This window comes from Somniosus microcephalus, chromosome 11 (genome assembly GCF_052327205.1).
Source record: "Somniosus microcephalus isolate GS21.2 chromosome 11, FLI_Smic_1.0, whole genome shotgun sequence".
In the NCBI taxonomy this organism is placed as follows: Eukaryota; Metazoa; Chordata; class Chondrichthyes; order Squaliformes; family Somniosidae; genus Somniosus; species Somniosus microcephalus.
In genome coordinates, this window is record NC_140997.1 from 192732143 (window position 1) to 192950341 (window position 218199).

General features: G+C 42.6%; 1 protein-coding gene across 5 annotated transcripts; it reads right to left on the minus strand.

Annotated features, from left to right (window-relative positions):
• Positions 1 to 24611: 24611 nt before the first annotated feature.
• Positions 24612 to 210232, minus strand: LOC147111074 (filamin-B-like). 5 transcript variants are annotated; one of them, XM_086001571.1, is made up of 48 exons: positions 210147 to 210232; positions 168597 to 169055; positions 115229 to 115477; positions 114598 to 114695; positions 110945 to 111092; positions 110628 to 110746; positions 109298 to 109375; positions 108554 to 108716; positions 107765 to 107962; positions 105494 to 105631; positions 104331 to 104463; positions 103284 to 103420; positions 101080 to 101273; positions 99700 to 99813; positions 98847 to 98990; positions 98108 to 98231; positions 96249 to 96409; positions 96076 to 96166; positions 94130 to 94299; positions 93882 to 93999; positions 92252 to 92514; positions 90199 to 90796; positions 88938 to 89111; positions 85443 to 85605; positions 84672 to 84832; positions 83583 to 83750; positions 83145 to 83237; positions 81617 to 81740; positions 80513 to 80669; positions 78434 to 78623; positions 77610 to 77857; positions 74083 to 74172; positions 71306 to 71408; positions 70182 to 70322; positions 69446 to 69574; positions 68409 to 68582; positions 67281 to 67442; positions 66531 to 66734; positions 65775 to 65927; positions 63799 to 63921; positions 59373 to 59639; positions 57947 to 58084; positions 55713 to 55828; positions 49485 to 49617; positions 48878 to 49054; positions 33539 to 33757; positions 31562 to 31765; positions 24612 to 26182 (listed from the first exon to the last, which is right to left on the minus strand). In XM_086001571.1, exons 2-48 carry the CDS (start codon positions 168967 to 168969, stop codon positions 25995 to 25997), a joined length of 8010 nt encoding a protein of 2669 aa, XP_085857697.1. In that variant the 5' UTR covers positions 168970 to 169055; positions 210147 to 210232; the 3' UTR covers positions 24612 to 25994. The 5 variants fall into 5 exon arrangements, with proteins under 5 accessions (XP_085857697.1, XP_085857695.1, XP_085857694.1 ...); XM_086001569.1 differs by lacking the exons at positions 83145 to 83237; positions 210147 to 210232 and having other exon boundaries at positions 168597 to 169030; XM_086001568.1 differs by lacking the exons at positions 74083 to 74172; positions 210147 to 210232 and having other exon boundaries at positions 168597 to 169030.
• Between the last annotated feature and the right edge of the window lie 7967 nt (positions 210233 to 218199).

The window sequence follows — 218199 nt, forward strand, 5'->3', positions numbered from 1 at the left end:
GCAGTCAATTTAGATTCCTTCTAGCATTAGTGGTAGAAATATACATAATGCCAATAGTGAAATAATATTCTATAGTACCTCAGTTTCACTAACAACTCCATAAAGTTAGATTTTAGTTGGCCAGCAGATGGAACTCTTACTACACTGCACACATCCACAAAAATGATAGCTGTTAGTGGCCAAAATATAAGTCGTTGCAATGCCTTTAATGCTACTCTAATAACCATGAACTCAGGTTTGTTCAACAACCCTACACTTTTCCTAGTTTTCTCTCCATCAAGCATAACCACCCGGCGCTCCTCTGTTCATCTGAGTTCTTCAGGACCCCTCATCCTGGCTGATGTTGGCTGTGCCACAGAACAAATACCGTGACAAATATAAGGAAAAGGTGCACTGTATGATATGCTTGTTTTAATTCAGGATGGAAAACTTCCCACCATATCTGGTGGCTGATGCATTACTCATCCCCATTACTCGTATGATTGATAGCTGTAATTTGATCACAATACTATAGCAAGGTAAAGTACCAATACAAATTATATGCAATACTAGGAAATGGAAGGTAATAATATTGGTTCTCAACATAGCAAATGTGATTACATTTGAGGTAAGAAAAAATGAGTCTGTTAATACAAACATTAAGTATCATTACATAACCTAATGTTTCACACTCTTACGAAATATTTTGAACAGCAGAGATTTGAGCTAATGACTCCAGTTAAAGATTTAATGTGTTTCATATAGTTGTTACTTGTGCTGTTTAATTTACTTTTATTATAAAAGGTTTTCTACAAAGGTCAAATAATTCAAAAATATGAAACAAGGTAGTTATGAACAAACTTATAGGAAGTGCATAATCCTTTGAGTTAGAGTTTTGGAAGGTAAATGTGTGACGTTGCAGTATGCTACCTCGTGACGAGCTATTTTTGAATATATAATTTATGCAGAGTGAAGTACCTGAAATATACAACTTTTACTCGTCTTCCTCAATCCAATTCGAAGTTGTAACTTTCAGCAACGTTCCATACCAATATCTGTCCACCCTTGAAAAGTCTGTCTCCCTCATGTGCTCCTTTCTCATAACAGTTAACAAAACATATCACAGATGTTTTGTTGTGATTTTTGATGGCTTTAAATGCTTTATTTTGTAGGGTTCTCAAAATTCCCACATTCCCCAAAAGTTATGGATAAAGGGACCCTGTATGGACAAGTTGTTAAAAGGGGTACCCAAAATGGCTTCTGCAACCTCATGACCAAAAGTACAGGATTTTAAAAGCAAGGCCCTGCAAAAGGGCAGGCACTTTTCAGAGCTTGAAACAAAACCTAAAATGCATGAATCTGTGAAGAGACTTTGTGGGGCCAGACAGCTAAGCAAACACAGAATATGCATTCATTCACCTTGGAACAGATCAGGTTAGAATGGGCCTAAATCAAGGCCATTAGGTTTTTGCATATTTAATCGGTAACAGCTCACAGTAGCCATCAAGCCAGGATGAGGACAATTAAAATTCATAAATGACAAACAGCCAGGACATCGGAGCCATTAAGCACGGCGACAACCACTCCAGAAGTCATTAAAGTAAATGGCTGTAATCATTTTAAACGAGCCCGCCAAAAGTTAGACAAAGGACTGACCTGATTTGGCGCACAGATAAGGAATGAAGAACCGGGTATAATTGTAGGCCCACCGGTAGTGATCGGTCTCTTGCTCTTGCCCCTGCCTCTCGTTCTCGTGCCCTGGCCTCGTGGTGGGCTCTCTTCTCGCTCCCCGCGCCACTCAACACCAAGGATGCCCATTACTACACTGAGGGCCGAACGCGAGAGGAGAACGAGACCCGATTTTGAAAACACACAGGACACACAGGCCACAAACGGGCAGACGAGACGAGACGAAGAAAACGGTAAACCGGTAAAGGCAGAGAAGGGCAGCGGAAAGACGCATGGGGGGGGGGACAAACGTCTAGTTTTAAGCTGACGTTTGACGAATAAACTGGCGTTCGAAGGATGGGTAGCAAAATCAAGAAAAACTGCCTAGTTATAAGCTGGCGTTTGATGCATGGACAGTAATAGCCCAGTTAAGAATAAAGCTGGTGTTTGAAGCTTGGGTAGGAAAATCATTAAGCGGTAAAGACCGCCAACCAACCCCCAACCGCAGCAATACAGTCGGCAACTGCCCAAAGGCGGCGGCCCATCGCGACGAAATACCCAACGAAGACATTGATGAGAGAAAAGGAGGGTGTTTCGCATAAACAACTTCAGCGCCGTGCCCTGTGACCATGTGATGACGACGAACCCCAAAGGACAGAAAGAGTGAACCTCAAAACCCAACCAGTTAAAGCAACAGGTTTCGAATTGGTGAGCATGAATTCCTAGCCCCTCATAGCTTAATCTAGTTAGGTATAGGGGGTGGGATAAAGATAAGGGGATTTTTAATGCATTTGTTTCCCTCGATGTGCCGTGTGTTCCCCATCCCAAAATAAGTGTATTAATTGTATATGCCTGTAATTATACCACTAATTCTCAGTAAGATTGTGTTTTATTCTGCCTTTAATAAAATTCTGGTTTTCTTGCACCAAACCACTTATCCACTCAATTTTCTGTATTGCCGCCTGTACCCAAGTCCGGTGTCTAGAACCCAGGGGCATGGGAGCGATTCGAACCACTCAGAGACAGGCAGAGGTGAAGCTGACTGACGCACACGCCACCCCCCTACAGTTTTCTCTCCTCTCCTGCAGATGGTGATTCATGGCATAGAGTTTTGTAGGAGGCAACAGCCCTCAGGTGTGTTGCCCAAGTGGTCATGGGGGCGGAGAGTATTAGTGTGTAGGAAGATTACAGTCTTTTGAAATAATGGAACTTAAGGAGAGATGACTGGCAGATTTGCATTACTGTACTAAGTGTGCTAGTTTCCTTTAATTTATTCTCCTTCTGTTATAACTACACATTATATATCCATCCGCCAATACCTCAGACTCTGGGTATTAGAGTGGACTCCACTTATTTCTCATGTCTGGCTACACTGAATTTAAATGTATGCCAAGTGCAGATGGTGTGAATATCTCTGTTCTGCCACTCACTACCTAGGTTCAAGCATGAAGGTATCAGGAGGCACCTCTTCAAACCAAAATTGATCAGCGCCTACAGTCACTGCGTAACAGTGGAAGCAACATTTTTTTTAAATTGGAGTTATCGGGGGACTGGGAGCTAATGTAGGTCAGTGAGGACTTGGTGATAGTTCATCTAAAACTCTGCATCCTGAGATTTACAAAGGGTCTCCCTTCTTAGGCAATCCCTCGGAACTGAGGATGACTTGCTTCCACACTAAAAATGAGTTCTCAGGTGACTGATGAGTCCAATGAGAGACCGACAGCCTGTCTCGCAGGTAGGGCAGACGGTGGTTGAAGGGGCGAGCGGGTGGGTGGGGTGCTTGGGTTGACGTTGGGTGACGACTGATGGGAGACTGCCAATAAGATCAGAATGGAGGTTATAAAGGCATGGATGAATGTTTCAGCAATCGATAGACTGAAGAAATGGCAGTGGCAACTGATGTTGCAGATGTGGAAGGCGGCAGTATTTGTGATGGAGAGGATATGCGATTTAAGGTCAAATAGGATACCACGGTTGTAAATTCTCTAGTTCAGCCTTAGACAGTGGGATGGAATTGGTGGTGAGGGTACGGAGCTTGTGGCAGGGGCCAAAGATAATGGCTTCGGTCTTCCCAATGTTTAGCTGGTGGATATTGTAGCTCATCCAAGACTGGATGTCCAACAAGCAGCCTGACACCACAGAAGCATTGGAGGGGACAAGAGGTGGTGGAGAAGTAGCGCCTTTTTTCCAACAGTGTTCATGTGGAAGTTGACCCCTTATTCCTGGATAATGTTGAAATGGGAGAGCATGTAATGATGAACTGCCAAGGATAGATCCCTGGGGAACTCGAGGCAATGGTGTAGGGTTGGGAAGAGAACAATTGTTAGAGGTGATTTGGCTACAATTGGAAGGCAAGAGTGTAACTAAGCAAGGGCAGTTCTATCAAGCTGGACAATGGAGGAGAAGCATTGAGGAGAATGATGTGATCGATCATAGAAAGTTACAGCACGGAAGGAGGCCATTTCGACCCATCATGTCTGCGCCGGCCAACAAAGCTATCCAGCCTAATCCCACTTCCCAGCTCTTGGTCCGTAGCCCTGCAGGTTAGAGCATCCCAAGTGCACATCCAAGTACTTTTTAAATGTGGTTAGGGTTCCTGCCTCTACCATCCTTTCAGGCAGTGAGTTCCAGACCCCCACAACCCTCTGGGTGAAGAAATTTCCCCTCAAATCCACTCTAAACCTTCTAATTACTTTAAATCTGTGCCCCTGGTTTTTGACCTTCTGCTAAGGGATATAGGTCCTTTCTATCCACTTTATCTATGGCACTCAATTTTATACAGCTCAATAAAGGTCTCTCCTCAGCCTCCTCTGTTCCAAGGAAAACAGACCCAGCCTATCCAGTCTTTCCTCATAGCTAAGATTCTCTACTCCCGGCAACATCCTTGTAAATCTCCTCTGCACCCTCTCTAGTGCAATCACATCTTTCCTGTAATGTGGTGACCAGAACTGCACGCAGTACTCCAGCTGAGGCCTAACTAGTGTTTTATACAGTTGAAGCATAACCCCCCTGCTCTTGTATTCTATGCCACAGCTAATAAAGGCAAGCATTCCGTAGGCCTTCTTAACCGCCTTACCTACTTGGCCTGCTACCTTCAGGGATCTGTGGACCTGCACTCCAAGGTCCCTTTGTTCCTCTACACTACTCAGTGTCCTACCATTTAATGTGCATTCCCTTTCCTTGTTAGCCCTCCCCAAATGCATTAACTCACTTCTCCAGATTGAATTTCATTTGCCACTGTTCTGCCCACCTGACCAATTTATTATCTTCCTGCAGTCTACAGCTTCCTTCTTCAGTATCAACACAGCCGATTTTAGTATTATCTACAAACTTCTTAATTATACCCCCTATATTCAAGTCAAGATCATTGATATATACCACAAAAAGCAAGGGACCTAGTACTGAGCCCTGCGGAACCCCACTGGAAACAGCCTTCCAGTCACAAAAACACCCAACAACCATTACCCTCTGCTTCCTGTCTCCGAGCCAGTTTTGAATCCAACTTGACATTTTGCCCTGGATTCCATGGGCTTTTAACTTCGTGACCAGTCTCCCATGTGGAACCTTATCAAAAGCCTTGCTAAAGTCCATATACACTACATCAAATGCACTATCCTCATCTACCCTCCTGGTTACCTCCTCAAAAAATTCAATCAGGTTTGTCAGACATGACCTTCCCTTAACAAATCCATGCTGACTATCCTTGATTAATCAATGTCTTTCTAAATGAAGATTTATCCTGTTCTTCAGAATTATTTCCAATAGTTTTCCCACCACTGAGGTTAGGCTGATAGACCGAGTAATTACAGGCCAATCATTTTCTCCCTTTTAAAACAAGGGTACCACATTAGCAGTCCTCCGGCACCACACCTGAAGCCAGAGAGGATTGAAAAATGGTCAGGGCCTCTGCTATTTCCTCTTTTGCTTCGCTTAACAGCCTGGGATACATTTCATCCGGGCCTGGGGGTTTATCCACTTTTAAAGCTGCTAAACCCTTTAGTACTACCCCTCTCACTGTTTATTTCATCTAATATTTCACACTCCTTCCCCTCCCCCCAGATAGCAATGTCTGCTTCGTCCCGCTCCTTTGTGAAAACAGACAACGTATTCATTAAGAACCCTACTGACGTCTCCCACCTCCACACACAGATTACCCTCATGATCTCGAATAGACCTTATTAAAGGCTGCAGAAATGTCGAGGAGGGATAATGTACCACTAACTGAGTTATAGAGGATGGTGTTTATCATTTGGGTTAGGGCCTGTTTTGATGCTACGGGAACATCAGAAACCTGATTGAAAGGATTCAAACACGGGTTGTGGGAGAGATGGCCACTGATCTGGCAGACGACAACACATTCAAAGGACTTTGGCAAGGAAAAGGAGATTGGGCAGTAGTTTGCAATGACAGAGCAGGAGGTTTGAGATGATGAGTGATAATGGCAGCTTTGAAAGAGGGAGATACACATTTTACACAACTAGTGAAAATGTATCTATTGGCATTCTTAAATTTGCATGTGCTTCCTACTTACAAAATCTCCATGTTTTTGTCACACTTCTCCATCAACTTTTTCCATTATAAATTCTTGTGTCCACATTTGTAATGGAAACTGCTTGTGTAAACAACTTATGTTGAAAATTACACCTTCCCACTAGTGGCGGTGCTGTAGCACCCCAGTTTTGCAGCTCCCAACTCCACAGCCAGGCCTGCAGAGAAACCAGTGTGGCCACCAACTCTGCTTCTCAAACTGCCCTAAGTTTTGCTGTTCAACTATAAGCGCTAAAATCAAAGTATATAAATATGACAATATATAACTTTAAAATGAGGACTGAATTACATCCGTGTGTCCTGCTCCAAGTTGGTATTAGTTCCAAAACGAAACAATCGCATAGACATTTATCATTCATCATTGACCATCTGTTATTTTGTATAGTACACAAAAGCTAGGTTTTCCTTTTGTTCCTATTTGTGAGGGATGGCCTGTCATCACATCATAGTAAATAGACTACACAAGTGAAGCAGCTGTCAGTGAGGAGCAACTGGTGTGTGATCTCCCAGGTGCTGCAACACGATGGATGGCTGACAGCAGAGGTGCAAAGTTACAGAAAATTCCCCATTTATCTTAAAGGAATACCTTAAATTATAGTACAATAAACTGCATCATTGTAGGTACAATGTATCCAAAATATTCTGAAATACAATAGTTGATTTGTATTTTTTTGGTTATCTAAATAACTTGAGGCAGGATACACAGACAAGCTGAAGCATATGGTGAATGGAATGAATGCCAAATGAAAGCTCCCGTCACTGACATTGAACCTGACTAAACATTGACCCATGTATTCCACACCAGTGCTGTAATTTGAGTAACCTTACCGTCATCATCCTCTGGGTTTGGGTGGAGATAAATTGCATCACTGTGGCTATGAGGGCATGGGAAGATGCAAGGATATTCAACCAGTTGGCGGTTTATGCAGAACAGCATATTGTCTCATTTTGTTTAATGACTGATGTCGAGAGACTGGAATGCTGCTGATGAAAGGTGGTTCACTCGGAGTGAAACTCTTTTTTTCCCCCCCTAGTGTGTGGTATGCTGCAGGTTACTATGCACTGATCCGTACCCAAGTAAACAATCCTGTTGCTAGAAAACTTGCCGTCAACAGTGCTGCTTCCAATAAAAAATTGGCATGGAGGAAGTTGCAATTGAATATTTCCTAGAGAAATTGGATTATGATGAGCATTAAGTCAACTTGCCTTGACAGTGCTGCATTAGCAAGCACTCCCACTCTGAAGTTGCCTTTTATGGTATGTGTCGTATTGCCTGCAATGCAAACATTAGCATTGCCACCAGTAGAGTGTAGCATCGTCACTCAGGTCAACTAAGTGTTTGAGTTATCTTGAGCAGCAAGAGTATTTATTGAGGCAATTTGGGGTCAGTGGAAATTCACACTTCGAGCTGGAGTGAAATTTTATGTACATTTGTATTTGAAACACAATGAAAGATTCCCCCCCTAATGACCTGCAGTAAGCAATGAGAATTTTCACCTAATATGGACTCTGCTTTTAATCATCATTCCTATAGATGAAGGCAGCAACTGTTTGTATCGGTTAACTAACGATAGGTAAATTGTAGAGAGCCGTGCACTGCTACAGATACTCAATGGTAGAGATTTGTCATCTTGCACTGTTGAATATTAATTGTTACGGAGCTGGAATTTCATTTAAATTATTCACAAATTGACTTAAGTATTTAATTATCTCCAAATTGACATTAATTGACGAGGCGTGAAATGCTCACCTTTGTTTTTTTTTAAAAATCACTGAATAATAGGTCTTGCGTCCTAAACTTGCACCAATTCATTCACTCCAATTAGCAGCCGGAAGAAAATATACCTATGAATTTTTTTTTAATTGGCAATTGGCATCATGGTGTTGAAATATCTCTAAACAAAATGATACTGGGTAATTAATATTGCACAGCTCTTTATTTTGGTTTGCAGCTCCAAAGTCTAGCACTTTCATTACATCTTGTGATTCAGATTCAAATTAAATACTTGGAATGGGCTATGCAATCTGGAAAGAAATTAGTTTTATTGAGGAAACTGTTGTGTATGTAATATGTGTGCTACTTTGAACCTATGGACAGGACTGCACTACTTGTAGGGCGTAGTGATACGCAGTACCACTCCTGGCCATAGGGGTATAAATAGTACTGTGGGTACTGATCTCCCCTCAGTTCCCGCCTGTGGGCATGAAGTAAAGACCGACATGCAGTCCCTACCTCCAACCAGTAAAGACCTGTTTGAGTTATACGTTTAAGTCTGTGTTAATTGTTCAATACAATACACATACTTAACACTGGCGACGAGTCGGGTCGAACCCTGCGGCAGTTATTCCACGGCGGCTTCGTCCAAAGACAGGACGTTGAAGAGAGGTTTCAATCCTCAACACCCCACTCAAAACTGAAGGGCAGCAGAAATCCTGACAGCTTCCAGCGACTGGAAGCGACAGGCATTAGGACCCTGAAGCCTCCATAACCTCGTGGGTAAGCCAGAGCCCGGGAGGGAGCGAGCAAGAGCCGCGCGAGCGGGTGAGCCAGAGGCCGGGAGCCGCTTCAAGTGCGAGGCGCAGCGCGGGCCAGCGATCGGGACCAAATATAAGGGCCGCACTCGGGCGATCGCGGCGAAGATAAGGGCCGCACTCGGGGGCTGAAGGGAGACGGCGTCGGGGACGGGTGAAGACCGCCAAGCGCGGGAAAACCGCCATTTTGTGGGCGGAGGACGACGGCAAGAGCGGGAAGCCGCCATCTTTGATAACAAGTAAAGAAAATAAAATCTGAGAAATTGCAAATCTACAATGCCTAAACACGGGAATATTAGCACCTTTGATAGTGACCTCGAAGATTGGGCCATATATGTTGAAAGAGTAAAAAATTATTGTAAGGCCAATAAAATTCGTGACCAAGATAAAGCTCTAACATTATTAAATTTAATGGGTGCTAAGACATACAGGCAATTGAAACACCTGTTATCACCAGATGAACCGGCGGATAAGACGTTTGATGAGATTGTTACTGTCCTGAAAGATCATCTAAACCCCACGCCGCTGATGCTAGCGGAACGATTTAAATTTTACGACAGAAGGCAGCTACAGCATGAAAGCAATGCTGAATATTTGCTGGAATTGCGTAAATTAGCGAAATATTGCCAGTTTGGAACGGGACTGACAGATGCACTACGAGACAAATTTGTGTGTGGTTTATTTAAACAGGATACACAAAAGCGACTGCTCGAGGAGAATGAGCTGACGCTTGAGAAGGCGGTCACTATGGCAGCAGCACACGAAGCCGCAGCGAGAGGCACGGCAGTAATGCAGCTACGGTCACCGGAGCTCAGTGCACACAAATTGGGTGAGAGTTCTGGCAAATGTTATCGTTGTGGAAAGACAACGCATGATCAGAACCAGTGTTGGTTTAAAAACCAAGAATGTAGAACTTGTGGTAGGCTTGGACATATAGCTAGAGTATGCAGGTCAGGGAAGAAGACCAGCAACAAGAAGTCACCGCAAGGAAAATACGCAAAGGTACACAAGGTGACCGAACAGGAGTCCGATTCAGACGCTAGCAGTAATGAACTGGCTAGCTTAAGCTGTAATGAACTGGCTAGCTTAAGAGTACTCAACGCTGGTAAGGGTGCAGACCTCCAGACAATTTGGGTCACTCTTCAGATAGAAGGAGTCCAAGTAAAACTGGAATTGGACACTGGATCGGCATTGACGGTCATAAATAAGAAAGATTACGGAAAGTTATTCCAACATATTCCCCTACAGGATACGGGGATTATATTGAAAACATACACGGGGCAAAGAGTGTACCCCATCGGGAAAATAGAGGTTGCAGTGGTCCACAAGGGCGAAGACAGTCAAATAATGGACTTATATGTGATATCTGAAGGAGGTTCTCCACTACTAGGACGGGAGTGGATTAGGAAAATGAATATGGACTGGCATTTCCTACAAACAATAACGAGTGAGAACTCGGTGAAGATAGTCGGCCCAGACTCTGGAACGGATGATGGTAAGCCCAACTCAGGTGCAAAAGACAAAGTTTCAGCACAGAATTCCACTGAGCAACAACAACATAGTTTAACTGTGGATTCTGAGTCTGGCAAGTCTACTGATGTGCCCACTTCTGAGGGACACCGGGCTCGAACTCAACTCCATTTCAAACTACAACAGCAATTAGAACAAATGCTTCGCCGTTGTGAGCAAGAGTTGAATGCAACGAAAGAGTTCTTTGATATAGAGTTGGAGAATCTGGAAAGGCAACAGAAGCAGCTGATGGAGAAAATGGAGCAGGAGCACACAAAACGTCTGATGTCAGAGGAGTTAACGGTCAGCCAACTCCTGCATATGCTGAAGGACAGGACTCTGAAATGGGAAAAACTTGAACACGAACTTCAATATTCAAACGAAAGGGGTTCGGAGCTCTCAAAGGTTATTGGAAGAGCTGAGGTGGCAACACAGACTGAGATGACTGCAACAGAGCAGCCCTTGGATGCCAAAAGTACGCTGACTCACGTCAACGTAGAACAACAGACCGCTGAAACAGCTGCTCCGGTAGAGGGATTGAATAGTCCGATCAATCAATCTCCAAAAGAAGTTGAAGTAGTAAAATCTCAAATGAGGTCATTAGTAAACGACTTGCTGAAAGCCCAGAAAAAGCTGGATGAAGAGGTACGCATGAAGAAGTCTCTTCAGGAAAGATGTCTGGACTTGGAACAAAAGCTGGCTAACGCCCAGCTGGGTATGGAGGAAATAGAAGACCCTCTCGCTGGCCTAGATCAGGACGACACCGAATATTACTATGTCCTGTCCTGCCCAACTTGTAACTTCGACTCCCACCATACAGAAATCATGGAGGAGCACCGAAAGTCTACGGAACATCGGGAGAAGGTGGCTCTACTATGGAAAAAGGAGGGAGAGAAGGAGGAACTGCGCATGCAGCTGGCAGCTGACAGTGGAGCCCAGAGAGTCTCCAAGAAGCAGAAAAGGAAAAGTCGAAACAGAAGATGACCCATCTGAACCATTATTACCTCTACCAGATCACACACGTGGTCCCTCCGAACGGAGCCAATTCAGTTCGGAAGTTCAAACTGTTAAATCCATGGAAGGACTATTGAATGAGTCACTCCAGCAACGTGAACCGACTACACCACAGAGATTGAATCTGTGAAGTGTTTTCCGCAGAGACTGAATCTGTGATCTGTTTTGACATGAAGTTATCTATGTATCTATGTTATTCTGTTATGTAAACCTGAAGTTATATATGTATATAGGTTATTACGTTATGTTAAATGGGGAGATGACTGTAAAGCTAAGAAGGGAGGAATGTTGTGTATGTAATGTGTGCTACTTTAAACCTATGGACAGGACTGCACTACTTGTAGGGCGTAGTGATACGCAGTACCACTCCTGGCCATAGGGGTATAAATAGTACTGTGGGTACTGATCTCCCCTCAGTTCCCGCCTGTGGGCATGAAGTAAAGACCTACGTGCAGTCCCTACCTCCAACCAGTAAAGACCTGTTTGAGTTATACGTTTAAGTCTTTGTGTTAATTGTTCAATACAATACACATACTTAACAGAAACATATATTGGTCCTTCAATTGCTAAAACTGCCTTGCTAAAAAAACTTGCCCTCAACAGCGTTTGACCCACTTTAAAGGCCAAGTCCCATCAAAACTTTCCATATCGGAGAACAGTCTCTAGTTTGGAAGCCAATTCATTAAAAAAAAAGGAACTCAAATGGGGAGCTTCTTACTGCTCTCTGACAATCTCCAGGTTTATAAAAAAACACAAGCCTGGTGTTACCCAATTAATACTCCCTAATTTACCTGGTGTTCTCTTTACTCTTCCACCTTGTTGGCATCTTCAACTATGAACCTTGGCACTTCACTTCCTCAAACATTTGTGTGTTAATTAGGTGTCTTTCCAATAGAAGTTTGACCACTTAAATGAAGACTGTTAACAATAGCTCTTGAAATAAAAATGCCCCATTTCTTTCTATGCATGCTTAAGGGTGCATTTTTGTGGGGAGTTAGCAGGCAACTTACATCAAATACTAAATAGTGATGTTCAGCATAACCCTCCACCCACCCCAATAGAGTAGAAGACAGTTGTAATAGGAATCACTAACACAAACAATCTCACACTGCAGGTTGCAGATTCATATTCTAAGTATTCTGGGTTTATCACACTGCAGACAGCCACTGTTGCCTCGAAGACAACAAAAGCTATGCTTCTGAAGAGTTTACCCAGGTCAGGTATATTGGAGTGCTTTTGGCAGCAGGAAAACAACACTCGTTAACAGAACTTAACAAAACATGCAAACTCCATGCCTCAACATGAGTGTTTTTTAAAATCAGAAGAAAAATTAGCAACTTTCTTTTGGCCCTCAAATGAGACTGGCATTAAAAAAGGGGCAGGGTGCTATGGGTCAGTGCTCGAGTACAGCTTTCCCAGATTCCCCAGGAGTACTGTAAAATTGTTCCACAACGATGCCAAGGTGTGTGGTGTTCCAGACCCTATGTTACGCCACACACTCCACAACATTAGCTGGTGTATACAACAGGGAATGAATCCATTTTTACACATTTTCTGGTCGACCATGTCGTGTATTGATTACGAGTTTGACACCAGTCAATATGGTAATGTAATGTGCGAGTTTAACACCAGTAAATACGGTAATGTAATGTGCATTGCATTATGAGAATTACCCGGGATAGCAGCAGTTGGCCATTTTACCAATAAAGATCAGTTATTAGCCTGTCTGCCTGACTGATTTAATTCGACGTATCTACATGCTTGATTGAACATATTAAAGCATAGATACAACATTGGCGACGAGGATAACGAATGGAATCATTTTTAAATTAGGTAGTTGCCCAAGTTTTAGTTAGCTAGGATGGAGAAGACCAGCATTCAAAATTTTGCATGTTTCGCCGAGCCAGCCACGTTGGGTCCAAGATGGACGAGGTGGTTAACGCCTTTTGAGCTTTAAGCCGACGGCAAAAGGACTCATTATCGACGATACCTCTACAGCTGCCACAAAGCAGAGGAGGAGAGCTCTACTTCTACACCTAGCAGGACCAGATGTCCAGGATATCTTTGACTCTGCCAGACACAGGAGAGCCAGCAGCCTACATGGCAGCGGTTAGTGCTTTGAATCACTACTTCGTGCCCCAGGTCAACGCAGCATTTGCTAGACAGACTCTTAAGTTGTCCCAGAAGGCAGGTGAGACTGTGCGACAATTTGCTACTCACTTGCGGCAGGCTGCTAAAGACTGTGCTTTTGGGGGGGGGGGGGGGGGATGTGGATAATCAAATAAGAGACGCTATCCTGAGTAGGTGCACGTCAGCCTATGTGCGGAGGAAATTGTTAGAGGAAGGGCATGATCTAACGCTCGCCCGCACGTTACAATTGGCCTCACTGTGAAAATGTCGAGGAGCAGATGTCAGCCATGTCATGTACAGAGAAGGCGGAGACAGATACTGTTCGTCATGTTACACAGAAAAGAGGGTATTATGCGAAAAGCTCGACAGAGAAACCAAAGGGAAATGGCGATAGGAACGAAAGGAAATGTTTTACAGATGTGGACACACAGACCACATGGGCAGAGATCCGAAATGCCCAGCACGCGGACAGACGTGTCATAAGTGCAAGGGAAAGGATCATTTCTCCAAAGTATGCTGCACAAAGGGTACAAAGAAACACAGTGAACAATGTAGAGGAACAAAATGACTTTGCATTTGCTGTTACTGGAAATAACGTGACAGAGACTTACCTTTTGTGTGGGGGGAGTAAACCCGAGAATGTTAATTGATTCGGGTGCAACTAGTAATGTGATAGATGAGAATACATGGGAAGGATTAAAGTCAGAACACATTAAGTGTCAGTCACATGTCCCTAAGGCAGAGAGAAAGTTATTTTCTTATGCTTTTAGCCGACCGTCAGTTAAAGGTGTATTCACATGTGGGATTACAATAGGTAAGAGAACGGAGCAGGCAGAGTTCATTGTGGTTAAAGGCCATGGAGAGCCGTTGCTAGGGAAGACAGCCATGAAACTGGGAGTTTTAAAAATAGGCGCAGATGTCTCAGCTGTGGTAGATGTAAGACAGCTACTAGAACAGCGGTATCCAAAAGGTGTTCCAGGGAGTAGGAAGGCTGAACACAAAACAGATCAGTTTGTATATCGACCCACAAGTGAAGCCTGTGGCCCAGCCACTCAAGCGTATACCATTCAACTTAAGGGGGTTGGGGCGCAAGTAGAGGCCAAAATAAAACAATTGAGGGACATGGACATTATTGAACCTGTAACTGGTCCCACCCCATGGGTAAATCCTGTGGTTATTGTACCAAAAGCGGATAAGGATGTAAGGTTATGCCTAGACAGGAGACGAGCAAACCAGGCAATAGTGAGGGAACGATATCCAATCCCCATCGTTGATGAGATACTCCAAGGTATGAACGGCTCGACGGTGTTTAGTAAGCTAGACCTGAAATGGGGTTATCACCAGCCAGAACTGACCCGAGTCACGAGAAATCACAACGTTTGCAGTACATAACGGAGTATACAGGTACAAGAGGCTGATATTCGGTGTATCGTCAGCTATTGAGCAATATCAGCACGAGATAGCTAATGCCTTAGCTGGAATAGAGGGTGTTGAAAACATCAGATGACATTATCGTGCATGCACACGACCAGGAAACGCACGACAGACACCTGCACGCTGTCATGACCAGACTAATGGAAAGTGGACTGACACTAAACTCAGGAGTGCCAATTCAACATGGACCAATTGATTTTCATGGAAATCCTGTTGTCTGAAAAAGGGCATCGGACCAACAGCAGAGTGCGAGCGGTGGCAGAAGCTCGGGAACCAGAGAATGCTAGAGGTGAGGAGTTTCTTGGGACGCGTTGGGTACAGTAGCAGATTCATCCCGCAGTTTGCAACGCTATCAGAGCCACTGCGATGCCCGACGAGAAAAGACACCATTTAAATTTGGATCACAATAGAGACAGTCAGTCATTCAGTGCACTCAAGGAAGAGTTGGCCAGAGCCAGCACTTTAGCATATTTTGATAAGGATGCACCAACCAAGGTGATAGCAGATGCCAGTCCTGTAGGTTTAGGTGCAGTACTAGTTCAGGACCAACAGGTCCAAGGAGGTGCCAATATGCTATGTAAGTTGTAGTTTAACAGACAGAGAGGAAATACTCAGAGGCCTTAGCTCTTGTATGGGCTTGTGAGAGGCTGCATCCATGTGTATGGCCGAAAATTTAACTTGGTAACTGACCATAAGCCATTACAGGCGATATACGGCCCACACTCTAAACCGTGCCCGTATAGAAAGATGGGTACTTGACACACACACACCCCCCCCCCCCCCCCCCCCACCCCTTACTGGGACCCTTGCCATCCAACTACTCCATTCTTATGGTAGTTGATTATTATAGTCGCTACTATGAATACGACATCATGACCTCCACAACAACAGAGGTGGTTATTGATCGTTTAGAGTCAATCTTCAGCCATCATGGTTTGCCAATCACCTGCAAATCTGATAATGGTCCCCAATTCAGATCTGAATTATTCAAAGAATACTGTGAAAACAACAGCAAAATGGGCTCAGGCTAACAGAGAAGTCGAGCACCAGAATGCATCGCTGATGGAGAATCAGAATTGCTCAGTGAGAAGGACTAGATTGGAAACGTGAACTTAGAAAATGTGTGACTGTACAGGAACATTGACCATGCCACAACAGGAAAGAGCCCAGCAGAGCTGCTCTTTAAATGGAAAATGAGGGGAAAGCTGCCAGACATCAGAGTTGCGCAGACATGGAAGTACGTGACCGAGACGCAGAACAAAAAAGTCCAAACTGTACGCAGATGAATAGCGGAGTACACAATACAGGAGGTGGAAGTTGGTGACATGGTGCTGGTACGGCAGGACAAAGTGGACAAGTTCACCACTCCTTTTAATGCCACACCACACAAAAAGTTGAGTAAAACAGGGAGTCAAGTAGTAGTGGAATCTCCAGAAGGAGCACGCTACTCAAGAAACACTACGTTTGTGAAGAAATACAGAACCAATGGAGCCACTCCATGAGCAGGAGGAAACACAAGGGACTGAGGATAGTACAGTAGACCCTGACACATACCACTGTGACACAGACAATACCCACTGACATCAACATGTCAGACATACCCAATACAGCCAGACCTCAAAAGGGTTAAAAAAAAAAAACCAAAGACTGTCTGATTATGTCACAACAAACTGTGCGAGAACTGCATGGGTGATGTTAAATGTTTAAACCTGGGAATTTAGTTGTGTGGTAAGACAAGTTTGTAAAAAGTTTATAAACCAACTAAGTTATGCAGTGTTACTGTAAGCAATTGTTTGTAAACTGCAAGTTTGTTTCCAAGGAAAAGGGGGACGTCGTGTATTGATTGCGAGTTTGACAGTCAATACGGCAATGTAATGTGCGAGTTTATCACCAGTAAATACGGTAATGTAATCTGCATTGCATTGTGGGAATTACCCAGGAAAGCAGCAGTCAGCCATTTTACTGAATAAAGAGAACATCGCAGTTAGAAGCCTATCTGCCCGATTCGATGCTTTAATACGTTCATACAACAGAGCACTACCCCATTACGAATGTGGAAACATTTGACTGACACAATGACAGTCCTATTAAAATAAAATTCTTGTCCTCGCTTCTAATGTCTCAAAGGCCTTACTCCAGCCTATCCCAGTGACCTCCTTCAACTCATGCCCTCACTTGTACCCTACAGGAGAATGGTAGCATAGTAGTAATGTCACTGGGCTAGTAATCCAGAGGCCTGGATTAATGATCCAGAGACGCCAAATCCCACCACGGGAATTTAAGTTGTTAAATAAATCTGGAATAAAATATTTCATATCAGTAATGGTAACCATGAAACTATCGGATTGTCTGGTTCACTAGTGTCCTTTAGGGAAGGAAATCTGCCATCCTTACTTGGTCAGGCCTGTGTGACTCCAGACCCACAGCAATGTGGTTAACTCTTAACTGCCCTCTGAAATGGCCTAGCAAGTCACTCAGTTGTAACTAACCGCTACAAAACATGAAACCAAACAGACCACCCGGCATCGACCTCAGCACTGGCTACGGACACGACACCCAGCCCAGTCGATCCTGTAAAGTCCTCCTCACCAACATCTGGGGACTTGTGCCAAAATTGGGAGACCTGTCCCACAGACTAGTCAAGCAACAGCCTGACAGTCATACTCACAGAATCATAACTTTCAGCCAATGTCCCAAATTCCTCCATCACCATCTCTTGGTATGCCCTGTCCCACCAGCAGGACAGACCCACCAGGGGTGGCGGCAGTGATATACAGTCGGGAAGGAGTGGCCGTGGGAATCCTCAGGTGACTCTGGACCCCATGAAGTCTCATGGCTTCAGGTCAAGCATAGGCAAGGAAACCACCTGCTGATTACCAACTACCGCCCTCCCTCAGCTGATGAATCAGTACTCCTCCATGTTGAACACCACTTGGAAGAAGCACCAAGAGGAGCAAGGGGACAGAATGTACTCTGGGTGGGGGAATTTCAATGTACATCACCAAGAGTGGCTCGGTAGCACCACTACTGACCAAGCCCTGAAGGACATAACTGCCAGTCTAGGCCTGTGACAGGTGGGAGAGAGAACCAACACGAGGGGAAAAACCTACTTGACCTCTTCCTCGCCAATCTACCTGTCGCAGATGCATCTGTCCATGACAGTATTGGTAGCAGTGACCACCGCACACAGTCATTGTGGAGATGAAGTCCCGTCTTCACACCGAGAACACCCTCCATCGTGTTGTGTGGCACTACCACCATGCTAAATGGGATAGATTCAGAACAGATCTAGCAGCTCAAAACTGGGCATCCATGAGGCACTGTGGACCATCAGCAGCATCAGAATTTTATTTCACCACAATGTGTAACCTCATGGCCTGGTATATCCCTCACACTACCATTACCACCAAGCCAGGGGACCAACCCTGGTTCAATAAAGGAGTGTAGAAGAGCATGCCAGGAACAGCACCAGGCATACCTAAAAACAGTGCCAACCTGGGGAAACTGCAACAGAGGACTACAAGCATGCTAAAAAGCAGAAGCAGCACGCTATACAGGGCTAAGCGATCCCACAATCAACAGATCAGATCAAAGCTCTGCAGTCTTGCCACATCCAGTTGTGAATGGTGGTGGACCATTAAACAACTAACGGGAGGAGGAGGCTCCATGAATATCCCCATCCTCAATGATGGTGGAGCCCAGCATGCGAGTGCAAAAGACAAGGCTGAAGCATTTTCAACCATCTTCAGCCAGAAGTGCAGAGTGGATGATCCATATCAGCCTACCCGAGGTCCCCATAACAGAAGCCAGTCTTTAGCCAATTCGATTCACTCCATGTAATATCATGAAACGGCTGAGCGCACTGGATACAGCAAAGGCTATGGGCCCCGACAACATCCCGGCTATCGTGCTGAAGACTTGTGCGCCAGAATTAGCCACGCCTCTAGCCAAGCTGTTCTAGCACAGCTACAACACTGGCATCTATCCGACAATGTGGAAAACTGCCCAGGTATGTCCTGTCCACAAAAAAGGACAAATCCAATGCGGCCAATTACCGTCCCATCAGTCTACTCTCAATCATGAACAAAGCAATGGAAGGAGTCATCTACAGTGCTATCAAGCGGCACTTACTCACCAAAAACCTGCTTACTGATGCCCAGTTTGGGTTCTGCCAAGACCACTCGGCTCCCAACCTCATTACAGCCTTGGTCCAAACAGTCTCCACTGGCTGGAGTCATACCTAGCACAAAGGAAGATGGTAGTGGTGGTTGAAGATCAATCATCACAGCCCCAGGACGTCGCTGCAGGAGTTCCTCAGGGCAGTGTCCGAGGCCCAATCATCTTCAGCTGCTTCACCAATGACCTTCCCTCCAACATAGGTCAGAAATGGGGATGTTCGCTGATGACTGCAGTGTTCAGTGCCATTCACAACTCCTCAGAATAATGAAGCAGTCCATGCCTGTATGCAACAAGACCTGGGCGATGTTTAGGCTTGGGCGGATGTGTGTCACGAATGTTACCTACCACTTAAGCGCCAGGCAAAGACCATCTCCAACAGGTGAGAGTCTAACCACCTGCCCTTGACATTCAAAGGCATGACCATCGCCAAATCCCCCACCATCAACGTCCAGGGGATCACCATTAACCAGAAACTTAACTAGACCAGCCACAAACACTGTGGCAACAAGAGAAAGTCAGAGGCTAGGTATTCTGTGGAGAGTGTCTCACCTCCCGACTCCCCAAAGCCTTTCCACCATCTACAAAGGTACAAAGTACAAGTAAGGAGTGCGATGGAATACTCTCCACTTGCCTGGATGAGTGCAGCTCCAACAACACTCAAGGAGCTCGACACCATCCAGGACAAAGCAGCCCGCTTGATTGGCACCCCATCCACCACCTTAAACATTCACTCCCTCCACCACTGGCGTACTGTGGCTGCAGTGTGTACCATCTACAAGATGCACGGCAGCACCTCCCAAACCCACGGCCTTTTCCACCTAGGACAAGGGCAGCAGGCACATAGAACATCACCTCCAAGCTCTCCAAGTCCCACACCATTGTGACTTAGAAGTATAGTGCCAATCCTTCATCGTCACCGAGTCAAAATCCTGGAACTCCCTACCTAACAGCACTGTGGGAGTACCTTCACCACATGGACTGTAGTGGTTCAAGGCAGCGGCTTACCACCACCTTCAAGGGCAACTAGGGATGGACAATCAATGCTGGCCTTGCCAGTGTTGCCCAGATCCCATAAGCAAATAAAGTGTGCAACTTCCTTTCCTAGCACCTGTATCAGTGGTCATCTGGTAACCAAGACAAATTCAGCATTAACATTGGACTTTCATTTCAGTTCAAAATGTTGGATATGCATTAAATGAGGTAAGTACCTGGCAAGAAATTGCAAGAGATAAGATCCTGGTAATCTATTGCTATCCAATCAGAATCCCCCGCAACACAAGTTGTAGTGTATGTACCTTTAAGAGCCCCTATGTACTGTAATACTGGTAGTGACCACTCAGGTATAGAAGCCTGTATAGCGTCTTGTATAGTTTAGTTCACCTCCAGACTTTGTTCAGTAAACACCTGTTAAACCAACTCCTGCATTCTGTGTCTCCATTAATACACGGATACAACACAAGTGAAATGAGTTCCCTTTACAAGTTGGAGCTCATGCAAGTCTCACTAGTTCTGCCAAGATGCAAAGAATCAAGAATGACATAAGAACATGGCTTGGGCAAGTAACAGCGCTTACAGAAGATCCAAGAAAGACAACCAATAGCTTGGACTCATTTCAAGCATGGAAACAGCTAGAATACCTTTCCTGGCCCTACATTGGCTGCCGCGTTTCCTACATTAGTGATTCCACTTCAAAAATACTTCATTGGCTGCAAAGCACTCGAGACGTCCGGTGGTTGTGAAAGGCGCTATATAAATGCAAGTCTTTCTTATTAGGAGGTACATGAACAAGAAGCGGAGGAAGACCAAGGAAGCGCTGGATAAACAAGGTCAAGTGACTTGTCACAGAAAGAGACAGATGACTGAAGCTGCCAGGCGTGCAGAACCAACAATCCGGCCCCATCACTGCTGCTGAGACAACAGATCAGAATTTATTGTAGTTCGATCAAGGCTGATTTAGAAACATTATTTCAACTTTAATTTCTCTCCAATAGCAATATATATTTGCAATGTTTCCAACCAAGTTTGGAGAGATGTGAAGAGGATAGTTTACTTTCTGCCACCACTGATTTATATTAGCAAATTTTAATACACATGTTGCAACATGAAGACATATTTCACCCATGTTAGCAGCTACATTGATTCTTTGAATACAATTAACCTCAAATCAATGAGAATTTAAACCAGTCTTCTAAAATAAGACCCAATGAAAGTTCCTTTCACTTCAAAACTGTTTTGCTTACATAACGAGCCCCTGCTCCGCCATTCAATAAGATCATGGCTGATCATCAACCTCAACTCCATTTTCCCACCTGATTGCCATATCCCTGGATTCCCCAGGAGTTCAAAAATCTCAGTCTTGAATATACACAAAAGACTCAGCATCCAGAGCCTTCTGGGTCAGAGAATTCCAAAGATTCACAAGCCTCTGAATGAAGAAATTCCTCATCTGTCTTAAATGGCCATCCCCTTATCCTGAGACTATGCCCCCCTAGTTCCAGACACTCCAGCCAGGGGAAACGACCTCAGCATCTACCCTGTCAATCCCCTTCAGAATCTTGTATCAATGAGATCCCCTCATTCTTCTAAACTCCAGAGTATAGGCCCACAATCTCTCATCATAGGACAGTCCTCATCCCAGGAACCTTTGTTGCACAGCCGCCAAGGCAAGTATATCCTTCCTTAGATAAGGAGGCCAAAACTGTGCACAGTACTCCAGTCTCACCAAGGCCCTGTACAATTGTAGCAAGACTTCCTTACTCTTATGCTCCAATCCCCTTGCAATAAAGGCCAAAGTTGCATTTGTCTTCCTTATTGCTTGCTGTACCTGCATGCTAGCAATAAGGAAGGCAAATGGCATCAGTTAACTCAGCACAGACCAGGAATGGACTTCATACCTTGCTGATCTGTACTCCTCAGTAATACTCTATGCAGCAAACTTACCCATTGATCCAATCAGGGAGGCCTAAAAAAAGGTCACCAGAATTCAACCACCAGGGCTTTTCTTTTGTATGGGGAAGATCATATACAGTACCTCAAACATTCTTTAAAAATCACAATGTTGAAATAAACAAAGTTTTGCTACAGAAATGCTGCTGTAGTACTCAATGTGCAGCCAGACCATTGTGGCAAGACCAGTTATTTATATTTGTCAAGCATTTGATGTAAAATTGCATGGACAATTTCCAACAGCTAACTTTCCATGCTGGTATTCACAGTCTGCCAAAAACAAAAACACCAAGAATATATTTATTGCTAGACTTATTTATATTACAACACTAATCTGGAATCTAGGGTGATTAAGAGTATTTGTTTTTGTGATTTGAAAAAGATAATGCTTCCATTTGTGTAATGTGGGATAGTGTGGTCTACTCATACTGCAGTTGATGCACATCATTATCCATACAAAACTGTTCTGCAGGGTTTTCAGTGATAGTATTACTGTGCAAATTAGTGTAACTTGGCTGCTATTATATTTGATAGCATTTTAATGCACAAGACAGCAGGGCAGCAACACCAAAAGTGCCAATGTGACAATGCAGTCTGCTTCTCAGTACTTTTATTTGTGCTTACTGCAAAAGTCAGCTGCCATGAGCAAGCACTTCCTATGAACCAAATCTTGACCTTGTGCATCATGGCATAGCACTGGCACAACACAAGCCTTCTGCTAGAGATATGCACTTCAAAATCACTCAGCATGTGCTCCAAGATTTTTCCAAAAGCAACAGTACACAATATGCTGAAAGATTACAGGCTTAGAAACGTGTTAAAAAGCAAAATTATACAGCAGAGAATAATCAGATTAGAGGACCAATTCTCACCATTTTAAAAAGTTTCTCAAACACTAACTAAATATCTTGTTGATTTTTATGCTAGTGCAGGCCATTGCACTCATCGAAGTACCTTCATATGATGGACTTGCATGAACAGAACTAAAGAACTACCAAAAACCATAAAAAATGGTCAGTCAAAAATCAGAATAAAAAAGGCACAATGGTAGCATACAGATGAGCAGGAACATCTGTGATGGGCAAATGCTACCACCAATAATACCCACCTGCTCCTGCCAACCAAACCATCCTCTACTTATTGGATGAATTCGATCAAACAATCTGGCCTGCTCTGACAACTTCCCTTCATTACTAGCTGGTGGTCTCAAGGGAAAACACATTGATAACAGTAACCAGCTCAGAAAAATCATTGCCTTTTATGCAGTTCAAAAAACAATCCTAGTTTGGCAATATGAACTAGGTCAAATCTCTTATTCACAAAAGGCAAATGGAGTTTTGTTTAATATATAAAATGAGATTGAGGTACAGTATTACTCTACTGAATTGATTCACATACCCTTTTGGTTGGCATTTGTGCCACATCTTGGGCACAGATGTCAACATGTTAATTAGCCAAAAATGGTTGATCTTGCACTGGTTTAACAAGGCGTGTTGGCACCCTGACATTTATAGCACAGCCAAGAGGGGTTTGGAACACAGAAAAACCTGACACTATCTACTTTCTAATAAAAATTAAAATCCAGTTAGTCATCATTGAAAAAAACTTGTGGCTGAAGTCAGTTCTGTACTCCTCATTGGCTCAGGGGACACAGCATTTCCCACATTCCAATGTGATTTGAACAGGAAGTGCAAACACTGCTCAAAAACTGAAGTCACTGCTTGGTGCAGTAGAAAAGGCTACATGTAATTCAAGACAAGCAGCCAAAGTATTGGCAAGAGTTTGGCAATATTGTACTGCAGATGTTGCTTGGAGGGAGACACCGTCAGCAAGCACTTGGTGTTGATAAAAGTGCAGTGGGCCCTACAGGGCTGACCGATAATGTAACAGTGTAACAGCAAGAGTTGCGTGGGGGGAAAAAAACCCAAAGAGTCTCGAAGATCATGCACATCTGGAGAGTGGAGGTCCAGATTGTGCATGCATGACGAACACTGAAAAGGCAAATAAAATTGGTAAAGCTCAGGTGAAGCAACAGAGGACAAAAAGCTCAGACATCAGTAGGCACTGGCAAAGAAAATGCAATTCTAGGAATATGGAATGGAGAACTGCATTAGCAAATACATTTTTTTTTTTTTTAAAACAGGGATTTGCACTATTATTTACACAGTTCTATATTCAGCTGGACAGAAAAAAAATTGGGTGCGATTGGTTGTTTGCAGTATCTCTGCTATCTATTTCAGCAAATCAGTTCAGTAAATTTCTTTTTAATAAGAAACTCTGATGTGCCAATGCTATATGAAAAATTGTATAAATAGAAACAAATATTTCATTCCAGTTGTCAAAGATGTATGGTATGAAGTGTATTCACACATTAATTAATATTTAGTGATTCTTTTGTTCATAATCATGCACTGAATGTGTAGCCTTCTGTACCAGATGGGTAAAAATGAAGTGGAGCCCTTAGCAAGTTTTTCCACTTAACCTGATCCTTGATTTTACAAGTGTTAAGCAGTTGCTATGCAACCCAGAACAACCACAAAAATTGTTGCCTCTGGGACAGACTGAAGGTTTGTTTGCACACTTGTTTTAAAGCATCAGAGGTTTCACAACACAGACTTACTGAATTTAATTTCCAACCCAGTGACTAATAAAGTACATCTCAAACAGCTGAAAATTGTGCATTTATTGAAGTTTATTGAGTCAGTTCCTAGTTACATTAAGCTTTTCACCATAAGGCACAAAGCACTGTAAAAATTACAAACCATTCCCCACCCCTACTTTTTAAACTCATCAACAGAGATACAATATCCAATTAGAAAATCAGCTCCAGGAGAAAAATATGTAGCAAGATTAAGGCCAGAGTATAAACAGATTTCAAAGTTCAGTTTTAAGAGACAATTGTGCAATTTAGTAGCTTGTAATTTCAGTTTAAAACACAAATATTCAGTTATACAACAAACTGACCTAATGTTTTACCCAAATAATATGCACTAGAATCAGGTGAGCAACCTTGAACTTTGTTTGCTGCATGAGGCCAGTTCATTTTGACTGAAGTACCAAGATCAAATATCCAAGTACATCTAAAATGGCAGCGCTTCTGATCAATGAAGTGGCCAAATATGTGCAGCAAGAGGGATGCTGGTCTGGTTTGCTGGTTATCCTGGGTTTACCCAACTTGAGAACACTGGCTTCATGGGAGGTAGGACGAAATGGTAGAGGTTACATTTTATAGGTGGGTACTCAAATTGCTACCTTGTCCGCCATCTTATTCCAATCAGTCCTCCACTCACATTACATTGACATTAGCGCATGCACCATACATGCAGTAGACAATGAAACATGGGGTAAAGAAGACCACAGCAGCAAGGTTTTCCCCAGCAGCAAATAATATCAGTGTTTATGCATGGACACTTTTGCAGAATTATTTTTTTTGGAGGCCAAAGTTCCCGAGTCTCCACAGATTAGGCAATTGCGTTGCAAAATCTTTTGAACAGTTTGCACATTCCTTGCGGAAGCTTCAAAGCTAGTGCCTCTTCCATGAGCAGAAAGTGTCTGCCCCCCCCCCCCAACCTACTAATCAATGGACGACTAACAAGGAGCATAGCTGGCTCCAGTTTCATTATTACACGGAGGCAATGTTCAGAAATCTTATTCTACCATGGTGTCCAAGAAATAAACCATTTCAGAATGGGGTTCCCTCATTCTACATTGTTGAGTTTAAGTCCATCTGAAGCCCAAGCAGCTATTGATGGCTTTGGCCAAACTAGAGCAGGCAAAAGATCCCATCACATTAATCCAGTTTTACAATTAACCCAGTTTAGTTCATATTTATATATAATCCATACAATCTTCAGTTTATACATACAACAACTATGACAATTCTAGCTACTATTACCCAATCCATTCTTTGAAGTTGCTGATTCAACAGCATTATTGAAAAGTGGAGTCCATTCTGCAGCTTTTAAGCAGTCATGCAATTGCAATGTTCTCTGAAAATTCAAGATACTGAATTGGAGCGTTACATTTGAAGTAGCCAGGTTGAAGAGATGGCCTGTTTAAGGAACTGTAATATGGAATGGACTTCCAGGAATATGCTCGTCACCCCATTTTACAACCAGCGTATAGTTTCCCTTCTCCTTCACTAGATAGGCCACGTTATATTGCTCATTTCCAATGTGTTTCACAGATACCTCTTCACATGGAATTGTGGGTCCATGAACACCAACCAGTAGTACATTTGATCCTAAGAGGGGAAAATACTGGATTTTAGTTATTTAATTATTTATTGTACAACTAAAATGGTTAGTTTCCATTACAAGAAATACTCAATGGCATTCGGTTTCATTAAACTGTAATTTTATGCCAAAAAGGATTTTTTTTTTAAAAAAAGCACACAATGTTTCATAAGATGATGTACAATGGATACAGTAAATAGCAGGTAGAAAGGGAAAGATATTCAGGGCATCAGCCTGAAAAACTGAATGCATTAATATTTTCCCCACAGACGTGTCATTTTAAAACAATTTTCAGCTTTGAAATTTGAGGTTTTACTTGGATTTTGACTCCATTCCCTGCCCTGCCTTTTCAAGGTGAAGCATTATACTCCAGACTAAACAAATCACTAAATTAGCAGATGACAAGGGAGGGAAGAGACCTGGGGAGGTGCAATTTTAAAACCTTATTTCAACAAATTAAAATGGCATCATAATTACATACTCCATTCAAAACAAAACATCAAGCATTTAATGTCCTCCAAATCAACTTGTGCATACAGTTCAAGCTCCTTTCATCCTGAAGGTCACAGGTGTGCTACACCACCTGTGTTTACTATTACGGAAACTCCCCATGTCTCTTTACCTTGGATGAGTCACTAAAGCGTGTGAAACCAGCCAGCCATTCTGAAAATAGCTTCCATTTCATTCATGCAAACCCACCTCTTCAGTAAAGTACATGTACAATCAGACTGCTTGAATGCCGATTATACAAGAGAACACCCATAGCAAACTGATATTACAGAAAGGATTGGGTGCTATGGAAATCAGGTGTTGCTAGGTAGATTGGACACAGATTTTAGACTAATTTGCAACTCCGTCTCCACCTCTGCCCATCCGTTGCTGAAACCCTCATCTATGCCTTGGTTACCTCTAGACTAGACTATTCCAATTCTTTCCTGGTCAGCCTCCCACCTTGCACTCTCTAAACCAGAGCTCATCTAAAACTGCTGTCTGTTGTGCCAAGTCCTGTTCACCCATCACCTGTTCACTGACCTACATTTGGCGCTCAATCTGCCAAGAGCAATAGTGGTAGGGGATTCGATAGGGGAGCAGACAGGCGTTTCTGCGGCCGTAGACGCAACTCCAGGATGGTATGTTGCCTCCCTGGTGCCAGAGTCAAGGATGTCACTGAGCGGCTGCAAGACTGAGGGGGGAGGGTGAACAGCCAGAGGTTGTTGTCCATATTGGTACCAACGTCATAGGCAGAAAGAGGGATGAGGTCCTGCAGGCAGAATTTAGGGAACTGAGAGGTTGAAAAGCAGGACCTCAAAATGGTCGTAATCTCCAGATTACTCCCAGTGCCATATGCAAGTGAGTACAGGAATAGGAGGGTAGAACAGATGAATGTGTAGCTGGAGAGATGGTACAGGAGGGAGTGTTTTAGATTCCTGAGGCACTGACATTTTCTGGGGAAGGTGGGACCTGTACAAGCTAGACGGGTTACACCTCGGAGCCGGGACCAATATTCTCGCAGGGAGGTTTGTTAGTGCTGTTGGGGAGGGTTTAAACTAGCTTGGCAGGGGGGTGGGCACCAGCATATACAAGTAGAAGAGTGTATTGCATAGTACTAGAGAAGATAATACTAGAGACGGTAGTAGTACCATATTAGATAGGAGCAGATGAAGAAAGACTATGAAAAAAATTCAAAAGTGGGTTAGAATGCACAAAGTGTGGTGAATAAGGTTGATGAACTACAAGCACAATTAGCATTGTGGCAATAATGGAAACATGGCTGAAAAACAGTGAGGACTGGGCACTTAATATTAAAGTGTACAAGGTGCTCAGAAAAGAGAGGGAAGGAAAAAAAGGGAGGTGGGGTGGCAGTGCTGATTAAGACAGTGTAGTGTTAGAAAGGGAGGATGTTCTTGAGGGGACAAGGACAGAATCCATTTGGTTAGAGTTGAGGAGCAGAAAAGGGAATAATCACAATAGGGGTAATCTATAGGCCTCCAAATAGTGAGACAGAGGTAGAGGAGCAAATCTGTAGGGAAATCGCAGAGATATGCAAGAGCTGTAGAGTGGTGATATTGGGGGACTTTAATTATCCCAAATCGATATTTGGGTAATGCGAGAGTAAAGGGAAAGGAGGGGGAGGAATTTCTGAAATGTGTTCAGGAGAATTTCCTTGACCAGTATGTTCTTGGCCCAACTAGGAAGGAGGCATTGCTGGATCTGGTGCTGGGGAATGAGGTGGGCCAGGTCGACCAAGTGCCTATGGGAGAACACTTGGGTACAACTGATCGTATCATAAGATTTAGATTAGCAATGGAGAGGAGCAAGGAACAATCTAGAGTGGAACTTCTAAACTGGAATAGGGCTAACTTCAATGGGATGCAAAAGGATCTAGCCAGGGTAAAAATGGAACCAAAGACTGACAGGAAAAACTAAACGGAACAATGGGTGATCTTTAGAGATGTTCCAAGTACAGGCTAGGTACATTCCAACAACAGGGAAGGGTAAGGGAACCTTGGATGACGAGGGAGCTAGAGAAGATGCTCAACACAAAAATGTGTATGATGCATGTCAGGTGAATTCTTCCAAGGGAGAACCAGACCAAATACAATAAGTTGAGGGGAAGTGAAGATGAAAATAAGATTGGCAAAGAATGAATGAGAGTAGAATGGCAGTTAACATAAAAGGGAACCCAAAAATCTACCAGCATGTAAACAGTAAGCAGGTAGAAGAGGCAGGGTGGGGCCTATTAGAGACAAAGAAGGTGATATATGCTTAGAGGCTCAGGGCAAGGCTTGAATACTCAATGAGTACTTTGTATTGGTGTTTACTAAGGAGGTGGATGCTGACAAAAGTTAGATGTGAAAAAGGTAAAAGCAATGGAAGGGGTGAAAATTGATACAGGATGTACTAGAGGGGTTGGGTATGCTTAGAGTGGATAAGTCGCCTGGTCCAGACAGCTTGCATCCCAGGTTGCAAAGGGAATTGGGGGAGGAGATAGCAGAAGGGCTTGCCATAATTTTCCAATTTTCTAGATGCGGGGGAGGTGTCTGAAGATTGGAAAGTGGCAAATATATGACACCATTGTTCAAGGGTGCAAGGACAATCCTAGTAGCGACAGGCCGTTCAGTTTAACATCAGTGGTGGGTAAAGTTTTAGAAACAATAATCAAGGAAAAAAATTAACAGGCACTTGGAGAGGTTTAAGCTAATTAAAGGAGAGCCAACACCGATTTGTAAAAGGCAGACTAAGGTTGGTGTTTGGCTAATCTAATTGAATTTTTTGATAAAGTAACAGAGGATTGACGAAGGGAATGCAATGGATGTTGTCTACACGGACTTTCAAAAGGCGTTTGACAAAGTACCACATAGAAGGCTGGTTAACAAAATTGAGGCTCATGGAAAAGGTGGGTCAGTGGTAGCTTGGATAAGGAATTGGCTTAAGGACAGAAAACAGCAAGTTGTGCTAAATGGCTGTTTTTCCAGACTGGATGATGGTAGACAGTGGTATTCCCCAAGGGTCAGTGCTGGGGAGGGATGGGGGATCTTAGCTACAAAGGACAGGCTGGAGAAGCTAGATTTGTTTTCATTAGAGTAAAGGAGGCTGAGGGGTGATTTGATAGAGGTGTACAAGATTATGACGGGTTTGGATAGGCTAGACAGGGAAAGGTGGTTTCCACTAGTTGATGGCATAAGGACATGGGGACACAGATTTAAGGTTTTGGGCAAGAGATACAGGGGGGGCGGGGGGATGTGAGGAAAAACTTTATGCAGCGAGTGGTGAGGACCTGGAACTCACTGCTGACGGAAGTGGTGGAAACGGAAACACATGTTTTCAAGGGGAGACGGGATAGGCACTTGAGGGAAATAAACTTGCAGGGCTACAGGGAGAGAGATGGGGAATGGGACTGACTGGATTGCTCTACAGAGTGCCGGCACGGACTCGACGGGCTGAACGGCCTCCTTCTGTGCCATTATGACTATGACCAAGTCCCATTCACCCATTTCGCTGACCTATATTTGGCTCTCTGTCCAGCAACACCTCGATTTTAAATCCTTGTGGTCTCGCCCCTCCCCATCTCCAACCTCCTCCAGCCCTACAACCCTCCGAGATCTCTGCACTCCTCCAACTTTGGTCTCTTACACATCCGACTTCAAATTACTCCATTGTGCCTTCAGCTGCCTAGGCTTCAAGCGCTGCAGTTCACTCCCTAAACCTCCCTCTCCTCCTTTAAGACACTCCTTAAAACCTACCTCTTTGACCAAGCTTTTGGTCACCTGTCCCACTATCTCATGTGGGTCGGTGTCATTTTGTTTGATAACGCTCTGGTGAAGCACCGTGGGACATTTTACAATGTTAAAGTTGTTATTTCTAATACTCACCATGACTCCCCACCCCAAAGGTTGGGACATGCATACAAACCCAAAAAATTATCAGCATGTACAGTTGCGTCTATTTGTAACATTTATAGTGCCATTGATATGCACAAAAGTCACCTGTTTAGGCAAGTCTTAGGTGACAATAAATGAGGCAATGCCTCTGTATAATGCTGGAATTACCTAAGTATTGCCAACAAAGTCTGTCCTGGAAATTTAGTCCCCATAAAAACAATTAAATTCTAGCCAGACAATAAACTGGGGTATAGATAGGTAAAGACTGGATAAGAAGCTATGGTGTAGAGCTTAAGGATTTGCAATATATCAGCTTTCTTCTACAACAGTGTCATGTGCACAAGGGGCCCCACTTTAAAACAATTTTGTAAGCATTCGTTGCATAAATTTTGAAAGGTGTTCTGCTGCGCACAAGTAAAATGCACAAAATGTGAATAAAGCAGGCAACACAATTGTGGGAGCCAAAGCTTTGTCCAAAGTTTTTATTGGGTTGATTAGCCAACGGCTTATTAATTGATTGAACCAAAACTAAATTATGCTATTCCAATTTTGCACTCTTCAAAAACTGAAAATTAAACTCATCGTAACGAACAGGTAAAGTTATATTTTAAATTTCTGACTTGGAATAGAATTTGAAACAGGCTGAATTTGTAATCCTCAACACAAGTAGTTTACAAATATAACCAGTCCCAACACCAATGCTCCATTACAAAGTGGCTTGTCAAAGAATGCAGCACATACACTGGACTGGTTATTTAATATCATTTGGCAGAAAACCAGGACAGAACAAGTATAAATGCTGCAAGAGTCCATTCAAATAACCTAGATCTGAAGCCAATCCAAACATGCTCTAAATGCACCCAGCAGATTTCTGGACTAATTACAAAAGACACACTAATATAGAACAGTCTTGGGCCTCAATACTCAGCTACTGTGGTTCCTTTGAGTAGGTGTGGGGGTCTCAACAAAATTACTGATGTAGTCAGGGCGTAGGGTTAGTTTTACCTGCTCTGCTACAATCCACCGAGAAGCTGCTCTTCTGTCCTATATTTGCAGTAGCGAGACCTGAACCACTGGACACCACCTTGCTGCTATCGGATGAAAATTTGTGAACAGCACTGTAGGAACTGACGGTTGTTGATTTGGTCACAGACTCTACCACAATAGAGGAACTTTCATGTGTACTGCCACCGCTAATCAGCCGAGGACCTAGAAAAAGAAAAATATGTTAACTTAATCATTTACCTCTTGATCTCAGCTAGTTAATAAAAAGCAAGAGTGTTGTGACCCAACAAAAGACATGTCACATCTTTAGTTTGGTCTTGCAACTCACTAACTACCCTGTTTATATACAGGCCCTCAACAAGGCAACTTAACTACTGGCTCACAGTGGATAAGTTAATTTACCTGCAGCATACTTGAACAGTACTACCTGCATCAGTGAAGTGCATAAAGGGAAAGGCTATTCATTTAAGTCAATTCTACAAGAAAATAAGTGCTTCATTGTGTTAGTCAATTTTGTAAGATGTAGAAAGTGACTTTAAAAAAAGTCAAAATCCCATCCTTCATTCTGGATACTACACGATGACCTTGAGAAAATAATTGAGGAAAAGTAATGAGTTTAAACAACTCTAAGTGAGCAATTATGTTTAAAAAAAAAAAAAAAATTAAGTCAGCACACTTGCCAACAGTTTTTGCTACAGTGTCTGAATAGATCCCAGGATACAACTACAATGGAGATGGATTTACTGTACAGCCTATCAGGTCGCTTCTTTCGGAGCACAAATGGAAGTTCAATTGGTTGACGTGAAGCCATACTGGAATTGTTCATCTAAAATTTAACAATATTACAGGTATTAATTTTTCCCTCAAGTCCTGGAGAAACCAATTCAAATCTTTCTAAATAAACATAAAATGTTGAATGCCCTTTGCAGTTTCCAACACGTGGTTTCCATGATATCTGCCAAGGGATCCCTGTAACTATTAGCAGCAGTCTCAAACTAATTTGAAATACATACAGACCACAAAAGCTCACTGAATATGCTCCAAAATGCACAGCTTGTAACTGACAAATGAGCTCTGCTCCCCCTGAAGTAACCTGATCTGCATCAGGCTATTCTGAATTAGTTTGCATCTGCCTACTTTCAATTTTGGATTGGTCTAGGTTTTTTAAAAAGGCAGTATATTTTCTACAATTATATTTGTCTCTTGAAATAACAAAATAAAGAAAAATGCCAAATTTACCATCTTGTTTCATCGGCACATTTCCGCAGCAATAGTCTATAATATTCAGGGCCATCATTTGGTTACTTAACCTGTCTGACCAAGACTACAATGGAAGCATCCAATTCGCTTCTGTTCTGGACGGAGGGAATTGTATTCAGGATATTTAAACAAAAGAAAAAATGCAGTTATCTAATGTTATGTGCAACACCACATTTTGGCATGGTGTTACGCAGATCAGTTCAGAGAAATGCTGTCTGCAGCACACTAGCTAGATATGGTCGCTAGGTCTGGTATGCTAAACGTTGTGCTCTAGTTGAGGGATACGAATAGAACACTTCTTCCAGCCATCACTCCTGCAACAAGCAGGTGTTAAATGCAGGGCAAAGCTCCCTCTAGGCCTTCACCCCAACTTCTAATTACATGAGTGACTACATTTCAAAAGTACTATATTGGCTGTAAAGCGTTGGGATGCCGGAGGTCATGAAAGGTGCTATATAAATGCAAGTCTTTCTTTAAATGACTTCATCAGGAAGATTATAACATCCACCCTAGATAAATGGATTCTAAAAATTAAAGTCCTTTCATAAAAAGTTAATATTTGGCTCCTATGCCAAACAATAATGTTTATAACAATACACACCATTTAGATTGAAATAAAACTGCATTTGTGTTTTATTGGTAGGCTGTCTAATATAGACTTCTTAGTGTCTAGCTGGTAATGCACTGCCCATTGCACAATAATCCTGGTCAGATTACCTGTTACTTTTGCCTTGAAAGGACTACCCAGAATGTGAAAGGGTCCACCATATTTAATTCCAATTTGGTAGTCTCCTGGTGCCATAGGTGTGTACAAGACCTTGTATCCTTCAGGGCAGTCTCGGCAGTCCATTTTCACCTTAGATGGCCCATCAATTGCAACAGTAAGGGAGCCTGAGCTGGCATTAGCAGTTTTAACAATAAATTCAGACTGGATACCTGTAATTAGAAAGGATCATTAAAAATGTATTTAGTTTTATACATGAAGTACATTATATACACGCACACTAACTTGCTCTCCACAGCATTGGTGGAAATACCATCGTCACCAGCTGTGAGATGTCCAAATGCAACACAGGTTAACAAGATGTCCCAATTACTGCACTAAAGTATCTAATGGATATCTTACGGTAGTACAGCTGCATTTAGGGAGTTGCTGTGGGAGAAATCACTGGCACGAATCAGTCGCTTACTATTGTAGGATATGGTGTTACAGCTTCAAAACATTGAGTCACCTTTAGGCTTCTAGTCCCCTCCAGACCTGAATCACATGCTGGCTTGATAATCTGTTCCAACCAATTATGAAGCACTATCAGGAGTCACTGATTGCAACAGGAAAAAAGCCATCTGGGTTTTCCCAAAGGAGGAATACTCTAGCATAAACTTCCAGTCTGAAATCCCAACCTAACCACTGCAGTCGATTCAAACTAGTCTCAACTTAGTTTAAAAGGCAAACAATCCACAAAGTTTATTTTTTAAAAGCACTTTTTTTTTATTTTTATAAACTACACAAAGGCCACTTAAAACAAAATGTTAAATCTACACTTATTCTGCCCAGGAAAGTTTGTTAAAAACCTCAAATCTTTCACCAGCCTCAAGTCATTTGTCTATTAAATTTTAAATTCACAAGCAGAAAGCAACTTCCAGTCCTTCTACAAACAACCATTTGTGAAGTGCAGATAACAGCAGCGTTGATGCATAGTTAAATGTTTGTTTTTCCAGGCTATTTTGTAGCACTAGATTGATTGTTAAATCACTTAAGATCAGTTTTTAATAAAAAAGCCATTCAAAAGTCATGGCTATATTTGTCAGTGCTGTCACAAATGTAGCCTTTAAAATTCAAAGTGGCATTGTGGTGCTGTGAAGCTCTATTGTTCACAGTCATCTCCACACTGCAACTTTTGTAAACAACCTCACAATGCCTGCCGATTGAGCCGAACCACAAGTCATTAGATAGGAAGCTTAACTGTCAGTTTAGCCATAGGAAAGGCAATCTGTTTATAAGAGATAAGTCACAGTGGGACAGAGGCAAAGATGGGTACAGTGCACAAAATGTATCAGTTTTCAAGCCAGCTGTGGTGTTTTGGACAATAAATCAAGTTAACCTTCTGTTCACACACGTAAAGGTCAAGGGTGGGACCAACAAGCCCAGGGAACCCTGGATGTCAAGGGATATACAAGAATGGAGGCTTTTGGCAGATACAAAGGACTAAAAACAGTGGAAGCCCTAGAGGAGTATAGAAAGTGCAGGGGGGGGGGGGGGGTACTTAAAGAAATTAGGAGAGCAAAGAGGGGGCAAAATAAAAAGGAAAATCCCATGGTGTTTTATAAGTATAAAAAGGGCAAGAGGATAACCAAGGAAAGAGTAGGGCCCATTAGGGACCAAAGTGGCAATCTGTGTGTAGAGCCGGAAGATGTAGGTGAGGTTTTAAATGAATATTTTGTATCTGTGTTCACTATGGAGAAATCAGGCAGGGGGATTGTGATATACTTGAACAAATTAGTATTGAGGGGGAGGAGGTACTAGCGGTTTTAGCAGGCTTAAAAGCGGATAAATCCCCAGGCCCTGACCGGATGTACCCCAAGCTGCTGTGTGAGGCAAGGGAGGAGATTGCAGGGGCTCTGACACAAATTTTCAGAACCTCTCTGGCCACAGGGGAGGTGCCAGAGGACTGGAGAACAGCTAATGTAGTACCATTATTCAAGAAGGGATAAACCAGGGAATTACAGGCCAGTGAGCCTAACATCAATGGTAGGGAAATTATTGGAAAAAATTCTGAGGGACAGAATTAGTCTCCACTTGGAGAGGCAGGGATTAATCAGATAGTCAGCATGGCTTTGTCGGGGGTGGGGGGGGGGGGGGGGCGATCATGTCTGACCAATTTGATTGAATTTTGAGGGGTTGACTAGGTGTGTGGATGAGGGTAGTGCATAAGAACATAAGAAATAGGAGCAGGAGTAGGCCAATTGGCCCCTCGAGCCTGCTCCGCCATTCAATAAGATCATGGCTGATCTGATCCTAACCGCCAATCCACTATGACAGGACTATCTCCTGAATCTAACAGCATTAGACACACGAAAACAGGAGCAGGATCAGGCTACACGGCCCCTGGGCCCGCTCCGCTACCCACAGGGCCATGACCTATCCGAACCTAGACTCATGTCCAAATTCCTGCCCGCTCCCCGTAACCCTTAATTCCCTTTTCTACTAGGAAACTGTCTATTTCTGTTTTAAATTTATGTAATGATGTAGCTTCGACAGCTTTTTGGGGCAGCATATTCCATGGACCTACCACCCTCTGAGTGAAGTAGTTCCTCCTCATCTCAGTTTTGAAAGAGCAGCCCCTTATTCTAAGACTATGCCCCCTAGTTCTAGTTTCACCCATCATCTGGAACATCCTCCCTGCATCCACCCCCTTCATAATCTTATATGTTTCAATAAGATCGCCTCTCATTCTTCTGAACTCCAATGAGTAGAGTCCCAATCTACTCAACCTCTCCTCATATGTCCATCCCCTCATCCCCGGGATTAATCGAGTGAACCTTCTTTGTACTGACTCGAGAGCAAGTATGTCCTTTCTTAAGTATGGACACCAAAACTGTATGCAGTATTCCAGGTGCGGTCTCACCAATACCTTGTACAACTGAAGCAATACCTCCCTATTTTTATATTCTATCCCCCTAGCAATGAAAGCCAACATTCCATTGGCCTTCTTAATCACTTGCTGCACCTGCATACTAACCTTTTGAGTTTCGTGCACCAGGACCCCCAGATCCCTTTGTACTTCAGTACTTTCCAGTTTCTTGCCATTAAGATAATAACTTGCTCTACGATTTTTCCTGCCAAAGTGCATAACCTCACACTTTCCAGTATTGTATTCCATCTGCCAAATCTCTGCCCACTTACTTAGCCTGTCTATGTCCCCTTGCAGGTTTTTTATGTCCTCCTCACTCACTACTTTCCCTCCCATCTTAGTATCATCTGCAAACTTTGATATGTTACACTCGGTCCCCTCCTCCAAATCGTTAATATAGATTGTAAAGAGTTGGGGACCCAGCACTGACCCCTGCGGAACACCACTAGTTACTGATTGCCAGTCTGAGAATGAACCATTTATCCCAACTCTCTGCCTTCTGTTAGATAGCCAATCCTCTATCCATGCCAGAATATTACCCCCAATCCCGTGATTTTTTATCTTAAGCAATAATCTTGTGTGGCACCTTGTCAAATGCCTTTTGGAAGTCTAAATACACTACGTCCACTGGTTCACCTTTATCCACCCTATATGTTACTTCCTCAAAGAACTCCAGCAAATTTGTCAAACATGACTTCCCCTTCATAAAACCATGCTGACTTTGTCTTATTAAATTATGATTATCCAAATGTCCTGTTACTGTCTCCTTAATAATGGACTCCAAAATTTTACCTACCACAGATGTTAGGCTAACCGGTCTATAGTTTCCAGCCTTCTGTCTACTGCCCTTTTTAAATAAGGGTGTTACATTAGCAGTTTTCCAGTCTGCCGGGACCTTTGCTGAGTCCAGGGAGTTTTGGAAGATTATTACCAATGCATCCACAATCCCTGCCGCCACTTCCCTCAAAACCCTGGGATGTAAGCCATCAGGTCCAGGTGATTTATCCGCCTTGAGTCCCATTATTTTACCAAGTACTACTTCCTTAGTGATTTTAATCGTATTTAGCTCCTCCCCCCCTATAGCCCCCTGCTTGTCAAGTGTTGGGATATTCTTGGTGTCCTCTACTGTAAAGACTGATGTAAAATATTCATTGTGTTTTTGCCATCTCCATATTTCCCACCATTAATTTCCCGGTCTCATCCTCTAAGGGACCAACATTTACTTTAGCCACCCTTTTTCTTTTTATATAACTATAAAAACTCTTACTATCTGTCTTTATATTTTTTGCTAATTTACCTTCATAATCTATCTTCCCTTTCTTAATCAATCTTTATGTTATTTTTTGCTGTCTTTTAAAGTTTTCCCAATCCTCTATCCTCCCACTAGATTTGGCTACCTTATATGCCCTTGTTTTTAGTCGAATACTATCCTTAATTTCTTTACTTAGCCACGGATGGCTGTCTTTTCTTTTACACCCTTTTTTTCCCTCAGTGGAATATACTTTTTTTGGAATTTGTAAAATAACTCCTTAAATGTACACCACTGATCATGTATCGTCTTATCCTTTAACCTATTTTCCCAATCCACTTTACTCAATTCCGCTCTCATACCTTCATAGTCTCCTTTATTCAAGCTTAGCACGCTTGTTTGAGATACAGCCTCCTCACCCTCTAACTGAATATGGAATTCAACCATGTTATGGTCACTCATTCCAAGGGGATCCTTTACTAGGACATTTTTAATTAATCCTGTCTCGTTACACAGGACCAGATCTAAGGTTGCTTGCCCCCTGGTTGGTTCAGTTACATACTGCTCAAGAAACCCATCCCTAATACACTCAATGAACTCATCCTCAAGGCAGCCCTGCCCAATTTGATTCGTCCAATTTATATGATAGTTAAAATCCCCCATAATTATAGATGTTCCCTTATTACAAGCCTCAACTATTTCCTGATTGATACTCCGTCCAACCGAGTTGCGACTGTTCGGAGGCCTATATACTACACCCACTAGTGTTTTTTTCCCCTTATTATTCCTTATCTCCACCCAAACTGTTTCATTATCCTGATCCTTTGACCCAATATCATTTCTCTGTATTACAGTGATTCCTTCCTTTATTAACATAGCCACCCCACCTCCTCTTCCTTCCTGCCTGTCCTTCCTGATTGTTAAATAACCTGGTATGTTTAATTCCCAGGCATCGTCACCCTGCAGCCATGTTTCTGTAATGGCCACAAGATCATACCCATATGTAGCTATTTGTGCCTTTAACTCGTCTATTTTGTTACGAATGCTACGCGCATTCAGATAGAGAACTTTCAAATATGTTTTGTGACACTTAGTTCCTGCTATTGCCCTTTTTATTACTTTACCTTTTACTCCACACCTTCTGCCCCTTCCTGACACGCTCTGGTTTTTAATTTCCCCACTGCTACCTAAGTCTATGACCTTCTCTGTTGTCGTTTGTATTATTTGCTCTCTGGGAACCTCCCCCCCCACTAGTTAGTTTAAAGCCCTCTCTACAGCCCTAGTTATATGATCCGCCAGGACTCTAGTCCCAGCACTGGCCAAGTGAAGCCCGTCCCAACGGTGCAGTTGATGTAATGTAATGTACATGGACTTCAGTAAGGCTTTTGACAAAGTCCCACATGGGAGACTGGTCAAGAAGGTAAGAGCCCATGGGATCCGGGGCAATTTGGCACATTGGATCCAAAATTGGCTTACTGGCAGGAGGCAGAGGGTGATGGTCAAAGGTTGCTTTTGTGACTGGAAGCCTGCGTCCAGTGGTGTACCGCAGGGATCAGTGCTGGGTCCTTTGCGGTTTGCAGTGTACATTAATGATTTAGATATGCATGTTGGGGGTATGATCAGTAAGTTTGCAGATGACACAAAACTTGGTCGAGTGGTAAATAGCGAGGAGGGAAGCCTCAGGCTACAGGACGATAGACAGGATGTTAGATGGGCAGAACAGTGGCAAATGGAATTTAACCCTGAAAAGTGTGAGGTGATGCATTTTGGGAGGACAAACAAGGCAAGGGAATACACAATGAATGGTAGGATCCTAGGAAGGACAGAGGATCAGAGGGACCTTGGTGTGCATGTACATAGATCCCTGAAGGCAGGAGGACAGGTAGATAAGGTGGTTAAAAAGGCATATGGGATACTTATATTCTATGCCTCAGCTAATGAAAGCAACAGCAGGGAGGTTATGATGGAGCTGTACAAAACGCTAGTTAGGCCACAGCTGGAATACTGTGCAATTCTGGTCGCCACACTATAGGAGGGATGCGATTGCTTTGGAGAGGGTGCAGAGGAGATTCACCAGGATGTTACCTGGGCTGGAGCGCTTCAGCTACGAAGAGAGACTGGACAGGGTTGTTTTCCTTGGAGCAGAGAAGGCTGAGGAGGGGACCCGATTGAGGTGTACAAAATTATGAGGGGCGTAGATAGGGTAGATAGAAAGGAACTTTTTCCCTTAGAAGAGGGGTCAATAACCAGGGGCATAGTTTCAAAGGTAAGGGGCAGGAGGTTTAGAGGGGATTTGAGGAAAAACTTCTTTACCCAGAGGGTGGTTGGAATCTGGAACTCACTGCCTGAAAGGATGGTAGAGGCAGGAACCCTCAACATTCAAGAAGCATTTAGATGAGCACTTTAAATGCCATAGCATACAAGGCTATGGACCAAGTGCTGGAAAATGGGATTAGAATAGACAGGGCTTGATGGCTGGCGCGGACATGATGGGCCGAAGGGCCTCTCTGTGCTGTATAACTGACACAAATAACCAGCATCCAGATTTGTACAATTAACATGCATTTGTGGGGGGGGGGGGGGGGGGGGGAGAAAAAAAAGAGGGCGGCAGGAAAGCATTCTAATTTGATGGTATGGTGTTAAAATTTGCAGATAATACCAAAATCGGGAGAGAAACATGCACTCCGGGTGGGCAGATAAATGGAGAAGGGGCAATAGAAAGGAGGAAGACTTTAGCAACAAAAGCTTCCATCAGCAACAGGCACTGACTACCCTTCTACCACGGTGCGGAGTGAGCCGATCAGCAGGAAACAAGGCGGCTGCGGAGACTGAGAGTGGGGAAAAGTGTAACGAAATCCGGAGGATAAGGGCTGTGCACTCGACCACGGTCGAGGGGGAGCAGAGCTGGTCAGGAAGGCGGGTCCAACGGCGTCGTGAGATAGCCGGACCGCGATCGGCGGGAAAAGCCGGGCAGCGACCGAAGCCACGAAGCGCTGAGACCGGGAGCAGGCGCGGGAAGAGAGAAACTCAGCCGCAGCCGGGGAGGGAAGCACCGGACTGCGTGAGGGCTGGGAGGCGAACGGGAGCCGGGCGTGTGGGAGAGGCAGAGCCGACCAAAGGAGGCTGCGCGAGAGCCAGTCCAGCGGCTGAACTGTTCACCAACGGGGTACCCGGCGCCGGTAGAGCCGAACGTGGGGGAGAGAGAGACAGAGCCGAGCAAGGGGAGAGAGGCTGCGCGAGAGCCAGTCCAGCGGCTGAACTGTTCAGTGAACGGGGTACCCAGCGCCGGTAGAGCCGTGCGAGAAAGACAGAGCCGAGTAAGGGGAGCTGTGCGGAAGCCAGCCCAGCGGCTGAACCTGTCCGCTGTGGGGAAAGCGTACCCCTCCCACCAGGGAAGAAACGCGGGAAGCCGCCATTAGGCGGAGAAGACGACAGACGCGGGAGACTGCCATTGAAGGGGCGGGGAGAGAAGGAAAGAGCGGGAAACCGCCATTTTCGCGGGAAAAACCGCCATCTTAGAAATAAATAAATAATAAATAAGAATTTAAAGAAATACTTGTGCTGCTCCCAAGGAAAGGAAGATGCCTAAGCGAGGGAATATTAACGATTTTAATTCTGAGATAGAAGACTGGGCCACGTACGTGGAACGCATCGAGATCTATTGTGAAGCCAACAAAATAGAGGAAGCCGACAAAGCGATAACATTGCTAAACTCGATGGGCGCAAAGACATACGGGCTCTTGAAGCACCTACTAGGACCAGCTAAACCGGCGGATCAGACTTTCGAAGGGATTGTGGCTGTTCTGAAGGACCACTTGAACCCCACACCGTTGATGTTGGCTGAACGATTCAAATTCTATGCAAGAACGCAACGGAAAGAAGAAAGCAACGCGGAATATTTGGTCGAACTGCGTAGGCTAGCGAAATGCTGCCAGTTCGGAGGGAATCTGACAGGAGGCACTGCGAGACAAGTTCGTATGCGGATTGTCCAAGGAAGGGACACAAAAGCGACTACTCGAAGAGAACGACCTTATACTTGACAGGGCTGTCCTTATAGCCGCATCGCACGAAGCCGCAGCGAAAGGAACGGCGGAAATGCAGCTAAAGGCGGCGGCACTCGGGGTGGACCAAATTACCTCAAGTACAACAAAATGCTATCGTTGTGGGAAGACAACACACGACCAGAATCAATGCTGGTTTAAGAACCAAGAATGTGGCAAACTGGGTCACATCGCTAAGGTATGCCGGTCAGGGAAGAAGACCAACAACCAAAGGAAGCCACCACAAGAAAAGTACAAGGTACACAAGGTGGCTGAGAAGAGTTCAGACGAACAGAATTCAGACTCAGACCCAAACAGCCAGGAGCTGGGTAGTCTGAGAATTCACAATGTGAGTAAGGAAGCTGACCTACAAACTATCTGGGTCATACTAAAAATAGCTGGAGTCCAAGTAAGAATGGAGTTGGACACTGGATCAGCTCTATCAGTCATAAATCGAAGGGACTACCACCAGCTATTCTCTCACATACCCTTAAGAAATACCAAGTTCGTATTGCAGACATACACGGGGCATAAGATCTTCCCCATGGGGAAGATAAGAGTCAAGGTGAGAGATAGGGGTAAAGAACACCCAAGAATGAACTTGTACGTATTATCTGAGGGAGGACCACCACTTCTAGGACGAGAGTGGATCAAGAAAATAGACATGGAATGGCACTATCTAAAAGCCAATGAGTGAGGACTCGGTGCAAGCTATCAGCTCAGATTCTGAAACGGATGACGATAAGACCAACTCAAATATGGAAGACAAGGCTAAAATGAACTTGCCGACTATGGTGGAGAAAACGAAGACATGCATAAAGGCTGATGCTACCGAGAAGAATAAAGCTTCAGAGCAGAACTCCAGTTTGACAGAGAATTCTGAGCCTGTTCAAGTTAAGGACTTATCCACGACGGAAGAACACCGAACTCGGACTCAAACTTATTTCAAAGTACGACAACAATTAGAACAGTTGAGTTACCGTCTCGTACAAGAGATGAAAACAATGGAAAAGTTCTGGGACACCGAATGGGAGAACCTGGAAAGACAGCAGAGGCAGCTAGCTCAAGCAAAGAGCGACCATAGAGCCATCGTGACCAATTACCGATCACATCTCCCTTATGATGTTCAGGAGTTAGAATATTTGCATGATCTAGAGATACAGCATAAAGGCAAACCACGCTACACTGAGGATTTTGTTCTGCAATTGGAGACGGAGCTAGTGCAAGCAAGGTTAAGAGAAGCTGAATCGCAGTGTGCACTTAAAGATATGCAGAAAAAAATCTTGGACATGGAAAAGAGAAACGCTTCTTTACCTGATGTGAATAATGTGGCCATGTTGCAAGAGGAGCTTATAGGGGCGAAACTGAAAGAAGCTAAGCAAAGGATGTTGGAACTTGAAACACAGAACCAAATCAGCAGTAACCAGCTATGTCGAGCAGAGAAGGAGTGCTATGGTCTACATGAGAAGGTGCAATATATCTCAGCCCAGAATAAAGGGACTACTCACTCAGTTAAATGAAAGTAATCGGAAAATGGCTGAGCTAGACTGCAAGAATAAAGAAGATTTGATGGCAGTGAGACTTCGAGAGGCAGATAGCATAGCAGCCTTGGCTGAACTCCAACAGGAAATTGCGAAAGAAGCAAATGAAGAGGAATCTTCAGGAAGCCAGGATGTTATTCCAGTTCTTCTCTGCTTGTAAGGAGTCGTAGAGTGTGAGAAGTTGAAAGAACAGTATGAACAGGCCCAGGCTACAATTCTGGAGGGGGTTAACTCGGCAACCTCCGAAAAGCTAGTTTCAGTAGAAGCATATGAACAACTAAAGGTTGAACATGAGCAAGAAGTCCAAAGGCTGCAGGAAATTCTTGATGAGCTCAAGGCCAAGACAGACTCATCGGTAGAAGTTCCATCCATAGATGAGAAATTAGAGGTGAAAGACATGGCAGAACATGAAAGACAAGATGTCCAAGAACTCAAAAATATTGAAGGAAACCCAAGACAAATATGAGGCGGCAATGTCCGAGGTTCAACAACTTGAAGAACAGATTCAACTGGGAATCCTCTCAGTGGAAGAAAAGGAAACTGTAAGAAACACAGAGACTGTAAGAATGGTCCCTGAACATGAGCTAGAGAGCATCAGGGCGCAACTTTTCCGAGCGCTGAAAGCCAAAGTACAAGAGGAACAGAAGGTGGAAGCATTGGAGGAAAAGGTGGATGAAATGGAGAAGACTCTGATCCACAGTGTTCCCGTGGAAGAGTTAACGGTCAGCCAACTCCTTCATATGCTGAGGGAAAAGACTCTGCAATGGGAACAATCTGAACACGAGCTTCAATCTTCAACGGGAAGGAGTTCGGAGCTCTCAAAAGTTTGGGAAATAGCTGAGGTTGCAAAACAGACTTTACTGGGATGCCAAAAGTACACTGAATCGCGTCTATGTGAACAACAGAATGTTGAAACAGCTGCTCCAGTAGAAGGATTGAATAGCCCGATCAATCAATCCCCGAGGGAAGGGGAAGTATTGAAATCACAAATGAGGTCATTAGTGAAGGATTTGCAGGAAACCCAGGAAGAGCGGGATGAAGATGAATGCATGAAGAAGTCTTTTCAAGAAAGATGTCTAGGGAAGGAACCACAGTCAGCTAACGTCCAGATGGGTAAGGAGGAAGTAGAAGGCCCTCTCGCTGGCCTAACTCAGGACGAACCCGAATATTACCATGACCTGTTGAGTGACACTGAATATTACGAGGATGTGGTCTGCCCAGTTTGTGATGAAAACTCCCAAAGTGCCGAAATCAGGATGAAGCACTTAAAGTTGAAGGAACATAGAGAGAGTTGGTGGCGCTACAGCTGGCAGCTGATACGGGAGCCCCGAGAGTCTCCAAAAAGCAGAAAAGAAAAAGCAGAAGATGATACTATCGCAAATATTATCACTTCTACCAGATCATGCGTGGATCCTACGAAAGGAGTTAAATCAGTTGGGAAGTAGGAAAATATCAAGGCAACGCAGTTGTTGTAAAAGTCAGCACTGCTGGTTCAGCAGGACGAAAGTTCAAGCTGTTACGTCAAGAAAAGGATATGGAGGAGTCACGCTAGCAATGTGAACCATCTACACCAAAGAGATGTTGTTCGGACCGAGTCAAGATCAGAGACTGAACCTGTGAACTGTTTCCCACCGAGACTATGTCTGTAAATTGTTTTATATGAAGTTGAAGATATGTTATGTTTAATGGGGACTCTATGTAATAAGCTAAAAAGGGAGGATTGTAGTGTATGTACCCGTCTACCTTTAAGAGAACTATTGTATGTAACCGTTCACCTTTAAGAGAACTACTTTAGGTGTGGCACTACTTGTTTGGCTTCTGTATACTGTAATACTGACGGTGACCACACCGGTATAGAAGTGTTGTGGCATGATTCCTTGTGCAGATTCGCCCTGACCTTCGAATAGTAAAGACCTGTTTGTTTGTTATTCCTGAAGTCTGTGTCGTTATTAACTGTACAACCCACAGACTTTACAATTGGGTCATCACATTGTGGAACCTTGTTGTGTGCAAATTAGCTGCCGTGTTTCCCTACATTACAAAATTGAAAGTACTTCCCCGGATGTAAAGCGATTTGCGATGTCCTGAAAGGCACTATACAAATGTATGTCAAATAAAATTCAACATAAAAAAAAGTGCGAGGTGGTTCATTTTGGTAGGAGGAATAAGGAAGTCACTTATTCCTTGGAAAGTAAGAAACCAAGTGGGCTAGAGGAGCAGAGAGATCTGGGAAGAGATGTGCATAAATCACTAAAAGTAGCAATGCAAGTTAAGTCCCTCAAAGTAATCCCATACACAAGGTCTTTCTGAATTTGCAGGAAACAAAAAATGGTAAACTTCATATACCCTAAACCAGTGAAACCAAGGGAGGGGGAAGGGAGCAGTGTGTGGGGAAGATAAACACTACGAAAAAGGCAAGTAATCAAATAAATTATACCAAAACAGATGGTAGCAGTCGACTTCGTGGAGCTCAACAGAGAATACTTCATGAATATGACAATTATTAGAAAAAGAATGACATTTACTGTTGCCAGCATATAAAGGGCTAGACCCAATTCATTTGTGAAGTGGCAACAGTGATCTAGCTGTTGATAGAACAATTCTGACAACTTTAAACTCAGCCACTGGAGAGGCTTTGGTTAGGCAAGGCACGGAATTTTTGTTACTGTTCTGATCAAAGAACTTAATGTGGAAAATATTCACTTCAAAAGCTGGAGCAGTCACCAAGACTACGAGAAAAAAGTGTGGAGTGCCATAAAAAAATTACACAAGCAATTTTTTTTTCCCTACAACAAAAAACAATAAATGGGCTCCCCGATATGATTAAGTACTGGGCAAGAACCAGAGTTGAGAAACTTTCCTGCTTTGGAAGACTGGTGCTACTTTTGTGAAACTAAAGTATGAATCAAGAATAAGGTTATAAGTGGTGGGGACTTCCCTGGCAGGGAGGCAATGCTACTCAATGTTTACACTGTTACTGGAAAGAAAAACCTTGAGTCAACATCTTGCAATTTCCCCAATGAGTCACAGCCTTCTTACTTGTAGGAGGAATTAATACTGAAAGCTGTACTTAATTTATAGGAAACTGGGTGGCAGCGGATTGGGTTAGTGTTCCCCTCGGTTTGAATTCACCTGGGTTCAAAGGAATGAATGGTCTTCACTCTTCCAGTTTTAAAAAAGGGTCCTAAATAAAATTAAGACAAAACCACAGAATGAAGCTCATACTAAATTTGCAATTTCTGAAGCTACATGGGTGGCTGGTGTGGGGAAAGAGATAATAAACATATCGATTCCATTGGAAATCAAGTTGGTGTTGCAGTCTTTACATTTGATCTTTTTTTTTTAACCAAGTATTTATATAGTGCCTTTAACGTAGTAAAATGTCCCAAGGCGCTTCACAGCAGTGTCAGAAAACAAAATTTGACACCGAGCCACATGAGGAATTTAGAGCAGATACATTGCTGGAACAAAGTGAAGGGAACTTGCACAACTGCTAAATGTTCTAATTCATTAACTTGTGCACTAACAGAAGTAGAAACACGAGGGTCATTGGGAAGAGAACATCTTGCACACTTATTTTCTTTACGTCAAAATTTTATCAGAGGGAATTGGCAAAATTGATTACAGCAAATTGCTCACTAAGCAGAGGGCAGAGTGAGTGAATATTTTAAGATGGTGGATGGGGTGCCAATCAAGTGGGCTGCTTTGTCCTGGATGGTGTCGAGCTTCTTGTGTTGTTGGAGCTGCACTCATCCAGGCAAGTGGAGAGTATTCCATCACACTCCTTACTTGTGCCTTGTAGATGGTGGAAAGGCTTTGGGGAGTCAGGGAGAGACACTTGCCACAGAATACCTAGCCTCTGACCTGCTCTTGTTGCCACAGTATTTATGTGGCTGGTCCAGTTAAGTTTCTGGTCAATAGTGACGCTCAGGATTTTGATGGGGGATTCAGTGATGGTAATGCCGTTGAATGACGAGGGGAGGTGGTTAGATTCTCGCTTGTTGGAGATATTTGTGCCAGACAATGACTGTTACCTGCCACTTATCAGCCCAAGCCTGAATGTCGTCCAGGTCTTGTTGCATGCAGGCATGGACTGCTTCATTATCTGGAGTTGTGAATGGTGCTGAACACTGTGCAATCAGCAAACATCCCCATTTCTGACCTTATGTTGGAGGGAAGGTCATTGATGAAACAGCTGAAGATAGTTGGACCTAGGACACTGCCCTGAGGAACTCCTGCAGCGATGCCCTGGGGCTGTGATGATTGACCGCCAACCCCCACAACCATCTGCCTCTCTGCTAGGTATAACTCCAGCCAGTAGAGTTTTCCCCCAGATACCCATTGACTGGTGTTTTACTAGGGCTCCTTGATGCCACACTTAGTCAAATGCTGCCTTGATGTCAAGGAGTCACTCTCACCTCACTTCTGGAATTCAGCTCCTTTGTCCATGTTTAGACCGAGGCTGTAATGAGGTCAGGAGCAGAGTGGTCTTGGCGGAACGCAAACTGGGCATCAGTGAGCAGGTTATTGGTGAGTAAGTGCTTCTTGATAGCACTGTCGATGACACCTTCCATCACTTTGCTCATGATTGAGAGTAGACCGACGGGGCAGTAATTGGCCAGGTTGGATTTCTACTGCTTTTTGTGGACAAGACATACCTGGCCAGTTTTCCACATTGTCGGATAGATGCCAGTGTTGTAGCTGTGCTGGAACAGCTTGGCTAGGAGGCACGGCTCGTTCTGGAGCACAAGTCTTCAGCATGATAGCCGGAATGTTGTTGGGGCCCTTAGCATTTGCTGTATCCAGTACACTCAGCCGTTTGATATCACATGGAGTGAATCGAATTGGTTGAAGACTGGCTTCTGTGATGGTGGGGACCTCAGGAGGAGGCCGATATGGATCATCCACTCGGCACTTCTGGCTGAAGATGGTTGTTAACACTTCAGCCTCTTCTATTGCACTCACGTGCTGGGCTCCGCCATCATTGAGGGTGGGGATATTCATGGAGTCTCCTCCTCCCATTAGTTGTTTAATTGCCCACCACCATTCATTCAGTGCAAACTGTCAAGAGCACGGAAAATCATTAGCTTAATTATCAGATGAATTTTTGGAGTGAAGGATTTGGGGAATATATATATATATATATATATATAGAAAGCAGATTAAAGGCTCACTTGGGCAGAATAGTGTTTTCCCACCACCCAAAAAAAGCACCAAATGTGTGCTATGAATTTCAACGTGATGGGGGCTGTCATTTTCCAGCTTTGCTAAAAGCAGAAGGCAAGTGTTCAGTATTGATTTGCGACTCACACTGAAGCACTGCAGTTCTGATGCAAGGAATTTGGGGCAAAAGGCAGTCAATTCTTTGGAAATATGGCCAGTAAATTCCCATAGCAATGTCTTAATATTTGCTATTTGTGCATTCTCCAGTGCATCTGACAAGAGAAATGATCAGCTGGACAATTCTGGCACTCCAATTAATGAAATACTGTGGACCACTTTTTTTTTTTTTAATGTAAAAAAAATACACAATAAAGTGGCAATGATATGGAGACACCATTTATGCACACATATACAGTGTACCCTATTCTTACCTGTAGTTCCTTTTTCGAGACCTAATCCATAAGCTGAAACCAGATATGGGTCTCCCGTCTGCCCAGGTTCCCCAACTCGAACCTTGAATGGACTGCCAGTGATGTGACTGCCATTGAATTTGACATCAATAGAGTGAACACCATTCTCATGAGGGATGAAACGTATGGCATACTTGTCTGTAACAAACACCATTAAAGAATTGAACTTTTAGACAGTGTATATTTAGCAATGTGTGATCAACATTCCTACTCCATAGGCTATTCCTATAAAAAGGAATACTTCACACTGGAGTATATGTCCATTAGACAGCATGAAACAAGCACAGGAGCTCTGCCATACTAAACCATCTAGCCAAAACACTACAAGTCAGAGGAAGTCATGCTCAAACTGTTTAACACTCTGGTTAGAGCACACAGTACACAAGGGAGCCATTCAAGCTTTGGCAGTAAATTAAAGAACTACAAGACTAATGTTGCATGTACTTCAGTCTTGGTTTTCCTTCTCTTTCTCCCCCCCCCCCCCCCCCCCCCCCCCAAAACAGAACAATTGCCATGGGGGCAAGAGAGGGGCTGTGTTTAAATATTTGCTCTGTTCCCAAATCCTTACCTGGCTCTATTTCTGATATGTGGGTATCCTCCACTGCCCCCGATGGGCTGTGAACTTTGGCATCAATCAAACCCTTCGCACCATTCAGTCTCACAGCAAAGGACACTGGCTGATTAACTTTTAATCCTGACTCCTGGAGATTGAATAGCAAACACTTTATTGCACACTTGGAACAGTCCATCTATTCTACTGAAGCACTAGAATAGAACAATGTACGTTAGTCCAGTAGATATTGTACCTGCTTCACTTTTAACCTACCTGGCTGTTTGCCAGCCACTTCATAGTGGATAACAAAGAACTAATTCAACTGTGCACTGAGGGTATAGATTTCTAATTCACTGAGTGCCACAAGTGAGTTACAGTCAGTGGTCCCCATAAGTCTTCCTAGAAGGAATTCACTTAAGATTTAAAAAGGGGGAAAAAAATCATATTGCAGTCTTAGTTTTTGAATAGATGAAATCCCCGCAGATAAAAATCATCAGGAATGAGTTATGAATTAAACTTCATGAATAAAAACATTACTATGGAGCTGTGCAATGACATTAATGGGTTAAATGCAGATGTTTCAGTGATGCTCAATATGTATTGAATGAGATGTTGTGATCTGCTAGTTCATATGGATTATGGAATTTATTAAAGTTAAGTTGCCAGATTTTAATATGGTGAGAATATTGAACAGTTCTCAAAGGCATTTTGATACCCAACTAATTTTTAACCATTTTGTAGCACAAAGGCTTCAGGGTCTCAAAAGCACTGGCAGAATTTAGGACTTCAGACACAAACCAGTATTTCAGTGATCTGTGCCAATTTGCCCCTGGCAACCAACAGGCACAAAATAATATATGACTGAATATTGCATGCCAAAAGCATTTTGACTGCTGAGCTACAGTTCCTAAAGCAAGAAGAAATAGCAGGAGTAGGCCATTCAGCCCTGAGCTTGCTGCACCATTCAAGACTATCAGGGCTGACCTAACAACTCCACTTTCCTGCACTATCCCCACATCCCTTAGTATCCAAAAGTCTATCAATCTTGGTCTTGAATATACTCAACGATTGAGCATCTACCCCTCTGGGGTAGAGAATTCTAAAGATTCACAACCTTCTGAGTGAAGACATTTCACAGTCCTAAATGGTCAACCCCTTATCTTGAGACTATAACCCCCTAGTACGAGACTCTCTAGCCAGGGGAAAGCCTCTTAGCATCTACCCAGCCATGGGTTACTGCACCTGGGTCCCCTTACTTGCCCGAGTCGCAGTCACACCCTCCTGTCCCTGACCACTAACCAGACCTGTACCCTAACCTAAGGGGTGTGACTGTCTCCTGGATCAAAATGTCCAGGTAACTCTTCCGCCTCCCTGATGCTCCACAATGTCTGCACCCCGGACTCCAGCTTAACGTTTGAGCTGAAGTTCCAAGATGCAGACACTTACTCCAGATGTGGCTGTCCAGGCTCTATGTTCTCCACAAACTCCCACGTGCTGCAGTTGCGGCACACCGCCTGCGCTCCCATCCCTATCTAATCTTGTTTTATTTATCTAATTAAAGTTTATGTATTTAACCAAATTAGCTTTGTTTATTTTAATCACCATCTAGTTTCAGTTATAGGTAGATTAAAATTAAATAAATATTTACATGCAACACAAACCACTACAAGTATTTGTAGTATGGAGGCACAAAGCAGCACCTCCTTCCTCTACACAGAATTCCCACTCACCAAATTCCCAACTTTTACACTCCATTTAATATGCACTCAGTTTCTGACCAACTTTGTGATTTCCACTCACTGGTATAAAAGCAATGGCCTGGATTTTGTGATAAGAACAATATAGTGAGGCTATCAGCACTCACTGTTATTATGCAGTAAAGTGGACAGCAACTTCCGGCGTCTGCACCTGTGCAGTTACACGCAGGAATCTAGAAGTAGTTGTCCAAATTGCCCTGCTCCACCACAAGCTCGCTACACCGGTACCTCGCCAATAGATTTGGCATTAGAGTACATGATGGGTGTGAAGTTGCAGTATTTCCCTACTAAACACCAGAAAAAGTTAGGGCTTGTCCATTCAGGTGCAAGTGAATTTAACAGAGTGATAGATCTTAATTACTACCAAACAGCCTCTCTAGCACTGAAAATTCAATTTTACAAGTTTGGAGTCTCATTCCTTCAGAATTTAATTGCTAGGAGATTTTTAAAAAACATCACTCTCTCCCTCAAACCCATCTTTTCTTTCCTTCACTTTATTTTGCTTCTGATTTTATATTGACTTAAATATTCTAATTTATACTTCCTGGTTTAGACTCTGCATGTCTCAATGAGGATTCTTTAATCTGATTGGTTGAAGAGAGACACTGCTGCTTGCCCTGTTCATATGCCACAGATCCCCTGTAGAGGGTGCCGTGCGGAAAAGGATCTGTTGCCAGTCAAAAGCCCACAAAACGTCTCTGCACAGCTGTAAGCAGACTGGTGTGCGCCATTCCTTCACCGTTGACTGCAAAATCCGGGCCAATCCACTTTCAACAATATTTCAATGCTAACTGTAAAAGTTCACTTTTTAATTCAAAAAGTGTGTTTGAGCAGAAATTACATCAAGCCTGGTTTGATGTTAAATCATAATTAATACAAAATAACAGATTGAAGCAATTTCACATTACCTGCTACATTAATTACTGCTAAAGACCTGAAGAGGGAGTGCCACCTTGTTTGGTACTTGTTAATGCAAATAACCACAAATCAAACTCAAGAGAAGGACAAGCAGTTTCAAAGCCACACAAACCAGAAAACAAAAGCAACAGCATGTTCAGTTTTAGCCACCAATATCAACTACAGAACATTAACACGAAGGTTGGACTCTTGAACCTCTTCAACCTTTAGCTTGTGATTAATATGCATCTTGAAGGTATGCTGTTAAAAACCTTTAAATGAGACACAAGAAAAACATCCTAAATTTGAAAGTGGCAGATGGTGAAGCCCTTCTTACACATGCATCAAAGGTCACATGTACATATGGTCCCCATTTTTCATTATTACTGTACAACATGCTACAGAGCTTCGCAACCAGAATTCTCAATAGCTTGATCCAAATCAGAGTTGGGACATGCCGCCCCATTGAGAGATAAAAGGCAAGAACACACACTATGGAGGAAGAATCAACTCAGGTCACCTGTTGGACAAGTTGAAGAAATGTAGGGTTGAGATGATTAGCTGCTTCTCAGCTAGCAAATGGTGTTCAAAAAGGGGGAAATACAGTAAAGTAAGCAATCTAGAGGCAGGGGCATTTTCTACAATTGCGATTTAAAATACAGCCCAAGTTACTGATCTAACAGATTAAGCTGATCAAATATGAAATTCCAAAATACCGAGGCAAGGTAAAGTTTAATCTTTCTACAAAATGCCTCATTTATGGAACTTTGTACTCCATGTTATTCAAATGTCATGACAGAGGAGAGATGTTGGTTTTTAAACCAAATTTGTTTACACTAATCTGGTCATAGAATGATTTCTCAAAGCATTGCTTCCTTTAAATCTGTCCTCATGGGACAATAATATTTACAATCTAACAATTCATGTCTTGCAAACTAATTCTCAATCTGGCATGTGAAATTTCTTCAAAATTGGTAAATTAAGCTCAAATTTTATCAGACCACAAGGACAGAGTCTCATTACCCTATTTGGTCATCTGACTTTGAAAAACACTCTGTCCAAATATGAAATCTTCATCCTTGCAATCTGTTGTAATGCAGTTTCAGAGCCATCTTCAATTTATTAGCTCATAGAAACAGAGAAGATAGGAGCAGGAGTAGGCCATTCGGCCCCTCGAGCCTGCTCCGCCATTCAATGCGATCATGGCTGATCATCCAAACTCAGTACCCTGTCCCTGCCTTCTCCCCATATCCCTTGAACCCTTTAGCCTTAAGAAATATATCTAACTCCTTCTTGAATATATTTAATGAACTGGCCTCCACCGCCCTCTGTGGCAGAGAATTCCACAGGTTCACCACTCTCTGGGTGAAGAAATTCCTCCTCATTTCAGTCGTAAATGGCTTACCCCTTATCCTTAGACTATGACCCCTGGTTCTGGACTCCCCAGCCATCATAAACATCCTTCCTGCATCTAGTCTGTCCAGGCCTGACAGAATTTTATAAGTTTCGATGAGATCCCCTCTCAATCTTCTAAACTCCAGTGAGTATAAGCCCAATCGACACAATCTCTCCTCGTACGTCATTCCTGCCATCCCAGGTATCAGCCTGGTGAATCTTCGCTGCACTCCTTCCATGGCAAGAACGTCCTTCCTCAGGTAAGGCGACCAAAACTGCACACAATACTCAAGGTGCAGTCTCACCAAGGCCCTGTACAACTGTAGCAAGACATCCTTGTTCTTGTACTCGAACCCTCTTGCTACAAAGGCCAACATACCATTTGCCTTCTTAACCACCTGCTGCACCTGCATGCTTACCTTCAGCAACTGGTGCACAGTAACACCCAGGTCTCTTTGCACTTCCCCTTCTCCCAATCTATTGCCATTCAAATAATAATCTGCCTTCCTGTTTTTGCCACCAAAGTGGATAACCTCACATTTATCCACATTATAGTGCATTCGCCATGTTTCTGCCCAATCTGTCCAAATCGTACTGGAGTTTCACGACATCCTCCTCACAGCTTACCCTCCCACCCAGCTTTGTGTCGTCTGCAAGTTTGGAGATATTACATCCAATTCCCTCGTCCAGATCATTAATATATATTGTGAACAGCTGGGGTCCTAGGACCGATCCTTGCGGTACCCCACTAGTCACTGCCTGCCACTCGGAAAAACGACCCGTTTATTCCAACTCTGCTTTCTGTCCGCCAACCAGTTCTCTATCCAAGTCAATACTTTGCCCCCAATCCCATGTGCCTTAATTTTGCATGCTAATCTCTTATGCGGGACCTTATCGAAAGCCTTCTGAAAGTCCAAATACACCACATCCACTGGTTCTCCCTTATCTATTTTACCAGTTACATCCTCAAAAAATTCCAGTAGATTAGTCAAGCATGATTTACCTTTTGTAAATCCATGTTGACTTTGTCCGGTCTTGTCACTGCTTACCAAGTGCTCTGCTATTACATCTTTTATAATAGATTCTAGCATTTTCCCCACTACCGATGTCAGGCTTACCGGTCTATAATTCCCCGCTTTTTCTCGACCACCTTTTTTGAATAGTGGGGTAACATTAGCTACCCTCCAATCCATGGGTACTGTTCCAGAGTCTATCGAGTTCTGGAAGATGACCAGCAATGCATCTACTATTTCCAGGGCCACTTCCTTAAGTACCCTGGGATGTAGATTATCAGGTCCTGGGATTTATCAGCCTTTAGTCCCATCAATTTCCCGAACACCATTTCCCTACAAATACTGATTTCTTTCAGTTCCACCCTTTCATCAGGCCCCATGTTCCCCAGCATCTCTGGGAGGTTATTTGTGTCCTCCTTTGTGAAGACAGAACCAAAGTATGAATTTAGTTGGTCTGCCATTTCTTTGTTTCCCATTATAAATTCCCCTGATTCTGACTGTAAGGGACCTATGCTTGACTTCACCAATCTTTTTCTCTTCACATATCTATAAAAGCTTTTATAGTCAGTTTTTATGTTCCCTGCTAGCTTACTCTCATTCTATTTTCCCTTAATTAATTAATCCCTTTGTCCTCCTTTGTTGAATCTTAAACTGCTCCCAATCCTCAGGATTATTGCTTTTTCTGGCCAATTTATTATTTTGCTCAGTGACCAAGAGAGGAGCTCAATTTCACAAAGAAAAAGCCTATAGTCACCATCACCACCATCTCTTTTGAAGGGCACCCGTTAGAGGGACTGCACTTGAACTAGAGGCCTTTGCAGGCTTTACATCATACTGACACTGCAGCGAGAGTGTAAATGCAACCTCGAGTCAGGGTTCAACCATGTCCTGAGGAGGTAGTTTTATCTTGGATGGACTTTAGTCAAAGGCACATAACACATACTTCGATGAAGGCAAGAAGCTGCTGCAACACATTCAAATATGAAAGTGAGTAATCAATTCCTTGCATTCACTCATTTCTGTATTCTCTTCTCTCCCCCGTTTCTACATTTAAGTGTCACATAAAACTGATAACTGCTTTCTGGGCAAGATACACAACCATTTTGATTGAGACCCTCTGTGACCTCTGAATGTGCAGTAGGGGGACCTAGCCAGCAAGTAGATATTTTCTCATGTCTCACCTGAAGACTAGTAACAGTAAGTCTGCTCGCATCCTCGGACGAAGCCACGATGGGAACAACAAAGGGACTGCCAGGGATGTACTCATCGTTGAACTTGATCGACACATCGTAATCACCTGCAACAACACATACATTTACATCATTTCACTGCTCATTTATAAAGAATTGTACCATCTACTAAAAAGCCCAAATGTGAGGTGTGCAACAAATCATACTTATTGCTTAAGAGCAATTAACATTGTTGGTGCTTGCTAGGATACATGTACAGAACACCAATTTGTATTTTATCAACATATAATGATTTTCACACTAAGTTACCAAAAGGTACTAGACTTTTTTTAAAATTAGGAATGGTACAATTCCTTTATTGGACAATTTAACTGAAGAAACATCAGTCCTGGTACAGGTAATCTAAACCATATAATACAATATAATCGCCACACAGGCATGTCAAATGTTACTCGAGAGTGACCATCACCATCATCTCTAAATGGAGCATACATGAAGCAGAGTCTTAAAAAGAGCTCCATATATTTAAAACCACTTGCAATCAGGCACATTGATCATGTAGTCATTCAACTTTTCTATTGCTAATGGCTCTCATTTTATTCCAACAAAATCTCAACAATTGCTACCAGTTCTCAGTTTATGGCATATTGTCACAAACAAAGGCAGAGATACTCAAATTCCCCCAATCATGCATTCATACAGCACCTATGTAGAGAGATCAGGAGCACAAGAAAACAAAATGGACACCAAGCCAAAGGAAGAGATATTAAGAGCGACCAAAGGTTTGGTCAAAAAAGTGGGTTTTAAGTAGGGTCATAAGGAAAATGGGGAAGAGAAGGAGATGCAGAGGGGATTAGGAAAGGGATTTAAAAGTATGGGGCAAAAAGAGAGGACACAACAAACCAGAATCAGAGCAAGAGGTGGGGGCAGAATAGATGCAAGTCAGCACGTGTGTGGGCTCCCTCTGTCTTGATATTGGAAGTGCTGTACCTACCACAAATAGCGCCATCAGATTCACTCCCCACAGTACCTACCACAAATAGCGTCATCAGATTCACTCCCCACACAGATCGACGTTTAAATACAGCACAATCAGCTGGAAGTTCTGAGATGTAAAGGAAACAACTGGAGATTGCCAGGTTGAGTGGAGAATTACGTACACAACCTTTACTGACGTGCCAAAACAGTAAAGCACCAGTGTTGCACTATTTACACCACACCTAAAAAGTGGTATAATCTTTAGTCAGTTGCAGAAAGTTGTGTTTTATGGTTATTGCTGTTAACGAGCAGTACTAAAAGGCTGGAAGTGTGGAAATATATCCAAGTCACACTACTTTATTGGCAGATGTGTTTTGATGTTAGACATCCCAAACTGGATGTTTTTCTCTCCATGTTTAAATAGGCGTTTTGTAAACCCAGTCAATACATAAATCACAACACTCTTGGCCAACTGAAGGTGGTACAGAAATCAATGTGAAGAGGGGCTCCACAGTTTTGATATCTTGGGAAAGGAGTTAGATTGGACACAGGAGTCTAGATTTCAACACAAGGATGCAAGGTGGAGGCAGTTTGCAGGAATGTATTTTCAGCTTTTAAGAAAGGGGGCAGGGGGAGAAAGTTGAGCACTGACTATAGGAGGATCAATAGGGAAAAAAGGTTGCGATGCAGTGAGACATGTCAGAGACTTCAGGCTGAAGAGGAAGATGCTAGAAGAGTCTCCCCATCCACCTGTGCCCCTAAAAAAACACATTTTTAAATCTTGGATAGACTTTAGCTTTTAAGAGTTGTTGAGAGAAGGGATTTAGCATGAAAATGGAATCTAGCTTTTTAAAAGCAGGTTAAGCAATGGGGTCCCAGCTGAGGCCAGATGAAGGAGGACAATAGCTGGAGTCAAAACTATGAAGTGCCAGGTCTTAGACTAGACTCAAACGAATGGTCTTTGAAAAACTAAGACAGATTTTCAATGCCCTATAGAGAGACATGGAGGAGACAGTGGTAGTGATTCAGCCACTGTACTAAAGAGGAATGGAGTTGGAGCACTGAGGGCCTCCAATCTGAAGTTAAATGTACTGGAGTCAAAGAGTGGATAAAGTTGGATGAGTAACAGTGACATGGGTATCTGTTCAGCATGCTCCTATTCAAATCATGCAAGATGGTTATGAAACTAGAGGAAAGTGTCTTTTGTATTACCAGCAGCATGTCTGCCAGGCTTGCTATGCACTCACCAGGCTCTTGTGCAATGTATGACACACCACATGATCCATCCTTCCGGTCTTCAAATGTAATCTCTGCCCTGCTGGGCCCTTCCACAGCAATGGAAAGGCCACCCGCACCAGCTTCCCGTGTCCAGATACTGAATTCAGCTAGGAGCAAAAATCTTAATTACGATGAATACTTAACTATCAGTAATGGCCGTCAATATCAATTTTATATTTAAACATTTACTTTCCATTTTTGACAACTTCAATCTCTTAGCTCTCATTGTAAACTTTCCAAAGTACAGAAGTTATGTCTTCATTTAAATCCTTGAGAAATACTTTGGATGCATTAGTATTTTCTAAACTTGATAGAGTTCTTAGTTCAAAGCAGCAAACAATTCACTCATTTATACTACCCCATGGAACCTTGTGCCTGGTGGACCCAAGACAACACAAAATAATTTAGCAGTGGAAGTTTTTAAATCTAAATAAAGAGACAGGCATTAAATTACAACTCCAGGCATGTAGCAAGGAAAGTTGCAAACTCTCCCATTATTCCAGAAATTAGCCCAGGGCTATTTTAGATCCCAGGCGTCATCTAAATACTACCACCAACTTCCCACCATGGCAGGGAAGGCCTAAACTCTCCTTGTGGAGGACACTTCCATTCCTCCTGGCCCCTCAGGGTGGTCCTGGACCCAGCTCCTCTTCTCACTGCCTTCACCTAGTAGGATAGCCACCGTCTTCCTGCTCAGGTAACCAGTTAAAATTGCAGTTGGGTCCCAATAATATCAGGAGCCAATGTGCACATATAAAGAAGGACCCCACAGACTTTGGGTAGGTGTCCTTGCTGCAGGCTTAGGAGAGCAAGTTAAAATTTGGAGTGGTAGGTACCTGGCAGCTTTGATGGGTAAGTAACCTGGGTGATTTTAACTGGTGACCCATCCTGTTTGTGACCAAGGTTTTTTTTTTGGGGGGGGGGGGGGGGGGGGGGGGGGGGTCAAAATCACCCCCAAAGGTTTTGATCTCCAGTAAACACAACTATAGTTGCTGTACCAATTCAACCAACCTTGTATGCTAGTTAATGCATGTGCACACTACTCCATATCCAAAGAGATGGTGGATCTGCAGATTTGTTGTTTAATTTAAACAAAGTTACTTAAGGGGTGGGGGGAAAATCAGGGCTGGAAAGATAATTTAGTGTTCTAATAAATCTAGACAAAAAACACTGTTGGACAAGGATCAAAATTCCCAACTAGTACAGCAGCAAGTCTGCTAGGAAGAGCGTAAATTTACTGTACCCCATATTCAAATACTGTTCCACATGGATGCCTATAGCACTGACACCATCCACATGTACACTGTAAAACTAATCAAGACAATAACCAGCCCCCCACCGCCCCAGAAAAGGTAAAACCCATAGCTTAAAAGAAATACAATATTGATAACTTACCTGGGACTCCTACTTCTGCTCGCTCAAGACCAGGGCCGCCAGCTCGCACTTTGAGAGCTCCTCCTTCGCCAAGTGGTCCCACGGTGAATTGGAATGGACTGCCTGGTACATGGCGGTTGCGATACTTTACACTAACTGTATGCACACCCATCTCATGTGGCACAAATCTGACACAGTAGGTGTGGTTGTCACTTTCAGTGATCTCAGCATCGTCAATCTTCCCAGAGGGACTGGTCACTTGAGCAGACATGTCATGTACATCAATTTCTATAGAGGAATAGCTCTCGTTAAGTTCAAAAGATATTCTGTACTCAGCCACCAAAGTAACTGAAGTCAGATAAATAAAAAGTGCAGCTAAGGAGCCAAATTTACTTTGAACCAAAAAAGTTGCCCAATATCAGTGTAGAATTTCAGATTTACCAGTATATAATTGTACATTAAGCAGCATAGGTCTGGCTTGGCATCGGACCACTATAGGTATCAGTTACGAGGGTGGGTGAATGCTTCTCAGCTATTCCTTGTGGCAGCTCAGGTTTCAAAGCACAAGTGCTTAACCGGAGTTTCAGATAACTGAAGAGACCGGCTACATTTGTAACTAAACCCTGAACCATTAGCCAAGGTGAAGCAAGCTTGGATCAAAGCTTTCATGTGGTTATTTGCTATAACACCATAATATTCAGGTTATAGAAAGAACAGATTAAATAAAATTGGCGGAAAATTTAAATACGGCACCAAAAAAGGAGACAACATCTTCAAATTAGAACTACACACTAAATGGATGGTAAATTAAAGTAACCTACAATAGAAGACCAGGTTGGTAGACTGAAATTCTACATTTGAACCATGTGTGCATTTATCTGAACTGATGTGTGGGATGTAGGACTAAACCCTACACATCCATACAAATCAAGAAGCCATAATAGTCAGATATTTTCTTTCCAATTCTACTACTTGACTCCATGCAGTCTAGGCTTGGCTGTTCCAGGTTTACCCATGAGTGGAGGGATTTTTCAAGCTGAGTGGACTGATCATCTTTCCGCCCTCTCCAAGATAAGATGCCAAGCTTCTGTAGAGCATTGTTGAATAGCCTTCAAGTACTGACCAAAGTGACCAGCCTTGGAGGCAAAAACCTCTTGCCCCCTCCAATATTCCATGATCCCACCCAAAATTGATTGGTATTTGTGGGGAAAATGGACAAGTGAGGCCCAACACCACCTCACTACCCTGACTGGGTTTTGCCTCCTTCTGCACCCACATGCAAATTGTGGCAAGTTTGGGGGAAGAAGTTGAGGAAAGAGGACCCAGTTCTGGGCAGATTTTCCACCTTTCAACCAGTTACCACAGCTTGCTGAGGAAGGAGGGTGAGCCTCAAGGCTATGCAGTAACAGCCTTTAGTGTTGCCTTGGAGGTAGGGGGCCTTTTGCATTCTTAACTTCCCCCATAATGTCCCCAATGTCTTAGCTGTTGATGGCCCATGTCTCCACCAAGCCATACAGCAGGTCTTCTAAAGGGGCACTGCTCGCCTTTGAAAGGTCTCTGAATCTTCTGCCCTTCCCACTGTAGCACAATTGGAGTTCCCTCCTTTGTGCTAGCAGGCTCCCTCTTGATGCTAGGAAAATGGGTTGGAGCTAAAGCCAAGATGGAAGGGTGAGCGAAAGTCCCACCCAGCTGGAATTCTGTCCCAAAGGAGAATTTAACCCTGCCAAATCCCATGAAGTCAATTTCTTGATTGAGGGGGTAATATGAATTCCTCCTACTTAAGGTAACAAAGTTGTTTTAAAAATAGAAGTTTAATGAGATGCAAATCTAGAGGAAATCATTTTTTCTGTCCTTCCATGCAGTGTCAGGATTAGGTAGAGCAAACCAAGGTTTATGTTGTATAAAGTAGGCAATCCAAGTTAAAAATAGTAAAAAGGAAAATTAGATTCAGGAATGGGGGGGGGGGGGGGGGGGGAGAAATGTACCTGACAAGAGTGCATGAATTCTAATTTACTTCAATATTTTCAGTTTAGAAGTTTCTTTAAAAAAGGTGAAATTTAATCTCATTAATTCTGACAGAAACTCTCGGCTGGATTTAGATGGGACAAGTAAACATTGCCAAAGCAAAATTTTAGATTTTTCTGATAGCATGCAAGTAGCTTTAAAATCAGTCCACTGAACAAAACCCAGACAGTTCAAAGCTAGCACAAATTCAGAATAACACCTCAGCACAATCAAAGCAGTAGATCATTTTAGTTTGACTCGAAGGTGACAAGTATTTTCTACAGCATTTAACTTGAAATTTTATATTACAAATAATTATTTGCTTATTTATCAGAGGGATTTTCTAATTATTTCGCCAAGTCTCATATGCCAAGTTCCCCCCCCCACCTTGGTATACTCCACTCCTACCAGTTATTGTAATATTACATGGTACAATCCAAAACCACTCAAAATATGAAAGAATACTTCTAGCATCTGACACCAGAGGAGGCAGAATGCAAATAGCAACTTTAGTGCAGGGCAAAGTTAGACACCCTGTTCCATTTCCAACTGGCACACCAAATTTCATGCTTAAACTACAATGAGCAAATGTGCAACACACTATGATCCAGTTGACTATTTTAGGTGCAAGTAGGAAGGTCCTAAACAATTTAGGAAACATGCTTAAAATTGCACAAGGGAAGTAAATTCTTACTCGTGCAACTACCATTGACAAAAGCATGCTGGGTAATTTAAAATGAGCACATTCTGCCGACCTCAGAATCCACATGCCCAGTGCTGAAACGCACCCTCCGGCCTTAATGGCCTTGCACTGAACAATTTGTACTCCTCCTGGCCGAAGAGGCCAAACAGGGATGGGAAAGGACGACTTGGAACACTAGCAGGGTCCGTGGATTTTTCAAACTGAATCTGGCGAATCTCCATAGGTTCAGCACGCAAGAAAGTGCAACTTGTCTGAAAATCTGAACGTGTGCAACAGAGGTGCTCCCGAGCCACCGTTAGTTGGAACCAAGTCACTGAGAGGAATAGGAAAGAAAAGGAAAAAGAGACAGGAAACAGTTGTATTCTAGAAGAAAAATTGGAGGTAGACATCTGCATTTCAGTTTTCTACATTTTCATGCATTTACTTTGAGTCATAGCGTTATACAGCACAGAAAGAGGCCCTTCGGCCCATCATGTCTGCGCCGGCCATCAAGCCGTGTCTATTCTAATCCCATTTTCCAGCACTTGGTCCGTAGCCTTGTATGCTATGCCGTTTAAGCAACTTCACTAGTCTACACCTTAGCGACAGACATTAAAATCAACATTACAGCCACTTTAACCAGTCAGGACTTCATCGGATTTTAATCTAGATAATTTGACTTCAGTCCAGAATAGGGTAAATGGCATGGCGCTGATAAAAGTTAATTTACACTGCCCACATGCAATACTATGAATGAGGGGGTGGTGAAGTTGTGCATCATTTTGCACACTAGTCCCACAAACATTTCAAGACAGTATCACATGAATGCAATAATGGTCAACATTACATTGTTCATTATGAATAACTACTTAGTGATTTAAATTATGGACACAAAAATGAAATTACCAAATAGTCTACAAAAGCAGTGGTGTCAGCAGCAACTTTGGAAGTTTCCATTACAGATCTATTTGTTCCTCCATTTCTCCTTCCCCCCCCCCCCCTTATAAATATATGGGATTTATCTAGAGCACACAGACAAGTTAGTGATAATACGAAGAGATCTTTACAGCTTACAAGTTATGCAGATTTGACAAGATTTGCAAATTTGACTAAATTAGTGATAATTGACAATGAATCCACCCCATCCATTTTCAAACAGCAATGCTACTGCTGAAATGGTTAATAAGTTACATAAACTTTTGTAATCACACTAAGTGTTTTTAAATAAAAAACTGAAATGACAAATTGTTTTCCAAGAAATCAGTGGAAAGGAAAAGCCTGGACAGTATTCAGAACCACAAAAAAAGCTACCACAGCACATTCCTCAAAACTGTAAACACGAGCTAATTCTTAACATCATTTGTGCCCTTTAGAGAGAAATCAATGAGCTGCATTCAGAAATAAATGCAACTTCTGATTAATTCATTTAACCCATTAACCACAAGCTGGATTGAGTTATTAGAATTAGCGTTGGAGGATTAGAATACCACTGCATTGCACTTTTAAAGTTTTTCTTTGTGCAATGATTCAACTGCACGGATTGGACAAGATGATTTTCCATCAGTCTCGCTGTATTCATAGTTCAGCCGGCATTTAAAATGATGAAAGCGATGAAAAACAGCCAACTCCTAGTTAAGATTTTCATTAGTTGTGACATTTTTAAATGCTTAGCTGACTCAATTACATAACTTCGCTGTAGTCCAAATACCTTCACTAATAGAACAAATTCCAATAAACCTTGAGTTCCTTTTCCAGTCTTACCAGGGATCTTCAAGTTCAGATCACAGATGCTTCCAACTGTTGCTTCAGATGCAGCCCGTCGTCTGCGAGTGATGCTCTCTCTTACTCGACCTTCACCAGTTACCTTCACTGTGAATGGACTCCCTGCAAATGAGTGTCAAGTTAGCAAGAGACACAAGACCCTCCTTTACATTTGGCTCTAATTTCACATTGCTCATATATGCACCTTTGTTTTGGTGAACTCTTGTAAATTGCAATGCAATTTTTTTTTAATCACTTGTTTCCACCAAAATGTGAAAAAAATACATTTGTACAATATGCATTCAAACTTCATACTGCCATTCAGAGTAATCTCCCAGGGGACAATCAAGCAGATACTAAATTGGTGCAGTCTCCAATTCAAATATAAGGTTACAAGAGAAAACTACAAAGTATTGAGACTTATGTATACTTTGCCTTAATCACTTGAAAGTTGAAATATTTCTTGAAAGTTTATATCTATATAGACAAGATTCCCCAGTTTTTAAAAAATTAATTCATGGGATGTGGGCGTCACTAGCATTTATTGCCCATCCCCAATTGCCTTCGAGGTGGTGGTGGTGGCGAGCTGCCTTCTTGAACCACTGCAGTCCTTCAGGTGAAGGTACTCCGTGTTGTTAGGGAGAGAGTTGCAGGATTTTTGACCCAGTGACATTGAAGGAATGGTGATATATTTCCAAGTTAGGATGGTGTGCGACTTGGAAGGGAACTTGCAGGTGGTGATGTTCCCACACACCAGCTGTCTTGCCCTTCTAGGTGGTAGAGGTCACTGGTTTGAGGTGCTGTTGAAGCCTTGGCGAGCTGCTGTAGTGCATCTTGTAGATGGTACACACTGCAGCCAGTGCACCAGTGATTGAGGGAGTGAATGTTTAAGGTGGTGGATGGGGTGACAATCAAGCAGGCTGCTTTGTCTTGGACGGTGGCGAGCTTCTTGAGTGCTGTTGGAGATACACTCATCCAGGCAAATGGAGAGTATTCCATCACACTCCTGACTTGTGCCTTGTAGATGGTGGAAAGGCTTTGGGGAGTCCAGAGGTGAGTCACTCACTGCAGAATACCCAGCCTCTGACCTGCTCTTGTAGCCAGTATTTATGTGGCTGGTCCAGTTAAGTTTCTGGTCAATGGTGACCCCCAGGATACTGATGTTGGGGGATTCAGGTGGGGAGAAATATTGCCTCAAAGATACCTAACCAATAGGAAGTCAAGTAGAAAATTTGAGAATGCATCACCTACTACTCAATTAGTGCACTGTGTAGACCTATTTAACACATCCAAGACTGTATCCACTGTTACGTCAAATGCCATATGGTTGAACCCAATACATCATGCCAAGAGTTTTACCAGATACTTAGGAACTTTGATACTCAGATCGCCTCATTTTACTACTTTTTTTTTTTTTTTTTTAATAAATAAAAACATACAATTCTTGTAACCAATTGACAGACTAATTTTCTTCATGCAAAAAAATGCACCACCTCTGAATTATTGCTACTACAGGAAACTCTGGTATCCGGCATGGACGGGACCGACGTGGTGCCGGTTCAGCAACAATTCCGGATAACCGAACGCTATAGTAAAAGATACGGACCTTAGAGCTCCATATAAAGCAACAAACCCTGTAGCAACAGCTTCAGAACAACGTCCACAAGTTGCAAGCATCTCTAGCTTAGCAACAGCTGCAGCCAAACCCTTGCCTTCCTCCATTTGTTGCTGTGCAAGTAATAAAAGTTATCTGAAACCAACTCCTGAATTTTGCCAGTTAACCGACATTTCCAGTTATTTAGGGGCCGGTTAATTGAAAGTTTCCTGTAAATGCATGCTTATAAACCCAAGTTACAGCATTACATTTTCAAAACAAAAAAAAAAGCTACACATCCCATTTTGCCTACAAGTGGCTGTCAATACCAGTGCTTTTCTAACAAATAAAAAACGTATTTTGTATCTCACACACGCCATACCTGGTACATGCTCCTCAGCAAACTTGATGTAAATAATGTAGGTGCCGGGTTCAGTTGGACAGTACAAAACTTTGCAGGTACCTTCCTCAGTCTCTTCTGTGTTAATGTCCACTTTACTTGGACCTTCAATAGACAGTGCAAGACCACCATAACCTGAAACAAAAATGCAGCCATTAATTACTTTTAAGGGCAATTATATGCAGATTTGGTTTTTGTTTTGAATATTCAAAATGCACATTTTACTAAATGTTGCAGTCAATGGAATCACTGCAACACAAAAATATTTTGGCATGAGACCACCCATGGTCCATCTAGCCTACCCTCCCATTAGTTTCTGCATAAAATCTTTTATATTATTGAACTTTAAAAAATGTGGAAACTTTGTGCTAAAAAAGTTTAAAGCGACATTTATTGCACCAGTCACTTATTACATGGTATGTACACCAGCTCTCAAGACAACTAATCTCTTCCATGCAACAAAAACCATTTTTAAAGGATCTGTCTGCACCATGTCAATAGAGACAAAAGGCCATTTGTAGGGTGACAAATGGAAGAGTGGGATTAGACAGGTTGGTGGCTCAAGTGGAAAAAAAACTCTGCCACAGCCTTGCAGATCTCAATGGCCTGTTTCTATATTGTATTATTCCATGTTTTTATGACTTGTATCACCAACATTGTTATATAGAGAATTATTAATGTAACAAAGCCATTTTTCTGTGTTCCAAAGAGGCAAGCCTTCCCAAATCATTATCTTACCTGCATCTCTTGTGTCCACAATGAAGTCAGACATTTCAAATGTATGACCTGCCTTCAAACCTTGCCCAGAGACCTTAACTCGGCTTGCATCTCCAATTTCAGACTGGCCAACCATAATGGCAATTGGACTATTTGCCACATGCCTACTGTTCTTCTTTATGCTGACAAGATGTTCACCAACTTCCCGTGGTATGAAGGAGATTCCTGGTCAAAGAATAGTCAACACTTAAAATGTAATAACCCAAAAAATCCCTCCCCATCTCTCCCACACTACAAGCCCCCACTCCCTTCCCCAAATGGTTCCTGACTCAGACATGGTGTCTCATTTCCCTTCCTCCACCACCACCCAATCCCACCGGCCCCACTATTAGCCATACCTTCACCCACCTATGCCCTACAGTCTGGAATTTGCTTTAATATACAGATTGCCATCTCCTCCTAGAAGGCCCTCCTTAAAATCTGCCTCTGTCACCTCTCCCAATAGCTCCTTCTTTGGCTCAGAGTAAAAAAGGTGCTATACATATGCAAGTAGTTGTTTTAAATATATGCAATATTTGATAGTTGTGCTCAATGGAGAATTGGGACTTCTATTATGGATGAAGCAAAAGCACTCAAGGTTTTATATTCAGAATTTACTGATCTAATTTAAAGCAAAACTGAAATGGTTAAGTTACGCATGTATTCTTAAATTTTTGATTGCTTCAACAGTGTCGAGGCACAGAATTTAACTTTAGAACTCTGGGCACCTACCAATGTGGTTGTTTGGCAGTCTCTTCAGCAAGCATGGCTCATCTTGGCCAGATGGCGATTTAATGCTGGCAGTTAGTAGGCTAAGGTCACTTTCATTGATGTCCAGGGAGATGTCAGCAGCTGAGCCAACCTTAACTTGCGACTTTCGTCTGCTGCCATCATCTGAAAAGTCAAGTGATTAGTTAAATTTCTTCAGTGGTGCTAAATAAGGTGGCACTGAAGCATTTGGTGCCTCTAGTTTACAAACATCTTGTGCTTCCTACATCCATCCCCCCCCCCTCCACACACACACGTTAGCCATCAACTCACATTATCCATCAACTCTTTCAAAATAATTAATCATAAAAGTTACTATTTTCTAATAGGTTCAGTAGTTCCCTCCTTTCCCACATTCCTTACATGAGAATTTGAAGCTCATTTTTGCTTTCCAAAATACTTAGATTTATAGCTTAACTTTCTTAGAAAGAATTGTTCTACAACCACTTCCCATTTCTGGAGTTTTCCACATAAGTTTATTGCAGACTTGGTTTATTTCTAGAACTAGTTCAACTTAGTTAGAACTTGCACTTGAGGTACTACAGTGAGAATGTAACAACTTCAGCTTTGCATTTCAACCTTTGATACGATTGTGCCAGGAGAAGGAGGAAGAGACTTGGAAACGGACGTCAATTCCTAGGAGTTGTAGGTAATGGAGCCCAAACCTCTACATTATCCCCATACAATAATTCCTGTTCATAGCCAATACCTTCAACAGGATTGTCTTCGATTTGCAAGTAGCTATGGTAGTCAAGTCAGAAATCATTATTCCAACTGCTTACTTGTGGTAAATTCCATGAGCTACAATCTTAGCGTTTTGAACAGTATCTCAAATTTCCCATACTCTAGAATAATCTTGTTGCAGCTGTACAGTCGAGTCAAGATCCATAGGTTTTCCCAACAAAGCCACATTTTACATTAAGTCAATCTAGTACACAATTTGAGTATGTTACAACTAGAAATGGTTGAGCACTTCAGCAAATTGTAGAATAATGCCATTTCATAAATGTTAATTAGAAACTGTATGTAGGTTTACCCCATTGAAATTCTCTCTCCTGCTCATAATTCTTTTGCACATAACATTTCTATTACCTGTAACTTTGGCAGTGAAAGGGCTTCCAGGGATATGTTTTTCATTGTATTTGACAAGGATACTGTAATCGCCTGGCAGGGTTGGCAGGTACGAGACTGTACAGGTACCATCCTTATTATCTATACAGCTGATTTCTGCCTTAGAAGGCCCCTCAATGGCCAAGTCCAGACCACCTACGTGGGAGGGAAAAAAGACCCAAATTTCTCAGTATTACAGAACCAGTAACATACCGCTTATTTAGAATACATAACAGGCTGTTTCTTGTACAAGAAACACCAGGATTAATGTACATTAATCCTGGTGAAGGATGTTAATCTACTTTAGCGCCTGCACTGCATGTTCTTCACAGAAATCACAGAAACCCCACAGTGCAGATAGAGGCCATTTCGGCCCATTGAGCCTGCACCGACACATATCCCACCCGATCCCCGTAACCCCTACACCAACACATGTCCCACCCTATCCCCATGTATTTAATCCCCCCAACACTAAGGGTCAATTTATCATAGCCAATCAACCTAACCGCACTTCTTCTGGGAACAAACATTACAGTTGAGTAACACTACTTAATCTCCCAATATGGATTTACTATACAGGACACAGAACAGTATAGATACAGATGCAAATCAAGTGGTAGTTTATCTCCAAATTGGTGCCAGCATGAAACTAGGAGCTGGGTTTACTTTAGAATACAGTTGATTTGAAGCACAACATTGGTGGCCTTACATTGTCAGTTGTATTTGGTCAGACGTGATTGCAAATGCAAACATTATAGAAAACTGTACAACATCTTATCTCAAGAAAGTTCTGTATTAGCAATCCAAGCACAAGCAAATGACAACTAGACAAAACACTCCACCACACTGCTCAAAATTACAATTACAAGGCAGTTGAACACAATTTGGCAAACATTTCGTCGACCATGCTAATGGTTCAGACCCATTAGTGGTTTCATAGCCAACTTTATCAGCATTCACATTTATTCTAGAACTTTCGGTAAAACTTAACTACAAAGAGCCAAGTGTTTGACGCTTACCTTCTCCAGCATCTTCAGTAACAATTGTGAAAGTAGCCAGTTTGTGGACGACACCATAGACAAGGCCTGGGCCGTATGCCGACACATGCCCACTGCCTCCATAGTTCACAAAGAACTGAAGTGGACTCTCTGAAAGCAATCAAATTCAATGACAAAAGTATCTGAATATTGGCAATGAGTAAAATTAAATCATTGGCCCTTTGTTCAGCATGCTCGGAAGGTGGCATCACTGGAAGACGTTGAAGGAGCAAACATTTACAGTTGAGCTATAGTACGGTTAAATGCTGTGTATTTGACAATTGTTTAACAGTATTAAACTGCTTAGAGATTCTGTCCACTGCTATGCCATTCCATTCAGTTTAAATGCATTTAGCTTAATCGTTAACTGGCCAGTTTTAAATGCAGTATTTTTGCTTACAGTAGTTATGGCACTGATGTCAAAAAGCCCATCACACCATTTATCACTTAGCTACAATATAAAACCCTCTACACAGCCTCTCCTTCCACAGCCTCCTTCCTTATTTAAGGATTGATTAGACAATTAAGATCAGAGGCCGCTACACCCAAAGTCACAACGGAGATTAGTTTTATTTTGAACTGTCATTTAAAAATTTAACTTTAATCCTGCACATATGTCCAACAGTAATAACCACAAGATTTCTTCTGTGGTTGAGATGTGAACTATTATATGCGTGGAAACAGATGTTCTACTAAGCAGGCTTAGAAACAATAATACCTGGAATATGACTGCCATTGTATTTGATGTGCATCTCATGCAGTCCAGCCTCGGTTGGAGCATATTTGACAGTTACTGTACCATCCTTATTATCGATGATTTCTGGCTTAGCAGTTTTGTTTGAAGGCATGAAAACTTCACCTGTAGTAATTATGTAAAACTAGTTAAATGCAAGGTTACTACCAATCACACACAGCAAAATTCAAGGTCAGAAGCTAGTGGACTTTGCCATGTTGCAGCCACATCTATAACAATGCAATCATAGGTCCCCTTTTCAGTACTACTAAAATGCTGAGTGTACAGTATCTATAGATATTTAAAGCTGTGGTGCTACACCTACAATCTTAACACTTGGCCAAAAATGCAGGACCAAGCATTGGGCAATAGCTATCAGTAAAAGAAGCTGCCAAAATAGATCACTTATTCCTTACTTCAGACTATTTTCAAAGTTCTCAATTTTATGGTAACTAAACTTCACCAAAACTTTCAAAAGGTTTGGTCATTTCAAATTTGCACTCATTACAGGAATAAGGCTGGCTGCAGGCATATGGTTTTCATATCAACTACAGTGGATAGGGCATTGCAGATCCAATAAAATGCAATTGGAAGATCAGTTACCTTGTTGTTGAAGCTAAATTACAGGAGCCAGTCCTGCACAACACAATTCTTCTGCAAATTGGATTTCTGCATTACTTAAGAGCTTAGCAGGCCTAGAAACCTATACCTAGCAGATCTAAAACAGGGACAAGTAGCAAACTGAAAGTCACTCAAGACAGTGCCTGAAGGAATAATATCAAGGAATGGATCTCAACTATCAACAGGTCTTAAAATGTAAAATCTAGTTTTATTTGAATTTATTGTAGAAATATTGCTGGCATCCTCAAAGAGAAATAATTTAGATTTGCTTCTTGTGCAACCATTGTTGTAGTTTAATTTATTGTAAAGGGGTGAGAAAATCAACACAGTTGATCCAGATCATCTCAGCCACAACAGTATCAATGTGCACTTACAACAGTCCAAGAAATAAAGCACTCTCACTTCAAAATAGAGTCTTGAACACATTTTTGCAATAAACATTTCAACCATGGTAGAGACCCTATTCAGCATTATATAGCAAATCTTACCTGTGATCTCTCCGGTCCGGAGTGCAAAAGGGATGACAATATCAAAAGGTCTCAAGCCTATGCCATCCATTCCATCAACTGGTGTGTATGCCCCATCATAAACCTTGGGGAACAGGATGAAAAAAAAATCATTTCAAAACCATGTTGCCAAATCATCAAAGTGGCTCACAAAAATTGTGACCAAGAAAAACTTGCTACGCAGTTTTATGTAATCTTGGAAAAAAAATTGCCTTTGTTTCAGTTTGCGGAAAAGAATGTGCATCTTACGTGGATGGTAATTGACGAGAAATTCAGCAAGCTGAAATACTCATGGGATACAGAATCAGGTTGCATTACTTTTGATTTTTCAAGTGCCAGGTAGCCACACTGAAAAGAACTGCACCTTTCATTAGCATTTTAAACAAGTGGTTATTTAATTCAAACTTATTATAAATAAAAGCAGCAGAACTATCAGGGGGGGGGGGATTACAAAAAAAATTGCCGGCAAGGAGCCAGACTTCAGTGACTGATCAAGCACTGCTGCGGACCGCTGGCACATCCAACCTGGTGGTAGTACAAATTGTGTATCACGGGTTAAGTGTGTAATTCTAAAGTTTAACCAAATTGATCAATTCCCAGGAATCAATGTCAGGCATTCATAGTGTCAGCTGAACTCTCAGCAGCCGTTTGAATTGCAGTCACCAAATCTGAAGCACCGAGAGCCAGCAAATGGCCTCCAAACATTCGTATGTATGAGCAGGGCTGCCTCCACTGCTCCACAGACTCTGCTCCAACAGGATTAAGTTAGCTGCAACAAGAGTATTTTTTTAAAAACATTAATTACCAGCTATTAACAGACAATATTGATCTCAACTATGGTGTGCAACACAAATACAAGGAGAAAAATTAACATGAGCTCAAGAGGCCAATCCAGTTAGAAAAAGGTTCCCGTTGACTTCTGCCTGGAAAGAACAGTAAAGCAGCAAAGAGAGATAGAAAGTAGAGGATCAAAGTGCAACCTCAATTAACATCATGATGCCTATTTATCCTGCTAAGTTGGGGCATGCAAGTTTGAGGGATTTTGTTAAACTGCATTGTAATAATTTGGCTTAACATATTAAAAGCAGTTCAGTTTTGCATTCTCAAGAATGGCAAGCTAAAAGCCAAATCAAATTACACTTAAATTTTTAAGATTCTAAATTTGATGCAATGTATGTAAGCTACACTTAAGGAAACAAATATGGATGGCTTCCACTTCAAATACCCCCGTTACAGGCACCAATTTCCAAATAAGTCTCTATAGGAAGGTATAAACCTTTTGAGATAAAAGTCAAGGTGGAATATTCAAAATATTGGAGTGGAGTGTAACAGTTGAAATAATACAAATAACATTTCAGATTTATATTTTATCCACGACAAGACTGAGCAGTTAGAGAGCTTCTGCAATAATTTCAAATCGGGTAGAGCAAATGTAGCTTGCAGGTTTAATTTTAGATAAACCTGAAAAAAGGTTTCTTTTACAGCCAATTAATATAGTTCAACTATTCTACTTGTTTACGGGCCCATTTCAGAAATAGTTAAGCAACTGTTTCACTGACAGATTTAAAGATATTTAATACTGTTTTTATTAATATCAATAGGGTTCTTTGTTTAAACCATCCAGGAGTGGAGTGGAGATTATGCAGAGGTCATGCTATTAAAAAAATAGAAAATTGTTCTTTGGTACATTTATACCAATTCAATAAATCAGTACCCATAATTACAACATATAATTTCCACAAGATACCCAAATCACAACACCGGATGGAATATTTCACATTGCACATTTAATTTAGTGCTCAGTTTAAAACATCTGATCACAATTATTAATTTTCCATTCTACAGTCCTAGGATTCCAGCATTAAAAATAACTAGCGTTGGGGAAAAGAAGGCTGGCAAACCACTCCCCCCACTTTCATTTACACACCCTTCAAGAAGCCCCGTCTCCCATCTATTTTAGCTGCTAATCGTGAGTGACCATGCTGACATGTTACCTCGTTCTTTGGGTATATTCATTTCCTAACATCGTCATCACAGTCAGTTAAATTTGCTGAATGTTATATTTTAGTTATACTTGACAAAAAATTGCTACCTATTGATTCAATTCACACAAGTATCAGGAATTCTCTGACCCACTTCATCCCACTCAATTCATACTTCAGGTGACAAATGTGCAAGAGCTGCAAAGAGGGAAAATTGCAATTTGAAACAGTCCCACTACTTAAACTGCCCATGTTTAAATTCGGCCAAAAGGCTCAAACTATTTTCCATTAATCAAGTTGCCGTCTACAGCGTGTTAGCGATCAGTGTATTCCGGCGAGTAACAAGCATTTAACTAATAGTTCGCACCTCATTAAAAGGTAATTTCTTTGTGTACGTAATGACCTCCAAGTGATGTGGGGTTACAGCTTTAATAACGCTACCCCCTTTAAACTGTCCAACACATAACGGGCAAATCATGTTAGCACCAACCCGCCTGTTAGCGGTAGGGACCTGTACTTGTAATGGGTAAATAAAGTCTCTCAGGCACCCTTAAAGTCCCCGTTAAATAGAATAGGCTGCAAACATGGCATTCACCTGTTTAAAATATAGAGAGATTGTTTTATCATCCATCAGCTAATAATTCACAGTAGCTAAAAATTGGATAGAAAAAGAGAAGAAATCAAGCAGTCCAGATGGCAGATCCCAGCAAGCTGTGAACACTAGATTTGGAAGAAAACAGGAGAGGAATAGAAAGTTCAATATATTAAAATCTGTACCCAGGTTTGGAAGCCAGGGGGACATGCATTTAGAGATTGCTGCTGCTGTTGTACCAGCTGCTGTGGCACTACTGGAACTTCATCTGTGGCCTGGTGAATGGTAAATAGCAAGTTAGTTTTTTCAAAGCAGTTCTGAACTATTTCAGGTAAACAATATTCAACCAGCGGTTTAGTCTGGAAGCTCAATCATCAAGTCACAAATTCTTCTCTTTTCTTCACTGGAGATAATAATGCATTTAATTTGTTTACCAAATAATTTCACCTGGTTTTTATCAAAAATGCCTCAGCACCTAAATCCAAAGGCCAACCATGATCTAGACTATTAAATTGATACAGCACACCCTTCCTACAAGCATCACATTTTCCAAACATTCCCCCCATGGTTATAAAACACCACATCCTCCAACTCATTGAATATGCCATGGGAGGTCTGTATATATAAAAAAACTGTACAAACTACTACATGCAGTCAGTTTTTGTGTCAGTATTTGCCACAATCAATCAACTAGCACTATGTCATTGTAAGCTCTGGTCATGGTAGAAGAAATTTCTGAAACCTTGCCCCCAACTTGCATATTTACAACACCTTGGGTTCAGCAACTGCTTGAGAAATTACAGCCAAATTACTAGACTTAAAACCAGATTAAGCCACCTATAGGATTTAGGTTTTAGATACAGAAGCACGCATTATTTGAAAATAAATTTAAGCTCCATGGAATGGAGTAGAAAAGCAATTTCCATTAAAGATGGAAGAACCCCAACTGTTCATAGTTTTAAGTGCCCATTGAGAGAATAAAATTAGGATCACTAAGTAGGGTAGGATGAAGTAAAAAAAAAAAAACACCCCTCCCCAGGTCATGGTGTGAAAACAGCCTGCAAGAGTGGTCAGAGACACTGAACTCAAAAAAAGCACAGATTAATTGGTAAAAATAATAGAATAGCAGACCAACAGCAGTAAAAATTTAAATACAAGCTAGATAAGGTACAGGGTAAATATATTCCAATCTGAAGTGTAAGAAGGCACAGCAAAGGCTGGGGTTCCATGGATACTTGGCGGTTAGAGCAAAAATGGGAGACTGTCCAAGATTGATCAGTGATAGTTAGACATGCCAAGGAATGTGAAAAAAGATTTATGACCAACAGAGAAATAGTAAAGGTTTTTATATTAGCCAAAAACTAGCTTAAGATGCTGAAACCACTTGGAAATAAGGGAGGCAATCTTGCAATTCAGAGTCAAAGAATGGCACGGAATATTTTGCTTCAGTTTTTAAAGAGGAATTTGAAATGGAGACTGTTGGAGAAACTATATTTAAGTTACTGGAATAAGGGGAGAAGTGTCAAAACCCAGGTCGTATTCATCCAAGAACACCGAAAGGTGGAACGTTGAAGGGTTGGAACAGAGATGTGGAGGTACTGACTAATTTTCCAAAAATCTTAACCCCTCTTATGAAACAAACAGGTGCCTTAACGGCAGGACACATGGGAGCAAGGTGGATGGGGGTGGGGCGTGGAGAAAGAATAGAACTCAACTTGAGTTTTTCCCCCAGTGGCCCCTGGATGTACACGTTGTGCAAAAACGGAGATTTCAAAAGATTAACAAACAGTGGGCCTGAATTGGTGATCAAATGCCTCTAATCATCAAAATTTTTTTTTTTTTTTTTTTTTTTTTTTAAAACCACATTTACCTGGCAGTCCAGGAGATACGGAGGCTTGCGCTCCTGAGCCTCTCCCGGTAGAAATGCATAAGAAGCCCATGTATCCCAGGCGTGCATGTGGCTCGTAAGCACCCCTGGGATCACGTGGGCCAGCCCAACCAATGTAAACGGAATTCCCATTCATACTTGACAGTTTTGTACATACGGAACTGTCAAAAGTATGACTGGAAGTGACTTAAACACATGAACATATGAAATAATTTTTTCTAAATTACATAAAAATTAAAATGGCATTTAAATATTTACAGAAAACTTAAAAATTAAATTTAACAGGGCTAAAAATAACTTACTTTATTGGACAGTGTTTTTAATGTACAGGAAACTTTCGTTTATCCGGAGGTTAAATGTCCGGAAAGCTCTATCTACTGGCAAAATTCAGGAGTCGGTTCAGATAATTTTTTTTCTTTTCGTTGCTTCTTTTCTCCAGTCCTGGCTCTGCAAGAATCTCTGTAGCTAAGCAACAGCTTCAGCTAGACGCTTGCAAGCTGCGCTGACTGTTGAAGCTAAGCAACAGGGTTTGTTGCTTCACACGGAGCTCTGAATGTTTTAAACATTAGCGCTGGTTTCTACAGCAGTTTTGATCTAACGGCACCAGCTCGGTGCCAGATAGCAGACAGTTTCCTGTACAAGTGAGGGATAAAATCTTATTTTTCTATTATTTAAAACTTATGCTGGTATAAAAGTAGGCCTTATGTCTGCTTTTACCAGGTGTAAGAATTCCACGGCCTGACAGATCGCAAGTGCCGGGTTTCAACGCATGTGCTTTGCATGTCTAAAACCGGCACTTGCACGACCCCTACAGGCACATGTGCACCTCATGCACCCGTTTGTGGGGGGGGGGGGGGGGGGTCGCAAAATATGGCCCAGTATTACAAAACATGTTGCGTTCAACAAAATAAAACTTATTGCTAAATTCAACACAGCAACACAAGAAAGTGTCCAGTAAACATGCATTATAAACTATCCTTCAGTTATGTAGTTTTCAATTTGGACTCAATTGACAAACAAGTTTGGGATGGAGCACTTCAAATCAATGCCGAAGTACAATTTTCAAATAAATTTGTTCTGTATATTCAAAAACTAGGAATTGGAGTGTACCTCTCATTAGGTCAAACACACAAAACTCCCATGTTCAGTATTCACAGTAAGCAAGAGGACACATCATTTTACAAGATCAGGTGAGGAATACACTTACAGGACAAGAGCATTATACAATCTTAAACATAAGTATTTTGTTTTAAGATTCTGCAATATTGAATTGAATATTTGAGTCAGTAACAGATCCAAACACTAGATTGTTGGGCAGGCTAGTTGTCAAGTTGGAAGACCATGAAACCGGTTTGTTTTGAGAAAGGGGGCTGAAATGTTAAGTAGGCTTCCATCAGTAAGTGTTGAGAGCAGGAGGTCAAAAAAAAGTGTACACTAATTATAAGAATCATTGCAGGAATGTTTTAAACTTCAAAACATTCCTGCATTTACATCTAGCTTGTAGCTGTGCAAGATTTAAGTTGATTTTAAATTACTTGGTCTGCTGCCGCTTGTGAAAGTTAGGAGTCAATGTGTTAAGATCAAAAAGGTAACAAAGAAACTTCTGTAGAGCAGAATAAATCTGCAGATAATAAATTAGACTACAAATAAATTGGGACAAAAGTGACAGAAGTGTGAAAAGGGCTCGATCTCTCTCAAATTGAGATTTGCCCCTCAAATTCAGTAATTATAATTTTGGACAAATGCTCCAAACAGTATAGATGTTTCATTACAATGATCCATCTCCCACAATAAAAGAGAACGAACAAATAGGATGAGGCTCACCACTACATGGAATGGACTGTTTGCAACATCTACTCCTCCAAAGCGAACATAAACAACATAGGTTCCTTTTTCAGGTGCTGTATAGAAGATGTTATATGTTCCATCAGCATTTTCAATAACATCTGCCTCCACTTCGGTCCCATCAGGGGTACAAATTGTGCAGGTGACTTTGCCCTTGCCTGCAGCTTTCGCATCTACCTTCATCCCCAGTTCTTCTCCCAGTTGAACAGTGGGTCCAAGACCAGAACCTTAAAAAATAAGTGGAAAGTTAAAGCATTTCTAGGCAAATAACAGTTCATACTTTAATTTACTGCTATTAAATAAAATCTAGTCAGAGGTCACAAGAGTTTTAAAAATGAAATTAAGCACTAAATTCCTTTATTTGCATCATTTGAATTTTTCAGCACAGTAAACTTGGGCAGCATCAGGAGTAGACTATTGACAATCCAGTATTTCTTCATTGCAGCAGGAGTGTCAGGGAATGCTGGAATCTCAATCCAGCAGTGCACTGATCAGAAAGAAACATGCTTTTTTTCCCTCCTAGTTCTACTCCAATGTTGCTAGCGTCTCACATTGAAGTGAATTGCCACTATTTAGTTAATTCATCATATGCAATGAAGGCTTAACCAAATCTCCAGTAACCAACATTTCTGCCACCATTAATTGGGCACCAGATCCAGCTAGTCACCCCTTACTGCAAGAATCAACATTTTCCTCCTAGAAATACAGATGGCATTCCCTCAAACCACAAGGCAATTGTTAGCCCATTTTAATTTTTATAAAATGCTTTTCATCGAGTGTCTGACCACAAGTCCATCAGTTACCTGACATTGTACACTTGCTGGCGTCACCAGTAGCTGCAGCACGGATTCTGTACGGAGATGCTGGGATCTCATCACCACCATATTTGATTACGATGGTGTAACGTCCAGTCTTATCCGGTATATAGGAAACTTTGTAGGTGCCATCGTTATTGTTGTGGATATTGGCTCTCTTTGGCTTCCCTTCTTGATCCTGCAGACAAATGTGTTTTTATTGAGAAAGTACTAAACCTCCATCAAGTTGAAGTAACATTAGAGGTGAAATGTTGAAATACTTCACACTTTAAAAGCAGCCACAGAAGTGATATCTTCTAAAGTGTGAAATGTTTCCACATCTGAGCTACCATGTTGAATTTTACCAGCTCAGTTATACATTTCATCCCAAAAAGGGACAAGTTAAATGTGCATCCTGTATACAATTATTTTTAACCAACAGCTTAATCCTAGGAGAAATGACTTCCAGTCTAGCTGAAGCATGAGATATCTACTCAAAACAGGTAGGACAATCCTGGGTGGGGCAGTGGCAGAGGGCACTGTCTTCACCTTCGAGGAGTTCAGTTAGCAGCAGTGAACAACTTATCATCTGAGATTACAGTGGGAACCCTTGCAACTAAAAAAAGGACTGATGGAAAGCAAGGAGCTGTGAAGGGAGAAATTGAAAAATATTAATGGTCACATTCAGCAAAAATCTAGAATGAGATTCTGCAAGACTACAAGTTTCCCCACAGGCAGTACAATGGTATCAAGTTTAAGCATGCACAGAAATAAGATTTGGGAATTTAGATCCAGTTTTATACAGCAAAACCTTTAATTCATCTCCAATGCAGAGGTGAGAAAGGCCACTATCAATAGCAGTCAAAGTGCAGCACCTACATTACTACACTGCAGAAAATGACAGTCACAGGTTTGTGCAACAAGCATTTAACTGAATAAAGGCTCTAAAAACTGAAAAGCAGCAATGTAGACAGTTTAAGTGCAATGCTCCATGAGCAGCTGCTGGTTTAATCAATCCAGTGCATAACAGTTTTCTCATGTAGATACAGGAAAATTGTGTTTTTGATCTTTGGAAACTATTAACTAGTTAGTCCAATATCTTGAAGCCAAGCCACTCATCTTTTGGACAATCCATTACACTTGCTCCTCCCTACATCACTCCAGCTAATTTAAAAACTAGCTTGAATTATGGCAGCATAAAATTAGGTTCATTTCATTCCTGTGTACAGGTCACATCCCCTCAGTATTAGCACTACCTTGTAGGCTGCTCTGCTAAGCCAATGAAAATTTTGAACTAACCTTGTAGCACTTGAACACCTGAATTATACATTAAGGCTGACCCAGCCAGTCACTGTAAATTAGCTTTGCAATTTCTTGTATTAAATGAAGTGGTTCAGAAACGATCACATTTAAAATGTACTTGGATATGCACTTGAAGTGCCGTAATGGTAGTGGAGTGGTAATACCATGGCTATTAATCCAGAGGCCTGGACTAATCGAGACGAGAGTTCAAATCCCACCACAGCAGCTGGGGAATTTAAATTCAATTAATTAAATAAATCTGGAATAATTACTAGTATCAGCAATGGTAACCATGAAACTATCAAATTGTCGTAAAAACCCATCTGGTTCACTAATGCCCCTTTAGGGAAGGAAATCTGCCGTCCTTACCTGGTCTGGCCTATGTGACTCCAGACCCACAGCAATGTGGTTGATTCTTAACGGCCCTCTGAAATGGCCTAGCAAATCACTCAGTTGTAACTAACCGCTACGAAACACTAGATTGTTTACAGCAACTTAAGTCAAATCATCAGCTTGAAGGAAGCAGGTAATCTTGTCCAGTGCTCTTGACCAAGAATTAGTTACATGGCAGATCAAGTCTGTTAGTTTTTAATTAAAGTAATTAATGGCCATCACCATCTAAGTGTTTAAGGTTCTGGTGCAGAGACAATGACCAGGACAGCATGCTTACTTCTTGCCTTCTTTCCAATTTGCTGAGGGGGGGGGCAGATTTTGAAGTGAATCAGCTTACTATAGATCACACACATTCACTCTGCTGTAAAAAGGAAATAAGTAACCAAAACCTACAGTTACATGCACTGAAAGGAGTCCTTCTCCAGCATCTTTGGCATCAATGGTAAATTCCACAGGTAGACTAGCTTGTACCCCAGAAGAATTGAGGCCTGGCCCACTGGCTTTCACTTTGCTGGCATCATGAGTTGGCAGAACCTTAACCCTAAAAGGACTAAAGAAATGCACATGATAAATGATATGGCATGCATTTGAAAAATTTGAATAAATTATGGGCATTACTGTCAGCTTGCATTATATTTACTACCAGTAAAAGATTATCGAGATCCTTGACTGCAGTAGGAACCATGTTTTTTTTTTTGGGGGGGGGGGGGGGGGTGGAGTGGAGAGAAGGGAGAAGAGCTGGAAAACACTCAAGTGCTTTCAATCCATTTTATACTGATGGATGTACATTTTTATTCCAAAAAATATGCACACTGATCCAATCACCACAGGGTTGCAAGTTTGGCTAATACTTAGCCAGATCACTAGCAGAGCCAAAATCACTGTTTGAGGAGGAGAGATTGCTACATAAATTCAGACATTTTACCTTGAATTCACTGCTGTTCTAGCAATTTAGTTTGGCACTCTGAATTCCACATTAATTATAAAATGAACCAATCCTTGAGTTGGATCAAGCACACGGACACAATTGAATTCACAACAGGAGAAGGGGGGGGGGGGTAGGGGAGAGAGTACAGATGAATAAGCTACTAAGGGAATAAAATGTAAATTAGGCTATTTAGCACTTCAAATTGAAAATCTTTACTAATGCCAATAGTAGGACTGTTAAAGGATCAAAAATAGATGGCAAATCAGCAAAATAAATTAGTTATTTGTAATTCAAAGTTGACTTGGATCATATATTAATTTCAAATAATGAGACCGATTCCAGTCAAATCATGCTAACCAGCTGAATATTGGCACAATATGAACTTGATGCAAGACAATTATTTAACTCTTTGGAACCATGTGTTATTTTCAACCCACTGCCGATTCAGGCATGGCCTTCCTTTTCTTGGTGTAGAGGTAGTGCAGTAGTTCTCTCTAGTTTCTAGAACTAAGATTGACAACAAGATATGCTGCACAGTTCAGCCTCGAGATTAAAGCTTCTGAAGTTACCTGCGAGAAATGTCTTCGTCTCCATACTTGACAGAAACCGAATATGGCCCTTCGACTGAAGGCATGTAGCTGACAGTGTGAGTGCCATCCCCATTGTCAATAACCTCAACAGGCTCAATTATGCCTGGGAGAGAAAAAAGAGACAAAAAAATACCAAAACTCCGTCAAAAAAAGCTATATAAAATAACCATGTGTTTTCATTAATCCAGGTAGTCAGCTGTGCACAAAAAGCTGGTTAGTCTTTTAACTCAATGCATTGCCTTATACCAGTTCCTAATGGCGCAAATAGAGCAAAACCCGTAAAGCATCAGAGTCACGTGAAGACTATTTTGCTAGCTTTAGTAGATTATTAAGCCATAGAAAATGGGTGCAGGAAAAATGTGAAATCCATTTGGAGTTTTTCATCGTATTCAGTACACTATCAATGCATTAGATTACAGAATTGCTCATTCAAAGTTTTATTCACATTTTAGGGTTTGCTTTAAACTATAGTACAGAAAGTAGCTTTAGATTGGCGATATTGCGCAGCCTGGCTGCGAATTATACTCTGCATATACACAGTTCCATTCCCACAAAGTAAAATTTCAAATGTTGAGTGATGGAAAACCCAACAAAAATATTTTTGTTAAATCTAGGCTTCCAACGGAACCAAACACTTCTGAAAGTCATTTTTACACTTTATGCATTTATTATCCTCCAACTAAACAACTAGAGTCCAGCTCCTAGCAAGTACCTGCAGTTAGATGTAAATACTAGCAAGCAGTCCGATTTGACCGACCCATTCTAATTACATGCTTTGGAGTATCAGAACACATCCATTAATGAACCATTATTCTTGTGGGATGAACAATCCTGAATTTAAAATCCCAAACATGGCAACTAAAAACTAAATCCACATGATTGATCCTGATTTAGAGCAGGTTCACTTAAAACCAGCCTGTGTTGACCAATCAGCATCTCTTCAACCAATAATTACAATACATTGAAGCAAACCCAAACAAAACTTTGAATGAGCAAAGGTTTGAAAATAATTTCCTACCAGGTCAGTCAGGAAGTGTCTAAAACATCATAGCAATGGAAGCTGTGAAGGAATCTTTTCAGCCACAGGATTCTTCAAATTTACAGCAAAAGCATGTCCAGAATTGATTAAAATTAATGTTCAACTGGGTCATGCAGACATTTGTCAAGAAATGCAATAGATACATGCAATTTTAAATAAATACTGATTGCATAATGGTTTTCAATTAAGTTCCAGGATAAATCAGATTAGAGATAAATCTGGAAGGGCTGCAAAATAAATGCAATTTTGATTTAAAAAACCCTTTTTTATACAAGATTATTAAAACAAGGCCAGGTTAGAGACAACATGGAAACTAAAACACTACGTGAAGCATTAGGCCTAGCAAGTTCAACTTTGGTACTTAGTAAAAATGTAAAAGCAGACAGGACCAGCGGAATGGTTCCCTGTGCGCAACATACACCCGCCACCTTTCTTGCCCTGCTGAGATGATCAAGCTCAATTCCAAACCTGTCTCACTGTCATCGTTCTTGGCCTCGCCTTTAAAGAAGTCTGTAATCGTTTTCAAAGGACTGCGCCATGGTTGGGGCTGTGCCTCACCAACTAGAACAGAAAACCTTTTACTTGCAACAAAAATCTGAATGTCGTCACTGAAAAAGGTGACAAGTGATTCCCTTATAACAGCACAGCCTTTCCTAGCTGTACAATGGCCCAAAATCATTAGGACAATATTAAATTTATAAACTCCACTCCCAGTGAAGTTAGAAGAGGCCAAGTACTTAGCACAGAACATTAGTACGACTGACTTGCCATTCAATCTTTAAATTTAGATCAGGACGCCACATCCTCCCACCCTCCAAAGTGTGCATTCATGTGTAGACCTGTATCTACAGTGACCTGGTATGTTGGTTAATAGTTATCTAAAACTGCCCAATGCTATGATCTTACCTTTTGGTCCCAACACAGTTACTTGGAGAGGAGCTTTTCCAGCCTTGCTACAGTCCACAGTGAATTGCTGTGGAACTTTGGCTCGTACTCCTGAACTCAGCCCGGGTCCACTACACTTGACTTTGCTTGGGTCCACAACATCTTTGACTGGTACCTTAAATGGACTGCCTACAAGAAAGAAAATTGGATACTTCAGCATTTTGAACTTTTGATCATTGTAAGTGGTTATCTTATTTGGTGTGGGGTGATGGTGGTGCAGAGATTTCAGTTATCAAGTAAGAGAGTTTAAATGGACAATGCAAAGATGAGCACATATTTGACCCAAGGTGATTCAGTATCCACAAATCTAAATATTGCTTTGTTAAATTACTGTATAGATGCATCCCAATCTACTGGTCACATATTGGAAGATAATGGTTCCTATAATCAGTACCATTTAAAAAGTTTCATAGAAAAAACGTTTTACAATAATAAAACAGTCGTAACAGTTTAAGATCGAATCCAATTGAAGCAAAAAGCATTAATTCAGTAGAAATCATGATGCAAGCAGAATTTCTTAAATGAATTACATTGATCAGGGTTGGTATAATCTATTTTACAGACAGCAGATACAAAATTTGTTTTAAATTATGTGCGCTGATATTAACGTGCCCCCATTTGAAAATCTTGAAATAATGATTTAGAAAGGGAGGTACTAACATGACAATTGAGCATAACTGCACCCCAGTTCAACAGTAGTTTTCTTCCATGATGGGAGTTTCGAAATCATCTAATTATTGAAAATGATCTAGCTATTGTCCCAGATTCAATACACATGTTGTGGTGTCTGTGTATAATAAGACACAGACTGCAGGAGAATGGTATAGCATGTGTTTACTCAACATGGCTCACACGGGAACTGGTCTGTACAGATTACTACTCAGTGCTATATACAGGTGTGGTCACTGCTGGTACTGCAGTATACATGAGCTGTAAAAAGTAGTTCCCCCCTTAAGGTATATACATTACACATGTAATCCTTAGCTCTGATTTACAATATATTTAAAAGCAGTAGTTTAACAGATTGAGCAATAGATTCAAAGATTTTACCAGATATGTGCTGTCCTCCATAGGTAATATTCAAATCATAATCTCCAGGAGTATATGGGATATATTCAACACTGCAGCTGCCATCTTTGTTATCCTTGCAAGACATCTTTGCTTCTGAAGGTCCTTCAACAGTAATCCCAAGACCACCAGTACCTGCCCCCCTGCATCACAAGGTTCTCCGTTACTAGTCTTCATTATCTCAAAGCTACAATAAACAATCTAATTTATTAAAAATAAATTGTGGTTTTACTGGTATGCAAAAGATATTACAACTCATGCATAGGCAAATGAGTTTTCAATGTTGTGCTATTATTCAATCATTTACAATAAACTGTTCTATGGCAGTGGTGCAGTCTTTAGACTCAGTTCTATAATTGTGTCAATTGGCAAATGAGAAATACAATGATCGGTAGTAGGGTTATGGTCTAAATCCAAAGAAATAAGCTATAAAATGTCCAAATGAATGTTTAAACAAATACCTTCAGTTGTGCCAGTGTGGGTCACAAACACTGACTTCTACCCTGGTAAATATTAGAAACTGTGAATAACTACTCTAGATTCACTATAACCTATGGATGCTGTTTGATCTCCTGTCAATCAAGAGGCACTGGTTATGGATCCAAACATTTAATTTAGCAGGAATGTGGGGAGCTAGGATAGATGTTACAATAAGGGAACATAGTGGCAGTGAAGAAATGTATCCAGTCTGAATCTAATCCCCAACCTGGCTTCTGAACCCAATCCAAGGCCAATTAAGAAATTTAAGATTACCTTGTTACTACAGAGAATTTATTAGCTTTATTGGTCAAGCCCTCCTGAAGTCCAGGTCCACTTGCAGAGACACGAGAAGGGTCACATCCTTCAGTGACTGCTACCTTGAATGGGCTGTTTAGAACTGGTGCATCATCATAGGTTACATCAACTGAGTGCACACCTGCACAAAACAAAAACATTTCCACCAACAATACCGGGACTAGGAAGTAGGAGGTTTCACATCTATTTTCTACATTTGTAGGATTCTTTGCAGTGATGTAAAATTGAAATGCTAAAGACAGATTATTCAAAATGGAACCCTTCTCTGCTGTGGCTACTGCCAAATTAGCTATTTTGACCTTACTGGTGTACTTATTCATGTGCTGGGCTAAAGATAAACTAGATTCAATGATTGCTATCAATGATGAATTTACAATCTGAAAATGGAACTCAGTGGGTCTCTGGTCAGAATTCTCAAAGCAGCAGCTTTTTCTACAATGGTGGCCTGGGATATAGGCTTTTGTCTAAACTAATTTAGTTTATCCAAGAATCAAAAAAGAGTTAAATACTTATAATCCACCAATTCTTTGTCAATGGTAATGCTGAACCTCCAAGTTCTTTAGCTGAAAAATTGTGAAAGACAACTACAGGTGCTTCAAAAGGAATGAGACTCAGATCATTTGTATAATTAATTGCACCTTTCTCAAACATAGAAGATAGGAGTAGGCCATTCGACCCCGCTCCGCCATTTAATGAGATCATGGCTGATCATCCAAATTCAGTACCCAGTCCCTGCTTTCTCCCCATATCCCTTTAGCCTCAAGAAATATATCTAACTCCTTTTTGAATATATTTAATGAATTGGCCTCAACTGCCCTGTGTGGCAGAGAATTCCACAGGTTCACCACTCGGTGAAGAAATTCCTCCTCATTTTAGTCCTAAATGGCTTACCCCTTATCCTTAGACTGTGACCTGTGGTTCTGCACTCCCCTGCCATCAGGAACATCATTCCTGCATCTAGTCTGTTTAGTCCCGTTATAAAATTCTAAGTTTCAATGAGATCCCCCCTCATTCTTCTAAACTCTAGTGAATATAAGCTAATTGACCCAATCTCTCCTCCCAAGTCATTCTTGCCATCCCAGGTATCAGCCTGGTGAATCTTCGCTGCACTCCTTCCATGGCAAGAACGTCCTTCCTCAGGTAAGGCGACCAAAACTGCACACAATACTCAAGGTGCGGTCTCACCAAGGCCCTGTACAACTGCAGCAAGACATCCTTGCTCCTGTACGCAAACCCTCTCGCTATGAAGGCCAACATACCATTTGCCTTCTTAACCACCTGCATGCTTACCTTCAGCGACTGGTGCACAAGGACACCCAGGACTTGTTGCACTTCCCCTTTTCCCAATCTATTGCCATTCAGTTAATAATGTCTTCCTGTTTTTGCCACCGAAACAGATAACCTCATTTATCCACATTATACTGCATTTGCCATGCATCTGCCCAAATCATACTGGAATTTCTCTGCATCCTCCTCACAGCACAGTCCCACCCAGCTTTGTGTTGTCTGCAAACTTGGATATTACATCTAGTTCCCTCGTCTAGATCATTTATACATAGTGAATAGCTGGGGTCTAGCACCGATCCCTGCGGTACCCAACTAGTCACTGCCTGCCACTCGGAAAAAGACCCGTTTATTCCAACCCTATGCTTCCGGTCTGCCAACCAGTTCTCTATCCAAGACAGTACCTTACCCCCAATCCCATGTGCTTTAACTTTACACGCTAATCTCTTATGCAGGACCTTATCAAAAACCTTCTGAAAGTCTAAATACACCAAATCCACTGGTTCTCCCTCATCTATTCTACCAGTTACATCCTCAAAAAATTACAGTAGATTAGTCAAGCATGATTTACCTTTTGTAAATCCATGTTGACTTTGTCCGATCCGGTCATTGTTTTCCAAGTGCTCTGCTATTACAACTTTTATAAATGGACTAGCATTTTCCCCACTACCGATGTCAGGCTTACCGGTCTATAATTCCCTGTTTTTTCTCTACCACCCTTTTTAAATATAGTGGGGTTACATTAGCTATCCTCCAATCCATGGGAACTGTGAGTCTATAGAATTTTGGAAGATGACCAGCAATGCATCTACTATTTCTAGGGTCACTTCCTTAAGTACCCTAGGATGTAGATCATCAGGCCCTGGGGATTTGTCGGCCTTCAATCCCATCAATTTCCCTAACACTATTTCCCTACAAATACTGATTTCATTCAATTCCGCCCCCTCATTAGACCCTATGTTCCCTGACATGAGGTTATTTGTGTCCTCCTTTGTGAAGGCAGAACCAAAGTAAGTATTTAATTGGTCCACCATTTCTTTGTTCCCCATTATAAATTCCCCTGATACTGACTGCAAGGGACCTACGCCCAATTTCAATCTTTTTCTCTTCACGTATCTATAAAAGCTTTTACAGTCAGTTTTTATGTTCCCTGCAAGCTTACTCTCATTCTAGTTTCCCCCTCTTAATTAATCCCTTTGTCCTCCTTTGCTGAATCCTAAACTGCTCCCAATCCTCAGTTTTGCTGCTTTTTCTGGCCAAATTATAGATTCTCTCCTTGGATCTTATGCTATCCCTAATTTCCCTTGTTAGCCAGTTGAGTCACCTTTTTTGTTTTATTTTTATGCCAAACTGGGATGAACAAATTCTGTAGTTCATCCATGCAATCTTTAAATGTTTGCCATTGCCTATCCACCATCAACCCTTTAAGTAACATTCCCCAATCCAACCTAGCCAACTCGTGCGTCATACCATTGTAGTTTCCTTCATTTAAATTCAGGACTCTAGTCCGAGTGAACTGCTTCATTCTCCATTTTAATGAAGAATTCTATCATATGATCACTCCTCCCCAAGGGGCCTCAACAAGACTGCTAATCAATCCTCTCTCATTACATAATACCCAGTCTAAGATGGCCTGATCTCTAGTTGGTTCCTCGACATATTGGTCCAGGAAACCATCCCGTATACACTCCAGGAATTCCTCCTCCACAGTATTGTTACTAATTTGGTTAGCCCAATCTATATGTAGATTAAAGTCACCCATGATAACTGCTGTGCCCTTATTGCACGTGTCTAATTTCCCATTTAATGCCATCCCCAAACCTCAGCATTACTGTTTGGGGGTCTGTATTCAGCTTCCACAAATGTTTTCTGCCCCTTGGTATTTTTCAGCTCTGCCCATACAGATGCCACATCAGAGCCAATATCCTTCCTTACTATTGTGTTAATCTCCTCTTTAACCAGCAATGCTATCCCACCTCCTTTTCCTGTCCTTCCTGAATATTGAATACCCCTGGATGTTGAATTCCCAGTCTTGGTCATCCTGGAGCAATGTCTCTGTAATCCCAATTATATCATATCCATTTACGTCTATTTGCACAGCTAATTCATCCACCTTATTACGAATGCTCCTCGCATTAAGACACAAAAACAAGTGACCTTGCATCATACCCTTTTCGAATGGGGTGTACTCCACTGCATAAGTCCCATTGCCATTATCTTTAATCAGACAATCTGTGCGAGCTCCTGAAGGATTTACAATGTCCGTTTTGATGTGGTTTCCTCCCACCTTGGTCAACAAGCCTGCATCCACTGTAAAGTCAGTTGTGGCATCACAGAAAACTCCTACACAAAAACCACAATGCAGTCAGAAGTAAGAATGTGACCAAACTAAATTTGAGCATTATGGTCCTGACTGCTCAGTCAAAGCTGCCCAACATGGATTTTTCTGGTCCATAACATCAGTTCTGGCTTGTGCCAAATTAACTGATCTCAAATGGGGCAATGTTGGAACATTAATACCACCTACAGTTTCCTTGGACTTGAGATGGATTGGGGTTCCCATCCTTGACCGTGCAGTAACTTCTACTAGAATGCATACAAGTACCCCAGAGTCCATGAGGGTCAGCTGTAATGGCTCTACATGGGCTGCCAATGCTTAATACCTGGACCAACTCATTAGGAATGGCTGCTTTGGCAAGGCACTGGAGGACTGCCAGCACCCATGGAGCCAGCATGTTTGCGCCTTCAGGAGAAAAAAAACCTCAAAAGAGGAAGTTTGTTCTCAAATAATCATGGAGTTCTAGACTTAAGTGCATCACCTAAATATTTTTCCATGATTGACAGTTCTAGCACAAGGCAAGTCGGAAAATGCCCCATTATACTCAAATTTCACTCATTGCCATTAGATGGATTCCTCATAACATGCTTACTAAATTGGAGTCCCATTAGCAGATCAACAGAAAATATTTAAAAAGGGAATTTTTACAAAGCTACAATAGAAAAATCACAAATCAGTTAGTGCTTATACAGGAGACTGGAAGGAAAAGTTAAAGGCAAAAAAAGTCAGGGTCCCACTCCCGATGTCTGAAACAGTCAAATGTTCACATGGGTGCATTTTCTAGCACAGTCCTTTTTCCAATGTCCCACCCATGGTCAAAGCCTACAAATGTTCATTATCTAGGTTCACATGAATAGCCACTTAGGCAAGGTTCCAGATGGAACTATATTTCAATACAAGGTGCCATTCGAGGGAGAGAAACAAATTGGGGACAGAAAGGAAATATAGTTTTAAAAACTTTTAGATCACAAACTAACTAAGAAGATTGTGTATACACACTGGGTGGGGGGAGGGGCGCAGTGGGAAACATCAAAGTAGAAAAACCATTTGCTACAAGACCACATAACAGCCAATGGCGGAAAAAGCACTCACCATGTCCTTCGATTCCAGGTCCGTATACTTTAACACCACTAGTATCAACTGCTGGGTCCACCTGCAACCGTGCTGGGAACTTGGGCACAGACTGCCCTCCATATTTCAGTGCAATTGTGTGTGGACCATGCTGAAGTGGAATGTAGCTAACTGTGTGAGTGCCATCACCATTATCCTGAATATGGGCTTCGGCCTGAACACCTGTATCAGATACCGGTTCTATGGTCAATTCACCAGGACCAGCTTTTGAACAGTCAACAGTAAATAGTCCAGCTTCTCCAACTTTGCCACGTTCCAAGCCAGGACCAGCGGCAATAACTTTGGAAGGATCAAAGGGCAATTTGATGTCTGCCTTGAATGGAGAACCTGGAATGTGAACTTCTTCAAACAAAATATTGACAAGATATTCACCAGGCTCATTTGGTAAGTAAGAGACTGAACAGGTGCCATCCCCATTATCTGAGCACTCAATCTTGGCTTCACATGGGCCTTCCACAGTGAGACCCAGCCCACCAGTGCCAGCTCCTTTGGTGTCGATGGTGAATTCAGCAGATTTGCCCACAAGACCACTTGAGAGGCCTGGCCCATATGCTTTCACCTGCAAATAAAAAAATTAATGGAATATAATTGTTCATGGCCAACAAGCTATAATACTCAACAATTTAAGACAAGTCACCCTGTTAACAAAGGGTATCTCGTGGTGTTAAACAAACCCAGAGAGTCTTAAACTGGCTGATTTAGCAGACTGAGGAAGAACTAAGCTGGGACAACATCAGACCAAGGGATTGATTTAAAAAATTTAAATCACTCTCCAGTGACCCTATACATGTGTGGTCAGGATCAGCCTTTGTTACAATACCTGCACTGTGAATAAACACTCAAGGTTCAGATGAAAACCTTCCACAGAAACAAGGTACTGGAAGAACACAGCTGCTGTTTAACTCTCCTGCAGAAGTCAGAAGAAATCTGGATGCAGACACTTCAAATAAGATTTCCTTTATCCCAATAGAAGGCTCAAATCTTGATAGAAACATAGAAGATAGGAGCAGGAGTAGGCCATTCGGCCCCTCAAGCCTGCTCCGCCATTCAATGAGATCATGGCTAATCATCCAAATTCAGTACCCTCTCCCTGCTTTCTCCCCATACCCCTTTAGCCTTAAGAAATATATCCAACTCCTTGAATATATTTAATGAATTGGCCTCTACTGCCTTCTTTGGTAGAGAATGCCACAGGTTCACCACTCGGTGAAGAAATTCCTCATCTGTCCTAAATGGCTTACCCCTTATCCTTAGACTGTGACCCCTGGTTCTGGTTAATAGTTTCTATTCTATTTACTTAGCAAAAGTAAACTTAACAAGTATTTATAGTGCCTTTAATGTAGTAAAACGTCCCAAGGTGCTTCACTGGAGCATTATCAAACAAAATTTGGCACCGAGCCACATGAGATTAGGGCAAAAGTGTCTTGGAAGAGAGGTAGAGGAGTTTAGGGAGGGAATTCTAGAGCCTAGGCAGCTGAAGGCACAGGCACCAATGGTGGGGATGCTCAAGAGGTCAGAATTGGCAAAGCACAGCAATCTCGGAAAGGGGGGGGGGGGGGGTGGTGGTTGTAGGGCTTGAGGAAATTAGAGATAGGGAGGGGAGAGGCTATGGAGAAATTTAAAAACAAGGATGAGAATTTTAAGAGATGTTGCTTAACCAGGAGTCAATGCAAGTCTGAGCACAGGGGTGTTTAGTAACTAAAATAACTAGTGTTCTTTTGTACCAGGCTAGCTCCATCACAAACTGACATTTATCTTCTATATTCCCCAAAAATGAGAGCATTTATTGGTTTCATGCAAGTTTTTATTGGAACTCAGTGAAGGCTAAAAATAAACTATTATTAATTGCATTGAATTACCATTTTCTATTTCCAGTGCTGTGCAAAAATGAGGAAGTTCTTGAGCCTTCCTCAGGTTTCTAAGCTTTGATTTCTATACCAAGGAAACTAGAAGTGTAACGGTACAAGGCACCAAGGCAAAAATAAATCTAGAAGTGTTTACAAAAAATGTTAACCTTGGAAGGATCTGGAGGCAGTGCAGCTTCCAGTGTGAATGGGCTGCCTACAACTGGATTTCCGTCATACATCACATCTACCATGTACAGTCCTTCTTCCTTTGGGATGTACTTGGCAACACAAGCATCCTTATTAGTAACTGGCTCCACTACACAGGGCACAGGTTTCCGTGAAGGGCTGGAGATCTTCACATCCACTTTACCTTGACCCCCAGCTCCCTTTGTGTTTACGGTGAACTGCTGATCTTTCCCAACTTCTACTCCTAATAATGGAAATAACATTTATTTTCATAGTAATGCAAACAGACAGGTAGGAACAAATGTCAGTCTTGGACATTTATCTTTTTATACATTAGATTTCTCACCACCATCTAACATAGCTCCTCAGTACGAGGAAAAAAAAATATTCATCTTCCCCCTCACAATTGATGTCATCTCTCTTCCGCCTCCTCTGCCCTATACAATTGATAAAATTAATATTGCATTTATCTCTAAATTGACATTATTGGCAATGTTAGTTTCTGTAGGGAAAACCAAGTGAACCAAATAAGGTAGGATTAAACTAGGTTAGCGAAAGAACTGTTGATCGATAAGCAAAATGCATTATTACAAAACAGCTGACCTTTGGTCAGCCTCATTAACATCCTGAAAATGTATCAGGTCAATGCACCTTCCATGCAGTGCACAATTATCCTTTAAACAGAATTCAGACAAGACAATTAAGAATTGTGCCCAAGAACTAGCAGAAATGCAAAATGTGGCCACCAAAACGTTCTCAAAGAGAAAGATGTACTGTCAATTTAAAAAATCTGATTTTATATACTGTCAATTTAAAAAAGTGATCTATAGGGAAGGGATTCTGATTTAACACTATGGTTCAAGTTTTAATCAGTGTCTTTTTCAGTGTGCTTTAATTTCAAACTAACAGAAGTAAGAGAATGAAAAGATTCTGGACCAGTAGATAAGTGTCAATATTACAGAACTAAAAAGGTAGGAAGAAAGCAATGCCAAGCAGTTCAAATAAGAAAAAAAAAGTTAAGGAAGCTGGTGATGAGAAAAAAAACTGAAGACTAGGGGGAAAAACAAACTAATTATACATAGTGGTACTTCAAATTATGAAATCAATTACAATGTTGAATTATGCTGTCACCTGTGTGTTGTAATAGTCTATTGTGCACTATAGTATCTTGCTTTAATTATATATCTGTGCGTCAGATTCCTAGCAAGTGTCAAGTGGTATCGCAAGCAATTTTAATAGGGGTCAAGTTTATGTTGGATAACTCAGGTTAGATATGTTAGCCCATCTTCTGCCAGCGAGGGAGAGTGCAAGAGAAATTGTAGGTAAATATGCAAGTCTTTAAATCAGCATTGACTTTTTAAAACCATGATTACATATACACAACTAGAGATTTACACACATCAAAAAATCTACTGGGGTCAGAATTTAATTCTGTAAGCACCTGGACTAGAAGTGCAATTTTATTCCACACATTATACATACGGAGCATTTAGCACTGAATGCTGAACCTGCAACTTACTGTTCCAGTCAAGTTTAAATCAACGCCAACTGGACTACAAATGCAAATACATTTCATTAGAAACATTTCAAACCAGTGAAAGGTGTACATACTGTTTTCAAGACCGTTCACCATGATCTTGTTCATGTCAAGTGGGTATGCTACTTCTATGTTGAAGGGGCTCTTAGGAATTGGATCCCCACCATAGGTCACAGCAATTCCCATGTGACCCTGCAAACAAACACACACACATTAATTAGAACACTTGGAACAGCAGGTCTCCCCAAATAGACAGCTCATTAATTCTTACATGGAAACAAGAAATGATGCTAAAGTACAATAGGTTATTGGCAGCACCCACCTGCTGTAGTGGTGTATACTTGACTGTCCGAGAGTAGTCATAATTGTCAATTATTTCAAAGTCACTGACGGCATCTCCTTTTGCAGGCCCACTAAAACGTGCATCAAGTGGGGCCTTCCCAGCACCCTTCGTAAACACCGTGAAATGGGTTGGCTTCCCAAGTTCTACGCCTGCCCATTGAAACAAGAACATGTTACTCATCAGATACTGAACTTAAATTGTGCAATGGTATGCACTTATGGCAGAGGACAACTGCTGGGTTGGGGGGGGGGGGGGGGGGGGGGGGGGCCCAAGCACTCTCGAGGTACAAGAGATGTGGTGTAAATACCCCATCCTCTAGCAAACTGCCTCCAATACAACTTCAAAATATTCCACTGAATGGGCACGTTACCATTCTTTGTACCACTGATCAATACTGCCTCTCACACAGATTGTTCACTTTAAAGGTTTGTGCTTCAATCTAGGACCTTGAACAGCCAGAGACTGCCAATGAATATGGACATGGAAATAAGTGAGCCTTGCCAGCAAGAGTTGGCAGCACTGCCCCCAGCCCAAAACCATCCAAGATAGCTTGCCATTTGAGCATGTTGCAAATAGATTTTTAACAATTACCTGTAAAAGAGAAAAAAGGAGGAACAAACATTTTATTGGATAACTGCTTCAACTAAAAAAAGGACAAGTTATTTGCCATTGGCTGTTACTTTGAGTTTGGGCATTGCATGTAGGTTCTCTCCATTTTCTTAGGATCAAGAACAGTATAAAATACAGCTTGGTAAAGTTAAAATATCAATTTAACAAACATCTGCTTAGATGCAAGTACATTGATTATTCACAGTTGCTTCCTGCAGAGATCTTGGAATGAATTTTGAGGCTTGTTCAAGTAGTAAGCATTACATAAAAGGATTATACTCTCCAAAAATGTACCAGGCAAACCAAAAACAGAGACAGTCTTTTGCCACAAAAACTATATAGTGGTAGAAAAAGGAAAATCACAATGGGGGGGGGGGGGGGGGGGGGGGGTGAAGGAGAAAGAGAAACAGCACTCAGACATAAGGAAATCACATGGGTTCAAGATTTTTCAGATTCATATTTACATTACTCAACAACACGAAGACATATGGAGCTACCCATTTTGCACAATCAAAATGCCTTACCATAATTATTTTATATATACTGAACCATATTTGTGGTAGTCACAATACTCAACTTTGCTTCACACCACAGAACCACCCTTAGTCCCAAGCACTTAAATCTGGTTGCCTAATTTTTAAAACTACACCTAGTAACTTTTGAATGTGTGTACAATATTCCTTAATGGTCATTGTTGAAGTTGAGAAAAGACTGTAGAACCAAGAATGGTTCTGTAGTGGTACCTGAATCTTTTGTTCTTAGTGGACCTGATTGTTTCCTCATGTGAACATGCATTAGATACTGTGGATGTCAATTCTTTTCTAGGACTACAAAGTGTAGGGAGATGTAATTGACAATAAATGAGGCAAGAAAAATACTTAAGCAAGCACAGGCCAGGCAACTGATTAAAGGTTTCTTGCATAAGCAAAGAATATTCACAGGTTAAGTCATTTCCCAGCTGATCTTAAACACATAACTGGATCCAAGCAATGATTCGCAAGAGTCCCGTGAATGAAAGCACAAAATACCCTCCTGTACCCAGTCTGAATCCAAAATATTGTACTGTACATTTACTTAGCTGTTTGAGAGCTTGATGCAACTCGACACCAACACTGCATACTGTTCAAGTTGCATGAACATTGCAGCACTTGTTAATACTGTACCAGGAAAAAGTGACCCAACTTACATTTTAGCATCATTTGGCCATCAGCAGTACAATGCAAGGTGCAAAACACAGATTAGATTGTAGGTGAATTTAATGAGAAACTGACCCATGAATCCCATCATGGGATTAGTGAACGGATGGCGACTCTTACCCGTTTTATGTAATCCCGGGCCATCAGCTTTAACTTTGCTGGCATCATGAGATGGATCCACTTTAACTCTGAAAGAGCCGATAGGAATTTCCTGTTGAAAAGGAGGGAAGCTTAGCTGGTTGCACAACAAGCTGGAAGAACCAAGCTGTAGAGTTGAGTCGCAGGATACAAACCTGACCAGCAAACAGCACTTTGATGGTATAACGTCCAGCTGCTGGTGGTGTATATTTCACCGTGAAGGTATCATTAGGATTAGTAATTATGTCAAAGTCAATGTCCTCCTCAGAGTCGCTGATTACGCGAGCATCACACTTTATGCCAACACTGACATCACCTGAAAACAGTAATAGGAAAAAGTCAGGATTGTTCCCAGTGATAAAAGCTAATCTCTAAACCTTTAGACCAACTGACTAGCAGAGAATTAAAGTGACAGGTTCCACTCCATTCCCACTCTGACCTCTGCCTCTTGCCTCTGCCTCTTGCACTGTTCCAATGAAGCTCAACCTAAGCTCAAGGACCAGCACCTCATCTTTCGATTAAGCACTTTACAGCCTTCCAGACTCAAGATGGAGTTCAACAATTTCAGATCATAACCTCCACCACCCCCCCCCCCCCAAAGATGGCAGCTATTTATGATACCGCTATTCCCATTTCCACCTCTTCTAGACACATCTTTTGTTTCTTTACTTGTCCCATTACTGTCTCCTATAGCCTTGCGTCATTATCCCTTTTGTCGCAATCTCGCCTGCCCTCCACCCAATCAGACCTTCCCTTTTGTTCTTTCCTCTCCTCCCCCATTTCCCTACATATGCTTAAAACTTGTTACATCTCAAACTTTTTCCAGTTCTGATGAACATCAACTGTTTCTCTCCACAGATGCTGTCTGACCTGTTGAGTATGACCAGCATTTTCCATTTTTAGTCAACAAGCTATTTGATCACCTTGGCAGCAAGCCGAACTCCAAACTTTAAACCGGACATCTACAGGAGATCCACGTAGACAGCCACGTAGGCATAGTGGTTAGCACTGTTGCCTCACAGCGCCAGGGACCCAGGTTCAAATCCGGCCGCGGGTGACTGTGTGGAGTTTGCACATTCTCCCCGCGTTTGCGTGGGTTTTCTCCGGGTGCTCCGGTTTCCTCCCACAGTCCAAAGATGTGCGGGTTAGATTGATTGGCCATGATAAAAAATTGGCCCTTAGTGTTAGGGGGGATTAAATACGTGGGGTTACTGGGATAGGGCTTGGGTGGGATGGCTGTCGGTGTAGGGACCGGGTGCTAGGGTTTGGATGATCAGCCATGATCTCGTTGAATGGCGGAGCAGGCTCGAAGGGCCAAATGGCCTGCTCCTGCTCCTATCTTCTATGTTTCTATGTTTCTAAACCACTGGATAACAATTAGGTGCAGGAAGCCGATCGGATTTCCCCCCTCAACATGGGGAAATTGAAACTAATTGTAATGCTTCCTACAGCCCTGGCTGAGAACAGCAGAGACTAGGGATGAAACCTGGGATCTTCCTAGTCTGTATAGCTCAGTTAAGATTGGGTAAAACTCTGAGCTTCAAGTGCTGGTGTACACAATGCTGAAAGTTGATTGGGTATTCTTGGCACTAGAGGGAATACCTTTAGATAAAGCAAGCTTCATTTTATAAAGCAATTCCTTTCCAAATCATTAATTCATCCCCCTGTCCAATAATTATTCTTAAGATCAGCTAAATTGCAATGATAATCCTGCTCAGCAAAATGATAAAATCTTAAAAAGCTAAAGGTTCATAGAAGTTTACAGCACAGGAGGCGGCCATTTGGCCCATCATGTCTGTACCAGCCAAAAAAAAACTATCCTGCATTATTTTTTTTCCCCCCCCAAAAGTCACCACTACTATCCTGGGCTGTTCCGAGGAGAGCAAGTGCAGGAGCAAGAAATACAGTTAGTCAGTCCTAGAGTATGACCATAACTAGAAAAGCAACACTCCAGAAATGGTCATGGACAAGAAGAAATTAAAAGCACATTTGATTTTCTGGACCTTTTCCTTACCTTCCCCAGCTTCTGTGCAATCCACAGTCAAGTGAGTGGGCTCATTAGCTTTCAAACCAGTTCTTTCAACACCAGGACCAAACACCTTCACTTTTTGTGGATGACTCCCCTGACCAATATTGATCTAAAACACAAGTCAGTTTAGAAAAAGAAACTAAGCAGTCAGTTTAAACATGCCTGTGCTTCATAGCTCAGTGGATAAATATGCTTGTGCATGATAGTGAACTATACAAAAGTCACAACTAATCTCAAAAGGGGCCATAATCCAGTTCCTAGAAATCTCTGGTAAAGAATGTGCTTCCAACCTCATTTCAAATTTAATTTGGAATTCCCCCACAAGTAGCAGAGTTCAGCTTGTGCAAAGAAATGATATGCACCACAACTTTCAGGTGCTCTATTAACAACACCCCCCCCCCCAGAATTTTACTTATGGAGTCATTCAATAAGATGACCAGGATATTAATGTCTTGAAGCCATATTTGACAGAAGTTAAAGAATGAGAGGCATGCAGTCTTGGCAAGTTTTAGCATCAACATCTGCATGAGGGAAAGATCTAGCCGGGAAAAAATAACTACTTATAAGTAGCTACTGAATGGGAAATGTTTAAGTTATAAACAGATTAGGTTTTGCAAAGCAACACAGTCAGACATTAGAAAACAAGCAGTGAACAAGATCAACACTACTACATGCAAGACTAATGGAATGAGACATGCACAGTGAAAGGTAATTCATCACTTACTCTAAATGGGCTGTTGGAGACATTGACTCCTCCCCAAGCAACTGCAACAGTGTGCTTGATTGGCTTGGTAGGAGTGTACGAACAGGCTGTTATTCCATCACCTTTATTCTTTACTTGAACATGGATAGGAATACCCTCTGAATCCTAGAGTGCAGATACAAAGTCACAAATGGAAAAGCTTCTCCATAATAAAGACCTGCTTGTTCAATGTCAAAAATCCAGTGGTGATAGCATCTTTGTCTGGCTTGCTTTTAATGCAGGATTGGTCATTTCCATTAATGAGAGTTCTCAACAATTTCACCTTCATGTGATGAAGTTTCCTCCTGCAACTTTCTTGACCACAGCTATATGAATTGCTGACAATATTGCAAATATAAATATAAAACTGTTGTCTAAACCAAAAATGGGACTCCTAGTTCTCAAAGAGGCAACATTCATGGAGATCAGGGGATCAAGATTTTTCTTCAACTTTACAAACAGAATTTCCAATTATAATCCATCTGAAAGGATTTTCCATAAATGAAATTCTGAAATCAAGTTACTGGAGTGTACAGATGAACACAGGTGTTATTAATTTACACTACTACTGCAGCCCCTAAACTACAGTCTGGGGCCCATTTCTATTCTGGTGCCAACACAGCGCCATAACCCAAGGGTTATTCACAACACTGATTATCGCAATAACTTCTCACTACTGCCCCCTGCCAATTCTCAATGGCCAGCATTTTTCCAACCTGCATTTGTATTATTGTGACGTTCATGCATTAGACTACTTCTAGAAGAATAGTTGAGTGGTGGAGCCAATTCCAACATCTTCAAAATAGTGAAAACTTGCAGAATTGGTTCCTCTTACTTGTGCATATATTTTCAATGGTGCCTTCCCAGCATCCTTAGTATCAACTGTGAATTCAGCTGGTTGATGAACAATGCAGCCAGTTTTCTCCAAGCCAGGACCATAGGCTTTAATCTGAGAGGAGAAAAAAAAACTTGTAATAAAAATGACTCATCGTTCACTAGACCACTCCAGTATTCCTACCATCGTTTCACAACTTTGTAGGCTCACAGCTGCTGTTCAAAATACCCACAATCTAATTAAATCTTTTTCAGGATTAATCATTAATTTATGCAAGAATGTCAACTTGGGTCTTATGGTTTCCTGTGATCTTTAAGCTTGTAAACACCCAACCACTTCAGTGACTTTGCTTTCTAACTTTTTGATCTTGGTGTATGGCAGTATGCACCTTAAACATTGTAAGATATAGCTTCGAAAACAGATACATGCTTCTTTAAATATTTTACGTATTGGATCTCCCACAAGAGCCAGACAAATGGGCTGCGAACAACAAGTTGAGGAAGTCCTTGATGAGATATAGCAAGTCATCAATCTCCCACAATAGCTAGACTAAAAATAGGATAAGACAAGATATAAAACAGTACAAGAAGTTCCACGTGGAAAGGTAGAGAAAACAGAGTCCTGAAGTCAACATTCCTCCCAGTGGAAGCAGGCAATATCGTGTCTGTTGTATTAACATCGCTGTAACTTGAAGTACTAGGCCATTCTTGAGCACAAGAATTGTGTTTTGCTAGTGAATCAGCTCGTTAACTCTGGACTGCTGTGTGTTCTTTTAAATCCATTAATAAAATATATCTGCTACATGTCACATTGGTTCAGTCTACTTTGGAATCTTACAAGCACCTTGGTTTATCTACTTAGAAAGAAAACATCCCATTTTTATAAAAAAGAATGGTACTTGGTTTTACCCATTATGGTATTTGTTTAACAATCTATTTATCTCCAGCATCTAAAATCTGGATCAACTACAAAAGAAGCTTTCAGTATCTCCTCCTCCTGGTAGAAGTGGATTCCAGAGGGTGCATCAGTGCGCGCGGTGGGGCACAACTTCCATGTCCTACCTTCCTGCAGCATCAACCCCCCACTCCAGTCACCAAAATTCTCCTTTCATCAGACAGTAGTCAGGCTGTGACCCAGACTAGCTACCCGAAACCATCGAAGAATGCTCACATTTTGACCAGTGGTCTGGACACAGGATAACTGTCCCTTCCTGCTTGGGCACATCATTCAAGAGATAGGCAAGGAGGTGTTTGGGGGGGGTGGGGGGGGGGGGTCAGGTCAGGAAACAAGGTGTCTCAAGAACCTCATTAATATTTGTGAACTAAAACAGATCAGCAATATTTTGAAATTCATGATGCATTTAGTATTCATTACTCTTGCCTTATCGGGATGAAAGGAACTTGATGCAGGCTGGATGGTGGCCATAAAAGGACTATCCACGATGTCCTCATCGTCACACAAAACATGTACGGCATATTCACCAGGTTCCGTAGGCCAGTAGCGTACATTACAGGAGCCATCACTCTGGTCATCACATTCAATCTTAGCTTGAGAGGGGCCCTCTACTGCAAAACCTAAGAAAGACATTTATGTTAATCTTCCAACCTTCGCAGATTGGAAATTCAATAAAACAAATAATCTTATGAACCAGTGTTACTTGTTGCATATTTTGGATTATCCAAGGAGAAAATGAGAGTTTAGAAGAGTTAGATGTGATCTCATTGAAACATAGGATTCTGAGGGGGGGGGGGGGGGGGGGGGTGGACAGGGTAGATGCCGAGAGGTTGTTTCCCCTGGCTGGAGAGTCTAGAACTAGGGAGCATAGTCTCAGGATAAAAGTGGTAGGCCATTTAAGACTGAGAGGAGGAGGAATTTCTTCACTCAGGGTTGTGAATCTTTGGAATTCTCTACCCCAAAGGGCTGTGGATGTTGAGTCATTGAGTATATTCAAGGTGGAGATAAAATTTTTGGACCCTGGGTGAAATCAAGGGATATGGGGATCGGGCTGTAAAGTGGAGTTGAGGTTGAAGATCAGCCATGATCTTACTGAATGGCGGAGCAGGCTCGAGGGGCTGAATGGTCTACTCCTGCTCCTAATGTTTTCTTGTATATTGCACAGATCATTAAAATTTGCAAAGAAAAACACATTTGGCCCACCTGCAATAGGATGAGCTTATCATTTTGGTAACTGGCTCACTGAAGCAAGGTTTTATTTTTCCATTTCATTCAACTTTGATATTCCAGTTTTAACAAGCCAAAGCCAAATAAATGTCACTTTCACTTTAATTGAAGTTGTATCATCACAGCACAATGTTGGGCTGCCTTGTAAAGCCAATTTGATGTGGCAAATCTATTTGCCAAAACAAAGTTTGTGGTAAAAGATGCAACATCTGGCACAAAGCAACATGATTATGTAGGGGAGTTTCTGGAGCAGGTTAATGCAAAACTCCTCCTGCCCATCAACTCCCCAGCACAGTGTAAGAGGGGGGGAAATCTTCTTTTGAGTCTCCCCACCAACTAACCGGAACTAAAACAATTGATTCTATTATTAATTGTACTTTAAAGATTTCATTACATTATTGCTGCACTTATAATCTACTTGTAAACCCTGTTGTAATGTGCCCTGGGTAGAAACGGTTAGATTTTGAATGTAGGCGTTGTGCCTCCCTTGACTAAAATTTTAAGTGAAAAACAGATGTTAGTTGTGTTCCACAGACAAACTAAGGTCATATGTGGCTGCCACTGTGTGGACTGTTACCTGCAGGGAATTAAAAACATAGGCAAATGGCAAGGCAAACAGCATATCTATACCCATGTTCCATTTGTGTTGCCATAACTACCTCATATGAGTCTTGGTCAAAAACAGATGATGTCAGGGTGTCTGGAGATGAGGACCAGACACACAGGCAGGTGGGATCATTAGGTTTGTGGCATCCCTGTAATTGGACAGGGGGAGTTTCAGGTGCAAGTCAATAATTGGTCCCCATAGGCTAGGCTTTGCTGGAAGTATAAGGGGGTCTCTCGAACACTTAGGTTGTAGGGGTATTCAGCAAGAAGCTTGGGAACATCCACCAGACGAGCGAGGGGGGTTTCTGGTTGGCTGAGGACCCACTGGACGAACGAGCAAGCCTAGAGGCCAGGTCTAACAGGAGGGGGGGGGGGGGGTGGCTGTTGTTCACACCAGGCGGATGAGCAAGCCTAGAGGCCAGGTCCGATAAGGGGGGGGGGGGGGGGGGGGGGTGGTGGTGTTCACACCAGGCGGACGAGTAAGCCAGGGCCGACAGGGGTTGGCCTGTGGAGATCCCGTCTTCTACCTAGGGCCAAACCGGTCATATAAACCTTGATTGTGCCTTGTTTAACTACTGCTCTGATGCTGTAATGTATCAAGTCTCATTTTCACCGAATAAAAAATAGAATTACTGTCACCAACACAGGTTAAGTCGAATCTTTCAGAACTTGAGTGAAAGGGTTAATTGGCACACCGACCCAGAAACTCAACAACAGGGACACCACTGCAGTGTCCAACATAATCAATGGTTGTTGCAATGTTTAATGTAGAACAATTTTGCAAAACAAAACCTTACCTAATACACCAACATCTGTTCCAATGGTTTCTACTACAAAGTCTGCAGACTTGCCAACAAGCCCTCCATCAAGGCCTGGTCCCCAGGCTCGGATTTTTTGAGGACCTGCTTCAGGTCCAATCTGAATTTCAAAAGGACTAATGGAAGAGAACAAGTTTCAGTCTGTTGAAGCTGAAGTAACCATTACAAAATTCTAGTCATTTGGACTAAGTCTGCAAGCCGAAGGGTCTAGATTTGCATTTTCTTGTGCGACATTTAACACTACACAAAGTTAAGAATTCTTGTAATGCCAAGGTTTAATATGTAGTTCCTGTGGACACATCATCCAACGCAGCAGGGAATTGAAAAACTACAAATGTTTCATAGAAATTGTTTTACATTTAACCAGCAACAGTGGCTGAAGTTTTAATATTTCTACAGCTGTTCACACTTTGCTTCTGTTACACTAACTGGAAAAAGTCAGTTCTTCAAAAAGTCAGATACAATCATTTAAGAATGAATCAGGAACAGTCAGCATTTTTTTGTTGCAAACAGTACATCTGTTACCCACCAAGGAGAAGTTATTTAAGAATATGCTGCAGCTTTCATTTAATTTAGGGCAGAGGGAAGGGAAAGATCCAGGTGAAATATGTTCAATAGAATACATAATTAGTTTAAGCTGTAAGGATATGTACAAAGTTACAAATGGCAGGTGGGTGAATGGGTGTGAAGAGGCAATTTGCTTTGTTTCAAGCCCTTGGAGCTTTTGGAAGTTTGCTCTTAAATGTTTTGTGCTAATCAAGAAATGGAGACTGTAAAATGGAGGGTGGAAAGAATGATCCAGTAGCAGACTGCACTCGCTAGACCCACTAGACACGAGAACAGTATTTCAAACTATAATGGCACAGCTCTGAATGTAATCCCAATTTGGTGGAGTTACTTCTGAAGAAACTCAATCCTTTTTGAACTAGAAATAAAACTAGCAGCTTAGTTATTCTCTTAACATATTGGTCTCAGTTTTAAAGTCTGTGGAAACCATCCATCAAAACATAGGCTTTCTGCACTCACCTCCTGGGAATGTTATGGCCACCCCATGTGATGGTAACAATGTGTTTCCCAGGTGTGACAGGATAGTACTCATAAGGAAAGGCATCCCCGCCATCCAGAAGGTCCCTTTGTTTCGCTGGCTGCTCCAAGCCTTCTGTCAAGGAGACAGATCAACAGAAGTTCAGACTATAAAAATACATTAGTTTGGCCTAACCAATATCATTTCTTGTTTCAAGGCCCTCTTACCAGATGGCCACAAAGAAAAACAACCTTGCCTGTATATTTTCCTTGGTTATTTCTCTTATTCTATGTCCACATGGGAATATTAAAAGATCACTTCATGAATTACATCATTCAACAATAAAGATTGGTAATGTTTTGTTTTCCAGCCCTACATTTAACTATATGGTTGCCTGGCAGCACAATTCACAATATTCAATAAAAAAACCAGCAACCTGCTATTTTATTGATAAAGAATAGCACATTTCACTTGATGCCCAAATGTTCTTTAAAAGGGCATGTACACTTAACCCACTTTCCAGAAAGCAAGACCACAAACATCATGAATGGATTTGGCAAATAAAACCAAATCAAAATGTTTGCTTATGAATAAACATCCTCTTTCAGTACATTTACAGAACATCTATGACGTTGCAATTTTTAGATTTAGCAAAGTATTTCATTAGGGTCCATTTGACAGCACATTCAAAAATGCTAAAAATGCAACAAAATCCAAATACAAGGAATTTCTTTAAAAAAGCTTAACTTTAGAATCTTGGCAATAGCCTTTGAATACCAGTCTTGACCACATGGAGCTTCTTTTTGCCTTTAACTGGCAGAATTTGGATACAGCACTTGATCAAATACTGTACAATACTGCAAAATCCCCCTTTAACAGTCTGGAGAATATGGCAGAATCATCATGTAGACTTGGTGTAGAACAGTGACCCTTAAACTCAAGTGCTATTCCAAATTTATATTAAAAAAAAGTGGCAAGTAGCAAGAAGCCTAGACTGAGATTAAACCTGAATCTTAAACTTAATTAATGGAATGCTAGTGAATTCTGCCAACAGGTAATGTTTGCCCAGTTTGCGTTTTGGAGAGGGATGAGGAAAATTAGTTAATTGAGTCACTTACCTATTCTAGTAAAGCCTGAATACAAAAACCCTTTAGTCAAAACTTACTTGGTCCCTTCACCAACACTTTCAGGTCACCACTTCCAGCCCCTTTAGTATCAACTTTGAAGCCAGCAACTTGACGAATTCTCAGTCCTTTAGGTTGTAGGCCTCGTCCAGTAGCACGACAAGCACTGGGGTTACAAGCTGGAACAGAAGTTGAAATTCATATGTAGTCTGGTGACCAAAGTTTTTTTTTCTGGGGGTAGGTGTGGAACAAGGAGGGAGGAGACTAGTGAACACTGTCAATGGAGATAAATGGCACCCGTGTCTTTGCTCAAGATTGGGCACAGCACGTTTAGTAAAGCTAATAAAGTCAACATGATGCTCGACAGTCAAGGGTTAAAAATAAAACCCAAAAAGCCTCATCTACATGTCACTACAAATACAAAGGTGTCTACCAACTCAAACAAATTTCCAATCAAGTTAGCATTATAGGGATGCCAAAACACCATTAACTGTCATTCTAGCCAAATGTTTTTTCCCCTAGGAAAAAGCTTGGATCCATTACAAACATGGAATTGGTCAATACCTTTGGTACGACAATGAATGAAACCTGGAAACCAAACCTTCAAATTTCAAACAATTTATATTGGAAATTTTACTGTGCATTACCAAATTAGCCGGTGAAATTTAACCATAACTGTTTTTCCTGATCATATGTTTAGTAATTGTTTGCATACATTCCAGATTAAAACAAATAAAAACTAGACTTTCCCTTCGTAGCAATAAAATGCACAAGTGAAAATGAAACCGCAAACAGTTTCTCACTAGCCACCCAGTCAATGTTACTACTTCAAAAGAATTCAAAAATAAACAGTGGTTCAGAAACAAAACTTAGCCTCAAATTTAAGATTTTTAGGCAAAAGGAACTGTGCATTAAAAACCATTTGAGTAGGTACAGAGGTGAATGAACTAAAAAAAAACTCAATTGTTTTGACTTGTGGACCTGGATAAACAGATCAAACTTCTGGAAATGGATATACATTGGATTGAATTCAAGATATTGTTTACCAACTATAAAAATTCTCTAAACTACAAGTCTGTTATTCTTCATACTTGTAAAGTCTGTAGGTATTATGGCGAATTAATACACAGACTACAAGAGTAACTTTAACAGGACTTTACTATTCGAAGGTCAGGGCGAATCTGCCCAATAAATCCTGACACAGCACTTATATACCGGTGTGGTCACTGTCGGTATTACAGTATACAGCAGCCAAGATAAAGTAGTGCCACACCTAAAATAGTTCTCTTAAAAGGTGGACGGTTACATACACTACAATACTCTACTAAATCTATGGGGTACAACACTTGTTGGCTGCAGTAGGACTTCAAGCTCATCATTGAAGGCAAGATAACTTCATTCTCTTTCTTCTAAAGGAAGCTTACAATCTTGAGCATACAGGTTTTAAAGCCATGAATTTAAAAATCAGGAAGGGCTGAATTTTAATAGGGGGAGGCAGGTTGGAGGGGCTCTGAAGCAGTCAGGAAACCCAGGAGAACAGGTTTCCCACAGACCCTGCCGAATTTAAACAGCAGGGCCCGATTTGCATGGGAAGCCAGTTTTCCACCCGCAGCCAGCCAGATTGAGGCGCAGGCTGGCTCCGGATGGGTAGGCCTACAGCACTAGGCTGCACCGAGGAGGGAGAGATAGTGTGGGGGCTGGGGAGCGGACAGAGGAGCACCGGGGGGGGGGGGGGGGGGGTTCAGCAAATCTATTGCAGGCCAGGGAGGGGTCAGAGGAGTGTGGGGGTGCAGTTGGCAAGTCCATCGCAGGCTGGGGATGGCCAGAGGAGCGTGGGGGAATCCCAAAGAGGACATGGGGCTGGGTGGAGGGAGATTGAAGGCCTAATGTGGGTTATTTTTTTTTTTTGGGGGGGGGGGGGGGTCTGATCACAGGGTGTGGGTTAGGCAGGAACCCTGGGTCCAGCAGTCCTCACCTTTCATTAGTGGCAGGCTTCACAGGGCCTGGGAAATCCAACCAGCTAAAAAGTTTAATACAAAATGGAGGTTAAAGCAGAAGCTTTCAGCCTCATTATATCTAAATAAACAACCTGCCTCCTGGCAGCAGATTGGCTGCCCCCCCCCCGTCCCACCTCTTAAAACCAGAAGGGAGCAGGTTCAGGTCGGGATTCAGATTTTTAACACTAACTACCCACATGCCCCCAACCAAAAAAAGGTTAAAACTCTCCGTCCCTCCCCAGAAGTGTGTCTCCAACTCAGTTTAGCTGGCCAAAAGACATTTATAGTAAAAACAATCAGACGTACGTTACCTACCTTCACCTACATTGACAGAATACAGGCTCTTGGGTATTGGCGAGTCAGCAAATGAAATTCGGATTGTGTGGTGTCCTGCTTGCACAGGTCTGTAGCTGCACCGATAGTTATTGTTCCCCTTATCTTCAATCATTAATTCAGTGTTGTTGTTACCCTGAGGATCCACGATCACCACTGCAACATTACCTACCCCAGCACCTTTTTAAAAAAAAGGCACAGGTCATGTTATTTATACTTTGTGAACTTTCAGTCTGTAGATCAGCACAACTTGACACTTTCAAAGTTCCACTAGCTGCTACTTTCAAAAACCTCACGCAGGCATTCAGATTAAACAGCTGAAGCTGTATTTTAGCATGTAGCTGCTGAAACCTTAGTTGCAGCAAGCAAAAATCCTTGCCAAAGACTGACTGCAACTCAAAATGTAATGCAGCCATTGCAAATACTGGTTTGCCCCAAAACTTGTAGTGCTAGCCAACCCTCTCTGAAGAGCAATGTTCCCATAGAAATTTTTTAAGGATGCTTCACATTAACATTCAGGTTATTTTTTTAAGCTATGATCTATATTCAATAGGCAGCTGGAATACATCTAAAATCTCCAGCATGGGCCATATTAATTCAAAGAATTTAGTCTTCCATATGCAGGTGATTACTCCACATTCTTCATTGTAAAATGGGATTTTGTGTAAAGTGGGATTTTTCAGACAACAAACAGCAGCAGCAGCTTGAAGAGCAATTTAAAAGAGGAGACTCTTACTTTTTCTTTCCTCCCCTCCCAGACCTCAAGTATACCTGCTGTATAAATGTCGAAGTAGGTTGGCTTATTGGCAATATTTCCTGTAGAATCCAAGCCGGGTCCTCGTGCAGTCACTTTACTGGCATCACCTTGAGCCTTGTCAATGTTGACTTCAAAAGGACTCTTGGATATGTGCTGTCCAGCAAATAAAACTGTAATCTGGAGAGAGACAATTTCAGCATATAGTTTGATTACATCTGCATTATCCAGGTACCATGCCAGACATTATAAAAACAAGTTTCCAGTGGGTCTAATACAAGGACTTGAACTAGCAAATTTAACATTTCAATTTTGTTTGTAACAAATAACTTCTTTAAAGCACCAGTTAGTTAGTGTACATTTATATAACCACCCCCTTAAAATTACAGACTACCACTATAAATTTGGACATGTCTGAAGATTATATGGTATAAAAGGTGTTGCTGTGCCAGACAGCACTGAGGTTTCAGCTTCCTGCACCATTAGTACATAATCACAACCATGTTTCTTTCAGGAGAACATCAAGGAAGTGCTCTAGCACTTCAGAAAAGGGGGGGGGGGGGGGGGGGGGGGGGGGAAGATAGAAGAATAGGTTATACAGGGCAACAGCAACCTGGTTATTGATTTCAGAATGGGATTCAGAGTGCAAACAGAATGGCCCAATACCACAGAACAAGGATGGTGCAGATAACATTCCAAACGAGACCAAGAACAAAGGCTTTTGGTGATGTGAAAGTAAAATCCATGCTTTGTGCACGCACCTTATGACACCCTGCAACCTTTGCCACATAAACCACAGAGTAAGTCTTGTTCTTGTCATTGTTGTTGGTCACCTTTGCCTGGCAGGAATTAAGAACATTAGAACCTCTGCAATGTCTTTATTAAAATATTACCACTGATCTTTTTCACAGGAATACATTTCAGACCCACAAGTGTGGGAGGGATAGGAAGGAACAAACCAACATATATGTGTATGTATATATCCATCCCCCACGCTTTGAATAGTGCAATGGCAGCTTTTACATCCACCTGAGGGGGAAGACAAGGCCTTGGTTTAAAATCTTATCTGAAAGAAGGCACCTCTTGATGGAGCACTTCCTCAGTACTGCACTGAAGTGTCAGCCCAGATTACATGCTCATGCCGAGAATAGGGCTTGAACCTATGAACTTGAGACACGGGGTGAAAGTGCTACTACTGAGTTATTATAATAGCCTTGCATTATGCTAGAATATGATGCAAATTGTTGCTACTACTCTGTACATGCATTCAATCTCAACTAAAATATTAGTACTTCTGAAGAGACTAGTCTCAAGGGATTGGTTTAATTTTGGAAGTGTAGGACTGTCCCTATTGACATTGATTTTTAAATAAATTACAAACAGTACCAATGAAAAAAATTTCAGCAACTGTTCATCAAATCTGTATTTCAGTGATAGACGTGCCAAATCTGGCAGTCTTGTTGCTACTTGCCTGCAGACACCATATTACATTAAATGAGAGTGAAGAGCAAATATGAGTTCACATTCAATTATAGGGGCTAAAATATATAACTAAGTATACACATTATTATCTGGGAATTTTATTTTTCAATTATCTTGCAGGGTTTGGAGGGTGGGGGGGGGGGGAAATCAAGGGCCCTCAAACAAAAATAGTTTCAGTTATGCAATTACCCCCTTTAACTTGGCTTTGACCACTACCTTCTCAACTTAGGTGGTTCAGACTGAGCTTGATGACAAGTTTAATTTATGGACCGTACAAATCTTTTCCTATATCTTTGGAAACAAACTATTATTTGTATTCATAATCCAGAAATGATACACTGGCTGATTAGCCCATTACTGTATTCAATTTTAAATCTAAGGGCCCAAAGATAACATGGGAATGTTGGACAGTTCAAGCTGTTGGGCTGAGATATGCCGAATATCAGAGCGTCATTTTTGGTTTACAAATAAAATTTCAGTTTTCAACAATTAACTCCCTAATAATTTTAAATAAATCTTTCACAATGCAATTTTACTTCTCCTCCCCCCTCCCCCCGATTTGATATTTAGAATGAAAATGTATTTATAAAAGTCAAATTAAAAAATTACCTCTTCTCGCTGACCTTCTGGATCATCTACAAAGACCATCACTTCACCTTGGCCAGCACTGATTGTTTCAACAGTGAACATAGCAGGACGCATCACAACATTACCCACAGGCTCAATTCCTACAAAATAGTTAAGAGTTTTGTTTAAAATAAAATATAAAAAAGGGTCAGCATTGTGAAATATTTTAGCAAGCAATTCAAGCCAGGGAACTGATCCAGGTAATTTCCAAGCATTACTGAAAAGGGGCTTTCACACTTCAAACTGGAGATACGCACACACTTCAGCTGGTCTATACTCCAAGATATACACACACATACCTGGACCATAAGCCCTCGCTTTCTTCGGGTTCAACTTGGGTTTTAAGGGAGCTCCAGGTTTAAGTTTGGCCTTGGGGAACTGTGACAAGTAAGTCATTACTGACTGTTCATCTACATTTTGGTGTATGATTTCCTCTGGAGCAATCACCTGGAACAGGGAATGCATTAAATTCAAAATAGGATTTTTAATTCATCAAATAACAATTCTATTGTAACCTTTGGACTAGGCTCCAAACCAAGGTGAACAATATTTACTTAAAAGGGAGTTTAAAGTACTCATTACATTTCCAATATGCATCAAAAAAAACATTCATAAAGGCAATTTGCCTGCTCTGAAGTTGCAGCCCCCATTTACAAACTAATTACACCACAAATCAAATGACCAAATTAACAACCATATTAGCAACTTTTACATAGGAAAAGTGTTTGCTGTGATCAAGTAAAGTGCTGGGAAGGAGTAGGAAAAAGCCCAATTTCTAATGCTTACAATTTAATAAAGCTGATGGCACACTTCACTCCCATATTACCCTTCAGCTGTATCACCAAATACCATAAAATGCCAATTAGTAAAGTTTATGATCCAATCATTTGAGATTGCATTTCCAAAAGCTGAATTATCTTGTAATTTTCTCTTTCCCAAAGTAAATTTAGCCACAAGACCACTTCAGTCAATACATTCCAGATAAGGAAAAGATGCACCAACTTGCCCTACACAATCCTCATTAGGCTAGAAGTGTTCACTCAGCTCAATTAGTCAGAGTTTGGTTGCACAATTTTTTTCTGGGAGGTAAGAAGCATGAGTGAGATTTGACAAAAGCAGCACACAAATATTCTTTAGATAAAAATGAGTACTGTTCATAGTAATTACAAAAGAAAAACCATTGTGGTAGATTAAAATATTACACCTGCACCACAGTATTTTGAGAATTGCAAAAGCTTTTAAAACTGGTTTCAGTAAACATTACTGGTTCATGGCTGAAAATTACAGGATTACAGAAACATGGCTCCAGGGTGGCGAAGGCTGGGAACTCAACATCCAGGGGTATTCAATATTCAGGAAAGATAGGCAAAAAGGGAGGTGGGGTAGCATTGCTGGTTAAAGAAAGGATTAACACAATTGTAAGGAAGGATATTAGCTCTGATGTGGAATCTGTATGGGTAGAACTGAGAAATACCAAGGGGCAGAAAACATTAGTGGGAGCGGTATATAGACCTCCAAACAGTAATGGAGGTTGGGGATGGCATTAAAAGGGAAATTAGAGAAATGTGCAATAAGGGTACAGCAGTCATCATGGGTGACTTTAAATCTGCATATAGATTGGGCTAACCAAATTAGTAACAATACTGTGGAGGAGAAATTCCTGCAGTGTTTACAGGATGGTTTCCTGGACTAATGTCAAGGAACCAACCAGAGATCAGGCCATCTTAGACTGGGTATTATGTAACGAGAAAGGATTAATTAGCAATCTTGTTGTACGGGGCCCCTTGGGTCAGAGCGATCATAATATGAATTCTTCATTAAGATGGAGAATGAAGTAGTTGACTCAGACTAGGGTCCTGAATTTAAATAAAAGGAAACTATGATGGTCTGAGGCACGAGTTGGGTAGGATTGATTGGGGAATGTCACTCAAAAGGGTTGACAGTGGATAGGCAATGACAAGCATTCAAAGACCGCATGGATGAACTACAGAATTTGTTCATCCCAGTTTGGCATAAAAATAAAGCAAAAAAAGGTGACTCAACTGTGGCTAACAAGGGAAATTAGGGATAGCATAAGATCCAAGGAGGGGACATATAAATTGGCCAGAAAAAGCAGTAAACTTGAGGATTCAGAGCAGTTTAGGATTCAAAGGAGGACAAAGGGATTAATTAAGAAGGGGAAACTAGAATATGGGAGTAAGCTTGCAGGGAACATAAAAACTGACTGTAAAAGCTTTTATAGATGTGAAGAGAAAAAGATTGGTGAAGTCAAGCGTAGGTCCCTTGCAGTCAGAATCAGGGGAATTTATAATGGGGAACAAAGAACTGGCAGACCAATTAAATACATATTTTGGTTCTGTCTTCACAAAGGAGGTCACAAATAACCTCCCAGAGATGCCAGGGAACATAGGGCCTGATGAAGGGGAGGAACTGAAAGAAATCAGTATTTGTAAGGAAATGGTGTTAAGGAAATTGACGGGATTGAAGGCCGATAAATTCCCAGGGCCTGATAATCTACAATCCTAGGGTACTTAAGGAAGTGGCCCTAGAAATAGTAGATGCATTGCTGATCATCTTCCAACATTTGATGGAATCTGGAACAGTACCCATGGATTGGAGGGTAGCTAATGTTACCCCACTATTCAAAAAAGGTGGTAGTGAGAAAACGGGGAATTACAGACCAGTAAGCCTAACATCAGTAGTGGGGAAAATGCTAGAGTCATTTCTAAAAGATGTAATATCAGAGCACTTGGAAAACAGTGACAGGATCGGACAAAGTCAATATGGATTTACAAAAGGTAAATCGTGCTCGACTAATCTACTGGAATTTTGAGGATGTAACTGGTAAAATAGAAAAAGGGAGAACCAGTGGATGCGGTATATTTGGACTTTCAGAAGGCTTTCAATAAGGTCCCACATAAGAGATTAGCGTGTAAAGTTAAGGCACATGGGATTTGGGGCAAGGTATGGACTTGGATAGAGAACTGGTTGGCAGACAGAAAGCAGAGTTGGAATAAACGGGTCTTTTTCCGAGTGGCAGGCAGTGACTAGTGAGGTACCGCAGGGATCGGTCCTTGGACCCCAGCTATTCACAATATATATTAATGATCTAGACAAGGGAACTAGATGTAATATCTCCAAATTTGCAGATGACACAAAGCTGGGTGGGCATGTGTGCTGTGAGGAGGATGCCGAGAAACTCCAGGGACAGGGTACTGAATTTGGATGATCAGCCATGATCACATTGAATGGCGGAGCAGGCTCGAGGGGCCGAATGGCCTGCTCCTATCTTCTATGTTTCTATGAAATACCAGCACTTGATCAATAGTTGAAGTAGATCAGGGCTGAATTATAATTTAGCCAATGAAAACTTGAAAAAGTTGTTAGGCCACATTCAGAATGCCTGTACAAATAGCTTTTTTCCAAGCAGCCCCTTTACAATGAAGCAACCAAAACTGCATACTATTTGAGCCAAGTTGCAACTTTGTCAAGGACCAAGAGCAGTAACAAACCTCGTTTTCACTATACTCAAGGTGATAAATAGTACTGAAACGAACCACCAGGATAATTCTGACAGTTAATTCCTCAATACTATTGCAACTTATTTCAGTAAATGTTGTGTAACCAGAGGAGAGAGTTAAATTTCTTGGCAACACTGGGTTAGCTCATTTAAACACAGGAACCAGTCACTACTTGAGTACCCCACCTTAGTTTTCCCACAATGCGGTTTAACATGAAAGTGATACAATGGCCCATGTCCAATTTTTAAAAAAGAAACCTTCTTCCACCCCCCATACCCACCCCCCCAAACTTGTCGTGAGATTTAACTATTGGGAAATTGCAGTTGCGTAATTAAAAATATAACCCTCAAATCACTGCACGGACTAGGGCCTTCAGGTTTATCTACAGTATACGCAGCAAGTTATTTATCAAGTTATAGTTTACTTTTTACCTGTGGTACTCCAAGCCAGTCATCCGCTTGCTGCATAGCTTCTCGTGCATTATCCACTGGTTTGGCCACATCCCAGATCTCCCAGTCAGGACACAAACCTGAAAAGAAAATACTTGTTAAATATTGACATAAGTAATGATATTCCCTGTCATGTAATCAGGTAGACAGCATATTACACTAGTGCACAACATGGCAATGCCACAATCTAGGAATTAGCACTAACCCTATGAGAGGGGCAGACAGTGCATTATTTGAAACCCTATAAATGAACTCTACAAGGTGGTTGGCGCCAAGCTAAATCTTGATAGCACATCCCTTTGGACTAGCCGAAGATTAGAAATCATCTTTCTCTATGGGTCCACACTTGCACTCAGTTTTTGATGTTACCACATTGGTGGACAGATAGGTTAACCAGAATCCAGGACCATCCCACAGGGGGAGGGGTGGCAGCAGGAAAGCCAGGTTATTTATGTGCATCTTAATGGTCAGCTGAAAAAGGTATTGTCTGATTCTCAGGTCATCAGTTCATTCTGTCCATAATTGGTGACAGACACGAAGAAAAAAGTGGGGCTTAAAAAAGTTACAATATTGAAGTCTGCACAGCATAGTTGGTGCTCAACATGGTTCCTACCAGGGGCACAGCTATCAACCAGAGCACCCAAGGCTTTGCCATCTTTCCAGTCATTGCTAAAGTTGGTGATTGGCAAATCAGGCAGTTTATTCTGAATCCATCCCAACAGTCTCTGTTTGGGTGTCTGGTTCTTTGTGTCATCAGCTCCTTCATCATCCCAAACTGGCATAGAAATCGAGTAGTGAAGAATCAAAGTCCATATCAGTCCGAGAATGAGTTTCAGATTCCCATCCACAATGGCTTTGCTGTCTGGAAAAACAAACACAAAGTACCATTTAATAAGCATGGGGGAGGGGGGGGGGGGGGGTGGAGAAATCAAATTTGTATATTTTCTGCACAATGACTTCATTCACATTAAGAGATCACTATTCCAGGAAGTATTTTGAACAAAGTGTTCCCCCCTCCCCCCCAACCACACAGACTGTAGGTTGTTTTTTTTTTTTGTTTTTTTATTTACATGGAAGTGTGGCAGTTGCTAGCAAGCCCAGCATTTATTGCCCATCCCTAGTTGCCCTGAGAAGGCGGAGGTTCAATACAAATATGAGTGGCTCATTAGGCACCAACTGTGCTTGGCATGGGACTCTCGTCATGTAGACCAGATCAGGTAAGCATGGCAGGTTTCCTCCTCAGTTCCATGGTGAAATTTAAACTCAATCTCTGGATGAGTCACCCAGGCCTCTGGATTACCAGTTCAGTAATTTAACCACTACACAACCACACCTAATATTGTTAGCAATATTAACAGTTGCTGGGACTAGGGACAGGGTCACTGGCAAGGCTTGGAAGCTAAGCAGAGCCAGGCCTGGTTAGTACCTGGAGGGGTGACCATCAGGGAAGACCAGGTGCAGAAGGTCACAGAAGGAGCCCCGAGGAGGGGCAGTTGGTGAGAAGGTCACAGAAGGAGGAGCGGCTGGTGAGCAGGCCCGGGCGTTGGGCTGAAGATTGTCAGACAGGAGGAATGGTGGAAATGGAATGGCGGCGCATACCGACGCAGCGGCTTTGCTTCTCCCAGTCATGGGAGCTTGCAAGATCACATTTCGTTGTTCATGTACTTGTGCAATGACAATAAAGTTGAATTATTATCATCAAAACCAATCAATCAATCAATCTCTTGCACTGAAGGAACACCAAAAAAGTTATTTCATCACTAGACCGTTTCCTCTTTGGCACATTCACCATAAAAAGTAAACACTTGCTACAAACACCACTTGAGTGCCTGAATTTCTGACAACCTAGCACTTTTTACATTAAGAATGTTCATTACAACACGTGTTGTAAAAACAATTCTATGCATTTAGAACAAAGATCCAGTTAACCTAATTGTCCACACAAGTTCCTTTCTCCCTAAAGTTGAACTTAAAGACTGCAATCATGGATAATTGGGGGAAAAACACAAACTATTCCAAACCCTTAGAAGCAAAAGCATGGATTTAGTCAGTCAGCACATGCACACCTCTCCCTTGCATTCTTGTTATAGAAAATTTCAAGCCAACAAATTCACAAGTTACAGAAAATGTACCACAAAAAAAAACTCAAGAGTACAAAAAAACACCATTTAACATTGTTAAAAAACTTCAATTTAAAAAAATCAGCCAGAGCTACCAACAGCCAAGACCAGAACATGAAGCCATTTGCTCAGAGCCTGCAAGCTTCTGTGCAAACTCCTACACATTTAAGTACATGTGGACAGCAAAGCTGGACTGTCAGAACATGCCAGTTTTAAGCTTTCTCCATCATTCATTCCCTCAGCTTGGCTTAGGGATGGCACTCTCAGTCAGAATGCTGTCTTTTCCAACCACACTCCAGGACTCTAGGCAGACACTTTTATTGCTGTTCTGATGTAGTGCTGCATTGTCAAGGTGCATTCTTTCAGATGAGCTATTAAAATCAGGGCCCCATCTGTCTGTTCAAGTGGCTACAAGAGCACTCGGACTTCTCAATCTCTGGTCCTCCAATTCTGGCCTCTTGCATATCTGATTTCCATCACTCCATTAGCAGCTGTGCCTTCAGCTGCCTAGGTCCCAAGCTCTGGAATTCACTCCCTAAACACCTGCACCGCCTAACTTTTTTCTCCAATTTTTGGTCACTTGTTCTAATGTGACTGTCAAAATTGGTTTGGTAACACTCCAGTGAAGCACCTTGGGACAGTTTACTATGTTAAAGGTGCTATATAAATGCAAGTTCTTGTTGCTCTTAATTTGTAATATCTTAAGAACCATACTTCCCTATTTAACAAAGGCTAAAAAAAAACTACAATAAAGACAAATCAATACTTGTATATTAGTATACTTCAAGTCGGTCATTAACTTTTTTTTTTTAAAAACAAAAATGAATTCTTGTTGCCTGTAACAAAATAAAGCATGCATGAAGTTACTTGGAGGTAGCCAAAATGCTGGTTGTTTTCCTGAAGAAAATAAATGGAATTTAATCACAAGATGCGACAGATTAAACTACACTTGAAATTAGGCATCGTTTAATCTTTATATTTTGTAATTATTCCAAAATGGTTACCAGCTGCATTTCTTATGTTTATAAATTGAGATAAACAACTAAATGATTAACTTGAAAAATTCTGAAAGGACTACCATTATTAAAGTTCGGAAAGAGAATTCAGAAAAAAGTCCTACAGTTAAATGTTTATTTAAGCATGTCCTTTTAGTAACACCAAGCAGTACTGTGAAACTGGCTTAGAAAACAGCATTTTTAGTCCAACATTTCTTAACTTGCATTATAGAACAAAAATCTCTGAAAATGAATGCACAGTAGAAAAGTTAGGCTCCTAGGTTACAGAGCTATGTAAAGGGTGAGGGGGAAGCACCCATCTGTAGCAGGCAAGACCATTTTTGGAACACAACTTACTGTACAGTCTCAAAAGGAGATAGTGACTTGGGATCAAAGTTCAATTTGAATTTGTGTACCCTTCTACTTCCACAACCCAGCACCAAACCTCCACCCACTTGAAATTTGTACAGTGATCCTGGTGAAGCTGTATTATTACCCTAGTTGCCAGGAGGTGGTTGCAGCAGGCCTTCTCCTGGAACCACTGCACTGCTTGACTAACAGTACTAGGTAGGGAATTGCAGGATTTTGACCTAATATGTCAACAAAGGAACAGCAATATGTCCTAGTCAGTATGGTGTGCAATTGAGGGAAATATACAGGTGATGGTGCTCGCACAATATTAATTCTCGTCCTTCTTTGTGGTAGAGGTCACAGGGTTGGGAGGTGCTTTTGAAACAAGTTTCTATTGCAGCCACGATGTTAATTTGCTGGTCCAGTTAAGCTGGTTCCCAGGATGCCAATACTGGGTGACTTTGTGATGGCAGTGACATCAAGAGGTCAAGGAAGGTTGCTGGGCCTTTGTTGGAGATGGCAATTACCAGCCAATTGTCAACTCAAGCCTGGATGTTAGCCAAATTCTGCTGTAGGCTAGCATGGACTGCTTCATGGCATTATGGAAGGAGCTGAACACCAATAGTTAGGAAATAATCTCACTCCTGACTTATAAAAAAAAACCATTGATTAAAGCAGCTGAAGACACTTCCATGAAGAAGTCTTGCAGCGATATCCTGCAACTATGAGGATTGGTAATCATGACCGTTCCTGCATCAGGTAGAACACCCACTGACCAGTTTTACTGGGGCTCCTTGGTGCCCTACTTGCCCAAATGCTGCCTTGATATCAAAAGGAGCTACCCTCATCTTTTACAATAGCAAAATATTGCAGATGCTGGAAATCTGAAACAAAGTGCTGGAAACACTCAGCAGGTCAGGCAGCATCAATGAGAGGAGAAACAGTCAACGTTTTGGGTTGAGCCCGGTGTCAGAACTGGAAAAGGTTAGGGAGGAGAGATTTTTTAAGCAGGAGGGGAGGAAATAACAAAGGGGAGGTCTGTGATGGATCTCTTTACCCTCATCTCTTCTTTGGCATTCAGCTCTAGCATTCATGTCTAGATCAAGGCTGATCAACAGCAAGCCTGACTCACCATGAACAACATCACAGATCAGCTAAATCACAAAATTTTAAAACTGTTACAAATTTAAAACTCCAGTACCACATCCCATTACTCTTGCAGCATGAACAGCATGCTGATGCAGTGCTAAAATTTAACTTCCATCATTTCAAAAGCAACAGTAATTGTGTTCAAGTCAAAGGAGCCAAGTATATAAAATAGCAGCGTTCTTAATTAGCCATGGCCAAAAGTGTAAATTCTGATCAAGATAAAGCAATATAGTAAAATCTCAACATACTGTACTAAAATGTACTCTAGTGCAAGAGCTCTCTAGCCTCATCCAGTCAAAGGGTTAGGGGCAAAAATCATTCAAGCCTTTCATGCAATCTGTAGCTTGTTTCAGAGCAGGACTGGCAGATGCTAGGCAAAGTGAATAGCAACTGCAGATTGTACCAGACCCCTGTAGGGCTCCAGCAGACACATTCCAGCCTTGCAACAATGAGGTATTACCTGAACAATGAGGTTCCCATTAAATCTTTTGGCTTTTACTCAATAAATTTGCACTAATCTGACCAAGTCCTTGAACTGCTGGGCATACAATTTGTTGCGCCAAATGTTCAAATCGACAAAGTATTGTAACGCCTGGATGAAAATGCTTATTTTGGACATAAACTAGCAAGGTCATTAGATGGTCTGGCATTCAGCCACTCAATTCAGGCAGGGACCAGTTAGTCAGACACAGTTGTTGCTACACTCACAATAGGAGTAGACAAAGTAAGTTAAAAATCAACACTCTAATTGAATCAGATTCCATATTAAACAGGATGGGTGGTTTTATTTGTAAATGCAAACAAACGGTAACTAGAGTTGGGTGTGCACCCAGCCCAGTAGTGCTGAAATATGAAAGTTGCCACCCCCTTCATTTGCCTACCTATTGTTCCACTTGAGGCTCAAGATGAATTGCATTAACTTACCAAAGGTAAGGAATCCAGTTAGTTCATGCACCAATTAATAGGATTTTAAATGTAGAATATTCAGGTTAAAAAATTTACTCCTGTCACTTCAGGAAAAAGCTTCATTGATGCATTCCAGGTATCAGACAAACTTAAAATCACCAGACATCACTAACAATTCAGAGGTTTGTCAAGAACAAATCCAGAATCACTTCTATTATAGACCATACAAGGCATTGAACAACCTTGCCAAACAATCCATAATTGGAAGAAGATAGTGATCGACTGCATTTGAAAAATAAACCCCAATCAACAGTTTAGTAAAAACTAAACACAGGATGCCATTTTACAGTAAATATAAACCAGTTAAATGAAGCATCAATTTTGAACAAGTAAAAGGCTATTTGTCCCTGGGCCTCAAATCTAACCCACCAACTCCACTCATTCCAAATTAGATATGGCACGAGAGAGGGAAAAGATTCAAAAGCACTGGACGGCCAATTAAGTACTTTTGAAGTTTAGTCATTGTAGTAATGTAGGAAATGCAGCAGCCAACTTACACAGCAAAATTCCAAAAAGATAAATCAGTTTTCTTCAGTGATGGCAGTGGAGGGATAAATATTGACCATGATAACCCAGGTAGAACATGCCTTCCTGTTCAAATTGGGCAATTGGATCTTACATCCACCTGAGAGCAGTTTAACATTTCTTCCTAAAGACAGCACATCCAACAGTGCAGTGCTCCCTCAGTACTGCACTGAAGCATCACCCTAGATTGCATGGTCAAATCTCTGGAGATAGATCCACCTCCATAATGAATCCCTGGTCAGTTACTACCTACTGTCCAATAATATTTCTCCTTTTCCTGCCTAAAACTAGGAGAAACTATTTTGCTCATTTGATTATTTTACATTGCCCTGCCCTACACTTCCATTCCTAGATAGTTATTACCATGTCTTTTAAAATAGAGTAAAATTAATTAAGCATAAACTACCCCAAAACTGCACACAATCTCAAATGTGGCTTCGTGTTTTTGCTATACAAAATAAGGTTAGATCTTTAAAAAGGTCGTGACAAACGTGGAGAGGAAGGCAATTCAATCAATCCTTCCAGAAAGACTCCAGTTTCTTAAAATGCTGAGTTTTCACCTCCACTACCCTACCCAGAAGTCCATTTCACATCTTTAACCAGTTACGCCCACTTAAATATTTTCTAATTTAAGCGCTACCTTTCAGAATTTCTTAACCATTCCCAAATTATACCATGAATCCCCGCTGCCTTTGGCTGTCAAATGCCTTTTTAGAAGTTTGGATACACCAAACCATCAGTCTTTCAACAAGAGGTAATTTCTTCAAAGTCAGTGGTTGGTTTAGACGTGGGCAAATTCTCCAGAGGCACATCTGGTATTTGCTTAGCTTTCCCAAAACCTGGTACATAAGCCTTGTGTTTGTTTTTTTTTTTGTTTTTTTATAAAAGACACAGCTGATGTTGGTTGACTGTTTCATCATCTGCTACTTACTGTGCATCCTGACAATGAAACAAAGGCGACACCTATTTCCAAAGTGGTTGGGTGAACATGGAACAGAACACACTGGAAAAACTCAGCAGGCCAGGCAGCATCCGTGGAGAGAGAAACAGTTAACGTTTCAGGTCGAAGACCTTTCGAAAGGTTCTGATGAAAGGTCTTCGACCTGAAACGTTAACTGTTTCTCTTCACGGATGCTGCCTGGCCTGATAAGTTTTTCCAGCGTTTTCTGTTATTTCAGATTTCCAGCATCCACAGTATTTTGCTATGGTCCCTTTAGAACTTGTTCCAACTCATTCGGTTTCCTCCTCAGGTCTTTTTAACTCTGAACATCCCACCCAAAAAAAAGTCTAGCCAGTATTATATAAAAATCTTGTGTCATGCATCCACAGAATCCAGTCTTTTTGGGTGACCAATTTTTATTTTTATTTTTTTTAATTTTTTTTTTATATATAAAAAAGGCAGTGTGTTTTGTTCACCCTCACACATTTATCTTTGTCAATCATCCTTTGTCAGCCCAAAAAGGTTAATTTTGCTTGATTAAAGCTGCATTAGGTTCTATAGTTTAAAAGGCACATTTTTAAAAACAAACCATATGAAGCACCATATCCAAGGAAAAAGTGTGAAATTAAAAAATGTAAAAGGAAATATATATTCTCTAGATATGGGCATCGCTGACAAAGCCAACAGTGCCCATCCCTAGCTGTCCGGAGGTGCTGGGCCTTCCCGAGCTGTAGTCCATGTACTGAAGGTGCTCCCACAATACTGTTTAGGTGGAGAGTTCCAGGATTTTGACTGAGCAACGAAGTCACGGTGGTGTGTCCAAGTTAGGATGGTGATCCTGTGCACCTGCTGCACTATTCTAGGTGGTTTGGGAGGTGTTGCAAAGAAGCCTTGGCACCTACACAATCTATTTTTTTTTTTTTTTTATAGATTGCAATACAGGTAGACTATCCTTTATCCGAAAACCTCAGGACCAGCCACGTTTCGGTTTTAGGAAAATTTCGGAAGGTGCACGAAAACACTTCGGTTTTCAGAGTAATTCGGTTTGCGGGAGTGCGGATAAAGGATGCACTATCCCTTATCCGAAAGGGTGGGGGTCGGGGTCGGCGGGGGGGTCGTCGTGCGCACGACTTACGCTGAGCGATTTCAGTTTTCAGAAGTCATGCTTTGCGCCACTTTCTGCTTTGAGGTTTTCTGGTTTCGGATGTGCGGATAAAGGCTGGTACACTTACGCTGAGCAATTTCGGTTTTCAGAAGTGCGGAAAAATGCTACACTATCCCTTATCCGGCTAGGCCTGTAAGTCGTGCGCCACTCTGGTCATGTCGTGCGCACGACTTACGCTGACCGAAAAAACCTTCGGTTTTTAGAGGGTTTCGGTTTTCGTAAGTCCGGATAAAAGGGTAGTCTACCTGTAGTATACTAAATAAACTACAGCCAGATGCAGAGTTGTGACTGTTAAATGCTAGCATTTGTACAATTTCACATCACCAGCTGCATACATAGGATTCAAAGTCAAATCTATGGAGTATTTTCTCTGTACAATAGTCTCAAGTAGTTTTTAAACTATGTACCAAGCATAAAACCTGTAAATGCAGACAGATTGCTGCAATTAGTTTTCTTCAGACCTGGTCTCCGGCACATCTCTACTCTCAGCAAATTAAGCCCCAACTCCTGGAACCTCTCCCTTGCAATTTCCCCAATGCAGCATTTTCTTCCAGACTGCTCAAGAGCAAAGGAGACATTTCATACTTTACTTGGGAGTAATTAAGCTAGATTAGTTTTGAAAAACATTTGACCATGAATTCTTAAAACTTGACATAATTGCATAGAGAAAAAAATGTCAAGCTTAATAGAATGTTGAGATTCATAACTGGAAGTTGTAGATCCGTGGTTCAGTGGATAAATAATTACACAGTTGCTGTACATAAACAAATAACAGGTCTTTACTGGAGGAGGGCAATCTCTAGACTGGAGTACAGAGGCATGCGCACAGCTTATATACCAGTGTGGTTACTGCCAGTACTACAGTATACAGGAGCTGTAAAAAGTAGTTCTGACTTAAAGCACATACACTACAGAAGTAGCATCACAGAATAATAGCTCATTCCATCCTGGGACAACATTGCCCAAAGAATAGCATTTTGTAGTTCAGGGAGAATTAAAAAGACAAAAGCAGACTGTGGGGGGGAAGACAGGAAGGGAAAACTGAGAAATTGACAGCAACCTTCAAGATAAACTACTGATGCCCAGTCCCTTTTGCTTTTATCTTGATCACGTTTTTTTAAAAAGTAGTATCAGTTAAGTCTGTAAATGGATTGAGGAAGCAACAAAAAAAGGTCGAGAAACCCCACAGCTTCAGAATATTCTGTGAAAGGATGAAATGCCAAGTCTTGAGAAACCCTTCACAGCCAAATAATAGGTGAAACTTACACCACAAGACACTTCACCCAACCATAAGTAACATAAGTAGAAGCAGGAGTAGGCCATACGGCCCCTCGGGCCTGCTCCGCCATTCAATAGGATCATGGCTGATCCGAATCTAGACTCACGTCCACTTCCCTGCCCTCTCCCTGTAACCCCCAATTCCCTTATCTGCTAGGAAACTGTCCATCTCCATTTTAAATTTATTTAAATGTTGCAGCTTCCACAGCTCTCTGGGGTAGCAAATTCCATAGATTTACTACCCTGAGTGAAGAAGTTTCTCCTCATCTCAGTTTTGAAAGGGCAGCCCCTTATTCTAAGATTATGCCCCCTAGTTCTAGTCTCACCCATCAGTGGAAACATCCTCCCCGCAGCCACCCGATCAAGCCCCCTCACAATCTTATGTTTCGATAAGATCGCCGCTCATTCTTCTGAACGCCAATGAGTAGAGTCCCAACCTACTCAACCTTTCCTCATACGTCAACCCCCTCATCTCTGGAATCAACCGAGTGAACCTTCTCTGAACCGCCTCAAGAGCAAGTATATATTTTCTTAAATATGGAAACCAAAACTGCATGCAGTATTCCAGGTGTGGCCTCACCAATACCCTGTATAACTGCAGCAAGACTTCCCTGTTTTTATACTCCAACACCCTTGCAATAAAAGCCAAGATTCCATTGGCCTTCCTGATCACCTGCATACTAACTGTGTTTCATGCACCAGGACCCCCAGATCCCTTTGTATTGTAGCACTTTGCAGTTTCTCTCTATTTAGATAATAACTCGCTCTGATTTTTTCTGCCAAAGTGCATAACCTCACACTTTCCAACATTGTATTGCATCTGCCAAATCTCTGCCCACTCACTTAGCCTGTATGTCCTTTTGCAGGTTTTTTATGTCCTCCTCACTCATTGCTTTCCCTCCCATCTTTGTATCGTCAGCAAACTTGGATATGTTGCACTCGGTCCCTTCCTCCAAATTATTAATATAGATTGTAAACAGTTGAGGTCCCAGCACTGACCCCTGCGGAACACCACTAGTTACTGATTGCCAGCCCGAGAGTGAACCATTTATCCCAACTCTTTGTTTTCTGTTAGATAGCCAATCTTCCACCCATGCCAGTATATTACCCCCAATCCCGTGATTTCTTATCTTGATCAGTAATCTTGTGGAACCTTGACAAATGCCTTTTGGAAGTCCAAATACACTACATCCACTGGTTCCCCTTTATCCACCCTGTATGTTACATCCTCAAAGAATTCGAGCAAATTTGTCAAACATGACTTCCCCTTCATAAAACCATGCTGACTCGGTCCTATTAAATTATGTTTATCCAAATGCTCTGTTACTGTTTCCTTAATAATGGACTCCAACATTTTGCCAACCACAGATGTTAGGCTAACTGGTCTATAGATTCCAGCTTTTTGTCTACTTCCCTTCTTAAATAAGGGTGTTACATTAGCAGTTTTCCAATCTGCCGGGACCTTTCCTGAGTCCAGGGAGTTCTGGAAAATAATCACCAATGCATCCACAATCCCTACCGCCACTTCTCTCAAGACCCCCATTGAAAATTGCTAAGATCATGGTCATAGCTCAGAATAGTTAAAAGACATCAAGTATTGATAGCAAGTGAGTCAGTGTGACAATAGGCAAGCACTATTATTGTGCTTTTAAAGAAACTTTAAATAAGAACTTCAGTCTTAGCATGGGGATCTCAGTACAAGTGAACTGCTCAGCCAGCCAGGAAATGGTTAATAACATTCCACAAATCTATTTGTTAAGTCCTATCTGACGCACCAAGCATTCTAGTATTTTGCTGTACATTTTTTTTGCCGAGTTTCTTTGCATACCAAAAAGTTTAGCAAATGCTACAATAAAAATAATGATAAACTTAGTTAAAACAATTAATGATCCTATTTAATACAACTCCACTTGCTAGGGAAATCTTATGCAACCTCCAAGCAGCAGTCTCTTACTCCATTCCCCAGACCCCAATTTTTTTTTTTTTTAAAACAGGTAAACACTGCTAAATTAGATGCTACATTCTAAACTTCACATCAAATGCCTTTATATAAGCCCAAAGTAAGCAAAGTTGCTGCACAATGTGTACCAATCGTTTGGATAATTGTATGGTATGTAGACTAAGGAAATATGCAATTTCTCTTTCACATGTGAAGTGCAAGAATTTCAGAAATGTGGAATTGGACCCTTTGAGTCAAATGATAAATTGTTGTTCATCTGCTAAGGGATGTCTTTGGGGACATGCCAGGGGAACCAACATTCCTTTCCAAACTATAATTGTCCCAACAGTTCAGAAGAGTCCTGGATTAAAAAGTACTTGGCTACAGTGGAATATGAAGTATACGCCACAAACAAATGTTAATTATGTTTACCCTCCAGATTTAACACGAGCACAATAATGGATCTACTTGCAGGCTCAACTGCATAAATCAGAGTGGTGGTTAATTGGACAGGATACATCACCACCAATTCCACTGGAATGAGCTCAGAGTCTGTTCCTTTGTCATTGTTTATGAAGGCTGTTTATAGTACCTTGAGTGCTTTGATCAATTTTAATTGCTGACCCAGCTGCAGACCATTCGATTTGAAGCTCAAACTGGTACAAGCATTCCACCATCAATTGGTTGTCACATCCTACAGATCTTTAGAATCTTAGCAATGGGGCCATGCAACATCTGCTTTAAAAAAGGCCTTAGAATGCTTAAGAGTCTGGTTACAGCTTTTACAAAGCTTATTAACCCATGCCAATTGAAAAAAGATAGAAGACTAATGGAATGGCATTTGACTAGTCTAAAAAGGTACATCTGCAAAAAAGGCTAAAAATTAAGTTAATGGGTACACAGTTCAAAATTAGTCATGTACAGTACATATGTTTGAGCCAACATCTATGTTTAATGCCAAAACTGAACTCTAAAATCAACATTAGTCCTTAAAAGGTTAATTGCCAACATACATTGAGGAATGGAATCCCAGTCAGAAGCATAGACTGGACTCATACCAGCTTAGCTACTGAAGTTGTACACAGTATGGTTTTAAATTGTAAAAAAGTGGCTTTTTAAAAAAATAATAGAGGCAGGTTGCAAGTCAACAGTTGTCAGTAAGACTCATTTGTAGTAGATGGGGAATCTGATTGCAAACACTAATCAGTGCTGTAACTAAATTAGAATATAGAGCTTTTTACTTGTACATTAGCCTGTGGTTAACAAGACAATATCCAGTCACTGCTTGTGCTGGATTCCATGTTCCAAAGTTCAAGTGTGAACTCACATGCTACAGTGCAGAAACAGTAACCACTTCTGAAACAAAAAAAATCAATCAGAAAATGCTGGCAACATGGTCAGGCAGCATCTGCAGATCTAGGAGTTTGATCTCGGGTGTGGACTCTTTTCCCCCCACACATGAAATCCTCAGTTCGCTCCATAGCTGCTGCCCAACCCACGGTTTCCAGCATTTTGTTTGTCTCAGATTTACAGCTGCAGCTTTTTCCCCCCCCCCCCGAGTACTGAACAAGTCTCAAACCGAGCCTCTATCACATCAAATTGTAACCAAACTTAAAAATCATGTCTCCATGAAAAAGTAACTAGTGTGGACAAGTAAAGTTAGATCCCCCCACCCCCTCAAAGGACACTGGCAGGGGAGGGGGTTCTCCATAAAACGCAACCATTGGATCAGTTTCATTTTAACAGTATATTGTAATATGATTTTCATTATTAATGCAGTGTAAACATTCTACTAGCCTAGTTATAAATACATTGTCAGTCTTGACAACACCCACACCAAGAATTTAAAAATTGCAAAAAATTGGTTCAGTTACTCAGTTTGAAAAAATGGAAGCAGGACAAAGCAGCAACAAAAAGGCCTCTAATGCATGCTAATACTTCAGATTCTTAGTCTATTAAATGCTCCAACAGGAATCATTTCTTTCGCTTCCTCTCATCCAACACGCCCCAGGTAGCATGTGATCCAGAAAGTACAACTGAGCGTCAAAGGAATATTGAAGGCTTCCACTACAATAGATACTTCAAATCAAGGCGTGAGCTTTAATTTTGAGTAATTAAATTCTCAACCATCCACATTGACCTAGCAAGATATACATGTATGCTGTGAGAAAGTCAAAAGCAGGACTGTATCTATCCAAAAAATAAGAAAATTGGAGACAAAAAACAAGCCACTTGAAGAAATCGGGCAAATATTTTAACTCTAGATATACACTATCTAGTTTCCTTTAGGCTGCGCATCTACTCCTTTAATCTGCTGATTTGATAATATACAAGGTCATGTAATGTCACCTTGTAGGTGTTCCACTGCATTCTTTGACATTTCCATCAGAAACTAGATTTTTCCAAATGCAGATGGCCACTGGATGTGCTGAATAGTTTTATTAGAGCTTTAAACTGAAGCCTTAAAGTTGTTCAGTGCACCGGATTAAATGCATTACTAGCCACGCTATTGATCATGTGACATCTGGAACAGCAAAGTTCTAGAGTCACTGCTTTCCATTTTAAATTCACTATCTTGAAAGCTGCAAGTTTAAAAAAACCGAGAAAGATTTTTTTAAACTCAATTGCTGAGCTCACAGGTCAGTGTACCTGCCTCAATTACACTCTGCTCCATTCACTGATGGAAATAAAAACCCTTCGAACAATCAGTGTAGGTGGTGTGTGAAGAAAACACTGATGAGGCTCAAGTTCACATGAATAGAATTCTCCTCCTTTGGTCATAGGTTTTCATGCCAAAACTAAAGTACAACTCTTTAAATACATTTAATGCTCATACCAAGTTGTTGTGCAATAACATGGACTTATAAATAAGATGCCTTATACCACTTAAAATTACTATGGAACCAGATCAGAGAACCCAATGTTATTTGGGGGTGGGGGGAAATGATGGCAAGATGGAAAAATCCTGTAGCATTTGAGCAAAGAAGGGTTTCCATTTTAGAAGAGAATACTGCAGTACAGGTATAATTCACACATTCCAGAAAACATCTTCAACCAATTATACCCCATACTATGAGCAAACACTTCTCAACCACAAGGGGCACAAAGGAATAGTAGCTCTTGACTTTGCACTTCAAATCCAGATGCTAGGCAAGGTTTGCACATTCAAGGCATGAAGAAAATTAGCTTCAATGGATGAACTAATGATTTGTGGTATAGCCCTAACAATTACAAAACAATTGTTTAAGTTTAGTAGCTGCATGTAGAAAGGTTAAGAGTTGCCAGAAGGTCTAGTCATAGACAAAATGTGCTTAGGTATACATACCTGCTTCAAAACAATACCAGCTGCTAACTTCTAGCTCACAGGCAGAAATGACAATATCAACTTCATTGCTCAATGAATGCTTTTCTATTCTTGTGGCACACATCTATACTTTCAAGACCCTTTAGAGTATTTGTACACTAGAGACAGGCCTGTTACCTTACATCAAGAATGACACTGAATGGAGTAAAGCATGCCTTGACTGCCAGGTCACTGCTTAGTACAGGTAGACTACCCTTTATCCGGACTTCCGAAAACCGAAACCCTCTAAAAACCGAAGGTTTTTTCGTTCAGCGTAAGTCGTGCGTACGAACGAAAAAACCTTCGGTTTTTAGAGGGTTCCAGTTTTGGAAGTTCGGATAAAGGGTAAGTCGTGCGCACGACCCCCCGCCGGCCCCGACAACCGCCGACCCCCCCGCGGACCCCGCCGGCCCCGACAACCGCCGACCCCCCCGCCGGCCCCGACAACCGCCGACCCCCCCGCGGACCCCGCCGGCCCCGACAACCGCCGACCCCCCCGCGGACCCCGCCGGCCCCGACCGACTTACGCTGAGCGTCAGCGTAAGTCGTGCGCACGACCCCCCGCGGACCCACCTTCCGAAATCCGAAATTCTCCTTTATCCGAAACTCGGCTGGTCCCGAGGTTTTCGGATAAAGGATAGTCTACCTGTAGTTGCAACCTAGCAGATGTCTTGATTGCAATAGTGATTCCTATATAATTTCTCCACTGATCTTACTAGGACAGAAGATCCTTCGAAAACACAAATCTCCAAACCACAAAAAAGGGAGTAAAGTGATCTGCAGCAAGAAGCCACCAATCTGCAATGATTAGAATTTTTTTTTTTTTTTTTTTTTTGCAAAGGTTAGTGATTTCAACTACCAAGCCATTCAAAATGACATTTTACAGTCTTTGATCAAAAGTACTGGAGTCTGTGCTGCATCCTTAGATAGCTGAAGCATGCACTGAATACACAGTAGAAATTATGCAACACGTGTAACCTCAAGAATAATTTTGTAACATTATCCTTGAAATCAGTTATCTAATCTTTAGTTACTTCCACCTCAAAGTCATGAGAAGGCAGTGTTCCCTGGTGAATATATTGCAAACATTTCTGGGTTCAAGGAGGCAGCAGCACCAATGTGTGGGTCCATATTTATTAAGATTCAGGCTCTCTTAATTGCACCTTCAAATAGGACTTCATGGACCATAATTTGCAACCCCCCGTGGCATGTACACACCCATAAGGACCACGCAAGTTTTGTGTTTAGGCACGCGAAGCGCATGTGCAAAAACCTGGAACTTTCAATCGGTCAAGAGAATGATCAGTCAAGAATTCTCTTGACAGATCATCTGCATCCTTGGGAAAAGGGCCTCTGGGTGGAGAGTTGCGCTATTTGCCCAACTTCCCCCTGCTGAATGTCTGAAATTCTTACACCTGGTAAAAACCATGTGTAAGGCCTGCTTTTACCAGCAGGAGAGTTTAAAAAATTTTTTTTATCAGTGATATACCTATCAATTCCTCCAATAAAAGGCGAAGAGTTACGAAGGTGACTAAAGGTTTTTATTGACTAAATAACAGAGCCCACTCTCGTGGGTGATCCGATCCAAGCAGGAGGAATACCAGCCAGTCGCTCACCTTTATACCTGGCCTGGTGGGTGGAGCCAAGGCGGAGTCGGCAGTGGTCATCCCAGGTATAGCAGTGTGGCAAGAGGCGACCTCGTACCGTGATACAATAGTGGTCAGTGATACAGTTATAACGAACAGTGGTGAACAGTGCTAACTACTAACAGTGATACGATAGTGAACGTGGTTTACCACAATCAGTCATTTAAAAACCCTGTCCAATAAGAAGTTGATTTTTAGAAAGAAAAGACTTGCATTTATATATAGTGTCTTTCATGACCACCAGACATCTCAAAGCACTTCAGCCAATGAAGTACTTTTGAATTGGAGTCACTGTTTTAATGTGGGAAATGCAGCAGCCAATTTGCACACAGCAAGCTCCCACAAACAGCAATGTGATAATGACCAGATAATCTGTTTGATGTTAATTGAGGGATAATATTGGCCAGGACACCAGGGATAACTCCCCTGCTCTTCTTTGAAATAGTGCCTGGGATCTTTTACATCCACCCGTGAGAGCAGATGGGGCCTCAGTTGAACGTCTCATCTGAAAGACGGCACCTCAGAGTGCAGCACTCCCTCAGTAATGCACTGGAGTTTCAGCCTAGCTTTTTGTGCTCAAGCCCCTGGAGTGGGACTTGAACCCACAACCTTCGGACTCAGGAGTGCACGCTACCAACTGAGCCACAGCTGACTCATTAATACAAAATTTCTCAATCAATTGTTTAAAATATTTAATTAAATGACATGAATTTTAATGTAATTTAAATATTTGTTTTAATGTATTTAAGTGATCCCAATCATACTTTTGGGGATTCTATTGTACGGAACGCCCATAAGTATGAATGGGGATTCCCTTCTTTTATTGGTTGGGCCGACCCATGTGATGACAGGGGCGCTTGCGAACCACCTGCGCCCCTGGGATACGTGGGCCTTTACCCGTGGGTATCCAGAGACGCCCAGGAGCACGAGTCTCTGTACCTCCTGGAGCACCAGGTAAATGCGTAGATTTCTCACCAGGTTGGAGGCACCACCTGCGGGAAGCTTGAGACCGCAAATTTTTGGGCCAATATTGGAAACATGGTCAGTATTTGTGTTCGAACTCTTGCCCAAGTCCTATTCCATGAACCCAGATACAAAAACACCTTTGCTCATCATTTACAGCCAAAAGTAAAATTAGTGAAAGAGAAAACTTACCAATTTTTCTTCAAGTGCATTTATAAGGAATACACCCAGGATTAAAGATTACAAACTGTGACATGCAGCTTCATAAAACATGTATGCAAGAATATTCAGGAGAGGTGAGGGAGGGAGAAGTGAAAGGGGTGTCAAAACAGCAGATCTAAACAATACATTTATTTCTTTTCAGGTATACTTTGAAACTCTAAGATTAATCACTTCACTAGCTTGGCAGGTGAAAGCATTCACACTGCACAATATTATAAACTAAGTATTTCAGTGCATTTATCCTACAGATACACATTCGACCCATTTAAAAATGACCAGAGGGCTGTAAAACAGGTGCACAAACTATACTGGTTGCAGAAGGCCTACATTATGGAGCTATAGATTTTTTTTTTCCCCCCCGTAGCACATGGAATAGCTGACACTATCAACCATTACTACATCGAAGTCTGGTATATAGCTACTTGATCCACAGTCCACATTTTAAAAAAATATTTAAAAAGTCACACTGCCACCAGGCACATGGGAACGATTACATGAAATACATCTATAAATGTGCACAGTTTGCAGTATGCGCAGTGGTCAGGACAATCTTCAAATCAAAACGTCATTGCTCTGCATTAAAGCTGTACTGCATTACTGAATATATTGAAACGGCATTGTGCAGAGCTCATTAAAAAAAAAACGTGCACACCACATTGAGAGTTATAGCAGACACGAACTTTAAAAATTATTTTCAATTGTGTGTAACACATCTGGTCTTTACTGGGGGTCAGGTGCATCTAGTCATAAGTTGTAAAAAAACACTGGGGGAAAAAAAGTCACAATAGCATGCAACACCGAAAAGCTAGTAGCAAGTCAGCACAGGACAAATCTCCACTCCATAATGAGCAAACCAACAACACTACCATTGAAGATTTGTATTGTAATTATCTTATGCAACAAACCATGAAAACAAATTAGCAACAGAAAATGCTGGAAAAACACTCAGCAGGCCTGGCAACATCCGAGGAGAGAGAAAGTCAACGTTTCAGATCGAAACCCTTAGTCAGGACTGAAAAAACACAGGAAATGAAAGATTAAAAGGCCAGGCTGGGAGAGAACGAGAAGTGAAGAGACATTAAGAGGTATTCAAAACAAGACGAGATGGTGCTAGGACTAGTGGAGGCAAAAGACGGCTCTAGATTAGGTGTGAAATGCACTGGCAGAATGGGAGACAGCTGCCATGTGGGAGAGAAAAAAGGGGCCAAAACAGAGGTGTGGATAAAAAAGTAAAAATATAAATGGGTGCTGAGGTTATGATCTGAAATTGTTGAACTCGATATCGAGTCCGGAAGGCTGTAAAGTGCCTAATCAGATGATGAGGTGCTGTTCCAAGCTTACGCTGAGCTTCTGTGAATGACGTAAACAAATTAGCACCTAATTAAAATGTTAATACATTTGGAAGAACCTGCAAGATCCACAGCTGAAAAGGGATTGATTTTTGCTTTTAATTGGCAAGTTAAAATCCTCAGGAAAATGCAAAAGAAACTCAGTAGGGTTTTTTTTTTTTTTTAAATTCTCACTGACCTGGATTAGAGAGGTTTAAAAAAAAATATATCCTTCCTCCTTCATACCTTAAGGCAGTCAAGATGCTAAATAATGGCAATTTTATATTGTTTTATTAAGTGATGCTGACTCCTGATATGCAACCAGCGACAGCAAAGTTTCTGGATTTGCTAGGGATGGCCATGGAAGAGGCTCATTTAAAGTCATTCTTTAACAGCACTTCCCAAACCCACAACCTCTCCACCTAGAAGGTAAAAGGCAGCATGGGAACACCATCACCTCCAAGTTCCCCTCCAAGTCACTCACCATCCTGACTTGGAAGTATATCGCCGTTCCTTCATCGTCACTGGGTCAAAATCCTGGAACTCCCTACCCGAGAGCACTGTGGGAGTACCTTCACCACACAGACTGCAGCAGTTCAAGGTGGCTCACCACCACCTTCTCAAAAGGCAATAAACGCTGGCCTTGCCAGTGACTCCCACATACCAGGAACAAAACACATACCAGGAACATTTAAAAAAAAATTTAAAAAAAAAAAAGTTACCAGCCCGAGTAAATCCAGGATGTTATTTTGGTATTGCCTCAAGCTGCAGAAGGCAAGCAGGTAAGCACTGTCCTAGGATGAAATACAGTTAAAATAGCCATTTGTTTTGGTATAAAATTAACACTTCATGTTGCAGAACACAGTAAGGGACAACAGCAAAGAGCAATTGATTTAGTTCTGAAAGCCAACAAGTCTGAAATATATCAATTAAAAATTTTTTGCTCAGATTGCATATATTCTCCTCTTTCCTCTCCCCCCCCCCCCCCCCCAAACCAGCAACTACAATAGTTCCTTTTGTACAACCTCCTCCAAGACTAGCAGACCATTTCCCCAAATAAACGTCTCCATTAATCATCCAATACAAAGCTTGGTTATATGTAGTAGGAAGCTTTCATCCACACTATTTTATTCAGCACAAACTAGAGAGAGTGAGAATGTTCTATTATTGCACCCATCCAGGTCATTGAGTCAATATAGATGGGTTAGTTTCACACATTTAAAAAAAATCAATTTCTGGTATAGATGGCTACTATTGGTTGGACAGAGAAACTGAACAGCAAGATCAACTAGTTTAACTCTTCCACTCCACCCATGCTTTATGTCCTGATGGTGTGGGAAGAGGAAGTTACTGTACTTCGTGAAACAGGAAAAGGCGTCAGTGATTTCCAGCATTGTATAAAACCAGATAGTGATCTGCCAGCTTCGAATTTTAACAGCAATTTGATTGAGAGTAATGATGAAACAAGGTCACTGCGCATGACCATCAGATCCTGTTTACACATCTAGTCGCTTGCATAACTGAACAGTGGTCTTTAAAAAAAGTCACCTACATCCTTGCTGGGGGAAAAACACCACATTTAACTAAAAAGTGTTTAAGAAAGCTTTTTAAAAAAAGTGGAACTGCAGCTCAAGCTAATTTCCAACAGAATGTTTGCACAATTCACTGAGGCAACACATCAGAATGTCGACAACAATACAACCCACATTTTGTCACCAAGGATTGAGCTCACTGAATGGGAAGAGTACATCCTGGACAAGTGCAGAAGCAATGTATAGTGGTTCACATTTTATTTTTGAACATGGTTAAAAGTGAGTGCAACACAAATGTCGGACCAATTCTCCATTGTTCTTCAACCCAGACTCATTTTAAGCAGGACAAACACAGATTCTCTATCCTGAAAAACTGTGAAAGTTACTACACAAGTTGCCAGGGCTTGATCTTGGCACATAACATTACTGCCAACCATCCGACAAAAGCAGCTGTGAGTGAAGCTCTTTGTACCTAGCTAAACGCATTCCATGCTAGTGAAGTCACTTTATCCTGCAAGTGAGAAATAAAAGCACTGGGCAGCGAGAGCAAACATGCAATCCAACTGTTTGCAATTCATTCTCCATCCATAGACTTCAGAAACATTGGCTGTGTGAGGGGCTAAACCCTCAAGATATACAGACAGCACACAAACAAGATACTGTAGATAGAATGTTTAGCAACTTTCATTTATAGAACTCCGAGCATTGAAAAACCATCCAAAAAAGGTGAGTCACAGTTAGAATCAGACAAAAAATGGGTACAGAGCCCTTGGTCAGTTTTAAGGACAGTCTTAAAAAGGGAGAGGAAAAAAGGAGCTTAGAGAGAATTAGCATGTGTGAAGACACGGTCACCAATGGTAAAGGTAGGGGGAAGGATGGGGGAAGAATGCACAAGAGGCCAGGGTTAGAGGGCTGGAGGAGAGAGGCCATGAAGGGATTTAATCATGAGGATGAGAATTTTAAATTGGAGGCATTGAGGAAACTGAAGTGAACGTAGGTCAGAAAGGACAGAAGAAGTAATGGAGTATATAGGATGAGATCAGCTGAAGTTTACAGAGTGCGCAGGATCAAAGGGCAGCCAAGAGAACATTGGAATAGTCAAGTCTGGACGTGGAAGGGTTACATAGAATATACAGTACATTTGGGCCAAAGTCTGTTGGTGGTTTATACTCCACAGGAGTCGCCTACCATTCTATCTACCTGATCTCAGCATATCTTTCTATTCAGTTTCTCTCCTGTACGCATCTAGGTTTCCTTTTGAAAGCATCCAAGCTACTTGCCTCAACCATTTCTTGTGGTAGCAAGTGCCACATTCTGGCAACTCTAGACCTCTTGCGTTAGTAATCCAATAAGGAAATAAAGAAAACAAAAAATCTTTCCAAAAGCTGTAATTTCTGGTACTATCCTTGTAAAAAAAAAAATTGAACTTTTCCCAGGCCTTCTACATTCTTTTTATAGTATGGAGACTAGAACTGTGCACAGTACTCAAAATGCAGCCTGAGCAGGGTCCTATACAAGTTTAGCATACTTTCACTACTTTTGAATTCTACACTGCTAGAAATTTAATTATTTTGCTATGCTGCTTTTAGTGATTTGCTCACTTGTATCCCTAGATCTCGGTTCTAAAAAGAAAATGCAAGTCTTTCTTTCTGCTCAAAGGTTTTTATTTTTCCTGCCAAAGTGCATCACCTCACATTTATCTATGTTGAAGTTAATTTGCAACTGAACTGCCCAGTCAGCAAGTTTTCTAATGTCTTGTGTTATGTTGTATTCAGTGTTAGCTATACCACCCAGATTGGTGAAAAATTTCAGCAGCAGATAGGCTGAGGCAGGGGCAGAGACAGGCAATGTTATGGGAGGTGGAAGTAAGCAGTCTGATGGAGTGAATGAGGTCAGAGGCTCAACTCAAGGTCCAATAAGGTGTCTATTATGTCCGTGTATAATTGAGACACGGACTGCAGGAGTTGATAACAAGTCTTTACTGAATGGAGACAACCTGGAAACTGAAACTACAGGAGCCGGCTAGGGCCTTTTATACAGGGGTGGTCACTGCCAGTACTGCAGTTTAAGACCAGTTATTCCCTTAAAGGGACATACACAACAATTCCTCCCCTTTTAGATAAACAGTACATAACATTCATTTAACAACTAACTAATTACAATTACGGTTGCTAGATACATTGGTTGAAGTTAAGCAATTCTAAGTTCAGTCTTTGAGGAGGCTTCCTGATTCTGTCTGGATAACGCCTCTTTGGGATATCAGGTTCTTCTGACAAGGTTGCGTCGGGATCAATGTCGTTGTTTGGTTCGTCTGCTTCCAATATCACCGATTCTGCGGTAGATGCAATTGGTACTTCGGTTTCATTGCCAGGTGTATCAGATCGTAGTGTGGAGTTGAGGTTTTCCAGTGACTCTAGAATCTGGTCAGCATGGCGTCTTACAATGCTCTCTCCAATGTCCACGGTATACATTAGAGGTCCTTGCCGTGTACAGATCGTTCCTGGCTGCCATTTCTCTGTGCGGTAGTCCTAGGCCAAAACTGGTTGACCCATCTTAAAACTCCTGGTCGGCCTTTCATATTGTGAAACTGCCTGTTCTCCACATCTCCTGAAGTTTGGCTTAACCAAATCCAAGCGGCATCGTAGTCTTCGATTGAAGAACATCATGGCTGGAGTTTGGTTGGTAACCGCATGTGTCGCATTCCGGTAGGCAAACAAGAAGTTGTCCACCTTGTGTTGTAGGGGTATGTCTTCATTACATGTTGCCTTGATAGCCTTCTTGAATGTTTGAACAAACCTCTCGACCAATCCATTAGTGGCTGGATGATATGGGGTGGATGTGTAATGCTTAACACCATTGTCCTTTAAGAACCTCCAGAACTCTTCAGACACAAACTGTGGTCCATTGTCAGAGCAAATCTGTTCAGGCAGCCCATTCCTGGTGAATACGGTTCGTAAAACTGAGAGTTTTTTCTGTGGTGGTTGAGGACATTTTTAACACCTCTGGCCACTTTGAATGTGCATCCACCGCAATTAAAAACAGAGTCCATGAAGGGACCAGCAAAAGCAATGTGCACCCTTTCCCATGGAGATGAGGGCCACTCCCATGGATGTGGTGGGGCGTTTGGGACCTTCTGGCATCCTGTACAGCTCTTGGTCATCTCTTCGATTTCTCTATCGATTCCCGGCCACCACACAAACGCTCTGGCTAAGTTCTTCATTTTTACCCCTCCCAGATGACCCTCATGAAGCTCATTGAGCACTCTATCCTTCAATTTGGGTGGAATTACTACTCTGGATCCACACATCAAGGTTCCTCTGCACACTGACTGCTGTTCTCTTCTCGGCGAGAATGCTGGCAGCAGTGGTTCGCCATGTGCTGGCCATCCCTTCACCGTTAAATCATAGACCCAGGAGTGTGTCGGGTCATTTTGTGTTTCCTTTTCTATGTTTGCATTCATCACGGAGACATTCGACTATAGTCGAGTGGAATAACTCCACTGGATCCACTGCCAGTTCTTCCACCGTCGGCAACGGTAGGCGCGACAATCCATCAGCATTCCCATGCTGTTTAGTTCCTTTGTACTCGATGTCATATTGGTGTGCCCCTAGGAAAAGGGACCACCTCTGTAGCCGTTGTGCCATCATTATCGGTACGCCCTGAGGGTTGAAAATGGAGACGAGAGGTTGATGATCAGTTAGTAGAGTAAATTTCTGACCATGCAGGTAGTGATTGAACTTCTTCACCCCCCACACCAGGCTGAGGGCCTGTGTCAATCTGGGCGTAGTTACACTCGGCTGAAGTTAACGAGCGTGACGCAAAAGCTATCGGCCTCTCTGAACCATCAAGGAATTTATGCGACAGTACCGCCCCAACACTGTAGGGAGACGCATCACACGCCAGTCTTATCGGTAGTGATGGGTTGTAGTGAGCCAATACTTCTCTTGAAGTGATTAGGTCCTTACTCTTCTGAAAGGCCCGCTTACATTCATCGCTCCATTTTCATGCTACTCCTGTTCGTAGTAGGGCGTTCAGTGGATGCAGAATTGGGAACAAATTCGGCAAAAACTTATGGTAGTAATTCACGAATCCGAGGAATGACCTCAGTTGAGACACATTCAGGCGCTGGAGCCTTAACTACCGCTTCAATTTTGTCAGGGGACTTATGCAACCCCTCTGCATCAATCACGTGGCCACAATACAATGTCTTTCTTAAAAAACCTTGCACTTAGGGCGATTGGCTCGTAGTCCATGTTCACGTAGTCTAGTGAGCACCTGCTCTAGGTTGGCAAGATGTTCACTGTCTTCAGCCGTCACTAGGATGTCATCCAAGTAACACTGAGTCCTCAGAATCCCTTGCAGGACTTGTTCCATTGCTCTTTGCCATATCGCCGGAGCTGATGCTACTCCGAATACCAGTCGATTATACTGGTAAAGACCTTTGTGAGTGTTTATCGTGAGATACTTCCACCTCCATCTGCAAATATGCTTGTGCTAGGTCAATTTTTGTAAAACGCTTCCCTACAGATAGTGAGGCGAAAATATCTTCGATCCTTGGAAGAGGATACTGTACTGTGTGAAGGACTGGGTTCACAGTCACCTTGAAGTCCCCACAGATGCGAACCTTCCTTGGCTCCTCAGACTTATTGTTTAACGTTTTCTTCATGACAGGAACGATGGGTGTCGCCCACTCGCTCCAGTCTACCTTAGATAACACGCCTGCCTTCTCCAGCTCTGCCTCGACGGCTGGGCGAATTGCATACGGTACCAGTCTTGCTTTGAAAAACTTGGGAATTGCATTCTCCTCTATTTTTAGCGAGGCGGTTACGCCTGTAAGAGTGCCCAGTTCTTGTTGAAATACCTCTTTGGCGTCAGCTACGATTGTTGCCAATCGCCCAGGAGTGACGTCGTCATCCTTTTTACCAGCCACCGTCAGTGCCAGTCTAAACTTATCTTTCTGATCCATTCACATCCCAATAACGGTGGTCCACCATCTTGCAGAATGTAGGATACAATTTCCGTAATTTCTTGCCGTTGTATTCGACAGGCACCCTTATTTTCCCTCTGGGGTATATTTTTTGCCCCGTATACGTCCTCAAGACAATGGATGTCTCTCTCAAGGGTATGTGTGAGAATAGCCGCTCGTAGTCTCGTCGATTCATGACGGTTAGAGCTGATCCTGTATCCAATTCCATTTTGACTTGGGACCCTGCTATCGTGAGGGTGACCCAAATGGTTCGGTGATCCTCTTTTGCGATTACGTTGTGAAGTTTGAGACAGCTTAGTCTCTTGTTCCCGGATTCACTATCGCTCATCTGGTCTTCGGAACTACTGTCAGTCATCTTTTGTACTTTTCTGTACGGTTCCTTAGTAGCGGTTGGTCTTCTTCCCAGACCTGCAAACTCGTGCAATGTGTCCCATCTTTCTGCATTGCCTGCATATTTTGTCCTTGGACCAGCAGTCCTTCTGGTCATGGTTTGTTCTGCCGCAGCGATAACATTTTGCAAATCCCCGTGTCATTTCATGGGTGCCGTATTCCTGTGGCTTTTGTTGTATTTCCGCAGCTCCCCTTGCTGCTGCTTCGTACGATACTGCCACGCTGAAAGCCTTATCTAGCGTCAGCTCTGAGTAACTTCTTCTGGGTTCCTTCACTCGAGTCCACAGACAAATTTGTCCCGTAAGGTATCTGCCAGTCCTGCTCCAAACTGGCAGTGCTTTGATAGCTTGCGTAGTTCCGTAAGGTAATCAGCATTGCTCTCATTTTTATGCTGATTTCTCTTGTGGAATTTAAATCTTTGCTACAGCAGCGGTGTAGGATTTAGGTGTTCCTGTAGAACAGTAACAATTTCGTTAAAACTCCTTCGCCTTTGGTTTGGCTGGAGTAATCAGGTCCCGCAATAGGCCGTACGTTCTTGCGCCCATTTAATTTAGCAATGCCGATGCCTTTCTCATTGGCTATTTCATTTGCCTCGCAATATACCTCGACTCTTTCCACATATGTGGTCCAGTCTTCTATTGCATTATCGAAGGCAGTGACAGCCAGTCTTTGGCATCTTGAAAATCTAAGATGGCGCCTCCCGCGCTTTGCCTTCGTCCCCGATGGATCAAAATGGCGCCTCCCGCACTTTTCCTTCTTCAGAGTTAAGATGGCGCCTCCCGTGCTTTCCCGCCGCTGCTGCCAACGCTGTTGCTGGCAATTATATTTATTTTACTATCCTGTAATGGCGACACCCTATGGTCTTCGTGCCTCCCCGATCGCTGCTGCCAATGCCGCTCTCCACGGTATTTTTATTTTTCTATCGTGCTTCAATATTTGCTCCGTTAATTGAAGAACCGTTCCAGTCATGGAGCGGACCCTCTGGGACAGTTCCCTCCCTCTTCCTAGGTCCAAACGCTGCCCGGCTGCGCCTTGTGCGCTCCACTCTCTCTGCTTCCTGACTCGCTGCCCGGCCCCGTTGCAGAGCCACCCGATCGAGCTCTAGCCCGCCGCAGCCCAGGAAGGATCAGTGCACTACCTGCCACCAGCCCGATTAGCTGGGAAACCACAGACTGGAGACCAAGCCTGGCTCTCGACAGTCTCTCCTGCACTTTTCAATTCGATGATTTGGAGGGCGGTTGCCCACGGTCGACGCCCGTTTCGAGTTTCTTTGGATTTTTTTTTCCCCCCCCCCCCCCCCCCTCCTCTCTTCTGGCTTCGACCTTCAATAATGTCATCTGAGGTGCTGCCGAGTTGCAGCTAAGTTAGTTTCTTACTCGTCGCCAGTATTATGTCCATGTATAATTGAGACACGGACTGCAGGAGTTGATTATAACAAGTCTTTACTGAATGGAGACAACCTGGAAACAAACTACAGAAGCCTGCTAGGGCCTTTTATACAGGGGTGGTCACTGCCGGTACTGCAGTCTGAGACCAGTTATTCCCTTAAAAAAAAAAGGTACATACACAGTGTCGAGGTTATGAATAGTCTGGATCAACCAGAGACAGTGGCTGGGGAGGGAGATGAAATTGATGGCGAGGGTATAATGTATGTGATGGGGCCAAAGACAATGACTCGAGTCTTCCCCAATATTTAATTGGAAGAAATGGTTGCTCAACCAAGACTGGATGTCAGACAAGCAGTGGAGGGGTCAAAAGAGTGTGTGGAGGGGGAGAGCTGAGAGTCATCAATGTACAAATAGAAGGTGACCCATGTCTGTGGATGATAGATGAGATGAGGAGGGGGCCAAGGAAAGATCCTTGGGAAGATAGTTGCACAGGGGCAGTAAACAAAGCCATTGCTACGATTGGATAGGCAAGAGTGGAACCAAGCAAGGGCAATCCCACCTCAGCTGGACAACAGAGGAGAGGTATTGGAGAAGGATGGCATGGTTAACCATGTCAATGGCTGCAGAGGTCAAGGAGGTTGGAAAGAGAGTGCATTAGTTACATTCACAGGATGTAACTTGTGACTGATTGGGGCCGTTGCAGTCAGTCAGTGGTAGGGACAGAAACCTGGAGATTCAAAAATGGGAGCTGCAGGAAAGATGGGTATGGATTGGGGAGGCAACATGTTCAATTTCCCCAATTTTCCACTGCTCCACTGGAAATAGCAGATCAAGTCTCACTTCAACTATAGTTGCCCCTCTCTGGCATCATCCTGTTGAATCTACAGTGTATGCTCTAAGCCTTAAGTACATTCTGCACCTAAAACTGTAGTGACCAAAATTAGTTAGTCCATTTATAAAACCCAAAACTCAACTGGCCTTTCTATAGCTTTTCTATCTGCACCCACTTTCAGGAAATTATTTATTTAAACCTCCAAGAGGTCTCCATATACAGCTTCAGATTCTTTGTTGAATAGTCAGTGACAAGACGATAGGCTCTTTACAACTTGATGCTTTTGGTGAAGTTATATAGAAATATACACAACTTAAACACTAACTGATGGAACTGGCTCTGTGGTTGGCTAATTAAAGTACAAGACTGATGTCAACAGCATATAATGTTCACCAGGTGCCTATCTGCTTGTAATTATATCAAAATAAATTACATATTGAATCACTCTTGCTTCTTTCATTGCATACTATTTGATAAAATCAGAGCACCAAACAATCTTAAGATCCTGCACTAGAGCTAGGGTGCTACCGAGGCAGATATAATCAATCATTCAGATTTCATAGATTCTATTTGGTGTTCAATAATTAAAAAAAAAAAAAAAAAAAGTTCAGGGACTGGTACAAGATTTGCTCAAATAAAAGGACAGAAGCTAGGATCACATGGCTGAGACCAAGTTTTCTAGGCAGTCATGTCAAGTGGGAATTCAAAATAAAATTACATTTGCCATTGGGTGGAGAGAACACAAGATACTAATCAAAGTAATTACTGATGCCACCTTGACTCACCTACATTTGTACTTTAGTAAATTCACCCAAAGCAACATGTAGTTACTTCAAAACCATTCAAAAGTCAAGGCAGGTGGGGTTTGTAGTAACATTCCAATGTGAAGAGTGAGGCAACCTCTGCAGACTGGTAGCCAATTCCCTGCACTACTCCTTGTATTTGCCCACCACCTGTCCAGCAGCAGTCAGATGTTGAAATGTTTTAAAATAAAGCAACTTGTGCAGATATATTCAATTTTAGTGTGAAACTGCCCAGAAAGGATGGCATGGTAGCAAAATACTGCAAATGCTGGAAATCCAAAACAGAAAATGCTGGGAGAGAGAGAGAGAGTTAACGTTTCAGGTCAATGATCTTTTGTCAGAACTGGAAAAAAAGCAGGAAACGGAAAACAGGTTGAGGGGCTGAGAAAAGGGGGTGGGGATGAAAGAACAGAAAGGGCAAACACGAGGCAGGAAACTGAAAGCAATGAAATGAAAATCCTGTCAAAGAGCAGAACTTCAAGGTGGGCATTCCTAGGAGAGGTGGCAGTAACTGGAAAGAGTATCACTTAGCCAACCAGGCAGGTTTGAATATTAAACCCAAACACAGGCCCAGCTCTCAACTAATGTGGAGCAAGGTGACAACACCAGGCTTGTTAGTATCCAATGGATTCATCTAAAATCAGGAGGAGCAAGCTAATAGGAGTGAAATTACAACTTGGGTGATGCAATTGGAAAATGTTAAGTCAAACTTAAATGGAAGCTAGTTAAAGATTTTAGCTCTGAAAATAAAAACATGTCATTCCCAACCCCCCCCCCCCCACAAAAAAAATTGCAAAATAGTTACCCCTTCCCTCTAGATTTCCTGTCGGAGCTGCATTTAAAATTATCCTCCAAGCAAGACAGTACAGCACTACCAGTTAGACAGAGAAAGGAGGTGGGGAGGGGAAAGAACGTCCTGCTGACTGCATATGGGACACTGGAGAGAAACAACCAATATCCAAATAACCGGTTGATATATTCACAGTTTAGGCTCAAGAAATATGTTCACATGGCTAATGTATATGCAAAACTGTTTACCAACAAGTTGTCACCTTGAGAGCAAAAAAAGGGCAAGGCTAGGGAAAGCAAACCTGTGCAGCCTAACTGCACGGGGAGTGGGAAGGAGAAGGAGACAACTTTTAGCATGCATTCTACATTGCAGATTAGGCACAAGTTAAATTTTTAAAAAGGTTAAACATAATTTCAGAATTTACAGCAACATTTAATTAGTACCCAAAATGTAAACCCAAATCCAATCCAGTATTCTTGAACTGTTAGTACAGGCTTCCTTTTAAAAAAGGAAGAGGTGGAATCTGGAGGAACCACTCTTGAAACAAGCATATTTAAATGAATGATTAGATTAGGGATAACATTGCTTTACTGATCATTAAACAAAGCTTCAATGCTGCTTTGATACCAAATATTGCAAGTCATTTATCCACACCTATAATTCAACCTCTTATCAGACTTCACTGCCCCACCCATTTTCCTGGTCTACCTACAAATGTTACAAAATATTTAAGCACCTAAGAGAGTCATTTTCTAAGTTTTAGCAAAGAAACAAAATATACCAGCAGGGGAAAAATATATTCCTGACTTTCTATTGGCATCTCAATGGAAGTGGCAGGTTATTGGATCGCGCTAGGCACTTCCCTACTGCAGCAAAGCAGGCACCAGGAGACACTTTCAAAAGAATAATTCCATCTTCAGTACTTGAATTTTAAAATCACATGCAATATGAATAATCAGATCAAGGTTTGAGGTGAGGTGTGTGGGGGGGGGGGGGGGGGGGGAAAGAGGGGGAAGGAAACAAGCCAAAATTATGTTGCACCTGCACTAATTTAGACACAAGTAAATTAACTCAAGATAGCTAGAAACAACCACTTCATGCTGCCCAGACACTGAAGTTAGTTATAACCCCCCACACCCCAAGTGTTTATGCTTCATATCTGGGCCAAGGTAATAAGCATGAGTAAGCTATTCAACCATAGAAGTGCCATCAGTCAAACCCCAATGTTGCCTTCAAACTTGCACCCTCCCTGCCCATCCAAACCCCAACCCCACTCGGTAGTTACTAGAAATGAGCATTACCTAAAATCTTTCCCTTCTATATCCCCATGATGATGATATCATGACAGAGAGTCAGTTAATTCAGCAGACTATCAATTGATCCTGGAAACTTGCTGGTCTGCATGGCTCAATGATTTGCTAACAGAGCGGTTAGGAAATAGTCAGTCAATCCGATGGTATGGCTATTGATTTCTCTATATTAACTGTCCAGGAACTTTCCAATTGTAGCTGATCTCAGTTTGATTATGCCTTCGATATACACAGGTCCTGTAACAAACATGTACTTGAGAGTTGAGGCCCAAGCGGGTGCGTAGACAACACAGCATCTTTGTAGGCCATTAGTGTTTGAACTTCACAGGGACGCACATTTTTTAAATGATTGTCAAAGTTGAAAGTGGCAGGAAAGGGATCAGAAACTGCTGCATCAGAAGGCAACCTTGGAAGGCTACCTCTGTCAAAGGGATAAGTCACGGTGCTGGAAAAGCAATACTCAGATGGTTAGAAGGCCTTTGATCGTTCATGAATTTCTTTAGCTCTTTCAGGATGTGTAAAGTTATTGATAAAGGGACAAAAGATTAGATAATGCTGAAACATAATAGGATTTTTATTTATTTATTTTTTTTTTTTTTTTTTAAAGTAAAAGTGTGGGTATTGGGAGAAAGATCTCAATTCAATGAAGCCTGATCAGCCTTGAAGACTCAATCGTTAACACGCATTAATTCTCTGGTGAACAAGGTTTTGCCACAAGTGCTGCTGTGTATGCTTAATGATGAATAAATCATATCCTTCATAAATCTGAAAATCTACCTGTAATGCTGTGCACCCTATTTTTATTTAATTTTTTTTTTTTTTTTTTTTTTTTTTTTTTTTTTTTTTGAGGAGTAACTTCTAAACGAGCACCCATCCTCAAACAGAACCATTGATGTTTCCAGAAAGCTCAAGTCTTCTAGAGGATCAGCTCAGACAATGTGTTTCAGACAGAAGCTGCAGTTGCTGATGCTTACAGTTCAACTATATGTAAAGTCTGTGCCTCAATAATACACGGACTTCGTGAGAACAGTTTAACAGGTACTTTACTGAAGAGGCAGCTTGAAACTGAAACTACAGAAGCCTGCTGGGGCCTTTTATACAGGGGTGGTCACTGCCGGTACTGCAGTCTAAGACCAGTTATTCCCTTAAAAAAAGGTACATACACAACAATTCCTCCTTTTAGATAAACAGTACATAATTCATTTAACAACTAAATAATAACTAATTACAATTTTCTCAGTAATATATACATCAACTGAAATAGTCATTTATAAGTTCAGTCTTTGAGGAGGCTTCCTGATCCGGACTGGATAGCGCCTTTCTCGAGTATCCTGTTCTGGCGGTGGAGTCAATTCTGGCTCATTGTCATTGGTTGGTTCGTCAGCTTCCAATACCCCTGCTTCTGAGGTAGACGCAATCTGTACTTCGGGCTCATTACCAGGTGCACATGCTTGTGGTACAGGTTTGGCTTGTTCCGGTGACTCTAGAATCTGGTCAGCATGGCATCTCACGATGCTCTCTCCAACGTCCACTGTGTACATTAGTGGTCCCTGCTGTGTGCATATCGCGCCTGGCTGCCATTTTTCTGTTCGGTAGTCGCGAGCCAAGACTGGTTGCCCTATCTTGAAGCTCCTGGTTGGCTTCTCATTTATGTGCTGGAGCTGCTTATCCTCAACATCCCAGAAACCCCACAGTGCAGATAGAGGCCATTTCGGCCCATCGAGCCTGCACCGACACATATCCCACCCAATCCCTGTAACCCCTACACCAACACATGTCCCGCCCTATCCCTGTAACCCCACGTATTTAATCCCCCTAACACTAAGGGTCAATTTTTTATCATAGCCAATAACATCTCGTCTTATGTTTGGTTTGAGCAAATCCAAGCGACATCTTAGTCTCCGGTTGAAAAACAGTACGGCTGGTTACTGCAGGCGTCGCATTCCGGTAAGCAAACAGGAAGTTGTCCACCTTGTGTTGCAGTGGTATGTCATTATACATTGCCTTGATGGCCTTTTTAAAGGTCTGAACAAACCGCTCAGCCAATCCATTTGTGGCTGGATGATATGGGGCAGATGTGTAATGTTTCACCCCATTATTCTTCAGGAACCTCCGGAAATCCTCAGACACAAACTGTGGGCCATTGTCGGAACAGATCTGTTCTGGCAACCCATTCCTGGCGAATGGTCCTTAGGACTGCAATAGTTTTCTCCGTGATGGTGGACATTTTAATGACCTCTGGCCATTTTGAATGGGCGTCCACAGCGATTAGAAACATTGAGTCCATAAATGGACCAGCGAAATCAATGTGTACCCGTTGCCATGGAGATGAGGGCCACTCCCATGGATGTAGCGGGGCCTGTGGTGGAGCGTTTTGGACCTCCTGTGCATCTCTTGGTCATATCCTCGATTTCTTTATCGATTCCCGGCCACCACACACACGCCCTGGCTAGGCTCTTCATTTTTACCCCTCCCAGATGACCCTCGAAGCTCATTGAGCACTCTCTCTCAACTTGGGTGGAATTACCACTCGGGATCCACACATCAAGGTTCCCCGGCACACTGACGGCTGTTCCCTCCTTGGCGAGAATGCTGGCAGTGAGTCGCCATATGCTGGCCATCCCTTCACCGTCAAATCATAGACCCGAGTGTCGGGTCATTTCGGGTTTCCTTCTCTATACTTGCGTTTGTAACAGGCAAACATTCAACTATGGTCGCATGGAATATCTCCACAGGGTCCACTGCAGATGCTTCTTCCGCCGTAGGCAACAGTAGGCGCGACAGCCCATCAGCATTTCCATGTTGTTTCGTACCTTTGTACTCCGTCATACTGATGTGCCCCTAGAAAAAAAGTGACCATCTCTGCAGCTGTTGTGCTGTCACCACCGGAACGCCCTTCATTGGGTTAAAAATTGAGACCAGGGGTTGATGATCAGTCAGTAGGGTGAATTTCTGCCCGTGCCGATAGTGATTGAACTTCACCCCCCACACCAGGCCGAGGGCTTCCCTGTCAATTTGGGCGTAGTTACGCTCGGCTGAGGTTAGCGAGCGCGATGCAAAGGCTATTGGCCTCTGAACAGTCACGGAATTTGTGACAGCACCGCTCCAATGCCGTAAGGTGACGCATCACATGCCAACCGAAATCGGTAGTATTGGGCCAATACTTCTTTTGAAGTGATTTGGCATTTACATTCCCGAAAGGCACGCTTACACTCATCACTCCCTTTCCATGTTACACCAGTTTGAAGGAGGGCGTTCAGTGGGTGTAGAATTGTAGATAAATTTGGCAAGAACTTATGGTAGTAGTTCACCAACCCGAGGAACGACCTCAGTTGCGACACATTTTCCGGTGCTGGAGCCTTGACTACAGCCTCAATCTTGTCCAGCGACTTATGCAACCCTTCCTCAATCATGTGGCCACAATACGAGATTTGTCTCCTGAAGAACTCTCATTTGGGACGGTTGGCTCGTAGCCCATATTCCTGCAATCTCGTGAACACCTGTTCCAGGTTGGCAAGGTGTTCATTGTCATTTTCGCCCGTAACCAGGATGTCGTCCAAATAACACTGGGTCCCCGGGACCCCTTGCAGGACTTGTTCCATTGCCCTCTGCCACATAGCCGGGGCCAATGCTACCCCAAATACCAGTCGATTGTTTATCGTGAGGTATTTCCTAGATGCTTCTTCCACCTCCATTTGTAGATACACTTGAGCCAGGTCAATCTTTGTAAAATGTTTCCCTCCAGATAGTGAGGCGAAAATATCTTCTATCCGCGGAAGCGGATACTGTACTGTGTGCAGGACTGGGTTCACAGGTCACCTTGAAGTCCCCAGAGATGCAAACCTTCCTTGGCTCCCCAGGCGTGCTGCTCAATGCTTTCTTCATTACAGGAATGATGGGTGTGGCCCACTCGCTCCAGTCCACCTTAGACGGCACCAGTTCAGCTTCCACAGCTGGGCGTATGGCACTGGTCTGGCCTTGAAAAATTTTGGGGTTGCGTTATCCTCAATTTTTATGGTTGCCTTTACTCCTTTTAGAGCCCCAAGTCCTTGTTGGAACACCTCTTCCGCGTCAGATAGAATTTGTGACAGACGTCCAGGTGCGACGTCATCATCTTTTTTGTCAGTTAGTGCCAGAATGGAATGCCAATCCAATTGTAGTCTTCGGATCCATTCACTTCCCAATAATGGTGGTCCTCCATCTCGTAGTATATACATGTATAGTTTGTGTTTCCTTTCCGTTATATTCAACTGGCACCCTTATTTTTCCTCTGGGGTAGACTTTTGCCCCGTGTATGTCTTCAATACAATGGCCGGGTCCTTTAAGGGTATGTGTGAGAATAGCCGCTCATTGTCTTGTCGATTCATGACAATTAGGGCTGATCTGTGTCCAATTCCATCTTCACTGGGGACCCTGCTATCATGAGGGTGACCCAAATGGTTCGGTGATCTTCTGCGATCACGTTGTGTAATTTTAAACAACTTAGTCGCCTGCTCCCGGAGTCCTTATCACTCTCCTGATCTTCTGAACTACTATCTGTCAGTTTCTTTACTTTCCTGTACTGTTCCTTAGTGGTTCTTGTCGTGTTGGTCTTCTTTCCCGACCTGCAGACTCTTGCTATACGACCCATTTTTCCACATTGCCTGCATATTTTGTCTTTAAACCAGCAGTCCTTCTGCTCATGGGTTGTTCTGCCGCAGCAATAGCACTTTTCGGCTCCATATGCCATTTCGTTAATGCTGTATTCTTGTGGTTTCTGTTGTATTTCCGCAGCTTCCCCGTGCTGCTGCTTCACTGATACTGCCACGCTGAAAGCCTGTTCTAGCGTCAGGTCCTTTTTTGAAAAGTAGTCGTTTCTGGGTTCCTTCACTCTGGAGCCCGCAGACAAACTTATCCGTAAGGTGTCTGCCAGTCCTGCTCCGAACTGGCAGTGCTTCGATAACTTGCATAGTTCCGTAAGATAATCAGCATTGCTCTCCTCTTTGTGCTGGTTTCTTTTATGGAACTTGAATCTTTCGGCTATCAGCAGTGGTGTAGGGCTTAGGTGTTCTGTAAGATATGAACAATCTCAAAACTTCTCCATTGGTTTAGCTGGGGTAATTAAATTCCGTAATAGGCCGTACATATTCGCACCCATCAGATTTAATAATACCGACACCCTCTCCATCGGCCACCTCATTTGCCTTGCAGTACACTTCGATTCTTTTCACATACGTGGTCCAGTCTTCTACCTCGTTGTCGAAAGCAGTGATACTGCCACTTTTCGGCATCTTGGGCGATTTAAAATGGCACCTCCTGCACTTTTGCTTCTTCCCTAACGGGATAAAATGGCACCTCCCGCACTTTTGCTTCTTCCCCTTACTGCCACGCTGCTCCTAGCATTCTACGGGGTAATGGCGGCGACCCGCAGCTTCGGCGCGTCTCGCTTTCTCTCTCTTTTTCCCCCCCCCCCCCGTTTGGTTTCTCTCCGCTGTCCTGTTAGAGCACCGACTGCGCCCTCCACCCTCTAGTTCTCTTTTCCCGGCGACGCTGCGCGGCCCGATTTGTAGAGCCGCTCGATCGAGCTCGAGCCCGCCGCAGTCCGGAAAGGTCAGCGCGCTACCTGCTACCAGCACGATTAGCTGGAACCAGTCTCTCCTGCAATTCTCCAAACACCGATGGATTCTTTGGGCGGTTGCCCTCGGTCAACGCCCGTTGCTCAGACTACGACCTTCCTTTTAGGCGAGATCCCTGCGAGATGATGCCACACTGCAGGCGAGTTCGAACTTACTCGTCGCCACTGTAAAGTCCGCGCCTCAATAATACACCGACTTCGGGAGAACAGTTTAACAGGTACTTTACTGAAGAGGCAGCTTGAAACAAACTACAGAAGTCTGCTAGGGCCCTTTTATACAGGGGCGGTCACTGCCAGTACTGCAGTCCAAGACCAGTTATTCCCTTAAAAAGGTACATACACAACACTATACAACTGTGCTATACAAGAGAAGCCTCAGAATTAAGTCATACAGCACAAGCCAACTAGGACCATGCTACATGCAGCAGAACTACCATGTTACTCAAACACGCAAAGCATACATTCAGGGTGTGGTGATGGACCTTGCCAGTCTACCCAAATGCAAATTAAGTATGGAGAAGCTGCAACAGTGCTCAGAAGTGCTACTCAGTATGATCGATGCGATTCAGCAATTAAATACCAAATTAAGTCAGAATACACTGGACGCCTACACATTACAGTTGGTTCGGGTGGAGATAGTTCGGTTGCCACACTTAAGATCCATTTGTTGCTATAGCAAGACATACATCTTCTATGCAAAGAGTAATCTCTGCTGCTAGACCTCAGCAACTAATTAAACAGTGAAGGGGTGGGAAAAAAACTTGCCTTTCTATAGTTCATCACATCCTCAGGACATGGAGATGCTGCACCAGTGAACCAATAAATGTAGTCATCATATTAGGCAAAGTCAATTGTATACAGCGAGATCCCACAGACAGCAATTAAGAATGAACAGTCAATATTTTTATTTTGGCGCTATTGGTTGAGGAATGAATCTCGTCCAGGATATTTGGTTAAATCCCTGCTCTTTTGAATACAGTCATGTGATCTTGGGTGGACAGATAGGGCCTCAGTTTAACATCTAACTTGAACAGCATCACCTCTGCTGCACTGAACATTTCTAGACCACTGTTTAAAGACTGGCACCTTTCAAGGTTTAAGCTACCAATCACAAAAAGTAGCTTTTTCCTACAAATTAATTTTGGATGTCCAAGTACTGTTCCTTCTACATTTTTATTTCAACATGAAGTGCAGACAAGTGAAACATTGCTTCTTCCATTATGAATCAGGAGCAAAATGACCTTCACTAAAAATAGGTGTTAGTTAACAGTAGGTCAACAAGAGTATTTTTCAGTGAGCATCAACTGGACCCATGAGCATTGCAGCAGATAAAATTCTACTGCAAGCATGTTTTGCAGATACTATACACCCAAGTTTACTGTTCAGCCCAACAAGGCTCCCAGACTGCAATTGCAAAGTTAATGGAAGAGAATCTATTCTATTTTCTTTATTTTTAAATTATGACATTTGTCTAACCATTTCTTTATTACAACAACTTGTATTTATATTGCATGTTTAACATAGTAAAGTGTCCCAAGATGAAAAAAATTGACACCGAGCCACATAAGGAGAGATTAGGGCAGGTGACCAAAAGCTTGGTCAAAGAGGTAGTTTTAAGGAGTGTCTTAAAGGAGGAAAGAGGTAGAGAGGGAAATTCCAGAGCTTAGGGCCTAGGCAACAGAAGGCACAGCCACCAATGGTTGAGCAATTATAATTAAGGATGCTCAATGAGGGCAGAATTAGAGCAGCGCAGATACCTCTGGGATTGTGGGGCTGGAGGAGATTACAGAGCTAGGGAGGGGCGAGGCCATGGAGGGATTTGAAAACAAGGATGAGAATTGAGGCACTGCTTAACCAGGGGCCAATGTAGGTTAGGTGAGCACAGGGGTGATGGATGAACAGGACTTGGTGTGGGTTTGGATACAGGCAGCCGAGTTTTGGGTCACCTCAAGTTTATGTAGGGTAGAATGTGGGAGCCCAGCCAGGAGTGTATTGGAATAGTCACGTCCTAGGAGGAAACAAAGGCATGAAGGTTTCAGCAGCAGATGAGCTGAGGCAAGAGCAGAGATGGGCAATGTTAATGAGGTGGAAATAGGCAGTCTTAAGCTCATTTCAGGGTCAAATATGACACCAAGGTTGTGAAGTGTGGTTCAGCCTCAGACATATGTTAGAGGGATGGAGTCAGTGGCTAGGGAACAGAGTTTGTGGCAGGGACCAAAACCACAGTAATAGTCTTGTGGCCCTCCCTTTGTACCAGTTTCCCAGGGCTTCCACCCCACTATTTTGTCTCATCTCCCAAAACTATGGCTGTAATATCCAGCCCTCGGTGAAGAGCAGAAGGTGCAAGAAAAGAGGAAAGTACAAGAGTAAATTGCAAAATAGCCAAAGGAGAAAATAATGAAATAGCAATAGTAAAAAGAAAACCTGGAAATTGCCATTACTTTACATGGTGTCACAGGCCATTATTCTTCCAAAATGCAAGTGACAAGTGTATATTTTGGATACACTTGGATTCTAATAAAACATGCAATTGTAATCAAACTTGGAAAGTATACAAGCCTTAAAATAATGCATTTTATTAACAAAATAACTGTTAGTAGAACTAAAAAAGGTGCAAGTTGTAGCCCAATTCCCCATAGTATTCCTAGTTTAATAAAAAAATTCTGAAATTGATGATGCATCAAGGTGGGTGTGGGTGGGGGGGGGGGGGGGGGGGGGGGGTGGTGTGGGTGGAAACCATGGCTTACTGTTGATAAAGCCCGACTAGAAGTAGCAGGAAGTGGTAGAGACAGATAGAAGCTTTGTTCACCATTTATCTACAAACCCAATAAAAAGTGCAAGTTTTAATAGGAGTGGTTGGTTGTTTGGTCATGAAAGGTTAAAAGTTCTGGCAGCTGCATATCATAAATCTCAACCAGGAGAAAGATGGGAATGAGCCAGTGAGCTGAAGACAATAGTCCTCTTCAGCTTTAGTCCCAACATCAAGGCAAGTTATTTGACATGATATGTATACAAACAGTATTCCATTAAAACCTTAAGTGAATTTGATGGAAATTCTAGTTTGTAGCATTTGTATCCTAATTTATTTACAGAATGTCACTGCACTCCAAGTTTATAGAAATAATCTAGGAACCATCAGGTGACTAAGGTTCAAATTTTGCCAAGTGCATGCAATCAACGAGATTTTTTTATATTTTTTTATATACTGTTTTCATTTGTTCAGATATTCTGAAGGTTAGTCTAATGGAATGTGAAACAGGATTTAATTTAATGAAGCTACAGCTAATTCTAGCAATATGCACACTTCAGCAAAACTAGTTTTACTTTAATATTAGTTTTATACCATTGCCATAGGAGGCCATGATTGAGCACCAGTACTTATTTACTTGGGCTTCCTGAACTGCTGCAAGAGACCATTAACTTCCAATACCTGGGGCAATTTTAAATTGGTACACATGGTTACTGACAGTTAAATCGCTCAGATGCTTAATGTTTATCTCTTACTGGGTTCTATCACTGCAACATAGTATTCAGTGAAATATATCCATGATCACTGAAAGATAATGTTCTAATGTGTCTCATTTATTAGGACCTTTAAAAAGCAGATTAACCTAATTTGTCAGGTCAATAAACAAAAGCAAACAGAATACAATTCAAAAGCTACAATTCAAATGAAACTGACTTAATTTCATGCTGTGAACATAACAAGCAACACTGGCCTAGCAGAGGTAAAGATCACCACCACTAGGCCAACAAGCTGGAGCACTTCAGCTTCCATTCTTCTGGTGAGTCAAGTAGTTTCACTACCACCCACTAACAAGTTGTGGAAGAAAATAAAAGTTGCCTCGAGGAGAAAAACCAAAACTTTAAACCTACCATTGCAGCTTGAGCATGTCATTGCAGTGGCATACTGCAAGATGAAAGGGCCAGTGCAAAGGGCCACAGGACCTAGGGCACTGCCAGTTCACTTCAACACTGACCAGCTTCACAATACAAAAAAAAAGTAGCATTAGTTAATCACAGTGGCATTACAATATTAACCATGCACATGGTCATTTTTGTGGGGGAATTCCATTTCCCATGGAATCCAAACAGGTGACATTAGTCATTGGCTCTATTTTGAAACCTGAGACTTGAATAAACTGAAGAAAAAAAATCAGAAATCCCAACTCTAGGATAGAATTGCTCTTCTAAACTAGAATGATATCAACAAAAATTAATCACAATGGTTCTTCACCCAAATAACTCCTTAATCATAATATTTAAAAAAAAAAAGTCATTAGGCAACTTAATTTGCAGACCTTGAGTATGCAAGTGGGAGTTTGAATACTTAACTGTAGCATGAAACAAATTTGGAGTTTGCAACTGTCGTGCAAGCAGGATTGAATACTATATTTCTTCCATGCCAGTTAAAGAAAGCCTGCCATGTGGTTGCAAGATAACTGGCTAACAAAGTTTGGCAAGCAAGGCAAAAATGGGAACCAGTTTGTCTAATTTAATTACTTTCAAGCAACTATTTAAGCTAGCATCCAGTGAAAAAGACACCCACGTAGTTACTCCACATTTAGTAAAATTAACAGTGCATCCACCAGGGAGCTACAAGAAACATGGCAACCAAGTGGACACTTGCCCTACATGCCAATTACAAACAGGCAGGGAAAAGGTGCATGACTCAGGAACTTAAGGCACATCATACTTCATTTTTCAAATACACATTTTTACAAGACATAAATTAACAACCACAGAACCTATCCCAAACTGCACAAAGGCTTAGTTCCCATAGAACCAAGCTGAAAACTCAAAAGCTGAATAACTTAAAAAAAAAAAAAACAGCCTTCAGCAAAGACAGACAAAGAGCCACGGGTAGAGAGAGAGACATAACCAGTAGGTATAACCAACATTCCATTGTTATTGAAGTACACTAAACACAGATAGTGTTGATGCACAAGTTATTTTCCTAGAGGGCCTCCCCCACAACACTGATGTGACGAAAGTTTAAGTCTCAGGGTAAAAATTATATAAAGTGCATCACTCCAAGCCCCACTTTATTTCCAAAAAACAACAATTTCACAAGTACAGGACAGGAATTAACACATGAAACCAGTCACTGCACTAATACCAGAGAGCATTCACCTTGTCGCTAAAGAAAACAGCTGCAACTAGTATTAACTAAAATAAAACTAAAACAGCAAGCTGCAGAAAGTTCCTTTGAGGAAAATAAGTTCTTGTAGAAAGAAGCTGCACTTTAGCAGCTGGTTATCTAATTTCTTCTAGGACAAACACCAAATAAAACACACCCATAACAAGAGTCATAGAAACCAACAGCTCATTGTAAATTTTTGGCCTCAAGTCTGCGCACCACAAACAACGGAATAAAGTAACATTTTACTGGCTCTGATAAATAACCTGGAAGATGGGACTGGAGCTTAAGTGGTTGATACTCATCCTTCAAGCCCAATTTAATTTGGCAGGGAGGGGAAAAGAGCTGATGTTTCTTGTAAAAAGACAACAGAAGGTGTATATGCATATTACTAAGCCACACAAACCAGCAAGGTCCAAAGCTTTGATATCTTGTCTGTCCCAAGATGCTAATCCACACAAGGGTAGAAATAAACACCAAGCTAGGATTCCTGCTTTTGACTGCTAACCAGTGTCCCACTAGCTGACACCAGGTTCAACTACAGCAGTTGTGCCCCTACCAGTGGATAGTTTTCCACTGTTGCAAGTCAAGAGTGGCTAGCTGGGAATGGCCTGAAGGGCTTCCATTCAGCCATACTGCAACCAGCAGGTTAAGGAAAGTACTATATACATTAAGTTCATGGACAGCAGGGGAGAGCACAAGGGAAAATATGAAGAGATTAGGAAAGGTGTTAAAAACAATTAGCACAGCAAAGAGGAACTATGAAATTAAATCAAGGAATGTAAAACAAAATTGTAAAATATTTTACAGGCACATAAATAAATAAAAGTCAGGATGGGAATAGGGCCACTAAGGGATGGACAGGATACAGTAATACTACAGGTAGAGAGATGGCAGAAATTTAAAATAATTACTTAGCCTCAGTATTTACCAGGGAGAGAACAGGTGGACATGACATTGGATCATGAGATTTGTAATGAAATAACTGCATTTAAAATGATATTAAATAAACTAATCAAACTCAGGAGAAAAAAAATCTGGTCTGGATGGATTACATCCACACATTTTAAAGGAATCTACAGGATAGAAGAGGCATTTCTGCGCTATTTAATAATTCATAGAAAAAAGAGGTGTAGTGCCAGAGTACTGGAGATAGCTAACATAATACCTACATTTAAGGGAGACAGAACATGACCTAACTGGACTATAGTTCCATAGACATCAGTGGTAGGAAAAATAATGGAATCCCTACAAGAGACAATAGAACATCTAGAAGCCAAAAATATAATAATAAATAGTCAGCATGGATTTCAAATGGGAAAATCTTGCTTGACCAACCTCATTGTCTATTCTCTGTTACCTCTTCAAAAATTCAAAAGGTAATGCAGTAGATGTAATTTATCTAGATTTTCAAAGAGGCCTTCGATAAGGTACCACATAATAGACTGATGAATAAGGCCAGAGAATGTAGAGTCAGGGGACAAGTAGCAGAATGGATAGCTAGCTGACTTCAAGACAGAAAGCAGAGAGTAGGGGTAAAGGGTAGCTATACAGTGGCAGAAGGTGGGTAGTGGTGTTCCACAAGGGTCAGTGCTGGGACCACTTGTTCAATTTAGATTAACAATTTAGACTTTGGAATCAAACAATTTCTAAATTTGCAGATGACACCAAATTTTTTTTGGGGGGGGGGGAAATAGTAAATACTGAGGACTGCAAATTACAGGAGGACATTAATAAACTTGCAGAATAGGCTGAAAATTGGCAACTGAAATTCAACAGATAAAATGAGGAATTACATTTTGATAGGATGAATAGGGAGGTCACTTATTACTTGAGGGTGCAAGTCTGGGTGGGGAGAGGAGCAAAGGGATCAGAGTACAAATATGCAAATCACTAAAAGTAGCAACACAGGTTAACAAGGCCATAAAAATAGCAAACCAAGCACTAGGGTTTATTTCTAGAGGAATAGAATTGAAAAGTAGTGAAGTTATGCTAAACCTGTATCAAACCTTGGTTAGAACACACCAAGTACCGTGTACAATTCTGGTCACCATATTATAAAAAGGATATTAGAGGCACTGGAGAGAGTGCAGAGAAGATTTATAAAGGATACCAGAAATGCGAGGGTATACTCATCAGGAAAGGATAAACAGGCTGGGTCTCTTCACTTGAACAAAAGGCGGGGGGGGGGGGGGGGGGAAACCTGTCAATTTTAGAGACAGAATGTTTCCACTTGTGGGGAAGATCATAACTAGAGCCAAGAAATCCAATAGGGGATTCAGAAGAAACTTCTTTAGCCAGAGAGTGGTGAGAATGTGGAACTCACTACCACGGAGTGGTTGAGGCAAATAATAGATGCGTTTAAGAGGAGGCTAGATACGCATAAGGGAATATAGGGTTATGCTGATAGAGTTAGGAGGAGGAAAGACAGGAGGTGGTGTGAGTGGAGCATAAATGCCAGCAGGGACTGGTTGGGCCAAATGGCCTGTTTTTATGCAGGAAGGGAGTAAATTAGAATATGGGGGGGGGGGGGGGGGGTGGGGAAGAGAAATACAACACGTCCAGTCATTTTGGTGTAGACGCATTAATCCAAAACAAAGGTTTTAAAGTTTAAGACGTTTTAAATCTTGGTCAGCATCACATGCTGAACCAAAAGGGTTTCAGTATGCACTAACATTCAACCACTATACTCATGCAATAAATTTCTGCATGAACCCCCTATTTAAAAGGGTGCTCCAAGATTTTTTAAAAAGCACAAAAAAAAAAATAGGGTACAAAATGAGAAGAGGACAATGCTGTGCTCTAGTTGTAGGACACAGGTTTGTGTCCATGGAGCAAGTTACCAATCTCAACCATGCCACTGAGCAGCACCTCCCAAAAAGGATGTATTCACCAAGATATCTTCTACTGACTACCAGATAGGGCAGCAGAGGCCACCCACGCAGGCATGTACAATGGGAAACCCAAGAAAGCATGTATCTACACTGAGTCACACAATAAAAAAGGGAGCTTTTAATGTGTGAATGTAATTGTAACCAAGTACATAAACGAGAAAGTGCACCCACCTTCATGAATGGTTTTAACTGAACTGAATTTGGTGTACAGTATTGCATGGAATAGCCATATATAATCTACAGTACTTTCAAGCAGTAATCCTGTAATGACTGAAGCAGACTTTACATTTTTCACAATTTTTATCTAAAGGGGAAAAAATTATACTAAACAGAAAAGTGCACACTTCCCTGGGTGAATGCCCAATTAATTTAACCTTCAAAATCCTTCCTCTTCTACAAAGAGTATTTAGCAAATAAAACATATGCATCAGTTGTTGTCCCATTAGGTTTATCTCTCCTATTCCATTTAAGTCGTCACCTGGCCTGCCGTTAGATGCTTTAAACAGACATTTTAATCGCCCTGATTAAACTACCACCCCCTCAGCTCTGCATTGCAATGAAGTTTCCTGCTTCACAACTTGTAGAAAAAAAAATCAAGTCAGGATCACCTATCATCCATTTTGTTTTTTCCCCCAAATGTGTCAGAAACTGGAGCCCAACACTAGTAGGAGCAGGCCATACGGCCCCTCGGGCCTGCTCCGCCATTCAATAGGATCATGGCTGATCCGAATCTAGACTCACGTCCACTTCCCTGCCCACTCCCCGTAACCCCCAATTCCCTTATCAGCTAGGAAACTGTATCTCCGTTTTAAATTTATTTAATGTCGCAGTCCACAGCTCTCTGAGGTAGCAAATTCCATAGATTTACTACCCCGAGTGAAGTTTCTCCTCATCTCAGTTTTGAAAGGGCAGCCCCTTATTCTAAGATTATGCCCCCTAGTTCTAGTCTCACCCATCAGTGGAAACATCCTCCCCGCAGCCACCCGATCAAGCCCCCTCACAATCTTATGTTTCGATAAGATCACCTCTCATTCTTCTGAACGCCAATGAGTAGAGTCCCAACCTACTCAACCTTTCCTCATACGTCAACCCCCTCATCTCTGGAATCAACCGAGTGAACCTTCGAGAGCAAGTATATCTTTTCTTAAATATGGAAACCAAAACTGCACGCAGTATTCCAGGTGTGGCCTCACCAATACCCTGTATAACTGCCATGGTGTGAGATGCCAGAGTTGGACTGGGGTGGACAAATGTAAAAAGTCACACAACACCAGGTTATAGTCCAACAGCTTTATTTGAAATCACAAGCTTTCGGAGCGCTGCTCCTTCTTCAGGTGAAGGAGCAGCGCTCCGAAAGCTTGGTGATTTCAAATAAAGCTGTTGGACTATAACCTGGTGTGACTTTTTACATCTGTATAACTGCAGCAAGACTTCCCTGTTTTTATACTCCAACTCCCTTGCAATAAAAGCCAAGATTCCATTGGCCTTCCTGATCACCTGCATACTAACTTTCATGCACCAGGACCCCCAGATCCCTTTGTATTGTAGCACTTTGCAGTTTCTCTCCATTTAGATAATAACTCGCTCTGATTTTTTCTGCCAAAGTGCATAACCTCACACTTTCCAACATTATATTGCATCTGCCAAATCTCTGCCCACTCACTTAGCCTGTATGTCCTTTTGCAGGTTTTTTTAATGTCATCCTCACTCATTGCTTTCCCTCCCATCTTTGTAATGTCAGCAAACTTGGATATGTTGCACTTGGTCCCTTCCTCCAAATCGTATATAGATTGTAAAGAGTTGGGGTCCCAGCACTGACCCCTGTGGAACACCACTAGTTACTGATTGCCAGCCCGAGAATGAACCATTTATCCCAACTGTTTTCTGTTAGATAGCCAATCTTCCACCCATGCCAGTATATTACCCCCAATCCCAGTGATTTCTTATCTTGATCAGTAATCTTGTGTGGAACCTTGTCAATAGGTTGATTGGCTATGATAAATTGACCCTTAGTGTTAGGGGGATTAAATACGTGGGGATAGGGTGGGATATGTGTTGGTGTAGGGGTTACAGGGATCGGGTGGGATATGTATCGGTGCAGGCTTGATGGGCCGAAATGGCCTCTATCTGCACTGTGGGGTTTCTGTGATTTCTGTGAAATACACTACATCCACTGATTCCCCTTTATCCACCCTGTATGTTACATCCTCAAAGAATTCGAGCAAATTTGTCAAACATGACTTCCCCTTCATAAAACCATGCTGACTCTGTCCTATTAAATTATGTTTATCCAAATGCTCTGTTACTGTTTCCTTAATAATGAACTCCAACATTTTGCCAACCACAGATGTTAGGCTAACTGGTCTATAGTTTCCAGCTTTTTGTCTACTTCTTCTTAAATAAGGGTGTTACATTAGCAGTTTTCCAATCTGCCAGGACCTTAGAGTCCAGGGAGTGCTAGAAAATATCACCAATGCATCCACAATCCCTACCGCCACTTCTCTCAAGACCCTCAGATGTAGGCCATCAGGTCCAGAGGATTTATCCGCCTTAAGTCCCATTATTTTACTGAGTGCCATCTCCTTAGTGATTTTAATCGTCTTTAGCTCCTTCCCCCCCCCCATTGCCCCCTGTTTATCCAGTGTTGGGATATTTTTAGTGTCCTCTACTGTAAAGACTGATACAAAATATTTGTTCAGCGTCTTTGCCATCTCCATGTTCCCCACCACTAGTTTACCGGTCCCATCCTCTAAGGGACCAACGTTCACTTTAGCCACCCTTTTTCTTTTTATATAGCTGTAGAAACTCTTGCTATCTGTTTTCATATTTTTTGCTAATTTACTTTCATAATCTATCTTCCCTTTCTTAATTAATCTTTTAGTTATTGTTTGTTGGCTTTTAAATGCTTCCCAATCTTCTATCCTCCCACTAGATTTGGCTACTTTATATGCCCTTGTTTTCAGTCGGATACTATCCTTAATTACTTTACTAAGCCACGGATGGCTGTCTTTTCTTTTACTCCCCTTTTTCCTCAGTGGAATATATTTATCTTGAAAGATGTGAAATATCTCCTTGAATGTAGACCACTGCTCTTGTACCATCTTACACTTTAATCTGTTTTCCCAGTCCACTTTAGTCAATTCTACTCTCATACCTTCATAGTCTCCTTTATTTAAGCTCAGTATGCTGGTTTGAGATCCAACGCTCACCCTCAAACTGAATTTGGAATTCAACCATATTATGGTCACTCATTCCAAGGGGATCCTTTACTAGGACATTAATCCGGTTTCATTACACAGGACCAGATTTAAGATTGCCTGTCCCCTGGTTGGTTCAGTTACATACTGCTCAAGGAACCCGTCCCTAATACACTATGAACTCTTCCTCAAGGCTGCCATGCCCAATTTGATTAGTCCAGTCAATGAAAGTTAAAATTCCCCATGATTATAGCTGTTCCCTTATTACAAGCCCCAACTATTTCCTGATTTATACTCCAACCAACAGAGTTGCAACTGTTAGGAGGCCTATAGACTACACCCACTAGTGACTTTTTCCCCTCCTTATTCCTTATCTCCACCCAAACTATTTCACTATCCTGATCCTTTGACCCAATATCATTTCTGACTATTGGCGATTCCATCCTTGATTAACATAGCAACCCCACCTCCCTTTCCTTCCTAATTGTCAAATACCCTTGTATGTTTAGTTCCCAGTCATGATTATCTTGCAGCCATGTTTCCATAATGGCCACCAGATCATACCCATGTGTAGTTATTTGTACCATCAACTCGTCAATTTTGTTACAAATGCTGCATGCATTCAGATAAAGAACTTTCAAATATGTTCTGACAATTTATTCCTGCTTTTACCCCTTTTACTACTTTACAGAAGCAAACATTTCTGCAGAACATCCAATGGCAGATATATTGAAACTGTCCATCTATATACTCAACAGCTAATAGTTATTCAGAGGCAAGCAGCCAGCCATTTCTCAACAACTAGCAGATTTGTAGACTGGGCTCCTTTCCACTATTACTTCAAACTGAAAGAAGCCAAGAAAATCATTTGCAGATACGCACCACATAAGTCACACCTCCAGATTTCAATGTTACCACTAAGTGATCTTAACAGTTGGGTAGCTCAGCACCGTAAACAGTTTTTATTCACATATGCGCACACACTTCATACTTGGTTTGAAAGCACTTCACCCAATAGGAAGATTCCCTCTTCCTCTTCTCACCCCAAATAATGTAGAAACCAAAACATGGTTTTACTTGGCAGTTAAACTTGAAACTAGTAGAACTAGGCCATTCCTCTGGTGGCAGATTAAAGTTACCTACTAATGGATGTCAAGTTTACAATTCCAGTTATGTGACACTAGTCATGGTCATTATTTTAATATTCACACCACCAGGTCACAAAATCTTTAGTTAAAAGCAGCTGTTCCTCCTTCCCAGAAGAGAAAGGTTTAATCAGTTGGTGCTCCAGACATCACCACCTTTGACTAAAGCATCCCAATTTCTTTAAACCATATTACATTTCACTTGCAACCCAAAAAAACTAGTAGTGATATGGAACTACATTAACAGTGGAAATTACATCCTTTTTCTGCACAAGTCACATCAGCCTCTCAAATGATAACTGACCAAAGCAGAATGTATTTTCAAAAGGCAGCAACAGGTAGGTCAGTGTAAAAAAAGATTACATCTATAAAATCAGATCCTAAACATATGGAGGGCATGAGTCACCCATCACCAAAGGTGGTGGGATTGAGTTTAAGACATTCCCTTTGATGCTGTCTACTCAACTATGGAAAACTGGCCCATTTTAATTGGACTTCTGAGAGTTCCATTACTGCAGACATGTTGCTTAATGAGCATCATTTGCCCTGAATTTGACAAAGCAACATGAGTTCCTTCAATTTACTGTACACAAAAAAAAAGTCAACGTGCTCCATTGAGCCAGCCAGCAGGTGGCATATGAAAGTCTCCAAGAAGGTTGTCTCCTAGGGTGTTTAGTAGGAGGCAAGCATGCAGGAGAAGTGCAAAAATATATTTAGACAACCAGCTAAATTACAACTTACATTTTGCAATGTTAAATGTGCTGTACAAATGTAACAAGAGCATTGTCAATAAAAACATTGACACCGAGCCACAGAAGGAGATATCAGGACAGGTGACCCAAAAGCTTGGTCAAAGAGGTAGGTTTTAAGGAGCATCTTAAAAGGAGCAGAGAGAGGTGGGGAAGGAATCTCAGGGTTGAGGGCCAAAGCAGCTGAAAGCATGGTCGCCAATGGTGGAGCAATTTAACAAAAATCAGGGATGTGCAAGAGGCTAGAAATGGAGCAGCGCAGAGATCACAAAGGTGTGTAGGGCTGGAGGAGGTTAGATAGGGAGGGGCGAGGCATGGAAGAATTTGAAAACAAGGGTGAGGATTTTAAAATTGAGGAGCTGTCAGACCAGGAGCCAGTGTAGGTCAGCAAGCACAGGGGTGACAGGTGAACTAGACTTGGAGCATAAAATAACCTGCAAGAGGAAAGATTTCCTTTAAGTGCTAGTTTTCAAAAGCTGAATATTGAATCATTTTTATAGGTTTACAAGGCTACACCACACACAATGTGGCATTACCTACAGACAGATCATGTATATTGTCCACCAGTTGGGTTGTCAAGGACAAAAATCAGAAGTTTAAGAATCACGATCAGATGAAGTTTGAACCTCCTACTCCCTCCCAGGGATTTATCATCCCTTCAATATTGTATAAATTTTTTTGAAATTTACAATGAGATGGTCAAAAGGGCACCAACAGTAGTGATTTTTCCAGTTCACCGCTTGCTTATTGGTCAGTGATCACCAGTCAAACTCATTGATTGCTAGTAAGCACATGACTAATCCCACAACTACCTAAACAGGCACAGAAGCATTTTAAGTAAAGGCAGGGATTCAGCAGGTTTCAACTTGTACATTAAAAAGGCATCTCTGGGTAACCCCCAACTTTTATTTACTTTGAATTCTGCAATTGTGCCATTGGACAGTGCAACTGGAAAAACTCACTGGTCTGGAGTAGCTGCTTTTAACCATAAGGAATCAACACCATAACAGAGCAAAAGGGGTTTTGCTCTAAAAAGGGACACCAATATTACAGGTAATGCAGGCAACTTGGTGTGTAAATGGCACTTCAGCACATGAAAATACAGCTGTTGATATAATACTACAGGAATAGATCCCTGGGTAAGAAATAGTAATTGCTATTTAATACCCTCAAACTTTATTCTTGTAGTTTCCAATACCTTCTGAATCCCTTAATGTTAGTGATAAAATATCCCTCAAAAGTAGACTATAAACTGAAAAGGGAACTTCACATTTCTAGATATGTACTACAATAAGGGAGATCCCAGGGCCCAAAAGCCAAGATAGCTCACCAACCAGAGCAACTGTTATGGTAAGAGTGTTAACACATTCATATTACTCCTCCATTTGCCTTGAGTATCCAGTAAGATTGCAGCGCAAGATTCAGAGGAAAAACCCCTGCATTGCTTTCAATCTTTAAAAGGCTTTTGGTTAGCCCTCAATGAAACTAGAAGTTGTAGATTTTATCCAGGATATCTACACCAAGTGCAAAAATGTGCACAATAGTATAGGAGATGCACTCATCAAGAGGTCCTCATCCTCCCATCTTCCAAGTGTGCTGTCCAGCACATCATGTTTCAAGTATTTCTGAAAGTATCGCAGCACTTTTGCAGATGGCATTTCTAGCAGACTCACCGTGAACACCTCGAATAGGCAACCTAGGGATATGATATTTGGCACCCTCTTCCCACCAAGGTTAAAATATTCTAGCTTTCTACAGCTCAAAGCATATTAAAATCAGAGGATACAAGAGGCATCTGTTCCAATTGTTTACTAATGGCTGGTAGTCCTGTTGACAACTTCTGAATCATGATAAAAGCAAAAATAGGTGTCTTTCTTCAAGCAAAATCCCAATGCAGGTCAAGCTTGGGCAATACAAGGGTCCTGTCCAAAGAGTTCTCTATGTTTCAGAGCTCCTAGCCATGAAAAAGGAGCAGCCTCCTCTAACCCACGAGAGCCACAGCCAAGCTGCAAGGTGGGTGGGTGGCAATAAGCATCTGCCGCTAATTCCTTGGACACTAAGCTCTTTGCACAAGGTTCTTAGTTAAGCAATTGATGAGTAAGCCCAGTACAGGGCATAGAACTTGGACATCCAAAACCTCAAAGTAATTGGCACGATGCACAGTGCCTTGCAATAGTAATTTATTGGCTGTAAAGCACTTTGAGATGTCCGGTAGTTGAGAAAGGCACTATATAAATGCAAGTCTTTCTTTTTGTGCAAATGCATCCACGACACAAAACAGAGTTGCCTATTATACAGCTGTTGTAACTTGCTACTTGGAGGTCAGGTATGAAAACCACTTGTGCATAATCCTCAGGCCAGCAACTGCTACTGAAGTCCCACAGCTCAATGGTGTGCGCCTATGCTGTAGTCCAATGGTGCGTGTCCATGCTGTAGTCAAGAGGATGGTGGCAGTGTACTCACATTTTACAGTGTATTGCTCATGACAATCAAGAGCAGCTCATTGTAACTAATGTCCACCTAATCAAGGACTTGAACCCACATTAGTCAGTCAGTTATTTATAATCTAGTGACAACCCTTCAGGGAGAGGGGGCTAGGGGTAGGGAAGTGTGGTCAAAAAAAAGTGCTAAGCAACATATTTGGTGGTCAAGGTAGCATGCCTAAATTAAGTTCAGAACCAAGTCTACTTTCTGTAATGCAATACTCCAGCCAGGCAAGTCAGCAGTACTCCATGGCATTGTTGAGCTGGGTCACCAATAGAAGTTGAAGGGGTACACCAATCATTGTTTGCTCTGTACTGATTTAGCTGGTTAAGACCAGTAGTGCCCTTTTACACACTTGGAAGATCCCATACCTTGATTTGGCCAACCTGAAACTATAAAAAAAAAACTTACTCCTTGAAGTCCAGTGAGAGTTTGTATGTGCACTATTACCAGGCAATAGAAATTCTACTTTAACTTTACAGATTCTTGAGTTTCCACACAAGACAGCTGGCCAAAACAAAAAAAAGGTCAGGTAGCAGCACTGATATTTTAAAAGCAGGCCCTTGAGTAATGCCACAGATCAATCATTACCAATAAAAAAAATACAACTTGGGTCATGCAGGTTTTCAATCTCACTGCGAGAAGGCAGCTTTCCAGGCCACACCCTCCAGCTAATGTTTAACCAAAACTTGGTCCAAATTGCTCAATAGCAGATAAAAACCAGCTCCGAAAGGAATGGCAGTAAATGGTAAAACGACTAAAGTGCAACAGCTCGCCTGCTGAATGAAAGCTGCTAGTCAGTAGTCACCCAAACCGTATTAGAAGAGATTGATTTCCCGCAAAGGAAAGTGCTTCACAAAAATATCTACAGAACCTGCACATGAGAGAGAGAGAGAGAGAGAGAGAGAGAGAGATGGGTGTGCGTGTGTGGGGTGGGGTAATGCTTATTCGCTAGTTATTTCACATTATCCGAACTCAAAAAAAAGAGATTCGCACAGTAGAGTCGGAGATGGCAAAATAGAAGCGAGAGCTGGAAGAAAGGTGAGCGACACAGCCACCTACAGGACGTGGGAAGGTCAGTGTGTGTCAGCACCTGAAAAGGTACCACACCCTACTCTGATAAATGGCTGTAGACTAGAGGTCAGGTGAACCAGATTATTCCGGATTTGGAGAAGCTACAATATTTATACACATACATTCAAATGCAGGGTGCAGTGGTTCAAATTTCCTGCCCGCTGTTCACACGTCTGGGTTCAAACTGGACTTTTCCCCTGTTAAACAGCTCCGCTCTGAAAACAAGATTGTTCAATGACCCCAAAAGTGAAGGAGATATTTAGACCGGTAGACTGGAACAATTGAACTTGGCAGCTGGTCATTGCAAAAACAGTGAAACATTTATAAACAGAACAGCCAGCTAACCCAATGTATTGTTAGTGAGGATGTGCCCAGTAAAGTCATAAATAAATTACAGGAAGACATATGGAAAGCGCGGAGAACGTGACAAGTTTACTAAGTTTTAAACACTCATTCATAAACCTTCTGACTTAAGTTTAAATCGGTTGCCATGGTTAACAAGCATGATTATTTGAGGATTAAGTTCACAAAAGTTGAAAAGGTTAGTTGCTAAAGAATCAAGAGTTTAAACACACACAGCCCCCTTGCCGAACAAGGCGGTCGACGACCAACTTTCAGAAAGTTGCAGACAAACGGTGACCGATATTTGATCCTTTGGAGAGTTCGTTTAGACACGCGAGTGGTTACATTGCAGCGGGGTCGGGGGGGGGCGGGGGACTCACCGATAGACACCAGCCTGATGTTCTCCCTGTCCAGGAACTCGAGCGCCAGGGACACGTTCTCCAGCTGCATTTGCCTGAAGGTGGGTCTCTGGTGATACTTGCGGTACATTTTCTTCTGGCTCAGCACCTCGAGCAGGGCGATGAGCCGCAGCCCGTCCGCCAGGTCGGTCTGCAGGTTGTGGACGCGCTTGTTCACGCATTTCAGATGCTCGTTACACCACCTGGTGAACGTGTTCTGCTGAATCTTTTTCCACGGCGCGTCCTCGGCCAGATCTTTCTCGGTCACCGGCATCTCGGCGTCTTTGTCCCCGTGTGGCGGCGGCTGCTGCTGCTGCTGCTGCTCCGACTCCCTCCTCTGCACATGCGTGCTCATGCTGCCACCTCCTCCTTTTAATCCCTCGCCACTTCCGGGCTCAATGGGTGTGAATTTCACTCCTGACAGGTTTCTTTGCGAGGAGACTGTTGGGGAATTGAGAGCAAGCGTCAAGCAGTGCTTGTTTTTTTTTTTCAAAAACCGAGCAAAGAATGTGAACCCGCATGTGTGCAGTATAAACAAAGTTGCACAATCCTGCTCTTATTTTAAGTTCTATCCCCTGCTAAAATAAATACGTTGTTGCCAAGATAATTTTACGGTCAACCTGAACTATTGCTATCGGTAGAATTCACCAAGGTACTCTTTCCCAATTGGACTGTAAATAAACAAAAGTTCAACTAAAACTTAACAAATCAAATTAAAATTTGGTTTAGAATTCACCAAGGTAACGCCTCTCGTCCACACACAGATATTGTTCACATTAATATGTTTTACAAACTAGGACACAACAAATAAAGCTTCCCAGCACTGGTATCACATAATAATTTGCTTTTTTTACAAAGTTTGGGGCTGTTGGATGCTCTGCTTTTCTCTTTAACCCTTTTGACATTAACATTTTTGAAATGCACGGTGACATTTACACCCAAAGTTTAAAAGCGAAAAGCATATCGCGAAGAAAAGTGTAGTCAAGGCGTGGCGAGCCACAACCAGGACTCTGTTTCGTGACTTGTGCGGGTGACCCTCCACAGTGACATGTAATGGGTATTTATGGCGGGTTCTCTTCTGATCAGAGTGACAGCTCATTCTCAACTACGGTTCACAGACCCTGCAGATTCGCCGGAGCCTGGTCCAAGCGATCATTCTTGGTGCATTAGCCTGGACACGACGTGCTGCTCGGCTATTTGGGTCATCACACCCGAGCCCAATTCTGCCCCCACAACCATTTCCAGCAGGTGTCACTGGGTGGTGAGCAGGAGTGGGAAGAACTGCGGATTCCTCCGCCCCTCCCTTCCCACTTCCCCAGCTGCGGACATTAAACCAGTTGTCGTGCCCTAAATACATTCTTGGCTGAGAATGTTAACTCAGAACAAAATAGGCATCAAATCTGGGATATGTGGTCAGCCACAATCCAGAATGTAACTTTCATCATACATTTCAAGTTCATTAGAAAAAACTGTTCTTAGAATTGTATGGAAAAGGACAGTGGAATGGGACTAATTGGGAAGCTCTTTCAGAAAGTTGGCACAGGCCCAGTGGGCCAAATCACCTCCTGTACTGTAACGTGCTCCGAGTCCATGTCTAACTTACCCTTTAGTGTTTCAGGAACTGGCACCAGTGGAGGTCCGATAACTACTTAATGATGTCAATGCAACAGGGCTGTGTGAAATCAGTGGTGTTATGGCACATGCTTGGTGTGAAATCAGTGGTGTTATGGCACATGCTTGGTGTGAAATTGGTGGTGTTATGGCATATGCTTGGTGTGAAATCAGTGGTGTTATGGCACATACTTGGTGTGAAATCAGTGGTGTTATGGCACATACTTGGTGTGAAATTGGTGGTGTTATGGCACGTGCTTGGTGTGAAATCAGTGGTGTTATGGCACATGCTTGGTGTGAAATCAGTGGTGTTATGGCACATGCTTGGTGTGAAATTGGTGGTGTTATGGCACATGCTTGGTGTGAAATCAGTGGTGTTATGGCACGTGCTTGGTGTGAAATCAGTGGTGTTATGGCACATACTTGGTGTGAAATCAGTGGTGTTATGGCACATACTTGGTGTGAAATTGGTGGTGTTATGGCACGTGCTTGGTGTGAAATCAGTGGTGTTATGGCACATGCTGTGTGTGAAATTGGTGGTGTTATGGCACATGCTTGGTGTGAAATCAGTGGTGTTATGGCACATGCTTGGTGTGAAATTGGTGGTGTTATGGCACATGCTTGGTGTGAAATCAGTGGTGTTATGGCACGTGCTTGGTGTGAAATCAGTGGTGTTATGGCACGTGCTTGGTGTGAAATCAGTGGTGTTATGGCAGATGCTTGGTGTGAAATCAGTGGTGTTATGGCAGATGCTTGGTGTGAAATCAGTGGTGTTATGGCACGTGCTTGGTGTGAAATCAGTGGTGTTATGGAACATGCTTGGTGTGAAATCAGTGGTGTTATGGAACATGCTTGGTGTGAAATCAGTGGTGTTATGGCACATACTTGGTGTGAAATCAGTGGTGTTATGGCACATGCTTGGTGTGAAATCAGTGGTGTTATGGCACATGCTTGGTGTGAAATCAGTGATTTATTTTTAACCTGGAAGTAATGATGTGATCATTATTTATGAAAGTTTAGTTTGGTTCATAACTAACACATCAAGAAAAAAGACTGGCATTTATATAGCACCTTTCACGACCACCCCAAAGTGCTTTACAGCCAATGAAGTACTTTTTGAAGTGAAGTCACTGTTGTAATGTAGGAAATGTGGCAGTCAATTTGCGCACAGCAAGCTCCCCACAAACAGCAATGTGATAATGACCAGATAATCTGTTTTTGTGATGTTGATTGAGGGATAAATATTGGCCAGGACACCAGGGATAACTCCCCTGCTCTTCTTCAAATAGTGCCATAGGATCTTTTACGTCCCCTGAGAGAGCAGACGGGGCCTCGGTTTACTGTCTCATCCGAAAGACGGCACCTCTGACAGTGCAGCACTGCACTGGAGTGTCAGCCCAGCTTTATGTGCTCAAGTCTCTGGAGTGGGACTCGAACCCTCAACCTTCCAATAGAGGTGAGAGTGCTACCAACTGAGCCATGGCTGACACATTGAGAACAATGACGATACTACTTAATTCAATGTCAAAATGTTATTACTCATGATATACAACACCTGTAAAATGTTTGTAGTTGGATGGTTCTATAAACTGATTAGCATTTGGTATCAATCTCTCCCCCTCCCCTTCCCACCTTCCCCCTACCACTCCCTTCCCTCACCACCCCCACTTCCTCCAAGCGCATATATAAGCATCTGATATTTTTCAGAAAACTGAATAAAGGATTCGCAGGATATCTCCCTATCTGCAATAACCCTCCTTTATCTCATCTCAAGTGTATATATTATTTGAGAATAAAAAGGGTTATTTTTAAAAATATTTTCTTACAGAGCCGAGATACTGTTAAATGAGAAACATGGGCCCCAATTTTAACCCAACCCGCCCAGCAGGAATAGGGCAGATGAACGGTTAAAATAGCACAAATTAACTTAGCCCTCTGTTCCCGCCGGAAACCTGCCGACCGCCATTTTAACTTGGGAGCTGACTCTGGTGCTAAACGCCTGCCAGAAACAGGCGGGTGCCTGATTACTAACGGAAAATCAGGGTCCTTGGATGTAATTAGGACCCCGAGGTAATTTTAACTGGACGGGTCAGAAGTCGCACCCAACAGCAAACCCACTAAGTAAAACCTAGCAAGATTGGTTTCACAAACTGACTGATTTAAAGGGGCGCTCACCTGCAGGGCTGGATTTGTTTCTTTCTGATTTTTTTCCCCACTTACTTATCCTGATGAAACACTCACTGATCATCGTGGGTGCAATTTTTGTTTCATTCCTTTGGATGGAGGAATAGTTGGAGTAAGAGGAGCTGCAGCAGCAGCCTCAACAACTAGGAGGGGAGCTGCTCGTAGAAGGCCTTACCCAGCCCATAGGGCCTATATGATGTATTTAAGGGAAAGCTAGATAAGTACATCAGGGAGAAAGGAATTGAAGGTAATGCCGACGGAGTTAGAGGAAATAGGGTGGGAGGAGGCTCGTGTGGGGCATAAACACCGCATAGACCAGTTGGGCCATATGGCCTGTTTCTGTGCTGTAATTTCTATGTAATATAGGCCAAGAGTCCATTTCTTGGATATCCCTGAGGAGCAGTGCAAGAGGGGACTGCGCTATACCAGGCAGGCTGTTACTGATCTATGCAGCCTTGTGCAGCAGGACCTGTTGGACCGGGAGTCACGCTTTGTCAGTGACTGTCAAAGTCACCAGCGCCTTAACCTTTTTTGCCTCAGGCTCCTTCCAGACTATTGCAGGGAACATCATCAGTATCTTCCAGTCTGCAGTGCACAGCTGTATCAAGCCCTCCTTGCCAGAGCAAACCAGAACAATACCTTCATCATGGATGCCAACAGCTAAAATGGAAGAGCTCTGGGTATTGCAGCAGTGTCAGGCTGCCCTTGTATCCAGAATATAATAGGCTGCACTCATGTAGCTATCAGGGCACCAGAAGACGAGCTAGCAGTTTTTGTGAACAGGAAGGACTTCCGCTTTACCAATATTTAACTGGTGTGTGATCACCACAGAAAGATAATGCAAGTGTGTGAAGGTTTCGCTGACAGCTGCCACGTGCTTTCATCCTGCAACACTCATCCGTCCCCCACTTTTCCACCCATTCAGGATCAGAAGATGACTGCTAGAGGACAGGGGCTAACCCCTAAACACACAGCTGATGCCACCCCTCCACAACACCACCACACCTCAACAGCTCAGGAACAATCAAAGCCATGGGACCACGAGGAACATCATAGTGCATACCACTGGCATTTTGAAGCAAAGATTCAGGGGCTTTGATCGGTCTGCAATATGGGCCAGACAAATTGCGCTGCATCATTGTAGTTTGCTGCGCAATCTGGCAATGGAAAGAGGATTAGAGTTGGAGGTAGCGCAGCAACAGGTGGAGGCATTGTCAGATGAAAGGATTTGGAAGAATACAAGGGAGAACTACAAGGAGGAGGGGCAGCACAATGCAGTAAAGCAAGAGAGACCAAGCAGCAGTTGATAGAACAGCCCTTTTGGTAACTGCCTCAATCCCTTTATCTGAAGTGACAAAAGGCTTCTCTGCATTAACAGTCCTTGTTATCCCTTCACCACTCCCTTGATTCTGCATTAAAGAACATTGAAACCATTCATACAACTGCTATATCAGTAACATTCTAACAATGCAGACTAACAAGTTGCAATGAAAAGAAATTATAGACCAAAGTCTCAAATGTGACAAAGGTGATAATTTTAATTCCAAACACAAGATTATAGTGAATAAACCCAAGTGATCAACCCATAGTGCTTTTCTTAAAAGAAGGTTTACCTACTAACTAAGTTACTTCCATGAAGTGCTCCCCAGTGGCTTCTGCAAAGCTGGTGGAAAGCTGCTGTTGCTCATGTGGTGACCCTTGAAATGCTCGTGACTCCTGGAAGCTCAGGCCTCTGAGGGCCTGGCTGCAAACTGCAGTAGTTCGGCTGTTGTCGGGCCAAGCTGCCCCAACTGGCTTGCTGGCACCATGCTTGGTGTTGGTTGAGGGGCTGGCGAGGAAGCAGATGTGCTGACATCCTAAGAGAGGACAACCTGTGCTGCTCCCATTGCACCACTGCCACTCCTGTGGGGCTGCAACTCATCACTTCCACTGATCTGCAGGAGAGCAAACTGCAGAAGATCTTTGAAAGCCACTATCCATGTGGTTCATAAATCCGTCTCTCCAAGGTGGAGCCCACAGCCTGCATGGCAACTCTTTGAGCTTCTATCAAAGCTGCAAAGACTGTGAACATTGACTCCTGTTGTGAGGGCCTGGCTGCAGTCCCTGGAGGTGTCCATGCTCTCCAAGTTAGATTGAAGAGTGCTGATGCCATGCGAGCTGAGACCACACAGGCTGGAAGTGGATGGCAACAACAACAACTTGCATTTATATAGCACCTTTGACATAGTAAAACATCCCAAGGCGCTTCACAGGAGCGTTATCAAACAAAATTTGACACCGAGCCACATAAGGAGATATTAGGACAGATGACCAAAAGTTTGGTTAAAGAGGTAGGTTTTAAGGAGCATCTTAAAGGAGGAGAGAGAGGTAGAAAGGCAGAGAGGTTTAGGCAGGGGGGGAATTCCAGAGTTTAGGCCTAGGCAGCTGAAAGCATGGCAGCCAATGATGGAGTGATTAAAATAGGGGATGCGCATGAGGCCAGAATTGGAGGAGTGCAGCGAACTCTGAGAGTTGCAGGACTGGAGGAGTTTACAGAGGGGCGAGGTCATGGAGGGCTTTGAAAACAAGGATGAGAATTTTAAAATTGAGGCATCTCCATACTTTCAGCCATAGTGTTGAAACTCCTTGGCAGTCCTTCCAATACCTGTTTTTGTGAAGCAAACAGTTTTTTTCTCATTGCTGGACCCCTGAAGTCCTCATCTCTCTCCTCCTCAGCAGAGCTGGGAGAGGACCTCACCCTCCGGCAAGCTGTCTCCTAAGATGTCCCTGCCACCAGTACTTGCTGCTGCGCCCAAGTTCTGGATGCCTCACCACATGCAGAGCCCTCTAATTCACTCTCTAACCCAGCCACATGAACTTCATGAACTATAAAAAAAACTAACATGTGAAAAAGGAGCTGCAAAATAAGGCATTTCTAAAGAATACATTATCGTTTCCACTGCCGGGTGGGTCGATAACCAGAGGACACAGATTTAACATAATTGGAAAAAGAACCAGAGGGGAGATGAGGGGAATTTTTTTTAATGCAGTGAGTTGTTATGATCTGAAATGCACTGCCAGGGTGGTGGAAGCAGATTCAATAGTAACTTTTAAAAGGGAATTTAATATACACTTGAAAAGAAAATATTTGCAGGGCTATGGGGAAAGAGCAGGGTAGTGGGACTAATTGGATAGCTCTACCAAGGAGCCGGCACAGGTACGATGGGCCAAATGGCTTACTGTAAGGTTCAATGATTTTATTACAATGTACTTAAAAAAAAATCTATTTTTCTTCAGCCAAAGAAATAAAATGTGATAATTCTATACTTTCTATGTGTTCACGCTGACCATCAGAAATATATCTGAAATCGCTTATTCCAGATTTTTGTACAATTATTAGTTTTTCAGTAGTTATTATATTTCTCTCCTATTCCCTTTGGTATGTCTCCCCAAAACCCAATAGGATGAGCAGGCAGGTGACCAGTCCCTAAATTTATGCAAATGAACAGCTTAAGAAAGTACGCAAGAACAGCCTGGGGCTAATCTTCTCTTTGATTTTCCTTCATTTCTATGGAAAGCAGCCTGCTTACTATCTAAGCTTCACCCTGTGGGGAATTTACTGATTGAGTAATTGTAGGCACAAACCAACCTCATACCTCTGTACACAGCTGCAACGAACTGTACCAGCATAACGTTTTCCAGATGTTTTATATAAGAAATGGTTTTATCGTTTGAAAGCTGAAAACTAACTTGAAGGGTTAAAAACTTTAAACGAATACAGAATTATATTTTAAGAATACTTTAAGAAATGAACTACAGTAGAGTCCATTTTCAACAACTTTTATAAAGCACCTTTCATATAATTAAATATCACAAGGTGCTTTACAGAAGAAATGGTGGACGTCAAGCGAGAAGCAAGAATGGTTAAGTGGGGGGGGCGGGGACTGAAAGCACATTCAGAGACATATGCAGGCTTTTGAAGGAGAAGTTAAAAGTAGCAAGGTGAATAGGATTAGGAAGAGAATTTTTGAGAGCAGATACATTGGTCCCAATTTTAACTCCAGACCAGTTTTGGGCAGGAGAGCAGAGTAAGAACCTCACCCACTGCTCCAAAAATGAGGCCTAGGGTATTTTAACTCCCAGCCCTCATTTAAATCCCACCGACCAACTTCCAATTGGTTCCAGGTGGGAAGTTGATGGGAAGTGGTGGAAAATCACGTGGCCTGGAGGCTTCCTGGCGACAGCAGGTAAGTGGCAAGATCAGCTGCCAGGCCATCCCGCAAGATCCCGCCTTCGGTAGGTGGAGAGCGCTCACATCAGGGGAGGCCTAAGCTTTCCCTGAAGGGCCTGGAGGAGAACATCTGCTCCTCCTGGCCCCACAAGGAAGGTAAAAGAAAATGTAAAAGATTACTTTTTTGGGCCTTTTCTGGCCCTGATCCTCTTTGCTGCTGGGTTGGCTGGGTGGGAAACTCACCGCTGCTTCCTGCTCAGAGTGCCTGGTAAAAATTGCAGTCAGGTCCTGATGATGTCATCAGTTGTTAAAAAGGACCCCGCCGGCTTTGGGTGGGTGAAAATCGGAACTGGTCAGCTCTGAGCGGCTCCAAGCGAGTAAGTAACTGGGGTGACTTTAACTACCCTCCCACCCAGCGCCCACTGGATGGTTAGGGTTGAAATCGCCCCTGAAGGTTCTGCCACTGAAAGTGAGGTGAAGTGAAGGGCAAAACCCAATAAACTAAATTAGAGGAGCATGTGTTGCCGGGATGCAAGGCTGGAACAGATTGCAGAGGTAAGATGGAGCAAGGCCATGCATATTTTTGAAAACAAGGAGTTTGAAGTTGATAGGCGAGGCACGGGGAGCTAATGGAGGTTCGCAAAGACAGGGATAATGGATCTGCAGGACTTTTTGCAGGACAGGAAATAGGCTGCAGTCGATTTGGGGTTTGCATAGGGTAAGCTAGAGAGGCCAGTGAGAAGAGAATTGGAGAAATCGAGTCTTGAAGTGAAGGTGTGGATGAGGGCTTAGCACAGAGTACAGACGTGAAATTTTCTCACCTATTGTTAATATTCTACACAATTGTTCATTCACATATATTTACCACCATACCACACCAAAGCAAGTACTAATGAATAGTATAATAGAAGTTTCCATATAATTTCAATATCAATCACTGCAAAAAGTAAGTTATTCCTTATTAGTAGAGAGATTATTGAACCCTGAAAAACCTATTGGTTGAATAAGCAACAATTTATGTGTGATAAAAGCCTGCATTACTAGTACAAACTTTCCTGTCATAGTTTGCTGTTACTCATGTATCTAGCCATATATTTAAAAAAAATCAAAGGTCAGGTCACCCCGAACTACTCATGTACATTGTGCAGCAGGTTATAGTGTTACATTAGCAGAGGCTCAAGTTCAGGTTGCCTGCTCTCCCTCTTGGCCAAGGAATTGTCATGACAGGGAACTAACCTTGAAGGTAAAATATAAATTTTAGCTCCTGCCTATCACTGTACAATGCATTTGCCCTTTTACTTTGGATATTAGCATTGAGTTGTTACAGCAGCAGTTCCACAATCCTTTAGATAAGATGATTTGTAGAAGTAAATAGGGAGTGCACCCACTGAGAAGTAGTTTAAAATAAATGATGGCCCACTATTTCCACATACTGGATATTAGCCTATAAATCTTTCTAAATCTTTGCTGTCCCATTCTCAAATTCCTGGCTTTATTCTGGGAACAAATGTTCCCCAAGTGTAAAATAAACGGGTCTTTTTCCGAGTGCCAGGCAGTGACTAGTGGGGTACCGCAGGGATCGGTCCTTGGACCCCAGCTATTCACAATATATATTAATGATCTAGACAAGGGAACTAGATGTAATATCTCCAAATTTGCAGACGACACAAAGCTGGGTGGGCGTGTGTGCTGTGAGGAGGATGCCGAGAAACTCCAGGATGATTTGGACAGGTTGGGTGATTGGGCAGAAGCATGGCAGATGCAATATAACGTGGATAAATGCGAGGTTATCCATTTTGGTGTCAAAAACAGGAAGGCAGATTATTATCTGAATGGCAATAGATTGGGAGAAGGGGAAGTGCAACGAGACCTGGGTGTCCTTGTGCACCAGTCGCTGAAGGTAAGCATGCAGGTGCAGCAGGCGGTTAAGAAGGCAAATGGTATGTTGGCCTTCGTAGCGAGAGGGTTTGAGTACAGGAACAAGGATGTCTTGCTGCAGTTGTACAGGGCCTTGGTGAGACCACATCTTGAGTATTGTGTGCAGTTTTGGTCGCCTTATCTGAGGAAGGATGTTCTTGCCATGGAAGGAGTTCAGCGAAGATTCACCAGGCTGATACCTGGGATGGCACGAATGACGTATGAGGAGAGATTGGGTCGATTGGGCTTATACTCGCTGGAGTTTAGAAGAATGAGAGGGGATCTCATTGAAACTTATAAAATTCTGACAGGACTGGACAGACTAGATGCGGGAAGGATGTTCCTGATGGTCGGGGAGTCCAGAACCAGAGGTCACAGTCTAAGGATAAGGGGTAAGCCATTTAGGACAGAAATTAGGAGGAATTTCTTCACCCAGAGAGTGGTGAACCTGTGGAATTCCCTACCACAGAAGGCAGTAGAGGCCAATTCATTAAATATATTCAAGAAGGAGTTGGATATATTTCTTAAGGCTAAAGGGATCAAGGGGTATGGGGAGAAAGCAAGGACAGGGTACTGAATTTGGATGATCAGCCATGATCGCATTGAATGGCGGAGCAGGCTCAAGGGGCCGAATGGCCTACTCCTGCTCCTATCTTCTATGTTTCTATGTTTATGTAAAATAGGTGTGCTATGAAGAAAGATTAGGGAAATTTAAGTTTTAAAGTGTAGAGAGAAGGATATGGGGCAGGATTATTGAAATACATAAAGTATTATTAAATGGCATAGACAAAGTGAGCCCAGAATATTGTTTTACGGTCAGTGGGGTGAATAGAACAAAATAACAAATTTAATTAATGAAAAACAAATGTAAAGTAGATCTTAGAAAAAACTTTGTGCTCAAAGGCTCATAAACATTTGGAATGCTCACCAGGTAAGGTAGTGGAACTCCTCGATGCAAAAATACAATGCTTCTGTTTAGCAGCAGTACGCTAATGCTGAATTTTAATGACCAATACTGATTAGTCATGTAATGGTAACCAGGCAGAATGACACATCAGGTATGCTCCTTCCTGCCCACCACTCCCTCCCCCGCCCCAGCCCCATCCAGAGCAACACCCCCACCTCCATGCGCCCCCCCCCCCCCCCACCTGCCCCCGAGCCAGAGAACAACTCAAGTACGGTCTGTCCAATGAGACCTGAAACTACCCATATTTGCAGTTCCAGGTCCCCTGACATAGGACTGCCCAAGAGGCTCGCAACAGCAGTAGTAGATGCCAACTTTGGGGCCTTCTGGCAGCTTTCCAAAAACAGCAGCCAGAAGGCCTCCAGCCCAAATTCTTACTCTGTTGACCATGTAAAATAAAAAGTACTTACTTTTTTGCTACCTCAAGGTGTTTGCTGCTCACCTCTTCTCAGATCTTCCAGTACTGATTAGTACCTATTTCAATGCCAGTCTTGCTTTAAAAGCATTGAGAAAGTGTAAATGCCATGGATAAAACTACGTAGACCATAATCTTATCTGTAGCTTTGTATTGGGTTGTGCCCAAGAACAATAGATGATTAAAAAAAATTGGTGGGGCACTGACTCACCTTGATATGCACTGGAGGGTGCATACAGTACAAAGTCATAGCCATATGAACACATGCTTAACCCTGTGTGTATAGAAAGGTAACATTTAGGCCCAATGTCTCAATTACAAATATTCGGCTTCTAATTTTTTCCCATCTCTCTTCCTGCACTGATTGTCTTGAAAAGTAAGCATTATTGTATGCACAAACCAGATTATCTTTTTACAATATTAAAGTTCAAATTGGCTCAGAAACAAAGCTAGAGAAGTAAGAGGAGTTTTTTTCAGAGATTAGAGATTATGATATATGAGCTGTATATTTTTTTCACTATGTTATAACTGAAGGCAGATGATATCAACTACGCCTTAAGGTTAATATGAAACCTAGAGATCATACTATAGGAGTAAGAACCACACCTTGCTTCTGTTGAATCAAATCAGAATTCAATCTAGAAACTTCTGCCAGTGATAAGAGTGTTCAACAATGTTTGGTTCAAAAAAGTCATGCATGATAAACATTTTTACAAGAAAACCTCTATTCACTCACCATCCAGACTCAGAGCCTTTGATGCTGGTATTAAACTTTTCTGTGTTGGAGAGTGCTTACAAACAGCAGGGAAGATTTTACAAATGTGCACTCCTGCTGCAAAGCTTCGTGCACCAGTCGTGTATATTGGTCTCAATGTCAGCAGGCCTCGCAGGATTTTCCATCCATTAAAATTAATAGATGTCAAGTTCTGCAGATGTACTGACATCCGACCTTTGCGTTCAAATTCCCAATATTTCTTCCTGGCGTAAGAAAGCTCTATATCAGTTCATAAAATGAGCACACTTAGCAAAGCTCAGTCCCAACTTCAGAAAGGCGGTGTCAGCTTCCCAAAGGAAAGCACTGCTATCGCTGAAAAATATATATTTCACTGGTACCCTGTATAGAGAAACAGAAGGACTGAATTCCGCATCAGGTATGCTCCTTCCTGTCCACCACTCCCTCCCCCGCCCCAGCCCCATCCAGAGCAACGCCCCCACCTCCATGCGCCCACCCCCCACCCGCCCCCGAGCCAGAGAACATCTCAAGTACGGTCTGTCCAATGAGACCTGAAACTACCCATATTTGCAGTTCCAGGTCCCCTGACATAGGACTGCCCAAGAGGCTCGCAACAGCAGTAGTAGATGCCAACTTTGGGGCCTTCTGGCAGCTTTCCAAAAACAGCAGCCAGAAGGCCTCCAGCCCAAATGCTTACTCTGTCGACCATGTAAAATAAAAAGTACTTACTGTCATGAATCTTACCATTCATGTAGAAATGACGCATGAGATAACACTGGGCGGCCAGCTGGTGGCGCCGTCCAAGGAAAGTATAAATACTTGGACGTGGGCCCAGCTTGCTCAGGACGTTTTTTTGTAACCAGGAACTAGTGATGTAACTAGAGCTCATGGTTGTGAAACAGTTGATTAAAGCCTTGTTTTATACTCGGACCAAGTGCTTCGTAGTTTTCTTACGTCACTTACCTTTTTGGTACCTCAAGGTGTTTGCTGCTCCCCTCTTCTCAGACCTTCCAATCTGAAGGGGCTGGGCACACACATTAAGGGCCAACCCTTGCGGGCACCGCCGTTATGTTTATGCCTCCACCAAATGGAGAATCAGGAAAAAGAGGCAAGATGTGTGGTGATGTCATTCTGCCTGGTTGCCATTACAGTTACTTGTAATGCTTGTGCATGCTCCCCTCCATCAGGGAAATCTCCTGATGTTTGTGTGGAATACAATGGGAACAACCCCCCAGTGTAATGGGCCTCCATCCCTTTTCCCTCTGTTATTCTCCCAGAAGATAAGCACATCTTGGGAGCAAAGCAGAGGAAAATTAACCCCTATAATGCGCAAGTCAAAAATGCAGAAAAATTCAGAATGACAGATGGACAGAAATCAGATACCCTTGTGGAACCTCTGGGATCCACTCAAAGATTCCCTAGGATCCAGTGACCCCCTTAACTGAAAACTTATGCTTTATGACATAATAAAATATTCCAGCATTTAAAGATGGGCCTGCAAGATGATAACATTTATGAAAAATATGTCTTGTAGGATCTTCTGGTAATTAAACAAATGATTATGGCCTGGATTTTGCAGTTGTAATGACGGTGAAACAGTCAACTTTCACTGTCATAACTGTGTAAAATTGACAGCAACTTCTGGCCTCCGCACATGTGCAGTTAAACACAGAAATCCAGAATTTGCTGTCAGTGATTCCCTGCTCCTCCACGGGGTGCGCTGTTGAAGTCCTCGCAGCTGGAAGTCACTTGAATTGACGTGAACTTCCACTTTTGATGCTCTAATCTCGCTGTAAAAACCCCTGAAAAAGTTAAACCTTGTTGAATGAGGTATAACTGGGTTTTGAAATGACATACTAAGTCATGATTATTACTGAACAACCTTTCTGGCCCAAAAAAACTAATTTTATATTTGAGGAATGTCAAATTACTCCATGATGAAAATATTCCATAGATTTTTTAAATAATAAAAAAATATTTTTTTAATGTTTGTTTATGATTTTTCAGCTTCTACCTTAATCCCATGTGTATGTCCCAAATTTTATTTCACTCTCTGTAAAGTGATGAAAAATTGAAGGTTAATCAGTGCTTTTTACTTCCTGGTTTGCTGTCTGTGAGAATTCTTCAATGTGATTGGCTGCTTAACCTGCTTGATGCCATCACTGTTGCTGGATGCCAGAGATCCCCTATAGATGATGCCAAAATGAAATTAACGTCGGGAAAAGTGAAATCCACGCCATAGACATCGGTAGATCTTTGTGGGGAGCTTTCTTTGAGGTCAGTGGCGAGGGCCATCACTTCGCCGCTGACCGCAAAATCCGGGCCAATGTCTCCTGGTGCATAATATTAACGTGTTAAAGTAAAATTTGTTATATGTCTAGTGAAAAATGTGGGAATCTACTACAAAAGAATCTTCTCTGAATCACATTGCATTTTTGCTGATTATAATAATAAATGTGGCAGTGCTTCCACAAATTCTGTTTATTGTAAATTTAGTGTGACATTAAGCCAAAGTTGACCATATGACCAACTTAAACCAAGGTTTGTACCCCAATACATTCCTACTGTTGGGTGGCACATGTATTTTAGTGACGAAGCAGCTGAAAATTCACACATTGATCACCAAATAAAAGCCCAACCCTGCCAGAAACTCAAGACAAGACAGCCCCGATTTTTGGCTTGTGTGGGAAATGGTCGGATTTCCCCGAATGTGGGGTTTCTGACACACATAAAAAAGTGTCAGCCAGCCCCACGCAATTTTCCCTCAATTGGCCAATTAATTCCCAGCATGTGGGAAGCCTTGCTAATTGTCCAATTCGAGTCAGAAATCCCCACAGTATGATGTCATCATTCGTGGTGCTTTCAAGGTCCATGGCAAGCACTGCATCCTCTGAAGGCTTCCAAACGAACCATACAGGATGACAGAGGAGCCTGCAGCAGCTGTGGGCAGTGCCAGACCCCGAGCTGCCTCCAAATTCGACGAGGCTTCACTGCAGGCATTGTTGGATGGGGTTAGGGCCCACAGGGAGGTCCTCTTCCCTAGGTCAGGGAGGAAGAGGCCTCCCACTGAGACCAATGCTGCATGGATGCAGGTGTCAGCAGATGCCATCTCGCTGGGAGTCACCAGAAGAACCTTGGCATTACATCTCTATCTCCTTCCTTTACTCCCCCACAGTACCATCCAGAGCCCCCGTCCTCACTGTGGAGGAGGAAGAGGCTGTGCAGCCAGACTCCTCAGAGGAGGCTCCAACCTCTGAGGGCGCAGCGTCAGCAGAAGTAAGCACACCCAGCACCAGCGCAGACACTCACACCTCGGGGGGACCTTCGGGACATATAGTGTTGTCACCCGGTGTTTCACAGCTCACAAGTGAGCCTCAGCAGATTCTGGAGACAGGGACAGCAGTGGAGAGTCCTCGTCGGAGGGCGCAGGACTCTGCCAGCTCAGCTCAGCTGCGCTGTATGTCGACCCTCTGCCTCTGGGTCCATCCGCAAGAGAAGAGGTGATGGATCTCCATGCACAGATGCAGGAGTCTCTGGCAGGTTTTGTCTCCAGGGTCGCTGCGAGTGTGGAGCGAATGGAGGAGTCCATAGCGACCATGAGCAGAGCCTTTGTGGAGTCATTGGCGCATGAACGCATCACCATGGAAAGGTTGGCAACCTCCATGGAGGAGTTAACTCGCCAGGGTATGGAAAACATGGTGAGTGCTCATAAGAGAATGACATCTCTTGAGGAGCGTTGGCCATCTGTTGAACAGAGAAACCAGATCTTCATGGAAGTCCTTCTGAGTAGGACTGCCAGTGCAGAAACGGGTCCCACTGGCCCCCTAAAGCGCAGCAAGGTGCTCTCAAGCCACTTCCAAGCGCTGGCCCCTTCTGGCTTGTCCAGCTTCAGGTGAGTGAGCAGCAGGCTGGTGCTCCTGGTAATCATCCTGCTGTTCCTGGTTCTGCTGCTGCCACCTCTGCTGTTGGAGATCCTCTAATGCCAGGAAGGGAAGGTGCCAAAGGTCTCCCATGCTTCTAGCAGATGCCTCGGTTGAGGAGGTCCTGAGTTAGGGTGGTGAGAGGGGCTTCCCAGGAGCTCACACTGAAGAAGTGTGTGAGGCTCCAACTTTCTGCAGCTGCTCCTAAGGCTTCAAATAGTTCCCCCAAGCCTTGATCAACAAGGTCCTGCAGCCTGCAAATGCTGCCTCTTTAAATATCTTCAGCCCTCAGCGACCTGCTGCTGCAAGCAAGCAAGCCAGCTGTTTTCACGCCAGCTCTCATCGGCGGGGTTCTCCGCAGGCGGGTTTCAGGTGGGGAAAGCCCCAAAGTCGCAACGGCACGGGAAAATCCACCTCAACAAGCAGATAATTGCTTGTTAGTGCTCCGACGAGCAGTCCCGCCAGCGGCGGGCGGGACTGAAGCGGGGCGCGTGAAAACGGCAGTCCGAAAGTCGGACGGGGCGGGGAATCAGGCGGGGTGGGTCCCGACCCGCCTTTTCCGCAATTTTCAGACCACGGCCGCATGAAAAGCCGCCCGACAGCTACCCGAAAATCGGGGCAGTAGTGTCTTCTCTTAAACACCGACCATTAGAACAGAGAAGGGAGGCCAGTCTAAAAATTTATATAATTGCAAAAAATATATCTGCAGAATGGAGGTGCATAGCTTGTCTTCTGGCATCCATTGATCTAAGTCCAACACATATATATTTTTCTGTCTTTCCATACTTTAATTTTTATGTAAACTAGCTTGTAATCATTTGGGAGTTAAGCATTAAACCTGATGCATTAAAGAAAGAAGAACTTGCATTTATATAGCACCTTTCATGACCACTGGACATCTCAAAGCGCTTCACAGCCAATGTACTTTTGAAGTGTAGTCACTGTTGTAATGTAGGACATGCGGCAGCCAATTTGCACACAGCAAGCTCCCACAAACAGCAATGTGATAATGACCAGATAATCTGTTTCTTCTTGCTATGTTGATTGAGGGATAAATATTGGCCAGGACACCGGGGACAACTCCACTGCTCTTCTTTGAAATTGCCATAGGATCTTTTATGTCCACCTGAGAGAGCAGATGGGGCCTCGGTTAACGTCTCATCCGAAAGACGGCACCTCCAACAGTGCAGCACTCCCTCAGCACTGCACTGGATTGTCAGCCTAGATTTTTGTGTCTCTGGAGTGGGATTTCAACCCACAATCTTTTGACTCAGAGGCCAGAGTGCTACCAACTGAGCCACAGCTGACATTAAGAGGGAAAAATTTGGTTCCTTAGCGCCTCCCATTAGTGCCAGCAGAAGGCGCTAACGGAGTGCTAGAACACTATCTCTGGGGTGAGGCGAATCCAACGCTGCATGCCAAATCCCGCACCCCCCGTAGCCCGCTGCTAAGAGTTATCGCCGGGACCTCAACGCCAGGTGGATCGTGTGCAACACTCACTGAGTGCCCGATCTGTGAAATTGATTGTCGCCATCTACCTTAGCGCCTGGAGGAAACAGCAATAGGGAGCGCTGGCGTGAAGCAACAGGAAGCCGGCTCCAGGGATGTTATTTAAAGGGATCATCAATAATGAGTCACAGCTGTAGGTTAGTGGAGTTTCAGTGCTTTCTTGTCAGGTTCACATAGTGCAGCTGTCTCATTCTGTTATTCCAAGGTTATTTAGTATCAGGAGTGTTGTGACAACTAAAAAGTAGCATTTATTCTTAAAAAAATATAAGTGCTATACTTGGTTACATTAATGGGCGCTGTACTGGCAGTTGACCTCGCCCTCCAGGATCTATGGCGGAGGGAGCGGAGGCAGCAAGAAAGACTGGAACATGTGGCCAGAGGGAGGAGGGCAATCAGTGCTCTCAATAGGAAACCTTATCCTCCGAGGGTATTCCGAGAGCGCTTCTCCTACCTCCAATTAAGCGAGGAGCAGTGTATTAGGAGGCTCCGCTTCACCAAGGAGGTGGTCATAGAACTTTGCCATCTCCTGCAACCAGACCTCGAGCCTCAGATCAGGGTGACCAGGGCTCTCTCAGTGGCAGTCAAGGTCACCGTTGGGCTCAATTTCTTCGCCAGTGAATCCTTCCAGTCTGCAACAGGAGACATAGCTAACATCTCACTGTTTGTCGTCCATCGCTGCATCCGGGCGGTCACAGAGGCTCACTACAGCAGGAGAAGGGACTACATTCCCTTCCCCATCACCAGAGAGAAGCAGGATGAGCGTGCATGCGGCTTTGCCAGGATAACAGGATTCCCCATGGTGCAGGGCGCCATTGACTGCACCCATGTGACTTTGCGGGCACTGCATAACAATCCTGAGATGTTCCGTAACCACTTAATGTGCAGTTGGTGTGTGACCACGGACAGCTAATCCTCAAAGTCAATGCCCGTTTCCTGGCAGCAGCCATGATGCCTTCATCCTGCGCCAGCACTCTTCCTGCCACCACATCAAGCTCGCGGCTGGCTGGTCGTAGACAATGGCTATCCGCTCTCCACCTGGCTCATGACTCCCCTCCGCAACCCCAACACTCCTGCCCAGTACTCATATAATGAGAGCCATGTTGCCACCAGGAACATCATCGAGCAGACCATCGGGATGTTCAATCAATGTTTCCACTGCATTGACCGCTCAGGAGGAGCCCTCCAGTACTCGGCTGAGAGGGTGTCCCATTTCGTGGTGATCTACTGCATGTTCCACAACTTGGCCATCATGAGGGCCCAGCCTTTGCCACCAGGGATTGCGGGACCACCGCAGGAGGAGGAAGAAGGAGAGGAAGAGGACAAGGAGGAGGAACAGGAGTGAGAGAGGAGGCCGCCACTCAATCAGCCTTCTGGAAGGACAGTCCGTGACCGCCTCATCAGACTGCGCTTCCAATGAATTAAACCCCAGATCCCCGTTGCTCATCACGTCCCCATCATTCCATCCCTGTCGCAGGTTATATCACAGCGCAAAGCTGAAATGAGACCCACCACAAAAGAATCCAAACTGAATTAATAAATTTATCAAAAATCAGTGAACACATATTTACAACAAAAATATTAACTATTCACCCTTGTGCAATCCCTTAGTGCCCCTCGTTACTGTGCCTTTGCCTACTCTAGAGCTCCTACGAAGTGTTGGCCCAGTGGCTGCAGCAGGACTGGTGGAAGGCTGCTGAGTGTCCGTGTGGGAGACTTCAGATGGCCTTGCAGGACGCCCTCGACCATCTCTGGACCTGGAAGGCCCGGCTGTAGACTGCACCACCTCAGCATGGGCGGCAGCAGTCTGGGCTGGCTGGATGACAGGCAGCAACAAGGGCAATGGCGGAGTGACAGTGGTGGGAGCAGGAATGCTGTCATCCTGAAAAAGGACAGCAGGTTCCTGCTTCACTGACCCACTGCTACTCCCCCAGGGCAGCACCTCAACATCCCTAGCAATCTGTTGGAGCACAGATTGCCGGCCTGCTGCGACACTGTGAAAGCCCCAGTGGTAGACCCAGCCACGATGGCAGCAGTCAGAGCTTGTGTGGCATCAAGCTGAGACTGCATGCGAGCAGTCTGAGATTGGATGCCACCAAGCATAGACTGCATCACAGCACTAAGACATTGCGTCACTTCCGCCTGTGCTGCAATGGAAGCTGCCAGATCGCCCATCACACACGGCATCAGGTCTGGGTCGCCACAGTCTCTCTGAGAGTCTACCATCCTTTGCAGACTGAAAATGATGGGCTCCATGGTGTGTGCAGAGCCTTGTGCAATGTTGGAGCCAGACTCCTCCATGCTCCTTATCGTTGCCGAGAGGCTCTCGGGCACCCTTGCCATTGCACCTATCATCTGCGTGTGCATGCCCATCACCCTTCTGCTAAACACCTCCCCATCGAGGTCCTCATCTGAGTCATGTGCAGCAGAACTCGCGCACGAACTCGCCCTCCAGGGAGCTGGCCCCCGAGCTACCCTTTCCCCCTGGCCCTGCTGCAACCCACTTGTCCCTGGTGCCTCGTCCTGTGCAGATCCCGCTACTATACTAGCCTCTAAAGAATGCGTAGTGCCAGTATCTGAGCTGGTGCCTGTAGGTGAGAGATACAGGGACGTGGTGTGTTCTTTCTCCTCCTCTTCTCTCGCCTCGCTCTCTACGGTGCCCTCAGGGACAGGCTGCTCAGGTGCTTGCTCATTATCTGAAAGCATAAATGCACAAGAGTTGGATTTAGGTGAGGGGAGGGGGGCAGGAAGGGAGAAATGCATGTATATAGCATGATTAGCTGGAAAGTGCAAAATGATTGTGGGGTGAGGGGGAAGTGGGATGTGAGAAGAAGGAGTAAGGATGAACATACCGATGTTGTCCCCAAGGGGGTCAACGTCGCCGGTGGCCACGGCGCTCGGCACCTGCCGAATAATCTGCAGCAATCTATTCTCCAGCGCAGACAGTCGTTGGGTGTCGGCTTGACCTCGAATGTGCGCTCCTGCTCCCTCCTGTTGTGAGCCACCTTGGCCTGCAAGAGAAAGGAAAGTGTGTGAGTGAGTGTGGAGCAATGTTTTTGGGTGATGTGCCTGCCATAGTTGAATAATTTTCATTGTGTGCATGATGTGAATTGTGTGTATGAGTGTTGATAGGTAGAGATTGTTGGTGGGTGAGTGCTGGGGGTTTGGTGATTTAGGCAGTGTGTGAAGAGTGTGGCTCAGATGGTGGTATGTATCATTTGTTGAAGCATTCACTCACCCTGACCACCCGAGTGAGGTCATTAAATTTCTTCCCGCACTATGTGTGGGTCCTGGGGACCACAGTGCTGCCTGAAACTTACTGCGCTACCTCCCTCCTCATGATGAAGAAGACATGTGGTGAGGTCTTCCTGTCACTTGCTGGGTAGAGCACTGCCCTCCGACTCTCCACAGCGAACACCATTGCCTCCAATGCTTGATCGCAGAATCTGCGGTCTCTCTCCCTGGGGCGTGGACCTGCCATGAGTACAACTGCTTCAGTCCTCTGACTCCTTCTCCTTGACCTGCTGCTGCTTGCTGAGGCAGCTGTACAGCCAGCAATGCTGAGAATGAGATTCTGCAGCATCAATGAAGCTCCCCTTTAAGAACTGGAAAAAGCCTGTGGCAATCATGACTTGTGATTAGACTGCACTTGATATTGGCCCACCCTTTGAGTGTAACGCCAATGAGCTTAGGCTTAAAGACTTGAATTAGCGCTCCAATCATTTCTTTGAGCAGTGAGCATGAATTTTGCGTGCAGTCTAAAGCAGGAGCACCTGGCACTAATTCTCCAACTTTTCAAATTTTACCGCCCATGCCTGGGCTATAATGAATTTCACCCCTAAGTTTTACTCCAAGTTTTACTTCAAAAAGAAAGTCTTGCCACTTAAGTTAAATCCACACAACTACAAATAGGAAAATGAAGCCTGAAATATACATGTATAAATAACATATTATGTAGCTGTATCCAACCTTGAAAGTCAAATGATATATGTAAACTACTCCATATTTATTCTATTGTTTATAATGTTATCTTAGTCTTTCAGCCAGATCACTCCCACAAATCTAAAAGATCTGAGGAACACCTTTATCTGATTACACTCCTGTGAAGCGCCTTGGGACATTTTCCTACGTTAAAGGCACTATGGCCCAGTAATTCCTCTCCCAACGCGTGAGTACGGACAGGGTACTCACGCGTGTGCCCGGAGGAATTGCCGGTTTTCAGCATGCACAGTGCATGCGGGGAAAACCGGCATTTCCTCTCCTCTGACCCAAGGGGTTAAGAGGCTGAACGCGTGCGACTACACAGGCAGCGCGTGCGACTTGGATTTCCTTTATTTTTAGAGAGTTGCGCATGTGTAAAGGCCTCCAGTTTTTACGCATTGAAAAACCACACATAAGTACTTAGTTTTACAGGTAAGTGGTCTATTAATACAATTTATAATTTTTTTTTCCACAGGTTTATTATTTTTAAAGAATTTACAGTAAGGTAAGTTTAGTTTTAGCCCCGATTTTTTATATAATAATTTTTTTCAAATTTTAAAATTGTTTAAAATAGTTTTTTACAGTTATTTATGGTTCATTTAAGTAGTGCAATGTTTTTTTTAATTTTCTTTCAAGTTTAAGTAGTGTTTTGGGGCCAGGAGTTTTCATGAGTTTGACAGCTCTCACTATCAAACTCATGAATGAACTTTTGCAACCTCCCATTGGTTGCCCTGTGCTCACGTGATCCCAGCCGGCTCATCGCACTAAGTACGCCGCTGGGTCACGCACGCACAGCGCGGCAGGACCTCAAGCGGGCCAGTGAGAGGAAATGCAATGCGAGCCAGGATTGAAATGTCAGCGCGCTGGGTAAGTGCACATCGGGGGCTTGCACGCGCGGCAAGCTCCCGAGCCTAATTTCAGGGCCTATATAAATTCGAGTTGTTGTTGTAGAAAGATTGTCGGGTTTCTTCTGAATCAAAATCAAATGTCCAATTTGCCTCACGTATTCACCTTTATCCCCTTTTACCTTGAAACTAGTGGTCTCTCAGTCACAATTACCATATTTATGGCCAATACTACATTTGAACAATATACCTACATGACTGCTACACTTGTGTGTTAAAATTTTAAGAACCACATGAACAATTAAAAAACTAACAGGTGAAAAAGCAGCTAAAAAAAGGGGATTTCTAAAGAATGTAAGTAAATTACACTGGTCAGTAACCAGAGGACACAGATTTAGGATAATTGGCAAAAAACCAGAGGGGGGATGAGGAGAATTTTTTTGATGCAACGAGTTATGATGGTCTGGAACGCACTACCTGAAAGGGTGGTGGAAGCAGATTCAATAGTAACATTCAAAAGGGAATTGGATATGTACTTGAAAAGAAAAAATTTGCAGGGCTATGGAGAAAGAGAGCAAGGGCGTGGGACTAGTTGGACAGTTCTTTCAAAGAGCTGACACAGGCACGATGGGCCAAATGGCCTCCTTCTCTGCTGTAAGACTCCATGGTGATTCTATAACGATTAGCACCGCCGTGCAAACAATTTCTGTTCACCTTATTTATAACCATACATTCTGCTTGGCTGCTAGAGACTGCATTAAAGAGTCTGGTGTATACTTAGTTAGCATACATTAGGGCATGAGATGTAAGAAGATTCTTTTTGTACATCTATATAGGTTAAGAATGAAACTTAAAACAATCCATCCTATACTCTTGGTCTTTCAACAATATTTGGAGTGGGGTCTGGGTGGTTCAGTAGGTCAGAACAATGTTGAATGCAGTAGAGTAATTAATTGCACATTTGGGACCAGTGTTTGAACTCAGTCCAGACAGATGGTGAGATGATTGATAAAACGCTAAAGTGCAACAAGTTTGGGCATGTTGTTGTCACAAACCTGACCTAATACATTGATTCACATATTGGGCAACTTCACTCATAGGGCCTGTAAAAATGACTGATGTAAGATCTTGCATTAGTGCAGATAAGATTGAGGACGTAGTTGGGGCAAAGTGGCAGGAGCTCATTTAAGTTACGTTACAAATATTCTGAGAATGCTTGAAGCTGATGCTGGTGCAAAGGAGGAAAATGTCTTATCTCCCCACAAAGCATACTTTACCTCGATGAGCACAAAATTCAGGCATAAATAAAGTTATAATGAAATAAAAAATGTAGCATTGGAAAGGGACAGACAGACAGTGCAGTGTTATTGTAGTGTTTAAGGAGTTACAGATTTGAATTTGGAATCTAACTGGCCCTATATGTGCAGTGAGTAAGCCTCGTATATAGGCGCAGGAGTAGGCCATTCAGCCCCTCAAGCCTGTTCTTCCATTCGATGAGAACATGGCTGATAACATAAGAACATAAGAAGTAGGAGCAGGAGTAGGCCATACGGCCCCTCGGGCCTGCTCCGCCATTCAATAGGATCATGGCTGTTCCGAACTTAGACTCACGTCCACTTCCCTGCCCTCTCCCCGTAACCCCTTATTCCCTTATCAGCTAGGAAACTGTCTGTATCTTAACTCCATCCACCTGCCTTGGCTCTATATCAATTTCTACCCTTGTCTAGCAAAAATCTATCGATCTCAGAGTTAAAATAATTAATTGAGCTAGCATCTACTGCTTTTTGTGGGAGAGAGTCCCACACTTCTACCACCCTTTGCGTGAAGAAGTGTTTCGTAACTTCTCTCCTGAATGGCTCTGATTTTAAGGTTATGTCCCCTTGCCCTATGTAGAGGCTGTTCCTGTATGTCTCCTGGTACTTGACTCAACATTAGTAGACACTTGCGAACAATCTCTTGTCCGGGAGATGATGCTCGACACAAGGTGGCCTGAAAGAGGTAAAGGAGAGAAAAGCATTTTTTGGGAGTGGGAAAGTGGGTGTCGGTTGGCAGATACCCTGACAACTTTTGCCTTGTATCTCAGAAATGGAGAGGGAGTTTAATAAAGTAGGAGTTGCCACTTTACTGATGAGTATGCAAATGTGCACAACCTGTAATATGCTTCTGATTAATTCTGTAGGACCACATCACCCATTCTTTATGATCTTAGCCCTAACCTTTATTATGGGAACACCAGATATTTTATTTTTCATTTGTTTTTGGGATATGGCTGTAGTGTCATGTGTCAGCTGTGGCTCAGTTGGTAGCCTTGGAGTCAGAAGGTTGGTGGTTCAAGTCTCATTCCTGGGACTTGAGTACATAAAGCTAGGCTGACACTCCAGTGCAGTGCTGAGGGAGTGCTGCACTGTTGGAGGTGCCACCTTTCAGATGAGACATTTAAACCAAGGTCCCGTCTGCTCTCTCAGGTGGATGTAAAAGATCCCATGGCACTATTTCAAAGAAGAGCAGGGGAGTTATCCCCGGTGTCCTGGCCAATATTTATCCTCAACCAACATAACAAAAAACGATTATCTGGTCATTAGCACATTGCTGTTTGTGGGACCTTGCTGTGTGCAAATTGGCTGCTGCGTGTCCCACATTACAACAGTGACTCCACTTCAAAAGTACTTCATTGACAGTAAAGTGCTTTGAGACATCCGGTGGTCATGAAAGGTGCTATATAAATGCAAGTCTTTTTCTTTTTCTTTATGGGCGATGCTGGCAAGGCTGCAATTATTGCCTTGAGAAGGTGGCCTTCTTCTTTAGCTGCTGCAGTCCTTGAGCTGACGGTGCTCTCATGACAGTGTTAAATAGTAAATTCCAGGATTTTCACCAAGAAACATTTGTTATATGTAGGAAAACACTACAAAAACTGAGCTATGCCAACAATTACAGGAAACTTTGTGTTATCCGGAGGTGAACCGTCCGGCAAGCTGGAGTCACCGGCAAAAATCAGGAGCCGATTTTTATTCTTTTCGTTTCTTTTCTTTGCTTTTTTTGAACAGTCAAGCTCTGCAACGTCTGTAGCTAAGCAACAGCTTCAGCTAGAGACGCTACAGAGATGCTTGCCGACTGTTTAGAGGCAACAGGGTTTGTTGATTCATACGGATCCGTATGTTTCAACATTAGCTCTGGAGTGTCCGGCAGTTTCGAGGGAACGGCAGCAGCTCGGTCCCGTCGGTGCCGGATAGCACAAAGTTTCCTGTAATTATTTTAAACAGGAAATTTTACAAAACAGTTTCCTTCTGAATATATTCCCTCTTATTATCTGCCGGTAAATTGTACAACAGCTACAATTTAGAAATTATTTATTTAATTGCTAATTTTACCTATGGTTCACAGCATGTGTTAAGATGCTGAAAAGGAGTGGCAATTGCAAATCAATGTGGAAGCATATTATGGATTGAAATGGTTACTAAATGTTATTTAATTATCATCTGAAAATGTATCAATGTTAAAGTTTATCATAGAATCATAGAATGGTTACAGCACAGAAGGAGGCCATTTGGCCCATCGAGCCCATGTCGGCTCTCTGCAAGAGCGCTTCGGCTAGTCCCACTCCCCCACCCTCCAAATTTTTTCCTTCAGATACTTATCCAATTCCTCTTTGAAAGCCACAATTGAATCTGCCTCCACAACCCTTTCAGGCAGTGCATTCCAGATCCTAACCACTCGCTGCGTAAAAAAGTTTTCCCTCATGTTGCCTTTGGTTCTTCTGCCAATCACCTTAAATCTGTGTCTTCTGGTTCTCGACCCTTCCACCAATGGGAACAGTTTCTCTCTATCTAGACACAAAAGGCATCAAGGGGTATGGGGAGAGAGTGGGAATATGGTATTGAGATAGAGGATCAGACATGATCATAATGAATGGCAGAGCAGGCTCGAAGGGCCGAATGGCCTACTCCTGCTCCTATTTTTCTATTTTTCTATGTTTCTATCTACTCTGTCTAGACCCCTCATGATTTTGGACATCTTTATCAAATCTCCTCTCAACCATCTCTGCTCTAAGGAGAATAATCCCAGCTTCTCCAGTCTATCCACATAACTGAAGTCCCTCATCCCTGAAACCATTCTAGTAAATCTTTTCTGCACCCTCTCTAAGGCCTTCACATCCTTCCTAAAGTGCGGTGCCCAGAATTGGACACAATACTCCAGCTGAGGCCGAACCAGTGTTTTATAAAGGTTCATCATAACTTCCTTGCTTTTGTACTCTATGGGCTGGATTTTCATTCAGGGGACATGATGGAAGCGGGACTACAACTTTCGGGGTTGTTGTCCCGCCTCCATCGAGATGTGGCCAATCCACGCGATTTTCACTTGATTGACCTTGTTGAGCCCGCCTAGCGGGCTCAGCAGGCCAATTAAGGGCCACCCGGCAACAGGTGACGTCACAGACTGAAATTTCATCTGTCAAGAGGTTTTGACAGATGAAATATCAGTGTTTGACAGCTCTTTGAAGCTGTCAAACACTGACAGTCTTACTTCTAACATGAGTCCTTCTCCACAGACTCAGTTAGAAAACTTTCCTGCACAGAAAGCTGAAGGCTGTCACTTTTGACAGTTCGCAGCCATTCTGCTTTCTGTGCCGGTGAGATGAGGGACTCCCGAGACCTAAAGGAAGGAAGGCTGTAAAGGTAAGAAAAGGTAATTTAAACTTCTTTAATCACTTTAGACACACCAAACACACTTACCTTTGCACTCATGCGCACATCACTCACCAGAACACTGACATCTCGAACCCTCCAAGTCCTTCAACCCGACGGCCCGCCTCGCAAACTTGGCGTGGTTTGGAGCCGTCGGGAATCCCACACTTCAACCTTAAAAATAGGGATTAGGCTAAAAACTGCCTGTAACTACCTGTTAACAGGCAGTTAATTGGCACTAATCCCTTCCCGCCTCGGGGAGGCGGGTCCCAGTGTGGGGCAGGTACCTGCCTCCTTTGAAACTGGCTTGGAGGCGGATTGGGGGTGGGATGGTGTCGGGACCCCCGATTTCGGGATTTTAACCCCCCCCCACGCCTCCAATCCCGCCTCCACGGCACAATGAAAATCCTGCCCTGTGCCTCTATTTATGAAGCCCAGGATCCCATATGCTTTTTTAACCGCTTTCTGAACCTGCCCTGCCACCTTCAACGATTTGTGCACATATACCCCCAGGTCTCTCTGTTCCTGCACCCCCTTTAGAATTGTACCCTTTAGTTTATATTGCCTCTCCTTGTTCTTCCTACCAAAATGTATCATTTTGCAATTATATTAAACTATCCTTCAAAATGTTGTGCTATTTTGGGCTTTTTTTTTTACTATTGTATAGAATTTGTATAATTACAACACATTTTTGTATAATATTTTGGATCTTCAATTCAAAATGTATTGTTTTGTACACAGTTACAAGAACAAATAATACAATATTGCTGAAGCACTGCAGTTTAGTTAGTAAATGATGAAAAAATTGGATGAAAGCATTGGAATGTGCAATGATGTCAGGGACTGTAAGATCTGGGACTCTGAATCTAAGAGACCTGACTAATCCCCCATCTCTAATTTTCAGGAATTTGTTTTTTAAATTTAAAAATCAATGTAAAGCTGGTCTCTTAGATATTTTCAGCCTGTTGTAATTATGACCAGATATGGCAGATATTCAAAGCACAAACTGCATCTTGTAGCAGAATGTAACTGCAGCTTCAGTCTTCATTTGTACTATATTGACAAGCTGCCCAATTTCAGACACGTTTAATTCTTTCTAAGGTTTCTAGTCAGAATTCCAATCATTCATTGGACACTTAGGATATCTGGCTAGCTGCCACACTGGTGACAGAATGTAGATAGAAGCAGGGAAACAGGAGGTTAAAATGAAGTAAGAACAGAAAAGGCTGATAAGAGACAGGTTAACATTTAGGAACTAATAAAGGGTCTCCACCTAAAACATTAACCTGTCTTTTCTCTTTCAGAAGCTGGCACACCTGCTGCGTAATTTCCAGTATTTTATTTCAGATTTGCAACATTTACAAAAAAACATTTTTAATGTTGTCAAGTTAAACTGACATCTGTTGCCGACCATCTATATTTGAAAAAAGCAGGAGTGTTCAAATAATTAGAGAAGTGTTTGTTTCTGGGAGCTCAAATCAATTGCTGCTTTTCTAAGATATGAGGCCAATAAAAGTACAAACTGGTTTTGTGTTGATTGTAAGAATTGAAGTAAGTTCTTTATTGTTTTAGAAATGCATTCTTGGAATATCAAACTATGAGAAATAACAAAGCTTCTGGGAGACTCAGACACTCTGCCAGCTGAGATGGTGCCCATCACGTTTCAGGATATTTTGACCATTTTTCCACAGAATAGATGTGGGAAAAGAGTAATTTTATATGTTTTTTTTAAAGTGCGTATTCACGCAAGTTAAAAAAGGGGTGTTTGAGACAGAAGGTAGTTAAGATGCTAATTAGCCAGCTTTGATGTTGTTTCCTCACAACATTAATTAAGCAATTCTTTAGCCTATCTTGGTAACTGAAAACACACACACCCATTCTATTGGAAAGTCTTTGGGGAGAAATTGAGTATAACCCCGTTTGGGGCGCCAGCCTCGCCAGGGCGCTAAAAGTAGCGCCCCGGAAGCATTCGCGGCCGCCTGCCGGAAATTGAGTGGTAGCGCCCCAAAGGGAAGCGCGGCGCTACTGGAGGCGCCCCGCATCCCTCTTGGGGCGCTGCGACTGAATATCGTGAATATTCTTGAAGGGGAGGGGCCTTGTGCAGCGTGATCTGGGGCCCAGCTGGGCCCCCGAGGATCGCGAGTGCAGGCAAAAGAGCCCGGCTCCGAGGAGAAGTGCCGGGCTCTTGGAACGCAGCCGGCACTGCGCGGGGGGGGGGGGGGGGTTCAGGAGGCCGGGGACGGGAGCGCAGGCAGGTGCTGGCAGGCGGCCAACATCAAAAATGGCTGCCCCGCACCTCCTTTAATTTGCGCCTCCCCGGTCGGACATAGCGTCCGGCAGTAAATCAGGGGGCGCTTCCAAATATCACGGCCGGGGCGTCAGCGGGGCGCTGTGCATACCGATGACGTCATTGGGCGCTGCGCAGCGCTAACGGCTAGCGCCACCACTAGCGTCCCGCGGAATTTAGTGGGAGGCGTGGACAGTGCCGTGCCCGGGCGCCAGTTGGCTTGCGACCCACTTAGCGCCCTCTTAAGGCGCTAACAGGTGGCGCAGCCAACGGAATTTCACCCACTTTGATTCTTGTTACCAGCTGTAAGCAGCAAGGTTAACAAAAATCTATCAATCTCAGATTTAAGATTAACTATTGATCTAGCGTCAACTGCTGTTTGCGGACAAGAGTTCCAAACTTCTACCTCCCTTTGCGTGAAACAGTTATACAGAGACAACAGGATCTGGAATTTCCTCCATTTTGGCTGGATATTATCCTGGAGACATCCTTCCAGGATATATTCCATGTCATTTTAATTTCTGTGTTTGTTTTGCGCTATTGTTGACCATGGGATAGAATAGTGACAGCAGGGCCGAGACCACCAACTGGGAAGGGACAAAGCCAAAGCTAGAGCATGAGGATACTCATAAGATTGCAGATAGCATGAGGAACATATGGAAGGTGTAGGCAATTACTCACTGAGTCACGCCTGAGTCAGAAGGTTGTGGATTCAAGCCCCACTCCAGGACTTGAGCACAAAAGCTAGGCTGACACTCCAGTGCAGTACTGAGGGTGTGCTGCGCTGTCGGAGGTGCCGTCTTTCAGAGGAGACATTAAAACCGAGGCTCTGTCTGCCCTCTCAGGTGGACGTAAAATATCCCATGGCTCTATTGCGAAGAAGAGTGGTGGAGTTCACCCCAGTGTCCTGGCCGATAATGATCTCTCAGCCAACGTAACTAAAACAGATTATCTGGTCATTTATCTCATTGCTGTTTGTGGGAGCTTGCTGTGCGCAAATTGGCTGCTGCATTTCCTACGTTACAACAGTGACTGCACTTCAAAATTACTTCACTGGCTGTGAAGCGCTTTGGGACGTACTGAGTTTGTGAAAGGCGCTATATAAATGCAAGTTCTTTTTTTTCTTTCTCGCTATCTAATCAATGTGGGTTTTTGGCATCAGGGTCTTGTACATGTACACGACAAAAAGTGATAAAAGCATCTTGTTAATTCATTCTCTTACTTTTTTTCCTCTAAATAAAACTAAACCCCAATCTCTTATTTATGTTTCCTTCATATACAAGCACAAAGATTGCCAGACTGACATCAGTGATGAAACCACAGAAATGTGATGTAGGAGGTGCAAAATTATAGATAAATAATGGTACATGTCCTGATTTGATGTTATATTCCAGTAACAACGTGGGAGTTTAGTTGCTTGTATAGGTGTGATCAGATAGAGATCAAATAATTAAGAAATTATACAGGCATGTTTGCACAGTGAGAAATAGATGAAGTATAAGGTGCAGCCCAGTTGTAGCGTTGTCTTCTACTGCACCATTAGACGTATATCGCAACACTGCACAATGTTATTTTGTAATGTTGACACAGATAATTAGGAGTTTGGAGAGTCAATAGAAACAGGGCTCGGAAAATAAATTTCTAACTTTCTGATTGAGCTTATTGCAATGCTACCCCCTACTGGTATTGAAGTGTAATCTACCTTGAATATAAGACATGGTAAGCATTCTCCAAGGTGGCCTTCGAGACACACGACAACGCAAAATCGTCGAGCAGAAACTGATAGCCAAATTCCGCACCCATGAGGACGGCCTCAACCGAGATCTTGGGTTCATGTCACGCTACATGTAACCCCACCTGATACAGGGTCATCCAGACTCGAGTCGACATTGGCTTGTTCTCTCTACACAGATGCGGCCGGACCTGCTGTGATTTCCAGCCAAAAAAAAAGAAGTCTTTTGTCTGTTTTTTTGTTTTTCATACAGACCCCAGCATCTGCAATATTTGACCCCTTGTGACCCCACCTCATTGTTCTTTGATGTAATGTTTCCCTGACTGACCTGTTTGGACACCATTCACACCTTTGACTGCTGTGATTATCTCTCTGCCGAGGTGTGATAAATGGCAGTTGGAAAGGTTACCTGTAAACATCTGACATGATTCTCTGACTATATAAGCTGTGTCTTTATGCATTTCTCCACTTCACCTGAAGAAGGAGCAGCGCTCCGAAAGCTTGTGATTTCAAATAAAGCTGTTGGACTATAACCTGGTGTTGTGTGACTTCTTACATTTGAATATAAGAATAGTCACACAGGGCGTAAACAGCTGTTAGCACCAGAAATCTAACAGGACTTTCACAATAATACAAGACTGAAAATTGCAGAGAAGTTAAAAGTGGTACTGGTTCCCCTTTGTGCTTAAGCTGTCAGTAGACTTTTTAAAATTTGTTTTGGTAGTTAAGCAATCCCCAAAAAAGTTTTCGACAAATGTAATTGTACTTTGTCACTAGTACAGGTAGACTACCCTTTATCCGGACTTCCGAAAACCGAAACCCTCTAAAAACCGAAGGTTTTGTCGGTCAGCGTAAGTCCAGCGTAAGTCGTGCGCACGACCTCCCGCGGACCCCCCCACGGACCCCCGCCGGCCCCGACCCCCGCCGACCCCCCCGCCGACCCCCCTGCGGACCCCCGCCGGCCCCGACCCCCCCGCGGACCCCCGCCGACCCCGACCCCCGCCGACTTACGCTGAGCGTCAGCGTAAGTCGTGCGCACGACCCCCCGCCAACCCCCCCGCGGACCCCCGCCGGCCCCGACCCCCCCGCCGACCCCGACCGTAAGTCGGTGGGGGTCGGGGCCGGCGGGGGTCCGCGGGGGGGTCGGCAGGGGTCTGCGGGGGGGTCGGGGCCGGCGGGGGTCCACGGGGGTCGGGGCCGGCGGGGGGGTCGGCGGGGGTCGGGGCCGGCGGGGGTCCGCGGGGGGGGGGGGTCGGCGGGGGGTCGTGCACACGACTTACGCTGCGCGTCAGCGTAAGTTGTGCGCACGACCCCCCGCCGACCCCCCCGCGGACCCCTGCCGACCCACCTTCCGAAATCCGAAATTCTCCGAAAACCGAAACACGGCTGGTCCCGAGGTTTTCGGATAAAGGATAGTCTACCTGTACTACATTTAGAGTAGTGATACTCTTGGTCCAAGTAACTTTGGTGTAGGGAAAATATGATTGTGGTCAGCCCTCATGAAGCTATTTACAATCTACATTAATGACTTGGATGAAGGGATCGAGTGTAATGTAGCCAAGTTTGCGGATGATAGTGGGTGGGAAAGTAAGTTGTGCAGAGGACTCAAAGAATCTGCAAAGGGATATAGACAGGCTAGGTGAGTGGGCAAACATTTGGCAGATGGAGTATAATGTGGGAAAGTGCGAGGTTATCCACTTTGGCAGGAAAAATAAAAAAGTAAACTATTATTTAAATGGAGAGAGATTACAAAATGCTACAGTTCAGAGGGACCTGGGGGTCCTTGTGCATGAAACACAAAATGTTAGCATGCAGGTACAGCAAGTAATCAAAAAGGCAAATGGAATGTTGGCCTTTATTTCAAGGGGGTTGGAGTATAAAAGCAGGGAAGTCCTGCTACAACTGTACAGGGTATTGGCGAGACCACACCTTGAGTACTGCGTACAGTTTTGGTCTCCTTATTTAAGGAAGGATATACTTGCATTGGAGGCAGTTCAGAGACGATTCACTAGGTTAATTCCAGAGATGAGGGGTTTGACTTATGAGGAAAGGTTGAGCAGGCTGGGCCTATACTCATTGGAATTTAGAAGAACGAGAGGTGATCTTATTGAAACATACAAGATACTGAGGGGGCTCGACAGGGTAGATGCAGAGAGGATATTTCCCCTCATGGGGATATCTAGAACTCGGGGGCACAGTCTCAGAATAAAGGGTCGCCCTTTTAGAACTGAGATGAGGAGGAACTTCTTCTCTCAGAGGGTCGTAAATTTGTGGAATTCTCTGCCCCAGAGAGCCGTGGAGGCTGGGTCATTAAATACATTAAAGCGGAGATAGACAAATTTTTGCAAGATAAGGGAGTGAAGGGTTATGGGGAGTGGACGGGGAAGTGGCTTTGAGCCCTAGATCAGCCATGATCTTATTGAATGGCGGAGCAGGCTCGAGGGGCCAAGTGGCCTATTCCTGCTCCTATTTCTTATGTTCTTATGTACAATTTATACACGATTAACAAAGAAATGTTTTAAAATCAGGGTGTATGGCGCTATTGGAAACAGCACACAGATTCGAGAGTGACTGTTGCGTGATGTGAGGCTTTACCTTCTTGCATTACAGTGACAGATTTCATATCATAAATAAGGTTCGTTTTGAGGGATGCGACCATTTGCTCAAGTGTAACAACTTGTGCTTTTTAAAAAATTGATAAACACTTTGGCAATTTATCATCAATAGGTTGTCTGGTAAACTTATTAAGGAGCTCACTACTAAATGTAGAAATACTTAACTTACTCCCCTGCAGTCACAGAGATAAAATTTTGCTTCAGGATGCAAGTCATTTTTCAATTTTTTCCCCCACAAACATCTATCTAAACATAAAGTAATATTTTTCATTTTATTTGTTCTTATCTTTCCCTTAACAGATGTGATTCTTAAAAGGACACTAAATCCTCTTAACAATATTCAGTTGTATATAGGATGTGATTTAGCTCTAAACTTCAGTCTCCAATGGCATAATGATAATGTATTGATTATCGTACTGGACTGGCAACTCAGAGGTTGTCACTTTAAATTCTACCATTGGCAAGTGGTGAAATTTAATTCATTAAATCTGGTGATTTGTGAGCTGGCAGCAGAAAAAAATTGACCATGAACATTGTAAAAACCCCACTGGTTTAGGAATGGTCTTCTTGGAAGGAAAGCTGCCCCACTTACCCAGTCTGGGCTACATGTGGCTCCAGTGACAGACTTTGTAGTTGACTCTTAAGTTGCCTAGGGATGGGCCTGTGTATTTCATGAGAACTTTTGGTGGGAATACAAACCAAGGCAAGGAATTCCCAGGATCATCAGTTGCCCAATAATTACAATGCTCAGGCAAAAAGGCAATCTTGTATATTTCCTTGTCAACGCCTGTTGGGTTGTTCTGTATGTATGTGTGCTACTTATCTTGTGCTCTGAGACTATTGAAATTTGGGAGTGAGAAAAAAGATTAAAAGAAATTAAGGTGGATTGAAAATGTAAGAACAGTAGAAAAGACAAAAACAGCGAGAACAAGAGAAACTGAGACAATATGATAAGTAATCAGGAAAGACAAACAGGAGAAATATACAAAGAGATCGAGAAAGAAGCATCATGAGAGTAAATAATCCATTGTATGAATACTTTAGTACAATATTAGATTTCAAAACAAAGTCCTGAATGGATGTAAGTGAAACACAGTGGGGGAAAAGAATGGGAACAGTTTTATTATTTCTTTGCTTTTTCTAGGTATGCTCACATTTGTGTACATATGAAAATGTATCCAGGAATAAACAGGACAAAATCCTAAGAGGAATAATGTGATTTGTACAAAAGGACTGATCACAATATGGGAGCATTGAATTTCTATTGGTAAGAAAGGCATATACTGTATTCTGAAAAGTTCAGGTGTACTTTCACTTCCAAATTTGTTTACAACAAGTAACAGCTATTGTGAAGATTTAATAAAGAGGGCATGCGGTGGCATTTGTGAAGGAGGAAGTTGGAAAGGACGTGACTCCTCACTTTATCTTGTTCCAGTAAGGAGGATGATTCCTTAAAAACTGAAAAAAGATTACGGAAAGGTAAAGAAATAGTTCCAGAACCAAGCTCTCAGAAAGTCTTAGTTCAGAGAAAACGTTTTGTTCCCAACCAGATCGGATATATTCCGCTGAACAGTCAGAGAGTCGTTGTCTACTTGCTCAGCTTCTCTTGATCTGCAGATAGGCTGACAAGGAACATTCAGTATTAAGTTGATTGATCTGATGTCCTTTGACAAATCTTTGATTTTACTGAACTAAATCTAATTCAAAGAAATAACACACTCACACACACTTTTAGATTCATTCAGTAACATTGATGTTTATTAACTTCATGGTGTAGAAACCTTATTTGATTGTATACCTTAGAATAGAATGATAGAATCTTACAGCACAGAAGGGGGCCATTTGGCCCATCGTGTCTGTGCCGGTCTTTGAAAGAGATATCCAATTAGTTCCACTCCCCCGTTCTTTCCCCATAGCCCTGTAATTTTTGTCCGTTTCAAGTACATATCCAACTCCCTTTTGAAAGTTACTATTGAATCTGCATCCGCCACTCTTTCAGGCAGTGCATTCCAGATCATAACAACTTGCTGCATATTTTTTTTTTTAATGACCATTTAGACATTCTGTGACTGACTGTGACTATCACTCTGTTCTGAGCTGCACTTATCGAAAAGGGGAAACTCAGAAAAAAACAAAAAAGATGTAAGGTTGTTGTGAAGGTGAGGTATCTTAGTGTCCCAACAATATGAAGGTGATGTATGCTCGTACCGCTAAATGGTATGGTGGGATTTTGAGCCTACAATTCCCATCCTGCTGAGTTCATGATCCTGGCTAGACCAGTAGAGGAAAGGAAGGCACTTTACAGCCTTCTGGACTCAACATTGAGTACAACAATTTCAGACTATAACCCCTGCTCCCATTTTTCATGCTGTATGATTTTGCTATCCCCATTTGCAACATTTTATCTTTCCTGCCTCTTACTTTAGCACTGACTGTTCCTTCAATTCCTTCCTCCCCTCCCAACCACCCCCACCCCTCCCCCCCTCTCCCTGTCTCTGCACCTGCTTAATATCTGTTACATCTCCAGCTTTTTCCAGTTCTGATGAAGGGTCCCAGACCTGAAACGTTAACTCTGTTTCTCTCTCCACAGATGCTGCCTGGCCTGCTGAGTGTTTCCAGCATTTTCTGTTGTTATTTCAGATTTCCAGCATCCACAGTATTTTGCTATTGTAGAGGAAAGGAAGGGAGGTGGAAAAAGTATGGCGAGTGGTTTACTTTGGGCTGCTTTCTGGTGCTCAGGTGCAGAGTGTTATTGGTCAGCTGCTGAATATGAGACATATAGCGGGGAGGGGAGGGGTGGAAGAAATCTGAACAAAGGGTTTTTAAAATTACAGTGGTACTGTACTCAATTTGTTCTGACTATATTAAACCACAATCAAGTATTTAACTTAATAATACATTTTAAAAATATAAATGAAATTAAAATTAAATAAGCTATTCCATTCTGCAACTGAAAATTAGCCTCAGGGTAAGCACTGCTAGAAGCTTGACTTTGAAACTAAATCCAGCACACATGCAGAGAAGAGGAACTGGCTCACAATAACCAGCACTTCCCTCACTCTTCCGTCCAGTGATGTAACTACAATAGGGCAAGTCACGCCAGGACAACGCAGTTAGGGGGCCCAACCCATTGGCGGCGGAATGTCGGGACTCTGGTTTGGACTCGGGTTCTGTGTGAAGGTGACAACTCTGGACTGGGAGTCTCAGTCACTGCCGATCTGTATTTGGACTTCGCACGTCGCAATCATCCGGCACAATCCAACCTAAACCAAACCGAGAGATCACACAAAGGGCAGTGGGCTTGGTGTTTGGGGTACTTCTCACAGGGCACATCGTCCAAAACTTAGCTCAGCACCAACATTTCTAAACCATTCCCTGGGCTTGGACCAATAAAAGGAAAGTTTTGACAGAAATGACAGCACACGGGGAGGCCATTCGGCCCTGTTGCCTGTGGCACTCTCTCCTGTAACCCCATCCCCCCCAAGATGCTTTTATATTCCTTCTTTTCAAATATTAATCCCATTCCCTTTTAAATGATGCTCTAGTCTCTGCCTCAATAGCCATTTGTGATGAAGCATCCCATGGTCTAATAGCCTTCAGATCAAAAACCTTCCTTCTCCCTTCCCCCTTGGTTTGTCCAGTGAGAATCCTCAGCCTCTGTCCCCTTGTCCCCCATTCACCCACCTGTGGAAACAATCTTTCAGTATTGACCCACAGTAAGGTCCCCAGGTTTCACTCACCCCTTTACTGGCAGCTCCTCTCTCTGTGCCATTCCCACTCACTTATGTTGCTGCTGCTCCCAGCTCTGCAGGAAATGCTGGGCTCCACGCTCTCCCATTCCCCCTCTCCACCCCACCCAAGCCCCAATCCCCAGACCCCCAATCCCCCTCTTCCCTACCCGGCCAAGCACCAATCCCCCATTCCCCCTCTCCACCCTACCAAAGCCCCAATCCCCTTCTCTCCTACCCGGCAAAGCCACAATCACCCAACTCCCAATCCCCCTCTTTCCGACCCGGCCTTGCCCCAATCCCCCTCTTTCCTACCCGGCAAAGCCACAATCACCCAACTCCCAATCCCCCTCTTTCCGACCCGGCCTTGCCCCAATCCCCCTCTTTCCTACCCGGCAAAGCCACAATCACCCAACTCCCAATCCCCCTCTTTCCGACCCGGCCTTGCCCCAATATCCCAACCCCCAATCCCCCTCTTTCCTACCTGGCCAAGCCCCAATCAAGTCCCCCAATCCCCCTCTTTCCTACCCAGCAAAGCCACAATCACCCAACTCCCAATCCCCCTCTTTCCGACCCGGCCTTGCCCCAATCCCCTTCTCTCCTACCCGGCAAAGCCACAATCACCCAACTCCCAATCCCCCTCTTTCCTACCTGGCCAAGCCCCAATCAAGTCCCCCAATCCCCCTCTTTCCTACCCGGCCAAGCCTTAATGCTTTGTGTATCTGTACCCCCAGATCCCTCTGTTCCTCTATCCCATTTAGACACTTATTTTCCAAGGAGTATGTGGCCTCCTTATTCTTCCTACCAAAATGTACCACCTCACACTTACCTATATTGAAGTTCATTTGCCAATTACATGCCCATTCCACAAGTTTATTAATGTCTTCATGTATTTTGTTGCAGTCTTCCTTTGTATGAACTACACCCCCTAATTTGGTGTCATCCGCAAATTTTGAAATTGTGCTTTTGAATCCCAAGCCCACATACATTTAGTTACATTTTGTATAAATGTGTAAATAAACATTTCTGTGTGTAGATAACCTGCAAAAAATGGATAGACATAATCTGCACATTGTATTTATGGTTGTAATCGGGAAGGCGGGTCCCAACCTGTCCTTGCACCATGGCCTTTTGGGGCCTTGTTCAGCCAATGCTTCTTCCTGTCCCCGGACTGCAGGCTCAAAGCCTGTGGAGGGAATCTGTTAACTGAGTGCACACCAGCCAAACCCCGCCCGCCTCTGAAAGCAGAGCTACAAACTGTAGCTTTCAGACGAAATTTCAGTCCGGGAACAAATCCTCCACCCGCCCCACCTCCTTCCGACCTTTGATCGGGAGAAAGTCCAAACAGGGCGATGGCGCCGAAATATATTACAGTTTCTATCTATTACTTATTATGCCAGAGTGAGGGGGCGGGACTGACGCACATCGACCCAGCGAAAGAAAGAGACTGGCTTTATAAACATTATTATATATTAGATAGCCAGGGAATGACAGAAAGGGAGATAGAGACACACAACAGAGAGACTGAGACCGACAGGCAGATAGCCAGGTAGAGGGAGAGATACGGCAGACACCCAAGAGAGAACATCAGACAGACAGCAGGCAGTTAAAGAGAGAATCGCAGACAGGCAAGAGACACACGGCAGAGCGCCAGGGAGAGAACATGACAGACAGCAAAGAGACAGAGTGTGTGACAGCAGCGAAAAAGATAAACCGACAGATCGAGAGACAGAAAGAAGAATGGGAGCAAACGGTTACGGCAACATTCCTGAATTTTATTTTTTAATCTGAACAGCGAATTTTAATGTAAAACTCACGCAAATTCTTCTTTGCGTTGGAGAAGTTACTTTGTATTATTTATTCAATTAAATTTAAGGATTGGTTCTGCTGGCATTCAACACGTCCATGAAGTAGGCGGTTTCTCGATGATGAGTGAATTGATAAATTAATGGTTTGAATATCTATGTTTAAATCTAGTCAGACTTTATTAACTAGAAGTATACAGAATTATCCCAGAGTCGTCAAAATACTTTTACCCACTCAGTGCTTACTAGAAGCGGCTTATTTTTACTATGAGAATAATTTTCTAAGAATTCTACTGGATTGCAAATAAAGATTCTTATTAAAGAAAGACTTACATTTATACAGCGCCTTTCACGACTACCGGACGCCTCAAAGCGCTTTACAGCCAATGACGTACTTTTGGAGTGTAGTCACTAATGTAATGGTGTAATTAAAGTAATAAAATTTCAATACAGAGTGCCTGGAGAAGGATAGATTATTTGTAATGATTAATGTCTGTAAAAATTAATCCAAGCCAACCATTAAGACAAATCAGTAGGGGGCGCTTCAGGGAAGCTGGGATGAGCACTTTAGCCTTTCGGACCTTACACTCGCACTTTCAACATGTCAAACGCTTCAGTTTACGAAGGAAATCCCTCTTATTGATATGTGAACAGCAAACATTATAAAGTTGTGTTTGAGGTTTTAAACATACCAAGGCTTTATTTTTTTTAATTATTCAGTTCATTTTGTACGAACTGAGATGAATGTTAGTGCTGAGGATTTAAACACTGTTTTCAGTGTCGCATCAGGCACTTTCAGGTCAAGTACAGCGAGATTAAGTGCAAAGTAAAGCTCCCTCTACTCTGCTGCAGCATGTGCTGGGTTCCTGGTGGAGCAGGTTTAATCGGCCCTCTCGAATGGTAACAGCGACTAAGAGTTAGAATTTGGCTATATCTGTAGGAGGAGATTTCCTCAAAGTTGAATATAAAGGTTGTGTCGGATTAGAGTGCAGCCTATAACGAGTATGACTGGCCGGCTGGTTCGATCAGTCCTGTAGTCTGGGGAAAGGTTTATTGCCCTCAGTGATGCGGCCAGCCTCCAGTCCGCCAGTTATCATGCACCATCCCCTGCCCCGCACCGAACTGCAGCTTCCTGCTGTTGGCCTTGACGAGGTTGACCATCGAAAGCCCAGTGGCAACTTTACACCATCGGCAGGTTTAACAAAAAACACTGATGCTACCAACAGTTATTGCTGCACTCGCACTTTCAACATGTCCCAATGTCCGTCATTCCAACCACAGGAAAGTCCCATCTTCTCCTCCCTGCACTGGTTACACTTTCTTTTTACACCGGGAGTGTCCAATTCGTGGGATTAATGATGTCTGGTTGGCGATTTTGTTTTCTGGTTCCCCGTGTATTATGAACTGGGTTGAGATTTGCTGTCTTATTTCACCCAGGACTCTAAGCAGTCTACAGAGGAAGGAAGCCTTTATCCAACAGTGTGAGCTTCGTTGAATTTCAGCACCTCAGGCATACTTGGTAACCCAGGACACGGCATGACCTGGTGACCTAGTTCCACCCCCACCTACACACAGCCACAGCCACGTGCACCAGCGACATTATTCAATGTGTTTATCGAGAGCCTCAGTATTAAAGTATCATCATTACACCGGTATTACTTTAAAGCACAACATTAACATTTAAATCCATTCTAATAAACACGTACTCCCTTTCGAGTCAGATTACCGTCATAGTGATTGCTTTTGTCGATTCTAGGAAGGTAACGCAAACCAATGTACGAACACAGCCCAAGGGAACAACTTTTTTTGAACGCCCCAATTTCATATTTGCCTAAGAGGTCGATTTTATTGAAACAAAATTCAATTGATTTTATCACGGTTTGTCTTGACAGACTCGCGCTAACCTCTTTACGAACACAAACTGCAACACTGCGATGTCGGTTGTAGTGCGAATGAGTCTTCCTGATCCACATTCATTCATACAGCAATCTCAAAACACGTGCCCAGTAAAAACAGGCGACACGCGATTACTTGTCCCGACTTTACAAATCTCATTTTAGCCCATTTATATCCTTATTGCTCCGATTCCTTATCTGCTGTGGTAAAATTTATTTACTCTTGCAAAAAAAACAATAAAATAAACTTAACTCTCCTATCACACGCTAGGAATGAGAACGTGCATCACTCCCTCGTCACTCGTTTTACTGTTCGCTCCAGTTTGCCCATTAAGTTACTTTCTTTCTATAAAATGAGAACGTTTCCCATTATTTGTTCTCGTGTTGTTATAAATCAATGTCACCAGCTGAAGTGAACCAGAAATCCGGGAATTCTCTGGCGATCGAGGCTACAGACTGTTCTCAAAAGAGACAGAAAAAGAACTCACTCAGTAAAACTTACCCAGAGTTGGGACCAACTGAAATTGACAAACTATCTGTTTCCCTTTTGGTTTGGTCCACCGGCAAACTGGGATCTTTCTGCGCCGAAGCCCTTTGAATTTCCTTGAAAGAAAGCGCTTCGCTGTTTTTAAACAGGATGGTGCAAATCAACAAAGGACTGGAGCTGGTTTAAGCTGTGATCCCCCACACCGCGAGCTCGTCTTTTAAAACATTACGTAATGCCATCGCTACGTTCATTCATTTAACAGGACCAAAAAAAAATTAACCCCTTCCTTCCATTGTCCTATAGCCCGATGGAAGCAAATAGCTATATATTGCAGAGTTACACTGACACAAGTAAACTCGGGCAGCAGGAACGCACTTAAGAGAGCAAAATCATTGCCCAAATCCCAATACATTCTAAATACAATTGACTGAATGTCTCATTCTTAAGATTACACATTCGCTAAAAGCTCTAACGAATCGTACTTTAAACAATAAAATGTAAAAGTTATCGATCGATATTCCCAGTTCCGGTGATAATTGAATATGTGGAAACGGGGGTGTTTAAGATGAGAAGTTGTAGTTACCGAATTCCAGAAGGGGAATTTGGGTGAGATTACTGGGCAAAACAAACCCACCAGCACCCTCCCCGTCACCTACAAACAAGGTTCAAATGCCAGGTGCTAAAAACACTGTTCCCTGGTTTTGGTGAAATAGTTGGTCTTTATATACAAAATAATACACATCACAAACAGTAAATGATGTATCATTCGGAGTTTACACAATTTGTGAACCCCCCCAACAACATTCCTTTCGCTCACCAGTTCGGAGCAAACGATGCTCTCACCAGTAACAGAGGCAGGGCTGTTTGTTGTTCTTGCAGAAACTGACACGATCTACAGCCCGGCACTATTGATGAAGTAAATGTATTTTTCCTCAGATCTCAATTTCACGTTTTGTTTAAAAACTGCACTGCATGGCCAGAAGCTTTTATTGATTAAGATGTAGTTAACCATGTGGTCAACGAAACGTAAGACTGGTGAAGCAATTTAGTGCTGATGTGATGCGACTGCGAAGCACAGAATGAAGTGGAGGGGGATGGGGTGTGAAGCAGGTCTGCCCTTGTAGCTGGTGGATAATGCAATTATTGCCTGTGATGTGGAAGCCCCAGGGCCGAGGCCCCCATTCCCAGTGTGCGCTCTGCGGGATTTGGCAGCTCCTGACCATTGAGTGAGGGGCACTTCACATAAAGCAGGGGGAGCAGGCAGCATGAAGTCATCGCAGTTATTAGATTAGAGCATCGTGGAGTTGCTGACATATTGGAGGGTTACACGCGAGTTGGTTCGCATGGTTACAGTTACCATTAAGTTCAACTGAAGCCCGTAGGGCGAGAAGCTGTGTTTAATATTTGATTATATTAATCGCCAGTGACACTAAAAGAAGCATGGCCTTGTTTTAAAGTGAGCGTTATATTACCTTTGTTTTACAATTTAGAATGTGGGAACACTTTCAATCCGCAGTTTTGAACATACCGCAACTTTTATTACCTTTTAGACACACGATTATTATTTATTAATAAAACAAATCTGCACGGGATAGTTATAAACAACCCTTATAAAAAAAATTCTTGCAGGTATTGTTCAACTTTATGTTAAACTGCAAATCGATTTTTAAGGAATGTATCCATTTATTTAGTACAAATATTTTAATATTATTCGGCGATCTATTTAGAACTATAAGAGTCAAAATCAGAGGCCTGGGAACTCATTATAATATATTATTAATAGTTTCTAGATCATTCTATGTGGTCAGGTACAATGGATCGTTACCTCGTTAAATGTTAACCGAATGCAGTAACTGCACGCTGCAACATTTGTAATTGTGTTTAATAACTGTTGTTTGTCTGCTGAGAGGCAATAACAAGACCCTATTACTATACAGATATAGGTCATACACATAACTATCATGTGTGATTGTCCTGGGAACATTATGTCATTGGCATGTCTGGTTTTACTTAAGAGTGTTTCCTTTCTGACGCCGGCGAATTTATCTGGCCTGCAAAAGTTAGATTAGATCTATTGCGAGGATGTTACATTTATCGAAATAGTTTCACGTGAGCTCATTTTAAATTTCACGTTCATTATTTTCATAGCAAAAAGCACCAGAAGACATAAAGAATGTCCACTTTAATAAGATGGAAAGTATTTGAGAAAAATATCTTTATATAGCGGTTTGGGTCGAATTCGGTTCAGCTCCATGTGCTAGTTTCATTTCCATACGTGTGTGCACATTGGTTATTTTTACATTGAGCTATACCATAAAATAATTTGAGAAAATTAATATATCATCCAATGATTAGCATCCTTATGTCTATATAGTCAAGCCTACATAATTATATCCTGATGAAGATGTTGAGAACCTTGTTTGTAAAGGTTCAGTCTTGTTCGCAAGCCCGCATTCTGCATTCGCTGTGCTATTAATCCAGCTCTTGCAAATGAACTGAAGCTGTGTACACCAAGAACATCCCTTGGTACAAAACAGGTTGGAATAAATGTCGAAAGAGTCACGGTAGAGACTGATACATGGAGAAAGGAAGGAGATTTTTGGGATGTTCGGATTTGTTAAAGAAACGTACTGGAAGTTAATTGTATCACACGAATATATCAACAGAATTATATAGAGATCAGTATTTGCAGAGTTCACAGTGATGTTAAGAAAGCTTTCCAAATTCAAGTATAGTGTGAACAGTGTAGAATTTGCCAAGAAACAGCTTGTGTCAACATTTATGTTTGAAAGAGAATTTATGTAAATTTCACCTAATATAGTCAATTTGCATATCTGTAAGGGTAAACCGGGAGAGCTTTTTCTCCCCCAGATGGACCCTCTGATATAGAGAGTCGACATCCGCCTTATTCCCAATCAATCACTTGGAGTCCGGAGGTTCGTTCAGTAAATCAACTTTATTTACAAGTCGACAGGGGAGTCATTCATCCTGGGACAAATGCTCCCCGATCGCTGAAAATCTCCTGCCTTATATACAGGTTTTGTTCTGAGTCGTGGCTACTGTTTGCAATTAGGTGCATTACACGTATACATTTCTTTCATCATACAGTTGGCTTCAGGTGCAAATTCTTGTGGCCTGTGTGCATTGGTCTTGTGACTCCATACGTTATCTCTCAATGCATTCCTCAGTTAGTGATTCACGGTTTGTGCACTTTGGCCACGTTACACCAGACTTCCCTTCTGGACATGTTCATAACCATTCCTTATATGGTTGGAGATATGCTCTGTTCCTTAATCCCCTCATCTTAGCCCTTTTTAACCCTTTCAGTCCCCCTTTTTGGTCCTGATTAATCCCTTTTAATCATTGACCAACCCGATTATTTTTTTCCTATTATGGTGTCCTGCCAGGGTGGTGATAAAATCCAACCCATTGGGTCACCTAGTTTATATAATCATATTGTCCTGATTTCTATGCCCCCTACATCCTTTCCATCGACATATTATCCACCCAAATACATAGGTTATAATCATTAATGTTATTAGTATTATACATCCGTTAAGCAGGTCTTTCTCCCAAGCCTTCGCTCATTCGTAGTAATAGTCCGTCTGCTCGATGGGAATCTGCCTCAGGAGGTTTCTGTAACAATTACCACCGAACAGCATACATCACTACCAAGGTCATGTACATTTTTTCCATTTCCTTCTTTCTTTTTTGTTTTCTACGTTTTTTACAGGCGGCGCATGCTGCTATTCCCATTCCTATTGCCAAAACCAATTGCACTATAACTAGTATGTGAGAAGTAATGCGGATCCATGGGTGAATGTTGACATTCATCCCCCAATCCCACAGCTTCTCATACCATGGGACTTCCTGTAGTTCTACTTCTATGCCCCTTTCTAGTTCCCCAAGGTTCCTTTGCAACATTAGGTATTGTTTTACCATTTTACTTAAGCCCTCTTTTATCTCTTGCAGATCCTCTTGCGGGAGGGGTATCGGAGCCCCCACCAGATCTTCATAATTGACCAATTCGTCCCTTAAACTATCTGGCACATTTAGTTTCATTTCCTCCCTTAAGTGTACATACACCAATCTGGTGTGTCCAATTGTCACAGTGATCTTTGGTGTGAAGCAGAAGTTAGGCATTGTGATTACACATACAAGGTTACTATATTGGTACTCAGTCTCTGTGGTGGCTATACAATACTCCCCTCTGCCTCTATATCCCAAGCGGGTGTGATGGTGATCGACATGTGATAATTCCAACATGCACCCCTCTGTCTTATTATAGCCGCACTCATCCTTAGGGCCTTCTGCTACTGGATATGGGCATATCGTAAGCGTACCTTTCCCATGGCATCCGTTTAGGGAGACTCCTCTTATAGTACCATTCTTCCTGATGGCATAGGTATCAATTGGATAGTATCGGAGGTATGTCTCACCCCTCACTATGCCTATGTTTGTTACCTGGTATTGTGGGTATGGAGTCGTGGCTAGTCTGGTATCATGAGTACCATGCCTATCATTGCTGTCATTTCTGCTTTGCATTTTTGTATCACTGGATATACTCTGGTCATCCCCTTGAGGGTACAAGCACTCAGAGGGCCTGGATTCTGGCTCAGACCATAGAGCTGTGTGCTGTTAATCCAGTCTGGTACCTCACCTCATTGTATCTGTGCCAGATTGTGTTTTAACTGTCCGCTGGTCCATTGGCCATAGGCATGGCACAAACCTCTCCCTACCCCATCTTTTGCCTGTTCCTCATCTCTATGGTTTAGTTTGTTGATAGTGCTAGCATGGTCTTCACAGAATCACAGAAACCCCACAGTGCAGATAGAGGCCATTTCGGCCCATCGAGCCTGCACCGACACATATCCCACCCGATCCCCGTAACCCCTACACCAACACATATCCCACCCTATCCCCGTAACCCCATGTATTTAATCCCCCCAACACTAGATGTCAATTTATCATAGCCAAACAACCTAACCCGCACATCTTTGGACTGTGGGAGGAAACCGGAGCACCCGGAGGAAACCCACGCAAACACGGGGAGAATGTGCAAACTCCACACAGACAGTCACCTGAGGCCAGATTCGAACCCGGGTCCCTGGCGCTGTGAGGCAACAGTGCTAACCACTATGCCACCGTGCTACCATCTGTACGATGTGAGACACCAGGCACAAGTGCGCAGGAGCCAGGGTGGGGGGACAAAGATAGCGCAGGTGCCGGCTCACCAGAGAGCGAGATGATGCTTATATCTCCAGCAGCAGCCAAGAAGAAGTCAGACACATAAAAGTTAAGAGCCACGGTCACCATGACAGCCACAGGCAATGTTGTCCTTGCCCTGCTTTGAGGTTGCAGTTGTGGCTGCAGCAGTTGGCAGATTTCAGTCACAACCTCTTTAGTGAAGTGAAGACATCTCATGCATTGGTCCTTGCTGAAGCTGAGGTAAGGGAATTGCTCTCTAAGACCCTCAGTGGATATGGCCTCCTGCTGACAGCCCCTCTCCCCCTCCTCTAGCAGTTTGTCCTGGGCTCCAGGGCCTCTCTTCATTCTCCCAGTCATATTCAATACCCAGAGGAAGCCCTAGCAGGCCACCCATGTCTGCAAGCAACTTGTTTCAGTGAAAGCTTTTTAGATCAACAAAAAAGTACTCCCTATACAGTATTTGAACTTTAGCCAAGTATAGGAAAACTCCAAAAACACGTACAATTGCAGCAGCAGCCAGAAGAAATAATCCAGCAACTAACCTGTAAGTAGTTTGTGATCCCTTTAAATAGTGCTGGTGCGGAGGGGTCCTTCATTTAGTTTAATGCATGTTCAGTTGAGCGAGGTTAAGACAGGGCATAGACTGGAGTGTGGAGTTCGCAAATGGCAGCGCTGGCGTCAAATGAGCATTACACACTGATTGTGGCTGGAGCCTTTATCTCTTTCAACTGCCTAAGGTGCATTCTGGGACTTATTGGTTTATTTTTCTTTCCCCTTTGAACCAACTCCTTTTCTAAAATTCATCCATATCTTCCAAGTAGACTTTGACCTCACTTCTATCATTTTTGAAAACCAATTCAAAGTAAGTCATTTTTGATGCTTCAAAAACTAGATCCCTCCTTTCTCCCTGAGTGATCATCCTTTCTTTTATCATGTGCCGCTCACCTTTGCACTTTTTTTTTTGCTTTTTATAGGAATATATTTGCATTTTACCCATCTTGTTTGAAGATTTCCCACTGGGCATTTGAACAGTGTCTGCTCTGTGCAGGCTGCTTCCTATAGCCACTTACTCCTGGCACAGTCTAATATTGCATTACTTTTGAGTATATCCATTCTGTTCTATAGCTATATAGGTGAATGGCCCACTTGGTCCTGGATATGTTTTTTGACCATGTTCTATATTCAGTTGCAGTAACTAGTGAGCATGTCTGCACGGGCTTGGAGAAACTGGAAAAGTTTCCAATCCTTCAGCAGGCCACAGACCAGGTTAGTGTCAAGTGATTTATGAAAGCCTGAAGGGAGAAAATGCTGCTCCATTGCACTTCAGTGGGACTGGAAACCAGTAGCTTCGGAATAGGTTATCACTTATTTTAGTATAATTCTCTGTTCGGGTAATAGATCCTTTGGCCCATTATGTCTGAACTGTCCACTTGGTCCCTCCCCCCATACCCTTTTAATTTTTTCATTGAAACAAATCACCAGTTAATCTGCTTCTGGTGGTGTAGGTTAAGAGGCCAGAAAAGTTCCCCTGCTGTGAAATTGCACCATGGGACCTCTTATGCATTCGAACAAGCAGGTAGGGCCTTCGTTTCACGTTGCACCCAGGGGAGAACCTCTGAGTGCAGGACTGAAGACAGCTCATTGTCAGCCGAGATTGGAGTGATGCTGCCAAGGCCACAACTGTTGATCCTTTACATGATGGTGGTGTGCCATTTTTTCACTTTCTTCTTGCCCCAAAACTGGGACCTATACTTTTTACAAGGGCATGGGTCTTCAACAGCACATGTCTCAATGTTCTTCTCCATTTTTGAATGCAACTACTTGTGGTTTCAGTAATGATCACTTAATACTAATCCTCCTGGCAGTGATGGTGTAAAAACAACCAGCTGTTGCATCTTGGCTTTACCAACCCCCAGCTCTCTATGGAGTAAATCCAATACCAGTTTCATAATTTAGTCAGTTTTTGTTTTAATCTTTGGTCACCGGTGAACCCCTTTTCTTCAGGTCTTCCAACATCTGGAATGCCAGCAATTGTATATTCCAAGCCTTGGGTAATGCTTGTTCTATAACTTTGATTCCCTCGAGTAATTTCCTTATCGTATGTTCTCCCAACTTTGATTCTTGTTGAACCAAACCCGTTTCTTTCTCTAAAATCTGTTGTATTACCCTTCGTAATTGCTCCACATTACTCTGAACTCCTTGTATATCTAGGGCATTAATGAACGATGTCCCTGTATTTATTCCTGTGAGTACATCGTTTCCTAAGCCCCTCTTAATTCTTTGGTGGAATGCAGCATGTACCCTGAAAATGGTAGCCCCTGTTGCATCAGCAGCTTGGTTAATTACATTCCTTATCATATATGCATACAACTCTCTAGTTTCAGTAAATCTTTCACAATATCTTGGCCATTGTAGCATGGTTAAGTTCAATAGTACCGGTACAATTTCGTGTCTCACATTATCATACAATTGTTCTCCCTTGGTAAATAACACCAGTCCATTTTTGGGCCCAGGCGTCAATTTCGGACACCTTTGTTCTTCAGGTATCGTTGTGATTGGGGGTGTTGTTGGTTCTAGGGTTACTCCTTGTGGTGTGATCCTTGTTGTTGTTGGTTGCGGTGTTGTAACGGCGTGTACAATAGTCCATCTTATGATATTGTCCGTGCAGCTCAGGACATATCCTCCCCCTACTTGACCCAACACCTGCCAGTGTCTATTACATCTGACCATATTGCTGGTATCTGTCATTCTACAGGGTCCGCATGGTTGTTGATCCAAGTTCACCCAGGTACCGTTACACCTGTAACATCCTTTTCCTTGCCTTTCACACTCGTAACTGTGTGATATAATGAAGTTCTTT

What these genes read in the sequence shown, in the direction of transcription:
- LOC147111074 (XM_086001571.1), bottom strand. Translation starts at nt 168,969, where the DNA reads ATGAGCACGCATGTGCAGAGGAGGGAGTCGGAGCAGCAGCAGCAGCAG. An exon ending in CATTGAAAATATATGCACAA is followed by an intron (nt 98,991 to 99,699) that starts GTAAGAGGAACC and finishes TCTGCACTCTAG; the next exon opens with GATTCAGAGGGTATTCCTAT. An exon ending in TGCCTCCAGATCCTTCCAAG is followed by an intron (nt 90,797 to 92,251) that starts GTTAACATTTTT and finishes TTTTATTTGCAG; the next exon opens with GTGAAAGCATATGGGCCAGG.